Source organism: Caloenas nicobarica, chromosome 14 (assembly GCF_036013445.1).
Source record: "Caloenas nicobarica isolate bCalNic1 chromosome 14, bCalNic1.hap1, whole genome shotgun sequence".
NCBI lineage: Eukaryota > Metazoa > Chordata > Aves > Columbiformes > Columbidae > Caloenas > Caloenas nicobarica.
This window is the reverse complement of record NC_088258.1, coordinates 16,365,651-16,652,102: the sequence shown is the minus strand read 5'-3', so window position 1 is coordinate 16,652,102 and position 286,452 is coordinate 16,365,651. Positions and strand designations below refer to the sequence as shown.

Here is a 286,452-nt window from a genome sequence, read left to right as displayed (position 1 = left end):
GTGCCGGAGAGACGCTGGTAGATGGCTCTGGTCGCAGGCAGAGGTTGCTCACCTACCAGCACACGCCGTTCGCAGGAATTTAGGAACTTTGCCTCTTGGGGAATGAGGACATCTGAGGGCTACAACCACTGTGCTGTCCCGGGGCCAGCCTTCCCCCAGCGTGCTCATCGGGTGGCGATCAAGTGGCTCTGCAGGAGCCAGGCAACAGCCCACAGGCTGCATCCCATCTGTCATCCTCGGGAATGTCCTGGGAGGGAGTGCTCGGGAGATGTCCGCTCGGGAAAACGGGAGCGTTCCTGCCCCGTCCCTGCAGTGCTGTCCTTGGATGCACCGCGGGTCCCCAGCACACAAACGCGGTGTGCAGCCCAGAGGAACAGACAGGGGTAGCGCTGGTGCAGATGCTCGCTGGCACGCGGGCTCTTCTCCACGAGAAGTTGAAGCCATCCTTCTTGTCCTGTGGTGCTAAGACAGCAGAGCCAGAGGCACCAACCTCTGAGAAAAGCCTCTCTTGGGCACGTGAAGCATGGTGTGAGATTATCGGCAGCGCAGAGCACGGTAACGTGTGGCATTGTCTCCTCTCCTGCAGGGGCGGACGCTGGGAAAAAGGCTGAGGCTGCCGGTCAGGAGGGTCTGCGCGAGCGCTATATCCCCCTGACTGCAGCAGTCCTGGCTGTGCCGCTGTTTGGGCTCGTGGCGTCTTGCGTAGTCATTTCACGGCTGAGGAAGAGACACCTGTGAGTTGCTTTTCCCCAGAGTTCTGCATTGCTGCAGTTGGCGGTGAACTATTTGCAGTCAGAGCGTGCTGGAGTGCCAAGGCAGCTGCTGGCCGCACTCTGCTGAGATTTCTGCTCTCAGATGTTGAAGTGGCCTCTTAATGCCTCTCAATGACAGAGAGCCCGACAGGGCCCGACAGGGCGTGACAGGGCCCGACAGGGCGTGACAGGGCATGACAGAGCCTGACAAGGCTCGAGAGAGCCTGACAGAGCCCTACAGACCTGGCAAAGACTGACAGGGCGTGACAGAGCCCGACAAGGTGCAAGAGAGCCCAACAGAGCCCTACAGACCTGGCAAAGACTGACAGGGCGTGACAGAGCCTGACAGGCCTCAACAAGGCCCGACAGGGCTTGGCAGAGCCCGACAAGGCCCAAGAGAGCTCGACAGAGCCCTGCGGACCCGGCAAACACTGACAGGGCGTGACAGAGCCCATCAGAGCCTGACAGGGCTTGACAGGGTCCGACAAAGCCTGTCAGGTCCCGACAGGGCCCGCCATCACCCAAAGAGCCTGACCGAGACCAACAAAGCCTGACCCGGCCCGACAGATTTGTCTCTTTCTGGCCCTCTGTCCTTCTCCTCACCGGCTTAAACGGAATGAGCAGGTGTCCCTGAGCTCCGTGTCTTTAGGGCTGGGGGTCATTCAGAGCTGGTCTCCTCGTGCAGACAGCAGAGCCGGGTGCAGCTACCGCAGAGGTTGTTCTCAGCTGCTGCTCTGTGCAGCTTGTTGGAAGAGCCGGCCGTGGGCCTCCTTTTGAAGGAAGGTTTCTTGTTCTGCGCTTACTGCTCCTCGGGACCCTGCACGGGTCCCTTTATGCAGTCAGAGCGTGCTGGAGTGCCAAGGCAGCTGCTGGCCGCACTCTGCTGAGATTTCTGCTCTCAGATGTTGAAGTGGCCTCTTAATGCCTCTCAATGAGTAGTCGTCTTCTGAAACTCATTTGTACAGAAGGACCCAGGGAGACCAAGAAGCACCAGAACGAGTCGACACTGCTTCTGCCGGGAAAATCGAAGACCAAACTAAAGATCAAGGCAAAGCAGAGTCAGGAGAAGAAACCCAAAAGGGTGAGATTGTCCAAGGAGGCGAGGTTTTCTGCAACAGCTCCAGCCCATCGCCGTTAAGCTTTGCGGCCGAGCTGGCCCAGCTGTACAGGAACATGGGCGCAGACGCCTCAGCTCTGCCAGATCCCAGCTGCTCTCTGCCTCGTGGTGCCTCTTCACCGGACACCTGGATTTCTCTGGACTCACTTGAGCCTCAGCCCTTCTGGTGTCCCTGTTACCAGTACCAGCAGGGATACTGTACATCAGATGATGACTTTGTGGAATAAATAAGCAGCCTGTTTTGGTCTAAAGCAGTGAGTCCTTGGCTGTTTTGGCCGTTGCGGTCGGGGTATCACGCACGGAGCTGGGACCAGCGCTGGATGTGTGAGAGAAGCTGCCAGAGACCTGCACTCGGAGAGGGACCCTTTTGTCCCAGCATCAGCCTGGTTTCCCAGCTGGGGCTGTCAACAAGGCTTTCATGCACCGGAATGGGGACGTGCTGGCGAGACGTGAGGTGAGGAGGGTTGTCCTTGAGCTTGCTTGGGATGACACGGGCTGAATACAGCTGCCCCCGTTAAGGCCGACATGGAGTCTGACTTGCGAGGTTTCTCAGAGCACGGCAGGTGACACGACGGCCAGACCACAAAGCCAGTCTTATCACAAGTCTGCTCTGCAGCTGCGACTGAAGGATGCGAGAACCAGGCTGGAGGGGCTTTGTACATTGTTCTAGGCTGCCTGGCTGGCATTACGAGCACCGCGTCCCAGCTCTCCTCCTCCTGTGCGGAGCAGCCTGTGTCACCCAGTCTGAGCTGGCAGCCTGTGCGCTGCCATGGGCAGTGCTGTGTGTGCCTGCAGGCTCTCGCCCCGGTGCCACTGTTGCACATGGGGTCAGCAGCCAAACCTGAAACTCTCCCTACAGAGAAAGTGTTCTAGAACAGGCCAGGAGTGGCTCTGTGAGGATGACTGTTGTCAGCCCGACAAGGCCCGACAGGGCTTGACAGAGGCCGACAAGGCCCGACAGGGCTTGACAGAGGCCGACAAGGCCCGACAGGGCTTGACAGAGGCCGACAAGGCCCGACAGGGCTTGACAGAGGCCGACAAGGCCCGACAGGGCTTGACAGAGGCCGACAAGGCCCGACAGGGCTTGACAGAGGCCGACAAGGCCCGACAGGGCTTGACAGAGGCCGACAAGGCCCGACAGGGCTTGACAGAGGCCGACAAGGCCCGACAGGGCTTGACAGAGGCCGACAAGGCCCGACAGGGCTTGACAGGGCCCGACAAGGCCCGACAGAGCCCGACAGGGCCCGACAGCGCTTGACAGAGCCCGACAATGCCCGACAAGGCCCGACAGGGCTTGACAGAGCCCGACAGGGCCCGACAGCGCTTGACAGAGCCCGACAATGCCCGACAAGGCCCGACAGAGCCCGACAAGGCCCGACAGGGCTTGACAGAGCCCGACAGGGCCCGACAAGGCGTGACAGGGCCCGACAGGGCGTGACAGGGCATGACAGAGCCCGACAAGGCTCGAGAGAGCCTGACAGAGCCCTACAGACCCGGCAAAGACTGACAGGGCGTGACAGAGCCCGACAAGGTGTAAGAGAGCCCAACAGAGCCCTACAGACCTGGCAAAGACTGACAAGGCGTGACAGGGCCCGACAGGGCGTGACAGGGCCCGACAAGGCCCGACAGGGCTTGACAGAGCCCGACAAGGCCCAAGAGAGCTCGACAGAGCCCTGCGGACCCGGCAAACACCGACAGGGCGTGACAGAGCCCATCAGAGCCTGACAGGGCTTGACAGGGTCCAACAAAGCCTGTCAGGTCCCGACAGGGCCCGCCATCACCCAAAGAGCCTGACCGAGACCAACAAAGCCTGACCCGGCCCGACAGATTTGTCTCTTTCTGGCCCTCTGTCCTTCTCCTCACCGGCTTAAACGGAATGAGCAGGTGTCCCTGAGCTCCGTGTCTTTAGGGCTGGGGGTCATTCAGAGCTGGTCTCCTCGTGCAGACAGCAGAGCCGGGTGCAGCTACCGCAGAGGTTGTTCTCAGCTGCTGCTCTGTGCAGCTTGTTGGAAGAGCCGGCCGTGGGCCTCCTTTTGAAGGAAGGTTTCTTGTTCTGCGCTTACTGCTCCTCGGGACCCTGCACGGGTCCCTTTATGCAGTCAGAGCGTGCTGGAGTGCCAAGGCAGCTGCTGGCCGCACTCTGCTGAGATTTCTGCTCTCAGATGTTGAAGTGGCCTCTTAATGCCTCTCAATGAGTAGTCGTCTTCTGAAACTCATTTGTACAGAAGGACCCAGGGAGACCAAGAAGCACCAGAACGAGTCGACACTGCTTCTGCCGGGAAAATCGAAGACCAAACTAAAGATCAAGGCAAAGCAGAGTCAGGAGAAGAAACCCAAAAGGGTGAGATTGTCCAAGGAAGCGAGGTTTTGTGCAACAGCTCCAGCCCATCGCCGTTAAGCTTTGCGGCCGAGCTGGCCCAGCTGTACAGGAACATGGGCGCAGACGCCTCAGCTCTGCCAGATCCCAGCTGCTCTCTGCCTCGTGGTGCCTCTTCACCGGACACCTGGATTTCTCTGGACTCACTTGAGCCTCAGCCCTTCTGGTGTCCCTGTTACCAGTACCAGCAGGGATACTGTACATCAGATGATGACTTTGTGGAATAAATAAGCAGCCTGTTTTGGTCTAAAGCAGTGAGTCCTTGGCTGTTTTGGCCGTTGCAGTCAGGGTATCATGCACAGAGCTGGGACCAGCGCTGGATGTGTGAGAGAAGCTGCCAGAGACCTGCACTCGGAGAGGGACCCTTTTGTCCCAGCATCAGCCTGGTTTCCCAGCTGGGGTTGTCAACAAGGCTTTCATGCACCGGAATGGGGACGTGTTGGCGAGACGTGAGGTGAGGAGGGTTGTCCTTGAGCTTGCTTGGGATGACACGGGCTGAATACAGCTGCCCCCGTTAAGGCTGACATGGAGTCTGACTTGCGAGGTTTCTCAGAGCACGGCAGGTGACACGACGGCCAGACCACAAAGCCAGTCTTATCACAAGTCTGCTCTGCAGCTGCGACTGAAGGATGCGAGAACCAGGCTGGAGGGGCTTTGTACATTGTTCTAGGCTGCCTGGCTGGCATTACGAGCACCGCGTCCCAGCTCTCCTCCTCCTGTGCGGAGCAGCCTGTGTCACCCAGTCTGAGCTGGCAGCCTGTGCGCTGCCATGGGCAGTGCTGTGTGTGCCTGCAGGCTCTCGCCCCGGTGCCACTGTTGCACATGGGGTCAGCAGCCAAACCTGAAACTCTCCCTACAGAGAAAGTGTTCTAGAACAGGCCAGGAGTGGCTCTGTGAGGATGACTGTTGTCAGCCCGACAAGGCCCGACAGGGCTTGACAGAGCCCAACAGGGCCCGACAGGGCGTGACAGGGCCCGACAGGGCCCGACAGGGCGTGACAGGGCTTGACAGAGCCCGACAAGGCTCGAGAGAGCCTGACAGAGCCCTACAGACCCGGCAAAGACTGACAGGGCGTGACAGAGCCCGACAAGGTGCAAGAGAGCCCAACAGAGCCCTACAGACCTGGCAAAGACTGACAGGGCGTGACAGAGCCTGACAGGCCTCAACAAGGCCCGACAGGGCTTGGCAGAGCCCGACAAGGCCCAAGAGAGCTCGACAGAGCCCTACGGACCCGGCAAACACCGACAGGGCGTGACAGAGCCCATCAGAGCCTGACAGGGCTTGACAGGGTCCGACAAAGCCTGTCAGGTCCTGACAGGGCCCGCCATCACCCAAAGAGCCTGACCGAGACCAACAAAGCCTGACCCGGCCCGGCAGATTTGTCTCTTTCTGGCCCTCTGTCCTTCTCCTCACCGGCTTAAACGGAATGAGCAGGTGTCCCTGAGCTCCGTGTCTTTAGGGCTGGGGGTCATTCAGAGCTGGTCTCCTCGTGCAGACAGCAGAGCCGGGTGCAGCTACCGCAGAGGTTGTTCTCAGCTGCTGCTCTGTGCAGCTTGTTGGAAGAGCCGGCCGTGGGCCTCCTTTTGAAGGAAGGTTTCTTGTTCTGCGCTTACTGCTCCTCGGGACCCTGCACGGGTCCCTTTATGCAGTCAGAGCGTGCTGGAGTGCCAAGGCAGCTGCTGGCCGCACTCTGCTGAGATTTCTGCTCTCAGATGTTGAAGTGGCCTCTTAATGCCTCTCAATGAGTAGTCGTCTTCTGAAACTCATTTGTACAGAAGGACCCAGGGAGACCAAGAAGCACCAGAACGAGTCGACACTGCTTCTGCCGGGAAAATCGAAGACCAAACTAAAGATCAAGGCAAAGCAGAGTCAGGAGAAGAAACCCAAAAGGGTGAGATTGTCCAAGGAGGCGAGGTTTTCTGCAACAGCTCCAGCCCATCGCCGTTAAGCTTTGCGGCCGAGCTGGCCCAGCTGTACAGGAACATGGGCGCAGACGCCTCAGCTCTGCCAGATCCCAGCTGCTCTCTGCCTCGTGGTGCCTCTTCACCGGACACCTGGATTTCTCTGGACTCACTTGAGCCTCAGCCCTTCTGGTGTCCCTGTTACCAGTACCAGCAGGGATACTGTACATCAGATGATGACTTTGTGGAATAAATAAGCAGCCTGTTTTGGTCTAAAGCAGTGAGTCCTTGGCTGTTTTGGCCGTTGCGGTCGGGGTATCACGCACGGAGCTGGGACCAGCGCTGGATGTGTGAGAGAAGCTGCCAGAGACCTGCACTCGGAGAGGGACCCTTTTGTCCCAGCATCAGCCTAGTTTCCCAGCTGGGGCTGTCAACAAGGCTTTCATGCACCGGAATGGGGACGTGCTGGCGAGACGTGAGGTGAGGAGGGTTGTCCTTGATCTTGCTTGGGATGACACGGGCTGAATACAGCTGCCCCCGTTAAGGCCGACATGGAGTCTGACTTGCGAGGTTTCTCAGAGCACGGCAGGTGACACGACGGCCAGACCACAAAGCCAGTCTTATCACAAGTCTGCTCTGCAGCTGCGACTGAAGGATGCGAGAACCAGGCTGGAGGGGCTTTGTACATTGTTCTAGGCTGCCTGGCTGGCATTACGAGCACCGCGTCCCAGCTCTCCTCCTCCTGTGCGAAGCAGCCTGTGTCACCCAGTCTGAGCTGGCAGCCTGTGCGCTGCCATGGGCAGTGCTGTGTGTGCCTGCAGGCTCTCGCCCCGGTGCCACTGTTGCACATGTGGTCAGCAGCCAAACCTGAAACTCTCCCTACAGAGAAAGTGTTCTAGAACAGGCCAGGAGTGGCTCTGTGAGGATGACTGTTGTCAGCCCGACAGGGCTTGACAGAGCCCGACAAGGCCCGACAGGGCTTGACAGAGCCCGACAAGGCCCGACAAGGCGTGACAGGGCCCGACAAGGCCCGACAGGGCGGGACAGGGCATGACAGAGCCCGACAAGGCTCGAGAGAGCCTGACAGAGCCCTACAGACCTGGCAAAGACTGACAGGGCGTGACAGAGCCTGACAGGCCTCAACAAGGCCCGACAGGGCTTGGCAGAGCCCGACAAGGCCCAAGAGAGCTCGACAGAGCCCTGCGGACCCGGCAAACACTGACAGGGCGTGACAGAGCCCATCAGAGCCTGACAGGGCTTGACAGGGTCCGACAAAGCCTGTCAGGTCCCGACAGGGCCCGCCATCACCCAAAGAGCCTGACCGAGACCAACAAAGCCTGACCCGGCCCGACAGATTTGTCTCTTTCTGGCCCTCTGTCCTTCTCCTCACCGGCTTAAACGGAATGAGCAGGTGTCCCTGAGCTCCGTGTCTTTAGGGCTGGGGGTCATTCAGAGCTGGTCTCCTCGTGCAGACAGCAGAGCCGGGTGCAGCTACCGCAGAGGTTGTTCTCAGCTGCTGCTCTGTGCAGCTTGTTGGAAGAGCCGGCCGTGGGCCTCCTTTTGAAGGAAGGTTTCTTGTTCTGCGCTTACTGCTCCTCGGGACCCTGCACGGGTCCCTATATGCAGTCAGAGCGTGCTGGAGTGCCAAGGCAGCTGCTGGCCGCACTCTGCTGAGAATTCTGCTCTCAGATGTTGAAGTGGCCTCTTAATGCCTCTCAATGAGTAGTCGTCTTCTGAAACTCATTTGTACAGAAGGACCCAGGGAGACCAAGAAGCACCAGAACGAGTCGACACTGCTTCTGCCGGGAAAATCGAAGACCAAACTAAAGATCAAGGCAAAGCAGAGTCAGGAGAAGAAACCCAAAAGGGTGAGATTGTCCAAGGAAGCGAGGTTTTGTGCAACAGCTCCAGCCCATCGCCGTTAAGCTTTGCGGCCGAGCTGGCCCAGCTGTACAGGAACATGGGCGCAGACGCCTCAGCTCTGCCAGATCCCAGCTGCTCTCTGCCTCGTGGTGCCTCTTCACCGGACACCTGGATTTCTCTGGACTCACTTGAGCCTCAGCCCTTCTGGTGTCCCTGTTACCAGTACCAGCAGGGATACTGTACATCAGATGATGACTTTGTGGAATAAATAAGCAGCCTGTTTTGGTCTAAAGCAGTGAGTCCTTGGCTGTTTTGGCCGTTGCGGTCGGGGTATCACGCACGGAGCTGGGACCAGCGCTGGATGTGTGAGAGAAGCTGCCAGAGACCTGCACTCGGAGAGGGACCCTTTTGTCCCAGCATCAGCCTGGTTTCCCAGCTGGGGCTGTCAACAAGGCTTTCATGCACCGGAATGGGGACGTGCTGGCGAGACGTGAGGTGAGGAGGGTTGTCCTTGACCTTGCTTGGGATGCTGCCCCGGATCAGGATGGACTGGACAGAGAGGGAGGGAGGTGCTGTTAATGATGGCTGTCCGGCACTGAGCACATAAACTGTGCAACAGCCCCAAGGCACAAATAGGTCTTGGAATTCCTTAAGAGGATTTTTGATAAAATTGCACATGAATTACCTGTTAAAACATAAGTGTTCATTCTCTCAAGCAGACAGACATTGGCAACTTACTTCTGGGATGCCCCCAAGGCTCATAACCAGGATTCAGCTGAGAACCTCGATAAGTGCTGCCAATGCCATACCCTGTGTGATTTGTGAATATTGGGCCTGGGCGTTTGAATGAGTGGGTCGAAGGCCACCCACAAGATATGCATGGGAACGTGACTGAAAACAGACACAACATGAGTGTGGTCTGTTTGAAATAACAAGTATTGAAAAAAAACACCCTGTCTAACCTCTTGGTCCAGGTCCATATCGGTAAACCTATACATTGAGAACTGTTATTAAAAGTTAGCTCAGCCTGGCTCAGCTCAGCCCAGCTCAGCCTGGCTTAGCTCTGCTCAGCTCTGCCTGGCTCTGCTCTCACTGCTAACAAGAACTCTGTGCCTGTGCATCTCTTTCTGTGTCTGTATGCATTGTTCTCATCGTCGCAAATGATGCGTGTGAGTGTTTGACCCCTCTGAGACTCTTCATCGAGCAGTGTGTGTGTGGTGGCGACCACACAATCCGACGGATGAGTAAATTTTTTTGGCCACACCATCCCTGGGTGTAACAGGAACAAGCAGTCCTCATTGAATGAGAGAGCTGCAGGACTGCGTTAGTAATAGAACAAGCTGCTTGCCCTCTACATAAGCTATATCTGTGAGTTTTACAGTACATATTACATGCTTCTGTGTATTGCCTTTCTGAAAATCAAGCAGCTTGTCAGGAATGCGAGTTAATTGTTTTTTTGGTTGTTGTTATAGTTGTTTCTTTGTGGTATTGTTTGTGTGAATGCGCTGTAAGCCTCCTCCCTCCTTCTCCCACTCGTGCTGCAAGCCGCTCTGTGCATCCCCCTCCTCCCCGCTGTAGTGGTCTGGTGTGAAGATAACAATTGGCATCATTCTGTTAAAATTATTGACGGCTCAACCCAACTAGTAGAACTTGGCACAGCTTTACATGCCTTAGAGCTTTTTAAGGAGGAACCTCTAAATTTGATTTGTGATTCTGAGTGCATACTCAAGGTCTTACAGTGCATCCCCTCCACCTTTCTTAAAGAAATCTCACAACAGCAGCTCTTTGAAATGTTTGTATCATTGCAAACTGCATTACAGCATTGCAGACACCCGCTGTTTGTTACTCATATACACTCTCATACCACTTTAGCAGGTTCTACAACAGAAGGAAACGCAGTTGCAGACTCCTATACTGTAGTTACAGTCCACTTCCAGTCTGCCAAGGTGTCACATGCTTTCTTCCATCAAAATGTTGCTGCTTTAAAAAAGATGTTTGATCTGACACTCGAGCAAGCGAAAGACGTAGTTTGCTCTTGCCTGGAATGTCAATGCCTTATTACAAATCTACGCTCCCTTGGAGTTAACTCTCACGGGCTCACAGCTAATGCCATTTAGCAGACTGATGTTACATATGTCTCATCGTTTGGTCATTTGAAATATGTACATGTCTCTATAGATACTTTTTGAAGTATGCTTTGTGCATCTGCTTATACTAGTGAGAAAAGCAGAGATGTTCAGCACCGCTGGACCCGCTGTTTTGCTATGCTGGGTGTGCCACAACAACGGTCCTGGCTACACTGCCAGATCCACGCAATATTTTTTACAGCAATGGGGTGTTTCGCATGTCACAGGTATTCCACATTCTCCCACTGGACAAGCTATTATTGAACAGGCACATTCCACACTGAAACAAATGTTATTAAAACAAAAAAGGGGGAATATGATGCCTCAAGAACAATTAGACAATGCGACATGCACTTTAAATTTTTTGAATCGTACTGTGCCTCCCTCCTCTATCACAGCAGTGGAAAACTGCTTTTGTGTTCCAGATTCACTGTCTCAGAGACCAAAGGTTTTGTACCAGGATCCCCTGCACAACAGCCAAAGGCAAGGGCCTGTAGGGTTAATCCCCTGGGGAGGGGGGTGTGTGTGTGTTCTTCTTCCAACAGGACTGAAGTGGTTTCCTGCGAAATACATTAAACCTTACTATGAGTTGGAGAAACGCGGCACACAACCCAATGCCAGAGATGCAATGTCTGTCCCTGCAGCAGAGGGCAATGAAGAAATGGAAGAAACCGAAGGAAGAGGCCAGTGATGTTACCTGGGGGCAGCTGAAGAAGTTACAACAAAACGCAAGTACTATGATGACAGCAGCAGGCCCCTCACTCCAGCTGACACTTTCTTAGCCTATTTGGCTATCATCTCCTGCAACAGTGCAGTAATAATGACACACATTGGGTAGGTGGTGCATGGATACCACCAGAAGGTCGGTTGCTGGATAACAAGGATTGGATTAAATTTAATCAAACACAACAATATTTTGTTGAGACCCCTCCTGTATGTATTTCTAAGAAACCAATTAACAATTGTTTTTCAGAGAAGTTTCACTTGTTTTATCAGTGATGGGGGGATAGAGGGGTGGTCCAGAGCAATTTGGCTTTTGTTTCTATTCTGGGTCTTAAAGTGTAAGGTATCTAAAGTAACCACAGAAGATGTTTTGAGTTTGTACTGGGCCCCCTGTAAATTAGAGGCACTAGCATATCAGAATTGTACAGATTACTAACTGGCGTAAAAAAAAAAAAAAAATCTTTCGATGCATTTGTTTTCCTTATCAGGATGGCTAACCAGCCTCCTCCAATGTTTGATAATAACTTTAATTGTTGTAATTTGCACTATTCCATTGTTTAGTAGTAGGTCGATTTGTAATGATAATGTATAACAGGAAAATGACACATAAGGTACGATGATCCACAGTGGGCATTCAAACTCACCAACAGAATGCCCCCTTTTGACTTTGGAGGCAAGAGGTGACTGCACCACCACTCCAAAGTAGCCTGTCAGATGACTGTGGTCACAGGGTGGATTGTGTGGCAGTTGCACATTCCCCTGAGATCTGGAGCCTTCAATGGGGCAGTCGATGGCTCTTCAGCACCTTCTATGCCCCAGTGTGGCTGTCGCCACATACACACCCAGGGTGGTACCAAGGTGCCATCAGTCACATCCTCCCCTGCCCTGGGCAGGATGACTTCACCTCCACCAGCTGGGGGGGCAGGAGGGGTGGGACCCTCAGTCAGTTGACAGGTTGTCAACAAAGGAGGTGCCCAGAGCAGCTGCAAAGCTTCTGGACCATGTTGTGATGCCCACAGCCACATCTGACCAGACTATAAAACGGGGTTCCCGCCGAAGACCCCCTTTGAGTGGTCTTCTCGGAGCTGCGGGTCTGTGAACTGGAGCCCTTTCCTTAGACTGGGACACCATCTAAGGAGACTTCCTGGGATTGAGAGCGCCTCACCTCCTCGTTTGGGTGAGTGATTATTTACTGGATATATCTTTGAATGAGTCTTCGCCTAACCCAGGCGAGTGATTATTTCTTGTGAGTGCCCTGAAGTGAGAGGCCTCTAGTTTTGTTTCTTATGAGTGACTACATGCACATTGTGGATCCTCATTATTCTTATGTTATTGTACTCCAATAATCTCCTTAACTGGTATCCAAACCTGTATTTTATGTTGTTGGAGTGCTAAATAATTGTATAAACTCCGTTTCTAGTCAGTTTATTGGCTATACTTTTCCAGCTAGAGTGAAGTCTGTTTTGGAACTTGTTGTCCACCTAAAACTGACTTCCAGGTGCCTCTGTGACACAGATAAGGAAGGAGTCAAACTTCTTTCTGTAAAGACAGTTTCTGCTGAGACTAGAGAGTAGTCATCTAAGAGGAAGAATAAAACTTGACAACTATTCACACCTCTGCAATAAATATATGTGAAGCAGCTCTGTTGTGGATAGGAGGTGGACAGACCACTTCGACTACCAGAATAAAACTGCATTGTCATTGGGAATATACTCAAAAGGATTTATGTGTAACACCGTTGAAATGGGATTATAGAGTTTATGAGTGAAATCAAGTGAAACAACATCTCCAGAGAACATTTTCAGCTAATGTGCAAGGCCTGTTTCAGGATTTAGCCAGTGCCCTGCAAAAACGATTGCATGATTTGCAAGAATTAACACTGCAAGACGTAATGGATGACATTTTCTAATAACATAAAGTGGTTAGACCCAAAACCATGGTTTTCAGGCCTCAATCTGCATATATGGGTTTTTGTGGGAATTGGATGTGCTTGTGTAATAATTTTTCCTTGTAGTCCTCCAAATCATCTGGAGAATGGTACAGAATGTAAAGAAGAATAAAGCCAGAGTCCTTTTTGCGCTCACTGTGAACCTGATGTTCAATAACAAAAAAGGGGGAGATATGGGAATGGCAGGATGTTCAGTTCCAGCTAAAGGGCCTTGGACAGGTTATACAGGAGTATGTTTTTTACAAGTGTAAGGAGTGATAGCCCAGGCCAGTGAGAATGATATCTAGGGTCGGAAAACCGCCCGTGTATGTATGATGTGTGAACACTGGGCATGTGAATGAGTGGGTTGAAGGCCACCCACGAGATATGCATGGGGACGTGACTGAAAACAGACACAAGTGTGGTGTGTTTGGAATAACAATTCTTGAAAAAAACATCGTGTCTAACCTCTTAGTCCATGCCCATATCTGTAAACCTATAAATTGAGAACTGTTACTAAAAGCTCAGCCTGGCTCAGCTCTGCATTCCTTCCTGAACACGAACTCTGCCTCTGTGTGCATCTTTGTCTGCGTCCCAGTGTGCGTCGTTCCTCATCGCCACGTCTAGTGGGCTTTCTTCTGCTGCTAAACTCATCTGCTGAACCCCCCACTTTTAATGGAAGGGTTAGTTCTTTATCCTGGCACCACCATATGAAAATACAACTAATAAAGCTTCTGTTCAAAAACCACGAACATCTTGGTGGTCAGCATAGTTATGAGAGGAAATACATATTACAGGGCATCGTAAAGTAGAGGTGTAGATGTTGGCTGGCAAAAGGCGATAGCTTTCTAAACAAACTGGAACAATGTTGAAATGTGACAGGTCCACATATGACATTATTTTAAAATAATACCAGCGGTTAATAGTGGCTATATGTTTGGGTCCATATACCACCTTTGACAAGTTAAAAATAAGTCCACTTGGCACGTGAAAAGAAAGCACCTCTTGGCAGTACCTCCCCATGTTGCATCAGCTCAAAAGATTTAAAGTCCTACTAGTTTTTTCAAACTTAAACTTGTTGGTGTGTTATTTTTTCATTTAAGTTAGCTACCAGCAAACTTTTACTGGTAGCTTTTTTCTGTAACTCGTCTTTTCTCTGCTAATGTTCAGCTACCACTGGAAACCTCATCACATCGGATCATTCACTGAAAACCTTTATTGCAATCAAAAAGTGATGTAACAGGGTTGCAATGTATTCTGCAAGTCATTCTGCTGATGTTTTATAACTGATACAAGCTTCTTCTGCCAGTCAATTAAAAATAATTCAACTCTGAACATTTTTACTACACTCAGACTAATTAATGGTGGTTAAAAAGAAGATGCTACAGAAAAGCCTGTCATGTTAGATGCTCACAGATCACAAGTCTGTAAAAAATGTTCACATTTATAAAGTTCTGATGTAAAAATCAAATAATCAGACAGTAATATTTTAAGTGCAACAGAGGGTCTATCATGTCATTATTTGCAATGCTTGAATTTGTTTACAGTTTAACAAAATTTAATATTGATGGCATAGGAATTTTTAAAATTATCTGTCATTCTATATTGTAGCAGATTTCACTTTTTGGTCATCTTTCTCTTTATCTTTGCCCTTCTTCAGTTTTTTCTTCTTGTGTTTGTGGCTCTTTTCCAATTCCATTTTGCTTTCAATGTGTTTCTTCTGCTTCTTGTGCTTTTCCTTCTTCTTGCGCTGCTGCTTCTCTTTTTCACTTTTCTTGGTGTCTTGACCCTCTCCTGGGCTGGCACTGCTGCTGTGGCTTTGAGTGTGATGCTCAGAAGGGCTTTGACTGTGGCTGGGGCCAACACTGAGGCTGCTTTGACTTCTGCTTCCTTCAGGCTGCCCAACTGCAGCAGGTGCTGCTGGATCCTCTTTCACCTTGTCAACAGCTTTTTCTGATAGTTCTTTAGGATTTTCTCCTGCAGCGTTCTCATCCGTTGCGGATCCATTACTGTCACTGTCACTTTCGTCGTAGTCTGGTACAAATGCAGCCTCATCAGTGTCTTGAGTTATGTCAGAAGAGAGCTGTGAGGAGCTGCTTACCTGAGGCTCGGGCTTGACAACACTTGGATCGTTTCGACTAGTCACATTCTCATTTTTTACATCTAGGGCTTCTTGTCTCAAAGGTGGTATATTACCACCTGGCTCTTTCTCTTTTTCGCTCTTTACTTCTGGTACATGCTTCTCTGTCTCTTTTCCTGGAGTTTTAGCTAGAGGTTTGTGTTGCTCCAATGTACGCTTGTAATCAGGAGCAGCTTTGTGATCAGATTGCTTCCACTGGCGTGGAGGGCTGTATCTGCTCCTTTTGGCATCCCCAGCGCCTTTTTCGGATGGCTCTGCTGGTTCATCTCTTGGCTTACTTTTCTGTACTGAGGTAGATTCTCTGTTTCCAGAAGGAGAGTCTTTTATCCTTGCAAATTCACTCTTTTCATCTCTACATTTGGAACTGGAATGATCTCTGTTGCCATTGTGGTCAGATTTTTTGACATGGTTAGGACCAAAGTCTTTAGCAGTGGATCCAGGGCCAATATCATGTTTCTCTGATCTGCTGTCTTTGGAAGACTGAGAAATATTTTTTCTGTTTCCTCGTTCAGTTGCACATTCTGAGTGGTCTTTTTCTTGCTGCACACTGCTCTTTTCAGAAGTGTCCTTGTCTGACAGGGAATGATCCCAGTCTTTGTTTTTTCCTTTTTCATTTGACATTAAACTTTTTGAACTTTTTGCATCATGTTGGGAGCTTTCATAATTCACCTCTTTTGTAGCTTTCTGTATTTCCTCCAAAGGCTCCATCTCTTTTTCATTGTGTTTTACAGGGTTTGGCGGCTTAGCACTCATATTTTTTATAACACTTGCAGGTTTTCCTACATTTGTGGGCACCTGGGTAGATTTAATGTGTTCCTCTTCAGACTCAAAGTCATCTTTATCCCGCTCTGACTGAGAGACTTGGATCATAAGGATGACATCTTCTGCAGGGGCTGTAATATCATTATTATACTCCTCCATGGTCTTAATGATAGTTTGTTTTGTATCTGGATTTTCTTCAGTCTTTGTAACGGGCCTTCCCTCAGTAGAACTACTGCTAAGAGGAAAAAAATGTACATTAATAACGGCTGAGATATACACACCACCATCTTTTGTAATATTTTATAAGATGGCTTTTGTTTCAGTTCTGAATCTTTTTTTTGTTTCTTTTAAGATGATCAATTAAGGGAACAGACAAGAGAAAGGATGAGCCTGCTAGCTGAGATTATGAACAATCAATTAATTTAGTATCTTCATGAGGTTCAACAAGGCCAAGTGCAAGGTCCTGCACCTGGGTCTGGGCAACCCCTGGTATCAATACAGGCTGGGGATGGAGGAATGGAGAGCAGCCCCCAGGAGATGGACTTGGGGTGCTGATGAATGAGTTGGCGATGTGCACCGGCAGCCCAGAAGGCCAAACATATCTTGGGCTGCATCAAAAAGAGCGTGGCCAGCTGGTCAAGGGAGGGGATTCTGCCCCTCTGCCCCGCTCTGGTGAGACCCCTCTGCAGTGCTGGCCCAGCTCTGGGTCCTCAGCACAGGACACACATGGACCTGCTGGAGAGCTGGGCTGTTCAGCTGGAGAAGAGAAGCTCCGGGGAGACCTTAGTGCAGCCTTTCAGTGCTTAAAAAGAGCCCATAAGAAGGATGGGAGCAGACTTTTTAGAAGGGCCTGTTACGACAGGACAAGGGGTGATGGTTTTCAACTAAAAGAGAGGAGATTCAGGCTGGACATGAGGAAGAAATGTTTCACACTGATGGTGGTGAGAGCCTGGCCCAGGTTGGCCAGAGAGGTGGTGGCTGAACCATCCCTGGAGACATCCCAGGCCAGGCTGGACGGGGCTCTGAGCAACCTGAGCTGGTGCAGATGTCCCTGCTCATGGCAGGGTGGGCACTGGGGGACCTGGGAAGGCCCCTCCAACCCAAACTATTTTATGATTCTATGATTTTATGATTCTATGATTCTATTCTACATTTAATTACAAAGACATAAGATAATCAGATTGTGGACCATCTGATCTGGTAATTCCTTCATGTCCTACCATGTCTAGCAATGGTAGATAAATTAGATATACATTCTTATTTCAACATGTAAGCAAACAGTTATGAAGAGGTATACACAACAAAAGTTTTATCCTCATGCCCCAGTGTTCTTCTTTAGAAAAACACACATTTAAAAAACATTTTAGAATATCAAGACACTATCTTAAGTCTCCAGCGGTGTCTTAAATGCTAAGAATTTGCTTTGTCCTGCTTCTTTAGACGTTGAAATGTAAGTAATATCAGCTCAACACTAGATCACTTCTCTTTTTTTCACGTCACACAGTGGAATATAGAAGAGAGATCTCCAAGGTTAAGTGCCAAAAAAGTTGGCACTGAGCTGGAAGCAGCGTAGCTGTGTCAACGCGTCACACTGCTCAAAGCTAAAATCAGAACAATATACAGACAACCAAGCTGCTATTTCTGCCAGGTATAATTTCATGTCATACTGACAAAAGTAGATCATTACAGTACCTTGCAATTTTTAAAATGCAAAGCATTGCATGGCATAGACATGTCTGTTATCCTTGCCTTTAGCTGTAAGCTGGATTTGAAGGAAGACATTGGGGGGACTGCTCTAAGAGTCAACAAGCAATGAATAAGAAGAGGGGGGAAAAAGAATCCCAGAAGTAAGGATCAAACATGTCATCAATGAATTAACCTTGTTAGCTTTCTGTGCAGTACACACTACTTGTTTTCTTTAACAAAATTTGTTTGTGACTCAGGTACAGTTTAACAGGAAAGATCGCAGGTTATTCAATTATTTTGCATTTGATTTAGCTGTTCCCTTCATTAGTCACTATAAAGCATTTTACATGTTTGGAGGTGGAGGGGAGGAGGAAAGAAAGAACAGGAAAAGAAACGATGACATACCTGGTGTAATCTACAAGAACTGAACTAGATCCATCAGCTGCTGTTACTTTTATTTGCACTTCCCCCTTCGCTTTTTCCTGTTTAACATTGCTGCTGCTTGCCTTGGGTTTCTCAACAAGTTCTTTTGCAGGAGGCACATTTTCTCCGCTCACAATCTTTTTGCCAGTTTCTTGGTTGAGTTCAATCTTTTTTGCGGGTTGGTTAAGAAATGCAGATTTGTCTTTTTCGGGAGTTAGCTCTCCTTTTTCAGCATCAAACTCAGTCTTTCCCTTTGGCGATGTTTTCCATTCAGCAGTTTCTGGTTTTGAGGCATCTATGGAAGTGGCTTCATGTTCCTTAACCACCTCTTCATCTACTTTTCCTTTGCTTTTTTCAGGTTTTGCATCAGAAGTTTTGCTTTTTTCCACATTTTTTGACTTGTCCTCTTTGGAGGGCTTCTCTGATTTGGTTTCTTTTGGATGGTCTTTCTTCACCTTTTCATCCTTGGCTGTTCTGGTTTCTAGGTGATCTTTTGTCACTTCTGGGTGAAATTTCCATGGAGTACCAGGAGCCTTCTCATCCTTTTGAGAGGAAGATATTATAACGTTGTCTGTCTTTGGCAACTCCTCCTTCACTTTTTTCGCAGGAGGTTCCATTTGAGGAGAATTTTCACAATCGGTGTCCACCGTCTCTTGGGAAGTTTTAGCTGGTATTATTATGTCGTCTTTCTTAGGAGGAACAGCCACTTCTACTTTCCACTTTGTGTTGTCATTTTTTTCTTTTGGCTTATCCTCCTCTGTTCTCTCCTCTTCAGACACTGGTTTGAAAGCAATCGAATCTATTTCCATAGGCTCATCTCTTACAGGGGTGGCATCATCTCTGCTTGGGAGCATGAACAGGGAGTCTGTTTTATCGTCTCCTGCTGTAACTGGCTCTCTTGGTTTTCTTGCACCTTCTAACAATTCAGCACTGGGAAATCCTTCATTCTCATTGCATTTTCTTCTCTTCTGGTGTCTTTCATATTTATTTCCTTTGCCATCTCCCCATGGATATTTCACTTCTTTCTCTTTTGATTTTCTAGGATCACTGATGCCATGCCTCTCTCTTCCAGAAGGTTTTTCACAGTAATCTCCACTTACGTTATGACTTCTGTGGCTCTGCCCACCAGGATAATCCTCCCTGTTTCCCCAAGCATATGGTGAGTTCTCTTGTCTGGTCTCAGGTGGACCAAACCTCTCAGGAGAAAAGTTCTCTCTATTTACTGCAGGTGGAGGTTGAGCACCAACAGCACAGCCCTTGTAAAACTTTCCATACCATTCTCTATAGTTCCTTTCCCATTCTCTGTATCTTTCATTTTCAAATGGATCTCTGAAGTCAACAGGTCTGCCATAGTAATCTTTCATATTATATGCCGGAACTTCTGCGTGTCTGTTAAAATACTCCCTTTCTCCTTCCCCTTGAGGTATAGTCCCTTTAGCGTGAGACTGGCCTCTAAGTAGTGGAGACCTTGACCGTGAACGGCATCTTCTGCATGGGCGAGACCTTGAATGGTAATAACAATGTGACCTTGAACTAGAATGATGGTCACGACTGTTCACTTTGCCTCTTCTTAGATACGGTGGTGATCGGGACGAGGAACGAGACTGGGAATGACTAAATGATCGAGAGTAGGTGCGAGAGTGGGAAGAGCCTGATCTTGACTTGGAGTAGGTATATGAACTTCTAGAGTAAGATGAAGCATCACAGGGAGACCTGGACCTTAAATAAAAAACAACACACACACACAAATGAAGCTTATTCAGAACAGCTGTTGACTTAATGCTACTGCAAATTGAAGAACATGACAACATGTTTCTGCTTACAGGACAGAACAGCTGCTGCTTCGTTAGTGTAAAAACATACAGGAAGGGTAAGTCTGTTTCCACTCCTATCACATGAACCACCATAACTGGGGATTGATTTAAGGTGGTGTATGCTGGCCTCTACCGGTACACGAATGTGCACAGTTCTAACTGCTCAGCAGCTACATGCAATGCAAATCATCTTTGTCGCAGTAAGAGGCAAAAAGAGCAAGTGCAGTATCAAACATCAAGAAAACATGATTTCACCTGAAGGCAGTAAAGCTCCATTATAAATTTCCAGGTTGGTCTATTTAACTTCACTAATTATTTGGCAATTAGTACAGGATGGAAAATACTTGTACTGCAATCTTACATACAGGACTGTCTCATCAACGCTTCTAGGTGTCCTAGCAAAAGCTTGCACATATCTTGAGTTCTAACCGAGTACAGCAACTGTGTTTCAGGTGAAATCACATCTAAAAGATCCAAACTGACAAAAAAACACTGACAGCATTACTAACAGAGAGTTATTCAGACTCCTGCCCAAGTGATTTTTTGGGATAGAAAACGTCAGCAATCATGAGATTTCCATCACAAGTTTTTTCTTTTGTTAGTTTTTAGAGAACCATTTCACATTATTCTGTATATGTTTACTAGTGTCATCCCTTCTCTCAAAGTCCTTCACCAGTTTAAGATTTCCTTAAAACAAGTCCGATCTTTTAATTCTTAATAAAAAATTAACAATGACAACAAAATGCAAGTGAAAGCCACCAGTCTGCAGTCCAGGTTAAAATCTCTCTTTGTATCAACGTGAGAGAAACAAAAAAGAAAATGAAGACAATTCCTCTAACCTATCTCCCCCCAAGTGCTTTGAGGTAATGGTTCAATCAGAATAGGGAGACAGAAAATCCAGCAACTACACCTGTTCAGTTTCTTGCCTCCCCACAGCTGTCAGGAGGATAAGGATGTCATTGCAGAGAAGCTCTAGTAAAAGAGACACCTGTTCCTCAACAACTGCTGCCCAACTGAACTACCAGTCAGCTGCAATCTCTGCCATATTTGCGCTACTAACCTATGTATGAAGTAACCTACATATCACTATAATCCCTTGAATCATCCAATCCATCTAACAATAGAGAGGCAGAGTGGAACTCCTCCTGATTCTTCTAGAAAACCTGCTTCTCCATTATGGACACGTAAAGCAGTTACCTGGAAAACAAACGCCTGTGCTCCTTTTGAATCCTTTTATATTCCATCAATTCCTTAGCAAAATCATTCGTAAATTCATCAAGTTTGGACTTCTTTTTCTCCCTGTCAAAATAAGTTTGACATTTATTACGATTATAGTTTGAACTTCATTACAAAAAGGCACCAAGAAACAAATCATGGCCAATACGAGAAAACATACTGCATGCAAATGCAAAAGGTGACCTTCCTTTGTAAGCAAAACCAGTTCAGAATTACTACAAGTTTTAAGGAAAGTGTTAGAATTATGTTTGCTTTAAGTTTTGCACATTTACCACCTGTGATGAAAAAATATATGGGGAAAAAAAAAGTCTTATGCCATTTTTGCTTATGTCAGATACACTTTCGTGGAACCGCAGTCCGATACGCTATCAAAACACAAAAACGAAAAACAACGCACCTTCATTGAGCCAAATACTTACTCCTCTTTATGTCTCTGTTATTCTCTGTAAAACTCCTCCCTAGATAAAGGAGGTGCTTGTGTCCTTGGGGTGGTATTTGTTGGTACCCAAGCTGATGGCATGTTTTCAGGAGCTGGGGAATGCCCTGGAAGGGAGACAGTGCACCCAGCACGTCGAGGGTGACCAGGTGGAGATTGAGGAGGAAACTGTGGTGATGCCACCATTGCTGGAAAAGGAAGCGTGTGGGGTGCTGGAAGACACAAGGGAGGTGGAGGCATGGGCATGGAGACTGGTGGTGTTGCGGTGTTGGGGCCTGAGTCCTTTGGGTATGTTCACTGTGCAGGCATCCTTGATTTGAACTTCTCAAGAAACCCCAAAACGTGTGCCACTGCTACACTCTGCCCTGATTTTAAAGAGGAAAGCAAATGAAGCAGGAACATGATGGCGAGCACTTCTTGTTCTCAATGTAATCATTTTTCTCCCTGCTTCCTGTTCATTTGAGCCCACGCTCATCTCTTGGTCCTCATTCTTGCCTTCCACATCCTCACCCCCAGCAGTTCCCTGTCTTGTCTCTTTATACTCAGCTTTGCCACTGTGGATGGAGGCTGCCCGTGCTGAACAGAGACTCCCGTCTCCCACATGCCCACCGCTCCTCTGCCACTCGATACTGCACAGATATTGATCTTCTTTTCACTTCTTTCACATAAGCTTTTTATGTTGTCACCTCATGATGATGTATTGGGCCTGTTTTGTCCCTGAATCGTTACTTTCTTGCTTATAGAAGCTGAGACTTTAGATAATCGGTGGGATGGATCCTGGGGTTTGGTTTTATTTATGTTTAAGGTTTTATACACACTTACCATCTATCTATAACAAATACATACCAAAATGAAGGACTAACTTGACACTGCAAGAACAGATAAAACAGGCTCCTCTCTCTCCAACTGAGAGAAAGCAGCTTGGCTACTTGAGATGACTAAATTGAAGAAATACAAAATTGTCATAAAATAACAGCATTGATTTTCCAATAATTTTCTCAATCGGTGTCAACTAAGTTGTTAACAAAAGAATGTTGGAGGAGGATTTATATTGGGAAATCAATTTATTCAGCCACTAATCAAAAGGGTGGCTTTCCACCTGATCCTTCAATTATATTTCATTTTTATATGTACTTATGGTTACCTCAAAAGGTGTTCATTTTTCAGAGTCCCCTTTTCAATCATATACTGGAATTTTATTTTAAATAATCCTACTGCAAGTACAGGTCTCCTTTGTTAAAGACAATTGAAATGAAGCCATTTAAAAATTTATTACCACTTGTATTCTCCGCAACTATTTGTGCATTCTTATTTCATTATAAACCAGCTTTTGCCTAGGTTACGTGTTGTGGTCTCTTTTAACAGGTTACAAGTAGTAATGTATTGAATATCTGTAGAATACTTACGGTTCCCAGCCTGGTCTCCCACGTGCTGGCCAAATTGTACTGGCTCTCATTGGCCGACCTTTTTGAGTGGAGAGAGGAGAAAGAAAAAAAATCCCGTTCAGTTTATCTGAAGATAACTTTAAAAAATAAATTCTGAAGTTATAGTTAGTTACCAGTTGGGGGTATTGATTGTCCTTGGGGGCTCAGAAGACTTGTCAGTGCTGGTTGTCTTAGTACAGGAACCTGATAGCCCTTGTGAATAAACACAAACAGTTGGAAAATAAGCTCTACTAAAATACAAGAATCACTGCATATTTTGAAATAAAATTTACCTGCTCTTCCAACAAACTGCTGATTGTCAGAGAGGAAGATTTAGGAAGCTCAGCGGCAGTCACCAGAGCAGCAGGAGGTATAACTGCATCAGCCTCACTACAAAAAAACCCCAAATTTATATCATTCAAACAGTGTTTTGAAGTGCTACTTGAAATATAAAGTCCAAGGTAAGAAATGCTCGCTACTGTAAAAGGAAAAAAAAATCTGCATGACATTTACAAATGTGAATTTGGTCGATTCCAAATGAAGCACTAAGAAGAAGTCTACCTGGATTACTGGTAGCTAAAGAGAAAGCTCACTGGAAGAATATTTTATTAAGCTTGCCGCACATGAAAGTACTAGACACGTATAACCCACATGCTGAATCTCAACTTTGGAAGATGCGAGAACTGAAATTCTATTACAAAATGTTTATGTGCTAATTCAGAGGCCGCCTTAGAGGTTCTTTTGAATTGTGATCTTGTGTATTTAATGGTACAGCTGAGCCTGACAGTCTTCTGAACAGAGTGCCTTTCTGCATTCAAGGTATAAAGTTGAAGGGATATAAGCCCTAAACAACAGTACAGATTTTTCATGTATTTTCATACGACTTCACTGGATTGCAAACTTAGACTGTCATGTTTGTAAATACTTCAAATTTATAGTGTTTTAATGTTTATTATCCAAGATGGTCCGTAACTGAGTATGACTCTACTAGAGAGAAATGAATGCACTCAAGCAGGTTTGACATAACTAAATGGTTATTCTAGGAATTGCTAGCCACCCAAAATCAAAGGGCTCTTGGGGAAAAAAGGTTCATCTTTCGGGGTAAATCCGGACTGAATGACAAGAAGTACTTCTGAGGAAACTCTTGCATGAGGCACGCTTCCAACTTATCAAAGGGTCCTCATTTAAAGCAAATAAAAAACCAGAGCTTCCACAACTCTCCGGAACTGCCACTATTGGTATATAAACCACTAGCGGAGAAGCTCAAGAAGAGGCAGAATCTAACTTCAGTGTTTTGGTGTCTTTTACATTCACTGTAAAATTATGCCCGCATGTAAAAACTTCAGTTAATCTACAGATTTACTTACCGAAAAGGTCCACCTGGCTTTTCGGCACGGAAGGGCAGGGAGACTGCTGGTGGGGCATCAGAGACAATGACAGAAGGCAGAATTCCTGGCCGCTCAGCTGCCGCAGATGCCTGAGTAGGGCCAAACGACGACAAAGCAGCAGAATGAGAAGACAGAGAAGCTGATGGAGTAATTAGTGGATCCTTCTGTCTGGAAATTGTTGGCCGGAGTGGAGGTTGCAGGTTGCGTGTTATTGTTTCTCTCATTAGTGGTGGTGGCAGCTGGTGCTGCTGCTGCTGCTGAATCTGTTTGCTGTAGCCAGTTCCATTTCTGAAGTTGTTCACAGCCTAGGGGCAGAAAAATATAAAATGTACTATGAAAATTCAGAAGATATATGAACAAAAGCCTCCAGAGAGTAAAATTACCTGTGTATTCCTCTAAGTGCTATCAATCCTAAAATAAATCAACATACGGATATATGAACACATCACATTAAACACTGATATTAATGACTGATAACTCAGAGTATCTGTAAAGTACTTCAGTGTTAATACCGATTCTGAAAGTGAGGCAATCGTAATGAACAGAAGTGTCACCTGAATTTGACAGATTGTATCTAAAAAATTGTAAGCTTCTGTAACAACAGATAATGTAGTTGAGAAATAAATTTAGCCTTACTCAATTTAGCCTTGCTTAAGGAGATGTAAATTAATATTTTCTTTTACAAAAATACTTTTCTTACAAACCATTTACCTAAAAGTTGTCATGTTACCTGGCGTAGGATTTTGTTGGCAACTAAACCATCAGGAGAAACGTCTGTTTGATGACACATTGGACATGTATGCTCCTTAGATTCCAGTAATGCCGTTCTAATACCTGTGAATAATAAGACGTATATGATTAATGGCTGAATATGGTCTTGAATTGACACTATGATAAATGTTCAATAGTGTAAAAAATTTATAGTGTGCAGCAAATAGCAGCACATTTGATATTTCACTGTTGTAACAGTTGAAGATTTAGAGTAGGCTGTGTCCTAATGTTTTAATTAGTCTTTTTCCCACCATCTAGTACAGTGAGAAGTTACCAACCTCAAGGTTAATGAATATAACACATCTCAAAAAAACATTAGCAGGTTCAAGTTCTGGAGGTTTTAACCAACTCTCCTGTGGTGAAGAATGTGGATTAAATGCCCAGCTGTTTGTTGCAGACCACAGTAAGTCACCAGAGCCGGCTACGTAATTTTGTATCAGAGAAAGGTCTGTGGGCAAACTAAATGCATTCAATATCTAACACTGTAATGACCTGCACAACTCTGTGCTCTTCTCACACCCGTCCTTCCACATGTAAAGATGGTTTAAGTAGATATGTAAAAAGGAAAATAAGCCTTTTGCCTTTTTTTTTCCTTTATACCAGAAGAGTCCTTTCCTATTCCAGATATCCTTAAGTATTAAATAGAACAGGTAACAAAGTAATTTCATTATCTCCTATTTATGCTTTCAGAAGACCAGATGTGATGATTTGAATTAACAAACATGGGACTAACACTTACATTCATCACAATAACTGTTTCCACAGCAGGGAATAACAACTGCATCAGTCACTATATCTTTACAAATGAGACATAACAACTCATCTGGAACAGAATCATCATCTGCGAAGGAGGAGGAGGAGGGTGGCTCCGCTGGTAAAAAGGGAGGCTTTTCCTTCTTTCCTCTCGCATAAGCTTCCCTGGAGGAGGAGTGGGGAAGGAAAAAGAGCAAAGTTAAAGATGGTTAAAGGAAAACTTTTCCAAGCTTTGGATTTTATCAAATGAAGACCATAGATGGAATTCTGCTCGCTCCACGTTACCCTTCTAAATGTAAGCATTTAGTTAAAACTACTTTTCTATAGCCACAAGTCTAGAAGAGGGACAGGGTACCTATTTTCCTTCTGCACAACTCTCTCATTCATTGGATCAACTAAGAAATTAGTTCAGACTAGAAAAACCATTTTTTGATGGCTAGAAATCAGGTGAAATGAATCCCACCTCTCCTTTGCCAGAGGGTAAATGTAAATTGCAGGCTCAGGATCACACTAGTCTCCAAGCAATTACATTTCATAAATGAAAGAAGTCTCTTTTACAGCTTGTACAAAAGGAGATCCATGATAGAAAATACAGAAGTGATACCAAGTGCATTTTAAAACAGCCACACTTGTCAGCACATAGTAGTATTTTCTTAGATTATAGCAACAGGAAAAAGTGTCTGTTTCACACGTGAGATTGGACACCAATGAGAGGGGGAGGAAACCTCAGCCCAACAGCTCTCTGTTAAATTTTTCAAGAAGTCTTTGAAATATAAAACAGAAGCAAAACAAGCTTTCAAAGAGAACAACTCTAATTGTAAACACTCCTGAAATATTTTGCAGAAATACAGGTTCTTAGCATACCACAAGTTTAACCATCTTCCGGGGGCATGAACTGAAGGACCACCTTACTTTAATATTAGAAAATATCACAGATTTTAAAGTTAAGATAGAAAGATAATGCTTCCTCCCCCATAACTGCAGGTGCTGGACAACTTGCTTGGATTAGCACTCGGGCATGATTTCTCTTGTTCCCTTTTGGGTCAGTCTGATTAATTCCATACTTACGCATTAATAGTTGGTATTGCATATCTTCCAGTGTTTGTCAGCATAGCACCCTTGGTATTGGGATCTTTCACTTCCATCAGGAAACTCCTTGGAATTCCTGTGCTCTTTTTAATTCTGGGAACAGACTCAAAATTTTTGTCCTGTTAAGAAAAGAAATGCAGCCATAACTTGTCTGAAGTCCCACACTCAAAATGACATTTCAGTGATTATTTGAAGCAACAAAAGTCTTTAATCCTCTCCTATTATCAAGAATAAGGGTTGACTAAACCACTTATTTTCCTAAATGTATACAGGCAGGATGTTCCAAAGGCTTGAGCAGTATTTTGAACTCAATCGACATTCTTTGGCTTAACTTCAGGTTCTTTAAGGGTGAAATATCCCTTAAGCTCACCATCCACTCAGAAAAGAGACACAAACCTGCATCTCCACCAAAGGGCAATTCAGAGCGAGAGCTTAATTCCAGTGCTCTGAACCAGTCACTGGAGAAACTCATATTCACCGTCTATATATGAGGGTTGAATTGGTACCTCATGCATATAGACTCAGTGGCTAACTTTAAATGACAGAAACATCTTGTTTTTACACTACATACTAAAAACTGTGCACTGCCATTAAAAAGACTTAAAACCACAAACATTTCCAATAATATTGAAATGTATAAAAATAACCATCAATGTTCACAGAGAAAGATCTATGGACACATTTAATGTCCATGACCTAGAAAAAAGAAAATTTTACATTTATAATTCCAGGTTTCCCTTGAATTTTGAAGGGCTTTGCCATAATGTCATATAACCTCTATATTTTACCCCAAGAGAAACATTTTTTAATATGAGTATTCATGCATTTGTTACCTACCTGCCAAGGTAAAAAAATTACAGACTAAGTAACACCACAAGTCCCCCACAATCTTACCCTGTTAGTTGGGCAGTTCTTTATATAGTGGCCAGGTTTTCCACAACGAAAGCAAGTGTATGATGATGGAAGCGGGCCCAAGTTTTTCTTCATGAAACTAAAAGGTTTTGGGGAAAAAAAAAGAAAAAGGGATGCATGTGTCTCTCATGTTAAAAAAACATCTTTACAATTTTTCCATAATCGTCAAAGAACAGATTACCAACACTTACTTGACTGGATCGTATTCCTGGCAGGACTGTGTCATAGCCTTTATTTTCTCTTCTTCGGAAGCATTGGTTTCAGCCACATTGGCAGCCTGTTAAACAGGTCCATATTTGACATACACATCAGAAACACATTTAAGCCCATACAGCCAGACACCACCGATCAGCCCATCCTGTAAAGCGCAGCACAACTATCAGAGAATCACAGAATACCAGGTTTGAAGGGACCACGAGCACCATCTGGCCCAACCTTCCTTGGCAAAAGCACAGTCTAGACAGGACGGCCCAGCACCCTGTCCAACCTCAAAATATACATGCATTCTGAAGGTAAAATAAATACTTTCAATTATTAAAAATTAAAGTTTTGTTCAAATTACAACAGCTATCCAGCTATAGATCACAGTATAAGATATAAAAATACTAAGCAAATACCTTTTTTTTAAAGGCATTTGACAAGAATATACATATACCTTAATAAGTTGGGCCAGAGAAATAGGTGCAGAAGAGTCATCAATGTGTTCACAAAAAATTAAACACATATTTGTTTTGCAATCAAAACTTAGCAATAGTTCACCTCTACTGTAGTTGGAAAGTCTGCACTATATCCCCTGAGTGTCACTGAAAGAGGCATTTCCAATCCAGTGAAATTTGTATTTGCTCAAAGCAAAGTCCAAACCTCTGACAGCTTAAGAGTGCCCATGTGGATATAGAGAAGAAATGACAATAACCAAACTCGCTTGAGATCAACTTAGTGCTCCACGATACGTCAGAGAGTGACTCTTGTCAAATGCTCATGACTGCTTAAAAGTCAAAGGTGTAAGGAAGCTGTTGATTTTCAGCTAAAAAGGATTAAAATTTTAAAAAGTTTATCTGAGAAGGAAGCATCACTGCAGGAAACTTATTTTCAGTGTAGCTTGTAAATTAATCAATTAGCGTCTCTTCCTTTAAAAACGCACATGTTTATGCATTTCTGAACACAGTAGTTGCCTGTCGAAATAAAGCAAAGGCATATCAGCCCTGGAACATGAACTCTGCGACTCCTGTTTGTAATTTTAGAAATGCCAAACTCACCATAGTCCACAAAACCCAAATAAAAACACCAGTGCAAAACATCAGCCACAGAAGTATCCCACCACTGGGTCTAGAAAAAAATAAACTCTCAAATTCTTGAAGTAAAGGCATTTACCATGACAGAGTAACCTATAAATACCGAGGAAACTGCTTTCTTGTATTTTATTGGACCACAGGCCACACTCTCCGAATTGGTTTGGGAAGTGTGAGAATTTAATATTATTCTCCTTGCTATCAGACCAAGAGCCATTTTTAACGAAAACGAATTTTTTTTCTTCAGAAGACATGGATTCGGAGCAAATCCTGTATTTTTCCTCTCCTTTGTGACCACACTCCTCCCGCCCAGCTACCCACAGCTTGCAGGAATGAAGTCCTCAGGCCCCTGGTTAGTAATGGGCTGCAGTGTCTGTTGAGAACTAATACTGAAGTGCAGCTTTTCCACAAGTAAAAAGGGTAACCCTTATCTTGTTCCTTTTCCAGTATATTGAATTCTGTTACGCCACAAGCAGCATCTAAGTTGACACTAGTAAAACATTATCAGAAAGATATTCAAATCGCTGCTTAATCTGTCTTAAGTTGTGCAAAAATATGGAATAAAAGTTCACAATGTAACGTGAACAGCTCTCCTCAAGAAGTACCAGAATTGATCAGAAGAGAGATTACAACCCTTCCTCAGAAAAAGTTCTTGTCCTTTATTACCTAATGTAGTGGGAGAATTCAAGGTAGCAGTTTTAGCGGACTCTGCGAAAAAAATATCTACATGCAGATGATGATTCCTCACTCCGCTCAATCATTCCTTCTCTTTATGTTTAGGAAAGCACACACCGTATTACTATATTACTGTAATACTAATACTACTGTAACTGTACTGTAACACTATATTACTGTATTGCTAACTAAAAAGTTCTTGAAAATGAGCTTTTGGAGAGGAACACCCGGTTCTGGAAAAAGGGACTTTCTTTCCATTGCAAGTCTTACCCGAAGATCCAACTTGCATTCCTTTCAGAACACTTTGTATCTAGTTCTGTTAAAAAGGAAGCCTGATCAAGTAGCTTGAAGCTTCGTGCTTCATGTACCACTCTTTTTTACATGTGGAAAAACAAGCCCGTGTTCTCTCATGGCAGGCACAACCACTACCTTTTTGTCTTTTTGCAGAAGTAAACAAGAAATTAGGAAAACTGTCTGTTGGAGTCTAGCATTAAACAGTCTAGTATTGACAAGTACCTAAACCACAACAGGTAATAAAATGTTAATTAGTTCTTGTATTTTTCTTAGGAAGCAGTTATATGGCCTGCAGGCAAAAGTCTGATTTCTTAAAGGTGATAGCACTCCTTTCTACTAACCAGTTGTCAAAAGCAGGAAATAGATCATTAATATTCTATTTAGTGTGTTACAAACATGCTAGCATATTCATAGAACCACAGAGTCATAGAATCATTTTGGTTGGAAGAGACCTTTAAGATCACCAAGTCCAACCGTTAACCTAACACTGTCAAGTCCACCTGTAAACCATGTCCCTAAGAACATCATCTACACATCTTTTGAACACTTCCAGGGATGGCAATTCCATCACTTCCCAAGGAAGCCTGTTCCAATGCCCCACAACCCTTTCAGAGGAGAAGTTTCTCTTCATATCCAGTCTAAACCTCCCCTGGCACAACCTGAAGCCATTTCATCTCGTCCTATCACTTGCTACCTGGGAGAAGAGAACAACACTTTTCATGCTACAACCTCCTTTCAGGTAGTTGTAGAGAATGATAAGGTATCACTCCGCCTCCTTTTCTCCAGGCTAAACACACCAGTTTCCTCAGCCACTGCCCATCAGACTTGTGTTCCAGACTCCTCAGCTTTGTTGCCCTTCTCTGAACTTGCTCCAGCATCTCAATGTCTCTCTTGTAGTGAGGGGCCCAAACTGACCCCAGGATTTGAGGTGCACCTTCACCAGTGCCCAGCACAGCGGATGGGAGCTGCCCTGGTCCTGCTGGCCACACTAGTGCTGATACAAGCCAGGACGTTGTTGGTCTTCTTGGCCACCTGAGCACACGCTGGCTCATATCCATCTGCTGACGACCAACACCCCCAGGTCATTTTCCGCCGGGCACTTTGCAGCTGCTCTTCCCCTGTATCGCTGCCTGGGGCTGTTGTGACCCCAGTGCAGGACCCAGCACTTGGCCTTGTTGAACCTTAGACAATTGGCCTCAGCACATTGATCCAGCCAGTCCAGATCCTTCTCGACAATATAAAATACAACGCATTACTAGACAGAAATACCAATATTCATAATTAGGCCTGCACAAATGATGGCATTACTTGGTTTTTACTATGTTGAATCAAATACATTGTGTTTACAACATGTACTATGCTTTACGGTAAAATATATTAAGTCAATGTTTGGAAAATTAAAACAAGGCTACATTGTTTAGAATTCAGTGCAGTGTGTAGAAAAAAGTGTTTTTACATACTGCTTTTGACGGTCCACTCACTGGTTCAGTTCGACTTCTAGAAGAAGAAATAAAGGAGATCAGAACTTAAAATAAAGCTCTTGTACCCAACATGAGGCAGTAAAAACATTACAAAACCTCAACGTCAGAACATTAGGTTCTGATAGTCTAGGGAAAGTAGAAATTTATTCACGTACATAAACTGTTCTCTCTTGGTACACGCAGTGCCACTAAAAAAAATCCAACAAAACAAAAAAAACAAACCAAAATCCCATATCTGCTTTGTCACAAATTACTCTAAGACTTACAGATATAGAACACAGCAGTGCAAGAGGAAGTCCTCAGATATTTTGTCTCTGCTACATAAGTATCATAAATATGAAGTCTGTACTACAGTGTTATATTTTTAAATAATCAACCATCAAAATATGAAAGGAACTTTTGCCAATCTGTATATCCTGAGTATTACAAATAGGTACCAGATACAGTACTTCAGTTTCTAAGAAAGAGCAGTGATAGAAACCTCATAGTGCAAGTTTACTTTAGTGAAAAAAATCAGCCATATCACAAAGAAATAACAAAAATATCAGCAGCATAGTCTTCTTAACAGTGTTTCTTTGTGGAAGCCCAAGCACTCTGTTCAGATATCTACTATATTTAGCCATGAAAGTGCCAAAATACTAAATATGTTACATATACTGTGTTGAGTAAAAATAGCACTAGAAATGACGTCTGAAAGCACTTTGTAGGATTTTGTGTGACTTAGGAGTTCTGTGTCCAAAAAAAAAAGTCTTAATTGCCAGAATTTTCTTTAAGATCACATCAAAATTACTACAATCTTTTAGGAAATATTTATTACATTGGAAAACCTGCTGAGATTCCACATACTCGTTGAGCTGTATCTGCATGCTACTCATCATGAATCAGACATGCAACCATTGATAGAGTTAACAAATAATTCATCCAAGCATCCCATGAGCAGAGGCAATTCAAAGGCTGCTGGGGAATTTATGTACAAAGAGAAAGGCTCAGGCTTCCTGCCACTGCTAGAACATCCCCAGGCTCACAATTACAGCCACAGACCTCCTGAGGATGACGAAGTACAAAAAAATACTTTAGATTATCACCCAAGCAAAAATGGAGGATGCATGACAAGACAGCACTAAGCATACATATTTCAATTAACCCCCAAAACAAGGCCATGTTTATAAGTACAACGCTATGGCATCCAGAATTACTAAGTAGTGCCCACAAACACTGCAACTAATATGCCCAAAGTTTACAGGCACAGCAAATGCTTCATGGGTACCAGGATGCTGCTGTACTGTTTGTTCAAGACACCCTGTAACTCATCAGTCTAGAGTCTCTTTATTGAGAACCAACATAAGAAAGACATGGCAAAACCACAAGCTAGTAATATCTACTAATTGTGGTGGAGAGGCATAACTTTGAGAGGCTGGAAAACATGACTATTTAAACAATGCTAAAGTAGCTGATATATAGAACTGGTATGAATACATAAATGGCAGCAATAACCCTGTAGTCGGGATTGCATTTGAATAGCTCTAATTTTGATTAATACACCTGATTCTCTGTCATACAGAATTAAAACCTGGAGCATAGGTATCAGCTCAAGGTAAGAATAGACTTGGAAAGATAACTAGTAACATTTGGTAACCTGCTAAAATGCTTACTGAGTTTCAAGTTTGGACACGGTTAATTATTCATTCATCGTACTTGCACAAAATGCAATACACTTCAAGATATTGTCCTTTTTCTTTTGCCTGAAATAGACACTGTCTTTAGGAAACTAATAGGAATCATTTACGAATGAAATTTCTTGTTTGGGTGGTTTGCCAACTGGCAACCCTTGGTCTTCCCTCTATTGCTAGTCTGCAAAAAAACCCAGATTTGGGGCATAAGAATACCTGCTATATCCCTCCCAAGCCAGTTGCAAGAAATAGTCAAACAGTGAGAATCAGTCTTTTCCAAGACGGGAACAAATTAGAAGTTTACATTACAATGCATATCTGTCCTTACTAGAAAAGCAATAAAAGCAAATAAGGAATCTTTCCACATAGAGGAATCAGGATATACAACTTGGGTCTCAGAAAGATCAACCCAAGAAAAAAACCATTAGAATAATTTTAAAAGTTACCATTACTGGAGTTGGAACCCCCTGTCCCAGCAGGCCTTAAAACTGTAAGTCTGCTTTGGGACAGATACGTTACAATCTACCCCATTACAACAAAAATTAACAGCAGCTTTAGCAAGCAAGATACAATCTGAATGCCTCTGTAAACTGGTATCAACACAAAAAGTTAACACAGTGAAACCCCTAACAAAGAATCAATGCTTTATGGATACTTACATAACATATGTTTTGCTGGTAGCTTTAACTCTTTCAGCAGGGATTCTTCTAACAATTACCGATGAGTTCTTTGGAATCAGGGCATTATCATCTGTGTATTCTGAAAACAACATATAGAAAAAAACATCATGCGGTTGGTAAGAATGTATATTAATATGTTATAATATATATTAAATAGAACTATTACATAGCACTTCAAAGAATCCCTTTACAGATACAAAAGCAAATTTTTATATGTAATATCACACTGTTATCATCTCAACACACTAACGGTACATTTCAAGTAATCTTCAGGTTTGATAATGAAACACAAGCAGCAAAATTGTTTGAATATCAACAGCAAAACGGTCTCAAACTTCACTAAAGGAAAGTCTGCTAATGCATGGGGTTCTTCCCTGATCTAGCTTGAATTCCTTTTGCTTCTGTTAGGCTACAAACCCAATACAGCTTCGGAGAAAAACAAACCACAGCAAAGTCTCACCAGCATAAACCGGATTCTAGAGCCTGACTGCCTTGCCTGCCAACACACCAGGCATGTAGCTAAAGCATGAAAACTCTGCCCCATTGTTGTCATAGCTATTACCTAAAAAACGATTCGCCTCTCCTGCTGGTGCTCAAGAGGGACAAAACACAGAACAGCATCCGCCACCTCTGACTATTTCCTGGAGCTTAATCCAGCAACAACCACACTTCTCAGCTGCCCAGTGCTTTACATTTAAATGGAAACAAAACTGGCAATACTCGAATTCGGATCACAGAAATTTGGGGGTATTCTTTGAGCTTCCTTGCACAAGCAGGGCAGAATTGGCTCAAACTAAAGCGGTATCTCTCCTCTTCAGCTAATTCGAATTAACCAAAGGGATGTGAATTCTTTGGATTCACTTTTTGCAGAAGAGAGAGGCTCAGATGAAATTACTTATGCAGACAGCCTTGAAAAGCCCCTTGAAAACAGTCTGTGCCTGAAGCAACCAATGCTTTACCTTTGCTTACACGTTATTAGTCTTTTGACAAGGAGGAAAGCCTTCTGACCTTTACATAAGGCCCAAACAAACAAAAAACCATGAAACCACAAACAAACAAACAAAAAACCACCTACCTGAGACACTTGAACTAAGCCTAAATGCAAAGATCTCTCCATAAGAATGGGTTTTATACTGTACTTACACACGCTGAATATGATTACATATTTTAAAGCTCTATCAGCAGCCGTTCCCTGTAATCTGCCTACAGTTTCAAATGTTGAAAGCCCTTAACTTTGCAGACCTAATCAGAACAATGATCTGGAAACCAAAGATACTGTGTATCTAGTTGCACTCTGTCAGGGTGGTTTTGATCAGTGATCGCAAACAAAATAGAAATATTTCACAACGTACGCTCCATTTTTCAGTATATTATTCCTATGGGCAGGAAGTTCGCTTAAACCAAAACATACCTGCCAGAAGACGTTATTTCAACAATGAAACGACCATTTTACTTCTATTTCTGTAATGTATCTCTACCAATGTATGTAACGCAATCCAATGGCATCCCTAAGACCCCTAACAGTGTGCTGTTATGTCTCTTCACAGACATGCTCTTGAAAATATTTTAAGTATCTGTAGAGAAACAGCAACCAACCTTTCTGAGGCTGAATTTACAGGTTCTGCAGTGAACATACTATTCTGTTTAAGTTTTAATACATGAAACAGGAAGAGGGAAAAAAAAGTTAAACAGTAGTGCTCATTTTAAAGAAAAGATCGTTGTAAGAGTGCCATAGAACCATGGGGCGGGGGGGAAATAATTTAATGTTTATGGAATAAAAACACTTTAGAGTTCGTTTTATTTCTGAGAAGTCACATCCCAAAGCCTCCAAGTCTTTAATCACATTCAAACTTATCAAGATGGCACGTTACCAGACTGAACTACCATACCAAGTTACACGAAACCATTATCATCTCTGAGAATCAAGTACCATTTCTAAGATTTAAAAGTTTTTATGACTTCTCTAAGAACATTTCTTGCATTTATTCACCATAAATGTTCTGCCATAAAACTTCAGTACTGTCCCGACATGGTTAACACGTAGTACCACGAAAAAAACCTGTTACAAATGAATGATGAAAGGATGCTCAAGTGCATCGGAATGACAATATCTTTGGTGTAGAAAAGAAGTTATATTAACAAGAAATTCCAAAGCATAATTCAGATACAGAGAACACTCATGTGCAAGATGGCTTTAAAGGCTCTGCATAGATTAAAACTCACAGATAAACTCTTGATCCAGAATGTTGCTGGTGAGCAGTTTCAGCAACAGCCATAAAAACAGTTTTCCAATGCGGTGGATTAAAACAAGTCAAAGGCAAAATTAAGTCACCAAACCCAAATCATCTCTTCTATTTCCATCACTTTCAGCTTTCTCCACCAGATTTCAAAGAAATATGGCAAGTTTGTTATTGTAAGCTATCCTCTCACATTTCATTATCATTTTACCTAGAAGAATCCCTGGAAACCAAAACTTTTGTAGGCGCTATGCATCGCACAACAACCATGCATTCTTCTGTGCCAAGTTCTGTATCTAAAACACAGGTCTGAAGGCAGTTGTCAGAAGAGCAACTACAAAAGAACAGCTCTGCAAGGCCCCAACACAAGTCACAGCTACCAATCCCGGCCGAATCGCATTATTGCTTCCCACCCCATGCCCACCATCCCCAAGCACCTTCTTTGGTCTGTGCGTTGGTGACCAGCAGGTCACAGTTTGTCGGCTTCAACTTCTTGCGGCGCATGATCTGGCGCTTGAGCTCGCGCAGGGAGATATGGAGGCCGTGGAAGGTGGCCACATCGTAGTTCAGGTTGGAGAAAAACTTGTAGTAGACATGTGACGCGGCCATGGCCAGGTGGTGCTGCTCCGTGGCAGCGTCGACTGTGGCAAACGGCGTTGTGTCCCCCACGCCGGGTTTGTCCCCACGGCGACAGGGGGAAGGGTCCACCGAGGGGGTTGGGGCAAGCGGTGCCGGCTGAGCCCGAGCCCACAGCCCGGGCGGGCGGACAGGAGGGAAAGGCGCCTGCGGCCTCAACTCTGGCCCGCAGCGCTCCCAGGCGCAGCTGGCGGCTCGGGCACCGCTGCCTCAGTGTTCCGTCCGGGGTTTCCCCGGACACCAACTGCAGAGGTCACCGCCTCGTGTGCAGGCACAATGGAACCACGCACCCCCCCACGCCTTCCACAGCCCAGCGTGCTGTCACAAAAGGCCCATGTCATGTCACCCCCCCAGGCCTCTCACTGCTCCATGTCCCTCCTGTCACCCCCCAGGCCTGTCACCGCCGGGTCTCCCCTCCTGTCAGCACCAGCCAGGGCAGGGGAGCCTGAGGGACATGTAGCGGGCTTTGCCGTGTGGGGCTCTGCTGCCCGTGCCACTGGGGCCACCAAAGAGAGGGGACATCTCGGGGTGTCTGAGTGCATCTTGTTGCATGTATAGAAAGTTCAGTCCAAGAAGGCAATGACCATTTACGTTCATTGCCATAAACCTACATACTGCCCAGCTGCAGCACATTCGCAGTTGCTTGAAGTCTGGGGAGGAGGACTAAAAACTAGGGAATGAACCACTGGCATTAGGAGGTGCTCAGGACAATATTTCTTGCTTTCTCAATCATTACAGTTGCTGCTGCCAATACCCTAATGCATGAAATCAGGCCTCGAATTATGAAGTCTAGTGCTGCTGAGTAATATGCCATGGCTTGCAGACATTTCTGGGCCAACTGGCTATTCCTTCCTGTTCATGTAAATATAACATAAAGGGTTTGTTACAGTTTATCAGGGCTAACAAGGGAGCTTCCACAACTTCTTGGTTTAGATCTTCAAATGCCTTTTGGGTTTTCGATCCTCTATATCTAGAGGATAGTCACTTTTGCTATTTGTGTCAGTTTGTTTCTCCTGTTAATAGTGATTTGGAAGCACAGATTTTATTTTGTAGCCTTGCTTATAAGCCTGTGGTGGAATATAGATTGTACATATTAATTCCATAACTCAACCATAGCCACAGTCCAAACTACAGTAGTGGAGGCAAATAAGCCTGACTTTTGGATATGTAATAAAAGCCCATCCATTTCCAGAAATCGGCTCCCCTGGGTATCTGTCCCATTGAATTCTCAGTGGTACAAGGACAGGCATCTACATTATGAATTTTCACTGAAGAAACAAAGCAAACTGCCCTTACACTAAGAAGGGTTTGTCACTAGTCTGTAAGGAGATGCCTGGGTATGCTTGGAGAGCAAACCTATGGGCAAGCTAACTCACTGTAGGGGCTGGGAGCTGGAAATGACAACAGAGCCCTAAAATAATCAGAATGAATGGAAATCAACAACCCAAATCTTAGGATCATGCAGATGAAAAGGGAACTCTTATGCCTAGAATCTTCCATAGGTCTGTTCCTGTCTTAAAGGCAGCCAGTATTCCTCCACATATTCTTCCAAAACCTTTCTATATACCACATCCACTGAGTGTGAGAGAGAGATTCTCCAGAAGCCCTTCCTTAAAACAAGGCAGATTCCTAGTTGTCTTGGGACAACTTCTTCACATAAGAGCCAGGTCAACCAACAAATGTGATGCTCACCTGACTCTGGTCCTTGCAAGAGAAGGAGTGGAGATCAGGGATGTAAAACCATTTTATACACAAACCACCTGTGACACAGGGGTGGTAGAGAAGTGAGAACATGGCAGGGAAAACTGCTTTTAGACTGTGGCAGAAATACTGATGCATACATACAGTACAGAAACATCACAAAATGAAGGAATGACATAATTATACAAGAGAAAAGGATGCTCAAAAGAATCCTCAGAGTTCACAATGTGAAGCTGGTTTCTGTTTCTGCTACAATGGCAGTTCCAGGGACTGACAGGTTTTCAGATCTACTATGGCTGAACTCTCTCATTCATTGGATCAACTAAGAAATTAGCTCAGACTAGAAAAACCATTTTTTGATGGCTAGAAATCAGGTGAAATGAATCCCACCTCTCGTTTGCAACAGGGTAAATGTAAATTGCAGGCTCAGGATCACATTAGTCTCCAAGTGACTACATTTCATAAATGAAAGAAGTCTCCCATGGGTCCTGTGTGATAGATGCCAATCCCAGGCCAGCACTTTAGGTACACTGGGGCCCCTAAAAGTGGCACTGGCGTTTTATCGTCATGAGGCAACAGATGCACCTTTTTATTTTTTTTTTTTACGTATATATATGTGTTAAAAAAGTGAATTACCAGGAAGTGTACTAAGGGCAGGAGAAGAAATATGGATCTTCCCCTCTACTTCTATTACCAATTTTCTATTATTTCATCTCCCTTCTCATTCAGGAGTTTCCACCTATCTTGATTAAATGGCCATGTCTAAGGACATCTTTTTGGCGGCTATCTGGACATAAACTCTTCCCAGTGCTCTCTGGACCGTTGGGCAGTGAAAGGAAGAGGAGGGGAAGAGTGTAAAGGAGAACGGAGATGAGGTGAGGGGAAAAGAGTTAAGTGGAGTGAGGAGAGGGGAGAAGAAAGGAGAGGAAGGGTGGGGTGTAGAATAAAGGAGAAGGAAGGGGATTTTCAAAATGCAGAGGGGAGGGAAGGTGAGTTAGGATGAAAGTAGCAGAGGTAAGTGGAAGGGAGAAGACCACGTAGAATGAAGGAGCGGGAAGAGGGAAGATGCAAACGAAGCAGGAGAATAAAGGAGAGGGAAAGAGGATTTTCAGTCTGAGGAGAGGAGGGGACTGAAGTGAAGATGAGGTGAGAAGAAAGGAGGAGACATAAGGGAAGTGGAGGGAGGGCAGTGAAGAGGAAGGGAAATGTAAGAAGGGGAGAGGAAGGGAGAAGAGGGGAGGTCAGGGGAAAGGAGTGGAGGGGAGGGGAAGGGGGAAGCGTGTGGAGGGGAAGAGAGGACAGTAGAGTGGGAAAGGTGTGGAAGGAAAGAGAGGGGAAGCGTGTAAAGGGGGCGGGAGTGGAGGTGAGGGGAGGAGAGGGAAAGGGAAAGAGGAGAGGACAGTGGAGGGAAGGAGGGGTGTAGAATAAAGAATAAGGAAGGGTATTTTTGAAATGGGGAGGGGAAGGGACAGGAGAGAAGGTAAGGGGAGATTGAAGGACAAGAGGTAAGGGGAGAGGTGGGAGGGGAGGGAAGGGAGTTGAAGGTTGGGGCACAGACAATGTAGAATGAAGGAGCAGGAAAGGGGAGGGGAGGGATTCATAGAATCATAGAATGTCCTGAGTTGGGAGGGACCCCCAAGGATCATGGAGTCCAACTCCTGTCCCTGCACAGGACACCCCACAGGTCACACCGTGTGTCTGAGGACGGTGTCCAGTCTCTTCTTGAACACTGTCAGGTTGGGGCCGGGACACCTCCCTGGGGAGCCTGTTCAGTGTCCAGCACCTCTGGGTGAAGAACCTTTTCCTCATGTCCAGCTGACCCTCCCTGGCACATGTTCCTGCCATTCCCTCAGGTTCTGTCACCAGTCACTAAAGATTTTGGCACCTGTCCCTCCTGCTCCCCTTGTGAGGAAACTGTAGACTGCAATGAGGTCTCCTCTTAGTCTCCTCCAGGCTGAACAAACCCAGGGACTTCAGCTGCTCCTCATACGGCTTCCCCTCCAAACCCTTCACCAACTTCGTAGCCTCTCCTGGACACTCTCCAGCAGCTTTATCTCCTTTTACCCTGTGTCCCCAGCCCTGCACACAGCGAATGCTCCAGGTGAGGCCGCCCCAGCGCAGAGCAGAGCGGGACAATCCCCTCCCTGCCCGGCTGGCCGTGCTGTGCTGGATGCACCAGGACACGGGTCCCTCTTGGCTCCAGGGACACTGTTGGCTCATGTTCAACTTGATGTCGACCAGAACCCCCAGATCCCTCTCCGTGGAGCTGCTCTCCAGCATCTCGTCCCCCAGTCTGTCTGTACAGCCAGGGCTGCTGTGTCCCAGGTGCAAAATCCAGCACTTGCCCTTGTTGAACTTTGCCCAGTTCTCCAATTTGTCCAGATCCATCTGCAGGGCCTCTCTGCCCTCCAGAGTGTTGATAGCTCCTCCCAATTTTGTGTCATCAGCAAACCTACCTAGTTTTACTTTACTTACTCAGGTGCTGAGTCTAAGTCATTTATAAAGACATTGAAGAGCGCTGGTCCTGAGATGAATCCCCGCAGAAGCCACTAGTGACCGGTCGCCAGCCTGACATGACCCCATTTACTGGAACCCTTGGAGCCCGGCCCGTCAGCCGATTGCTCAGGGGTATGCACGGCTGCTGCAACAGTCCCTCCCGTTGGGTTTGGCCCTCCCGTGGGTGACAGGCGTATCCAGCTCACCTGCTTGGGTTCGGCAGACCCTGGTGTGCCCTTGCTGCTAGATGCTGCTGCAGGTGCCATCTCCTCCTTGCCAGGGGCTTGGAGGCAGCTGGCCTTGTGCTGGATCTCAGGGCCGCTGGCAGGGGATCAGGGATCCTGGGGGGCAGTTGGGGCCGGCTTGGGGCTCTGGGTCAGGCAGTCAGCACGATGGCCCCAGCACCTTCAGTCTCTGCTCTGGCAGGTGGAGACTCTGGCTGAATTCAGTAAGTGCGTCCTCAGATAGGTGTGACCATTCTCAGCCTCCGGTGGGGATGTTGTTCCAGGACGCCAGCACTGGGCCCTTGTGGCCAGGAAGGGCAATGGGACCTGGGGGGAATTAGAAGGGGGGTGGTCAGTAGGTCAGAGAGGTTCTCCTGCCCCTCTGCTCTGCCCTGGTGAGACCCCATCTGGAATATTGTGTCCAGTTCTGGGCCCCTCAGCTCCAGCAGGACAGGGAACTGCTGGAGAGAGTCCAGCGCAGCCACGAAGATGCTGCAGGGAGTGGAGCATCTCCCGTGTGAGGAAAGGCTGAGGAGCTGGGGCTCTGGAGCTGGAGAAGAGGAGACTGAGGGGTGACCTCATTCATGGGGATCAGTATGGAAAGGGGGAGTGTCAGGAGGATGGAGCCAGGCTCTTCTGGGTGACAACCAGTGATAGGACGAGGGGCAATGGGTGCAAACTGGAACACAGGAGGTTCCACTTAAAGATGAGAAGAAACTTCTTCATGGTGAGGGTGCCAGAGCCTGGCCCAGGCTGCCCAGGGAGGCTGTGGAGTCTCCTTCTCTGCAGACATTCCAACCCGCCTGGACACCTTCCTGTGTAACCTCATCTGGGTGTTCCTGCTCCGGCGGGGGGATTGCACTGGATGAGCTTTCGAGGTCCCTTCCAACTCCTGACATTCTGGGATTCCGTGATGCCGGTTCCGGAGGGTGGCAGGGATGCCGGCGGTGGGGCTGTCAGCATCAGGACGGGGCAGAGATGACGGTCCCAGGGCGCTGGTACCAGCCCGGGAGATGCTGGTTGCGGGGCGGTGGTTCCTGTAGGTAACCGCAACGTGGTGCTGCCGCCGTGGGGTCCCCTCTCCGGTCCCTGGTCCCCGCTCTCCGGTCCCCGCTCTCCGGTCCGGGGCCTGGGCGGGCCCGGCACCGCCATGGCGGGTGGGTGGCTCCGCAAACCAGAGCGGTCAGTGCTTCTGCCCCGCTTTGCCCCTGCCCCCAGGCCTGTGGCTTCCTCCCGGCCAAGGGCCTCCTGGGGACTGCGCCTCTTTTTCTTGGGTGGGATGTCGTCCAGTGGGATGGTCTCTGGCAGGTTGGGGACGCTGGCTGGCGCGGGGCGCTCAGCCTTCTCGCCACCCGCCTGTCCCAGTGTGGGCACCACCTGGCCGGAGATGATGCCCGGCAGCAGTGGCAAGCAAGGCAAAGCCACCTGGGGCTACGTCTGCAGTACCTTCTCCACCAGTTGGGCCGTGCGGGGCCGATGGTGCTGGGAGGCAGCTGGGGGCTGGCCAGGGGACTCGGCAACAGGATCTGCAGGGAGCTCAGATGGGGGATCTCCGGAGGACCCTTCAGGGGATCCTTCTGGGATTTACCACAGGACTGTCCTGTGAAGTCTCCTCTGAACTCTCTGGAGAGGTCCCCAGAGAGCTCTTCTAAGAAGTCTCCAAGGCACTCAGTGGCAGCCAGGTCAGGAGGACAACCACCACCATGCCCTTCTTCTCCTTGGGGTCCTGCAAGGGGGACGCTGCCATCCCCCCAAAGGGGCTGGAGGCCCCCAGCGTCGCTGCTGCCAGGCAGTCCTTGGGGCACTCACCCTCTGCCCCATTCTCCAAAAGTTGGAGATTTCACCAAAGAACAGCTGGCAAGGCTGTCGGGGACATCGGGGAAAGGGTTTTTACCGTTACCAGCATCACCACTGCCACTTGCTCCTTGTTGCAGCCACCCTCTGCCCTGTACTCCAAGACATAGGGGAGCTTGTTCAGGTAGGTGGTCAAGTTGGGGATGTCGGGGACATTGGGAACAGTGTCCTCACCATCCTCTAGCCCCACTGTCACTGCTCGCTCCTTGAGGCAGCAGTCATCTGCCACTTACTTGGAGAGGACAGGGGGCTCATCGATGACCTCAGCGGTCAAGTTGGAGACATTGCCTGTCAAGACAATGTCCTTCCTGTCCCCTAGCTGCGCTGCCATTGCTTGGTTCTGGGGGCAGTTGTCATCTGCCACATACTCTGAGAAGTCGTGGAGCTCATTGAGGTGCTGGCAAGGCTGTTGGGGAAACCAAGGACACCAGGGACAGTGTTCTTGCTGTCCCCCAGCCCTGCTGCCACAATCACTCCTTAGGGCAGCCACCCTCCGCCACGTACTCAGAGAGGCCACGGAGCTGCTTGAGGAAGTTGGTATAGTTGGGGACATCATCAACGGTGACCTTGCTGTCCCTCAGCCCTGCCACCATTGCTCGCTCTTTGGGGCTGCTGCCCTCTGCCCTGTACATGGACAAGTCAGGAACCTTGTTGAGGCAGCTGCTCATGTCAGGAGTGCCACCCTGGGGCAGCCGCCCTCCACCATGTACTCAGAGAGCTGGTGGAGCTCATTGAGGAAGGCAGTCAAGTCAGGGACATCGGGGACGGCGTCAGATGAAAATTGCAAATATCAAAGGAAGCACTCCTGAAAGGAAGATACAAAATGCTTCCAACCAATATAAACCTGTACACATCTTCTGGGGATTGTCTCAGGTATATTATTGCATAGGAGCCTACGAAGAATGCAGCATTTGCTTGTTTTTTCTGAGCAAAGCCAGTATAATAAATTATTTTCTTCCATATCAATGCAAATGACTTGTCCTTAGAAGAGGCTGTCCTGAAAGGCCTATCAGATTTCCTTCACCCCTCAGAGCTGCTTCCCATGGTACCACTTGTATCAATCCCCCGATTACATGACCCCCCAGGTCTGTGCTCTGCTGCTGGCCTTGCTCACTGCCCTTTGGCATCCAGGATCCCACCCTGTCCTGGTCATGACAACCCAGGCTGACACTGATTATCACATCCCTGACCAGCTCTTTGTTGCTGTCAGGAGAGGCCTCAGCAAAGGCAGCTGGCCCCTGCTGGCTTCCTGTTGGCCACCGGCGTGGTCACTGCTGCTGAGAAAGCAAAGTCAACCCGGCCCCAGGGCAATACAAGCTTTCCTCAGCTGGCCGCCCGCCTGTGCTCTGCCAACCCCCACACCTCACCTGTAGGCTTCATGGTGTTTCTGCCAATCGGCAGAGCCAGAGCGGGCTGATGGGAGCTGGTGGCAGGGATGCTGTCCTCCATGGCCACCCGGTCCTTGTTGGAGGCGTCTGGTGGCTCCTGGGCACTGCTGGGCAGGGTGTGGAGCACGGAGGGACCCTGCACCTGCTGAGCCCGAGGCCACGGGGTGGCAGGGGGCTGGAGTGGGCAGGGACAGGCATTGGGCAGGAGCCCATGGCGTACAGGGGCTGGTGGGGCACCAGCATCCCCGTCACCACCTGCTGTCCCAGGCATAGGCAGGGGGACAGGGAGCAGGAACATCGGGGAGCTGCGCCAGCCGCCCCAGGGCCCCCGGCAGCATTAGGCAGGGAGGCGGCAGCATTAGGCATCCAAGTGCCCCATTTCTGAAGCTTTTTGGCTGGGCACCTCTCACACGCAGGAATGTCCTTCTGCTCTTTGCTCTTCAGGTGGATTTTGAGCTCCTGCTTCACACGCAGCCTTTGGCAGAGCATGGGGAGCAGCAGGGCTGGTGCTGCAGCCAGTGCCCCGGCTGACGGGTTTGGGGGGTCATTCCTCATCCAGACGTTGCTTCTCTCCCTGAGAAGTTCCCTGACCAGCTCTCTCCTGTACTCCATTATTGCACTTTAGGTTCTCCAGCTGTGTGGGGAAATCCGCTCCCCAAGCACCATTTGTAAAAGAAAATAGAAATCTCTTCCCAGTCCCTTTTACTTTCTTCTCTCAACTGAAAAGGCTCTGTGATTCCAGGTGCACTGCTTCTCAAGGGCATAGTCTTGTGCCCAGGGGATGCTCCCAAATTTCAGCAGTCTCTCACTGGCTGCTCTGCAGGATCAACTAGAAATAAAACACTAAGTAGGTTTACAAATTAAAGAAAGAGGAGGTATGCAACCCCCGTCCGCTTGACTTTCTTCCTTCCAAACCAACACAACCAGTCACGTTTCTACACAGAACCAAAGGGAGTGGCTGAGACACCAGGAGATTGCACTGCCACTCAGATGGACCTCGACAGGCTGGAGAGATGGGCTGACAGGAGCCTCCTGAAGCTGAACCAAGACACATGAAAAATCATGCCCCTGGAGAGGAACGGCCTCAGGCCCCAGGCCACGCCGGGGCTGCTCAGGTGGAAAGCAGCTCTGCCAAGAGGGCCCCGGGTGTTCTGGTGGACACCACCTTGAACTTGAGCCAGCAAAGAAGGCCAACAGTGTCCTGGGCTGCACGAGGAGGAGCATTGCCAGCAGTGGAGGAAGAAGATCGGCACTGTGCAGAGACCCACCGGATTTCAGCGTTTCCCTGTGCAGGCAGGGGCCAAATCCTGAAAATGATGGGACAGAGTGAAAACTCAGCCCCACCAAGACCAGAGCCACGGCCCACCAATGCTGCTGTAAGGACAGGATGAAAAAAAAAAAAAAGTTAAGATGGAGCAGCCTGCCTCTCCTGAAAGCTGTGGTAAGTGACAAAGGCTGTCTTAGGTATAGGTTACTGGTCTATGCCCTGCTGAGTAGATATTTTCCTCTGGTCTCACTGTGCTACAAGCTGGAGCTCAAAGGCAGAAGAACAGAAGAAAGGAGGCTGGCTGCCTCCCTGAGCTTTGCACCTGCCACACAAAAGTACAATAAAACCATCACTGCTGCCAGGGCTTTCCCTCCAGGATGGTAACTCAGGCCAAGAAATTAAGGCTAAATTCAACAGACGTTTGTTTAAAAGCAATACAGTATTCAAAATCTTCTTTTTTCTTTAATGCAATGAGACTGCATCCACTGTGAAAATATTCATGCAAGAATACGCTCAAAGTATTCCAGTATGACTATGCATACATTCAGGTAATTTCGACTAAATTGGGGCAAATTGATCTCAGCATCATTTTTAATTCATGAAAGTGCAGTCACCTTTTACTGTCAACATTAATTTGGGGAAATGGTCACTTGATTGCACATGTATTCAAGGGTTCACCTGGGTTTCTGAAAAAAATCAACCCAGTCTCTGCTTTTCAGGGGTGCACATGACCTGAAAAGGACTCACTTAATTTCATAACCTTGAGATACAAAAGGGCAACTTCAGTTTTTGGCAAGAAAATGAAGTTGGATCTGAAAAATAGGGTGCTCTCTTAGACCAAAATCCCGGCCAACCAGCACAGTGTTGTCAGCACACAGATCAATATCCAAGCTGCTTTTTGGATTTCTTAATAATTGGATTTGATTGACGCTTTGAGACGCTGCTCATGGCTCCAGGTCACCTCATCTCAACAATGTTTCCCAGTGACAGGAGCCACACAGGCTTTGCAAGGGGCTGGGCAGTGATGCAATGAACTATTGTAAAGTCAATTTGAGTGGTCGATTCTTTATTTGGATGTATTTTCATATTTTCCCTATTGTCTTCTTTACACACTATTACTATTCAACAACAGCAAATTCATCTCACATTGCAGGCAGACTGCAAGGACATAGTGCCCAGATAACTGGCACGCAGGGAGCACAAGGAAGCCACGTGAGCAGGTTAGATGTGTTTGTGCAGGTTTGCATTCAAACAGCAACATGAGCAAGGCAGAAAATGTCCCTCTGCTGCTCCCAGCACTGCCCCGTAACACCTCTGCCACGACCACTGCCTGTGTTATCACCTCTCCAGGGTTAACACCACCATAACTCAGCATCGCGCTGCAGCAAGACTAGACACCAGGGTGCTCTCGATGTGTTTCAGGCTAGAGAAGGGGGAGCAGACCTGTCAGCCCCGGCTACGGGAGGACCAGGAGTGCTTCTAGGGGCAAACGAATGTCACAGCACGTTGTGCCACAGCTCTTGACCCTGCTCGACACAAGCTTCACCCAAATCACATGCCGCACGTCTGCAGCGTGCTCCCTGGGCAGATCCTTTCCTCGCCGCCTCCCCGAGGCATTGTCAGGCTGCAGACACTCCTGAGCAAAGCTGTACCAAAAGCAGGCAGGATTTCAGTGTGAGGGGAGAAATCTGTCCCCTTCTCTCCCAGCCAAGGCGAGGGAGCACCTTGCTGCCAGGGCGAGCTGAAGGGAGCTTTACCTGGCTGCGCTGCAGTCTCGGTGCTTGAGGTATTCAGCACATCGTGACTGTGTATTCCCCAGGATCTGGCAGTTTAATTGCACTCCTGAAGGCACACGTTGTCCCCACTGCCACCGAGGCCACGGTGCCCCATGGCAGCACCCGCCTCCCCCTGCGCAACACCAGCGACTCCAGCCTGTGTCCTTGCCCTGCACTCGCAGCAGCTCCTTGCCGCAGACCTCACAGCAAAACCACTCTTGTCGCTTAGTGTTTGCCAGCTTCTTTTGTTCTTTAAATAGCCCTTCCCCTCTCGGGAGCCAGCCCTCTGAAGCGTGCACGCTTAGCCCTCGGCCTGCTGCCGTGCAGGATCTCTTTCCCCAGACCCTTCAGCAGCCAAGCCGTGAGGTCAGGGCTGGCAAGACCAGAGCATTTATAACCTTCCACATGGCCGTGTGTCTCTCTGTTCAAGCATGAGAGCACAGGCTCTGTGCAAGACTGTGGGGATTAACAGGTACCTACTTGCTTACGATAAAGCCAACAGCAACTCTCAGTGCAGGTACAAAATTCCTGCTAGCCAAAGCTGTGGAAACATTACACAGCAGTGTTAAAGCATGGCTGGCTTCAGCTGAGCACTCACTGAGACCCAGGCAAGAAGCAGTCTCCAGCCCTAATGAAAAAAGCTCAGTATCAAATCTTTCAGAGCAAGGGGAACAGAAAAAGGATATCAGTTTTAAAGGAAAATAAGCAAATTTACACATGTTGACCCTAATGGTCTTTCAAAATTGTGAACAGCTGATGTTGCACCAAAACTTTAATGTGGGGCCCCAGCAACCACCTGGTGCAGTGCTGGGTGCTCAGCCCAGAGCAAATCCCCAGAGCAATCCCCCGCTGTAAGGGGGAAAGTCACCGCTGTTCACAAAGGCTTTGTGAGCTTTGCTCCCTGGTACTAACCTGTCAGATCACACCAGCAGGAAACAGACTTGCAGAAAGAGGAGCAGGTGCAGAGAGAGGCAGCAGATGGGTGCCCTGCACCTCGATGGATACCAACACCGAGGCGAGCCTAAACTACTCAAACACAGCTCCCGTAACAACAGCAGGGAGCAGGCAAGGAAGTACTAAGAGCACATGCATGGATGTACTTTTTCTCCCTTTCCCCAAGTACCGATGAAATCAAGCCACCTTCTCCCCACATAAACAGCTTCTTTCCTTGCCTGAAGCACCCAAGCATGATAAGAGCCAGCAGGGCAGGGCCACCACCCCGCAGCACCTGAGCGTGGTGAGCAGGGCAGGTGCAGAGACCATGGCCAGGTTCCACCAAGAGTTTGGATCACCAGGCAAGTCCACAACCATGAAGCAGCTCCCTAGCCAGCCATGCCAGGGCATGGCATGGCTGAGCTGGTGACTACTACCCTTACAACATAGCTCAGGAAGAAGATAAACCTCCTGAGCTGAGCCTAAATACAGATCCCAGCCCAGAGCTGCAGGAGGGAAGGCCCCAGGTAAGGCTGGTGGGGGCCAGTTAGGACCTGTTAGTATGCTCAGGCCCTGACAAGTAGCTGGGAGGGGAGGAAACCTTCCCCTAGGCTGCAGGTGGTACGTGACCTTTATTGTTCCCCAGCAGAGCTAGAGAAATGTCTCCTGGGGAAGGTCCATGCAACAGGATCTTGCCACCCCTCCAGTATGAACAGAGCAGTAGAAGATTTAAAGGAGTCAGGAAACAAACACTAAAACACAAGAAACATTTGCTCCATGAGCCAAACCAGCCAGGCAAGGATGGCTCCCTTGCCAAAATAACTGTTTATCACAGCTTGACATGAAGACCCCACTGCTGCTCACCTTAAAATCCATGAGTCTTCAGAGCCCTGGGACATCAAAGGCCCTGCCACTATCTCAAGAAAGAAGAGACTCAACAACATAAATAACATTTAGACAGGAGGTGGGGTGGCAATGCCAAAACAGAGCCATGCAGTGTGGCAAGGGGCTGGCTGAAGCCCCCATGCTGGTGGCATGTGGCATAGCTGCTCCCACATCACTGGGTGCAGACCGCAGCAGTGATGTCCACATCGAGTTCACCATGAGTCTGTGGTGGGTCACAGCTCCTCTACAAAAGCAGGTGGATCAAATGGAGTGACCAGAAAGGTGGAAGATCTGCAGGTTGGCTCTTGCTAGGCAGGGTCCCGGTGGGCTGTTAGGGATCAACACTGAAGCCGAGGAAAGTCTCTGCTGATTGTTGTGAGGAAAACAAAAACCACTGCAGTTCAACTGGGAAACTGTGGGAGAAAGCATGGGGAGTAGGGAAGCTTCTCTAAAACCTTTCGGCCATGCATGCATTTAGCTTTTGGAGGCATCGCAGCACCATCTGTTGGAAATGCATTAAAATTGGCCATCCTGCACTTCACGTTCTCAGCTGATGCTGAGACAGACACAGACCATGTCGTGCTTACATACACAAGCGGGCAGTTTGGGGATAGAAGCCCCAGTGCCCCAGTTCATCCCAATGGTTACCAACAGCTGGTAAATGTGTATACCCCAAGGAAGACAACCTCCTGAAGCCCCACCAAATCTGACATCCACCCCACACCCGGGTGCTCCTTTCTGCTGCTGAGCCTGGTGACTGCATCGATATGAAGACATAAATATGGTCCTCAGCACTGAACTGTGAAACTAAGGAGTCTCATGGAGAAAAGTTGTGTCACAGGGAAGTCACTGCACCCTGAGCCCGTGCTGCAAGCCGCACAGACGGCATGGCTCATTGGAAACTGCACAGCAGACAATGATATATTTGCTCTAGGGACAAAATTTAGCCTTCTGTGAGCCTTTGTGTGGTCCCAGTGCTGGACTTTACACCTGGAAATGTTGGCATAGGTTAAAACACCTGGAGGTTGTATCCATTATGGCTTCCTCATGGGAGATCTCTGATTTCTTGCCTGCGATACAGCGGGGCAGACCAAGTGGCGCAGAGCTCCATCCTGCCTCCCCTCCCGCCGGCAGGCACAGTGCCATTGCACCAGCGGGGCAGTGGGGCTGCCGGAGAGTGCTACGGATGGAGAACACGCTCCAGCGGCGAAGCCGCTTTGTATGCTGACAAGGGTACGTGTTTGGATTTGGGCTGATCACCTGCTGCCTGCCCGCACAAATCTGAACTTCATTTTCACTGAGAAAAACCTTTCTCAATCCTGTGTGCCAGCTTTGGGGATTTCGGAGCTGTGGATCCTCCCTCGGGGGCTCAGCTCCCGCAGCCAGAGCGTGTGCTTCACTGGGCGTTCCTGCCTATGTCCTCTCTGCTGTGCACATGCTGCATCACTCAACAGGCACTAGTGCTTCTCCCACTCCTACCGCTGCAGTGGCAGAACTGGCCCTGCCGTGTGTCCTGCGGCTTGGTGAGGACATTTCTGTTGAAAACCTAATGGAAGAAACAGCTTTCCAAAGATTGCGTCTAATTACCTGGGGTGCTTCATGGCCTCATTCTCCCATAGGGCTTGCAGAGGCGTTACCATATGGTTGCTGATAGCCATCCAACACGGGCTGCAAGAGGATTACCACTCCACTTGCTCCAAGTCAGCAGCACCTGAGGATTACCGGAGAGGCAGAACCACAAAGAACCTGGTGTCCCTTCTTCTGCTTCCTTCACATCACCTGTGATGAGACAGGCTCCACCGCTACAAACCGATTCCTTCTCTGCATTCGTTTGCTGCCTGCCTTTCCAGTATTATCATTTTATGTAATTGGCCGTGTCAAAAGAGCCCTTATATAACCACAGCCACCCCAGGCACATGTCTTGAAACACATGCATGCCTCCACTCTCTGTCAATTGCAATATTTTGCACATGGATGGATTCAACCCTTCTCCAGGAAATGCTAAAAATAAAGAAAACACATTTGCGAGCATCAGGGACTCACTGAGCTTGGCATATCAGTTTTTCATGGCTCTCACAGACAGTGTCTGTGTATTACAGCTCCAAGAGACATGTAAACAACAGATGTCAGTGGGAAAATAATAACTTGCTTCTCTCATAGCCACCTTGTCTGCATTCAAGCAGAGCAAGTTCTCTTAATGAAAAAGTATTTTTCTAATATTTGCAAGTGTACAGATCTGTGCACAAGACATCCATACAGACCAAGGACCTGTACAGAGGCTTGAAACACTTCGGACAAAATAATTTTAATCATCTAAGTGTTTCCATTGATTTTCCTGGGCTACTTGCATATCTAAATGAATCTGAACATTTGCATGACTGCTGCACAAAGGTTTACTGGCTAAAAGCATTGGCACAATAACTTCCCGTGAGATCAGCTCTGTCATTGGCACAGGGAAGCATATTGACTTGCTCACCACTCTGTTCACACGGATCATTTGCAAGGGACAGAGTATCACTCACAGACAAAACAAGCTGGAGCCCGTTGTGCGGTGGTGAAGTCAAGGAATACTTTGGCACTGACTTCAGGGAAAGCAAGATCAGGGGGCAGACAACTAAGGTCATGGTTTGTTTGCAAAGCAAAGTGACACTTATTCCACCTGATTAGTCATTGCAACCTTACTTCTGACATCAATACTTTGGTGTTTCTTTTTCTGTTCACCTCCTGACTCTGCTACCACTCCCCACGCATCCTAGACAGGTGTCTCTTATTGCCCCTACCATCAGTAACTGCAAAGGTACTAACTCCAAGTACATTCTAAAAGGAGCTGGGATCTGATCATATCTGCTAAACTGATTTTGGCTAAGAGCCCTCATGCACGTTCCTGAATGCTGAAGGCAACCACTTGTTTCCTCCTTTTTATAGCCAGCCTTTTATTTTACAAGGCTCATTGTGACAGCCCTTCAATGCCCGCGTAGGCTGCTAAAGTGTTGTCTGGCCTGAAAATCTTCCTAATTTACGAGATGATGTCAAAGTCTTGGAGCTGTGAGGCTCTGCTGACATCAGTCCAGCTAACGATGGTCTTTTTGCAAGGAAATTGTTTTACTTTTCTCTTGGGTTATGATCACAGGTTGTGTTGGGGTTATCGATGGTGTCCATGGAGTCACCAGATAGAGTCCGATCATTTACTAATCATTTACTTACATGAACGACTCAGTTGGCACAGAAATGACAGTGGCTTTCTCCTGCCTGGGTGTGGGTAGAGCTGGGCTTTGGCCAGGCCTGGACGTGAGCTCAGTGCCAGCCCTGGGGTACAATTCTCTCCCGACCAGCGCTGAGGCTGCAGGGCCCAGCGGCTCAGACCGTCTGGGCCAGGCGAGATACCGAGCACTTACCCCAGCAGAAGTGCCAGGACAGCAGGGAGTTTTAAGACCAGAGATGTGCTGTTCTGTGCTGAGATGCTTCGTTTTGCTATTTTTAATTTTTAAACTAAACGGATGTCATTGGAGTAGAACTAAGTCAAAATATTTAATTTAGATTGTCCATAGTAGAAAAGTCACCACATTTGGGCAAAACTGTTATGTTCCTGGTGGAAAAAATCAGTCAACCACGTGTTCAACACCCTACCTCAGACACGTGGATACTCAGCTTGGCACCTGTGGCAACAATGGGGAAATGGGGCTCTGCACCCAGCTCTACATGCTGGGGAATTTGGAGACAGCTACTAGAGTTTGAGTGGGTCTAGTACCTTCCTCCTGTGGAGAAAGCGGACTGGCTTTTTCTAAACCAGCTGAGATTCCCAGCACGTATTTCATCTGGACATGTCTGCAGCACGTCAATGGGCTGAGATGAGAGATCTACCTGAAGCTTTAGTAGCTCCTTGTTCAGGCCCAGCGGTAAGTTTGTCCGATAATATAATTCTGACAAAGTTATCTTACTTTAAAAGTTAAACTCCCTGGAGTAAGAAAACCACATTCTGAATGACTGGCAGGCTAAGCACCGATCTACGCATTTTCTTGTAGTGTTCAGGCTGAGAGAAGACACATCATACAATTTTCTTTTATATTTTTCCAAGGATAAAATTTTCTCACACTAGGTCTCAGTTAAGGCAAAGCAAATCTTGGGTAGGGCTTAGGAAGCACAATACAGTGCATGCAAAGCAAAACTCAACACAAACTAAATCCTGCTTCTTTTCTAAAATCTCCTGAATTCCCATAGGTCCTCCACATCTCTGCTCCCAAATGCACAGGACTGTCATAGGAATAAATGCGCGAAGACTGCATGTGCTGAAATGTGGTGGTGAGGACTGTACAAGCGGTTGCCGTATTTACATTTGAAAAGCATAAAATTGCTCATGCGAGAGAAAGCAGGGCTTGTTTATGTTCAAATAGCAGAAAAGTGAGTTGTTCTCCCACTTCTTCCTGAGGTACAATGACTTCGCCTACCAAGCACAAGCTGTGAGCTCTGGTCTCAAATACGGGTCCCTCTTCAGAGAGGACTTGTCTGCACGGGGGGGCTCCACCAGCACAGTTACGTGGAGGCAGTTAATCAACTCTAAGTATTCTCGGGTGACATCTGGTGACGTATTAGCACAGTAATGCACCGAAGCTCTCTTTCTACCAGGGAGGACTCCTTTCAGAGGGGAGGCTATTTAAGAGATTTATTCATTTCTGACCTTGCCACACAAGGAGGTTCTAACCAACTGAATAATTCTTATAACACATCTTGCTCATCTGGGACCTTTTCCACAGAAATTTATAAAGACCAGATTAAGGCTCAGAAGCAGCTCTGGTGGGGATCAGCATTAATCTAATTTCACGGAGGAGAGGCAAGGAGCAGAGGTGCAAAGTGCTTTGTGCAGAACTTGCCAAGCAGCAAGCAAAAAGGTACTGAGCTTTTGGTTTAGGTTAAAATGTTTCATTCACATCATTTTTGTGTGTGTGTTTCAGTATGAAAAAGTCTCTTTGGGTTGAATGAAAAAAATCAAAAGCAATTTAACAAACTAACCATCTTTTGTGGTCAGTCACCAGCTTCCCCATTTACCCCACAAACCCACCTGCTTACTCAACCCCGCTTTAAATGTTACCATGTGATTTTTCAGTCAGCATTTGGGCAATTTATTTTAATATATTTATTTACCGTCCTCCTTTCCTTTCTCATGTCATTGATACCATTAGATCAAAGCATTGCGATGCTTTGTGGAGCTGCACATTTGTGACATCAAAAGCCGGCTGGTGTGGAAGTCTTCCTCAGCAAGCTTTGTCAGCTTCCCCAGTTCTGGGAAAGTAGAGCTGGGTCAAGCCAACAGCACAGCTTGTTACAGCACAAAGCATCCCTCTCTGAGGATAAATAAGTTATTTGCATGCTTTTTCACTCTTACAGCATCATGCTTTCCAGCCAAATGTAAAACTGTAAATAGTAAAGCAAAGCAACACTTTATCCTGCTGGCTAAAGACCTTTATCTTCCGAGGTTACAATGCCAAGCAACAGGGAAATGAAAATACTCTCACAAACCTAAACAAAATAAGGGTTAAACGCAGATGTTGTTTTTTTCCATATGGGCATGCAAATGCACCTGCCAAATGAGAGAAGTGTAAATGTTATGTCTGTACATAGCTGCGTGCAGCACCTGGAGCTGTATTTGTAGTACAGGTCCACCTGGAGGGCTCCGGCTCAGTCTCAGGAGTGGGACCCTACCAGGATGCAAAGTCAGAGTTTGAAAAGCCTGGAAGTGTCATGACACCTAAGGGGCTTGCTAACTAATCACAATGCTACTTGTATAAACGTTTGCAAAATCAAGATATCTCAAATACACTTACAGATTCTGATCTACCGAATTGTGGCAGCCCAGCTCCTGCCCTGGTGCAGAGCTCTCGGTCCTGCCCGGTGATGCAGTTTGGGGCTGGGGTACAGGGGCCAACAAATGCCCCCTTCCAGGAGTGCTACAAACACAGTCTGTGTGCATACATCCAATTTCAAACAGAGACATTCTGCATGTGCAGAATGCACATGCAGATACCCCACCTATTGGGGTATCGTTCTTTAAGTTCATGAAACTCAACCACTAATATTTCTAAAACCAAGTTTATAATTTTCTTCCTGTTCAGTTCCTTCGTCTTGCATCCCAAAGATGGAAAGGGCATTTTATTCCTCCCTGCTGCAATATAAAACCCAAAGGAAGCCAGGAACCAGAAGGAGCCTGGAGGAACATGGCTCTCAATGGCCAGGACTCTCAGAAACATCAGACATCCTCCAAAGCCCTTTGTGTGGTAGCCAGATTTGCAGCCTGGGTCTGAACCTAAACAAAATAAAATCCTCTCTACCATGCAGGAGGAACGCCAGCTGGCCAAAGGGAGGCGGAGGAAAAGAAAAAGGCCGCATTTTCACAGCTGTATTTGATAAGTAGGTTTGGTAATAATTTAATAAGCAGCCTCACGGGTCTGCCGTGTCTGGTGATACTGATTGACCCTTTAGAAGCTGCTGTCTCCTAGCAGGCCTCGGGCTCTTCACTGACTGGCTGCAGCAGAGGACAACCTGCCCTACCATCACTCCAGGAGATGAGAGGAAGGACCACAAAGTCCTGCCCCAGAGGCAGGAGGGAGCACTCTTGGGCCACCTCTGGTCAGCGGGGTGGTGGCTCCTACAGAGGCATCCTGCCAAATGAATGTCTCTGGTCTGTCACCGCCTCTGCCAGAGTGATAGCAGTGACATCCTGCAGCAAAAAACCAAAAGGGGATGGAACATCCAGAGCTTTGAATTAGGTACACCTAAACCTCTCCCTCACGGTGCACTCCCTGAAGAAGATCAAAAAGCTTCTGACCTTGAATAGCCAGGCTTTACCTGGAAAAGAAAAAAAAAAAGAAAAAAAAAAGAAAAATAAGTCAACTTTCTTAACAAGTTCAAAGTCAAACTATCCGTGAACATGCAGCCCTCTGCCTACCCTATTTAAAGGCTTGGCTGCGAGTCAGTGACTTTGTGAGCTGCAGCCAGCTGTACTTGTCCAAGTGCATCCCTGGGGAGCCCCGAGCCCGGCTGCCGGCTGCCCGCTCCTCTGCAGTGCCTTGAGCTCTGTGCCCGAGCTGCTCCTGCTCCTGGGTTGTGTTCCCTGTCTCCAGTCCCCTGCCCAGGTCTCAGATCTTCCCCTGAATGTGCTCAGCAGTACCCCAGAGGTAACACCAAATCCAGTCTCTGCCTTAAGAAACACAAATGTAACTGGGAAGAAAGAGAGAGAGAGAGAAAGAAGGAAAGAAAGAGAGAGAGAAAAAGAGAGAGAAAGAGAGAAAGAAAGAGAGAGAGAGAAAGAGAGAGAGAGAAAGAGAAAAGCAAAGAGAGAAGGAGAGAGAGAGAGAAAGAGAGAAACAAAGAGAGAAAAAGAAAGAGAAAAAGAAAGAGAGAAAGAGAAAAAGAAAGAGAGAAAGAGAGAAAGAGAGAAGGAGAGAAAGAAAGAGAGAAAGAAAGAGAGAAAGAGAGAAAGAGAGAGAGAAAGAAAGAGAGAAAGAGAGAAAGAGAGAAAGAGAGAGAGAAAGAAAGAGAGAAAGAGAGAAAGAGAGAAAGAGAGAGAGAAAGAAAGAGAGAAAGAGAGAAAGAGAGAAAGAGAGAGAGAAAGAAAGAGAGAAAGAGAGAAAGAGAGAAAGAAAGAGAGCGAAAGAGAGAAAGAGCGAAAGAGCGAAAGAAAGAGCGAAAGAAAGAGCGAAAGAAAGAAAGAAAGAAAGAAAGAAAGAAAGAAAGAAAGAAAGAAAGAAAGAAAGAAAGAAAGAAAAAGAAAGAAAAAGAGCATACTGTTTGGCATGGAAGTTCTCCCTTTGAATCTCGTGACTTCTGCACTACAGTGAAGTCCAGTCCCACTCATGATGTGAGATGGAGGTGACTTCTAACGATAGGGTGGACACTGCTGCACATTCCCCAGCGTGGCTGATTTTGCCCAGCAGATACCACCTTCTTCCAAATTGCACAGCTCTGCTTGTGTGATTCCCCCCTCTCCTGCCCAGCCAAACGCAACACTCCTAAGGGCATCTGCAAAGGAACCATCCTACGTCCTGCAGAGGTGCTTCCATGACACAAGAGCTTCTGTTTCCTTCCTCAACAATCTCAGTCAAAAATACTTTGCTTTGACCAAGTCAACAACTGTGTCAGACCCAAGCTGTGAGCAAACGTTCATCATCATCACGCTGGAATACAAGACCCAGGAGGGAGTTCTGATAACTCCAGGACTGGTTTTTGAGGGGTGGGACAAGAGCAAGATCTGCTCTTCTCACTGTAATGGCCCTATCACCAGAAATATCACTGAGCCCAGATGAGTTTCAGGTGATGAAAACTCTGATGCAGCACAAGGAATTTCTTTTTGACCTTCAGTTCTCCCTTCTGCTGAGATACATCATTGCATTTTCACAGCCTGAGCAGTCTCTCTTTGCTGCATCCATTTGAGACACGTAATGTTTTTTGCCCAGACTCCATTTCCTTCCTTCCAAAGCAGTAAGATCTGCTTATGACTCAAACTTCAATAAAACACACAGCAAGGACCATTAAAATAAATGCGCGGTGCAGGGATAAAATTCATAGGCTACATTTTTTAGGCTAGAATCTTTATTTACACTCAAAACAAATTAACTCATGTTATGTCTTACTGCGGAGTAAATCTCCCAGCAAAAGAGCAGTTTTAAAGGGACGCTTTCTCCAGTGGTGAGAGAATATCTCCCTGTGATCAATAAAGTGACAGAAGAGGCTGCATGATGGAGTGCCTGTGCTCCCCAGCCTCCACGGCATGCAGACAACACTCCCCAACCACCTTCTGCCAGAATAAAGATTCCACCAGCTCCAAGGAAATGACTTACTGAAAAGTGTGGGCGGATAGCAGAGAAGGAAGCCGAGGGGATTTTTTTCTAGTTTTGCGTTCACAAACTTGAAACGAACAGCATTTCAGGCCAAGTCTGGTATTCTCAACAAAGCTGGAAGGGGCTGTGGGTTTCCCCATTGGTATTTGTGAGAGCTGGTCCCAGGGTCCACCTGCCTGTGAGCCAGAGGTTTCCAAGCCTCTTGACACCCAGCGGCCTTGGGGTGTTTTGCTCTTTTACACCAGTGAAGTGAGGAGGTAACCTATGGGGAGGTAAATGCCACTGAACTGAGCCTCACCAGTTCAAAGCGTCTCATGCAACGCATTTGCAATGTGATCCTAAATGCTGCAATGTGATCCTAAATGCTTTGAAATGACCCTTTTCGCTGAACTCAGGGGCGTTTCACAAAGACTCTAATCACTCTGATTTTTTTTTTTTAAACCGTGCCATTTGCTTTCATATGAGACATCCAGATGCCCAGTGTTCTCTGACAACAGTAAAAGTTTGTAAGTGTCCAACCACAGGAATGAGGTGAAGGGAAACAAGCTACCCATTTCACAAAAAATTCTAGTAAGAAATAAAAGTATGGCCTTTTTGCACAAATTCAGTGCTGGGGATTGACTTGAGACATGGTCAAAAAGTATTTCTAGAGTACATTAAATCTAGTTTTTACAGATGTGAACTAAAAGGCATATGAAAAACATCCATTAAAAAATATATCTCTTTAAAGTTTCCTCCTCTCCTCTCCTCTCCCCTCCTCTCCCTCTTCCTCTTCCTTTCCTTTTCCTTGATTGTTGGTTCTAGCTTATTTTGCTCTCATTAAATTTACCGGAACTAGCATTTTACCCCACATCTCCACTGTGATGAGATCCTGGTTTCGTTTACATTAAAACTCCATGAAGTCTGGACATTTTATAAACGAGGAAGCTTTCTGGATTCTTGATCTAGCTCATTTTACAGAATTACCACCCAGGCTACAGTTAGCTAAAACAGGAACATCGCAGTGGTGCAATTTCCAAAGGCAAAATTTAATATTTAATTCATCAGCCTATGATTTTGTTACTGAGACCCTGGTGAGCTGCTCCACGGCCAGTAGGTGACAGTCACAACAACAAAAATCCCCTGGCAGCGCACAAAGAGAGGGTTTGTTCAATGTATTGCCATGATGTAAATGTTATTTATTTGTTGACAGACACATAGACAGTCCACAACAGGGGGCAATATCTTTCACCAAACATGCCAATGAAGAGGAAGGCCAGCAAAGTTCCTGAGTGTGGTTTCCTACCTTCCCAAGGATATATTACAGATGAGGGCATTAATGATACTGCGCTTAGCAGCACTCAGGAAAAACCCTTTACATCTCAGTGCAGGTGGGAAACTAGCAGATACAAATAAAAGCACTTACAAATCAAGCTCATGTGAAACGTAAGTACATTCAAGCATGACACAGTTACACTCGCTGATAACTTCAACATTTCAAGGAGGGAACAGAATGCAGAAAATCTCTGTGCACTTTAGGTGATGGCAACGTTTTCCTTGCAGCAGCCCTAGACAGGACTGTGTGCTTGGAGCACCTTTGCCTCCTGCAAACACAGGCAGCTGCTGACAACACGACTGCTTCTGATGACCAAGATGACATTTGTAGCAAAAGCCAAGAAAACATTTCCTTTGTTCATTTAGACATACACGTTTCCTACTGGAACGGCTGCATCTTGTTTAAAATCTAAAGGAATACCAGAACTTCTTGAGTGGATCAGTCAGAACTGGGATGCGTGATTTAAGGGAAAAATGACAAGCCATAGTGCATATAGAATCACAGATGGTTTGTGTTGCAGGGCCCTCCCCAGCTCCCCCAGTGCCCCCCCTGCCATGGGCAGGGACATCTGCACCAGCTCGGGTTGCTCAGAGCCCCGTCCAGCCTGGCCTGGGATGTCTCCAGGGATGGTTCAGCCACCACCTCTCTGGCCAACCTGGGACAGGCTCTCACCACCCTCAGGGCCAACAATTCCTTCCTCATGTCCAGCCTGAATCTCCCTCCTTTAGTTTAAACCCATCACCCCTTGTCCTATCACAACAGACCCTGCTCAAGTCTGTCCCCATCTTTCTTCTCGGCCCCTTTTAAGTCCGGAAAGGCCACAATAAGGTCTCCCCGGAGCTTCTCTTCTCCAGCTGAACAGCGCAGCTCTCTCAGCCTGTCCTCCCAGCAGAGCTGGTCCAGCCTCGCATCATTTCTGGGGCTCCTCTGGCCCCTCTCCAGCAGGTCCGTGTGTGTCCTGTGCTGAGGACCCAGAGCTGGCCCAGCCCTGCAGGGGGGTCTCACCAGAGCGGGGCGGAGGGGCAGAATCCCCCCAAACCTGCTGCCCACGGGGCTGGGGATGCTGCCCAGGGTACTGGGCTGCAGGTGCCCATGGCGGCTCATGCGACAAAGAAATGTGTTGAGAGAGCAAACGAATATCACACCGACTGCATTGCAAATCTTGGCTGCATTGCTTCTCTCTTACCCTGGTGCTGAGCTCTGTGACTGGTAAGTGGAGAAGACTCACTGCCTGTCCATACAGCGTTTGTCAAGACAAGCGACGGGGTGAACCGCAGGACAGGCTGTATTTATTACCAGTCAAAGATTTATTAGTGGGTACAATGCTATAAAAGGTGTGTTCTTACCTTGTTTTGTCCAACCTAAGTTGAAAACCAGGTATAATTTGGAACACAGGTGTGACATCCAACTCTGGCCTTTTACCCATGCTATCCATCCTGAGAGCACCTTGCTTTTGAGCCATGGATATTGGAAGTTCTGGATTACATTTCTCCTTAATGTTTCAATAACACTTTCTTTCTCCTCCATGTATACATCTCCTTCCTGCCACCCATCTTTTGCTTCCTATTGATTTCAAGACTCTTTCCTTCTTTCATTTCCCCTTGTCCCCACTAACCACTAACCACTCAGACCCATTTAACTGTGGAGGGTGGACTCTGCCTTTGGCAGCACAAGGAGCGACGTGTGAAACCCTCTGCAGTTACACAGAAATCATCTTGCAGCGCTCACACAAATCTCGCCGTCTCCTGGGTGCTGCCAACCAATGGGAGCACCAGGATTTGTATCCTGCCCTGAGAAAAAGCAGGGCAAGTATTAGTCAAACTAATCATGCTGCAGGGATTTGTGTAATGAAAAGCACCTCTGCTTGGGGATCAGAAACGGTGTAAATCAACCACACATCATCGGCTGGGGCAAATCCATCCAGTAGCTGTTCTCTTCTGTCGTGTTCATTATCGGGACATCTGAACACCCAGGAAGCGATACCACAGCCTGGTCACCCTCTGATTAAGGCACATGGTTTGTCTCAGGGTGTCCTTTGAGAAACCACTGGGAAGCAAACTGTTTTTTGGGCTGCAGTGGGTGCAGGAGGGCTGGCTCCGTCTCGCACCGTGCAGTCCCGCCTCTGCCCGCAGCCTCTGCCTGCTCCCTAACGCAAACCAGAGCGATGCCGACTTAATGGTCGCTGTCACTGCCATGTGCCTACCGCTGATCTCTTAATGAATTATTCTATTTAAATTGTGCTGGCACAAGCACAGTTTCGTGCTGGCAGGAGTCACAAAAATCGGTCTACCAAGTGAAAAGGTTCTGCAGGACCTGCCATACAAGAGGAAAGCTGTTGGTGAAATACCGTTTGACAGTTTTTCTGCCTCTTTCTGCAGCAAGTGTGACACCTCCAGGCTTCCTGAAGGGAAAGAAGAGAATAGAGGATGGAAATTGCCTTTATCTCAGTTTAGGACACAGAAAAAATTCTGAAATGAGGATGACAGTCTGTGGCTCTGTGGATTTGGCATTTGCTGATGGGTGAGTGCTCTCCACTTAGCGCTGCTGTAACACACTCTCTCTGCTGCCAAATCCTGCTAGGAATGCTGCTGCACAAGGGGAAAAATTGTGTTTGTACAGCAACACACAGCTTCTCTGTTTACCTGTTGTCATAAGCAGGACACCAAATATTGAAAAAAAAAAAAAGCTAAAAATCCGTTTAATGACCAAATGTGTGTGGTAGGAAATAGGAAGAGTAAAATTACTGAAAAGTGGTATGTTTTCATAAGCTGAACATACCATATGCCCAGTGTAAAATAAAGACAAATAGATAACATATGTATTCTCCACTATTTCGGAGATGAACAAAAGCACTGAGGTTCCATCTTTTTAAGTCATCTGCTCTGAGAAGTATTGCATGGCATAAGCAGAGTTCTCTGAATTTCACCTTTACTTTGGCCTTGCACATCTCGTTCCTTCCCCAGTCTGCACCGAGCAGTGCTCCTGTGCAGGGTCCCAGGAAGGGCTGTAGGAGCTGGGATCGCCATGTGAAATCACACAGCCCACTTGGGTCGCAGCACCACTCCATCCTTCTACCACCTTTGTCAAAGCGAGGAAATGCTGAAGCTGCTGGTGGGTTAGTGGTTGACTGATGGAAATACTTTTCCCCTTAATAAAAGCATATTTTCTGAGCATATTTTCAAAGTTAACTACTAATAAAAGTAATGCAACAGGAGCTGAAATTTATTCCAGCTACTCTACAAAGTCCTTCTATAATTTCCTAGATGATTCTGTGTCCTGTCCTACACATTCGTGGTAGCTAATACTAAAAACTGCTTCAGCAGGAGATGAATCATAGAATCATTTTGGTTGGAAGAGACCCTCTAGAACATTGAGTCCAACCACAACCCACCCCTGGCACTGGCCCATGTCCCTGAGAACCTCATCTCCATCTGTCCAACCCCTCCAGGGATGGTGACTCCACCACTGCCCTGGGCAGCCTGTTCCAATGCCCCACAGCCCTTGGGGGAAGAAATTGTTCCCCAGATCCAACCTCAACCTCCCCTGGCGCAACTTGAGGCCGTTTCCTCTGGTCCTGGCGCTTGTTCCTGGGGAGCAGAGCCCGACCCCCCTGGCTCCAAGCTCCTTTCGGGCAGGTCAGAGATCAGAAGGTCTCCCCTCAGCTCCTGTTCTCCAGCTGAACCCCCAGCTCCCTCAGCCGCTCCCATCACACTTGTGCTCCAGCCCTTGGGCACACGCTGGCTCATGTTCAGCCACTGTCACCAACACCCCCAGCTCCTTTTTCCTTTTCCAGCCGCTCTTCCCCAGCCCGCAGCGTTCATGGGGTTGTTGTGACCCAAGTGCAGGACCTGGCACTTGGCCTTGTTGAACCTCAGACAATTGGCCTCAGCCCATCGATCCAGCTGGTCCAGATCCCTCTGTACGGCCTTCCCACCCTCCAGCACATCAACACTCCCACCCAACTTTTTGTCATCTCCAAACTTACTGAGGGCGCACTCGATCCCCTCGTCCAGACCATTGATAAAGAGATTAAACAGAACTGGGTCCAGTACTGATCCCTGGGGAACAAACCTTGTGACCGGCCGCCAACTGGATTGGACTCCATTCACCACAACTCTTAGGGCCCGGCCATCCATCCAGTTCTTTACCCAATGAAGAGTACGCCTGTCCAAGCCATGAGCAGGTGGTTTCTCCAGGAGAATGCTGTGGGAAGCAGTGTCAAAGGCTTTACTAGAGTCTAGGTACACAACATCTACAGCCTTTCCCTCATCCACTATCAGGTCACCTTGTCATAGAAGGAGATGAAGTTGGTCAAGCAGGACCTGCCTTTCATAAACCCATGTTGACTGGGCCCGATCGCTTGGTTGTCTTGTATGTGTCGTGTGATGGCACTCGGGATGATCTATGACCTTCCCTGGCCCCGAGGTCAGACTGACAGGCCTGTAATTCCACAGGTCCTCCTTCTGGCCCTTCCTGTAGGCGGGTGTCACATTTGCCAACTTCCAGTCAACAGGGACCTCCCCGGTGAGCCAGGATTGCTGATAAATGGTGCAAACTGGCTTGGTGAGCACCTCTTCCAGCTCCCTCGGTACCCTTGGGTACTAAATCAGCCTTATTCGCTAATGATCCACTAGTAATGGTTGAGACGGGCATTATCTTTTCTGTTCTATCAGTAAAAAGCAAGTTGGGGAGGCAATTTCCTTTACCCAGCTTGTGTCAGAGCCACACAGAAAGAAGGGAACAATGACTAAGATTTGCATTCACTGAAGGGCTCAGTACATTGCTCCATTGTGAGCAGGCCAAGACCTTCAGCACATGAATTCTTGTGATTCACCCTTCCCTCTGGTCTACCTCTCTGTATCCGGCATGATACAGAAAACTCTGTGTTTATTTATCCACAAAAAGCTATTTGCTTGTTATTGTAGTGTTTGGGTGCTTGGCTCAGGCTCCCAAGCTAGAGGAGCAGTACAGACTGATCTGGTGAATCAATATTTTTTACTCTCCTGCCAGACTGGTGAATGTTTTTGGGCAGTTTACAGCTGCTTCACCACTCACCACCTTAGCTTCTGTAAACTTATCCTGGTTTACTTTGAATAGCACATAGATATTGACTGATGCAAAGGCAGGGTATTATTGCCTACATGTGACTCAGATAAAGCCAATGCCTAAAACCCACAATCAGCAAGGCAGAGAAATTGAGAGAGGAAAGAGCGGAAATGTGAAATTGTTCCTCTGCTTCAGCTGTTCCGCCACCCCTGCCTAAATACAGGCAATTACAGCCCAACCACACCATCCGATTTACTCCATGTCAGCCATGCCGAGAAGTTCAAACAACCCCGCCCGGCATAATAAATGACATCTAACTAAACCCACACGTTAGGATGAGTCTGTTTAAAGGTTACAGCTGGTTACAGCTCTTCTGTGCTGAAGAATGCATGCTTCAGAGCAGAGGTTTGCCTCTGGAAGGCTCCGGACATGGAAACCCAGCCAGAAGGGCAGCGCTGTCTCACCCAGGGAGGACAGGCGTCAGTCGCTCCCTGCTGATAGCACCGTGTCAGATGTAGCTGCCCAGTTTCTCATTAGCGGTTTAAGTGGAAGCATAAAACCACGGAAAACCGTGGCAGCATAGCTGCCAGTCACAGAGGCATCACAAAAATGTACCGGTTGAAAAGGCAAACAAGATTCTGCTGTTCAGGAACATCATACTCTGAAGCTGACTGACTTTAACTCCTCCTGGAGCCTGCAAGGAAGCCCCGTCCTGTGCATAAGTTACAACTGTCTCAGAGTTGAATTGTGGAGAAGCTGGAAAGCGGGAGACTGGCTGCAGGTTGGGAGGTGGGAGGCAGATATGAATGGTTCCCAGCATCGCCTTTGCCGGGCCTCATGCGCCCACAGGGCCTGCTCCTGAATTTTGCTGCATAAGCAGACCACAAAATGTCACTTGCACAATAATGAGCCACTTAGCATTTTTCTCTTCCAACTGTTTAGCTGCTTTCTAATGTAGTAGCAGGTTGGATGCATGCACTCAGGATAGACTTGGTGAACATATCCAGCCCATTGCAAAATCCCCAACTGCCACAGGGCAGCAAAAGTTCCCGGCTCTGAAGTGCCAAGATTGGTCATTGGGGTGCACACACAGCTAACATGCCTGGAAGGCGTTTTCCTAATGCACACTGTCCGCGCTTCCCTCGCACTCATTTGGGCAGCGCAAGAGGCACGTAGAGCTGTGACCATACGTGTGTCCGACTGTGCAAGTCTACGCTTATAGAGGTGTATACGTGCCACGCTGCACATGCAGCTCTGTATGTGCGCGTGTGTGTCCGTACACCCTTGCCGTGTGGATGCACCCTTCCCTCGGGGTGCAGAGCAGCCCCGCGCTTCCAGGACCCCCTGGTGCCGGGGGTGCGCTCCCCCCGGGGATACACCCGACCGCAGCCGTGCCGAGCCGGGCTGTGCCGTGCCGGTCTGTGCTGTGCCGTGCCGTGCCGTGCCGGGGCGGGGCGGTGGGAGGGCGCTGACCGCGGGGCCGGAGCGCGGCGCGGCGGTGAGCGCAGAGCGCGGCGGTGAGCGCACCGCGCCGCACCGCGCCGTACCGTACTGCACCGCGCCGCACCGCGCCGCACCGCACCGCGCCGGGGCCGGGCGCTCCATGAGCCGCCGCCGCGGGGGGGATCGGCGCTGCGCTCGCTCCCCGTCGCGGGGCCGCCGCGCCGCCGGGGCCGGGATGTGACTTGCGGCGGGTGGAGGACAGAGCTGCTCCGCCACCCTCGGCCGCAGCAGCCAGCGGGTGAGTGAATGAGCGGGGCGGGGCGGGGGTGGGCGACCCCCGGTCCCGGCTCCGCGGAGCTGCCCCCGGGAGGGCACAATGGAGCCGATCGGCCGGATCTGCTCCGTGCGCTGCCCGCAGAATTAGCCCCTGGCCGGTAGCTGCCACCGGGCTCGCTGTAGGACTCCGGGAGGGGGATTAGGCGGGATATAGGGCAGGACGGGGGGGCTGGAGCAGGGGGCTGCGCACCGCGGGGGCTGAGGGGAGGAAGAGCGGCGAAGAGGGCAGAGGAGTTGAGAGGCAGGACGGGAAAGGAAAGCGGGGCCAGGCGGAGGAGGGAGAGACTGGAAAAAACCGAAGGGAGGAATGAGCGAAGGGACAAAAGAGGCTGGAGCGGGATAGACATGGTAGGGGAGGCGGAGGTTGGAGGCGGATTAAGGGGAGGCCGGAGGGGAGGCAGCGGCAAGGAGGGGGCTGCTGCGCTCCGCACCCGCGCTCCGCACCCGCGCTCCGCCGCGGGGTAGTTGCAGCAAAGCCCCGCGGCTTCGTGCTGCTCCCCAGCTGGCTCCTCGGCGGGAGCTCAAGGGCAGCGGTGCTGGGCTCTGGGCCGAGGGGAAGAGCCTGTTGTTGGCCCCTGGCTGCCGGTGGGAGCCCCAGGCCGGGGTGCGCAGCTCCGGGCGGTGCAGCCCGCAGCAGCTGCGCAGCGCTGGCAGTTTTCTGTCTAGTTAATAAAAAGCCCTGTCTCTGTATTACATCTCCCCAAAGCCAAACAGCGATAGGATTTAGCAGTTATGTGAACCCTTTGTTTACACCTGACCTAAGGTTTATCCCAAGGCTAACGAGATTTTCTGCGTGCTGAACCTAAACACCCAAGTTGGTTGTCATCACTATAGCACTGAGTATCTATTTGTCGGTGATACGCGTGCTACTTACCAGCAGCAAATACCAATGTCGAGGTGTTCTCTTGCTGCATCAGAAGAAATCAGGTGAAGAAAACCTATCTGTCACGACGCTGTGATTGAATAGAAACAGTCTGAGAATTAGCAAAGGAAAGATATTGATTGCTATCATTGATTGCTCTCAGTAGTATAATGAACATCAGGCATTATAGTCAGAATCTGGCCGAAGGGAATTGTGAGCACCTAGAAATTAGAAAGGTCATTTCATATTATATTTAGCATTGCAAAGCATTTCTGAATGAAAACTGCTTTTTCTGCATGTCGTTTTTGGAGTGGGGTCTTGCATTCTGTAACTGCGAGGCTGTACATAGCATGATATGTATTACTGTAGTGCAGGGGATGTCTAAGTCACTGCTGTATTTTTGCATACAAAGCACAATCGCACTATTAATTATTATTCTGGAAATACATCTCTTCAGTAGTCTGATCTCGGCTTGGCTGTTGCTGCTCTGTTATCAGTCCCGAAGCTCATTCTTCAGATCTGATCAAAAGGAACTGGCAGAGATCCCATGTTGTGATTAATTCCTCACTCACTAACATCTCTCCGCAACACTTCATGGTGGGGGCGGTTTTCTTTTGGAAATTGTACGGTGAATCAGTCTTTTGCATACGTGTGGGAGAGCAGGTTACTATTTGTGCTACTATTGCTTTTATTTACAAGATTGTTTCTCTTCTCTGTGAGTGGATACATCTTCCTGTATCAGTTGATTAACATTAGGATGCTAAAAAGTGGAACAGATAATACATCTAACCATGAATAGCCTAACCTTAAATCTTTGCATGGTTTCAGTTTTATCCTTTACATATAGTGTCTAGCAGCATACAGCAGTAGCTTTTTGACCAGGTAAGAGATATTTGCAATCTTTGGTTAGAAGACTTTAGCTATTGAAAGCCTCATTGATTTTCAACCGTGACAACTTTTTGATGAGAACTGCGAAATTTTCTGTTTCTGCTTAGTTGCGTGTGATTGTACCTCATACCCACTGGGGCAGCTTTGTGTCTGCCATTGCCCTAGTGATTCTACGCCAGATAACGTAGAGGACTTCACTCTGTTGAAAACAGTGGAGTTATTACTGTTGTCATTGAGAGCAGATTGAGGACCAAAAATTGAGGACTGGGTTTGCAAGCTGTCCTTCTAATTGTTTCCTGCTTTTGCCTGAAATGTCTAAGGCTTATTGATTCATTTTAAGTGTTTGTGATTGCTCTGCGTTAGGGTACGTTGGGCTCTTGCAACGAAATATAATTTTGGAGGGGGATCTGGGAATAAAAAAAAATTAAATAAATCTCAAGTTGATTTCCTTCTGTATGAACAGTTCCATTCAGCGATGCAGGGCTATATCAGTGCTGCTTACTCTATCTGTGCTGGAATGTTTCTGTGACATTTCTATATTCCTATTGCTGTAGCTCTCTGGTAATAGTAGAAGTGAAATGCCAGTCAAATAGAGTGTTATTGTTACTACTGTGAGGTTGCATAACTTTGCTAAGAGCTAATCTAGACACAAAGAGGTAAAAATACTATTCCTCTACAGTTACTTATTTAGGTAACTACTGGGTATAATGTGCACATAGAAGAATTTACTAGAAAATCTCGAGAGACACAGGACTCTGCCATTCTACCACAGCACAGGCTTGAGGAAGACACCGTTTTAATAAAAAACCCATATTGATACACTTTTCCAGAACAATTTTTGTGACAAAAAGGCTTTCTACTTTTCTCTTAAATTTATCGCACCTGTGGTTTCAACTAAAGCTGTGGTATTCCCTTGCCAAACCGGGGTGGTGTAAAGCATCGTCCCTGTCCGTACAGCTGTCTGAGCTCAGGAAAGGGTTTGCGCTGGTACCATCACGGGGGTTGACCGTTCACGTTGCCATTTTTTACCTAGTCAGGCAGAAACACGTAGTAAGCAGGTTGCAAACGTGGCTATGTTGATGACAGTGGTGAGGAGAAGATTCCTTGTTTGGGGGGTTCCAGCCCTGCTTGCAAGCTTCGGTGCAGCCAGGACCTGCTGTTCAGCGAGACTTCCTGACCTTCGGTGGGAATACGACTTCACGAATACCTGTCAGCAGTCCTGGAGATTCCTTGGTCAATACCGTAGCTATCGAGGAGCTTTCTAAGAGAACCACTGTTTATCTCCATCAGCTCTCCCAAAAGTCATTCCACAAATGGAAGTAACTTGGGAAAATGCCTCTTGAGTTGAGCATCTCAGCGTTTCTGAATATGTATTTTGTCTGAATTCTCAATATAGTTTGCCACAGCTTAATTCCCTATTCCAAAAGAAACTACTTCATGGAGGGGGAAATACTCAGAATTAATTAACCCTTCCTTCCCCCCCACAACCAAACACTTCCAAATAGGAAAAGGAAACAAATGATGGGCTGACAACATGACTGCTTACCCATGCAGCACCATCTCCATGGAAACAGACTGTCCTAGAATAGCTCAATCACATGAGGGTTACATGACATGAATAAAGTAACCAGAAAACTGGAAAAAAAATCTTAGACCTGGAGATACTTGCGCTGAATTCATCAACCGCCCAGGAGAGTAGCTCCTAAACAAAGCTGCTACTGAAAGCAGTTTAGTACATGCATATCATAATGTCAAGTATTAGGATAGTGGAAAATTAACATGATCCTCTCTTAAGGGCTGTTTAGTGTTTCCAGTTTGGGAGACATTTAGAAAGAATTTTGAGTAATTTTCCACATGACCTCCGGCTTTTTGAAATTGTTACCGGTGGTTTGCAGTGTTGCCTTGGTAGATCCTAGTGGATTTCGTCCCTTCGCATCAGCAGGCACTGACCATTTTACACTTTTTAGGACATTTTGCGTATTCTAAACAGTAAATGTGGAGGCTGGAAGTTGAAGTAGGAACCACCTGTGCATAGAAAGAATTGCAAAATTGCCATCAGAATGTTTCATTCAATTAGGTACTCATAAGGCAAGGAGATTTATTGAGCGTAACCATATTCAATACAAAAAAGAGTATATTTCACTGATGACTAGTTTTCTATTTGTAAAGTCAGTGTTTTTAATGTGAGCATTGTGACAGAGTCATTGACAAACCTGTTGTACAAATCAGATATAAACAAATATTCTACCATCCTAAAGTAAATTAGAGCTATGTAGGGAAAAAAAAATCATTAGTCATGAGCTGCAGGTCATTGCATCATTAGAACATTGTAGCCCTTTCAACAGTGCAAGGATACTGTAATTTCTGGGGGCAGGCAAAGATCATCGATTTCCCTTCTCCTGTTTGTCCCGACCCAGATCACACTATTTGTCACACCTTCCACTTCTGAGACGAAGATCCATTACAAGCTTTTTTTGTCTCTTGTATGAAAGAAGACCATAAAGTCATTACACATTTATATTAGCACATTTGCTGTCTTGGTGCCTCTTGATAGGAAACAGCGTAATTGCCATCATCTGTCTCCTGGCAGAGGCCAAAAATGGGGACGAGTCATTACTCAGTGAAAGGGTAGAAGGACATTCATTTGAAGATTGAGATCCTCAAGATTGAACTTCGATCATTACACACAGCGTTCTCAGCTGTAAGAGATTCTATGCTGTTTTGGACCATCTAGATAAATAGTTTTTGTATTGGTTGTGACTGATCATAGTCAATGCAACAACAGGGCACTGTTACTCTAAACCTTTTTCAACTCTCATTTAACTTTTCGATGTTTTCATTAAATGCATTTCTGGTAATATCCTTAGCTGGGTCATCATTTAGGGCTGTTTGTCTAACTTACAAAAAAGCTACCCATAGTTTCTTTGCTTCTCACTTTATACCTTAAACACATCACGTATTGCCTCTTTACATGGTGCTTTTCTTCCATACAGCCATACCATACAAATGGGAGTCTTACTCTGGACATTTTGTGCCAGTGAAGGTTAACAGCATCAGGTTTCGTGTCTGGTACGTGTGGTGTTTGCTGCAGCCTGCCCTCACAGGCAGCTATCGCTGCGTCGGACTCTTCATTTAAAGGAAACAATTTTAACAATCTCCTTTGCCCTGCTTTACATAATAAAAGCAAATGCTGTAAAGCCTGTCTTTTTAAAGCACCTAACCTGTGTTCTTTGCAAAACTTAAGTTGGGATTCTTCCCAGCTTTTGGTCCTGATGGTCCGGTGGGATGTGTTGTCTTCCTGGACAGTTTACTGCTGTTCGCTCGCTGGATCGGGGAAAACCATGTTCTGGGTTTTGTTGTTTGTTTCCTTTGAATGGCTTTAGACTTGCTAAGAAACACAACGGGTCATTCATTTCTGATTAGTTGATGGATGACACTGTGTGTTTGCACCGTTGTCACAGAATATGGGATTTCTCTAGCCAACTGTTCCCGTTTGCAAATGATATCTAATACGCAGACTTTGGAAGGGGGTGAATACTACAACTGTCTATTGACCATGAGCATGAAAACAAGATATTCCATTTTTTTAAAAAAAGCACAATGTTTATTTTCCTGGGACTGCTCTATCCAAAAAAAAAAAAAAAAAAAGTGGTTTTGACTCTGCCTTTATTCTAGTAAAAGGAGCAAGGCTGTGGAACAATCTACTTCTGATACAACTTGCACTTGCATCAGGCCCAGTGCAATTTACACATACTTTAAGCACCTGAATTCGAATGATAAAGTACTGTAGATAATCTATTATTTTGCAACAGGACACGTAATTTCTTCTGGTTGTGTTTTAGGATACTTGCATGAGCAGTGTTTGGAACTGTTGTTTCCAATGCGTGCAACACAGAAATGAGTCGGTTTGCATTCCAAGTCCAACGGGCAAGAACAGCTTTTGGGGAGGGCAGTGCAGGGGAGCCGGGTGGGCTGCAAACCCAGGGACTGCGCCCCGCTGAAACAAGCTGCTGTGAAATCCTCCAAAGGCAGCTGGAGCTAAACAAACCAATATTTTGTTGTCTCAGACAGAAAAATGAAAACCTACCCCGCCGCTGGTTTCTTCCTCCTCCTGGTGATCAGCTACGGCTCTTCCGAGAACTCGAGCACGTCGCGAGGCTGCGGGCTGGACCTGCTCCCGCAGTATGTTCCCCTGTGCGACCTGGACGCCGTCTGGGGGATCGTGGTGGAGGCGGTGGCCGGGGCGGGCGTGCTGACCACGCTGCTGCTGATGCTGATCCTGCTGGTGAGGCTGCCCTTCATCAAGGAGAAGGAGAAAAAGAGTCCCCTGGGAACACACTTCCTGTTCCTTCTGGGGACGCTGGGGCTGTTTGGGCTGGCGTTCGCGTTCATCATTCAAGAAGACGAAGCGGTGTGCTCGACCCGGAGGTTTCTGTGGGGAGTTGTCTTTGCTTTGTGCTTCTCGTGCTTGCTGGCTCAAGCCTGGAGGCTCCGCAGACTCGTTCGACATGGGAAGAGTCCCTCGGGCTGGCATCTGGCTGGTGTGGCAATCTGCCTGATGCTCGTTCAGGTCATTATTGCCACCGAGTGGTTAATCCTGACAGTTGTCAGAGATAACAAGTTGGCTTGCAGCTACGAACCGATGGATTTTGCAATGGCTTTGATTTACGTTATGTTCCTGATGGTATTTACACTGGGATTTTCTCTTTTCACTCTCTGTGGAAAGTTTAAGAAATGGAAGAAAAATGGAGTATGCCTTATTATAACACTTCTTTTTTCCATTCTGATCTGGGTAGCCTGGATGACTATGTACCTCTTTGGTAACGCTGCACTAAAGCGAAGAGACAAATGGAGGGATCCCACCCTCGCTATTGCACTGGTGTCCAGTGGTTGGGTGTTTGTTATTTTTCATGCCATCCCAGAGGTCCACTGTACCATCCTTCCGTCACAGCAGGAAAACACTCCCAATTATTTCGATACTTCACAGCCAAGGATGCGTGAAACTGCTTTCGAGGAAGATATACAGCTTCCTCGGAGCTACATGGAAAATAAAGGCTTTTCAATGGATGAACATAATGCAGGTAAGAATTTATACAGAGGGCTGTATTTTTCTGTAGTAGCCAAGAAAATCATCTGTATGAGACATTTGTCAGGTGTTCAAAACAAGGGTCATTGCAAATGCCATATTTTGCACACTAGGCAGTGTTCCCTTTGACAGTTTTCATTAAGATATCACCTAGTTGGGGGAAAAAAGTGAAAAAAATGCAATACAGAAAAATACTTGGTTTTGGTTAAAAAGATTCTTCTGCGCATTGTTTTTTTCATGAACAATTTCAAATACGAAGTCAACACTGAAAGCCAAGAAATAAACCGTGGAAAAGAAAAAGAAAGCCTTTATTTTAAACATAGTTTAAATGACATTTTTTGTCATTATCCGTTAACAACATTTAATATGAAATACTTAAAAAAAAAAAATCAAGAAAAAAACCAAGTGCTCTTTGTTACAAAACTCAGCCTCTTGAGCCACAAAATAATTATTAATTATATTTCCATTAAAATGGGATTTAGTGCCACTTTTTGACAGTAAAAAAAATGCAAAGTGGCGTCTGGACGAGTTCAAAGATGGTCTTTGTCCTGAAGGCTTTAACGTCTGAAGCGAGTGTGCACACAAGGCCCAGGGCAAGGGCCGCTTTCCGTGTCACGGCTGCGGGGCGATGCGGATCTACCTGCGATGACACGTCATTACGATTTTCAGTGAGAATGTTCTCGAGTGATTCCCGAACGGGCCAGCAGCAACTGGTTGCTTGAGGGCTCTAAACCACTGCTGAGTGTTTAACCTGTTTCAGAAGGTGCCCAGGATGCTCCTGTGGGGAGCCCCGGCCTGCGGGTTTCTGCAGCGTGGGCCGGGCAGGATTGTGGTGCTGGTCATGCTGCTTTTTACTCACTGGAACTGAGGACTTTGGTGTCCCCGGCAGTGGTGCCAGCTGGCTGTGGCCAGGAGAAGCCCCCCAGGTTCCAGTAGAAGTTGGGGAACCCCTGTTGGAGAGCAGTGTAGGGGAAAGGGAGCTGGGGGTCCTGGGGACAGCAGGGTGACCATGAGCCAGCGCTGGGCCCTTGTGGCCAGGAAGGGCAATGGGACCTGGGGGGATTAGAAGGGGGTGGTCAGTAGGTCAGAGAGGTTCTCCTGCCCCTCTGCTCTGCCCTGGTGAGACCACATCTGGAATATTGTGTCCAGTTCTGGGCCCCTCAGTTCCAGCAGGACAGGGAACTGCTGGAGAGAGTCCAGCGCAGCCACGAAGATGCTGAAGGGAGTGGAGCATCTCCCGTGTGAGGAAAGGCTGAGGAGCTGGGGCTCTGGAGCTGGAGAAGAGGAGACTGAGGGGTGACCTCATTCGTGGGGATCAATATGGAAAGGGGGAGTGTCAGGAGGATGGAGCCAGGCTCTTCTGGGTGACAACCATGATAGGACAAGGGGCAGTGGGTGCAAACTGGAACACAGGAGGTTCCGCTTAAAGATGAGAAGAAACTTCTTCATGGTGAGGGTGGCAGAGCCTGGCCCAGGCTGCCCAGGGAGGTTGTGGAGTCTCCTTCTCTGCAGACATTCCAACCCGCCTGGACACCTTCCTGTGTAACCTCATCTGGGTGTTCCTGCTCCGGCGGGGGGATTGGGCTGGATGAGCTTTCGAGGTCCCTTCCAGTCCCTGACGTTCTGGGATTCCGTGAAGCCTTGGGACATGTTGTCCAGGCACTTCGTGTTCCTGCTCATCTCGATGTCTCTGGTTTCCCTGGGTTTGATGTTTGCTCTGGCCATGCAGCAGACATGGAGGGAACCCGCGCTCCTGCTTGGCACCGGTTGGCTGAGGAAGGTGTTTTTCCTCTGTTTTAGCAGGAACTGGAAAGGTCTCCTTCTGGTATGGAAGCTTTGAGCAGAAAGGAGTTAAGTTCTGTGATTGTACTATCACGGGCAGTGGTAAAACACACATAAAAATCACATGGATAAAAGAAAGGTTGTTTATTACTAATACTCCAGAGCAGAGGCAGCTTCACCGTGTCCTCCATCCCCATTAAATTAATTTCATAGTAAGGTATCTGCAGTGGCTTCAGTGGAGCTATTTCTGACTAAGGCAGATCCAAGAACAAAATTGGATCTTTCACTCTGTATTATCTCCATTCACACATATATTTTAAGAAAGAACTGGAAGCTCCTCTTTGATCTAATCATGCCGTGATTAAGTTTTTAGTGAAATGGATAGACATATGAAAGCTATAAAATCATTTTAGTGTGTATTATAGCACAATTTATGTTCTGTTTTAATCTCTCAGAGTCTTGCGCAGTACAACGCAAAATAGATTTCCTTATCTGATGCCCTTATTAATATTTCTCTTAATAAATGCATGCCATTATTATGAATTATTTTTTCCTATGGCATGTGGGAGAAGGATATGTACATTTTTAATAAATCAAAACTGATTAATTACTCCCTTGCAGCTGTTCTTTAAGTACACACTTATGACAGCAGGGTTTGGAGACAAAACTTACTAGTATGGTAGAGACTTAATGTAAATACAGGTAATAATATTCAAGTCGCATATTGTGGCTCCCAAAGCATTAATTGAAATCAAATCAGTGCACTGATGGCTGTCAGTGGCCAGGCTCCTGGAATATATTAGCAATTGGCTCTCTGCAGGTATGTAGAGAATGTTATCTTCTTTTATTCACTTAATTAACCCCAAGGCAAGAATTCATCATTAAGAGTTTAGAAATTAAACAAAGGGTACTTTCTCACTGTATACTTAAGAATGATGTTTAAGAATGTAAGGTCTGCTAGTTGTAAAATTTTGGAAGACATGATAACCAGAAAACACCTCTTAGTTCCCTGACTGTAATATTTGTTTTAGTAAGTAGTCAGCCTTCAATAGAAAACATCCTTGGATAAACATATTTTCCATTAATTCTTGTTATTCCCATTAATAGTTGTATAACGTAATTCAGTAATTTTGCTCTTTTTTTTTTAAAGATCCTAATCAGCATTTTAAGAATCCAAACAACCTTTAAACTATAGGTTCAAACAAGCGTATGTTCTCCTAGTTTCTTTCTTAGCAAAATGTAGCTCCAAGTTACACAGAACAAGAGCTGTTCTATTCCAGCAATTATCATTAAGCATTAATGAAGCAAACTATTTCCCAAGTCAGTTATTGAAACATCGTTTAAACAACATACTAATCTGGGATTTTAATATTCATATGATGGATAAGTTGAAATATCTGCTTAAAAGTTATTGTCATACCTGCTTGTTGTAAAAACGTTAGTAAAGTATTTAGAAACCGTTGGCAAAGGCAACTGGAAGGAGCTGCCGGTGCTCTCTGGCAGTGCAATGCGCAGGGCAGCTGCTGGGAGGCCAAGGGAATTTACTTTACGCAGAACAAAATCTGGATGTGAAATGCAGAATCCTACAGCTGGCGAGAAACCCGAGCCCAAGCAGCTCTGGTACTCGCTGAATCTCGTGTAATAACTTTAGTTCTTCATTAGGCACCCTCTGAGACAATGTCTAAACCCAAAGTTAATAACATTTAAAATATGTGTTAAAAGAAGACTTTGACGTGATATTTGCTCAAATCTTCTTGGCACTATTGTTTTCTTACCTATACATACTCACAGTAATGGAAAAAGTACAAGGAAAAATGGTAAAACCAGCATGAGAAAAAAATTCAAAAAGTAAGTATTTTGTCCACAAGCTTTGTCTCTGATTCTCACGTCAAAAGAGTTTTAGACTCCTTGCAACAACAGGGAAGAAAAAATTAGCAACATGAAATTGAATTTACTGGCTCTTTAAGATAACTTTGAAATTACCATGGAAATTTTGGGTAAATATTTTGTATAAATGTGTAAATATTTTAATAGTAGCATGCCTTATAAAGAGATTTTTTTTCTTTATGTGTACCAGCAAATACCAGTGCAATCCTTTGTGTTTAACACACAATAAGAAGCCAAACTACAAAGAAAGAATACTACTGACCCTCAGATGGTTAAATATAAAATACAAAATACATCATTCTAGTTTAGGCATTTTCATCTTTTCTCTCCGGGTGTTCTTCAAAAATACCTAATTTTAAAATATAGAGCAAGCGAGGGTCTGTGTGTATCTGAAGTCAATGGCTGAGCATTTGCAGGGCTGGATTTCTAAATTTCTGTGCTAAATCAACACCGTTGTTCATGTCTGTGCACGGCTCCGAGAGAGGAGCACCAGGATCCATTTCAGTCTCGTTCCACACAGTGCAACTATCTTAAATCCTGGCTTCGTTCGAGTCTGTGCTCAAATTCTTACAAACTTTAGCTCATTCACGGTTCCAGCCAGAGTGCGGAATTGTAATTTGAATTAAATCTAAGAGGAATTCTTGCCCCAGGTGCCTGAACTGGCTGCGTTTGTGTTTCCCAGCCCAGGGATGAGCATCGTCCGCTGGAACACGGCGCGGGGATAAACGAGCTCTGTTCCCTGGCCACATCGGAGTTCAGTGAAGCCATTATTTACCCAAAAAAGTGAAAAGAGAGTTTGTCTGTGCCAAGCCCCGGACTGCTTTAGAACGAAAGAAGTATATCCCTAACTATGCATATCTCATGTTCAGAATATACACCTTGAATCCAAACTTGTGCTAAAACTAATGGAGAGACCGATGTATTTCTGAGACAAACACTCAGAAGGACAATCAGTATCTCGTTTGCTTCAGTCATTTGCTATGTTTAAGCCATTCAAAAGCAATATTTACTTCATGTTTCCAGTTTCTCAGAGTAAATATAATCTGAAACATCTGGAAAATCCTTATCCGCTAGTCATGCTGAAGTCATGCTCAGGGGGGTTGTGAGCATGCTTGCTGGCTCCAGCGATGTTTTGGATCTTTGTGCTCTGAACTTGATAGGAAGCAAAATGTAATATCATTTTACTTAACCCCACAGTACCCAGACCATTACAGTAAGCACTTTCCAAAATACATTGCACAAGATCCATCGAAGGTTCGCTGATTGAAGACATTTAGCTCCTATTGCAATGAGACTAAGCAAACTTCAAAAATTTGGTCCCAGTAATTTTTTTCCTGATTGTTCTGAGATCCGTCCCCAGCTGTGTAAGAACTGCTGCTCAAAAGCATTTGGGAACGGGAAAAGTGGGATGGCAGCAGGGAAGTTAAGATCGGTGGCCGAGTTCTCAGTAGCTCAATGGGAAGCGAGCCCCTTGGGTGATCTCAGAGGAGGTGCGGAGCGTTAACCGTGTTCCTCAGAACCGTCTCTCTTTTCTGAACGCAGCGCTCAGAACAGCGGGATTTCGGAACGGCAGTTTGGGGAGCCGCCCGAGCGCCCCTTTCCGAAGCAACGTGTATCAGCCAACTGAGATGGCAGTTGTGCTAAATGGTGGGACTGTAAGTATCAAACTGTGATTTAAGAAATCTTTGATGTGCAAACAAAGTCTATGTGGATATATGTAAGCACTACTAATAGAAAAACCTGCCTTTAGCTTATTCACAACAGGGGCAAAAGCTATACATGAAAATTTGGGCAGCGAGTATGCACGTAATGCTTCCCTTCCCTCTAGAAAAGATGTGATTACAAAGCATTTTGCATTTCTTTACTTGGCTGTTCACATTTCGCAGTGTAGCTTCAGTGAACTGAGTCCTTTGGTGAGACTACATATTCAATGGCCCTTTCAAATTAAGTTTGTGTTAAGGTATTTAACATAACTACAAAGTGACGCAATTTCTAACCTGATTTTTTTTCCAAGATGTGAGTCACACAAATGTGTACAGGCCGGTACAGAACTTCACGTAAGAATCATCGTTGCAGATAGTGGTGGTCTCTCGCATAACTTCCATTTTCTTTTAAAATGTATGTAATTCTTCGTGAGTTACAAATGTGTTTGTCTCTGGGAAAGGGATTCTTAAAAGAGAAATATAGAATATTTTAATGTTAATAGCATTGATTTTTCTCTCTTAGACAATAGTTTGGCATGCCATTCTTTGATAGACCTGTCTTTTCGACAGCCTGGTTGTTACAAGAATGGCTCAGTGATCCGATGCCAAACAGACTTTCTAAATGTTTCTCACATGATGCGCATTTTGCACTTGAAGACATTTCATACAGCAGGCATACTGTTGGAAAAGAATTTTCATCCCCATCTTTTTCATGCATATCTACATGCTGCTTAAAACATGAGCCAGAGTTGGGTTTTCTTTATTTTGAATCATGAGCTGATTCCATAACTCGACCTCTACACTTAAAACCCAGTAACATGAGCTGATTACAGGTCTCGTTTTGTTTTTAAATCCGCAAAGTTTTCGTTGATTTCAGTGAGCAAGAGGGACTAAATACAAGGATTCTGCTGCCTGGATAAGACAGTGGGAAATCAATAACTTGAATAAAATGAAATGGCTTGTGCTTTGCTGTCCATAATGAATAGCATCCTCCGAGGTTGCGATTTATGCCCGTGTTTGCTGATACCAGAATATGCAGCTCAGGGAAAAGGCAGTTTAAGGATGAGATGCTAGAGAGTTTGTTTTGCTTGGTTTTGAGGTGGATGCAAAGCTTAATGCAGAACATCAGGTAGTAAAATGGGAGATTGATGTGTATAAATCGTCCTGGTTTTTACAGAGAGGTAAATGTACCGTGCGGGTGAAAGATGAGTTTCTCTGTATGGCTTTGCTCTGGAATTACTGTCTGGAAAGCTGTCGTGTACATGTAGCATGATAACACTGATTTCCAAACAGGCTAGATCTCTCAGTTATGGGTTTATTGTCCTTATTTCCAGATACCAACCGCTCCGCCAAGTTACACCGGACGACACCTCTGGTGAAAGGCTGTAGGGAATCAGAATCCTTGTTGCAGATGTTGTTCCCTGGCAGTGTGTCTTTGAGGGAGGAATCCGTAACAGTACCAGAACAAAGCAACAAAACATCCAGGAGCTTTCGAAATCCTACAGAGGATTTTGTCTAAATGTGAACACCACTGAACTGATCATTGCAAAACCAAAATTGTACAACTGAAGCTGAATCTAATTTAAAATAGAAGTAGGCACACCTTAAATTGGAAGAGAGGAATATTTATTCTGAAATGTCAGGTATTCCCTTGTCTGTAACTGGTGTGCAAGGCGAGGCTGTTTATGTTGGTTGCCAGTTGCTTGCAAAATACCCTCCTCTCACCTAAACCTACTTCACGTTGCCACGAGAGATCGCCACTGTGGTGTGAAACCATGCGGGATTTCCTTCCGTTCTGCTCCTTTTCCCTTCATTTCAAACGTCACGCAAAGTACCTTGTTTGCTTCATTATTGAGCCACACTGTACGGCCACGTAGCATCACGTGTGGTCAAGCACCGTCACTCTGTGGCAACTAAAATAGCATTACGCTGTAGGCCGATCCTCTTCTCTTGCAAAAGCTGGTGCAGGGGATGCAGTTCAGGAGGGATGAAAGGTCTCTGTGTGTTTCACGCACGCGGTGTGGAGCTCCATGAGACAGAGGGACAAGCGTAGGCCCAGCGCAGAGGTCCCGGGACTCCAGCCTCCCCCCAGCGCGAGCAAAGAGCCGCTCGCATCCGCAGCGACGCTTTGGAGGGACGTTCTCTGCCGTACTCTGCACGGCCGGAGCTGGCGAGAGGACGGGACTGGGGTTTGCTGCTTGCGATGGTGGGTGAAGGTGGATGGGATGGTGCTGACCACCCCAGGAGACGCGCAGCAGATGGGGCGAGACGTCCCAGTCCAAGCCCTGGTGCCAGCACGGTCCCCTGGCCTGCAGCTGGCGGTGCGTGTCGATGCGGTTGTGCATTGGAGTGCCCGGCCGGGAGAATCTCCGTGCTGGAGGTGGTTTGTTGTTGGGTTTGGCTTCTTTTCAGGTGGTTTCCTGCCTATTCCTGCCCCTCCCCTCCTTTCTTTTGAGCTGATACAAGGCAGACTTTCTCAAAGCTTTTTATCTTTGTTTTCTCCGGGTTATTTAAAAGGTTCCCATTGCCCATTGTTTGTGCCATGGTTTTTCATTATGTTTAAGCAATCATTCCTTTATTTAACATTTAATACATATCAGACATTGAAAACATCATTGTATCCTCACTGTTTGGCCAGTGTTAATCATAACTTTCCTCTATACTAAAAGCTAATAGTTTTTACTTGTGGCCATAGGAGATGTATAACAATTAAATTTTGCATACGCTGTAATAAAAATATATATTTTCAAACTAAAAAGAATATAGCATACAAATAACTGAATAGCTTAGTAGCTTCACAGAAAGAAGTTACTTGCTGTATACTGCAAAAGAAAGACAAGCTTTTTATTTTTCAAGAGTCTTCCTGATTTTTCACGTACCTCCATTTCTACTGAATTAGGAACCTAGTCCTGCAGCCTTTGCTCCCACGAGTAGTCCCACTGACACCCATAGGTCTACAGACAGGTACAGAGGCTGCAAGAGCAGTCCCGAAGCGTTGCGCAGAGGTATATACATGTATGTATATATATGTATATGGAAAAAAAAAAATATATGGCCATTCTTGCCATGATCATCATATGGGGTTTTATTTCAAAGCCCTTCTCTTCCAGAGGCAAGGTTTTGCTGTCACGCATGAGTAAAGGAGTGTTACCTCCCCCTGCTCTCCTCTCCTCGAGGCAAAGGAAGCACGCGCTCATTTTACGGGTTGCTGATTTTATTTTGTAGGTAACTAGACGGCCTTTAGTAACCAAGTAGGGTAGGGATGGATATTGCATGCTATCCAGCGATTTAGAAATACATTTTGCTTGTTTTAAGCAAAGCTTTGATCAAATAAGATAGTATTTAAGATAATGATAGTCACCCAGAAGGTGCATCATTTGGAACAATAAAAACCTATTACCATCACTTGCCTGCAGAATTTTGCTTTTAAAAAACAAATTTAAAAACCCCAAACCTCAAAAACTGTATTGTAAAAACATATAAGATGACCATGGCATAAATGGCAGGACAGCTTTCTTTTAAAAAGTTTATCACGCTACAACCAAGATTTATGAATTATAATACACATTCTACAGACCTTGGACAAAGGTACAACAAGATATAGTTATCTTAACAAACATTTTTTTATTTTTCTAGATGTGAGTGAATTGATAAATAGAGTTCCCAATCCTGCTCCTGATGAAATTGTTTGGAATTTGTATATGCAAAGCTATAGCCAGATCCTGCAAACTGCTGTCCACACCACTAGTCTCATTGGGTTGGCCACGTAGACTGTTCAAATTAAAAATCAGCAGGATTGGGTTTAGTTTGTGGTGGTGAAGGTGTGGCAATAGATTAGGAGGGTCTTTATTTTCCAGCTTTATACAATTAGTAATAAGCAACTTTTTTTTGGTGAGTCACTAATCTGTGATGTAAAATGCCCCAAATAAAACTGTAATTGAAGAAAGGCACCCTTATGTTAACTTACATTTTTGTTGCAGTAAACAGATTGTTTACTTTTGCCTTTTATAAAGTTACCTAGAATGCAGAGCATCTGTGAACAGCGTAAGCAAGCACAAGCTTTTCACAGTTCAGTTAATTCTAATTAGCTTTTATACTATAAAAGCTACTATGATGTCCCTTGATGGTTATGTGCCCATGGTGTTCCCATGCCAAAAAATGAAATCATAAAGCATCTGAAAAAACTCCTACCAAAACAAGATTTATAGTAACTGCCTTTTGATTAATGGCTGGAATAAAGGTCAAAGCCATACTTCACACATCCTGTCCTGCTCTCGGATGAGTCAAAGGTGTTTGGCGCTTGCCAGAAAATATGTAGCATCTTCAGAAGAACACTCAATACATACAGTTGTTTCTATACACAAGGTACATGAAATACTATAGAATAGACATTTCTGGTTTTTTGGTTGGCTTTGTTTGAGCTTGATGCCTTGGGTCTAACCAAAGGCCATGCAAAAGGGAGCACTGTAGCTTTTATAATAAAACAATTGGATTATTCTACCAACTTACAGGATTACAAAGCAGGTGCTTTTTATTAATTGATGAGCACTAAAGCTCATTTTTCATAGATAATATATATTTATTAAATGTATTAATGCGTGTTTTATAACATACCCTTTTTTTCCGCTGATTGTTGCATACTGGTATCGTATTAAGTACATCTTTAAAGGATTTTCAAGACAATCAATGTGTACCACGATGACTGTACATAAGTATACAAAACTACAAAGGTTGTAAAGCATGGGCAAATGTTTTATTTTCAAAAATGCTGTTCTTAACAAGAATAAAGGCTTTACTATTTACTTACAATGTTTGTGTTAACTTGGTGTTAAAATCCACCTGCTGTGGGGATACGGTGGGTGCAATTCTGCAATATAAGCGACGTTAAGCTAAAGGAAATGGGCTCCTAGGGGCTGGGGCCGCATTCCTCCACCTTTGGCCACATTCCCACCTGCACCCGTAGCTCTGGCACCTCTCACACCCACCTTGCGCCAGTAAACGAGCTGAGCAGCCCAATTCTTAACACTATGAGTGATACGTTTTTTTCCAGTTGGCTCAGCAGTTGCCTGCGCTTGTGAAAAGGAGGGGACAGATCACACAGCTGGGCTTGAAGAATGCAGCTTGGGAGGTTTTTCTTCAAGTGGTTTGATTTTCCTGATCTGGGCCAATAACTAGCATCACCAACCAGGTTAAAAAAGAGGGGTGGGCACTGGTCTAACTGCAAAGGTTGTGTAAGTGATGGAAGAAATCCACATCGAACCCAGCGAGAGCTGGAGGGTATCTGTGTTTTGTCATGCTTTCGTTCCAAACAACTAGACCTTTGTTTGACTTGTATGGAATTAGTAGTAGAACTGCAACTATCTTCTCTAATTGTAAAATTACAAAGGCCTAAATAGGACTATGCCTGACAAGACTGAGTTACAAAAATAAGGAGGGCTCCTTAGCAGGGGGCCAATCTGATTTTTATTCTGCTTGCACCTTATGTAAGTACACGTACACAAGTTCACTGAAAATGCCGTCACTGTGCTCTTTATTTTACACTTTCTCAGCACATGTGCTAAGTGATAACAAAAGAGCCTTTGACTTTTTTTCCTCTGCAGAAATGCAGAGCAACTCTGGCTTTCATGGCCTTCAGATGGAATTGCAGAGGCACAGGGAGTCTGAAAATCAGACCGTTATGAACAGAGCCCGGATTTGCGTAAATTGTCACAGCTCTGCACAAATCGGTGAAGCCACTCCGGTTTATACCAAATGAAGATTTTTGCCTTAGGTGTAACACTTGCATACATGTGGGTTTAGCCCCATTTATTTCATCCAGAGTTTCGTCCCTGTCAGAGAAGCTTGCAAGTGAGCAGTCAGGAATGCACGTTAAACACAGACTCAAAAATTTTGGCTAAATGTGCACAATTCCATCTGTTTTAACAGAATTGTGCTCACTTACCTGGGACCGAATTTTGTCTTGGCATGCTGGGTCCTTTGATTTACAACATCTCACATGTAAAACTGTTTCTAAATCAGTACTACAAAGTTTAGTCCATGAGCTCTGTGTTTTGTGATAGTGGTGAGAAAGATAAAATCAATATGTTCAGGGATCTTCTTCATGTTCTTCTGCGTCTTCCAGTTTGCTTCCCACTGCAAACATACAAGATAAAACATGAAATACTTCACTTTCCAAAGCATCCACCGAAACAAAAAAAGGTAAACATCCATACTTCCTCAGCAAATACTCTGTTGTTCAATAAATCAATAAACAGAAATCCCCACCCAACCCAAAAGACCTATTTCTTCTATGCGTGGTAATTTTTGTTTTGACACTCAGTGATCAGTTCTCAGTGCCATCCGTGGGAGTTTTGCATGTGTTGCCGAGGGCAGAGTTGTTTGCTAGTAAGAAGTTATTGGATTGTTCAAAAAAAAAAAAAAAAAGCAAGCAGCTCTTTGAGGTTTTTCCTTTGAAGAATTTTCAATTAAAAGTCAGTGATGAAGTCATACACTTCACCTAGCATATAAATGTATTTTTGTCACTTAGGACGACGAGCAAGGTCAACGAAGAATAGTTTTTCTGTGTCTCAGTGGAAAGAAGAATGTTATCCATGTGATTGCAAAGGGTCTGCCAAATTGGAAAAATCAGTCAAGCAAAGAGCACAGGGTTGCTTGCCGGAGTAAACAATTCCAAGTGAACAAAAGCTCTACATAAAAGTAAAATGTCCCACCCCCTAGTGAAAGCTGTTTTCAAAGCTCTGTATTCTTTCAGAGTGCTGCAATACAGATTAAGCTAATGTTTTTCTTCTGCCGATACAACAGCTTGGTTCCTCAGTCTGCTTCTATGATTTCAGCTGTTATATTCTGTTCTTAGTATTTTAATGTTTTGCGAAAGGCCTCTTACCTTATAAAAATCTGTTTTTCTACTCCTTATACTTCAGAAGGTGTTTCTGTATGGCACACTTTTTAACATCAAGCAAGTTTGTTGGGAGATTTATATAGAAGAGTTGTGGTTGAGGCAAAGAAGGCCAGATAAGCCCCCCAAAATCCCCTTTTGTACATGCAGTTTCAGGAGAGTTTAGTTACCCTTCCAAGGCATGCAACTGAAAACCAGCAAACAAAATCCTTTGGGTATGTAACTGGAATACCGGGCGGCAACGGGCCCATGTGCTTATTTAAGGTGCACGATGTGTTACCAACCTGGAAGGTGTCAGCTCATAGAAAACATGCAGGAAAAGTGAGGTATGATGATGAGGAAAACAGAGAATACTTTAGAAACCCAAAATATGACTGCAGGGGCAGGATACGCCCCATGTTCTACAGCGGTCAAGGCACAAGACGCTTCTGGATTTTATAGGGCTGTATGGCTGGTAAGGATTAAAATCACACTGGATTAACTATCGCATGTGACTACGAATGTCCCATATACAAAATACTAACTACTGTGTTGAATTTTACCTAATATTTCTTGATGTGATGAGGCTGGCCTTTGCAAATATTTCATAAAAATTGCAACAAGTTCAAAAACCGCAGGGCTCACACACACTGTTTCATATTAAAATAAGCAGGTGTTTTAGGGAGCTGCTAGCAGTGCTTTTAGTCAGGAGCATCCATGTCTTAACAAAACCTGTGTTACTTAAGCATAAAAATTTCAAATCACATCACACGAGCCACGGAGCACAGGTTGTCAGCAGGAATCTGGATTTCAGGCAGTTATTTCAATAGTTTTTGACATATGGTTGCTTCCTATGCAGACAGAAAAGATGTCCTCAGGATTCAGATCAGCTGGAAAGACGGGAAAAGAAGCTGCTTGGCTAAGGCTTTTCATGAGAAATTTCCGTTAGAAAAATGTTCTTTTCAGGCTGTGACACCTCAAATTGAACTAACTAGCTTAAAATATTTTGAAATGCCAAAGGAAGATGTTTAGTATTAGCATAGCACCCGTGAAGTTATACTTATACTTCTTATAAGTATACAACTTATACTAGCCAGTATTATCCAGGCCGTTTCTTCCAGACAACACATACCTAAAAGCAAGGAGTAGTGTAACTGTCAGTACAACCAACCAGCTTACACACAGGCCACTCATACGGTGGATTTTAACCGCTTCAGTCTTACAAGTCCTATCATTTGTTCAACAGAGCAAGAGAAAGACCCATTTCTATTGTATCATACAGGCTGAGGATGAAGGGATGGAGAGCAGCCCTGGGGGGAGGCTGGACATGACCCGGCCATGTGCACTCACAGCCCAGAAGGCAATGGTGCCCTGGGCTGCATCCCCACAGCGTGGGCAGCAGGTTTGGGGGGATTCTGCCCCTCTGCCCCGCTCTGGTGAGACCCCCCTGCAGGGCTGGGCCAGCTCTGGGTCCTCAGCACAGGACACACATGGACCTGCTGGAGAGGGGCCAGAGGAGCCCCAGAAATGACCCGAGGCTGGAACAGCTCTGCTGGGAGGACAGGCTGAGAGAGTTGGGCTGTTCAGCTGGAGAAGAGAAGCTCCGGGGAGACCTTAGTGCACCTTTCCGGACTTAAAAGTGGCTGATAAGAAAGATGGGACAGACTTTTGAGCAGGGCCTGTTGTGATAGGACAAGGGGTGATGGTTTTAAACTAAAGGAGGGAGATTCAGGCTAGACATGAGGAAGGAATTGTTGGCCCTGAGGGTGGTGAGAGCCTGGCCCAGGTTGGCCAGAGAGGTGGTGGCTGAACCATCCCTGGAGACATCCCAGGCCAGGCTGGACGGGGCTCTGAGCAACCTGAGCTGCTGCAGATGTCCCTGCCCATGGCAGGGGGGGCACTGGGGGAGCCGGGGAGGGCCCTTCAGCCCAAACTGTTCTGTGATTCTATTTTCAGTTTCACTTTTAAAAAGTAAAGTTGAACTTTAACAGCTCTCATTTTATCCATCTCTTTCCCTTGTCACTGTGCGCAGTTACGCTGGCAGATTCCTACCGTTGCAGACCTGTGATTGTGCTATGATGGAGCCGATGTCTTGTACTTTACTTTACTCCTGCGTGCTAGGGAAAGGTGCCCGCACATAACCGGGCAGGACAAACTGCCCGAGGATGCCAGTCCTGCAGCGGTGATTGCAGCGCCAGGACACCCACCCGCAGTGGGGGCTGCATTCAGCTCCCACGAAAACTGCAAACGCCTTCACTCCCAAGATGTGTGTGCAACGGAATGTGTGAACACTATCTACAGAGAATACATAATCGCTAATTTAAGGAGGTGCAACGTAAGATTTAAATGGAAGGAACACAATCATGAACATTGTGAGCAGGATCACAGTATTTCGTATAGTTTTAAAACATCAGCTCCTGGTTTTAGTCTTAAGATACAGAGCAAGTGAGGCATTGATGTTATGGTGTTCGTGTTATGATGGTGTCGTTTAAAAAAAAACCCAAAATCTCACATCTCACTTATTCTGCTATTACGGATTCTGTCTATATAGGTCATATGGTTTCTACTGTCAGGACAGTTGAATTTGTTTGCACTATGTTTTAGTTTCATTACTCTTCTTTTTTAATACAGAGTGAACCTGATTAAACTATGCATTAGTCACACACGTGTTCTAAATTAGAGGGCACCAACCATCACTTCAATAACAAGCACAAGTGGAGACTGATTAATTTCCTTGGAAGCAAGGTGGGGGCTGCTCTGAAGAGGTGAGCACAACTGTTAATGCCTATTTTTGACTTGCTACTCCAACTATAATAAAGTTATCTGTTAGTTTGTCTGCCACGTTCCTTGGAAATGCAGCTCATTTGACATAGTTTATCATGTATGTCTTGCAATGCTGAGGCACAGATGATGGCTGAAAGAAGCTCTGGCTTGGAATGCATTTGGATTTGCTATTTCAGTCAGCTCCTGGGAGTGGAATCATCAAAAATCTGCAAAATTCCTATTAGACATCTGAGGACCGGCCTTTGTCCCATTTAGTTATGCATTAATTTCAAACATCTTTACCATCTATTTTGGATAACAGAGGCAATTTTCCCTCATCTTAAAGCACTAATACAGAAGCAGGACTGACATTCTGATTTGAGACTCGGTTGTTTCAGCAGAGCAGTGAACAAACCGTGACCTACTTTATACACTAGTGTGTAATGCAACTGGTCTGCGACAGGAGCTTATGAAAGGTCTATACGCCCACACTCTTCATTGTGTTTATATCATAAGAACTATGACAATTACATTTAGTAATTTAAACAGCTGAAAACAGTAATGAAAAATACCATAGACTCAGACTACGAGAAGATGAAAATCCATTAAAGAAAATCTATTGGAATAACTTATTAGCAGGGGCTTAGAGTAATATATATATTTAGTAAGGAGTTTCACTCTAGCCTCCCAATGAAATGCCAAAGAAGCCTGAACAGGAAACTGGAGCCACCAGCAATGTCTCTGAAATAAGACCTGACTTTCAAAGAGACAGTTCTCTATAAAGTCTGTATAATTTTAGCCTCTTGCTATTGGAAGTCAACAAGTAGGCAAGTATTAGTGAAACCTTTCACTTCAGGAGATCTTCAGTCACTAGCGATAGGAAAAGGATTGTTTAATAAAAGATCTGTTAAACGACCAAACAATAAGCAGGATGTTATGTCCAGACGTGCCTGCTACTCACCAGTCTGCCATGGAACTGTCAGAGGGGCGCTCATCAGAAAAGACTTCTGCAAAATGGATATATAAACGTGATGGAACAAACTTTATTCTTCAAATCAGCAAAGGAGTTCGTAAAATGCTTGGTCTTCCCTCCACGACTTCCAGAGAAAAAACAGTTTCAGGGTATTTTTTAAATTCCTTTAGGATTAGATTAGGGAAACAACATGCTTCTGACAGACAGGAGACTCCCGAACAGCAGCATGCAGTAACAGAGATGGGAAAAAAAGGGCTGAAAGATCTCCAGCAGAATTAGTTTCTGCAATGCACTGTGCATTCCTAATAGTTTGACAGAAAGATTAAGAATTCATTTGGATATATGTGGATGGCACTTTTACAATTCAAGGTGTACAAAGAGAAAAGAGATATTGGAAGATACAAGCCTTAGACTAGATGAACTGACATGAACAGCTGAGTTTAGGAGAGAACAGACGACACAGAATTAGATATACTGGAGACTATATTGCTACTGATTATCCAAGGGTCCTCCAGATCATTCGGTGACCTGAGATTCATGAAGAGACACCCACAGAAACACAAGACCCTGGACTGAGAGAAAAATCCAGAATGAAGGCAACCAGCATCTGATTAATGCATTTTTTCCCATGTAAATAGTCAAGACAGAAAAAGAGAATGGTGACAATAGAAAGCACTGACCAGAAATGTGGAGAAATAATTCTGGAGTGCCAGGAAAAGTCCCCAGCAAAAAGCATTTGGGGATTTATAGGCAGAAGCCAACATGGGCAGAAACCCAGAGCGCCAGATCTCCTGGGCAGCTTCATGAAAACTGCATTTACACCCACCAGCCCCTCATATTTCTGAAATGTTTCCTACTTGCAAAATAGGATAGGTTTTGTAAAGTCACCAAATGTAAACTCTTACACGGACTAAAACAAACAATCAGTTAAAAAATGGAAAAAGACGCCCAAGGAGTTGGAAGGGACGCCTGGGACGAGCAGCCCCTGTGTTCTGCAATCCGTCACCCACCTCTTTGCTAATCTCTGAATCATCACTTCAAACTAACAGTTCATGGTCTTTCTTTCCCTTCGGCCCCAGCTTTTTTTTTTTTTAACCCACAGAATCATGTCTAGTTTTGCTGCAGGACTACTTGGAGGTTTGACTTTTTAACTAGCGTTGGTCTTTTCTCCAGGCTTTTAATGCATCTCGTAGTTATAAATAGGAATTTGGGGTTGTGTATCTGTAATGACTAACAAAAAACACCAACAGAATTTTCAAGAAAGATGCTCCCATTTTTTCCACTGTTACCTTGAGAAAGAGGTTAAAAGAAGAAAAAATTTTTAAAAAGGCAAAACCCATGAAGAATTTCTCCTCTCCTTTAAAACAGAAAAACACAAGAATTTTATGTTTATATAGTCACAGAAAAATTAACAAACTGCAATTGTCTTTTTTCCATTAGAAATCATTATTAAAAACTGGGAGTGATGGGTAAAAGTGCAGCTTTGGTGCTGGAGGGTGAGTCCAGCCTTGTGCTGGCAGATCACCGTGTGCCTGTGTACGCAGCTCAGAAGATCATGTCTTTTGTAGCTTATCCAAAATATCATCTTTCCTTTTTTTTTTTCTTTTTTCTTTTTTTTTTTTTTTCTCCCCAAACATTCCCAACATAGCTTCAGAAATTAAATGCTACTGTCATCTTTAGAACTTTTCAAAGACGTCTGAGTCTGGGGTGTGGACCAATAAAGTGGAATCAGCATCAGGAGTCTTATGACTTTTATCGCTACATTCTCAGCTGTTCGTGCCAAGATTAAACCTTCAGAAGCATCTCAAGCATCTTGAATCAGGCTTGATGAAAACCACCGCATACTCGGCTATCGGCACTGCTTTGTTCTTGGATTTTCCTTTTTTTTTAAAAAAAAGGTCTGTAATGTAACTGAAGCCATATAAATGTGCTTTTAAATCAAAAGCCATCACATATATAAACCCATTTTAAACCATTTTGACTGCAGTACTTTTGTCTTCAGAAAGATACAACTGACTACCTGTAAATACAGTAATGTTTAGAATAAATGCTGAGTCAAATTCTTTTAATTGTAGTGTCCTACTGACAGCCAGTAGCCTTCCACTTTAAACCTCCTTATATAGCTCAGTTTGAAACAAAATAATTTGAGGAAATACCTTCAACATGTCAGATCTTAACATATACATGTGTGTGTGTTCTATATAGGTTATTTAATATAACAGAGGGGAGGTGACCACTTACAAGAGCTTTATAATGACATTAATTAAAAAATTAGAGGTACAGTAAAAGGAGGGCAGATAAAATTAGAAACAAATCATTTTGTTAAAGTCTTCCTAAAGCGTGACTACTTTTCAACCACCCTTGGTCAAAGTGGGGGAAAAAAACCCAAACGAACAAACACAACAAACTCTTGCATAAAACTGATTAACTCCTTACAGTTTCCAGAGCTGAATTTTCCTAAATAAACCACAGAGGTCCAGTCTTTAAGAAATCCATTTGCTATTCAGACTACGTCCAACATTATTGCCTATATTACATGTAAAATATATTTTTTAAGCCTCATGTAAGACGTCCTATTTATATATATCCCGTTTTCAGTATTTTCCTTGGGAAGCTACTCAGTCCTGCAAACAAGCATGTGACTGTAACTTCCTTTCTGGCCCCATTAATAAGGATCCATTAGAGCATATGACTATACTCATGTGTTTGTTTGTTTATGGAATTAATTCCAAGTAATTTCAGCACGTGGCCGTTTTTTTCTGGGAACCGAATTGAACATTTTTCCCTTCCTCAATTCATTCTGCTTTGATGCGATCTGATTGTTTGCTTTGATACCCTTACATACAGCCATCTTTCAAAAGTATGCAAGCTAGACTGCCCCTGTTCAGCATATTTAGCTTTCAAATCCTTCCTCATAATTCAGCTGGAGCCACATCCCAGAGTGACTGGCTGCATTTTCTTGCTTCTTGACAGTTCGCATCTGTTCCTGCTTGAGTCCTCCTCAAATACACAGCCTGTTCTCCCCTTTATCTGCTGGCTCATTCATATTTGCAAGGATATTCCAGCGACAGAACACTGAGCTCTTCAGCACGTTCCTGATTGCATCTTCCCGAGGGAAAATATTCTATGAAAGAAGTATTTTTTAAGTCTCTCCATATAGGTAAGAACTGCCAAAGGAGAAATACAGCTTGAAAACTGAACAGAATGTAAAGGAATATTCCCTGCTGTATCTGGAAATCATCCCCCACCTGTTCTGAATATTATTGTCTGTCTCCGTTTGGTTTAACTGGATTTTCCCCCCACTGTGTACATTCACTGTTACTGAAGTACCTTGCAGAGCCCAGGCTACGGGTGATCTGTAAGAACTACTGCCTAATAGGGTGACAATTTTTTTTGCCATAAACCCAGGAATACTTATTTCTTTTACTATGTTCCCTAAGAACAATGCCTTTTTAAAATTAAATTTTATGCAAGCAAGAAGAAGAAAAGAAAGCCCCTAGGAAATAAAAGAGCTGAAAGTACTAGACTGTATACAGAACCAATTGTCTTTCCAACAGTGAAATCACTGTAACAGACAAAGTTTTGTTCCTGTAAGCTACCAATGAAGATTTAGGTATTTTAATTAAAAAGGCCTGCTATTTTCAGATTCCTTTAATTGTAGGACATACACTTTTTCACTTCCAGTGATGTGTCATCAGTACTGCACCTACATAACGCACTGCTCAGCATCACGACGAGTTGGGGTTTCGTCACTGCATGGAGGCACAAATCAAATTAACCAGCTCATTAATCAAAAAGCGAAGGCCTGTTTCTTCTTGGGAACATCAGCGCAAAAAATATAACTGGAGCTACATGGGATACCAGCTAGAAAACAAGAAGATGCAGCAAATTTTGTTTCATCCGGTTTCAAATGGATGTTTTGGGCTGCAGATTTGACAGCCCTAGATCAATACACACTGGGGAAAGTTCTCCTGAGCAGTCTCATGGGAGATCATCAGCCTCATGAAACCAAAAGCAGGTCTTGCTGTACGTGTGTCCCACTGTGTCACATCCTGCCAAACAGCATCTCAAATAACACGCAGGTTATTAAATCACCCATTGAAACACGTTCACATTAAATCGGATAATAAAATCAGAAAGGACATCGTCTTCCAAAAATAAAAAGGTTGGTTTATTAGCTGTATTTTCTGTAGAAGGTAATATTTTTTTTGAAACTGGGGAGAATTCTGTCTCCCTACAAGTCTCAAGCTGTGAGTCACTAAAGTGAGCCCTGAGTGCTGTGCTTCTCTACATTTTCAGTCTGAAAGCGGAAACCGTTAAGAGTAAACACTATCACACCTTAAATATAGATAATTTTGTGGAATGTAATGTTACAGCACTGGAGCAGTACAGCAAACAAAATGTCAGTTAAGAATGATATAGCATTAGGTAAAGGCTGAAAGAAGCACACCTTTTTCTTTGCACTCAAAAAGAAATTTAGCAGCCATATGCGTTAAAAGAGCTCAACTGTCCTGCAAGCAGCTATTAATTTATAAATTAATTTTTATGCAGTTTTCATACTTTCTATCCCAGAACAGTTTTCAAAACTAGTAACAAAGTATAGTGAGATAGTAAAAGAAGAATAAAGACTTACCAAAAAAAAAAAAAAAAGGAGAGAGGCTTTAAACACACTGTGAGGCATGGGGAGAATCAGTGGCTTATTTGAGGCTCAGCGACTCCCCAGCCCGAGGAGATGCCGGTGCCGGCTCCGGTGTCACGGGCCGCGGCCGCGCAGGCCGGGGGAGCTGATCCGTCAGCACACACGGGATGGTTCCCTGCCCTCTCTTGCACTATTTCCCTTAATGCCGGGCACAAGGATTGTGTCAGTGGATCAGGTGGATCCCCGCGGGGGAGCAGCTCTGTCAGACCCACCAGCTGAACCCCCTCCCCTCGGTTGTGAGAGCCGAGGCAAGGCCGGCAGAACCTCGGTGGGGAAGGACAGCACTGCTGGATCACCTCAGCTGCCCCATGATAATTGCACTTCTGGTCCCTACTTTAAAAAAAAAAAAACAAAGTGTTTTGTTCTGGTTATACAAGTGTAGAATCACAGAATCATTTTGCTTGGAAGAGACCCTCTAGAACATTGAGTCCAACCACAACCCACCCCTGGCACTGCCCCATGTCCCTGAGAACCTCATGTCCGTCTGTCCAACCCCTCCAGGGATGGTGACTCCACCACTGCCCTGGGCAGCCTGTTCCAATGCCCCACAGCCCTTTGGGGAAGAAATTGTTCCCCAGATCCAACCTCAACCTCCCCTGGTGCAACTTGAGGCCGTTTCCTCTGGTCCTGGCGCTTGTTCCTGGGGAGCAGAGCCCGACCCCCCTGGCTCCAAGCTCCTTTCAGGCAGGTCAGAGATCAGAAGGTCTCCCCTCAGCTCCTGTTCTCCAGCTGAACCCCCAGCTCCCTCAGCCGCTCCCATCACACTTGTGCTCCAGCCCCTCACCAGCTCCGTTCCCTTCTCTCAACAATGAAAATTGGAACATCACTGGTTGTTTCAATAATAACGAACACGTTTTAACATACTTTCTGAAACCAGAAAAATACATCAAGAATGCTTTTGGATTGTTAATTACAATCAGTTTACATTTCTGACTTCCTCTTAATACCCTTTTAAAATATCACACTGGTCAAGATTATACAAACATACTTTCATAAAATTACACAGCTTTGCGTAAAACATCCCCCCGCGCAGGAAGGCGCACCCAGCACTGTGCTGCAAGCCACAACAAAGCCGAACCTGCTGGTCAGCTCGCGGTAACCCAGACTTTGGCTGATCTTTTCGGGGCTGGTATGCTGATCTTTCTAGTAGTGTCAACAGAATCACATTACTGCTCGAGTCAGCATTTCCTAAAAGCTATTTCGCAGCTCACCATTCATCCCCTACACTGTTTACAGTGTCTAATAAACAGGGTTAGAGTCATATACAAATTCAAGAGATATATAGTTGTTATTCTTAACGTAGGTAACTTGGTAATAAGTTGCTGTATCTATTTTAAAATGTCTTATTTTTCTTTTGATCATGAATCTTAATGCTTTATTTGTGACATCTGAGTTCTTAGTAACAATAAATGCTTTGTCCTGCTTGCTGTGAAGAGCTCAGTGGTTTAATTAAGGGGGATTAATAGAATGAACTGAATTAATTAATTCAGTCAAACCAAATGTGCAGAAAGACAAGGTTAAGAAGCAGTTGCATTATACTATTCATTATTGTGTGTGTGCTCACAAAATCCACTTCAGTGCAAAGTCAGCTGGGTTAGATTGAATCACTGGTAAAAGCAGTTTGTTGACTTCACAATGAAATAGTGTTTAACGACATTAATAAACAGCAGAATAATAATAGCAAAAACAAGAGCAGCTGGAGCACTGACAAAATTAATTATGGCATCAAGATGAGATCGATAATGAAACCCCTGGACAGTGATTTTCTGAGCAGTGCAGCTGTTTCCAGAGAGCCATCTGCCTGGGCCGCAAGGCTATTTGATGTATGGATGCTCTTCAATTAATGCAGCAGAGGAATTACAGAAACAATGCGATAATATTGAAAGCTAATGTGATACAAGCAATACGAACTTGCACTGATTTAAGAAAAAAATGGAAAAGGGGCAATTTTACAACTTTCTTTGAAGTGGTGAAACAGCTGTGTGTCCAAGAGACCTCAAATAATGGATCTGATGACAGGAAATCTCTATGAGAGAGATTTATTTGTTTTTCCTTTTGAAACAATTGGTAAAGGCGGCAAAGGAAATCTTATCACTACATTACTCTCCAAAACAATATAAATGCAGCTGATGGAAAAAAAGAAAATTCTCCAGAGACAGGAGTTTTTCGAATCAATTCAACTGCCAAATAACACAGTCCACTCCACCCATAGCTCCTACTTTTCTTAGTTGCAACATTTTGAAAATGGTTTCACCTCTGAAAATACACTTGTGATTTTCACCTTAGGGATCTTACATGCATGAATACTGTAAACTACGATAATCATATAATCATCCAATATCAGATACATCCTTTTTCACAGTGGTATGTTGTAAATATATAAGTTTATTTCTTAGAAATAAGTGGGAAACATATGCATTTGTAACTCTTACTGGTATCGTGGGCAATGGAACATGTGAAAAAACATGCCTCGATGAGATGCTGTAAGTGCTAACGAACTGAAAACAGAGAGTCCGAAACACAAACATCAAACTGCAATAATTTAAAATTAATTAGCAAGCCTGCTAGGTCAACTTCCAGCATCACGTTCAGGAATGCAATTTTTCAACAATTAACACTGACAGAATTAAACACGTATTGCAAAGAGAAGGATTTGGCGTTTGTTTTTTAAATTTATGATGAGATAAATTTTATCATAGTAAATTTGAATCCACTGTTTTCAGGTCTTCAAAACCAGATCTATTTATGTGTTCTTTTATTAAAAAAAAAAAGAGATGCCTACATTTTTTTTTGCAAAGTAAACTCGTAAGAAACCATAGTAAATAGGCTATGAAATCCCACAAAGACTTGAAGAAAACCTTGGTTGCTCTGCTGAAGTTTTTTTTATGTATCAGTCAGGTCTGCTGGAAGACAACTCATGGATTTTATTTTTAATCACTTTTGTACACTGTTACTAGTTACTACTTTGTTTAATCTTCTAGCTCTAAGCTACTAAAGCCAAGAATTCTATTTCACTTACTTCATACAAACACCCCACATATATATATACACACACATATAAATGCAGTTTTTCCCTGTTGTGATATATGATTTTGCTCCTCAGAATGAAGTCTTTCCAGCTATAAAATATCCCTTAGGCAACTGCATGGGTTGGTAAATAAAATCTGAACTTTTGTGGATTAAAACTGCAATATAAATATGAATAAATGCTTGGAAAATCTATGCAACACTTGTAACAAACTGCTATCACAGAAAAAAAAAATTGTGAGAGTCTTCCAATTTCGTATTTCTACTACAACGTATAGTGCCCTGAAGAAAATTATTCTGTTCTGAACATTTCATAATGAAGTGAAGCAGGGATCAAAAGGTCCTGCGCACAGCACGGTACAGAGACAGAGAAGCATGTCAGCTCTGAACACCTGCCAATATATAACAATGGAACAGCAAGGCAGCTCGCCAGGCCACGATACAGAGAGGAAGGTTTGGAAAACAATGTCTCTTGAAAAATTACGCTTTTTATCAGCTGATACTTAACTGTCTTCATGTTTTAAAAAAATCTGCCCTGAGAATCCTGCAGGCTGAGTTCACACAGGCGTTCGTTGTGGTCCTGCTGCTGGGGTGCACTTGCAGCACCGCTTTTGAGCCTGTCATTCATTACTTGCTTTGATTCTAAGCCTGCCTTTCAATGGATCTAAATATCTACTCAAAGAAATCTATTGCTATTTGTATTAGTATCAGTACTGGTATCAGTGCAGATTCCTTCTTATGACAAGAACTCTTAACACTGGGAAGGAACACTGGAAGAATGTCAAGTATCTTTAAGTGTACACAGAGAACCAACTAATTCTGCAATTGGAACTGGAAAAGTAGATTTATCCACTGGATATTTTCTAATGAACTCAGGGTTCATTATACATATAGTATAAATCTTGCAATGTTACAATGGCAGCAGATTTTACTGGACACGTTCTATTAAATAGCACAATGCAGCTGAAGCCAGCCGGCAAGAGCTTCATTCCAGCTCACGTATGTTCCCCAGAGATCACGAAGAACGGCTGCTGGGCAGAAAAAGCACCTCCAACAGGAAAATGCTTTTCCTTGCACTTGCAAACACACAAACCACAGAATTATCCAGTAGCTGCTGCCGCAGTCACCATCTCTCATCACAGGCACCAGAGGCAGCTTTTTAACAGCGAACACTGTCTAAGAAGATGAGAGTTGCTACTGATTCACTTCATGTGATGGGACAAAATGTGGGTTATTTCAGAAATCCAGAGCAACAATTTAAAATGTTTGCTCCCAGTACTGCCTGGAGATTGCCACACAGCTGTTGTCCGAGAGTGGGTTTAAATGTTGTTCCACTTCACACAACAGAGGAGAAACTGTGTACAACAGCATTATGTGTTGTAGTATAAAAAGATTCATACTATAGCTACTGAACCCTGTGTTCATTAGAAAACATCCAGTGGAAATACCCACTTATCCACTTCTGACTGCAGAATTAGTTGGTGTCAATCACTAAAATTGATGCAAGAGCTATAAAGCATGATCAATCCTTCTAGCAGCTCGCAGCTGGATCCAATTGACTGCGTGGAACTGCACCCTGACTGCTCTTACATCGCTCAGGGCAGAGATCGGCCACCGAGAACACACCTGTGACAGCGCTGCTGGACTGAAGGACCACAGGATGATGGTGACCGGGACAAGGTAATTTTTCACAGAATCCCAGAATGTCAGGGACTGGAAGGGACCTCGAAAGCTCATCCAGCCCAATCCCCCCGCCGGAGCAGGAACACCCAGATGAGGTTACACAGGAAGGTGTCCAGGCGGGTTGGAATGTCTGCAGAGAAGGAGACTCCACAACCTCCCTGGGCAGCCTGGGCCAGGCTCTGCCACCCTCACCAGGAAGAAGTTTCTTCTCATCTTTAAGTGGAACCTCCTGTGTTCCAGTTTGCACCCACTGCCCCTTGTCCTATCATGGTTGTCACCCAGAAGAGCCTGGCTGCATCCTCCTGACACTCCCCCTTTCCATATTGATCCCCATGAATGAGGTCACCCCTCAGCCTCCTCTTCTCCAGCTCCAGAGCCCCAGCTCCTCAGCCTTTCCTCACACGGGAGATGCTCCACTCCCTTCAGCATCTTCGTGGCTGCGCTGGACTCTCTCCAGCAGTTCCCTGTCCTGCTGGAACTGAGGGGCCCAGAACTGGACACAATATTCCAGATGGGGTCTCACCAGGGCAGAGCAGAGGGGCAGGAGAACCTCTCTGACCTACTGACCACCCCCCTTCTAATCACCCCCAGGTCCCTTTCCCCTACACTGCTCTCCAACAGGGGTTAACCAACTTATACTGGAATCTGGGGTTGTTCCTGCCCAGATTTTTAATTTTTAAAATAATATTTTTTCCTCTCTCCAACACATGAACGCCACAGCTGGACGGCCTGTTCCCAGCCCCATGCTGGCCTGCAGGTCACATCCCGGCCTGTCACGGCTGCATCCAGCCCACAGAGGCTGATCCAACGCAGACTGCTTGAGGAGCAGGTCAATCCTCTCCCATTAGCAGACCAAGCGGCTGGGCAAATAATCCTAATTACACCCCCCGTGCCTGAGCAAGTGAATGATAACTCTGGCCCTGTCAGTAAAGCCTGGTCCACAAGCAGGGCAAAAAGGAAACATGTTACAGTGTCAATTCTTAAAGCAATCTGGCCTCGTTTCCTCTGGCAATTATATGGGGCTGTTTGCATTTCTTTTCTTTTTTTTTTTTAGAACTGTACAGGCCAACTTCTGCTATAACTAACTACATGAAAATGCCAGTAGAACAGTTACCAAATAGAAATCCCACAGTGCAGAAAAACTGTATAACAACCCATCTGGTAAAAATCAGTATTTACACTTGTGTAGCCAGTAGAGGTCTGATCCTGCCCTAGGAAACACTGTGCCCATATGCTGTCAGAGTCCTCTGAAATTAAGGTGCTTTGGCCCTGTACCATCTTTTTAATCGCCACATTCAGCTATACAGGCAACCAACTTAAAAGTAGTGACTGTAAAGAAACAGCCGGGCATTTCCAAACAGACATTGTCTCTCACTCGTGATTCATGTCTTACAGTGTGTCCTATTTCTTAATACAACTTGGAATACAAAAATTAAACACTTAATGGAAAAATAAAAACCATTAAAATATATAATTTAATTCACCTACCTTTGGCTTCCTGCTTAGCCCAGAATTCTTTCACTCTTTTAATAATGTTTCTTTCCTCTCTCAACTGCTTTTGCCACTGACGTAGTTCTTGTATTTCACTATCACAGCGGACCTGGGAAAGGGAAAACAGAAAATGCAGCTGAAATTATATATGTTCACGTTACCCAAGACGATGAGAGAATTTTTTTCATGGGGCTGTGGCTGGGCAAATACATGACATCCATCCTTTTTGCAGGGCCTGATATAAAAGCACAATCCCAGAGGTTTACAGTTTTCAACTTAAACAGAATTAAAACCCACATAATTGACAGACCACATTGAAAACATAAATATGCCAATTGGGGGATCATTTTGATTACCAAAGACTCCTGAGAATGTGATTGCAGTGAGATGCTTATTCTTTGAGTTAATTAAAATTTAAAGCATTATGCTGAAGGGTATTAGTGCCTTTAGAAAGCCACAAGACTATAAAACCAACCCACTGATCAACACAATAGCACAGCAGAGGAGCACGAAGGGTCATCCAGCAGGAAATTTATTCCAGCAAACTGATTCACACCTGCTGCCGGCTGCAAACAGGCTCGCTGGCAACCCCAGCCACACCATTTGCACAGACAGGAGCGCCATTAATCTGTTATTTAAAGCAATTGGAATGCATTACACGACGTCTACTCTTTGTCAGTCACCCCTATGAAGCACGTAATTCTGCTTCTACATAAAATGACAATAGTCACAGGCCTTGACTCCATTTAAGATTTAAGTTGAATTCTTCTGTTATTGCTTTTGTACTGGTGTAGAGCCTCCTGATATAAGAAAGAGCTACCTTTGCATCAACAGCTTTTACCACTCTACCACTCAGACTTGTTCTAAGCAGGATTTGATTAATTAGCAGCATGTTGCCAGTTGTCTACCTCAGCGTTCACACAATTATTGCCTCCAGTGCTGGAGGATCCAGAACAGCAGCAGAAGGGGACGTGCGGGTATTAACCTGGGCATTGGGAAGTGATTATGCTCTTAGAGTCACATTCAAATTACAATGGAGTTACTAAAAATGCAGTTTTAATTTTTTTCTAAATGTTACGTATATGAAATGTCTTCATGTTTTAGGACTTAATGGCTAGTAATTCAGGCTGAAGTTGAATAACGTGATGGAAACAAGCAGCAATAAGCTTGGTTTCTCCTGCCACATTTTTGCTTTCAGGAAGCCAACTATTTAGTTTTCTAGAAAAATTCTTATATTTATTTTATTCTTACATGATTTAGTACTGAGTTTGCTCTGTGATTTGAATTCAGTTACTCTACTTCCTCACACCGTGGTTTTCTCCCGCTTTCCTGAGATACATACAGAGCAAGAGACTTATTTTTCCTCTAGTTAAGAAAAACAAAACAACACAACTTAAAGAAAATCTAAATTATTTATCAGAAGCGTTCTTCCCACCCAGAATGTCTCCTTTGTAGTGCAGCTAAGAATGCAATACGGTAGCTGAGCTCCCACAGCACTTTCCAATCCACTTAGGAGAAGACAACTTGCTATTTTTCAGATAACAGTGCACTGGCAGAGCAGTAATACAATACAAGGTTACACGATCAATAAAGACAGGCAAGACTTGTACTCAGTGACTTGACATCAGATGCCTTTTACACCTCTAATAATATCCCATTATACTAATACAGTTCTGTATTACCTTCTATAAAAGTTATACGAAGTTCTTACAAGGTTGATATGAAATTTTAAACCTTAAAAAACAAGCTACTGTTTGTTACCAGTGATCTTCTTTTCAGCTATACAAAAAAATCTAAACCATACTATACCATACAATGCTATTTCCAAAAATACAATATAATCCCAAACACAGGATAGTTTCTTTAAGCTTGCAAGAGACAATTTTTCTTTTATACTGTCATGTACGCTAGAATAGAATCCATAATTCCCTATTACATGGAGTCGGGTTATTGGCACAGGAAAGGGTTAAGGGAATGCTTACGGGACATATAAATGACAGTAACAGAAAAGAGGCAGGAAGACAGAGAAATCACTACCTCTAACTATAAAATTTGGGGAAAAATGAAGTGTCCATTTATAACTGCAGCTATGTAAGACCTGTAATTTGGCCTGTGACAGGGCCACAGCGATCTGTGTGTACAGAAAATGAAGACAGTGACTCTGAACAGTTAAAAGATAAAAAGCAAGTATAGTAGATTGTGTATATTCTCCCCAGATAAACAAACAAGTGACAGTATCGTGAAATACGCAACAAAATATAGGGCTCTGAGGTAAAGGCATAGTCAGATAGACACAAACACTCCAAAGTCCGACATTAAATACAAGCAGTGAACATGAACTCCCAGAACAAAGTGATTTTTTAGAAAAGTGAAAGAAAAAGGAACACAGATAAGCCACATGCAGTAAAACAGGTAATGGGAACTTAACAAAATACTATCAACATGTTCCAAATATGCTTAACAGATTGTAATGTAGCATCGTTGTGATAATTTCTCAGCAAGTAGTCTCTATTTTGTAATCAGAGTGCAATTCTACCACGAAAAGGAACATAAATTGGGATAGCAAAAGCACAACACCTTGTAAGATATAAAGATAAACCTGCTTCAATTCTGATTTAACTTCTGCTGAAACAATATTTACATATAAAATAGCACTGAATATTTACATATTCCTGCCCAATTTAAACTCCATAATATTACAAGATTAAGTCAAAATAAACTGCTTTCAATGCTAGGTGAGAACACGTTGCACAACAGCAGGATAACACTAAAGCTTTGACCAGAGATATTAGAGAAAATTGTATTAATGAAAAATCCCTTCAGTTTAGAATAGTTATGCAAATTGTAAAGATTAAAAAGACCCCATAAAACGAATGGCACTGAGCACAGATTCTGCAGTAGAGGGGTGAAGGATTAGATCTTCTTTTACTGGAAAAGTGCCTGGAGAATTGATACCTACTGACCAAGGGTTTTCATCAGATACTGAATACTGCCCCGGCCCATGACAGATGAGTGGAACCTCAATAAAAGAGGATGGTGAGAAGTGAAGAGAAAGAATTCTTACAGCAGAGCTGTCTCAAGTCTCCTTGCCCTGAGAGCCCCCCAAGAAGACATCTTCCTTTCTGAATCCCTTAGAGCATCCAGCAGATGTAGCTTGCACTGCTGTTTTTGCTGGAATTTAATTTTTGATTAAATTTGAAATAATTTTCAGAGTCCTTATCAACATCTTTGTATGAAAGACTGTAGAAAGGACTTTGTTGATGGCAGCTATTAACCAAAACAAGTATTTTTCTGAAATTTGCTTCAGATAAGGATGAAGGTACTACTTCAATCATGCTTTATTATCAAAAAGTTCTCAATATTCTGTACCTATAGCTTTTTTTCCCCCTTTACATAAAAACCCCTTACTGCCTGATCCATTTTTGCTGATTGCCATGTGGGTTTGATATTGGCACACTCAGCCAGATGTGGCAGAAACAAGTGAAGCGTCATGAGAAGACACGATGCTCAGTCAGTGAGTTCTATAACCAGATCGACTCTACTGCCCAGATCAATATGGATAACAAAATATCTCAAAAATGGTCAGAGTCCATAGAAGATGTGTCCAAGAAAAATAACTTGCTGTGATTTCTCACGCTTTATATGACATTGTTTAAGAATAAAAAACTTACAAGTTTCACATCTGGGATAGCGTTGTTAAAGTCAAAACTACCCAGCCTGGATTTCTGAGTGTCTGATTTTTTCTGAAATACAACATTAAATCCAGAATCCTCCTGTCATCTTCCAGACAACCACCTGTGGCATGTGATTGTGTGGTCTTTAAAGTGGAGCTTGAGCAGACCACTGCTGGAGCACACTGCTCCTTTAGCACAGTGTTTAATTATTCAATGTGATCACAACGTGTAAATGTTTATTTCAATAGTAGTGTTTAAAAGGTCCAAATTCTGTGAACTATAAAACAAGGTTTAATGAAAAACATCAGAAAGGTGTTTAAAATACAGACACAATAATATCTTTAGAATGCAAAGCATTCAGTTATTACCACAATAAATCAGTGTTAGCCGACAGAGCTATTTATTTTAAAAGCAGATTGTCTGAATTCTTTGGTCAATTTTCATACTATACTTTATCATTAATACAATGAAATCCCATTTAAGCTTCGTGTTCTCCTAGTTTACAAGCCCAAGGATAACGCATTGCCCTACGTTGTAACTTTTTACTTATGATTTTCTATTATATTCTGATTTTAATTTTTCAACCAAATTTCTTTCAGCTCTAGTAAGCTAAAATATGCAACAACTAATTTTATAGTCTGAATTATTTTTGGTGTCTCCTACTTTTTATAGCCACAGTTTCTCATGTCTGGGAACTGGTTTAGAATGATAAATACTATTGTGAAAAATGTTAAGTCAATACATACAGCAAGGAAAGACAGTGCCCTTCAAAAGCTTTGGTGGGAGCACAAGACATCTGAGCAACTTTGCAGCGTTCAGCAAACAACCATTATTGGAGAACAGTTGCCTTTGCAATACGACACTGTAAGGATGCCTGCAGTGATACTGTCAGTGCTAATTAATGTTACTGTCAATGCCATCTCTGTTTAAAGAAAGAAAAATAAAGGAAAATGAACAAGCAAAAAGCGTCACAAAATTCTATCCGTCAAGAAGATCATTTCAAGGTATTTCACCATCTTTGGCTGCACAGCACATTACAGCAGCCACTCATATTCATGCTCGTTAAAAGTAGTAAAGAAGAACTTAAGAGTGTTTTATACTGATTGTTATTTAAAGAACACCTGATGTACAGACAGAGACGTCTCCCTGTCCATCACAATGAAATTACTGCTATATCTGGAGGCTATTTACAAGCTTAAATTTTGATAAAGGCAGTCAAGGACATTTCTTTGTCACCACAATCAAAGACATTTCTTTGTCACCTAAATTGCAAGTCCATTTCTTTCCAAGGAGTGAAAGTGTTAGAGCCTTTCAGACAAATATTTGACAGAACCTGTTCAGGAATTTCAAAATAATTTATTTCATACCCTAGGGTTAGCATGGCTGTTACCCTCCAAAACAACAGTATTAGTATTATTTTCTTTGTATTTATTTTATGTGCTTTGCTTTTGCCCGTTAAACTGGGGATTGTGTTAGTGTTGTATTACCAGTATGGCTTGCAACATCTGCTTGCCATTTTGTTTTCTCTTTCCTTGAATAACAGCCTTCATGCCTCTCCTATATCTGCTGTCTCATTCTTGGTCTCAGTTTTTGGTCCTTTGTTTCTGTGTGCTTTTATTTCTTAACAGACCTCACCAATTTTCCTTGTGCATCTCCACACTCACCCACACATCCCTGTGTGAGGCAAAATAGCACTTTGTCATTTAGCAACTAGCCAAAGATCAACTAAACCAAATGAAAATTGGTCAGTGTCAACTGTACTTTTGAAAATCCAGTTTCTGTGGATTTTCTGCTGTTGAGGAAAACAGTGAGATTACATCAGTGTAAATGCCTGTGAAAAAATTGCAGTCACTAGGCATAAGGCAGAGCAACATTCAAAGCCAATGAACCATGGAGGTTTCAGCAGCTATTTATAGTATCCCCTACTTAAAATTTATGTAAGGATTTTCCCTGGGGCTTTCACAGTCCTACGGTTTTCAACATCAAGCAAAATAATTATAGATTACTCTTACCCGATAACCTCTCCAGAAGGACTGAATTATTAGGCTTGCTTCTTCTTCTGATAGAAGGAGAGACAGAGGAATTGGTGGCCTAGGACTTAAAAAAAAAATGTTTTGTAAACAGACAGCCTATGAACATAAAATATTTTCTTCCCTACCAGTGTATTTTACAAAGAAGAGAAAGGTTGTTCAGGAGCTTGAAAGATACAACTTCTTATTGCTCCAAAGATAAAATGTGTAAAGAATATCTCCTTTCAAAATATATCCTGTCTTATGTATGCTACAATCATTTCTTCTTTAAAACAATAACATACACGTGGCACATGAAGTACAGTAATCTTTCTTATTCTTCTACCCCGATTTCACATTCCCACTATTATGGTAAGGTTTGAGGTGGTGGGTTTGCCATTTGTAAAGCAGAGGAGGTTTTAGTGTGCATGCAACAATGAACAGACTTATGACATAAACGTTTATAACAATTATTAACCACACAGAATGTAAATGTATTTTAGTACATTAATTTACATTATTATTTCACTTAAAATTGAAATGTACTAAAAAAAGTAATGATTATCATATCTGCATAAGCATGGATCCATGTTTAGAGATGTCTAAACAAGTTCTTAAAACGTTGAAATTTTACTTTTGATAGCAGATACACGTTTTTTTGGTGATAAAAGAAATTAATATATATGTAAAGTCAACCATTTTGAGACAAAATATAGAGTAACTTGGAAATATGTTTGGTGATTCTGTTGTTACCAATTTTAATAGGAAACACTCTAACCTATCATTACGATTCAGCCATCCTTAACAAAAAGTCAAATCACTATATCAAATATTGCTTCCCAAAAGCCATTTTCTATGGATGTTGATTTATTTCGCACACATAATGGGCAGAAAGCATCCATTGGACAGGACAAGGCAAAATTCATTTATATAGTTTATTTTATAATAAATGTAATTTAAAGCTAACGAGCTATAGGGCAATAGCGTTGCAACGCATGAAAATAGCAGTTGTACCCAGCAGACTTGGCACAGTGTTGGAGCGGCTGCCAAGAGCCTCTCTCCCTGCATGGCAAACAGATTGAGCACAGCTTGCACTTGGAACACCCCAACATCAAGAATTTGGATGCAGCAATCATCTACAGATACGTGCAAGCCCTGCAGGAACATTATTTATAGTATTTCTACTATAAAGTCACATATACTGCAAAGACCATCAATTAACAAGCCATTTATGCCGTCTTACATCTTCTGGCTAAAACGTGACTTCTGCCATTTCTTTTGGAAATTTATTTTACAGGATATTACAGCTCAAGCTAGGAGGCTTTACAGCTTACATTCCCCTCTCGCTTAATTTCATTCATATTAATAAAGCTTCCTCTGTCCTCTGACGTGCTTCTCTTAGGGCTCAGCTTCACTGGGGGGTCATTTCGACTTAGAGCACAATCTTAACTATCATCTAATGCTGCACTGACTGCACCAGCTTAGTGCAGGTACTCAGCTAAATTCATGTCAGCTGGGTTTTGGCCTACATTTATTTTAACATGAAAGAAAACCTTGGTCATTTTGGAAGAGTAGAAATAAGACAAAAATTAAAAGAAGTCTTTCCATTAAGATGACCAGTTTTAGCTCTGTGAATGTTAATTAGCACTTCTGCTGTTCAAGGGAAATCATAAGTGCTGGACGAGCTTCCTGAGCTAACGGCTTCTTATAATCAGACTTAAAACTACCAAGTTGGACTGTGCTGGTTTGGCTGATAGGCTTTCATCCTCTGTTCTATTTCTGATCTTTTCGAAACCCAAAATTTAGAGTGGGAAAATCACAGGAAGACCTACATATTTTACAGCAGTTATATCAAAGACATAGAACTTTCTCTAAGAACGAGTAATCTCCAAAGAACAAACTGAGATTTCTTCTAGCCTGCAAGGCTGACCCTAGCATTCATTTGCTTTCATTTTCAAGTTATAGAAGTGCTTAGTCTATAAAACAACTCTAAATTTGAGAAACCAACACAAAAATCAAGCAAGAACAGGACTTCATTTTCAGTATGGCAGTCACTGGCAATATCAATCACTTCAACGGGGCAGCTTTAAAGAAGGGAAGTCATGCCAGGTCCAGTTTTGTCTGAGAGAATATACACAACTGGCTTCAGGTCAAATAAAAATAGAATCTGCGCAGAGGCAATCACCCCTCAGCAGCCAACTAGGAAAAAAGGGAATATATCATTTGTGGCAGCAGACAGCTGTATGCCTCCGAGAAGGTTAAAACTGACAGTAAAATGTACACTAACTGTATTCTGCTTCTTCAGTCTTTGATTATGCACAATCTTAAAAGCCCACACATTAAATATATTGATATCTATTTTGATAGATCTATTGTTTAACATAAGTTGCACCTGCAAAAGAGCATCAGTAAAATGGTTTTTAAGTACTGCATTTTACAAATAAAGCTTTACTGAATAAAGCAGACACTGACCAGAGGAAAGTTAAATTCCAGAAATGTGTTTCTTGCTTTCTGAGCAAACTTGTATAGATCTCCATTATGTGAGACACTTACTAATTATGTTACATTATGCAGGTAGAATTTGGCAGCCAGAAGATATAAACCAGACCTGCGTTAAATGAATGTATGAGATCTTGAAAAGATGTTCTTGTTGAAAATGTGTATGTGATTTCCTCGTGGACAGAAGCTGGGTTTTTCAATGGACTCTCAAGAAGGGCCTCCGTGATCTTGCCACTAAAACAGACCGGCCGACCCATGCCGCTCACAGCCACCCTGAGACTGTATGCAGTCAGTGCTTTTAACACAATAACATCCAGAAACCCCAGTTGTCATTAAGTTCCCAATCTGTCCTACGAATAGGATTTTGTAATTGCTCTTTTTGTTCAAATCTCTTCCCCGGCAGCAACAGCCAGCTCCGAGTGCGACGGCGGCCTGTAGGCCGCGGCGCCGCCATGCAGAGAGGGCGGACAGAGCGGAACGTCCCCGTGCCGTTTTGAAGTATTTTAACATGTCGTCTTGTGATCTGAGGGGGAACCAGAAAAGCACCGCTTAAATCTGGTTTGTTTTACATTCAGAGGTACACTGTAGCATACCTAGTAAGATATATTTGACAGTGCCGTACATGAAAAATACATTGTTAGAAGGACAAGAATAAGAATTTTAAAGTCAAACTTATTTGCTAAACATTTTTCAGCATATATAGGACCTTCAAATCATTACCAAGGCTGGCTTTTATTTTTGGCATTACAATTCTCCAGTCTGCACTGTAATTTACAATTATCTAGGAACAGACAGTGTTTGTTTATACCACAACAACTGATAAAACACATACAACTTGTACTCTTAATTTCTATTGTCTTCATGTTTAAAGATTTGGATGTGAACTTTCATTTTTGGTGATTTAGTTATTTGCAGCTCTTTTTCCTGTTCTGTGTTACTTGGGTACAGACAGGTATCCAAACAATGATTTACAATTTGAAGTCTGGTTGTTTTAACCTTTCGGAAAGCAAGGCTGGAAATTGGTGCTGAAAACTTTGGCCAGAACTGCAAACAAAATCAACGATCAGGGTTTCCCTCTAGTTTTAGAAAGCTCATCTCTAGAAATATTGAATCAACCCCAGTACGAAGGCCTGTGAGTTTCAACACAGTAGCCACTGCTGTGTTAAGCAGCCACAGACACTTCACCTTGAATTTGACTCTGATGGTTATTGTTCTTGAACATTTATATCATGTATGAACGCAGGCAACGACAGAGTCGCTGCAAAATTCATAATCTACAAGACAAAAGAACAGACCAAAGCATAGAGAGAAACAGAAGACATGCAAGTAAATGACCAGGGTGATCTGCACAACTCTCAAAAAAAGGATTCTCAGAAAGTTTTTGGTTTGGGAAGTACTCCAAAAATTTGGATGCTGGTCTGAACAACCAAAAAAATTGTTCCTGAAATTTTGCAAATTAGTTTTCTTTTATATTTTCAGTATTACCTACTCAGAGAATCTAGAAATACTACAGCAGCATCTGCCTTCATTAAGTCCTTCTTACGTGCCTAACAAGAGTTGCAAAAGTGTGCAACAACGAAAAGGTATTGTATTGGTTCAAAATAAATGTCTCAAAAATCTCTGCTTAGAGATACCATTAAGATCATTTACCCAAAAAGCAGGAAAAAGATAGTTCATACACAATCAGACACTGAAGTACTGATCTATCTGGCTTGGTATTTAAAACCAATTAGATATTTAACCACATATTACACAATCACGGTATGAGCCTCACAGGTTTACAGGGCAATATTCCCACAGAAACTTGACAAAAACACCCTGGAACATTTTCACAGGTCAACCTGAGTGTGAACCAAGACCTTTGTAGCATTATAAGTGTTAATACAGCTATTCAACAGTCAGAAAGAAATTACTAAATACTGGTTTTCTTTTGCAGTAATCTAAATGCACTGGAATAAGACAAAAGTATTTGAAGAAAAAAAAGCAATCCTTACAATATATAAGAAAACATTTTTGTGTGTTATATGTAGGGTACATTTTTGAAGGATCGTTAATGTGGGAATAACCAAATTTAATCTTCTGAAGAAAGGAAGTGCAAATGAGCAGACATTTTGAAGTGTGACTACTCTATCACCTCCAAGTAAAAGCTAAACGAGGAATGAAAGAAAAATGTATTTTGACCCCTTTCGCCCCTTCCATTCTCTGCATCTTCCACTGCTCTGCTGGTGTTTTGAATACACTTATGTATTTTGAAGATCCTCAAATGCAAAGGCTATAGGTTGTGAACCACCAAAACATTTCACTTTTAAATTTCCTGTTTCATTTCTGTCTCAGCCACAATTCTAACAAAAAACCCCCACCATGCACACAAAAAAAGATTCAAAATATTACTGTACAATAGAACTATAAAAATACACTCAGAAGTATTATCAAAGGGGTTATAGTGATAAGATGCATACAACTGTTAACACATGCAAACTACTTATATACTTATTTACCTATTTATAATGAAGAAAAGACAAGGTAAAAAGAAAAGATACTAACAGCAGCAAAAAACCCATCCTATTTCTGCTCTAACAGCAGTATTAGGAAAGTGTCACAAACCACTAATACACCTTTAGTTTTCTCATTGTCATTTTGACAATCTTTATATGAATGAAGGGAAGTTTCAATACTGCATCAGGATTTGTGGCCATAAAACTTCAACCTAATAAAACACCTTTACACAATATAAATATTTTGTACAGAAACTTTATGCCATTTTCCAACACACAGTTGTAGGTTTTTAACACAAAGTTTCTTTGTTAAATTAAATTCTGCCACATTACTGGATTGGCAATTGTTTACTTGGATCCACAAAGAATAACATCCATACAGACATATTTGTTGGACTTTTCTGTTATTACAATTAAATGTGCTGCTCGACATAGCACCACCCCACCAAAAAAAAAAAAAAAAAAAAAAGTGCAAATTATTGAACAAAATGAAAGAAAAAAACATAATGCAAATCAAATCTACTCTAACCATGGCTTGTTTAGAGATGAACCAGTGAAATATAGCAGTGTGTAGAAAGCAATGCCTGTAGAAACTGGGCACATTATGGAAAGAAAGAAATCAGTCACCCGTGCAAAATTACCCCTATTGACCATCTGAGAACTGACAATGAAGTGAACTGGAAAGGCAGCTGAGACCAGCAGATTTCACCTAATTAAAATATTGGGGGGAGGAAGAAAAAAAAAAATCAATGCATGTATACACATATACAGATATTTGGCAAAAAGCCACTACTTCAGATTTAGTAATAATTTATAGACATATATATATGTATATATTTATCTTAGCTGTCCACTTCATTAAAGCCACAGTAAATTTAAATTTATTTTCTCTGTATCTGCACGTCTTTTGGTACACACAGGTAGTTTAAACCACAAAATGTGTCCTTCAGAACGGACTGTCAAGTAAATAGCTCTATATAGAAAATGAGAAAATGCAGATAAATAAATTATTGTGAACAAATGTTTATTTATAAAATGCACCTCCAGTTCCTGTAAGCCCTGTAGAATATGCACACAGCCAGAAAAATACTTATGTTTATTCCTAACCTAGATCCATATACCATTCTCTTTCATTGAATGTAAGGGTTGCAGGTGAACTTGAACAATACTGTCATTTATTCATTTATTAAATTCACATGACAGTAGACTTTTATGGTATCAGTATTTTTCAGAGCCATGGAACTTTTTTTTTACTGTTTTCTTCACATTTCTTTCATTAATATGCTAAAGAAGGTTGGGTAATAATGTTCCCAGGATACTCAGAATAAAGACTCAGCCTATTGACACCAAAAAAGCAACATTTAAGGGGAATCAGGCCATAAACAGGGATCTCTCTCTTTCCCTGTCCCTGGTTCAGGACATAGAACTTGGTTATTGCGACAGAAACACCGCTGGAAAATGCTGACAAAAGGCAACTGTGTTGCTCATTAGCATATTTATAGGAGTACAAAACATTCAAGGCTTTAATTCTATTTACTTGACTTGGCTCTATCAGCAGTTCTGAATGTAGGAACAGGGACATCAGTATGTATCTCAGCAAGTTTCCGAAAATTTCTGTGACTTTCTCATTAAAACTGCGGTTCCATGTCCTCGGAAAGGCAGAGCTGCCCTTTCACACAGAGAAATGTTTTCTGTTCTCCTGGATGTGGAACGTAGATTACGGGTCAGTGGTGAGGCTCCTCCTTCCACTGCTTTTGAACGTCAAGGATTCTCGAGGGATAGAATATTTTGTTCAGTGCTACAGGTAATATATTAATACAGAACCCAGTGGAAGATAAGGTACCTATGCTGAGGCTTTTATTTACTGATGACACAGCAATTACTATAAATACTAAAGCCAGAAACAAAATTCAGATTTTCCAAGCTCCTTCACCAGCTTTGGAAGGTACAACGTCTGCATTTAAAATTCTGGAAAATGATGCAGCATTTGGGTCTCCTTATAAAGGAAAAGTAGGCTGCAAGACCTCATCTAGAAACACATCACACAGGAAGGGAGGCTCGTAAGACTGTGGCTTTGACTATTCTTAAAAAGAAAAAAATCAAGCTTCAAAGAAGAAACTGGAGGCACTGGAGGAGAGCCAAAAAAGTCATACTCAGGTACAGAATATATTTTTTAAAAGCTGGATCTCCAAAAGAACAAAAATGTAGCCCTCTCGGGTTTTTTTTAAGCGTGAAGTCCACTTTGCATCGATAAACCCTGTTTCAACACAGTATACAAATGTATTCCTATTTAACGGACCTTTCAGAATGCTTTCCAAATTTAGACAAGTAACTGAAAAAGCAACACAAGAGTTACCCCTTAAATTTGCAGCAACACTTCTAACTTCTTATATTATATCACTCAAACAGTTGGGATAAGGATGTTTCCCATCAAAATTTGACCAGCGCTTTTTTGCATATTGTCTCTTACATATTCATAAATCCTGCTAAAAAATGAAAACTCCTTAACAAATAAAAATGGAAATGACAAGAAAAAGCCTAGAATCAATGGCATTTGAAATGTGATATCTGGGAGGACATAATAATAAACTACTTACAACATATCCAGAAGGGCATAATAATAAATTTTCTCATTTTAATTCTTATTTAATATTGCAATCTTTCACATTGCTCTCATAACGCCTTCTTCATAAGCAATATTCGTTAAGAAATCTGCCATTTTAAGATAAGTTCACAAAAATCTGGGGTTTAATAATGATTTTAATTATTAAAGACCTAGTGGTTTAGAGCATTTAAGTAAGACTTGGACACTTTGGTGTCCCTGTGGAGCTGGCACTATGTTATTTAGAAGCACGGGCACTAACAGAAGTTATTCAGGCGGTGGTTCCACAGTTAATTCTCTTGTTGGCAAAGCTGACTTCAGCAGTTCCTGCCACCACCGCTATCTCGTACCAGCTCATTTGTTCTCTTCACCTTGCCCTGAGCCCTTCATTGTAATCCTTCGCTTGTGCCAATACAAAGGTTTATCAGGTGAACCAGACTGGAGAAATTATCTATATTTTATGAATAAATAGCTATACAAGCCCTCCTCGCACGTTTTGGCAGAGAGATTTCCAGCTCCAAGTTAGGTCCCTGATCAGAATAACCAAGGAGCCCACCAAACAGGCAGGTTGACAAGCAGGTTGGGGTGACGAACAGGAGGGAGCAGGGAACCGTTTAGGTCAGCTTTACTTCCAGGAGAAACGTCTGTGAAACTGCGATCTTAGGTACTGACCTTAGGTACAAATACCCATCCTCACAATTCAGTGGTATCAAAACTGCCGTACTAACCGGTGGCTCTTAAGGACGCTACGGAAATGAGTATGACAGCCCCGCTGCAGTTCATAACCAGCTCCCAAAGGACAAAATTCACCGCGTGAAATGGGAAACTTGTTGGGAAGAGCCAAACTTTCAAGAAGGAAACTCTCAGAAGTGTCCCACCACTCGCGGATGCAAAGTCATCAATGTCTGCAGAAATGCATCCTGACACCAGAGATCACAACGGGTCTTTTTAGAACAGCTGCTTACCGTTCGTGGAACAATTTCTAGACTCTGTATCCTCAAAGGTTTCCATAGTAGGAAACAGCATTGGAAACACTGCTTTGCTCCTTACTACAACGATATTTGTAAGACTACCAGACTATTCGAATGCCCTGCACTGCACAATTAAAATGTTTAAGAATTCTAAACTAATTTCTCTGTGAAAAATTCTGGTACAAAATACCTTGTAACTAATACACCACCAAGTTAGAAAACATCCCATAGTTCTTTATTGCATGCACAGAAGGGCATTTAGAGGCCACAATTGTAATGCATTGACGCTCTATTACTTTTTTGGAATAGCAGGGAGAAAAGAAGTAAAGAAGAAAAGGTTACTCTGAGTTCTGCAAGAACTTACTGGTCCTTTAGCCAGTCGCTAACAAAAGGAATGGAAAAGAATTCTGTGAATGACTCATCTTTCCTCTTTGGGTTCTTGCTGGTAACAAAAAAAAAAAAAAAGAAAAAAAGAAAACTCATATTAATTTATTAATTTAAATTTCAGCTACTGTATTTGCAAATTTTGCCTTTGAATCATTGAGCATAATTAATAGTAAAAGCCATGATTAACTTACTTGTATAACCACTCAGTTAGGAAGTCACTGGCAATAAATTTGGTCCTTTTTCTCTAAAGAGAGAAGATAGTTTCAAATTATTTATTGTCTTTGGATTGGTCACACATTTTTACGACTGGAGAGGAACAGAAGCTGAACTGACTGCTTGTATTAAATAAAATATACAATACATTACTCTGTCTACTTTAATATTGCTATCGCCAACAGTCAGTGGCTCAGCCAAAATTTTACAAACTTTGAGGAATGCTTTCAAATCAAGTAAAAAAATGAATGAGAAAATTCTACATATACCATCAATATTTGCTGCAGTATAGCTATCAGAAACGTCTCTGAATGGTGTTCCAAGTGGCAATCTCATTGCAAAGAAATTAACAGAAGTCATCTGAAAATATGTTGTAAATTACTTGCCATTTTGTTGGAAGTTCTATTATCATACTTAAAATACTTGATTCCTTCCAAGGCACAGAAGGGACTTTGATGGAATATTGTCTTCTCCTGCATGGAACCAGCTTGAAGGTGGTGTGAATACTTCAGATACACACACAGCGGAGTTTTGTTTTGCTTGGACAAAATCCTCTGTTGGGTGGTCCAGAAAGGAGATCCGAACCAAAGCATATGTACATGCACAACCCCAGACACCATGGACATTATGGAGAATTGGGTAAAAAGTTCAAAACCTGAAGCTTTGGAGCAAAACATTTGTGCCCTTTGCTCCCAGTTCTCAGACTTCTTCACCATTAAAGAGAATTTGGCAGAATGCTTTGCAGCGGGTTATCCTTGGGGATTCATGAAGCCAGTGCCTGTTTAGCTGGCCAGCGCTGCATGCTGTAAAACACATTTTGAGTTCAAAGTTCAAAGCATGAATTTCGATCAATATGGAAATGAGGAGGGCCTTCCTTTTCTTAGAGATTTCCTCTCCACATTCCATCTCTACAGAGGGAAAGTATCAACGAGAGCAGGTGCTTATTCTGCTTATCACAAATCAGAGTAACCATTATGTGGAGAACGTAAGGTAGACTTCTGGTTGGAAAAACGGAAGAGCTTGACTAGTAGAGTATCTTCCGAACCCCTGGTCCAGGAGACGTATTATGGATGTACACAGCCGGAGAGTGAACATCAAAAGACGCTGTCCTGGTTTTGTTAAAAACAAGACCAGTTTCTCTTTTAGTGAATTTTCCTTTCAGCTAAGTTCTTCTAAGTAACTGCACTTCTCTGAATTTGGCTACATGTTTTTGTAAACAGAAGCGATGGAATGCAAGGTCACTGATAAAATTATGCATAAGTGAGAGGGACATATTTGCAAGCAGGGGCGAACAGAACAGGTGACCAAAATTGACCAACTAAGTATTCCATCCCATACATGTCATACCCCCTGTAAAAGTGGGAGATCATAAGGGTCTTGCTCTCTTCAACCATGGCTGGCATCTGAAGAGGACCTTGCCTATTGTCGCTGCGATCTGAGGTTTTGTATATTTTGTATTATTGTATCTATTTTATTACTAGCATTAGTAAAGCATTTTTAATTTTTTCCAACTTGCAAGTTTTCTCCCTCTTTTCTTCCTATTTCCTTTCCTTGGTGGGGAGGGCTGGGGGGCAGAGGGGACCAACGGAGAGCATCTGCCATGGTTTATTGTCGCCCTGCAATTAAACGGCAACAGACACGAAGCCCCCACAGAACAGGGACACCGAGTGCTGCTGTACCAAAAGAGCAGCCATTGAGCTCCCAGAAAGCCTCGCTGCCATCCAGAAGGGAAGAGCCTGTCCAACGGGAGATCGAACTGCAATTAGTACTTGTTAGAAAACAATTGACACTGGCCACACGCATCTGTGAAACTGCTAAATGTCAAGCAAGAGGCTGGAGTCTTGATTAAAATGTAAGAAATGAAGGTACTACTACCACTTGCTAAGAAAAATAGAATAAATATGTAATTGGAAGCTTACTGTGTGATGAATGACTTTATTCTATGCGTTACCCTCCCTACCTGTGCTTCTCCCTGTGCTACAAGAATATGATGCAAGAAGGGACTGAGGGATGTGTGCAGAGAGGCAGAACAAAAAAAAAAAGTGCTCTGCATGGCTAATAGTTTCAGTTTGGGGCACTGGCACAATTCGGAGTCAGTGTATGACTTCAGCCATAGGTGAAGTGAAAGAGGAACATCGGACGTGAGGTGCTGACGGATGTGAAGTTTGGAGTGAGACTGCACGGCATTCCCAGACAACACCCAGGAAAGCTTCTAATCTTACCCTTGGTAGACATGGAGAGCTTTCTGCAGGCCATTTTAGATGTTACATGGACAAATTTTGGCTTGAACAGAACCTGAAAATAAATAGTCTGATTGTCCAGCTATTCTCAATCACTGTGTGAAACTGGGTCCCATTACTTAGTGAATTGTTTCAGAGAATAAATTCTATATCTTGACAACAAAATTCAATTTAATCTAGCAGTTGTAACTTAATCTGTTATAAGTAAATTGCTTTTCCTTTGCAACAGAAAAGAAGAATCTGAACAGTATTATCAAAACAGTCGTCACCAAAGGAATCAAAATCATCTTTCTTTACCCCTGTTAGATGCAGTGAACTTATAATGGAGGAACTTGGTCAAGCTGAATATTTTTTTTTATTTTGTTATTTTTTTGCCAGGAAACAGTTCACTTTGCTAGTGAATTAAATCATTAGTTGCACGGCAGTCAACATTTACAGAAGGGAAAAAATGACATAAATTGACCTGCGTTTGACACATTCCTCCTGTGCTGCATGAATCAGGATAAACACAGGAAATATCTGCACAATGTGCATTGTTAGTCTGCAGATGTGTTTATAAACTATTTATACTCAGAATTCATTTTCCATTTTTCAGTTTATATGTGATTTGCTTGGTAATAATCATGCAGAAATACTGATGATCAGGAGATGGCAAAGTCATTAGGAAACCTTCTTCCATTCACTTTCCCTGATCTATCACACTTTTAAAGAGAATATATTCCATTACAGAGGCTGATACAGCATCCTCTTTCTGTGATTGCTAACCAGAAGAAAAATGAGAGTTATGCTGATAAAAGCATTTAAACATTGTTCAGTTTTAATGCTGAAAAATAAATGCATTACTAAGTTCTCATACGAGAAAAGATTTAAGAAAATAGTCTCTCCCCTGGAGACATTCGACAGCGGACAGGATAAAGCACAGCAGAACTGGTAGGAAAAAAATCAGCAAGGGCAGCCTAATAGGTTTCTTTCATGTCCAATTTAAAAACAAAGCTTCTGCAGACTGTTCTCATCTTTATGTCAGTTTGAAGTCTGTAAATGGATCTAGCAGCTGGTGGTTTTTCTAGGTTTTGCTTTTCAGACTTTTCGTGTGCACTATATAATGCAAGAAAGCCTATTTTAAATGAAGCACCTGGACAGCAGTGGAAAAGAACACAAATATTCAGTTATATGGCAAGCATAAAAAGCCATTGTTTTTCTAGTTATTGTTCAAAAGCTGGAAGAAATGATGTCACGGTAGAAAATGATCCTCTGACACAAGCCTGCTTCCCTAAATTTGGTTCCCTATGAGCAGGACATCTCTTCACACAACACAAAAATCACTTAGTGTCTTTTACATAAGATGTGCTCACTTTTATGAAGCTTCTATACATTAGAAAATAATTGGTTTTATTTGCTCACTATAAAGCAACACACAGACCCATATACAATCCATTTTCAGAACAGATACTTTCTAATCTATACACTATTGAAGCTCTGCAAAATTTCTCAGACTAAAAATAGACAAAGTAACCTTAGATTTGTCCTGAGTTTAAAACTGAAATGCTTCTAAGAAGTCTCATATTTTTGTATTAAGTGCTGTTTTATTGCCTTCAGAAAAATGTAACATCTATCACGGACTCTATTTTAAGCCAGCTGTAAGACATGCCTTTTTCCTATTAAAGGATATACGCTTCCTTTAAAAAAAAGGAATCAATATAGATTTCATTAAAAGTGTGATGAATAATATATATGTTCAATTTGTTCTTGGCTAGGTAATGTAAATGTGATGGCAGGAATGAAGATAATGATGTCATGCCATAACGACATGTAAAGGAACCATTTTCCTATTTCACTTCTATTAATCCCAGCTTATAAATACATATTCGCACATCTATAAATCAATCAGTTTATAGACACACACAAACCTTGCGAAGATTGAGCAAAAATTGAAATAACTTATTAAATGTACAGATCTGGATTTGAAATGCAAGTTTGGGGTTCCCATTCAAGCATGGTTAAGCTTTGTGTATTTTTGACACGGACTTTTTGCAAGTTGTTGCACAATGTCTGTTATCACACGTACAAGTGCCTGTAACAGCAAGTCGATGTCATAGTTGGAGAGGAGGTAGATCAAGACCTGAGACGATTAATAAACCACTAGTAACACAAAGTCCGCCTCACTTTGCTGTCATTTCAATCTATAACCCCACAAACCCAGACTGTGTTCCTCAGATGTGTATCACGTAGAGAAATGGAGATACGAGATATTTTCATTGTCATTTATATTAATTGCTCTTTATGTTATGTAGCTGCAAGTAAGAGAAGGCTCAGCTGCAGGCATAAAAATACAGAGAAGTTTTACATTGGAAAGTGTGCATGACAGGCAGAAAGTAGGAAAGAAACAGAAAAATAATTACAGAAAAATAATTAGCAGAAAAGATGGAAGACCCCACAGTTCCCAGTATCTATTGCTGGGGGTCTGTGAGTTAGGCTACAATGAGCTTTATTTTGCACAGGTTTTAATGTCTTTTTAAGCATTCCCTATAAACAATTTATACAATTTACGCACACATACACTGAAAACAAATTTACGAAAATATATACAGCAAACAATGACTTTTAAAATGTACATTTTTTATAAGCTCATTAATGCTCAATACCTTGCTTTCCAATTAAGTGGAATTTGCACAGAATGTTAAAAAGCATCCTCTATTAGGATGCCAGATGAGCAAAAACAATTGAGTAATGAAGTAAAATTCAAGTTCTTTACATCACCCTCAAATGGGTGATGTGTATTAATCTGAAAGAATTCTCTAAAATACAACGCTACTTAGGCTAGATACAACCAGATATTTACAGAGGATTTATTATGAGTTAGAGACTGTCATAATGATCAAGTGTGTGTAGTATGCGATCTGTTCTGAATTACTGGAGAAAACAACATTCAAGACCAGATCCAAAATAACTCATGATATGTTATTTCAGATTATTGTGGTTGGTTTTCTTGAAAAGACCAAATAAAGAAATAGTGCCAGAGAAAGAAAAGGCTGTAACTTCCTGCCAATGATTTGAACTGAAGACTAAAAACTAACCTCAAAACACTTTTCCTTCTCTGCTTGATGCAGAAGCTCAGCCAGTCCGGGTAAGAGTACTGGAAATATGTAATACTCTAAGTATTCTCGAGGAGAACCTGAGCAAAACAGGACAGCCTTCACTTACAGGTAAGCACTTAAGATTTCACAAAAAGACAAACATTAGATATCATAAACTACGTCTTAGGCATTTTATCAATGCCATTACAGCTTGAACTAAATAGATTCATTCGGTTCAGATATAGTCACAGGTCTGTCTTCACTTCTCTTCAGCCAAGACAAGAAAAACTTGAGTAAATTTCAAATTAAAGGTGCATGAACACCGCAGACTACGGTGTGCCTCAGAGACGTCAGCTTTAAATGAGGAAACTCTGATACCAGAAGCATTTCAGTCACAGAAGTTAAAAGCAATGTGGACTAATTTGCCCTGACAGAAAGAAAAGTAAATTGGCCTGCGCTGGACTCGGTGCTGTGACAGTGAGACCACTTTTGGTATCTGTCCTCGCACCCTGTTCAAACTGCAGGAACAGAGTTGGTCATAAAACTGCATTTCTAGAGAGAGGAAAAAAACAAAGGTTGTATTTCAGTGGCGCTGCGATTTCTTTCTCGTAATTACTTCCTACTTGCCAGATCCTTCAGGAATTTGAACATGACTCCATATACCTAATTTCTGCACCTTGAAAGGGCTCTCTGGGTTGGCACCTCTCTCTGAAGTTTGACTCCGTTGCCCTTACACGAGGCCTCCTCAACACACTGCCCGGGGAAAGGTGAGCAGAAGGAAACCTGTTGGGACCCCAGACAAGCAGGGGTGGTTTATCACCTGAAGTGCTGCCCTTGATTTAAAGCCAGACCACCTGGCATTCAGCATTATTCAGGTTTTGGTGTGGTCAGTAAAGCTTAAGCCATAGAAGTGTCCTCTCCTGGCAACACTGCTGAAACACGGAACTTATTCTCAGCTTCATACCTTTAATTGGTTCATATACTGCCAGAAAATGTTGATAATTGGAAGGACACGATGTAAAAGCCAAGGGTATATAAAAGGACATGATATAAAAGCTGCTTCTGACTAGCAACAGGAATTCTTAATGAGCAACAATGAATGGAAGAGACGACAAAGAGGAGTTCTAAAATGCATAATAAAAATACATTGCTACTTGGTAAATTTTATAAAGTACAGACATTGATAAAAATGGAAGAACAAAACCTTAGAGCTGTTTCCATTGTAATTTATAAGCAGATGGGCAAAGATAATAGTTTGAAAGCAGTTTTCAAACTCAGTTGTCTCTATGTAGTCTATGGGTCCTAGCTTTTCATTATTAAATTAGAGGAAAAAACACTTGCATTTCTCTGATTTTATTGGCTAAATAAAAAGTCATTTATTCAGAAGAGAACAGAACTAATATAACAGCAGGCCAATGCCACTGATTTGTAAAGCACCAGTTGAGCTTTCTTCCCTTGGCCAAGTGGCCAAACCGGCTCCCTGTGCACAGACCAGGGGACACATCACGCAAATTCCACTTAAGAAAAGGTGTTGTAGTTGTTAATGATTTAAATTCAACAAATGAGAGAAGAAAAATCAGCCCAGCAGGGTTCAAGATCATTGACACCTACTTACATGTTTTGGGGTCGGGTGGTTCTGGGCAGTGAAGCAACTGCTGGACAACATTATCAGCTGCAGGGGCTGAATACAATTGTTCCGTATGTGCTGGCTGCAACGTTCCTGCCTCCGAAGACACCTGCTAAAGAGAAATGGAACCTATATAAATACCCCAATCAGATTGTAAAAAAACATAGATGCCACCCCAACTGGAAGAATTATAAGGTCAACTTAAAAAATACAGAATTATAATTTCTAATGTAAATATTAAATTATTTCAGTATTTTCTGAGTGCTTCAAAGGAAAGAACTACACTTTAAAAAGTTCTGTATTTTCCAGCACAATAAAAACATCCAAAACTAACGGAAGGTATATGACTACTTTTAAGACAATATGGTGAGATATCACAATTTTAAAGATATTTTAGCTGTTGTAAGAAACAGCAGTTCTTCGAAAATTAAAATTGGCAGCATTTTCTGAAAAAGTATTTTTCCACTCAGGAACTTATATATTTTTGTGCACTGTTCAGAAGTCCTTACACTCACTTCTTAGAGAAAATAAACCTTTCTTCCAAACAAAGCACAGATAAATTCAGAGCAGTTGCAAATCCAAGTCTGGCGGTTCCCCAGAGCGAAACAATTCTGGATACCAGGAAAAAAAGACAGATAGTCCACAATTTAATGTGTGGTTGTTAGGAAAATTCAGTTGGATTTATGAGCTACTGAAAAGCAGGTGGCGGGATCAGGCCGCTGCACTTAGAACACACTGCATGTCGGTGAGTGCGGACAGACGCAAAAGATTCGAAAAAAGATCCTTTGGGAAAGGTTTTTAAAAGTGCGTCAACATAAAAAGGCGTATTATTTCATTTTGATGCTCAAATATATCAACATATTGTGCCCAGACTAATACCCCAAGCAGAGTTCACTATTCAAACTTAATAAGAGCCTGTAACGAAGCCAGTTTCATGTGGGGAAACAGGATAGGTCTAAACAGACCAGCTGCCAAGCAATTTAAACTACAATGTCTTTAAACACTTTTAAAAGTAACCTGAATACATAAGGTGAAATGTCTACAAAAATACCAATTTAAAATGAAAGTTAACTCTGTGATACCCAAAAGAATTCATTTTGCTGCACCTAAAACTGCCGGGGACAAAGATTTAAAGTGATTTGTCCTGTTTTTCTGTTTGAAAAATAAAAAAAATCTTCCTAGATTGAATTTATTTGGTCAAAATGAGACTTCAAACCACTTTGATCAGGTTTAATTCCACTGATTTCCTATTCAAGTGAATGGGAATCTCACTTTAGGATAGTGCTACCCACACTGCTTTAAATAAAAGTAATGATTTTGAATATTACAGTCGATGATTCACAGAAGTTACTTGCAAAATTTAGTTTTGTTTCCATTTTATGAATGAGTCTAGCCTGTGGGTACCTATTTTTCACATTTAGTTATTTATTTTTTTTTAAACCAGTCCTACGCAGATTTTTTTACTTGAATTGCACTCACAGATGCACGTTTTGATTCAGGAACATCTGGAAATGGAGGCTGTTCTGCTTCATACTCTAAAAGTAAAAAGAAGTACAATGTTTATCTAGAAAACTCTAAAAACGCATTTATTTTTCTCCTAAACAAACATTACTTTCTAAAGGTACTTATTCTGATTTGAAAAAATAAAATTTAGTACACAATATATATTTGTTTAACATGACATGTAATGTTTTAAAACAACTGAGGACTTTAGAGCCTCTTGTCTTGCTTCGAGTCAAGCTCAAGGTTTTCAGTGATAAAAGAACCCTTTATTGGGAAAAATATTTTAAACACCATAATAATTTAAAATACTTTAATGTAAGTAAAATGCAGATGCTTGCACAGAATTAACCATTGTCTTTACTAGTATATAATAGTGCTTTTCAACGTGAATTCCTCTATAATAAATTAAATCCCCAGGCCATTGCTAAGTACTACTGCCTCCACTTTAAAAAATCAACAAAAACCAACAAGCCACACACAATTCACATGGATGACTGAGTGAATCAGGATACGAAAAATAAAGGAGAAGGACGATGGTCCTGATATGAAAAAAACACATTACAGAACACAGAAAATTCATACAGCCAAACCCAGCAGGTTTACCGTTATAAATAGAAGATTTACGGGCATCACTATTCCCATGTGTAGTACGGATGCCTCACCTGAGTCATATTCGAATAAGCTACTTTATTCCCACATTAAAATCGGCCCTTTTAATGCAAAATACCTACTTGAAGGCATCACAAAGTTCTACGCGAGAACTGCAATGGGGCACCAGGGAGCTGTGGCGCTGGTCGCTCAGCTTCCCCACCAACCCCAGGGCTCTCGTTTCTTAGGACAAGAACAACGCTTTTGCTAATAGAATCAGCCTTTGGTAACGGGCGTTTTGTATCGATTGGACTCGCGTAACCCCGCGGTTTCCCGACCCCACGGCCGCGACACCATCACAGAATCCCAGAGTGTCAGGGGGTGGAGGGGACCTCGAGAGCTCATCCAGTGCAACCCCCCCGCCGGAGCGGGAACACCCAGATGAGGTTACACAGAAGGTGTCCAGGCGGGTTGGGATGTCTGCAGAGAAGGAGACTCCACAGCCTCGCTGGGCAGCCCGGGGCTCCGGCCTCGCACAGGCCGCTGCGGTGGGAGCTCGCAGCAGCCGGCGCCGGACGGGCAGGAGCGCTGCCGGGCCGGCCCCGTGTGCCGGGGCGGTTGTTCTCCAGGCGGGCACGGCCAACGGCTTCGCGGCGCTGAGGCGGGAACGGAGCCGCAACGCCAACGGCGGGGCAGAGCGCGGCCCGGGCAGCGGCCCTGAAAAGCCCCGGGTGACTGAGGCGGCGAGGGCCGGCCCCGGGCCCTCCCGGCGCGGCCGCACAACCTGCTCGGGGCCGCGGCCGCCCTCATGGCGCCCTCATTCCCGGCAGCGGCGGGACGGGCGCCCGCACCTGCGCACACCTGCTCCCAGAGGCCCGGCTGCCCGCCCGCCGCCATGCCCGCGCCGCCCGCCGTTACCGCGGCAACCGCTGCGCCGGCCCCGCGCGGGGCGGGGCGGCCGCGATCCCTTCCGGGGCGGCGGGCCGGCGGCCGCACGTGGCCGCGGCAGGTGAGCGGGGCGCGGGCCGGCGGAGCCGCTCCCGGGCTCTCCGGGATCCGCCTCGTCATCAGACGGGGAAGAACCGGAGCGGGATGGGGGGCCCTGCCCTGCGGTTCCGGCCCGGCCCCGGGGGCTCTGCCCGAGCCTGGAGGTGCTGCCGGTGCCGGGTGCAGCGCGGTCGTGCAGGTTTATCGAGGGTTTTGTCAGGGCGCTGGTTGCGGCCGGGGTGGTGAATGTTTTCCGAGCAGCTGGCCCGTGGGTGTGTTCGGGATTTGGCCCAAGTTCCGGTGTAAGTTGGGGAACGAGCTGTTGGAGAGCAGTGAAAAGGGAGCTGGGGGTCCTGGGGACAGCAGGGTGACCATGAGCCAGCGCTGGGCCCTTGTGGCCAGGAAGGGCAATGGGACCTGGGGGGGATTAGAAGGGGGTGGTCAGTAGGTCAGAGAGGTTCTCCTGCCCCTCTGCTCTGCCCTGGTGAGACCCCATCTGGAATATTGTGTCCAGTCCTGGGCCCCTCAGCTCCAGCAGGACAGGGAACTGCTGGAGAGAGTCCAGCGCAGCCACGAAGATGCTGCAGGGAGTGGAGCATCTCCCGTGTGAGGAAAGGCTGAGGAGCTGGGGCTCTGGAGCTGGAGAAGAGGAGACTGAGGGGTGACCTCATTCATGGGGATCAATATGGAAAGGGGGAGTGTCAGGAGGATGCAGCCAGGCTCTTCTGGGTGACAACCATGATAGGACAAGGGGCAATGGGTGCAAACTGGAACACAGGAGGTTCCACTTAAAGATGAGAAGAAACTTCTTCCTGGTGAGGGTGCCAGAGCCTGGCCCAGGCTGCCCAGGGAGGTTGTGGAGTCTCCTTCTCTGCAGACATTCCAACCCGCCTGGACACCTTCCTGTGTAACCTCATCTGGGTGTTCCTGCTCCGGCGGGGGGATTGCGCTGGATGAGCTTTCGAGGTCTCTTCCAACCCCTGATATTCTGGGATTCTGTGAAAACGCCGTTGGTGACACGGGGGCTCAGGTGCTCACACCGGGCAGGGACTGTCCAGCTGCTCACCCGCCAGCGGGGCCGGGAGCGCAGGGGGTTTGGGGACAGGCCCAGGGCCGTTCCAAACCGTGTGGTGTGATGCTCAGTATGTAAACTTGGGGTTAAACCACCACAAGGCACTAAAAGAAATCCTGTGGATTTGTTATTGATTACAAGATAGGAAACCAAATAGGAATAAATGGGCTTCTCAGCAGGGAGGTCACCAGGCAGGTACCAAAGGCTTCTCTGCCGTAACCTGCTCGAGGCATAAATTTCCCCAGAAAGGGAATGAACAGCAAGGATGAGAAACTGCAAACGGAATCAAATTCAAGGTAACGACTGAGGTGCCTTGAGAGGGTCTTGTAACGCTAAGTGGGCAATAAAGTGATGAGAACTTCACTCTTAAATAAGGGAAAAGTCACACATAGGTGAAAAACCACCTTAACTATAGTTAGGGATTTATATATGTGTATGTTTTGTCATTCAGGGAAGATTTTGAGAGGGCAGATATTTCCATGAAAAAGTCATGCTCAGCAGCTGTCAAAAAGACAAATACAAAGTTACAAGCTAACTAGGACAGCAATAAAAGACAAAAAATCCCCCTTGACCACTCCAGTAGAGCATTTTTTCAGTGCTGCATGCAGTTCTGGTTCCTCCCATCATGGAGAGCAGATTATGAAATTGGGAAAAGAGTGCTGGGGACAATGAGATAGCGGGAATGCTTTCAGAATAAAGGAAGACCAAATAGACTAGCGCGTGTGTCGTCTCGTTGAAGCAGGGCACTAACATCTTCATTTCATTTTTTAGAATGATAATAAAGAAAAAGGGAAAAGGAGTTCCTGAGGAACCTGTACAGAAAAAGAAAAAGGTGAAAAGTAGCAAGAGCCAGACTATCATTGAAGTTGAGAAAAGTGTTCAAACTGACATTGGAACTGAGGATGATGATCAGCTTGAGACAAAAACAAAGGTACGGAAAAAGGAAAAATTAAAGGAAGATGAATGTTTAGACCAATTAGAGCTGAAGAAGAAGAAGAAGAAGAAAAAAAACAAGAAAAGGAAAGTTGGCTCTAAATTACTGAAAGAAGCACATTCAGAAAGCCTTGTGAGTACAGAAAGCCATCCGGATTCAGAACCTCAAGAAGAATCAGAGGAACAAATTAAAATTCTCAAAAAGAAGAAGAAAAAAGTCCAGTGTCACTTCTCCTTATTGTTGGAGAACAATCAGAGCAGTGATGTGGTGCTTTCAAATCATGCTACAGGTGGTAGTAAGGAAAATGAATTTCCTTTTAAACAAAGCAGACGGAATACTACTTTGAATTTGGAACTGGATGGTGAAGTAACTAAGAAAAAGAAGAAAGGCATTTTTTCTTTTTCATTAGAGGACAGTGAACATAAACTGTGTGAAAAAGTTCATAAAAAAACACACAAACACATTTCACCGGATAAAGCTTTTATGGGTGAGAACCATGGAACAGAGATTATCCAGAATGATGGGGAGAGTTACGTGAAAAGAAAGAAGAAGAAAAAGAAAGATAAGTCTGACTCCTTTATACCACTGACAGATAATCAGCATGACATCAATGGAGTTCCTTATAGCCCCACGGCATTAAGTGACTTCAGAAAAAGGCAAAGAAAGAATTCCCAGGAAATTACATGGACGAATACAGAGGAAGAGGACACTACTGGGAATACTGGAAGTATTAGAGAGACCGAGAGGAAGAAGAGGAGCAAAGATGTTTCTTCCTTACCACGTGAAGGTGATCAGGACTGCAGGCACAGAGCTCCTGACAAGAAGCTCCCAGCGCAGGAAGAAGTTGAGTCTGAGGAAAAAGAGCTTTCTGGAAAAAAAAGCAGAAGGAATATCAAGAATAATAATGAAGTCATCAAGAAGAAAAAGAAGGTTCAGAAAGAGGAGGAGGAAATGACATATTCGAAAGTTTCTATAAACAATAATAGTGCCTCTAAAAGCCAAAAATTAATGCCACTGGAAAGCAATAAAAAGAACAAAGAGAGGGGAATGAAGCGAGCTGAGCGTGTCACAGGGGATGGGGGAGATCAGGTGTTACGCAATAGTAATCATATGCTCCGTGACAGAAAAAGGAAAAAAAGAAAAAAAGAAGTACCGTGGGACTTTGCTGAAGAACCAGGTTCAAAAGCAAATACACAGAAGATCAAAAGCGAAGAGGTGGGCGATGAGGCGCTGGTGAGTTGTAAGGGAGCGGGATCTGCGCGCCCTGTGCTGCGGCACCGGAGGCTGTTCAGGCCGGTCCCTGTTCGCAGGTGTTGTGTCTGCTCAGCCTGGGGCTGCACTGGGTCAAAAGGGGCTCCTCTGGGTTTTGGGAAGCAGGATCAGCTCATCTTCATCAGCCATGGAGATGCTGAAGGGAGTGGAGCATCTCCCGTGTGAGGAAAGGCTGAGGAGCTGGGGCTCTGGAGCTGGAGAAGAGGAGACTGAGGGGTGACCTCATTCGTGGGGATCAATATGGAAAGGGTGAGTGTCAGGAGGATGGAGCCAGGCTCTTCTGGGTGACAACCATGATAGGACAAGGGGCAATGGGTGCAAACTGGAACACAGGAGGTTCCACTTGAAGATGAGAAGAAACTTGTTCATGGTGAGGGTGCCAGAGCCTGGCCCAGGCTGCCCAGGGAGGTTGTGGAGTCTCCTTCTCTGCAGACATTCCAACCCGCCTGGACACCTTCTGTGTAACCTCATCTGGGTGTTCCTGCTCCGGCGGGGGGATTGGGCTGGATGAGCTTTCGAGGTGCCTTCCAGTCCCTGACACTCTGGCATTCTGTGATCTGTTGATTTTGGCACCTCATAGTTGTGAAATGCAGCAAAGGATTGTTTAATGCCCGCTGCTGTGGTCATCTAGTGTTTCAATTGTGAAAATGTCAATATTACAACTAACAGCAAGTATTCGCACAAAAAGGAAACGAGTATGTACAGTCATAAATGTTCTCCTGTCCCTCCTGCTCTTAGCGAAGTGGCAACCCTCCTAAAAAATAGGATTTTAATACCACATCATTTAACCTGAGCAGGTTGGTAACATGAGCATCACGAGTGCATCTAACCCTGTTTTTTAGATTTCCCTTCAAGCTTTTGCCGCTGTTGCTGCTGCAAGTACATAGTGTGAGAAACAAGGGGGAAATTTAGCCAAAACATGTTGTTTAACTTGGATGAAGCTTCAGAGAAAATATTAAGAATCCTCATTGCAGACGAGGCTTAGAGCACTGATGTGTACATTTTGATAGAAAAATAGCAGACGACAACCTAAACACAAAAATCTTAATTAAAAAATAAATCTCTGCAAGAAAAGAGATATATTTGAGAGTTGTGTAAATGATAACTGAAGGTAACTGGAATTGTGTCCAGCCTGTTGAGGGGAATCCCATCCCGTCCCATCCCGTCCCATCCCGTCCCATCCCGTCCCATCCCGTCCCATCCCGTCCCATCCCGTCCCATCCCGTCCCATTCCGTCCCATTCCGTCCCATCCCATCCCATCCCATCATCGTGCCCACTGCCACTGCTGGGGTGGGATGAACACAGAGGAGAACTGATGAAAGATTTGAAATACAGAGGTTTTGTCTTTGATTTTTTTTTTTTTTTTCCCCAAAAAATCAGACTATTAAGATCTGGGTTTATTGCTTTTAATTATTTTCTTTTTTCCTCCAAATGTTCCTTTTTTTTTTTTTAAATATATATGCTAGGGTCATATTTTAAAGCTATTTAAGTCCCTAAAGTTAGTACCTGTGTGCCCAGCCTCTGTCGTCAATAGGGGTCAAGCTTTGAGACACTCAGAAATTCAGTAAGTATCTCTCTGTATATTTAGGTGCTTGTACAACTTTGATAGCAGCTCATTACAAGTCATTAGGAGCTTGTTTTAATTTTCATAGGTAATGGGAAGCTGCACTCTGGTTGGTTTTTTATCCAGGAGTGGAGAGGTCTCTGGAGCACACTTCATGGTGTGCTGCGCTTTGTTATGCGCTCACATACGCAGTTTCTTCATGTTTTAGGGAAAACTGGCAGCTTTCTGGGGTCTAGTGCTAACGATTAAATATAGATTTTATATAAGCAGGTTCTTCAGCCTTTATGGAGACCCAGACACAGTGTTCTCCACAAAGATTTGTGGTGGGATTGTCTGTGATTGTCAGTGGTTCGGTGAGCAGATGTTTGGGGCTTTCTACTTAAGTTTTCTTCTTTTGACCTTTCAAAGGAGAGGGCGGTTTTATTGCTGGGATGTATTTTATAATTAAATTGACATTGCCCTTTTGAGACTGTTAGATATTATTTGGATTTGTGCAGCTGCTCGCATTCTGTGGAGGTGAGATAAGCCTGACAGTGACAAGTGAACTCGTAGGATGGTGGTGACAAGTTACAACGGAAACCACAGCAAATGCCGCGCAAACAGCTGAGGAGAGGGGTGTAGAGTGATGTGTGGTTTGTTTCTCCCTATTCAGCTCTGTCCTTTAGTAATAAAGAAATTCTCCTGAAGACTGGAGACATCCCAGGCCAGGCTGAACGGGGCTCTGAGCAACCTGAGCTGGTGCAGATGTCCCTGCTCATGGCAGGGGGGGCACTGGGGGACCTGGGAAGGTCTCAACCCAAATTATTCTGTGATTCTAAGTCTGGGTCAACCAGTTCTAGCGAAATCTCATTCTTGCCAGGCCAGAAGACGCTGCTGTAATAAATGGCTGATATTGGTATTGCATTTAACTGTGCCATAGTCCCGAACCGTTTTCTAGTCTTAGTGCGTCACACATGCTGCCGCGTGCCTTGAAAAACCCTGTTGGGCTCGTGCAGCAACCAAAAGACTCAGTTTTTAAAGACAATGTGGAGTGATACTCACTTAATACCAACGACTGGTATTTTTCCCGTTGGATGCTGTTGCAGTCAGGGTGGGCGGAGTGAGAAGAAGCGAGGACTCCGTTGACTTTGGACACCGGCCTCCTGCCGCAGGATCCTGTCGCGATGGCTTTCCTGCTGCTTTTGATAGATCTGAAAAGACAGTACCAGGCCACCTAGAAGTAAATTGGGGGTTGGTTTTAGCTTTTTCTTTTCATCCAAGAGAACAAGCTCTCCTGATTGCAGACAGCGTTCTCGCATTTTTTAACGGTGCGTGTAATTGCGTGCGTGTGAAATCAACTTGTAAAAGGCAGCTTTGGAAAACAAGGTAAATCATGGAGGGCTTTAAATAAAACTGTAAACCCTCAGAAAAGGTAACAACCGCTTCTGCTGACAGAAGCACGTTACACATCTTTTCCTCGTCTTGGTGTTCCCTGGCTATTTCATGCTTGGACTACGACGTTCTAGCCCTGTCCATAGATCTTCCCTTTGGCCACCTTTGCCAGGCTGCTCTAAAGCTTATGGCTGTAATTTATCACTGTCCTGGACTTGTCGCTGATCCTGTTACAGTGGATGCTCAAAAATCTTCCCCAACTGGAAGCTTATTGGGAACCAACATCTGTTCTGTGTTTGCACAGGAGGGAGGGAGCACAACGCAGCTGCCTCTTGGTTGTTCTTTTTTCTAACTGGCTATTGGGATCAACATGCCTCAAGCTTGTCCTGTCATTTCAAAGAGCCATTATCTTACCACAATTTTTTTTTTTAAGCTTTCTTTCTGTCCTTTATTTCAGGTATAAGTTTAAACTTTTATGAAGTGTTTTAATTTGAAATGAGCCAGTCTGCAGACGTTACTGTGTGAGCCAGTGATGCTGGCAGGTCCATTTTAATGTGTGAATTTAAAAAATCTCTTATCGTCTTTGCTAAGAAAAGGATCTCTTCCCTGGGGAGAAAATCTCTCCATAGAAATACACTGGGTTAATTGGCATTTCCACCTTAGATCTATTTCTTCTCGCCCTTAATAGTACTGCTGTATTTGCTTAATATTTTTACTACTTTAATGGTCAGAGCTGTGTAAAGTCTAATTGACCAGAATGGATAAAAATACTCATACAAGCTTTTTCCTGTTTTACAGGAACATGTGGATGATGTAACTATTGTGCAGGAAAAGAAAGGAAACTGTGATGAAGTTAACATAGACAAGGTATCCTTTGTCTTAATTGTGTGAGATATGAAGCACGTCAGCATTTAATGTACACATAGAATCTGTAACAAAAATCTGCCTTGTTGCTTGTCTACACCAAGATTTCCCTAAATAGAGCTCTGCTTAAAATGTGCGTTGCCTTCCAGGGGTGAAGTCCAAAATATACAGCTCCAGTCAATATCAGAAACTTCTAAGTAGCTTGTAAGGTTAAATACGGGTTTCTTTGCCTCACGTCAATGTTGTCAACTTCAGTGTAGCTCTTACCCGCATTAGAAGATTAAACATACCGGATAAACCAAAGTATTGATCTAAAATACCACTCAAAAAATCCCAGTTCTTGTGTGGAGTATGTAAAAGGATCACATGCAACTTTTTAATTATCCTTGCAAAAATTTGAAAATAACTACTTATTTTATTCTTCCCTTATCTTTTCCTTGTGAATTAAATTAACTGCTGTTTAACAGACAGGAGATAGCGTCTTGTGCTGTTTTTTCTGTGTGCTAGGTGAGGCGGCAAGCTCTGCAAGAAGAAATTGATAGAGAATCTGGCAAAACTAAGGTTTTCAGTCGCCAAGCGGAACGGGTATGTATGAACCTGGATGTGACGGAAATATTGTGTCCCAGAGCAAGTTCCTGCGGAAAGCGCTGCGGTGTTTTGCATGTGGCTGGGGAACGTGGCCCGGCACGGCCGCGCGTGGACGATCGTGCTATAGAATGGGCTGGTAGGATCCCATGGGGTCCGGGAGCTGAGCAGTGAGTTCCAACAGCAGCTGGTGTTGTACGGAGCTCTAATTCCCATCATCAGTCCTCAAAAGCAACATTTTCTCTGGTGCCTCTGGAGAATGAGCCACAACAAATTGCAACAGAAGCATTTTCTGCTTGCTGTGAAATATAAATAATTGTAGGCTATGGAGAAAGCAGTCACGAGATTGTATCTGAATTCTTACCTGGGAGATTTCTCAAGCATTCAGAAATGGGCGCACATGGAAGGGTAAAGGGATGACAACACGTGTGTCATATTGACAGTCAGTCCTCTCCAAACTTTGACGTCTTTACTGCAGCCTTTGAAAGCTGATTCTTGACTCTTCACGTCCTGCTCAGCCCATCTACTGACGGGTTTGCAATTCACTTACCAAAATCACAGGGTTTGACGCGCCGTCATTATTTGTGCAGCTGTGCAGTTATGTCCCATTCTAAAAGGAGGATATATATATATACACATGTATATGTATGTGTGCTTGCATCCATGTCACAGACCTGGGCTTATACAGCAACTTGTCTTTGAGTAAGCTCAAAAATACTAAAGTATTATGGATAGCTTTCTTTTAGCAGCAGGTATTCTGGCCTGTAACAGTGAATGATATTCCAGCCTTCCATTTTTTTAACTTAAAAAACCCGCTGCAGCTCGCCTGCAATATTGTGCAGCGTGCCGTGTGTTGTGTTGGCAGCCCAGTGCAGTTTGCATGCAAACTACAGCTGTTCAGTTGGAAGGATTTCAGCCTTACATAAACACACAACTAAATTCACGGTTTTTTCCTTTGATGTAGCCAGCTCAGTCTGTTTAATTAATGATCAAACATTCTTCCATTTAATATCACCCCCAATTTTGAAGGAAAAATTGGGAGTAGCAGTCCTGCCATAAACAGTTATGAATGACTGCAAAGCTTCTGGCTATAGCTCAGGAGTCCAATCAGATCCTGAAATAACAAAGCCTGTTCTTAGGTAAGCCAAAAGTTCATAAACGTTGCCATGTATACTTTGTGATGTATTTTGGGTTATCCACAAATGGTTGAATTCTGCTTGTACTTGGACAAAAGAAAAAATCCAGAAAATTGTGAAGTGAGCTAGTTCAAGAAATACCGAGCAGGGCAGTTAATGAATGGGAGGCTTTAAGCCAGATTGAACAGTGTCTCCAAAATGAACATAGCAAGACCCTGCTGCAAACAACGGCTACCTGACCAGGCAGGAGGGAGAGGACAAGATAACAAGTGACAGGGGGAGAGAGAATTCAGTCTGACAAGTGTCTGAGAAGAAGGGAAGTGCTGGGGCAAGGTCTGCCTCCTGAGGCTGGGTAAATGTTGTCCAGAGAGCAGAACAGCTGCGATTCCCAAGGACAGAGGGAAGGACATTCTGAAAGTTCATTAAACCCCGTGTCCAGGTTAAATGAACTGAAATGCTAACGAAGATGCACTCAGGCAGCTTTTGTCACGTGCTTTGGGAAGTCCTGCCTGGGCAGCAATGGCTTCCCAGCCTTGTCAGCCCTGGCTTGTCTTCCTTGGTCTTGGTTTTATTTAATTTTAGTGTTAACCTTGTTTTGCCTCACAGGATACGAGGTTTGGCCAGTGGAGTACAGCTGCTTTTCAGAGTCCTGAGCAAGAAATGAAGTTTTTTAGGTTGATGGGAGGCTTTAAAAAGGGCTCCGCGCCTCCCCAGAATCCGTCGGCAGCTGCGCACATGGCGACCAAGGCTTTGAGCAGGGACGGGCAGGACGAGCTGCAGCGGAACCTGGAGGTGGAGTTCCAGAAAGCCATGGGCCTGAAGCAACACAGAGGAATTGGGCTTGGATTTCAACCTGCTGCCAACAAAAAAGCATACATAGACAAATACGCGTCCAGATCTATAAAATTTGAAGATTAGAACTCTGAAGTAATAAAAGGAATGAAAATTCAGCAGGCAGTTTTCATTTTCTACATATTTTTTCTTGAAATAAAATACAAAATGTTTATATATTTGATTTATGAGGCACTTTTAGTATAAGGTTTCAACTGCATACACCAGATTTTGTGGAGCTGGGTCTTCACTTCAGCTAAACAGTTTATTAAACATTTCCAGTGTTTTCTACAAGGCAAGAGCCAGGCTCCTTCACAGAGCAGATATGTGGGCAATGCCTGCAACAAGTTGAAACAGTAATTTTTTTTTTTAAATGATGATTTCATAAACTTATTTTTAGCTACGTCTCAGTGATTCAAAAGGATTTTAGTGTTCTGTAAAATCTTCAGGATTTTTTACACTCTTAGTGCTACGAAGTGAGAGTGTTTTTACTTGAGAGAAACTACTGGTGCACCTACAGGTTTGGTGAGGGGAGACTTTTACCTCAGAAAGTAGTTTCTTCAATATTAGCATCGTCATGACAATAATGGATAGCACTGAACATCCTCGCTATTGTAACTTTCCTCTGGAAGTTGGATTTTCAAGCAGCAGCTGTTACCTGTGAATGAAGGTATCGCTTTCTGGATAGCAGCACCAAACCTATGGATCCAGACTTCCTAAATTATAGAAAGCAAGGTAATTTTAATAATGTGCATGTTGGGTTCATTATACATCAATCTGAATGAAATCTGTAGCCTTTGGATTTTCAGACAAGCTGCACTTTCACTGGCTTTTTAATGAGTACAAACCATGAGGCTGCAGCTGCGCGTTTTGCTCAGAACTCCCGGGTCCAAGGCCGCCTGTCAGTGTTTTCCTTGAAGTTACAAAAAGACGGTGCAAAACTGTCCTGGATGTTATTAATGGCCGTGCCGTTTGTTACGGGAGAGCGTTGTTAAGTTTTATGTAGCTCTGGTTCTAAGCAGAACAAGGCAGCGTCTGCTTACCCAGCTCTTTGTTTTTCTGCCAAATTACCTAAGATCACAGAATCCCAGAGTGTCAGGGGTTGGAAGGGACCTCAAAAGCTCATCCAGCCCAATCCCCCCGCCGGAGCAGGAACACCCAGATGAGGTTACACAGGAAGGTGTCCAGGCGGGTTGGAATGTCTGCAGAGAAGGAGACTCCACAACCTCCCTGGGCAGCCTGGGCCAGGCTCTGGCACCCTCACCATGAAGAAGTTTCTTCTCAAATTTAAGTGGAACCTCCTGTGTTCCAGTTTGCACCCATTGCCCCTTGTCCTATCATGGTTGTCACCCAGAAGAGCCTGGCTCCATCCTCCTGACACTCCCCCTTTCCATATTGATCCCCGTGAATGAGGTCACCCCTCAGTCTCCTCTTCTCCAGCTCCAGAGCCCCAGCTCCCTCAGCCTTTCCTCACACGGGAGATGTTCCACTCCATCATCTTCGTGGCCAATCATCTTCATGCCAACTGGTCTACTAAATTTCTTGCTCTTTTAAGGCAAGCTCACTTTCCACAATAGACTCTTCCAGTGCATCGTTCCACCTGAAAGCAGCTGCCTCCAGCCGAAAATACACTGGACAAAACAATAGTTGGGTCCAACGTGTTTTAGGCAGCTCCTGAGGGGGAGCGAAGATGATGCAGCAGCTCCGGCTGAGGGGTTTGCCATTAATCCACTGCCTGAGCTGGGCTGAACTTGTCTTTGGGGAAACCATCTCCTTTGAAGTGTCATTTAAAGCCACCACTCCTCAGGGTGAGTCTGTTTTGCACCAGCGCTCTGAGCTCAGCCACTGGCTGCAGCCGCCCTTCCAGGCTTCAGCCGTTGCTTTGCTTACATTTGGGTAGTGGAGGTTCTGTTTTCTCATTTAAGACACAGGCTGAATTCAGGCCCTCATCTATTTGCCTGGCAAAAAAAAAAAAAAAAAGGACTAAAATAAAAGAACAGGTAGGAAAATGTCAGCTAGTGACCTTCTTTAGGAGGAGAGGGGCAGCAGGTGCAGGAGAAGCCGGGACTGACAAGGACGGTGACATCAGCCCCAGCCTTGCCTGGATAACAACTCTTTTTCCCATCTAGAATTGTGTGGCGTGCACCAGTGAGCTGGAGCTCTGTGGATGGGCTGGCACCTGACTCCTGACAGTACTGTGCACGTAAAAATGTCGTAGTTTGAAAAACAAGGCACATACCTGGGGAAAAAAGCGTCAACTTTTGTCAAGCAGTCAAATTTGAGCTGGCCTGTGTATTTGCTAAATACGGAAGAAAGAGGAGATCTATGATAAGTAGAGTGCTTTAACTACAATTTGTTTTGCTCTAACATGGAAATAAGCCCAAAGCAGGTTTTTTGGCAATTAACTTCTAAGCTTCATGTTGAGAGTTTGCTCCTGATAATGAAGTACAGCTTTCTGCCTGTCACTGAGCTATTTTTGCACTAATAAAAAGCAGTAAAACATTTGAAAGCATTTTCTCATGGCAGTCTGGCATCAATAAAGAAACCAAAGTTATACTGTGCTCAAGAGACCACAGGCAAACACTGGTGTGTGCACAGGGCCCGGGACAGTTGTACACGGCCCTGAGAGCTTCCATCTTGCAGAACCTGTATAATTAAAATAGCTACAACTAAAGGTTGGAAAGGTTCAGTAGCAAGTCAATACCATTTCATAATTATCTTGTATTCCTGCAATTTTACTCAGCTTACGAATATAGTCTGTACCAGGACCAAAGGTTCTTGACAACCTTAACACAAAATACAGATTTTAGATGTACCCTGCTTCAATAACCACCAAGGAGATTAAAAACATGCAACAAGAATGGTTTAATAATTTGAGTGGTATTTATTATCAGCTTGCTAACTCCTTAAATACATGATTCTAGCAAAACTGATTACTTGTTTAGCCTTAACAAAAGACAGCATTTTTGTGCAAAAATATATCTTGTATCCATATAAGGATTTAGCTCATTAAAATGAAAAACCACTAAGCAAAACCACCAATAGATGCAAGGTCTCAACATGGTTCCTTACGTGGGACAGAAGTAGCGAGAGTGAGATTTATTAGCTGTAAGAGCAGCACATGGAACTAAGTTCCACAGGGTAAGGTGATAAATTTGTATATGCAAAGAAACCCCCAGAACAAACAGATGAACTGCATATTGTTTTATTCAGTGACACTGAACTTTGCATACATTTCTATTTTCCTTTGCAGACAGCACTTTAATATTCCATTTTATGAAACGCTGCTGAACTGAAATGAAAGCATGAACATGTCTGTCAAAATGTGTTGTAGAAATCAGAGCAGTGACACCTTTGGCCATTTTTCTCTGTTACTGGAACTGACCGAACAAGTGTCGGCAGCGTCCCAAAGCAGAAGACAACTTAGTAGGATTATGATATCGAAATGCTGCTTTCTACACAGGGGAAAGACAATACTGCAAGTGGGATGAAGTTTGGAGGCTGTGAATTGATCCTGCAGCTCATTTTCCACCTTTGTTGCTAAAATGATGAGATTTTGAGAGGCTTTTGCAACCACAGAGGTTCAAAATACCCTTTACTGAATCTAAATCAGCATTTGAAATAGGAATAACGTAGTGGGAAAACTGGAAAGAGAAATTCGGGTTAAGTTACTGCACTCAGAACAGTTTTACCTGTGTCCAAGTAAACCCACCACAAAATCAAAATACACTGAACTCCTGCAGTCAAGATCTCTCCTGTGTGGGTGAGTCCTCGGCGAAGCGCCCGTCAGGTCCGGGACTGCAGGGGAAGCCGAAGGGCCAAGTCTGTGAAGTGACTCATTTCGGGCTGTTTGCTTCGCCTCTTGATGTACTCCAGCGTTTTCACCTGGGTACAAAAAGAAAGATGTTTTGAGATTTTTAGTGCCTTTGTCTTTTCTCATTTCATAGTGTTTTAAGCAAGCACTCGCATCTCTCGCTCCAAGCTTGTGTATCTTTCTCGAAGGCTCTGGCGTGCCCACTTTCCCAGCTCACACTGTGCAATTCCTCCACTAAATAAAAATGCTGTATTTATCTTAAAGATAGTTTTCTGTACTGAAAAAAAGTTATAGCACCCAATATTTCCAAGTTCCTTAATGTGCGAAATATGCTAGTGTGCTAGAAAGATACAAACCACTTGAAATAAGAGAAGCTGCCTATTCATTACGAACCATTTAAAAATTGGGGGGGGTTAAGCTTTTTTTTTTTCCTTAAGAGAGTAACTTGTAAAGAGATTAGGTTTATTCAGATCAATAAAATGTTACCTCTTCCCAAATGAGGAGCTCAAAAATATCTTAAGAACTAAAATTTCTCTGCGTTATCTGTTTTCCTTACCATAGTCTTGGTGTCAGCAAAGCCGTGTTTCTGAGCAAGATTCCAGAGATTGACCGAAAGCTGGTTTAGTTTGTTGTTTCGCAGGTCCCCATGAGCTAGAATAGTGTTAAAGAAATAGAGCGCCAGCTGGCTTTGTCGCTTTAGGGTCTACAATGAAAAAAAAAATCCCCATATTACCATATAGTCATCCCAAAATATCCAGCGTAACCTTGCCGGATTCTCTGAACTCTTAAAAGAGCGGAGGGCAAATACTCATCGTGTAATACACAGCAACAATTACAGACACAAGAATACAGGCATGGTTTTCATGTTCCATTCAAAATGCAACAAGTAGCGCTAGTCCTGAATCAACCTGGGTTGCTGTAAATAAAACGATGACACGGGTCCCAGATCTCACACGGCTCCAGCACAGCACAGTAGGGAGCTCTGACGCATTTTTAACTCAAGGCTCCCTACAATTGCATAGAAATCGCCCCCCGCACACACACATCACCATGGCTATATATTCTATATTCTATATTTTTTTAGAGAGACTATGATCATCAGTCTAGATGAATGCAGCTGCAGGCTTTTTCCAGCAGTCTGTTCTACTTTCTTTAACCAAAGACAGTTTTTCCCTGCTGTTCTTTCACTGAAACATTGGTGATACCAACATATTTGACCATATTTGCAGCTACTTTCCCTGAACGCTGGAGGGTTCAGCCTGGAGAACAGGAGCTGAGGGGAGACCTTCTGATCTCTGAACTGCCTGAAAGGAGCTTGGAGCCAGGGGGGTCGGGCTCTGCTCCCCAGGAACAAGCGCCAGGACCAGAGGAAACGGCCTCAAGTTGCGCCAGGGGAGGTTGAGGTTGGATCTGGGGAACAATTTCTTCCCCAAAGGGCTGTGGGGCATTGGAACAGGCTGCCCAGGGCAGTGCTGGAGTCACCATCCCTGGAGGGGTTGGACAGATGGAGATGAGGTTCTCAGGGACATGGGGCAGTGCCAGGGGTAGGTTGTGGTTGGACTTGATGATCTTGAAGGTCACTTCCAACCAAATGATTCTATGAGTGGAAAACAAGTAATTAAAATACTACTGCAGATTCGGCCTGTTCCTTACAGAACAAGTTCTAAAAGGACGAATTATTATCGGATGCATCTGAGACGCAGTATTTGTTTATGCTGCTTTGCTGCAGCTGTCCCTTGTTTTTCTTGCCCAGACCGCTGATCAGAGCACGGCTCCACCTTGCACAGAAACCCCGGCGCAGGGCGGACAGCTGAGCCCCGCAGTGAATGAACTCCTCGGTTCGGTACGCGCTAACACGCGGCATTGGGAGAGCAAGTCGGGGGAAGGCCGAGGCAGGAGGGGAGCAGCGACCTGTGCGCTCCCTGTGGCACTGCTGTGGCCACGCGGCCTCTGCCCTTGCCCTGGGGGACTGAAAGTAAATTCATTTCCCTGCTCACCGCCAGCAGAAGAGAGCTCCGATGCTATTAATCAAAGAAATGGCACACACCGAGCTATCAGCCTCCAGGTACATATGGAAAAGGAGAAAGCCATACCACTAAAGAGCTGGCTAACTAGAAAAGAAAAGCATGCCCCAAACTAAAACATCGGACCACTATGGTGTGTACGTGACCCACACGGTATATTTGTACACGCAGAACAAACGTGACACGTCAGAAACTGCGCGTGCGCACACACACACACGTGCACGTGATGCCCAAAGCTGCCCAAGGCCCCACGAGAAGTTCCCTAAGCACTAAATTAATGACACGAAGCCGCGCAGAAGACAGCTCTCCCTCTAACAGTCACCTATGTTAGCAATTTCCATCCCAACAGCTCCAAAAGCTCTTTATAGGCTAAAACTACAACCATCATTTGGGATGGCTGAACCGTACTCCCTGCCCGATGGAGAAACACAAGTGATCAGTCTAGTCCAGTAGTATGGACACAAAGAGCAGAAATACAACTCAAAACCCAAAAGTTTTGCTGAAATGTCACTGTAGTATTTCTCTTGCAGGAATAACACCCTTCAGGGAAAAAACAGACATAGGGAACAGCCAGCTAGTCCAGGTTTTACCACATTATTCACAAGACATCCTGCCACATCACCATGTATCCTGGATTAACTAAATCATCTATATTACCTATTTTTTTTTCCCATTGACCATCTAATCCCTGTGTGTCTTTTGCTGAACACAAACTTTAAAGAGGTTCCTGGGAATTCCTTGGATGTTTCCTCACATGATGTAGGCCAGTTAAACTACGGGGCTGGATGCCAAAGCAGCAGGACTCCAGTCTGAATATCAACTAGTGAAGTTTTCCAGGCAGTATCAATGCAAATACAAAATCTATTCTTAAAGATGACATTTTGACTGATTTGAAACATAGGTACTTCAAAAAGGATGATACTTCAAGAAGGATCTAGAAACACATAAAAAAGCTAAGAACGCACGCTAACTCTTGTTGTGTCGGGGGAGGTACAGCAGACAGGATTTGGGCATCTCGTCATCAGTGCCACAATGCAAACGGGAGAGAGAGGCAGGTTCAGGAATGCAGTAAATCCCACCATGTCTGAAAATGACCAAGAGCCAAGACCAGGCTTCACATGTTGAGGAACAGGAACATTTGTGAAACATGGTACCGAACCGCGGTGGCACTCGGGCTCGCGGACGGCTCACCAGGCAGCACAAGGCAACAGATCAGCTCTTTGGCATCCACGTACACCATGGGACCAGCCATGCCTGCGCCAAACCCAACCGCCAGCCTTCTAGGCAGCACGTTTCCCATAATCTTGGGAGCAATGCTGATGACAATAAAACAAAGAACAAACGGCGTCATCCCAGAATGTGACCCCCTTGTGTCCCAGCCCCTCCACTGAAGTGCAGAGCAACGTCCAAAGGTCATCTAGTATAACAGGAAAAAACCCAGGATCTCGCACATAATGGACCATGTAACTGTGTATTTCACAAAATTCTGGCTAGCAATTCAAATATTCATTCCTGTCTTTCAGTGACTTTTGCCAGACATGTACATCACAGCGATACCTTGAGCTATCTGTGCGTTTAGATACATGGTTCTTCCGAACGTGTGTCCAGCCTGCTGCTGCTCCATGTGTCGCTTTAAAATATAATATAATTATAATAATGATATAATTATATAACATATAAATATATAATTATATAATAACTGGCTCTGACCCATGTTAACAGCCCAGCTGTGGCAGCACAGAGCTCGGCAAGGGCTGTCACGCTCCTCCAGGGTACTAAACACACCGGTCTAGGCCAAGTCTCCACGCTGATACAGCACCTGTTTGCTGGTATTACCCCAACCATTTAGCCCCAAATTAATTCCAACACTACTGTAATGCTGCTGGATCCCAGGGATGGAACCACCTCTAGATATTCCTACAGAAAGCTGTGACAGGCAGCCTTGCCTTTCCTTAAAAGCTTTCACCCTTTGGGAACCTTTTATCATCCGTCAGTTCACTGGAAAAGATCACGAGCTGCATGGGACAGACCAGGTTCTCAGCTCCCTCATTACACAGCTGTCCTAAATTAAGCACCCAGCACCACCAGCAGCTGAGAGAACTTCATTTATCATAAAAGGAAATAATGATTTGAGAAAACACGAAGAACCAAGCTGCAGCTGGGAGCTCATACACCACCCAAGCGGACGCAGCTGCCCTATTTTACCACTCCTCTAGCATGCTGAGATGCTCACAAGTGCCTTTTTTGGGTTTTTTTTTTATACAATCCTTGCAAGAACAGCCCCGAACCTCCCTCTGGAGCGCCCCATGGCTGGCTCAGCCCGCACTAACTCACCTCTCAGTTACGGCCGCCTGACACATTTTACTCCCAGTTCTGTCCTGGCACCTGGTTCATCCCTATTTCAGAGTCCTTAATCAATTTTTAAAGCTTTCACTATTCATAGTGCTGCTCACATCACTTTGACTTCCCTCTAAAATTAATCCAGGAAAGACGTGCTCCATGTGGAACATGCGGTTCATGGCAGACCAGACCGTACTTTCCAAAGTCACACTCAGTAATCCTGCCATAGGCCATTAGTACAATCCTAATTTCTTTTTGGTTTCCACCATTTACCAAGTAATTTACAAACACGCAGAAAACAACGTTCCCACTCAAACTATTTCTAGTCTTTAAACCCCGCCAGCACGCCAGAGACCAAGGTGTAAGAAAAGGATTCATCTGGGAGTTCGGACTCCCGGCCACAAAGCAGCGAGTTGATCTGCACCCACCAGCATCAGCACCCAGAACAGGCCCCTCCGTCCCTCAACACCTGCTGGAAACTGCGGCAGGTGGATTCCCCAGGAGGAGAGAAATGTTTAACCACCTTTAGAAAACCTCGGCCAATGACACAAAATCCTTCAGGACAAGTAATCTCAATTTAAAACACGCCCCCACACAGAGAACTACATCCAGCTCTGCTCGTAGTTCGGTATTTAAACACATGTGAAATCAACCGAAGCTTTGATAAATTTATATAAAAGTAAAAATCAGTTGTGCTTAAAGGAGAAGCCTCCAGAGCGTACGCAGGAGTTGCTTTCTACTGCTCCACTCTGGATACTGACTGTACGCAGCCCGGTATCTCTCGCACGGTACGCGGGCAGGCTGCCGCGGTACGGACACAACATGCTCTTACTATTGTCTGGGGTTTGAATCAAACATACTCCATCTGGACACGGGCCAGGGAGCAGCAAGAGGCATTTAGATTTCTAAGGAACCCGGAGCACAAGCTCAGCCTCGCAGCCATCCCCAGGCCGAGAGGATTCACTGGTACCCACTCGCTCGAACTTTACAGAACTGCCCAGAACTGAAAATCTCCGTCCAAACACCGTCGCACAAATGAAGCGTTCTCTAATGTTGCAAAAAGACCACGCTGCGTTAACATAAGGCGCGTTGTTCTCTTCCAAATTGCCATTTTGGTGAAAGCATTTTATTGTGAGAAAAATTTATTTGCCTTTATAGCTTTTAAAGGAAATGAACCAATAAAAACCCAGCATCATCAGAGGCTTGTTCATTTAAATGAGCAGCCAAGCAGATGAATAATCAAAGGTCACCAACACAGAAGCAACCCAAATACCACAGTGATTTTATTGTTGGTTCTACTTCAGCACAAATGGAGGTCCCTTTGACAATATTCTTGTCACCTCTTCCCTCAGCAACAGCAGCTTCCTCAAAAAACTATTCATTCTTACAAAACAATTTTTATCTAAGTCTCAAGGATGTTTACTCAACAAAGCAAAATAAATGGTCCCCGCTTTGTAAATAAGGATTGATTTATTCCAGGGCCGCAGAGGCAAAGGCTGGGCAAGGTCCTATATCCATGCTGCTTAGCTTTAAATCCAGTTTTCTGTGCAACAACTGCTTTGGTGAAATAACACAGGATCTCATTACTCAAAGTATAAACTTGAAAGCAGAAAAAAATCCTTTCAGAAGCCACAGATTTCAAGCCCTACAAACATTCCCACTCACATATTCCATATAGCAGTCCGATAACAAAAAATCCTCAATATACAACTCACGGTCCTGATAACTCTGTTGAAAATCCCCTTCCAATACCCACTGGACAGTCTTAGCTGTGCAAGAATGGTTGTTTTCTGCTATTATTGTTCTGAAAAAGAACTGCTGTTCAATGTGGTGATGTGTGCAACGATGCAGAGGCATTTGAACAAAGGATTTATTCATTTACACAATTGCTCAAGGAAGGATAAACAGGACAGGAAAAGAGAAAAAAGCCTAAACTGAGCATAGCGTCCTCCAAAGAGGTATCGCTTAACACGTTCTCCATTGGCAAACGCTACAGGCTACTGTGCAAACAAGCTACCTAAAAAATTCCATCGAATGAATCATCCCCTGCCCTCCCGTGTCAGCCTACGAGCCCCAAGATTTGTGCCGTGACACAGCAGCTCAGGAGGGGGTTCAAGCTCAGAAACGGATACATCAGCAGAACACTAAGTTCTTATTATTTCAGTAGTACCAAAAACTTCACTCACTTGCCTTTCCTGTACCATCCATTAAGCTAAATGTGATCTCTCAGAGCCTCTGAACTCCAATCAAGGAACCCAATAAGCTGCCTGGAGTTTATTTTATATTGAACAATATAACCCCGTCGTAAAAACAAGGTAAAGCCAAAACACCTTTTCCCTCCCTCTGCCCCGCTCTCCTCATTTCATCCCAGCATCTGGGATGCAAAACTTTTACCAATTAAAGGTGGTTTCCACTGTATTTTACCCAGTAACAGACTGTGAATTCTCATTTTGCCCATTACAGAACTGGACATTTCAGGCTACTGTTAACTTCGCTGGCAAGAAAATACAGTTTATTTACAAAGAGAGAAAGGTGACAGCCAGGAGGAAACCTCAGGAAGGACAGACAAGACTTCAGGCATAACTACACTGCAAAGGAGGGACTGTGGCACTGTCTCCAGTTTTCTAGCTTAGCAGCAATTGCAATACCAGCATCGTGGAGCTCACTAGAGGCAGACAAAAAGGTTATCCCACGCTGAGCATCGTACTTCCACAACCGGACTCCACTAGGAGCCAAGCCAGTGAATTTAAAGCTAACACGACCCTCACTCTGTCCTGCAGCAGTGTCGCGTCCTTGGCTGCGTTGCCAAAGCTGATCCCACAGAGTGGGACGTACGGCGTACGGCTAAGGAAGAACTTCAGCCTGCATCTTAAAAGTGGACTACCACTGCTACACGATCTCTCTCACATCATTAGGCCTTCCCACCACAAGCCTGACTATGCGATTGACTCACTTCTTTAACAAGTACCATTATTAATACCTAATTTCCTCTCATTGCAAGGTTCCTGGAGCTTTCTAAAAGGCCAGTGCCTGGTCAGGAAGGTGGTCCGTTTATTCAACTCCGAAGTAATTTGGGGTTTGTATTGAATCAAGCTGGGAAAGAACATACCTCCTCTTTTCCAAGGGTTTTCAGATGATCCAGGATCTGCGCTATCACCGTTTCACACAGTTTATTAACTTCAGCCAGGAACTTGGAGTCTCCACCGTACAGGGCATCATTGGAATCAACTGCAGAGAGGAATTCAGGCTTAGCTCTGGCTGAAGAGCTGAGCATTTGTTTGCTACTGAAAACACCAGCTATTTATAGAAGTCCAGGTTTGGAAGTTATAAAATGACCCTCCTCCATGAGACACAAAGAGAACAATCTTGGTGAGGTGCCTACCGCTTGGTTGCCTACTTGATTTTAGAACAAAACACTGAAAAGAGTCTTGTAGCTTAAAGCCAGTCCTGTATGCCTGGTTCAAAAACACATGCTAGACTTAAATGCGAAGCAACATACAGTGTCAATTTTCCCTTTTTGCACACAGACTCCCTGCTCACATCGGGTTAGAACAGTACAGCCATCACCTTCAACGGCAGGACTGGGGAAACAGTTTGTGTTGTACTTAGGGAATACAACAAGACTTTCAAAGGAAACTGCATTTTGTTCTCCTAAAATAAAACCTTGACTACCTCAAAGTCACAGAGAGAAATTCAGAAAGTGTATTTTCAATTTCAAAGCCCTTGAAGGATTTTTTGGGGGGAGAGCACTCTTGAAGGTTCCAGAGCTTATATAATTGCGATTTTAAACATGTGTTTTGGCCTCATTTATTTATAATATTTTAATAAGAAGTTACAAGAAATTTGTAAGCTTTAATGTATTCCGGGTAAATCAGAGAGTACATAAGATAGAAGGTGATCCTCTATTCTCAAGTAAACTCCATTTTAAGAAGCTAAGGTACATGGTCACCTAGAAAAAAAAAAAACCATCATCCAACTACAGGTGAAAAATTCCTAATTTGTATTTCCACGCTCCTCTCCATTGAAATGTAATTAATTTAAATTTCTCATTTTGGGATTATGCAGTTATTTTTGGTCATAAATAAATGGAATGAAAGAAAATGCAGCTAAGCCAGGTTTCCTTCCAGGATTTGAACAGCAGATTTACTATAGAGTAGTTGTTCAACTGACAACCATTTTCTGTGCTGCTAACTGCAAGAGATACTCCTGTAATGGCTGGTAACTCTGACAGACTATTCACCAGAAGAACTGTGGAATATATTCCAGCCTGAAAACCCTGTGCCAAGAAAAAGCCAAACCAGCTTGGCCTCTCAGACCAACCCATCTTGCCAGTATGCTTCAAAAGATTCAGTTAATACTCTACCTTAATTTAGTCACTTCTCATCGATCAGAAGGCAAACACTCAAATTTTAGACCAATCAAAATATTATTACAAAAAGACTACAACCATTTTATAAAATGCAAAATCTTTCTTCTAACTATTCGCAAGATGTTTGTAAGTTAACCCCACAGTTTCCCAAAGCAAATACATCGGTGTAAATAACGAAGACTAGGCATCGCATTCCGAAACTGGAGTTGTTCATAAATGTAACACCAAGAATAAGTATAAATCAAGTTCACACTTTACCCTATAAGAAAACCCTCCATACAAATCAAGTTCTAACATTTACTTGAAAAGTGCACAGTTCTACATATTTGCATCACCACCACCAGGAACAAACTAAATGAACCACTCTGTGCAGCTTCACTTTAAAGAACGGACAGCACAACTGTTTGGCAGCCGCCTGCTGTGATTATTTTAAGTTACAATGTCTGGACCTGCACAGGAAAAGAATCCATTCTGTAAGATTGTCTACCACCGATCTTCATCAACCAGGGCCAGTGACAATCCTACAAATGGTCTGGTGGCAGCAAGGAGCCAGAGCTCCCTTCTGCGTTACCTTTATCTACGTGGTAGATATATGCTTCCTGAGTCACTGCAGACAGCAGATGCAAAACATTAGTATAAATCCTGACTTTGTCGTCGCTGTTATCCTCCCAAGTATAATCCTGGATCACATTTAGTAATCCTCGCACAAGAAACAACACTCCTTGTTCTGGATGGTCCTACAGAAAAGAAAGGAGAGAAGTCAAAACCAACAACACAACAACCCGAAAACAAAAATGGGGTTGTTTTCAGTCCTTCGGGGGTTTAGAGTCACAATATTAGCTCGGTAAAAGCAAAGACTACAATATAGTTAAGCTGACAGCTACTTTTCTGAAGTGTGCTTCCTGCAAATCCTTCTAAAAATGTGTTCCAGTTTCCTTCTAAAATGCCCATTTGACCCACAATCATAAACTCGATCTAGGCAGCTTCTACAGACAAACTTTGAAATGCTTTGTTTTCTAGTCACAGGAGAGTAGTACAAAATTAATTGTCAGCTTAACAGCTAAGCCGCTAAAATTGAACATACTGGGTAGGATTTTTTTAATTAAAATAATGTCAGTAAGCTATAGAAACAAGTATATTACTCATATGAGTTTCAGAAGAACACCTACATGGGAAGTAAAAGTACAGATAATGAGCAATCTTTTAATATGAAAGGAATATAATTATAAAAAACATCTGCTTTACACAAGCTATGAGTTTTTTCAAGCTAGCAGTTTGTGCAATGATACCAACACATGGAGGACAAACCACAGCCCACTGGGGACATTCCCTTCTGATCATGCATCCTGTAAAGTAAATAGGAGAAAAAAATTGTGGAAGCTAATTTCTGAATCCTGCTTATTTAATTGCAAGTTCTTCTTCATGACTGAATTTGAGAGGTTGGACCTCCCTCCTTCAATCACCTGTTACCGACACAAGTCATTTCTCTGAGGAGCGTCCAGCTCTGACGTAGCTTCCTGCAAAGTTTCACTTGTGCCATCACTGAACAGCAATGACCGGTCACAGCGGCCACCAGCCCGTCTCTTCGAGCACCGCGCCACCGGAGCCCCTTCCATGGGACAGGGAGCACACGCTGCTCTGCTGATGGGGATTCGGGCAGCACTGTCCTGTGTGCTACCTCACCAAACGTACTCAAAGCAAAAAGGAAGGAGGAAACCGTACGGAATGTTTCTAGTGAGGAGGAACAACCTACTTTCGCCAAGAGCAAATTAATAAAGTGCAAAGTTTTTCTTCATTTTTCTTTTTAAAAACTCCATGATGCTAAGGCAACCCTTGCTGGGAAAGAAGAATCTTAGAAAGTGTCAGAGCTGTTAACAGAGGGAGGTAAAATATTCAAGCATCAGGTTCTCACTGCAGTGAGATCTGGCAAGTCAGAGACCTGCCTGTGTTCTCTACGGTCAACAAAGTACCTTGGTTCTATAAGTTTTATCTCAGCTCTTCCAGATTAGTTTACACCTTTTTCCTCATCTTTTAGCTGTAGCTGAAAATATTGGAAGGACAATTACATGTGTATCTCTACTTAAACTTGACAATTGGTTAAAAACTGGAAGGGTGTAGAATGGTAGTATTTTGTGAAATATTCATCAGAAGAGGAAGGTTAAGCCAAAACACATCTTCTAGTTATCTTCACGCAAAAGATTAGGCAATCTGTAACAAAGAAGCTAACTGAAACTAAAAGAAACTACAGCTCTATATTTTCCCCCTCCTCAGGTTTTATGAGTGCCCAGCTAAAACACCACTTTCTGCCTCCCCGTTCTGCACTGGGCTGAGGGATTTTACATGATGAGCAGAGCAGTTCAGCTTGCTTGTGGAAAACCAAGCACTGCACGCCCCACTCCGCTCGAAATTTTGCAAGGGGAAAGCCAAAACAATCTCATAGCCTATGTGCTATTGATCCACACACAACTTACCGGAACAACTAATAACGTGGAAAAAAAATTACAAAGGAATTCCAGGAGGAAGGCATCAGAAGGGCGCATCTTCCCGTCGACGTTGATCATTCTTGGCACTTCGGGAACAAGGCTCACTGCAGCTTTGAAGAAAGCGTCAGCTACAAAATAAAAATAAGGTTGCTGCATTATCACTCCAGCTGCGCTGGCAGTCATGCCCGTGATCTATGATTGCTTTGAGTTTGTTTCAAATAGATTAAAGAAAACAAACGTATGCTTCACCACGAAGAAACTCGAGACTCAGCAGTGAAAATCTGTGGTAATTCACGTGATGCTGTTTATTCCAAAGAAGTTCCCACATCACTCCAGACTTCTGGCACATGGAGGGCAGGTCCTGCCTGACCAACCTTGTGGACTTCTACAATAAAGTAACTACCTCAGCAGACAAAGGAAAGGCTACGGATGTCGTCTGTCTGGACTTGTGTAAAGCTTTGACATGGTCCCCACAACATCTTGCTCTCTAAATTGCAGAGCTGTGGATTTGATGGGTGGACTGTTTGGTGGATGAGGAACTGGTTGGATGGTCACACCCAGAGAGTGGTGGTCAATAGTGCAATGTCTGGATGGACATTGATAACAAGTGGTGTCCCTCAGAGGTCCATAGTGGGACCAGTACTGATTAATAGCTTCATCAGTGACGTAAACAGTGGGATCAAGTGCAACCTCAGCAAGTTTGGAGGCAACACCAAGCTGAGTGGTGCAGGTGACACTCCTGAGGGACAGGATGCCATCCAGAGGGCCCTGGACAAGCTCGAGAAATGGGTCCATGTGAACCTCATGAGCTTCAACAAGGCCAAGTGCAAGATCCTGCACCTGGGTCTGGGCAACCCTGGTATCGGTCCAGGCTGAGGATGGAGGGATGGAGAGCAGCCCCCAGGAGAAGGACTTGTGGTGCTCGGGGGTGAGAGAATGGACATGAGCCTCCACGTGTGCTCACAGCCCAGAAGGTTGATTATACCTTGGGCTGCATCCCCACAGCGTGGGCAGCAGGTTTGGTGGGATCCTGCCCCTCTGCCCCGCTCGGTGAGACCCCCCTGCAGTGCTGGGCCAGCTCTGGGTCCTCAGCACAGGACACATGGACCTGCTGGAGAGGGGCCAGAGGAGCCCCAGAAATGATCCGAGGCTGGACCAGCTCTGCTGGGAGGACAGGCTGAGAGAGTTGGGGGGTTCAGCTGGAGAGGAGAAGCTCCAGGGAGACCTTATTGTGGCCTTTCAGTGCTTAAAAGGGGCTGATAAGAAAGATGGGGACAGACTTTTGAGTGGGGCCTGTTGCGGTTTTAAACTAAAGGAGGGAGATTCAGGCCGGACATGAGGAAGGAACTGTTGGCCCTGAGGTGGTGAGAACCTGGCCCAGGTTGGCCAGAGAGGTGGTGGATGAACCATCCCTGGAGACATCCCAGGCCAGGCTGGACGGGGCTCTGAGCAACCTGAGCTGGTGCAGATGTCCCTGCCCATGGCAGGGGGGGCACTGGGGGAGCTGGGAAGGGCCCTTCAGCCCAAACCATTCTATGATTCTATGATTCTGAAACTATAATTCTTCCTCCTTTGTTTAACAAGAGGACAACATTGATTCAAATATATTGCATATATAATAAAAAAATACATAGCACACAATACAAAGTTGACTTATCTAAATAAATGCTTATGCCAGGAGAATGGGGAATCCAAAGGGGAGGAGAAAGCATATTAGATCATGCTAACTTGTTCACAAATTCATTTCCAAAAGGCTGTTAAAGTTATAAGTATGGACAACTTCATTTCTCTAAGTATTTACAGTCATCAAAAGTAAAGTACTAATATAGGACCAGAACCTGAAGTATTGCTGGTTACCTAGATAAAATGATTCTTTCCCAGAATCGCAATACAGGAATTACAGAAACCATCCACCATTATGGCCTTAGCAATATAGCTATTAAGAGGTTTTTCATAAGTTTTATATCTCTAATCCTAGAAAAACAAAACCAAAAACCCAACAACAAAAATGAAAACAAACCCCACAACAACACGCACTAGAACATATATCCCTCAGTTTATTAAGCTAATACTCAAAAATTAAAAACAACAGTATTTTCTCTCTTGCCCCAGAACACCTCCTATATATACTAAGAGTTCGCCAAAAAAAAAAAAATCCAACAGCAACGTTCTTTTGCACTTTCTTAGCTACACTTCAAAATATCCAAGTATCCAAATCCCATTTAGGTTATTTAGTCATATATTTCAAAGCATCCTTCAGAATTCATACTGTATCTTTATTTTACAGGAACAGAGACTGAGGCCATGGAATCAAGTTTTAGCAAAGAGAAAAAGAGAATTCTTGGTGAAAGCCAAGAGGTGTTACATGGCTGGAAGGAGACAACCGCGGGCAGGCGTGTGGGGGCATTTCGAGGAGTGCAGCTTGCTCTGGAAAAATTCATTTGAGCACATGAAATCCAAGCAAATTTTCTAAATATAGTACCGACTGGTACCTAATTTAGGCTTATGAGGAATACCAGGGAAACATGTGCTTTGGAAAAACTGTAATTCTTCTGACTCTTATTTCTTTTTGGTGCACGAGTGCTCAAGCCCTTCTGAACTTTTCAGTGCTTCGAACGCAGATCCCTCCAGTCAAACATCATACTTCCTTTTACTCTGCACATTTATTTTGAAGTGAAAGAATGTTTTTTATTTATTTCAAACAACATATAAGTTTACACCGCCAACCCAAAGGAAGGTAAGTAATCCTTCTCTGAGCTTTATTAGAGGAAAGCAGCAGCAGATGTTCATTCTAGCACAAGTAAATGAATCCTTGTCACTTGCACAGTTGCCTCAACAGAAAAAAAAGTGCGTGTCCCACATCACTATATAACCAAAACATGTGGCCAGACAAAAGAAAAAATGTGTCTCAGAAAATAGTCTGCATATCAAAGCACCCATGTCTGTGCAGAGAACACTCCTGCCTTCTGTAGTTATTTGCTAACGGGACAGCAATGCTCCGTGCAACGAGCAGAGCTCCCAGAGCTCCCGGCAGCTCACCTGAGCTCGCCTGCCCCCCGCCCACACACCCTCCTCGGAACTTCTGCCTCAGCACAAACCCCAATCCTCTTCTCTTTGCTGTGAACAACTGCCCTTTGATTCGATTTAGTTTCTTAACCTGCTGTTGCTGCAAACGAGAGCTGCCTGCTCATCAGGTGAAGCAGCCTCAGAGACGGGACATCCCCTCTACTCTGCCCTGGTGAGACCCCATCTGGAATATTGTGTCCAGTTCTGGGCCCCTCAGTTCCAGCAGGACAGGGAACTGCTGGAGAGAGTCCAGCGCAGCCACGAAGATGCTGAAGGGAGTGGAGCATCTCCCGTGTGAGGAAAGGCTGAGGAGCTGGGGCTCTGGAGCTGGAGAAGAGGAGACTGAGGGGTGACCTCATTCGTGGGGATCAATATGGAAAGGGGGAGTGTCAGGAGGATGGAGCCAGGCTCTTCTGGGTGACAACCAGTGATAGGACAAGGGGCAATGGGTACAAACTGGAACACAGGAGGTTCCACTTAGAGATGAGAAGAAACTTCTTCATGGTGAGGGTGCCAGAGCCTGGCCCAGGCTGCCCAGGGAGGTTGTGGAGTCTCCTTCTCTGCAGACATTCCAACCCGCCTGGACACCTTCCTGTGTAACCTCATCTGGGTGTTCCTGCTCCGGCGGGGGGATTGTACTGGATGCGCTTTCGAGGTCCCTTCCAGTCCCTGACATTCTGGGATTCTGCGACAGGAGCTCTGGTCAGAGCAGTGTGAGCCCAGCTGCTCTGCGGTGCTGCTGAGCAGACAGGCCTCTGCCCGGCCTGCGACACCCTCCTCTGTGGCCATCGCCCCGTCCCTCCCAGGGCAGCGCAAGCCGGTGCCGCCCGCCCCGTGTGCTGCTGTCCTGGTCACTGCACAGCCCTGTGCGTGGGTCACCTGCGCCCAGGGGCTGTCACCACCCCAGCACAATGGGGAGACCACAGAGCTCTCGCTCCTGCACTTGTGACATTTCTTCCTCGCCTTGTTCCCCCTGCCCCTCATACAGCGCAGCAAGATTGTTCTGGGAGTTACTGAAAAACATCTGAACGACAACACAGTTGTTGGTCCCAGCCAGCACAGGTTCACGAGGGGAAAGTCTTGCTTGTCAAACTTAATTTTGTTCTACAACAAGGTTACCCACCTAGTTGAGGAAGGGAAGCCTGTCAATGTAACGTTTTTGGATTTCAGTAAAGCCTTTGATGCTGTCTCTCACAGTCTCCTCCTGGCCAAGATGTCCAGCACACAGCTGGGTGAACACACAGCGCAGTGGGTGAGCAATTGGCTGACGGGCCGGGCTCCAAGGGTTCCAGTAAATGGGGTCATGTCAGGCTGGCGACCTGTCACTAGCAGGTTCTGCAGGGATTCATTTCAGGGCCAGCGCTCTTCAATGTCTTTATAAATGACTTAGACTCAGGACCTGAGTAAGTAAAGTAAAACTAAGTAGGTTTGCTGACGACACAAAATTGGGAGGAGCTGTCAACACTCTGGAGGGCAGAAAGGCCCTGCAGAGGGATCTGGACAAACTGCAGAACTGGGCAAAGTTCAACAAGGGCAAGTGCTGGATTTTGCACCTGGGACACAGCAGCCCTGGCTGTACAGACAGACTGGGGGACGAGATGCTGGAGAGCAGCTCTGCGGAGAGGGATCTGGGGGTTCTGGTCGACGTCAAGTTGAACATGAGCCAACAGTGTCCCTGGAGCCAAGAGGGACCCGTGTCCTGGTGCATCCAGCACAGCACGGCCAGCCGGGCAGGGAGGGGATTGTCCCGCTCTGCTCTGCGCTGAGGCGGCCTCACCTGGAGCATTCGCTGTGTGCAGGGCTGGGGACACAGGGTAAAAGGAGATAAAGCTACTGGAGACTGTCCAGAAGAGGCTACGAAGTTGGTGAAGGTTTGGAGGGGAAGCCGTATGAGGAGCGGCTGAAGTCCCTGGGTTTGTTCAGCTGGAGCAGAGGAGACTGAGGGCAGAGCTCATGGGGCTGCAGCTTCAGCCAGGGGAGCAGGAGGGGCAGGGCTGAGCTCTTCTCTCTGTGACAGTGACAGAACCCAGGGAATGGCAGGAACATGTGCCAGGGGAGGGGCAGCTGGACATGAGGAAAAGGTTCTTCACCCAGAGGTGCTGGACACTGAACAGGCTCCCCAGGGAGGTGTCCCGGCCCCAACCTGACAGTGTTCAAGAAGAGACTGGACAACATCCTCAGACACACGGTGTGACCTGTGGGGTGTCCTGTGCAGGGACAGGAGTTGGGCTCCATGATCCCTGGGGGTCCCTCCCAACTCAGAACATTCTGTGATTCTATAAGGCAAACCAAAAAAGCAATAAAGCATTAAAGCGATTAGTTGCTTTTTCTATTAGAGAGGTATTTTACTTGGCTACATCTAGAAGTACTGGCAAAGGAGAATACGTTCACTTTGCTACAAGTTCAGCCAATCTGTGCTGAACACAAAATGGTTCTTACGCTGGACCACTAAAAGAACATTTGTCCAAGGTATATGTGCTTCATAAGAAGCAAAAATGAAGTAAATTCAAATTAATGCAAAGGTTTTATTACAGAGTTTGCCAAACACTAACTGTCCTCAGACACTACCATCCTATTCACTTGCAGAGTGGTGTCAGTTTGCATCACATGCTCAGAGTTTGCAGGAAAGTTCACTAAATAGATTGTCACAGAAGTGCTATTTTCTTAGTAAGAATTAAATAAGCATTGTATTTAATTCTGAATTACACTAATTATGAGGTTATGCAACAGTGCTTTCTCTATACCTTTTAAAAGTCAAATTATAAAGCTATTGCTATAGATGTGTTTCAAGAGACCCACATACATACACCCACTTAATCTGGCTTCCCAAAGGTATAAGGTATAAAATGCACCGAAAAACCACAATGGTGATATGTTCTTGATTTAAAAAAAAAAAAAAATTTAAAAAAGCCTGCCTCCACCGAAGGATGCTGCTCTTTTATCTGTGGCACTGCTCCTCAAGTGAGCCACTAAGTCGGATCAGGGGGGACCAGCCTGCGCATGGCAACAAACCGTCCTGATAAAGTCTCCCCAGCTTGCTGTTGCATCTTGTGCAGCGCTCTGAACATGACATACCTCATGCTTCGCTAAATTCATCCTTTCACAGCAGCTCCTTCACTTTGGTTGACCATAATCCTACAAAGCCTTCCCCCGAGCAGATGTGCTGACCTTCAGGCTACAAAAACTAAGTCTTGCATATCCAAGTCGGCACTTCCAGTAACGCTCTCCTACAGAAAAAGCAATATATCTACCTCCCTATGTTTCTACATAGCAATCTCTACATATAAAAATGTAGCTTACATTGTATTTGTTGCATCTATGATAGTCAATTAAACTGTACTAATGTAAGATTTCAGGCAGGCAAAAAAACCAAGGAAGAGCAAAGCCATTAGAGATGGGGAAACAATTAAGTTCCTTAAGTCCACCTTCAAAGAGCAAAAGAGTCTGACATACTCACACAAACTATTTTTAGTCACGGATACAATTACACGAGGCTACGTCCACCCAAAGGACAAAACCAGGGACCACGCGCAGTCTTCTCCATTCCACATCACCTTCGTGTTCTACAACACTGTCAGGTGGATTTTAACACTCCAAAGATTTTGCTTCCGCATCTGACAGATGTTGGAAATTTAATGAAGGTTTGTACTCCAGTGCAAAAAAGGAACGGGAAGCAAGCATGGGATTTTTAGTTGCCCTTTTTTTTTCCCTGTTAAATAAATTACCACATTACTGTTTTGACAACCAAGCATTGCAAACATTTGGAACAGCTTCTCCTCACATTGGTGAGGTCACTGTGAGAGTTTTGCCACATTGTTGAAATACGTTTTTCCCTTGAGCTATTGAACATTCTCAGTCTTAAAACTCTCTACTCATCACTTCCAATCCAGAAACTACAAAGAATTATTTGAAGTAACAAAGACGAAATAAGAAAATGAATGTGCTGCTGCTCGGTGAACTGGAATGTACTGCGTTAATTCATACTATGAATCAGCTGCAGATTAAAAGGTAATTATATGGATGAAGCTTGCTAGTGCTAGTTTTAGGAATAGCTTTATTATGGATTGTTAACAAGGTGTCAGTACTTGCAGACAAAGGCACACAGAGGCCTAAAGGGAAGGGAAGATTCGTATGAGCAAGAACAACAGATACAAGATATGTTATTCTTAAACTGTAATCAGTAAATGCAACACCCCCACCCCCCAAAACCACAAACAACAAAAAAACCCGTACCAACCACAAATTTCAGCCTGCCTCTCTAAATTCTATGTAATACCTAAAGACTGCGAGGTACAGTTTCAGCTGGTTATTACGAGATGATAAAAAAACCCCAAAACCTCAACTGAGCAGACACACGGAAACACATGATACAGCACTGAAGAATCGATATGGTTTTTGCAGACAGAGATGATTCCTGAGAAGTCTCTCGAGTTTTCCAGAGAACCAGCAAGTTTGTGTTTAAAAGTGACCCAGCCAATGCAAATACTTAGATTTAAAAAAAAAAAAATCATTTAACAATGCCCCTCATGTGCGTGGCTCTTAAAACAACTAAGCTGACAAAAGATAAGGAGAAAAGTCGTCCTGGGGATTCGTAACTCAATAAAGGATGAGGTGGAGGATGGAAGGAGAGGGAATAAAAAGGTTTCACAGCAGAGTGAAACAACCACCATGTTCCTTAAGGTTTTGCAGAGACGTGTCCGTAGGATGAGCTGGAGGGGACGGTGTTTGCAGACCAGCCCAGGCCAGGACTGCAAAATGCTGCAGATGGTTCTCGTGCTTCTGAGCAAGAAAGCAGCAGGTGAAATCTAATATTAGTAAGGCATGTGAGGAATGAAATAGCCCTTGCTACAGCTATAGAAAGATCAACTCTAAATAGGGTATTCGCACTCACAAAAGATTTTGGAGTCATTATAGACAGTTTCCTGAAAACTACATCCCAAACAGCTGCCGAAAACGGAGGGCAATTATAAGAATCATTAGGGCAGGAATGGAAAGCGGAGGTGTCACTGTATCGCACATACAGTGTGTGCATTTACACCTGGAATACAGTCCTGATCTGCCCATTTCCAAAAGGATAAAAACATCATTAGAAAGATACTAAAGCATGGAACTGTTTCCTTATTAGAAAAGACTATACTGACACAGATTCTCCAGGAACTTATCAACTCCATCGTCTCGAAAGTAGTATGAAGAAAACGAACCAAGAAGGAGTGAATTTTTCACAGCATGACGAGCAGATCAGCTGCATGCACTGAAACACCTTTAAAAACCACACAGAAATAAATCCCTAGGGAGCAGATCTCCAAGTAGCATGTAACTGTGCAACTCACTGGCATGTGAGATTAAAGGCCGAAAAGTAAAAATTGGTTAAAAAATAAAATTCCTAAGGACCGGCCCATCTATTTTATTAAATACTATGGTCCATATACAGCCTTTGTTGAAGGATGGATTTACATCACCTGCAGCTGAAAGCATCATTCTACATTATCGCTTCTTGTATGGTCCCTTAGTAGATGCTACTAGAGACTTTCAAAAACAGGTCACGGGCTGGACAAACCTGCAAAACTGACAAACTGAGAGAAAATGCGAGTCTGAAAAGCTTACAGCGACAGAGATGTCATTGCTCTCAAATCCTACAGAACAGCTATTGGCCGGGATTAAGAGAGGAACAAGAAAAAGCTCCGTGAATGAGAGAAGCTTCCAGCTGTGGAAATCCCAGGTAACAGTACAAGTCATAATTTGGTTCAGCTAAAGCAATATTCAGTATTACTAGTAAGCAAACCAGTATCTCATTAGTTTCTCCCAAAGCTACTTTGCTGCCTTGAAGGAGAACAGTATTTAAAAAGCCAACAGAGACAGCATATACCCATCTCAGCAGAGACACAGGAGCCAAGACATCGTAAAATGTGCAATTGAGAAAAACTCTTCAGGTTCTTATTTCTCTAAATTCTTTATCTCAAATTCCCTCTATTTATATTCTCCAAATCTATAAAGATTTTAGGAGATTATGAAGGAATACTAAAAAAATGTTATCCAATGTTACTGAAAAAACACACAAAACATCCTTAGACTATGATTAAAAATTACCGATTAGATATTCCATACCATACTTTCTCCAAGATGTGGCTGAAGCCTGTTATATTTAGAGAACATTCATGGAAAAGTAACATCTTCTGAAGTAGAAAAAGAAATTCCTCTTGCAATCTGCCAGTGAAATTGTGTTTCAGCTACATTGGAAGAACAGAAAAAATATCTAGAAGTACACTAAGCACTATCAGTTGATTTGGCAGACAAAGACCTTCCATTTTTATTAGGTTTTATGTTTAGCAGTACCCCAGTGAAATTAGTCGCACAGTTGAATTACTTAATTCGCTCAGCATGTTACTTCTGAAGCAAGACAAGGATTTCACAGCCTTTAAAACAAAAATACGGCTCAACACACATTCCCAGGAGGTTTTGTCATCTCTCCCCACCTGCTGAATGCTGTGACCAACAACTGAAGAGTCGTGCTGACTGTTCCTTGACAGGGAAAGCAGCATTTCCATGCGGAAGAAATATGCGCAATTAAAGTAATACCTATACCTCAAAAATCCACAAGAGTGACACAATGGAGCATGCATTTAATCTCAATTTAGTCCAAGCACTCCCTATGACAGAAGGCATGACTGATGAGAATTTATTATTCTATGCTGGCAGCATGAAGCATTTAAAAACAAAACCAAAAAACCCCAACGAAATGAAAAGCACATCTCTGTAAAACCCAGCATCTCCCTGTCTCAGGTGGGATCTTAACAGGCTCTCCAGAGGTACAAACTGCATCCAGGACAAAATCACCTAAACCATTTTGAACATAATTACAGATTCATTTTATTTAAAGCACCTCTTGGGCGCTGCAAACAAGAGACAACAGTCATGTTTAATCCATGTTGAACAGCAATACCTGCACAGACATCTGTGGACTTTTCGCCATCCTATAAACTCACGTTTCTGACCCAATTTCATTGTATTAAAGAAAATCTATTCCAAGAAAAATTGCAGTGACAGTTTTGTAAAGCTGCAGTGTTTGGGTGAGCTCAGCCGAGCACCGCAGGGTCGCTGTGGTTCACACGGCAGCCACGGCTCCATCGGGCAGAGGCGGCTGAACCGCCGGACACGAACCGATGAGCTGCTGGGACTGGGACCAGGTGAAACCCCAACCCCATCACTCACAGAATCCCAGAATGTCAGGGATTGGAAGGGACCTCGAAAGCTCATCCAGTGCAATCCCCCCGCTGGAGCAGGAACACCCAGATGAGGTTACACAGGAAGGTGTCCAGGCGGGTTGGAATGTCTGCAGAGAAGGAGACTCCACAGCCTCCCTGGGCAGCCTGGGCCAGGCTCTGCCACCCTCACCATGAAGAAGTTTCTTCTCGTATTTAAGTGGAACCTCTTGTGTTCCAATTTGTACCCATTGCCCCTTGTCGTGTCATGGTTGTCACCCAGAAGAGCCTGGCTCCATCCTCCTGACACTCCCCCTTTCCATATTGATCCCCACGAATGAGGTCACCCCTCAGTCTCCTCTTCTCCAGCTCCAGAGCCCCAGCTCCTCAGCCTTTCCTCACACGGGAGATGCTCCACTCCACTCACCACAGCTGAGCTGCAGCTCTCCAGTTGCTGGTATTTATCAGTGTGATTCTCTGATTGTCAAACTTTATTTGGTTTTATTTATCTTTTAAATTACCCCAATAGATCATTTTACTCCTTTTTCAAGTTACTTGGACAATTTAGAGAAATATTCCTCTTGCCAACGGAAGTCTATTCAGTGAAACTGAATTTTGTTACAAGTTTAGGGGAAAGCTCAGCTCACTGAAATAGCCAGACTGCCTGTAGGAACTTAACAAAAAATCCAAGAATTTAACTTGCTACTCCTCCCCGTCTCCTCTGCCCTGGTGAGGCCGCATCTGGAATATTGTGTCCAGTTTTGGGCCCCTCGGTTCCAGCAGGACAGGGAACTGCTGGAGAGAGTCCAGCGCAGCCACGAAGATGCTGAAGGGAGTGGAGCATCTCCCGTGTGAGGAAAGGCTGAGGAGCTGGGGCTCTGGAGCTGGAGAAGAGGAGACTGAGGGGTGAACTCATTCATGGGGATCAATATGGAAAGGGGGAGTGTCAGGAGGATGGAGCCAGGCTCTTCTGGGTGACAACCATGATAGGACAAGGGGCAATGGGTGCAAACTGGAACACAGGAGGTTCCACTTAGATTTGAGAAGAAACTTCTTCATGGTGAGGGTGCCAGAGCCCGGCCCAGGCTGCCCAGGGAGGTTGTGGAGTCTCCTTCTCTGCAGACATTCCAACCTGCCTGGACACCTTCCTGTGTAACCTCATCTGGGTGTTCCTGCTCCAGCGGGGGGATTGCACTGGATGAGCTTTCGAGGTCCCTTTCGATCCCTGACATTCTGGGATTCTGTGACTCTTTAAAGAGAAAGCGTGTGCACACGTGCATGAGTGCCCCGCTCCTGACGGAGTTGTCCTGTCAGGGACGGTACCTGTCCGTTTCATTTCTATTCCCAGTTTTAAACTGATCAAGATACTTTCAATCAGCATGAAACATAGGTTACACACAAGGCACAACTGCACTTCCTAACCTAATGCTATCATTAACTGCACACTCTTAAAGCTTCACTTTACGCTGCATTGGTTTTAGTAGATCAGTGTCAAATTGGCACTAGTTAACTCTGTTAAGTGACCGGATGTAAATTTTCAGTTATGAATTAATCACTGCTTCTCATACACATGAAATGCATTCAAGACACAGATTAAGCTGTGTTAAAAGTAACTTTCAAGGACACATTATCTGACTTAAATACATCACAATATGCAAAGACATTTCACAAAAAATGTCCCAAGACTGGTGTCACTGTTGCTTAACTGGTTAAGACATGCTAAATTACTCATGCAAGTGACATGTCTCTGAATACAAATTATGCCCAAAACAGCTTTTCTACAGAGCAAAAAAGTGTAGAAACATAACACCTTGGTAAGCGAAGTGAGTTACTGAACACCAGAGTTTTGCACATGCTTCATTTCAACAAAGGCTGAAATGGACCAAAGGCTCCTCTCTCCAGCTCGTGCGTCTGACATTCAGGAGAGAGCGGTTATGCATTTTAGAGATTGAGTTCATGGCACTTTGCATATACCTGCTACCTTCAAAGATTCCAAAGGGGGATCCTGTTCATTGATCGGTGAGTGCCCTGTGTCCACCTGGCAAACAACAGCTGAGAAACCTGACAATTGTTGGGGCACAGAGTCTCACTCAGAGAAGACTTGGATCACAAAAATAGTACAAAAGCAGTTTATAAATTGAAAGATTATTAAACCACAGAGTTGGTCCCACCATGGGCAGGGCATAGTCCTCAAAGACTGAATATTACAGAAAAATTGCTTTGGATTTGCTTCCAACAAGAGATGCACTACAACGCAGCAACAATAACCAAAATTGATACAAAAGATAAGGTAGGCTGGTCAATTAAACAAAGCACCGCTGGAAGAAAAAGCGAGTCCCTTTTTGGTAAACTCTGTTAATCTACAAAGAAACTGCACAATACTCATCACACAACAACAGAGTTTGCAGATCTTTTATTTGCACAACATACTTGGACACAACAGCCAGCTTTACTCTAAATCCCTCTGCTTTGCTACACGGGCAGCACCAGATTCAAAACAAAGAAATACAACTGTCACCCTGTACTAAAAAGTCTTAATCAGCATCCTAAGTCAGGCTGGTTGTGCAGCTGGAACTCACTGGTAAATGCAGAGCTCAGAAAACAAGCTCTCGTGAAGAAGCACGGAGCTAAACCAGAGAATTAATAGTCACAACAAAAGATGTTGTAAAATAATCCCATTTATTACTCTCACAGCTCCACTGAAAACTTGTAAAGGAAAAGCATTTACCATCAGAAAGCAGACATTTAAAGTCAGTATTAAAACTGCAAAACAGAGTAGGATGACATCAATTTAAAAAAGCAAAGAAAGATAGTGCAAACAGTTAAAAGTATGAGAAGACTTTTAGAATTGGGAACTGTCTTCTATTTGTTGACATGAACAGGAACGAGGTCAGATTAAATGGTGATACAGACTTAATGCTCATTCTAATGGCTAAAAACTGTACCCAGGCACTGGTTCAGTCAATAATTCAGATAAAAAAAAAGAAAACCTATTGTTCATTCTTCATATTATCTGGTATTACTCCATTGTTTCACTCTGATAGAGGGGCATATTTTCTTAGCTAAGCATTTACCACACATGTGCTTCCATAGCAAATTTCTGGTGTCATTGACCTATGATTTAATTCTTTTCCAGCTCATTGCAGGATTTTGTTGGCCTGTGAACCAGGTGAACTATTTTCTTTTTCCACAGTTATAATACAGCACATCCTTTGTGATTAGAGTGCTTGCATAATTATGCAAGAGAAAAACATTCCATGCTTTTCATAATTTCTAAGTAATTTAGGACAACCTACCTCACAGCCACGACTGTGTCAACCCGAGTCAGCTGTCTCGGTTATTCAGATCACAAGGTTAGTGTTGGAATTGAAGAGCTGCTTTAATATGACAAGTTTTCACTGTAATAGTGCTTGAAACTGGGCTGTATTTTAATTACATTATAAATGTACTTATATGACTTACAATTTCAACCAAGTTATTATTCACAGCTAGAAATATTCCCGAAATAAGAGAACCTTTAAGGAGACAAATTCGTGCCTTACCTTGTGAAAGGCACTGATTTGCCAGAGCAACCTGTCCAGAGTGTAGATACAGATTAAGACGTGTGAAGATACCACTCAGAGATGGAATTGTAATGAAGCAGAAGGCAACACAAGCCTAAAGCAAATACAAAAATGAAACTGAAGAAAATTCCTAACTCAGAGTTATAGCAATCACAACTGATTTTATACACGGTAAATCAGTTTTGGGACAGACTTTCAATAAAAAGCAAATATTACGTGAAGTCCAAAATCAGCAACTTCAAATTTCTCATTATTATTTCAATAAATATAACACTATTTATTATTATTATGAGTAGATTAGCTCAAAACTTATTCTGTGCCTCTAGCTCAAAGAGTTCTTCACTACTCAATAACCAGCTTGCAGGTCAAGACCAAAATTGAGCTAGCAAAGCAGCCAACTGGTCCTTGGGGACAAACCCTGTCAAACTGGGAAATCAGGCGCACTGGGGACGTTTAGGGGGAAGCAGATCTGGTGTGGGGTGCTGCAGCTGCTGTTGTTACCACGGAAAAGAATGAATCCTGCCTGCAATTGCTAACCTAAAGATATGTAAATCCTTTCAGTTTTAGGTCAGTCTGACAAAGATCAGGGTGACTCTGCAAAACTCCTAATCAGCTTTAGACATTTTGAAGCCCGCACAATTAGCTGAGTCTCGCTTTAACATGTATCTCAAGATTGTTGGATAAAATGTCCTCTAGCTGAACATTGCTCCTTATACGCTAAAATGATTATGTAATGCAATATGCAAATGTGTAACCAATTGGCTCTTTAGCACTGCCCTGAGTAGTGATGGGATTTTGTATATAACGGCTATAATACATATAATTCCTTTTCCTGCTGGCGTGCTGGCTTTGTTCCAGCATCCAGGCTTGCGCAACTCTGCAATAAACATCATCTCAGCTCTTTATGCTACGATTTGGCATTTTTTTTGCACAGCAGGTGACAGAAGCCTGGTTTGGGGGCAACACGGCTGCAGCCCCATTGGAGCAGCCCCCCAGTCAGCTGGAGCACGGAATCCCAGGTACATAGCCCTTGTCCTCGGTCCAGGACATCATACACAGGTGCCATGAACAACAATTCATTAATTAACAATAGCACATGCAAACACCTTCACAACTGTCCTGGTTTTGTTAAAAACAAGACCAGTTCTCTTTTAGTGGATTTTCCTTTCAGCTAAGTTCTTCTAAATACCTTGAAAGTAGCTGCATGTTTTCTCGGACACTGCGCTTCGAAACTGATAAGATGACCAATGGAATGCAGAAGCAGCCTCATGTTTAGATTTATCGCTATAACAACCAAGAATTCTGACAAAATTTCACCAGCGCTGCCGCGAGAGGGGCGTATTTGCAAGGAGGGGTGGACAGAAGAGGTGATCAAGACTGACCAACTGAGTATTCCATCCCATATGCGTCACACACCCTATGAAAGTGGGAGATCACGAGGGTCTCGCTCTCTTTGACCATGGCTGGCATCTGAAGAGGACCCTGCCTGTCGTGCCTGCGATCCCAGGCCTGGTTCCAGATCCTGCATCCCTGAATCCAGTTCTGGTTTACTATGAAGTCCTACCCAGGACTTCTGGGTGCCTGCCCTGCAGCCGCTGAAGTGACACCAACTTCACATTGGGCAATCCTGCGCTACCCCGGGATGTTCAAGATTGGTTTTGTATATTTTGTATATTTTCTCTATTTATTAGCAGCATTAGTAAAGCTTTTAAAACATTTTTTTCCAACTTGCAAGACTCTCTTCCTTATCCTTCTATCACCTTTTCCTATGTGGAGGGGGTGGGGGGGAATTAACAGAGAGCATCTGCCACAGTTTGTCGTCGCCTTGCAATAAATTTTGACAACAACACATGAAGACGAAGACTCTTAGTTGCTAAATTTCAGAGTAGAGGGGAACACAAGCGACTGGCAGAGCCTGTGCATCGTTCAAAGCTCATCTGCCCATATCTATACAGGCTCAGAGGCACTGCGCCCAAAGGGAGCACTTCATTTGAAACCCAAATACTGATTCCAGCTGAACTTTCTAGAATTCACACAAACACTTCTCCAATGAACCTTCCTTTGCACAGGGAGTTGATCTTGCTGCTGTTTAACACAGAGCTGCTATTAGAGGCTTTGGGTCTTATTTTTTCTTAAAGGGCAGCATTTGGCTTCAGGGAGTAAAGATCAACGGTAAAAGAGAAAATGAGACTACAAACAGCGTCAAAAATTACTAACATACTGTTTTTGCAAAAATCATAAACTTAGATGGCAGCAGATAGTATTATTGCTAAGAAGGCAGGCTCAAAGTTTATCAGAGTCAGACCTACCCTGACAAAGGCAGCAGTCTTTCTGGAATGATTTCCTTTCATCACCTTTCTTGTTTCCATTGCTAGTTGGTTCACAGACTACAGATAACAAACAAAAGCAAATAATTATGAAAAATGCATAGATTTATCAGGTCAGCAGCAAATAACAAACTGCTGGTTTTACAGCATGCATTTAAGGAACAGAAACCATCAAAAGGCACCCCGATATGGTGTGCCCTCACTGTACTATTGAGTTTTTACTTGGATAATTTTAGTGACTGGGCCTTAAAGCAAATACGATTCTGAAGGTTTGTAAAGATAGACTTGTTGATTTATTCAAGGCTTTAGCTCGTCCCTTGCTTCCCAGCTATAGTGCTGTCATCGGCTCCTCCCCGGCATACAATTCATGATTTCTAGCTAACATACTTATTAAAAAATCAAAATAATAAAAGGATTTTAGAAAAGATACAATGTTGCAAAGGAATCAGATGCAGCTAATGCTCATCTGAGATGTGACAGAAAAGAGATTAACCTTCCCAATCCCAGCAGGACTGTGCCTACATCTGCAGCGAGACAGTCTGATCTCTGCTACATGAAGGATTATAGAAGAGACAACCCAAATTATGAATGCACTAAAGTGCCACTTATTTTATTAGACATGAAGTCTCTTGCAAGACAGCCAGTTTTATTTATTGCAATGATACCACGCATGCCTGTCAAGCAAGAACTTCAGAGAGTTGGGAGTGATAAAATAAGAGATGAGATCAAAGTCTACCATAACAACACCTGATAAAAAGACTTCAAATTTATTTTGACACAGATCAATAATCTGGGTAGGGAATGGGAGAACTGCGAATATATCACCACTTATTAAGATGAAGTAAATAAACTGCAGCTTACATGAATCAACTGGACTAGAACTGGCTCCAGATTGCAGAACATTGACCTGGCTTCAACATAGAAACTCAGCTGTTGTTCAAAGTCACGGCCGAAAGAAACCTGTAGAAGACAAAAAACCCCGACATTTTACCATTGTAGGCCACTAAGAAATATAAAACTGCATGCAGACAAACCACAAATATTCAAAGTCAAAATGCTCATAAATGAGTAAGAAAAATCTCCACCACTAACAACAAAACAGCACCTGGAGAATCTCTGTCCTTATAACCGTCTGCTTTCCAGTGCTTCACTTTCGGGGAAACCTGAAAGTTTTGCTGGGGGTTTTTGTCTACACTCTACATGATCTCCCGCTTTACAGATCAAGTATTTTTCAAGAAAAATTTAAAATCTAGATTTGTGAAGTGTTTTCAAACTAGCAGAACTCTTGATTCTTTACAGAACGGGGACAAAGGCCTGGTATCCTGCACACGCTAAAACCACAAAACAAAATAAACAAAAACCAAACCACCAAAAAAACCCACAACAGGAATAGATCTGTGAATGTGCGTTCAGATTCATGTAATTTCTAGTTGCTAAAGGGCCTCCAAGAGATACCAGCATTTTCCTAACTAGATACACCAGCAAGAGAAGCAGCTTTTCCTTGAGTTTGCGTAATAAATATATGTGTATATAGTACGGCAAAAGCCTGCAACCTTGCACACTGGCAGGAAAGAAGTCAAACCAACCCTTGTGTGAGAACACCCGACTTCAACCCTCCAGATTTAAAAGAAAACCAAGTGCTGTCAGCTGGAGCGTCTCAGCTGTCAGTTAAAAGCCCAGCAAGAGGAACAGTCTCCAGGCAGTCTACATTCATGTATTCAAACGCAATTTTTTTTCCAATAGAAGGTTGCATTATTTATTATTTCTCAAGCCACAAGCAAAAGATATTTTTACAGAATTAAAATCAAAATTACATTGAATCCATACAGTGAAAGATCAAAGGAACTGCACCAGGATTGCTTCTTACATTACAGAAAACTGTCTGTGCCTTTCCTCTATTTGTGCAACTGCTGATTCTGGAGTCCTAGTCTCAAGAAAGCTTCTCTAAAAATATAAAATTTCCACAAAAAAGCCTGACTGTTACAACTGCTTTTCCCTCTACACCTTAATGTGTGCTGGTTTAAAATCTGTAATTAGTCCTTTTGCTCCTATGGGATTTTTTTTCCCCTAAACCAAGACTATAAAGCCACATCAAGTATTATTTGATGTGGGAAATCCTCCTGAAGGAAATTATACAATGCCATACTGCATATAAAGGTAAACAAAGCAAAATTATATTAAAAACAGATGAAACAGCAAATTATCGCTGAAGAGAAAGCAACACTCCATAGATAAATTCATAGAATTGCAACAAAGAACGAAGAGGATGCGCAGAGACAAAGGCTGCGAGCTCTGACGATGTGACAGAAAAGCCAATGTTGAGAGGACCTGCTTAGAGAATCAAAAAGGCTTGAGAGCAGCTCCCTAAACCAACCTGACACCTCCAACACAACAGGCAAGAACAAAAGGTTTCACTGGGATAAGAGGTTTACAAATTTATTTCAAGAAAAAAAAAAAAACAGCTGCAGTTTTTGTGCGACTATTCATTTGATGATACAAATACTCTTCTTTGTAAATTAAGATAAACAGAGATAAGAAGAGCATACAAGTTATCTTCACTTTGTGGTTTTTTTAAAGCTGGTATTGGTTTCGTTTGGAGCTGGATAGTGGAACCTCACTGACGAATCAGTGAACCTCTTTGATGCCGTAATATGCGCGGCTTTAATTGCTGTTTAACTTGTAAATACTTACCATACAGGCAATTTAGAAAAGTAGCAGAAAAGATGATTAAATAAACAACATGCAAGTCAGACTTACGGTCCCTGCCCCAGCTCCACATCCCCACATCGCACTCCACCGTCACTCACCATTTTGATGAATCCATTTATCAGAGCCGCTAACGTTCTTTTCTCATCCTCGAGTGTTAGCGCACTGTAAGACAATTTATATGGTAAATTTGAGAATACTGCTTATCTGATTTATCTGTAAAGGTTCAAATGATACATAGTAATTTATATACTGTTATGTCCACATAATGTATTTATTGCACAGTAAGACCACTAAGCTCGTCATTTTAGTTACAAAGCAATACAGCTGATTTAAATATGAATATCACCAAGTCAACCAGGCACCAAATTAAATTCCAGATTAAAAAAAAAAAAAAAAAGGTAAAAATTGCTAAGAGTGTCTTTAGATTTTACAGAAACTCTAATTTTGGCACGAGGAGAAGGAAGCTGAGCTAATGAGCTTTACTGCAGCAGGCAAAGGGCTTCGGACCTGTGTAACAACATGAGTAGGAACTGATTATAAAAACGTAAAGAAATTAGTAAATCTATTTTTATAAGAGAGTTACCATATTTTAGTGGGAAAGCTTTCAAAATGCACTTTAAATGTTTTTTGGAATAGTTAATGTATTTAGTTTAGAAACAACATTAGGGTTTGTTTTGGTTTGGTTTTTTTGTTACTAACCCTGCCACATAATTTAAAAAATAATTAACATCACCTTATTACAGTGCTGCCTTTTTGATGTTTCAGTAAGGACGGAACTAAACTGGTATGCAAAGAGAGTTTCTTTTGAAGATTATCACAGATCCCTATTCTACAGTAAGAGTCCAAACCTGATTTGAAACAAATTTACATCGCATGAAAATCCAATAAGTCAAACCTGTTTCACTGAAAACAGATGAGCAAAAGGTTAAATTACAATTAACTAATACAATTTAATCCTTTTACTATTATATACTTGTCTCCAGCTTTGACCTTTAGTACATCAATGGCCAATTTCCCAGCTCAGACACCAGATGGGAAGAGAACAATAGTTTTATTATACAAATTCAGTAAAGGGGGAGCGAAAAGCTCAGCGTGATTAGCTCGTTAGCGCGTTGCCAATCAAAGGAGTCAGCTGACGGGCTCTGAACGGCTCAGCGACCCGTAATGAGATCTGCGGGTCAGCCCCAGGTTTCCAGTTCAGTTCTGAACCGGCCCCCCCGGTGCAAAGGCCGTTCCTGCACCAGCCGGGCGGGATGTAAAAATAGCCTCAGGAATCACTGTAAGACAGTCAGAATTTATGATTTGACACAACAGAACCAAGCTAACCATGTACACCGTCTTGGCTAAAAGACCTCCTGCTTTAAGGGGTTTTAAGGATCTCAGTAAACTATCAAATTGCTTTGGCAAAATGTCAGCGGAAGCACCAAACATGGATTGCCAGGAACAGCTTAATTTCTTTTAATAAGCTGTTTCAGCTTCAATATCGTGTTCTATTTAAAGGCTGACGTGGCTTTTAGTGCAACATGCAGCCACGTAAGGTGCTTCAGCCCCAAATAAAGCACTCTAGCTGGTGTAAATTGGAATTACGTGCCAAATCTTTATTGGCAATAAATCTTGCATTCATGGCGTATCAAGGCAGAGAAAGTTACAGGTTCCTGCCATTCTGAGAGGCTCTGGGTGCCAAAAGAAACGGTGCCCTTACAATTCTACTCAACCCAAACCAGGAAAAAAAAAATTAAAAAAGGAGTTTTGCTCTTAAGATCTAAAATTTGCAGCATTGTGATTCTGGCTCTATTTTCAATCAGGCACAGATTTCTGTGTGATTTTTGCAAGTTACCTCCAAAGCACAACTGTTTTCCACATTGCACAGCTGCCACTTAGAGAGTGATGGTGCAACAGGGCCCCCAGCATCACCAACAGTTCAGCAGAGTCAAGGGGAAAACAGGAGGATTTAGGGGAAAGACACAGATGGTTCAAGAGCTTCTGTTCTGGCTTCCCCTACTCAAGTTCCTAGAGAGCTTTCAGGTGCCCCTTGAAAGATTTTACACCCCTTTGCAATGGCTGAAAAAAGGGGCCCCCAAAAAGGTACAACTGAGTATGGCAATCTGTGCTTTCATAGCTACATATTCACTTAAATCTCAAAAATAGTTTCTTATTCACTATAACTCAAAGATTACATTGGTTTCACTCTCAAAAATATTTTTAAAAGATCGTTTAGTGTCTCTGCTTCACTAAAAAATTCTACAAAACCATTGCTACTTTCCTTTTAAAATTCTGCTTCAGTATTCAAAATAAAGCAGCAATTAAAGAGCAAATGGTACGTGCTGCCACTTCACTGCACAGCTCTTCCCTCACCGCTAACTGGGTCCATGTCTTAATCCACCACGAAACAAACAGCCTCAGAAATGTGAAACTGTTCACGGAGCAGCTCAACTTTGCAGAAACCATAGTTATTAGTACGAATAAAGTTAATCTTACTTCACAGAATCATGCATTGTCTTGCAGATATGCAGAAGAGCGTTGAGTATAACAGGATCCTTTGTAGATTCCTGCTGATGCCTATAAAATTTTTAGAAAAAGTGATGAAAAATCCTGCTCTGTCAAAATGAAAAGCAATGAATAGAATAATGCTGATTTAATGCATAATTCCAATCATCAGCATTGTATGACACTACAGAAGTTTTACATTCATTTTTTAACCAATAGAACTCCAAAGATCACATGGTTAATAGACATACAATTCCAAAAACCGCCAGCCAAGAAATATTATCTGAAGACACGGAGCTTCACTGCCAAACCGCAGAACCTGACTCCTTAAGGGACGCAACAAGCCGGACAGGTGATACCGTGAGGCAATCTCAGAACGTCCAAACAAAGCAAGCCCAGATCTACCAAGAGGTGATACAATTTCTCAGGTACCGCTGGACAGACAGGAAGGATAAACGTCCTGTTTGGGAACAGAGGCACCATGCAGTGAGCACTGAGATGATGAAGAGGCTGCAGCATCTCTCGTACGAGCAAAGGCCGAGAGAGCTGGCCTGTCCAGCCTAGACAAGCGCAGGCTTGGGCTGGGCTTAGCGGCGTGTGCCAATACGTGATGGGAGGGTGAATAAAAAAATGTTTTGAGGAACCTGTTAACTATTTGAAAAGAAAAGGACCACTTGACTCTGATTAATACAATATTTGAAGATGAAGCCTCATCTTCTAACTTCATTTTCAGCTGTGGAAATACCTGTTTTTCTATATCACATAACAGAGATTGTAATGAGAGCATCTCTCTCTTCCTCCGTTATACCAAGGTAACAGGTCAGTGCTACCGTATCAGCTGGAAGAGGAAATATATTTCATAAACCAACTAAGGCAACATAAAAAAGCTCAGAGAACAACTATTCTGTCAATCCACAGCAAGTCAGGAGCAATATGATTACTTGGATTTCAGCTTTTTTTGTGAATAGTCAAACAGTCAATAGATTAACAAAATTGACCCATTTTCATTTTCCCATAGCCTGGAACACCCGCACATATACTATATATTGCCTCACCCACCCTAGCAAGCTTTCCCCACATTCCCCAGCCCCTCCAGAGTGCATCTCATCGCAATATTCTCCACTTACTTAATAAAAGATTCCATAATGCACTTGCAAACCTCCACTCTCACACTTTCCTTCTGGAACATATCCAGAAAGGGCAGGAATTTCTCCTGAAAGTACAAATACGTGAACAAGTAAAAACTAGGTATTTTACAAACAGCATGCTAAAACAATAAATATTTGGGGTAAGTTTTATAATCGTAGCTGTTTTAGCTAAAATTATTTGAATTGTTTTTGAAGACAGTAATTCATCTTGAAAGATCAAAGAGTGGAACAAATTGAAAAGCACCGATGGCTGAAAGGTGTATCAATTTATTGATTGCAGAGATCCAGAATAAAACACTGAACCGTTTATCAAATGTTGCAAATTTTTAAAAAATTAATCATATGCTTGAAACAGCTTAAGATCACGACAAATTCAGACATCTGTGGGGAAAAAGGTAGGATATTAAAACCAATGAAAACAGGCCAGACACCAGCGACCCTTTTGCATGTATCCAGGGCAACTTCTGAAAGTCCAAGACCTTCAAACTTTCTTCAAAGACAAGGGTTTAAGTTGTTAAGATGCTGAAATACTTTGTTTCTGTACCACCTCGAGAATATAGCGAGGGTAAGTTTTTCAGAATTATCTGACTGATTTGTGAACAAGATTTGACCCCAGATCCACAGGGTCAGGTTTGAATTTCAGCTGCTTTCAGTACTCGGACACCTGCCCTGTTCTTTCTGTCCCTCAGTCTCTGACCTCTCCAAGTTCCACTTGGTTTCAGTGCCAAACTTAAGCCCAAGAAGAGTACGTTAAGTATATATCATAACATAGAAACAGCTACTACACAAACACACACAAATGGTGTTTTATCTTCCATTGATTGTCACCTATGGCATAGCAAGAAACAAATGTGGAGAATCTAACAGCCTAAGGAAAAAAATACAGAAAATTAGAATTAGAATGATGAATATTTAAGTAGCAAGCAGCAGAGTGCTTTCAAAATGGTTCTGCACTTATCTACTTGACAAAAAGTCCTCTCACTATGTGAGCTTGCAAACCAAATATCCAAGTGAGGTAAAATCTCTTGCAGAAACAGCACAAAACAGCTCTTCCTAAAAACGCATTAAACAGAGTAACACTTACCACTGAAAAAAGCAGAGAGAAGTCATGGATATAGGTAATAACTTTCTGAATAATTGACTGCAGCTAAAGCAAAAAAAAAAAAAGCAGGGGAGATTATTGTAATACAAGTTAAAAATTAAGACTACCCACACCAAAGATGATTCTTTAGTTATTCACAGAAAATGGGGTTGGAAGCCACTTCAAGCATCACCAATGGAATTTCTTTCCCCAGTGTAAGATCAGCTTCAACTCTGCTGTTCCAACAGGAGCTGCTCTGAAGACCATCAGGGTCCACAGAACTATGAACAAAGGCTTTATTTGTTCCTCAATTTTTAGAGTTAGGCAGATTTTTTCCAATTTACAGTCTGCATGTCTTCCAGCATTCTAGACTCAAAAAACCCCAAATAAACAAAAAAAGCTGAACCAGTTTGTTAAATCTTTTTTTGTAGGCACTTTAGCTACCCTCCAAGTAACCACAAAAACCGTCTTCTAGAACGTCTTCTGCTAACCCATATTTCACCTGGTGTGCAGGCTCAAGAACTGGTCACAATATTACACTGACGCCTTATTTTGTGGTTTACTTTTGTCTAAACAGTCTGCCATGACTGCTGGTTTTCTTCAGCACAACACCACTGTTGATGTAGGAGTTAACTATTACTACTTCTAAACACATAAATCATTCCAATTTAGCATTTCTCAGAACTGAAAGATTGATGCGCAGGGAGAAAAGCAGGAACAAATCACAGCATTACACTGTTGCTAAAGGCTTGCCAAATTATAGCCAGTGTTTAGAGATAATTATTTTGTGGTAAGACATCAGTAATGTTTAAGAATTAATTTCAGCTAAGAAAACACACGTCAGATTTTTACAGACTTGGCAAAATAAATTCTTTACCTGTGGGTAAGCGTCTTCAAACGCTCGATCAGGAGTCATGTGTTTGATAACATCAGCCAAAACTGTACTGACCTCTCGCTTCTGTGTAGCAAAAAAATAAGGTTACACAGTACAATCATGAAATCAGCACATAAATCAAGTCACTGAAAACCAGCTGGATAATTTATTTCCATTTGCCAAAGCATCGGCCTTCTGCAGAGCTCTATTTAAGCCAGGAACTTTAGCCATAGCTCCAGTAAATCCCTACTTAAACTGGTCCATCTGCCATTGAAATAAAAGGATAAGAAATACGCAGTGCTGGGGAGTGGTGAAGACTCCTTCAAACCTGCATCTTTTGTCCCTGTTCGTCTTTCATGAAAGGAAATACATTTTTCTCATTCACTACTGAACTCCTACACACTTAAATTGAATAGTCATAGCTCTTCCATTTTTAAAATGAAACTGCTAATAGAGTCACTTAGTCTGTATCAGAAAACCTCCCATGGAAACAAAGTCATTTGCACCTACCGTAAAATGTCTGCATGTGTACTCCACCCACACTTCAGCACAGTTGATGTAATCCTAGAAATACATGTCTTATGATTACCAATATATACAAGGTGTTATAAGTGCACTTGCAAAAATTACACTTAAACGAATTAACTCCTGAGGTGTGATTCATGCACTAATGACAAACCTCAGAAGTTGCTTATGTAGAATTACAATATGCTTCAGTAGAGCTCAGAAAAGCAGGGATCATATAAAGATATTACTAGGTATATTTTTTGGCAACTGTGTGTATCTAGAAAAGGTAAGCCATGGCATGCTAAGCATATGCTTACTGAACAACTGGCTACAATTCTGCCCTAAACACAGAATCAGTAGTGAAACAGAACGGACAATAATTCACCTGTGGGTTCTTCAGCTTTGTTATAACCTTCCAGGCTTCATTTAATATTTGAAGGCGATCATTTTCAGGAGGATCAGCCAGTGCCAAGTTTAATCCCAAGGAGCAAAAGAGGAGATGCTGAAAGTTAAGAACAAATTTTAAAGTAAAAGCAGAAGATGCATGTCCAATACTGCTCTAGCCGGTACACTATGCAGAAAGATTTTTTTGATCAAACCACCTTTTACTTAAATGATGTGCAAGTTACAAAGGCAACTAAGAGTATCAAGAACTCTGCCAGACAAGGAATAGAAATTGTTACAAATTAGGTACAAAAAAGTTACCTTGGGGAATCCAGATTCGTCACACTCTTTAATCATGCCAATGAAGTCCATCGATCTTGCAGCAATAAACTCCGCTCTGAACGCCGACATTACTGAATTCAACAGCAAAGCGCTACGAGAAACAGAACACAAATCAGCACAGCCCAACAGCAACAGAAATCCCGCTGTCCCTTTATCTACATTCGTTGGAACTTCTCAGACTAACAACTGTCCGGCATCTATTCTAATATTTTTAAAAGGCTAAAAGGAAGAAAAAACCCTCACAGATCGAGCTTGCATTGATGACGGGTAAGAGTGCATGAGCAAACCAAGACAACGTGAAGCCATCAGATAAGGAAAAGGTGGCCCAGGCTGCAGAACACTTTTTTTGAAGCCATCATTTTACCAGAAGTTTACTAGAAAGAGCAGATAAACCAGGAGATAAACCTACTCTCTCTTTGTAACTACAGTTCAGAAGTATATTTTGGCAGGGCAAATCTCTATTGAAGTTTTTCCTCACCGAATTCAAACATATATGCATTATAATAGTCAGATTTCTCGCAGCTGCATTGTTAGGATTAAAATACATCCAAACAGTCATCATCATAGGATAACTGGCAATGACACATTTAGATATTTATGATTAATCATTCAGACCCATATCTGTGTAACAATCAAGCCAAAGTTACCAATGGAAGCACGAACTCATTGCGTTACTGTAAAATACAGAGAAGCAGGCTGGCGCTTTGCACTGCAATGGCCGCAACGTACTTCATGGAACATACTGAGATTATTTAAAGGTTTATATATATACTGATGCCTCTTGCTTGGTAATATTTTGACAGTCATAAGGAGACACAAAAACACAGAATTTCGCTTTAAAAGAAAACTACTGTGCTTTGTAGATCCTCTAAACCAGATCATTCAACTTCTCAATAAAAGACACGTCCCTAAAACATTTCTTTAAAAAAAACCCCTCATTATACTCGACATTTTGTCCTTCCTTAAAGAGCAAACAGGCACGAAGAGGAGGCACCTAACTCGTCTTTACAATGAGAAATGCTAAAAGGCGATTTAAAGATAAATTCCACAAAACACATCAACATATATACAAAATAATTAATACAGCAGAGTACATGGATTATTTCTACCCCTATTATACACTCTGATACAACAGCATCTTCACATCGCATTTTTAAAACCACATTTTGCTCGCACTCCTTAGTCACAGAATGCTAATGCTGGCATTCCCCGGCTAAGTAATTAACGTGTTTTAGTTCCTCGGCCACTGCAGAACTGGACTGTGCAAAACTCATCAGAAAAAAAATGAGCTGCAAACTTCCCCGGGAGGCAGCCTGGCTACCAACAAACCTATGGAGAACATGTTCTGTGTCCTGAACTGCGGCTTAGGAGCCAAAATGCAGCAACCAAGTTAAATTAACTAACTTTTACTCTACAAGTAATCTGCCATATTTTTCAAATTCACATCTGGAAAAGAGATGTTCGTAATAATGATTTAGTAAGCTACTGGGAGAACAAAAGCTACACTATACATCCCAAAAGCGTTTTCAAAAGGGGAGAGAGAATTTTATTACAGGGACTCACGGGTACTCATGACAGACTCGTGTCTTCTATATTGTGCAATACTTACTTGTTCCCCAACTTTTTGCATCTCTCCATCATCTCAGTGAGCAGAACCTGGAAGAATTACTTTTTTCAAATTAGTGAGTGGACACTCTGCAAATAAATTCTGCTTTATTTATTGTACTGAAATCTACTAAAAGCCGTTTTAATTACCTACCCAATACATCCCAATAATTCTGTTTTATCTTTTATTTATAACACAAGAAAACAATCGTGTAGTACAACATAAAACACACAGGTGCACTGGCATTTTGATTTTATGGAAGATCCTTCAGCCATGACATTTCTCCACAGAATTCCTGTTTGCCAGGCTGGAGCAGTGAACGCTACCGAACGCAACAGGCAGCTGAGATTCAAACAGCCGCAGGTTACTCCCATCATTTTTCAATCTGTATGACACAAGAAACTATTGAATTCAGGAAATCGAGGTTAGCTAAAGGACAGCAAAAGCAAACAGGGACACTGCCAATGTATTTGAAGCTGTCTAGCTTGAGCTTTGTAGAAATGAATGTTCCTCCTGTAGAGAAGAGAAACAGGCAGGCGAATCCGGGCTCTATAAAATCACTTCCACACTCAGGTAAGTACTGACTGAGGGGTTTTTTTAACAGGCAAAATTAGCGCTTCTTACCACACCTACTTACTTCAGGAGCACGGTATGCAATGCACTGTAAAATCCAGTCTATAGCAGGAGAATAGAGAGTCAAGTACAAAGGGATTTCCACACATTGTACTACCAGCTGGTTCTGAACCGTATCCCCATGAATCTGTTGAAATAAAAGACAACAACACGTTGCTGTGAAACTTTAATAAGAGCTATGATAAACTGCACACAGTTTGTGTATGAACGGAAACGAGAACAGACAAGATCACAAAGATACAGAGATATTCTGAAGCATTCCTTGCATGCTGGGGAAAAAGTATCAAGCTCATAGCGTATATTATTCAAGTATGGAAACATGCTGAATAGAGCAGTTTCAGCTTCTCAGAACGTACGTAAAATTTCCCAAAATATATCTGGGTACCAGAACATCCCTAGATCTCGATTCAACAACTTCAGAGATTTGAAAAAGTACACAGTAGTTTGGTTAATGAGTGTATTTGTGTGATTTTGCAAATAAAACCTCTATTTGCTTACTTGTTTAAATGTTAGAAGAAAGTCAAAGAAATTTTTGTTAAGGCTTTCTTTGAGTTGCGGCGCCACTTCCATCCCAATCTGTATTAAAAGAAAGAAAAATATTTTATCTTCATCTATCACCTACGAATTCTACTTCAAGACAAAAATGCATTTTCTGGAGGAGTCCACCAAATGACAGAATGAAGCAAGGATCCCAAAGGAAAATACGAATATGACCCCCGAGCACATGCAATTCTTGTTGACTTCATCACAAAGCTGAAGTACCTCGCACAGTCATTTCTTAATATCACTTTTCTTTATATATCAGTTCCTTTCAAACCATGGGACCGAAGAGAACTGTACCACCTTGCTGTGCCTCTGATTTCATGCGTTTATTCCCACATTTTACTATGCTGTGATTTAGACGTCACTTATATAGATATATACAGGTTCCCTATTCAAGAATTTATATTTTTTAAAGATCTATTTTAATTATCTCCATGGTGAAAGTATTAATATTGTAGTATTGTCGGTAGCTGGAATACAGAAGAATAAATGCTTTCCATTCCAATAAGCTTTCTTATTTTAAACAAAAATCAGGATTTTAACAGCTAGTATTTTATTCCAAGACAATTTTCACTATTTATTTCGGATGATCATCTTTGTGGACCAAAAGGAGCATGCTAAGATCTTACTACATAATTGCAATTACTAGATTATTCATCCTAACAGCTCTATCATTATGCACCTCTTTTAGCTGTTACAGCAGCAGTAAAAGGCGGACTGTGCATACAAACTGTTTCCCAAAAAACCTTCAGAAACCTTGCACTATGGAGCAGAAATGATTGGGCTATGGCAAAAATGTCGGCATTACTCTGTTTCTAGACTCAAATGAACTAAGCAGCTCATGTATCAGAGCAAAGCAGAGGTCAGCAATGACTTGGAGATGCAGGAATTCATGTGGACATCCCTGAATAGTTACACCAAAAGCATCCTGCGCAGTTTATTCAAATGTAACAGATATATCAACACTGAACACACTCATATTTCACAATGGCAGCTGATTTCACCCAGGTATTGCTAACTAGCGGCCCTATCATTTTCCTATTACAGGCAAGATCTTTGCCACTACTTCAAAAATGTATTTCACAAGTTTTTTTTTTTTTCCACTGTTGGTGACTTTTGGAATCACTTTAGGGTCTCTTTGGTAAGTTTATCTTGGCTGAGCTGCTGAGGATAAGAACGCAGCCACACTGCGCTGCCAGAAAAAATCCACTGGCCCAACACTATCGAGCGGCTCTCCTGCCACATCCACTCCAGTGGGAGGAGGAGGGAGATCACCACAGGGAAAGTGCAGATACTAACTGCGAAAAGCAGCACCCAGCAACTAGACAACAGTCCAAACTCTCCTTCCACTTAGGTCTCTCACATTTTGCCCTTCCTGACAATGAGAAGCTGGCGTAAGCCACAAAAAATAAAAGATTATTTTTACTTATTACGAACACTTAAAAGAAAGATTCCCCATTATTAAAACAAAAGAGAAATTTCACTTTTTTGGTTTGTTAGAAGGAAGAGACGGGCTGCTGACTACTTCAGACAAAAACAGTAGTTAAAAGAAATTTTCCTTTAGTAGCACAGCAGCAAGTCTCTGATAAAGATGTGTTCAAATGTTGCCTACCCTGCACAGGTATGCTCTGGCATAGACTGCAACCAGTGGATCTCCAATTCCTCGAATCATAGCAGTCAGCCGCGGGAGACATTCCGAAATCCCTCTGTTCAAATTTTTCAGAAATGAAAATGAGATTTAACAATTGATAACAGTATTATACCTCCTAGAGATAACTTCAGTAGCTGCCTTGTAGATCGACAACTAAGCATGAGTTACAGAATCACCTACCAAAATATGAAGCGTATTAGCATGAGATTTTATTTCAGAAGTAAAATTTTATGTGAATAGTAACACATATCCTATACTGAAATCGCAGTATTTGCCGTTAGTGGTTCAGACAGGCAGGTTGGATGCTCGGCTTGTAAAAGACAAGCACAGGCACAATCTCCATCTTTTTGCCATACTCATCTCAACAATGATATTTCTCCTTCCACCATCTGTAGCAACTGGTTTTTAATTTGAAAAGTCCTGATGTCACAATTATACATGTATTTCACAACTGAAAGCACTATGGTATTCCGAGTTGTACCACAGTTCACCTTGAATTTATTTCATGGCATTCTCACCAGAAACTCCAAAACCCCTCCGTACTGCTTTTCCTCAGACCTATTAAGACCCGACCCACCCCTAACCATGGAACTCACATGCTCAACTCCTGCAATTAGTTTCTAAGCCTGCCCACTCACTTGTTTCCCACACTTAACACATACTCTTACATTTTGGATAGGAACTTATTGCACTTCAGTATTGCTGCTTCCACATAACTGAAATGAAGCCAAGTTAAGGAGCATAACTAAGACGTGTGTAATTTAAAACCACAAAACTAAATTTATATACCAAATACATATTGAGCAAACTATTTCAAGGCCCTCTGTAACTAACCTTACTACACTTTGTTGATTTTTACTACTTATGTACAAGATTTTTACTGTTTCTCAACTTCTCACACATCAGTTCTACGTTCTCACTGCCATGCTGCTCAGACCCAGTCATCCAGCATTCAGTTTAGTAGGAAACATGACTCAAATTTAAAACATACAGTCTGAAACAAAGTCAGTATAAGCATCAGGTTGCTGTGGGTTTTACTGAAATAAACATGTTCATTTTTTGACAAGCCTGTGAAAAACCTGCAGACACACTCCGAGAGTCTCATTTGACAAGGATACAATCTGGGAATGAGTTCTCTGATGGAAGCAATCTTGAAAAACCAGTTTAAGCAAGTTTCTTTAGCCGTATCGTTAACACAGTCTGGAGAAAAATTATCTGGCGAAAAACAACCCAGAAACGGTTACATTCTTTCTGGAAACAAGTTATTTTCATTCTAGATTTAAAGTTATATTCTCTTTCAACACGAAATTAGGCACACCGTAATAAACACTGGGAAATACGTCTGATTCTCGGGTCTCTCTTGCAGCAGTAAGAGCTGATACAGACAGCAAGGGCAGTAACGAGAGTTTGCATCTTGCATTAAGTAACATTTCAGAACCTGAAGCCAAGCATTCAAAGCTCATCTCAGAGCTGCTACTTGGAAATCTAACCTCTGTCTCCCCTTGAAAGGAGAAATGGTAAAAAACCCCAAACAAACAAACAAAAAACCACACAACAAGAAAACAGGGCATGTATATAAATCTATAACAAATGCATACATATAAAAGAGATTTAAGCACTCAGATTCTTTACTTGAAAAGGCTATTATAATTTTTGAAGAATATTATTTAAAACTATATTGCAAGAAGCAGGAAACATTAAACACTGACAGAACACTTGGTTTTGGATGCTGAACCCCTAACACTGCAGCGCAGCTCTGTCCTCGTGAGCTCCGGGACTGCTGGTGTCAGCGGCGGCAGGAGAAGGTGCCAGGACGGGTGGCACAGATGGTTGTGGGGCCCGCGCTGTGTGGGGTTCAGGGCTCCCTTCCCCGGGACGTGAGGCAAAACCAGCTCCTCAGGATCTGCCCAGGGTTGAGGAAAGATGGTTGGGAAGGACGAGTCCCTCTCCTCTCAGGGGTGCAGCTACACAAGCGGCTTCTGTGAATGTCCGCTGACAAACTCCTTGTGGCACAGGTTTAAATACCAGCGCTCTGCCGTCCCTGCCCAGGAGGTGGGAAGATCCTGTTCCACAGGGAGTTTCACACGGAATCCCAGAATGTCAGGGATCGGAGGGACCTCGAAAGCTCATCCAGTGCAACCCCCCCGCCGGAGCAGGAACACCCAGATGAGGTTACACAGGAAGGTGTCCAGGCGGGTTGGAATGTCTGCAGAGAAGGAGACTCCACAGCCTCCCTGGGCAGCCTGGGCCAGGCTCTGGCACCCTCACCGGGAAGAAGTTTCTCCTCATCTTTAAGTGGAACCTCCTGTGTTCCAGTTTGCACCCATTGCCCCTTGTCCTATCATGGTTGTCACCCAGAAGAGCCTGGCTCCATCCTCCTGACACTCCCCCTTTCCATATTGATCCCCACGAATGAGGTCACCCCTCAGTCTCCTCTTCTCCAGCTCCAGAGCCCCAGCTCCTCAGCCTTTCCTCACACGGGAGATGCTCCACTCCCTTCAGCATCTTCGTGGCTGCGCTGGACTCTCTCCAGCAGTTCCCTGTCCTGCTGGAACTGAGGGGCCCAGAACTGGACACAATATTCCAGATGCGGCCTCACCAGGGCAGAGCAGAGGGGCAGGAGAACCTCTCTCAACCCCGCTTCCCAGACCAGAGAAGCCACATCAGACGCTGACTGAGCACAGATGTTCGTTCTCATCTGGGCCCACAGGAGCTCTCGTCCTACCTCGTTCCGCTCGGCTCCCCCGGGCTGAGCGCGGAGGTCGGGCCTGCAGTCCCGGGGCACAACCCAGCGCCCCCCAACCGGGGACATGCCCCTGAACCTGACAGGAACCGTCTGCCTCCACAAACCTTTGTGACAACAGCTTATCAGAGTGGCGACCACCAAAGCTATTTTAAGTATTTTCTGTACGTTTATTTCAAATTTAAATATTTGCTGGCTCAAATCCTCTGGATTTAACCGCAGCCTCATGGTACTGCTGCACTGCCAGCTAGAGTAAGAATGTTTCATATTTCAAGGACATGCACTTAACACACTCTGAAACGCAAGGAAAAGCGCATATTTCAATGGAATGTTCCGGTGCCTTCCTAAATAAGTACTTCAATATACGTTTGTACCATTAAGGTCAAACTAAACTTTTACATTGTTCTAGAACTCCAACTGAAAAAATGAAGGGCGCCCAAGTTAGCAAGGTCATACTGACCGCCTGCTCCTTCGTCCAAATTCTTCCCCTATCAACAGTTTCTAATGTAGCAACAAAAACATCTATTTACCAAAAACCAAGACTCTCAGCTTTGTCTGTATATGCTGCACAGTTAAAATGCAAACTTGCATAAACACTGTGAATGGTGAAAGCTATAAGCAATGGAGTTTAGTGTGTTAAAAACTAAAAATTACCAGATTTTTTTCATAAGGAATAGTGTAGCATTAGTCCTATTAAACCTTTCTCAAACTAGTTTGGACATGATTTTTTCCAGAAGCACAGTAGAAACTAACACAAAATTACCTGGCAAAGAGACACGATTGTCCATGCACATCGACAGAATTCTTTCATACACTAGTTTCCCTGTTATTAAAAAAACACAACAAAAATAACATTCATAACGAACTAACGAACTGTAAATCACAAGATACTGATGCAAAGGTTCCCTCTCTAAAATACATTGAAATCAGCTGGAAAAACCTGCCCCAAACACTAACAATGTGCTGCCCTCTAGTGAGGCTGGAACGTTCAGTCTGAATTTAGCACTTCCCGCACTATAAACCATTTATTTCTCTGGCTCCGTCCCTTGCACAGCGGGAGCTCCCGGACCCGCTGGGGTCCTGTCTGTGCCCAGTTTGGATATTGTGTTGTCTTCAGCACTTTCAGTAACTAGGAAAGAGCACGAAGACCTGAAAAAACAGCTGGATCTGTATCATACCATATCCTGCAAAACATCAAAATACCCTTCGACTTTGAATGCCGCCATAAATCTTTTCCATAACATAGCAGAAAACTATGAGAATCACGAGGTGGATGACAATTTCATTTAAAGGATCATTTTAAAATAAGTAAAATAGATTTTAAAATTCAGTGAACTACATTTTGATCACTTCATAGTCCCTATTCAGCTAAAGAAAACTTCTATTCTTCAAACATAAACAGAATGAAATATTGAGTCAAGAGGCTGCCAACCCCAAAATCTTTTCATAATAATGAGTGTGTTTTAAATTTCAAAATGCAGATATCATGATTTTCCCAAGGTTTTGTTCTACATATTCACTAATACATAAAGCATAGAACTACAAAATGAAATATTTTTATTTTAAAGACTTCACTCATGAGAGTTTTTGAAAAACAATGTACCACGTTTATACTACTAGTGTCCAAATGTTCACATTGGAAATATTCCATGTTAAAACTGAGAGTCATTTAAGCACTCTTCAGACAAATGTGATGTTTTCTACATTACAAAAAATTAATTTTGTCTCATTAAATATTGTGTAGTGAGTCTATTACATTAGGTACTTACCAAAAGTATCAAGGATATCTGTAATTAAAACAAATTTACTTGGATAAAACTGGATTACTGTTGTGTCTGAAAGCAGCTTAGAACACTAGAAGAAAAAACAAAAAACAAAGAAACATTTTTAGAGGACAATGCAAGTTTGTGGTTTCACTCCAGACAGACTGGACCAGATATCTACAGGTGGAAATAACCGACACAAACTATCCAGCCAAAAAAGCCAAAGAACCTCTACCATTACACACCATGGTACTCTCTAGATTGTTCAGGTTATTGTTCATTTCCAGCAGAGCCGGTCACAGACCTGTATTTTCGTTACACAAGGTAATTGGCAATGCGGAATTTCAACTGACCACGCAGATCTGTGCATTTGTTCAGACACCACCAATTCTCTCGCAGCAGAAGCACAAAAAGGCACTTCTTCTCTAAACCAACTTTTTGAAGGGCATTTTTCAGTTTCTCGCCATCTCTCTGAGCATCCATATCAAACACAAAACGTGATGTAGACTAAAATAAGAAACAATTTTAAAAGTTGAGCTGACGAACTCTCCACCAGGCCTTTGCGGCTCACAGAACCACTCAAACGTTTGGGAAGAACCTGCTCCATCACCTCCCACCGGCACCCAGTGCGACCACCCGCAAACACACATTTGAAAACGAATCAGCCAACTTAGCTTTAGTATGAATGAATGCAAAGTGCAGGTAGTGAACATGTCGATTTATGATATGCATTCAAAATACACACTGAGGAATGAAGACGTTTTTAAGACATTTAATTAAGCTATACTTTGTTTTCCAAGATGGTGCAAAAACTGCAGGCTGAACTGGAGGCAAAAACTTTGGTGGGAGTTTATTCACAAAAAAATCAACTTCCACCTGAAGAAAACAGGCAAAGGAGTGACTGGGGAGAAAAATCCACATTCTCCCTGAGCCAAACACAGACTCTGAGCACGAGTCTTCCCCAGTCTCTATCTGAAGACTGACAAGTACAGTGTTCACAGAATCCCAGAATGTCAGGGGTCGGAAGGGACCTCAAAAACTCATCCAGTGCAATTCCCCCGCTGGAGCAGGAACACCCAGATGAGGTTACACAGGAAGGTGTCCAGGCAGGTTGGAATGTCTGCAGAGAAGGAGACTCCACAACCTCCCTGGGCAGCCTGGGCCAGGCTCCGGCACCCTCACCGGGAAGTAGTTTCTTCTTCTCTGTGGTCTCTGTCCCTTCTCTCCTTCATCAGCAGACAGTGCTTCAATCTTGATGGAATAAAGTTCAAGTTTTCATGACATTCCAAAAATCCAGGAAGGAATTTGATACCCCACAAGACCACTTTGTTCGAACAAGAAAATCGTAACGTTTGAATATGCTTAAACGAGGGGCATGCTCCGGCTTTTTGCTTTATTACTAAGGGAGGAACTGCAGCCTGCACCAGCAAGCCAGGCAAGAGCATCCACAACCAAACTTCCAACCAAAGCAGACTCTTCCCTACTTACAGTCAGTCAGTCACCTTCAAATAAAGGTAATTTAGGAGCTGTTCAGGGCCTACACATCCTACCAACACTTAATTACCACCTTTCTTAGAGCTCACATACATAATTGACTTACTGCAGCTTACTCTAAGCTTGCTTAGCTTCCTCCATCTTGATGAGTAAAGTCGCTCGTAAAAAAGGCACGTGAGGAATTCACATGCTATAAATTCAGACCCTTGCCTTAATGACCAGAACTCTTCCGGCACTTCAGGCCCTGTAAAACTCTTGCACAGAGCATGACAGCTTCATCCCCAGGCTGCAACTTGTGTCATTGGTTTTTGTAATTACATCTTGTGTCATTTTCATCATTAGTTCTTAGGGTAATTCTAGCATTCCAATGAAAATTGCTTTTTCCAGCCCAGTATACATTTCTGAAAATAACAACCAAAAAAAAAAGCCAAACTTACTCCTCCTGTTGCATGCTACTCAGTATGTGATCATAACAATGATAGAATACATACATAATCACAGCTTGATGCCATGAAACCTGCTTAAAATTATGATATTTACTAGGAAGAACCACAACAAGGGAAGTTCAGTCAGCTTTCTACCCTCTCTTGCTTTACAAGTATAGAATTATTACTAGCTACTTATAGTCTTCTTTATGCATTTTTTTATTCATGTTAATTACCCAAACACCTATTTCACTCTTTTCAATTAATGATGAGCATCTGCAGCACGAAGTTCGAGTGCGAAGTGAACACCACATAGACAACACTTTTAAGAGAGACAAAAATATGCACTTTTCATACCACCTTCCTATAACGAAGCACTGAATCCCATTTTAGAAACATTATTTCACAATAATTTGTGAAACCATTTGTAAAACAACATACGAAAGTATTAGTGCATAGATTACCACTGTGTATCAGACGCTGTATATATATATATATATATATATATATATATATATATATATATATATACACACGCACCTATTAATGCATTGTAAATACAGTATGTCCATATCCATTTTCTTCTCATCCAAAGACTTTTAATATTGTATTCTCTTTCACTAAAATATTCACACTTCACAATGCTACATATGGATTTTTTTTTAAATAATAGTGCTGATTTCATAGTATTACAATAGAACATTAGTCACCCTGGGTCACATATAATTTTTTAAAATCACTTCATTTATGTTTCATTTCCTTTATTGTCTTTACCACAATTTAAGCTGAAATTACTGCAGTTTTCACAAGACTATCCAGCATGACTAAAAAAAAATCCTGACTTTATATAACCCTACTTGATGATTATTAAGATTACATCAGTTCTAGAGCTTTTAAGGATGTCATTATCTCCTCTGGCCTTTTTGAACGGCCAAGCCAAACAAAAGAGCATCTGATTGTCCTATTTCCCCCTGCACCCCTCAGAGCCCTGGACAAGTTTACAACAACAAAACGAAACAAAACCCACATACACACACTTCAAAAAATCTGCAGCTGTTTCCTATAACTTGTGAGGGTCCTAAATCAGATTATTCAATAGTAAGTCTGGATGGGGAAAATACTGATGTTCGAAAAGCCATTCTGGTATTATTTGGGGTGGGGGGCAAGGGGCTAGAAGCGAAAGAAGAGGGAAGGAAATGACATACCCTAGAAAGCGCTGCTATCACTGCGTCTTATTTATTCTAACTATCCCTAACGAGGTAAAATTTCCACATCTGTCATTTGGCCACTCTCTTTAATGAGAATTCCATCCCACATACCCTAGTCAAAATCAATACATAACAATGGAGTTGAAAATCCAACTGTTGTCAGACATCATAAAAATCTGAAAGAAATGTGTTTCAGTGAAGAACAGATGAAAATAAGTGGAAAATAATAGAAACCATTTGTTCCCCAAGAAAGCAATCGGACAAGCCACACCACCAAACTTGCCAGTTCTGTACAGAATGCAAATGTACAACTGACCTGGATGACTATTTTCAGAGCTTTCACCTTCTGATCAGAGGACCAAGCATCCTTTAAAGACTGATTCAGTTCTTCAATTCGGTTCATGTAATCCTGCTGAGTCAAATTCAACAGCTCCTTTTGTGAGCCCTGGCAAGAAAACACAAGTCTATTAATACCAGGCGGAGGGAAGGAAGGAGCGTGTCATTATTATAGAGCCAAATCGCTCCAGGGGAGGAACAAAGCCCACAAAACCTACTACGGAATTCCCTAATTCTCCCTTCTCACCTTTGGGGGATCAATATGGCAGGTGTTTGGCACAGGAGTGCATCACAGCTGCCTTGGTTTTCAAGAGACACTGGTACCCACAGTTGTCCGTGAGGTCAGAAATGCCAGACTATTTCAACAGAATTCTACTCGGGTATCATTAGTGCACCAACACTATACATGAGCGGATTAGTACCTATGCAGGGGCAGCACCAGAATGAAATGAAACGTTTTGCCAGCAAATTTGTTGACAGCAAGAAAAATCTGGCTGCGCTTCGCCCTCAGTAAGAAAATAAAACTGTCTTCATTTCGTGCTCAGTACCAGAGCATTCCTGCCATCTGTCTTCACAAAGATCTCACAGACTTTATAAAAAGATTACATATAAAAAATAAACTAGCCAAACACTGAAAGCAGAAATAATTGTTTAAGCTTTAGAACCAAACTGACACAGGAAGAAAGTGACTAAAAATGCATTTAGAAAAATCAGAAGGTGGTTCTGGAATAGTCTTCAGTAGAAGTATGAGTGACATGAAAAACTACCTTCAGGACCAGTTTTGATAAGTTGATTAATCTGCATTACAGAATAGATTTCCTAATATCTGAGAGTCTAGAAACAACCATCACTAAAAGCAATCACAGATGAAGAGATAAAATGCAAATGCAACTACAGTTTCACAAAAGGTTACATATTTCCTTATGATAAAGTGTCCTTTATTTTTCTACTAATAGAATCCAATCCTTTAGTTGTGATATCCCACCTTGATATTTGTGATATCCCGCCTTCAGGCAGCCTGAAGTTAGTTAAGAGGCAGAGGTTTCAAAACAACATGACCCAAAACAATTCGAGAAGTACGAGACGGATTCAGGTTTAGGAAAGTACGTTATGGCACATCTCATCTTTGCACACTAAATACTGCAGTTTGAGAGAGAACTTGAGTACTCAGTATTTCTATCAAGCACATAAGTGTTAACTTTAATTAAGCTCGGGTGGACAGTATGCAGCTTCTGCAACAGGGGCAAATAAAATTATCAGATATTAAGATTATTAGGCTCCATAAAGTTTTATAGCAGCTGCAGAGCCTACACAGTACCAAGGCACATCAACACTGGTAGAGCAGGTGAATTTTTGAATCACAGTTTCTAGTGCTACAAAAATATTAATCTGCCTGGATTCTATAACAAAAAGGATTGCAATTCCTAGAGAAGTCCCATGGAAAGTATACATTTATCTAAATACTACATAAGCACATGCAGAATCGGGACCTTTCTAAAAGGTTTCATAAAAGACTTTTATTTCATATATTTATTTCGCTTTTAAAATTATAATGTAATCGGAGCAGAAAACTTTCGCACCTCTTCTAGGTCATCCAGTTCTTCCAACCTTGTCCTCACTTTTTCAGAAACTGCTGAACCAGTAGTTGCAGCTTTTCCTGTAAAGAATTCTGTGTTTGAGTTTCTTTAACATTTAAACACTTGGACTTCTAGAGGGCAACAAACCTGAAGAAGCTTGACAGACTCAGACAGCTCGTCAGCTGCCAGGACAGAAGCGCTTTGATTCATTTGGTGACTATTCGTGAACACACATGTTTAAATGTACCTACAGTTCATTCACTTTGTACAGAAAATGACAACTAAGCAAAACTGAATATAAATGGATTTTCCTGCAAGTTTTTCTGGTAAGGAAAGAACCACTGGATGGAACCACAGGACAGTTAAGGTTAGAAAAGCCCTCCGGAGGTCTGTGTCCAACTCTCCCCCTCAAAGCAGATCCAAGTTTGAAGTTACAAGAGCTTGCACAGGGTTATATCCCGTCAATTTAACAGTATCTAAGGACAGAGATGTCACACTCTCCCTGGACATCCTGTTTCAGTGCTTGACCATTCTCATTCCAAAAAAGTATTTCATGTTTTCGCAGAAGCTGAAATGCTGCATGTTTAGTCATATATAAAAATTCTTGTTTACTATGCAATCAGCTATGACTATTAGCCCAGATTTGCTTTGCTAGAAAACATGATAAAATATTTAACATTTGGCTCTTTTTTGAACGGTCAGCATACAGTTGAAATAATTTCACTTTCATGTAAAGAGAATAACTGAACAAGTTCCCAAGGGACTTGTTTGCTTTCCCTTGCAGCAAGCAGAAGAGTTGATAAAAATGATCCTCAAAACACCATTGCTCACTGAAAATGGAAGAAAGCTTCAGGCTCCACTGGAAGGCTGTGAATTCCATTTCCTTCCACAACACATAATTGCAAATTCATCAGCCTACAGGAATACAAGACAAGGCGGCTGAAGGGTTTGTTTTCAATAATTATTTTAAGTAAAAATCCAGCAGAAGTCTTATTCACAAAAAAAACATAGATCCAAGCCTATCTCAGAATGGGGAAGCCAGAAAACACATTGCAACTATTCCTGACCACAAACCTGTCGCTGCACCTGACCTCAAGCAAAATCTGTTACTGTTAAAGAAACTGCTCACCTTTTTCAGATCCCATGTACAGATTCTGTGAAGTAACAGGAAAAGAAGACTTTTAGAAAACTTCCAAGAATGCACAGGGTAATTACACTGCTAATTACGTCTCTAATCATTTAGAAATAGACATGAGAGCAGAAGTTATTTGTATTGTTACAAAAAGACAAAGTGATGGTTTCTAAGAATTAACAGACTTTTGGACTTGGTTCCAAAACAATCATTATAAGTGAGAGCTTGAGGCACAGTGTTCTGCAACATTAAAACTGAAATTTAGAGGACCAGTATTTACTCATTGCGTAATTACAAAACAGCAACATCCAAAATCCATTAAATATATAGTCCATATACATAAAACTAGAGAAGCCGCCACTTACAATAGAGAGCTTCTCTGTTGTTGTGTATCTAGCAAGGATTTCACCACGTTTGCTTGACCATGGTTCAAAGTCATTTCCCACTGCTGAGCTGTCATCTTTATCCCGTTTCTTTCGTGTACCATCCTATGAGGAGAGTACGAGTGCAAAAGTTAAATACAAATCTGGGAAAAAAAAAGAGGAGGCTGATAAAGGTCAACTTCATGTTCCAAGCGCTAACTGATCCTTTCAGAAGTTACGATATTAAAAAAAATCATATTTAAATATGTCAACATAAACCACATAAAAATAGGTACATTAAAAAGAATACATAATTCTATTAATGCAGTATTTGTATTCTATTGTACTCTATAATTCTATTAATGCCTATTCGTATTAACCTCCTAATTGGTCAGACGAATATATTTTATCCAGGGTTGGCTTTGTAGTTCTGGGGTTTTTGGGGGGTTGGTTTTTTGTTTGTTTGGTTGGTTGTTGTTTTGCTGTTGGTTTGTTTTGTTTTATTATGATTTAGTCGAGATAACTGCCCCCAGTGTTACCGTGGTAGCAGCAGTAGTCACAGGATCTGCAGCTGCTGCAAATAATGACAAAGGGTCGGTACCATCCAATACACTGCTCAGCGGATCCATCACCGAACTCGAGGAAGAGGAGGAGGTAGATGAAGTACTTCCTTTCCGGTTCATTTTCTTGGTCTTGGACTCAGTAACCTGAAAGAAAGGTTCAAAACTATTAAACAAAAAGGCCTTCTCTTCCCCTTATTTTCTTTAGTAAATCTTTGAAGTACGTGCTACATAAATCGTGCTGTTGCAATGAAAGCAAGAACCAACCAACCAAACTCTTTTTTTTTCCTCCCAAATCTAGGTCTACAGAACTACAAGAACAACCACTCTGAATTTCTTTCTAGCACCCCTCATCTATTTTATTGTTTCTCTCGTCCAGCCTCTTTCTTGCTATTTGGTTTCCTCTGCCAGTCTCATCTTCACTTTTCTTGTCCAATACTCGAACCTGCGGCATCAAACCCTTTTGGGGCCTCTGTCTCATCTCCCCGCTGACCTTCCCGAGCAGCAGCCGCTGCCCATTTATCATTCATTAGTGTTCAACTATCATCTCCCCGAGGCTGGATTTTTTTTTGTACGACCACATTTTTAAAAGCCTCTCATACATTAAAGAAATGATAAATGTTTAAAAGCATACAGCTCACTGGAAGTTAACCCAAACCCAAATCCAAATCCTACGTCAAGCAATTACATAGGTTATTTGTAATGCAACTATTTGATTTTAAACTTATCCATTATTCAACATTTAATGCAATAAAAAAACCCCACAAGTTGGACTGCTATTTTTGTCAGAAGGAGACTGTTCTTGACACACAACAGCACCAGCAAATTTCTGTGAAGGAGAAACAGAATAAACCTTGATGCCTCCAAAATAAGAGGCCACCAACATAGAAAGTAACTTCATTGGTATCACCAGGAGCTTCAAGGCCTTTTAATGTTAAAGGAACATAAGTAAAAAGAGGAACACGGTCAGTTTTAATTCACATTCATTTTCCAAAAGCTCAAAAAGAAACTCACCGTAATGGGTTTTAGTGGATGGTAATCGCCAAAATCCAAGGGTACAGATTCCAGTTTGCACGCTTCAGCTTCTGAAACATAGTTTCTGGATCTCGCGTGCCTTAAATAGCAAGAGTAAAGGGCAAGTCTATATGCATATAAATAATAACATACTTATGATCAGAGAAACATATCCTACGTCTATATAGATGCAAGCATATTTACAAAAAGAAATACACATTGAAAAATAAGTCAATGCAAAGACTGAAATTTCTCTACGACTAAAACTGAAGAAGTTTCACTGTCAGCCATCCAGCTGCACTCTGCCCCTAGAGCTGGATTCTCTGCCCTTCCATCAGACACCACTGGGACAGCTTAACCCAGCATCTGCATGTGTGCTGGAGATTATCAAACATCTCTTTTAAAGTGAAGAGTTGGAGTGGAGGAAAAAGATAAGTATGAAAACACAAGGGAAGAAATCAAAGCGATCATGCACAGGTGCAATGAGGGACCGCATGGATTAACTCGTGCAGCTGCAAAGCTCTTCCCTGAGAGATCTATTGCCATATGTTCACTGTATGCAGAATAAAAGTTGCAAAAGTGAAATTATAAGAAAAAAAATCTATCAGTACTCATGTGCTTGAACTGTGGATAAGTCCTTGTATGAAAGCCTTGCCTCACCTATTAAAATATGTCATTAAGTGAAATAAATCACAAAAATGTACGTATTTCAGGTTTTATTTTTCATCTGGTATTAAGAGAGAACTGTGAGAACGATGGACTCCATCTCTAATTAAAAAAAAAGACTTGATTCCAGAAAAGAACATAAGTAAAAATGGTTGAGTAAAACAATGTTGCCACTGAGAACAAACAGGAACATACACTAATTTGTCCATCACAGTTCAAGGATGCTGCTCTTTTCCAAACAGACCATCCGTCCTGGTTTTAACTGCTCAAATACAGATACAAATTCATCTTTTAAAAAGACTTTAAAGCACATTTGACAATGTAGGAAGGCAAAAAAGGGAGATGAAAATTTTCCCGACTAGCATCGGATGGCAAATTTCAAGAGACTTTAAGAGTTACAAATGCTTTCTATTGTCTTTTACAACACATCAATATATGAAATTAATCCCTTTTAATTGTATGGAGTGGTAGTAACGGTTAAACAGGAACATCTTTGAGACGTGCAGAGCAGGTAAATGTTCTCGCAGTTCATCCAGGATACCAAGAACGTTTATAGCACACGTCAAGGCCTCAGCTGAAGGAGAAAAACCCGTGGGTACAGAAAGGTTTCTTTAATCGGACTCCTAATGAAAACAAACAGCATTCTCCCATATAAGACACATCTTTCCCACAAAAACGAATCCAAATTTTCAAAGAATACCGCTCCTACTCAGAGACTTAACTCATTAGTAAGAGTTCAGCAGTGCCAAGCAGCCAGCTCTTCTACGGATCGTACGTATCCCCCGAAAAACAGGTTCATTTAAAAAAAATATTAAGAATAAGTTTTATTTACAGTTGTGCTACTCCAAGGAGCAGCTTTGACATCTAATGAGACACAGCAGAGCAAGAGTCCAGTGAAATCCATGTGCTTATTCCTTTCGTTTTCTCGATCTCCAGCTCCTTTATACACGAATAGTCTCTTTAATCTACTGTTGTCCCCCGATCCAATGATTCTCCTTGCTCACTTGCTTCATGGGTTACTTAGAATTTGGATGAAAAATCTTTCAAACTCTTTCTGGCTGCCTGATTATAACATTTCTATTACCCTCCTACAGTTCTGACAGTATTTCCAGACCTCCCTTCACAGCTATTTCCACACCTGCAGTCAGGAAAGTCGTCCCTGACACCTGGCACCGCGCTCCAGCCAAACTCAGCGCTTCTCCAGGGCAAGTACGCACGTCGAATACACACGTGGGGATGAAGAAGAGCTGCTCACCCTGCAAATGCGTCTTTTAAAAGTACATCTGCAATGTGGCTATTCAAGGGATAAGTCAGCTTGTAACACAGCTAATACGGCGACAAGTTCAAGCGCGCTCTGCCCTTCTGTTCCACTCGCTCTGCAGGGACAGGAGATGTGACAGATGTGACACCCCCTGCTCAGCAGCAGCACCTTCCAAGAGGAAACAGAAATAAGCCTCAGGCCAAGCAAGGGATGCTTCTGCCTCCAGGTGCCACTTTAACAGCGGATTTCTGTAGGAAACGATCATCTTGCCAATACAACAGGCTCAGGCAGGATCTCTCAGCAAAGCAGATTTCCTTAATGATTTTGCAAAACTGGGTGTCCTACCCAACAGCAAGCACACGGAACAGGGCAAAAGCCTCTGCTTGTATCGCTCTAATCCTGGCCGCAAATTCCCTCCCCTGTTCCGCATTGATTGGGACGGGACTCACAGACTACCCAACGCTTCCCAGATGTCCTGCCTCAGTTTACCTCTCTCATGACTCCAATTCTAACAACCCTCCCCTTATTTATTATTTTCATTTTAGGTCTGGTTTCTTGGCTCTCTGGCTAACCTTCCCCCCAGCTTAACTTTTAACCACAGGAATCGGTTTGCAGTCTGCGATTGGTGGCTTTGTTTCACATTCAGGGTCTGACAGCTGATGTCCCTCAGTCCCCCGCACTGGGGTCAGGCCTCAGATCCACAGCTGAGAAAACAACATTCCTCCTTCAATGGCTCCGTACAATTTCCACCTTTTTACACACACGAGCATCGCCGCAGCTGCCATCACTCTGTGCCTCTCTATTTCTCCAAGGCCACTCATACATCGGTAGTGCCAGACCTACTTATTAGCCTGCTATCTCATTGCTGCCTCACGTAAAAATTCATTCGTCAGCATCCCTACCACGCTGCTTGGTGGCTGCAGTCCTCAGGTTTTCATTATATTTTGGTACCGCTTGCAATTCAAAAGTTGCCGCCACATTTATTCCCTTCTGTGTCTGCAAAGTCACTGACCACATTTGGAGATTCCATTGAAACCAAGCACCAACAGTTCCAACAGCCAACTAATGAGCCATTTTACACACTCAAATTTCCTTAGCTACATAAATTCAAGTTTTAAAGTCTTTCATACCCGAGTTAATTTCTTCTAAAAAGTATAGCTCTCGTGTTTTTTTTACAAAACCTCAACAGGTTTCATTAACAATGAAACTTCTAAATCCACAAATTATTTCCACTTTTTATTACACAAAAAAATTTGCTCACACATCAATAACATGAAAAAGTGAGACAGATGCTTTTCAGTGTGACAATGCATATATATATATATAGTGAAAACTTTTTAGCAACTTAATGCTTGAATAGCTGCATATGACTTTGTTTGACTCCACATTAGGTTTGATTTCTAGTTTCCTCAGGGCTATAACCCATCAGTCACATCAGAGCCTGGAAGCTGGATAAATTCGTTGTGTTAAAAGAACATAAGCCTCAGGAGACCAAGCCCTCCAAAACCAGAAAATCAGCTCGTTTGCAAACAAGTTTGGAGAAAAATGAACTATGAGCGTATTTTCCTTTGCTCTGTCAGAGCAAGCACCTATTTTACCCTTCCTTTCCCTAACAAATACCGGCCTGTGCGCAGGTCCGTGTCCTGCGCAGCGCAGCCTCCTCAGCCGCACGCCAGGTTTTCCTGGAGAAACAGCGCACGTCCCTTTGAGCCCACTCTGCTCTGCAGTCTGTAGCCCGTAAACACCGTGCCTGCTTCTAAAGAGCCCGCGAGAGACAACTAACAGAGGCTAAACTGTGCTGGTGAATCCAAATTCACGGTGCGAAACCTTCACAGAATCCCAGAGTGTCAGGGGTCGGAAGGGACCTCGAAAGCTCATCCAGCCCAATCCCCCCACCGGAGCAGGAACACCCAGATGAGGTTACACAGAAGGTGTCCAGGCGGGTTGGAATGTCTGCAGAGAAGGAGACTCCACAGCCTCCCTGGGCAGCCTGGGCCAGGCTCTGGCACCCTCACCATGAAGAAGTTTCTCCTCATCTTTAAGCGGAACCTCCTGTGTCCACAACATCCGTTCACCTCCCCGGCGAGGCCTGAGGGAGGAACCGCAGCGCCCCCGCGGCGGGATGAGCGCGCCCCGGGAAACACAAACCCAGCAAAGGCCAGCGGGCCAGGGCCGCGCACCGCCCCGCACCCCAGGCAGCCAAAGCCACCGTGCGATAAACCTCATCTTCAGATTTCCCCAGAGAGACGCGGCGGACCGCGCTCCCGGGCCAGCGGAGCCGCGGGACCCAGCGCTCCCGCTGCCTCCCGCCGCTCCTGCCGAGCGGCCCCGAGCCCCGCAGGAGGCAGCGCCGGGCGGGGCGAGGCTGCCCCAGCCCCGCAGCCCTCGCTCGCCAGGGCCGCCCCCGCCGCAGCGCCGCGGCCCCTGGCTGCGGGAGGCGCCGAGGATGGCGGCTGCCCCCCTCACAGGGCGCCACAACCCGCAGCCCCCGCGGAGCCCGCAGCCCGGCCTTGCCCTCCCCCGGCTCAGCCCCCGCCCCGGCACAGAGGCGGGCAGGGCCCCGCGCCGCCCGCAGCCTCACCAGGGGAACGCCGCCATCTTGGCCGCCCGTCATGTGGCGCCGCGCCGGGCAGCGCCTCCCGCCGCCATTTCCCGCCCCGCCCCGGGCAGCGCCTCAGAGCGGGCGGCGGCCGCGGGAGCTGCGGGGCGGGCCCTGGGCGGGGGTCTGTGGAACACTGAGGGGCGCTCGGGGACGGGTCAGAAGAACCGTATGACCTGCACGAATGGCCTTGCACCGGCGGGTTTCCCTTTCCCTGGTTTTCACAGAATCCCAGGATGTCAGGGGTTGGAAGGGACCTCGAAAGCTCATCCAGTGCAATCCCCCCGCCGGAGCAGGAACACCCAGATGAGGTTACACAGGAAGGTGTCCAGGCGGGTTGGAATGTCTGCAGAGAAGGAGACTTCACAACCTCCCTGGGCAGCCTGGGCCAGGCTCTGGCACCCTCACCAGGAAGAAGTTTCTTCTCATCTTTCAGGGGAACCTCCTGTGTTCCAGTTTGCACCCATTGCCCCTTGTCCTGTCATGGTTGTCACCCAGAAGAGCCTGGCTCCATCCTCCTGACACTCCCCCTTTCCATATTGATCCCCACGAATGAGGTCACCCCTCAGTCTCCTCTTCTCCAGCTCCAGAGCCCCAGCTCCTCAGCCTTTCCTCACACGGGAGATGCTCCACTCCCTCCAGCATCTCCGTGGCTGCGCTGGACTCTCTCCAGCAGTTCCCTGTCCTGCTGGAACTGAGGGGCCCAGAACTGGACACAATATTCCAGATGTGGTCTCACCAGGGCAGAGCAGAGGGGCAGGAGAACCTCTCTGACCTACTGACCACCCCCCTTCTAATCCCCCCCAGGTCCCATTGCCCTTCCTGGCCACAAGGGCCCAGCGCTGGCTCATGGTCACCCTGCCGTCCACCAGTGATGTCCTCAAGTGATTTTTCAATTCAGAAAAAAAAGAAATGCAGTTCGTTTTAGAGATTTTAAGTTTATTGTGCAGTATATTTTAAGTAAAAAGCAAGACTGGTGAAAATGAAATAAAGTACAAAAATAAATACACTTTTATAATGATATTACAATTCCACACAAAATAAAAACATAAATATGTTTAAATACAAAACACATCAAGTACAAAACCAAATTCTGGCACTTGTCAAGTGAAAGGCCTCATTAAAGTTAAAAAAACCTCGTGCCACAATGTTTTATTACACACACTGGAAGCATGCTTAAAGTAAAAGAGGTCTAGATGTGAAACACAAGGTAAGCACTCACTTTTACTAGCACTTAGTCTACTTTTTACATCAATGTATTGCCTATGCTAATAATAGAGCACATAAAGCAGCCTCTTTTTAACATCAACCTTTAGCACTGACCTATCGCTGACACCCGTGTCACAGGTGATCCCATCACTGAACATTTTTCTCTGGAGAACTTTCCCCCTCTGGGGACAGCTGGGAACCAAACCAGAGCTGAGGATCCCGCTGGAGCGGGAATCTTGTCTCTGGCATCTTGTGTTACGTCTGAAATTCTAAAGATCCACAGCATTTGGATGAAGGAGGGGGGTCATCCTGGTGTGAGCACTCCAGTTTACACCATTGGGGAGCCCTCCCCAACCTTTCAAATAAACTTCATAGCAAAGAGCCACTGAGAAAGGTCATTCTTAAAAATGTTTAGGCAGCATTTTGGCACTTTCCAAGCATGCAATTTGAGTAACTTACTGGTAAAAACAAATGTTTCATGCCATGCAGTGTCACCAGCTGCAGAGGACAGACTTGGTGGCAGATAAAAGCCACAGCCAGTGCCACACACAAGCCAATTCACTCACCGCTGCCCAACATTCCTCTTTCACCCTGTTTAACACAACAAAATTTTCAGTCTTTGAACTCTTATATCCATGTCAACACGCTACAAAGCTTCCCAAGTTAGGTTGCTGCATTACAGAATTCTGCTTCCCTCGAGCTGAAGAGTAGCATCCATCAGTAGGAAGAGCAAGGTAAAGTAAGAGCATGATCATAATTTTCATGTTAGATTTTCATAAATATGAGAATGTGCTTGTTGGGATTTGGTAGAGATTTTTTTTCCCCCCTCCTGAAAGGATGATTTCAGAACAAAGGCCTGTTAGATCATGGTAGAAGAGAAATTGCTCTGAAAAATTGCATTTGTCATCAACAAAATAGAAGACATCCGAATTATTTTTGTAGACAAAAATTTTTAAGTCGGAAATGGTGAAACAATTATAACCTTGCCTTCTGAAACTTTTGTAGAACATATACATCTCTTCATCTTGGCCAAAAGCTGTTTCCTTAAGAAAACGCAGTAGACAACAAGGAAAAAAATCCTAGGAATCTTCCAGCACAGTGGTTTGATCTATCACATACATAAACGTGCAGTTTCAGTATAGTAATTGAAAGTACATCTGTCTGCCCAGCAGTTCATCGGGATCCATGTCTGTCTCACTCGGCAGAAATGCAAAACATTTAGGCCATTAGTATTTAAATTGAGGTAATCTCATTCACACAGAAAGTACATTCAAAAGGGCTGCTGACAAAGTCACTGGTGGAAGAGCTTGTGTTTGTTTGAATTAAGGGTTGGTTTCTTTTAACTGCTTTAACTTTGTGGTATGAAACAAACTATATACACACGACTTATTTATGGTGGCGATCAGAAATTGCAATTTTAAGTAATGCAAAAAGCGTATGTTAGATGCAAGAATTAGAGTGTGAAAAAGCCACAAATTAACTTACTGTTGCCCTGTGGTGGTCTTTAGATAAACAAGATTATGAATCTTATGTGTACACAGCAGTATGAGTACATAATAAGTTTTAACATGCAATTTTTCCATGAGTATTAGAGCTTCGCGGCCCTTTGTTACTTCAATATGATTGTATTAATGTGTCATCATGTGGATATGATAAAGTATGTTTATCATTTCTAAATATACATATAGAAGATGCAATATTTGAACCAGTGCTGAGAATGCCATCATAAAAAAAAAATTATCCCAGTGAGTGCTGTCTTCTTAAATTGTCACAACATTTGGCTTCTTTTTTTGAGTTCTTCCTGCATATGCTCCTAAAAATTAAGTAGAAACATGACCCATTTTACAATTAATGCTACTGGTTTTTGTAAGAGGATTATCCAACAAAAATAGCTGAAAAAGTTTAGGACAACTTTTTTTAAAGCAGTATTATATATTCAGTGGCTCCTTTTAAAATGAGTCTTCATGTTACACCTAAAAGGCCTTACAAAAACTACCTATAGGTTTGAAAGTAATGGCATTTTATAGTATTTTCTTCCTCAGTAACTATCCCATCTTCTTTTCTGCTACTCTAAAACATCTACAACTACAAATCACAAATTTTTAATTCTGTCGCATCACCAAGACAGAGGATAAATGAGTTTAACTATGCTATGTACTAAACAATCAATTAAAAATATTATACAAGTCAAAGAGTTAATTCTTTCCCTTTCCCCTACTGCCTCATTAATAAACCAAGAGACAGCTGTAGGTTTCCATATGTCAATATACACAACCAGAATTAAAAGTGCAGTATGAATAATGTCATCGGGCAGAGCCCTTAAAAACAGAAAGCTGCTGAAGTATAAAGATAATAAATAATAAATAAGCAAATCTCTCCATACGGAACAAATACATACATAAATACATACATATAAAACCATATTATACTATGCATAGCACAAGTATCTTCCAGTACTGAGGGTTTAGCACTGCAGGCTGCTAAACAGTAGCACAACTGAGCATTTGTGCGGTTGGGGCAGTGACCCCGTGTCCAGCAGCGTGAGCCAACCCAGAGCAGGGAGCGCAGGACGGCCATGGGAAAGGGTCAGCGGGCAATGGAATGGATGTGACAGAGTGAGTGACCAAGTGACAAAGATCCTTTTTACGCTCCTCAGTTGCTCTTTGCAGAGCTGCGGTGGTTACAGGTACCCCGGGGCTTCATTCAGCGCAGCTCAAAGCAGCTTCGCAAGTGCCTGCAGAGCAGCCCCAGCAGGACCCCCTCACCCCAAACACTGCTCCCCCCTCACCCCAAGCGCTCCCTCGCTCCAGGGCTCTGCAGCTCACGCGGGATCCTGCAGGACGATCCCGCAGGACGATCCCGCAGGACGATCCCGCAGGACACCAGAGGCCGACAGGCTGTGTCAGTGATGTGGCAGCACCTCTGAGCTCTCCCCAAGCACGCTCCAGGTTATACAGGAATCTCACATACAGGACAGTATAGAGACGTGTAAAGCACCCCAGCAATCTCAACTAAGGGACGGAAGAAGCCAAATAGTATTCAAGAGAGTTACGGTCCTTCTGAATACGATTTTGACCCAGCCTATCTATACCAGGGGCAAGGGGAGCATTGACACGAGGCCCCTCCTGTGACACACAACTGACCGGCTGCTCACACACAGCGTCTGATGCCTTCCCGCCACGCTGGCCTGGCCCTCACACCACAGCGCACACCTCACAGCCCTGTGACCCCCCCACCTCACAGCCCTGTGACCCCCACACCTCACAGCCCTGTGACCCCCCCACCTCACAGCCCTGTGAGCCCCCCACACCTCACAGCCCTGTGACCCCCCACACCTCACAGCCCTGTGACCCCCCACACCTCACAGCCCTGTGACCCCCCCACCTCACAGCCCTGTGACCCCCCCACACCTCACAGCCCTGTGAGCCCCCACACCTCACAGCCCTGTGACCCCCCACACCTCACAGCCCTGTGACCCCCCCACCTCACAGCCCTGTGACCCCCCCCCACCTCACAGCCCTGTGAGCCCCCCACACCTCACAGCCCTGTGACCCCCCACACCTCACAGCCCTGTGACCCCCCACACCTCACAGCCCTGTGACCCCCCCACCTCACAGCCCTGTGACCCCCCCACACCTCACAGCCCTGTGACCCCTACACCCCTGTTACCCCTACACCCCTCACACCCCTGTGAACCCCACACCCCTGCGATCCTGTGACCCCCACACCCCTGTCACCCCCACATACCTCACACCCCTGTGACCCCCACACCCCTGTCACCCCCACATACCTCACACCCCTGTGACCCCCACACCCCTCACACCCCTGTGACACCCACACCCCTGTCACCCCCACATACCTCACACCCCTGTGACCCCCACACCCCTCACACCCCTGTGACACCCACACCCCTGTGATCCCTACACCCCTGTGATCCCTACACCCCTGTGACCCCTGTGACCCCCACAGCCCTGTCACCCCCACATACCTCACACCCCTGTGACCCCCACACCCCTCACACCCCTGTGACACCCACACCCCTGTGATCCCTACACCCCTGTGACCCCTGTGACCCCCACACCCCTGTCACCCCCACATACCTCACACCCCTGTGACCCCCACACCCCTGTGACCCCCCCACACCTCACGCCCCTGTGACCCTCAGACCCCTGTGACCCCCACACACCTCACACCCCTGTGACCCCACACACCTGTGACCCCCAGCCCCCTCCCACCCCTGTGACCCAACCACCCCTGTGACCCCCACACCCCTGTCACCCCCACATACCTCACACCTCTGTGACCCCCACACCCCTGTGACCCCTGTGACCCCCACACACTCCTGTGACCCCCACACACCTCACAGCCCTGTGACCCTCAGACCCCTGTGACCCCCACACACCTCACACCCCTGTGACCCCACACACCTGTGACCCCCAGCCCCCTCCCACCCCTGTGACCCAACCACCCCTGTGACCCCCCCACCCCTGTGACCCCCGCCCGGAGCAGCCAGCGCTGGGCCACAACACCGTCTGATCTCAACCACCTCCTTTCTAACACAGTCAGACCACATCAAACGCCCGGGCTGGCACACCTGTTGACTGAGCATCTCTGTCCTATTCAAAATAATTTAAAAAGAATCTACGAATAAGACTCTTTACAGGTTTAGTGGTTTGTACTTTTCAGCGCTGAACTCTGACGGAAGGAGTACAAACCAACAGTCACTACATTTAGGGTCACCAGTTGATTCCTACACGAAACGCCTTCTTGTCAGAAATTGACAACAATTCAATCGGAATGGTATTAAAGCTACGAAGCATTTTACAGGCAGAGTTTAAAACAACAATCGAAAGAATGGGAAAAAATAAGAAAATAGTTGGACAAGTATGTTATTGTTTCCGTCTGAGGGTCTGCCTCGCATCTCATTTGGATGCATAAGAAATGTATATATAATAGCCCTATTCTGCTAATCCTCCTTCCCTTTGCCCCCGTAAGAAGCACAAGTTAATTGGGAGCCCGGGATGAATGAAGACAAGAAAGTAAGTATTACAGGTTAGGAGTATCGCTGACTGACATAGCTGCAGGTATAAATAAAAATCTGTATTGCCTAGACCAAACCACTGCTACAACTCTATTTTCTGACACGTGCAACTTCTGCTAAAATAAGAGAAGCATACGCATTGGACTTTTTACACTTTCTTTTCAAATTGACTTGAGATTATATTTGCTCTGTCTATAGTCTTTCCTGGACAGAACTTGCTGCCTCATTACAGATGACTGTCTAGGATCTCTCTTGAAAAGATGCTTTATTACTTCAAAATAAGATTTAAAAAAAATTTTAAAAATCCCTATTCAACATACTGCCAAGCCTTTCACTAGTCACGTTTTATCCATATATAAAGAGAACTATTTAAATATATTCAACTCAAGGCTTTTGGATTATTGCAAAATTATGCAGATTACTTCTTTCATGCTAAGTGTTCCCCATCTAAAAATTCCAGAATGCATTTCATTGACTACAAGCAGTCTATCTAAAGGAACGTATGGAAAAATTGGTATTATGCCATGGGAACGCACGTGATGTCCAAACACTAAATGAGGTTACGCTGTGCAACCAGAAGTGGCCGGCACAGAACTGATCAGACACGTGCTGTACGCTCCAGGAAAGCCTCCACAGAAGACATTCAACAGCTTTCCAGATACTCAACAAAGAGCGATAAGGGAAGGCAAAGGGAAATTTAGAGATATATCCCAAAGGATTCTTTTTATTGCCAAGTTATCTACTGTCACGACTTGGACAGTTATGCCTAAGATAACCTGAGGGACTCAGCGGCGCAGCACATGCTGCAGCAGAGAGGAGTGAGAAAGAACGACTTAACAGGGTGTCTGATGCCAGAGCATTAATTATATGAGATTAGCATGAATTATATGAGATTGGGGATAGCATCCTAACCTCAAACAAGAGCTGAACTTGACACTGACAGCACCCTTAGAGCACTGCTCTCCCACACCCTCTGTCACGCTGTAACTGGTGGAGGTCTCTTCTTCAGCACTCCCACTTACTAGTTCATACCAGACACGTTTTTGCAAACTTGCAAATGAAAATTTGCCGTCGTGGCTCTCTGGTTGCTAAGATTATATTGCTTACTTAATTTTCTTCTTTATATTTCTGAGAGATTATTTAGTGGCTTTGCCAATTTTTCCGTAGCATCACCGAGTGCAACTGAACCAGTGCCTTGCAGCACTGCAGTGATGACAGCACCGCCAGAAGATGTGGCAACAGAAAAAAAAACCATGAGCAAACCTTGGTTGTAATCTCATTGTTTACTTTTTTTATTTTGCCCTCCTTTTTTTCCTCCTCCTTCAAACTGCAGCACTCCAGACGTGTATGCAGAGTTTCTTACTACACATTCTTCTACCGCCACATCTCTTGGCTTCACAAAGTACTATGGAAGGACCAAACACTCTGGCAAAACGTCACATTTAAACAGTGCACACACTGCACTAAACCTCTGATCCTCCCTGCCAGCATTGCTCCAGGGCACTTAATAAACGGAGAATTTCTCTTATAGGAACGGTTTGATAACTTAATAAATAAAGATAATTCAGATCACTATGGAAAACAGCTGGAAATCCTACTACATTATAATTTGCCTTATTAAGCCCCAAAATTCCCAATTTTTATACTTTACTCATGCAACTCTCCTGTGAGAACAAAGTGTAATTAAGATCTTAAATGGTTTTAAGACGTATAAATCACTTTAACCTTTGATAAATTAAGGTTTGTCACTTAAGAAATTTAAAATCTGATTAAAAATATGGAAATTGTATCAGATGTTTCATAGTGGTTTATTCCCTTCATGGCTGAACGGGCTGAACACTGAGAGGTTTGGCACTATTATCAAAATTTTTTAATAGAAGGTCAGCAATCAGTGATATCTGTATGCAAGTACGGGAATACTCCACTTTGAAAATCGAATCATTAAGACAAACATCCTGTAAGATACCCCAGTAATATCTACAACTTGAGGGCTGTCTGATGACTGAATGCTGACGATCTGACACTGTCCTTTCAATGGGCTTCGTGTTGAAGATGAGTTACATGTGTGTACAGAACTAAGGATCTAATGACACCAAGATTCTAATCCACGTCTAGTTTGACTACTATTGGCTTCTCCAACAGGTACAGTGAAGAGATCTGGCAACCATCTTTATGACTGGGCAACTGGGGAGTGAAAGCAAATGAGCTGTGCAGCACATTCCATATCCTGTGTTTATAGAATCTGAAAGTGGATGGTTAAGGTACCAGCACGTGTGTTTGAAGAGACAGATTAAATTTCAGACATAGCAAAGCAGGTGCACAAGAAAAGGAAAATAATACATCCCCCATTTATTTTTTCTAGATACTAATAACTTACTTACTACAAGATCCAAGCACCAATTTTCTACACACCTGAAAGAGCCTTGTTAGACACTCTGCTCTCTGAGGCCTTCTTTCTATTTTGCTCAACCCCCTTCATTGAGGTCTTAGGGGTTCTAATTAAATATAAAAGAGTTAATAAGTCACTTGCATCAAAGTTGAAAGGCTGTATCCAAAATATAAAGGCACTATCAAACCATGTTTGGCATGAAAACATTTTCTACGGTGTCTCCCAAGCCTCCTCCTGAGCACGTGTACAATTCCTACTGACATTATTATGGCTTAAGCAGATGCATTAAATGGGAGAACATCTCCCCACGAACCGATTTTTAAAACTCGATTCAAGAAACCAATTCAGTTCAGACACCGTGGTGTTACAGTCTACACTTACAAATACATTTAATTAAGTGGAAGCAAAGCTTCATGGAATGAATGTTACAAATAGAAATGTTGGAACACAGTGTAAATGGAGACAATACACGAGAGGATGAGAACACTAAATATTTCCTTGAAGTATCAAGTAAAACAAAGCTTCATCACTCTCTCAAAATACTGCGAGAATTAGTTTTACTTCGAACAAGAGTTGCCCCAGCAGATGCAAATATTATTCAGAAATCACTGTGCTCTTGCACTTTGCATTTACGTTCATTTTTAGGCTATAAACATGCAGTGCCCTTACCCTTGTCTGCAAAGCAGTCTGTGAACCGGGGCATTCTGTCCTTGATTTGGTTGAAGCACCCTGTTAAAAGACAAACTCCTATTACTGCTTTTTCTCGTCTTTAAAAATACAAAAATCTCATAAGGAATACTGAATTACGCATCATGTTTCACATAACAAACACTCACGAAACAGATGACATGTAGGCAAAAGTGGGAGAAATTAAAATTCCAGAATAGGATTACTCCTTCCACTATTTAAAACAAAGAAACAATAGAGCACAGATCGAACTTGGGTTCCTAGTCATTGATCAGAACAGCCAGGAAAAAAAGGATTGAATTGCTTAAAGCAGTCATTGAAGCATGAACTTTTCCTCACAAGAGAAAGCTGCTTATTTTCTGACAGCTTTCTAAAGATAAGTATATCAATGACTACACTGCAAAGTGAAGGTAAGAACAGTAGTAGTGTCAAACTGAAGCTTCAGAGATACTAATAGTGTCTCTCAGAGAAAAACCTTGAACCTGAGCACAGATATTTAAAGCCATAAGTAAATAATCTCTGAAGATAAAATTTCAGAACTGACTCTGAAGAAAATAAAGCTTTTCTAACTTCTTATGAGCTGATAAACCCCTTTCTCAGATGATGCTAAATCAGATTTCATTACTGGCCACCAATTGTGGCAGGAATTGAGCTGACTGATGGCAAACCAGCAACGCAGATCTAAGAATCTGCAATTATAAGACAGTTCTTTAAAAGCAAGTCATCTTCACTCACCGGCTTTCAGGAGTTTTTTGCTTTATGATTATTTTTTTACTTGGCATTCCCATTTCCGAAGCCCTAGCAAAACAAAAGTATTGACACACATTAAAATTACAAAATCATCATCAAGGTCTTAAACAGGGACAGTAAGAGAAAACCTACCACAGGATCTCCACCCACATGTAACCCTGGCAGAGCACCAGTACTGATTGTCGCTTTTGTGACACAACTATTTGGTCCGCTGTGTTGCAGGATAACATCTGCCACATCTCCCCCCAAAACTTTGCCAGAGATACTCTAACAAGTATCTCCACTGCTAGGCGCTTTAGAAAGACTGATAAAATAACTTGGAGCACTTCTTACAATGTACAAAATCAACCATAAAGTGCACGGAGATCACTTTGCTCACCACTGAAATACTGCGTAAATGCGCAACTTAGAACAAACATTTTTTTCCCATACAAACAATAAATTTCTTAAAAGAGCGAACTACTATTAGTAAATAACCAGACACCTGAAGACTCTTTTTATTCATTCTTCCCAGGGGACATACTAGCTTGCAAAGAAGCTGTTACTCCAAAACCATTTTTTCACTATTCCCAATGTCTCCTCCCGTCCCCGGCCCCCACCCACAGCAGAACCGCACGTACTTCATGTACTTCTTCCTGTCCAGAGACTTCTGTGTGGCTGTCGAAAGCGCCACCCTCTCTCTTGGGCTCTTTACTTTATCCTAAAAACACAAAAGGAAAGAACCAACAGTAAGATAGTTACTGCTCTCATAGAGCTCAACCCCATCTCACCTGCCCCTACGTAAAAAAAGCCCCAGCAGTGTTTTCAGTACTAAGTTCACGTTCAGGCTAAATTCAAGGGTTATTTTCTTTTTTAAAATTAAAGATCTTCCTTATATTATCAGATTTAAAACCTTTGTATGCCATAATGAATTCTTATTTAAAGCATGAACTTTTTGTTATTACTTTCACCATGTTTTCCATTCTATTTTTTATGCATCGACACACTAAAAGTTTCAACATATCGATCTCCTACTGCAGTGATGTCTTTTTTTAATTTGAAGACAGTACCTGCAGAAGCATAACTAAACAAGAACTTAGATTTGAAAAACTTTTTACTGGGTGAGGAAGAATCTCTTGAAAGCAAAATGTTTCAGTACTTAAAGTCTTAAAACAATTTACATTCTCTTGACTAGAACGCACCATTAGCCTGAGCATCTTCTCTTTACGAACTTCACGATCATGACGCAGAATATTCATTCTTTCCGATGCCTCCATTGTAAAAAAGATGTCGTGGATGTCATACAAAGCAGCTCGCAGCTGGAAAGAATAATTAAAATTATAACAAATTATTCAGTTGAGTTAACAGTCCCATGGTTTTGATCATCAAGCTCTTCTTGTTTTCAATCTAAACAAAACACTTGAAAAGATAATTTTTAAATCTCTCTTAATGAGTTGGCACAAAAATGGAATCTTCTGTTCAGGGCCATAGTTTAAACTTTTGACTTTGTTCAAAGTCACTGTATTTATACTACAAAAGCAGAATACCTAGGAAAGATTTTTTAAAATGTTCAAATAGCGTCACCTGAGCCATTACTCTCTCATGCAGGGACGCGTCTTGTGCTGAAACATTTCCTCTTTTCAACGGCGCTTCGGACTGAAAAGTTTTGATGAACTCCATGGTATCCTGCAGAAGACGAGAAAATGAGATTAAGCATGAAGCACAATCCTGCAGGAGAAAGGACCATTTCGCACCGTGAGCAGGACGCGCAGCCTTCGGCCTGGACCTGGTGACACTGAGCAATGCGACACTCACACATGTTCATGTGACAGACATGCCCAAATTCTTCCAAAAACAGAAAAAAACCCTATTTCCCCTGACAATTAAAGATAGGAGCAAAAACAAGCAGGAGGTGAAGCTGCATAATAAAAATGCTGATCTTACTTTTACAGTTTGCTTAAGATGTTTCAGTTTCTCTGTCTGCAGGAGTCTCCGAGTGAGAAACCCCTTTGCCACAGCAGTGATCTTATCAAACTTCATTTGTATCTCTGGACTGAAAACCTTAAAAGGAAAGAAGCATCTTCTAAACATTCCATAACAAAGCAAGAATTACGAATTATTTCTCAAATAACATCAATCGCGTGACATAGGTTTTCAAGTAAGAAACAAGCTGTTGAAGTTTTGGCTGGGCCAGAAGTACCCAGCATTATATTAACTTAGCAGAAGCAAAATATTGTTATATTATTATTTTGCATATATGAATGCTGTGAAAAATATCCTATACAGTTCTCTTGCGTAATCAAAGTTGATATAGGAAGGGATATTGAACTTTTCTGTGAGATTTATTACTGCACAGCTATTATAATGTTACCAGTGTCTTACAAAAGCCAGAGGGCTTTTTAAGCTACAAAGAAACTCTTTTTTCCCCCCTTACCTGAGTCCACCTGGTTTTGATCCTGTTAGTTGGCCGAGACACTGAGGTTTTTATAACTCCACTACCTGATGGTCCCCAGAGAAAGAATGAAGTTTCACTTGTTGAAGCAAAGCTGGTGGGTGTTGTGGCATGAGCAAAACCTGCACACAAAGCAGAACGCACAGCTCAACACACAGACTTTGTCCACAAAGTAACAACTGCGTGTGCATATGCACACATACATAGATACGGAATCATTTCAGTTGGAACACAAATGCAGCACTCCATGAAAACAATAAATGCAGATTAAAAAAATCAAGCACATACGCAAACTTTAACTCTGGTTTCAGTCAGGAAGCCTTTTTGGGCTTAAGAACAAAGCAGCTCCCAGTGCTGGTAGGTATTTTTATTCAAACTGCAGATTATACTACTTGGATATTGGGAGGAAAAATGTCCATATACTACAGCATGAAAAAAAAGAAATCACTTCCTTAACATTAAAATTGCTACAGAAAATCTTACTCACAAAGCATCTCAAAGAAAATGGTCTTAAAGTGCTTAATGTCGCTAATGGATCCTAAAAATGAAGAAGGAATAATCATGCAGTTCAGCAATTTTACTCTCAAATGAAAGTCCCTTTGCTGTTTGCCTGCTAGAACATCCAATTCCCACCTGTGTTTAATAAGTGCATTTTCATACACTCAAGAAACAGAACTCAGCTCGAAGGCAGCAGCTTTTTTTACAAGGTCAATTACAGGCAAGAAGCAATCTCTCTATTTCAGATTCATCTCTGAGCAAAATTTGCTAGGAAGACAAAGCACAACCTTTTCTTTTGGAGCACAAGTGTGATGGGAGCGGCTGAGGGAGCTGGGGGTTCAGCTGGAGAACAGGAGCTGAGGGGAGACCTTCTGATCTCTGACCTGCCTGAAAGGAGCTTGGAGCCAGGGGGGGTCGGGCTCTGCTCCCCAGGAACGAGCGCCAGGACCAGAGGAAACGGCCTCAAGTTGCGCCAGGGGAGGTTGATGTTGGATCTGGGGAACAATTTCTTCCCCAAAGGGCTGTGGGGCATTGGAACAGGCTGCCCAGGGCAGTGGTGGAGTCACCATCCCTGGAGGGGTTGGACAGACGGACATGAGGTTCTCAGGGAGATGGGTTAAAGGTGGTTGTGGGTTACGGTTGGACTCAATGATCCTGAGGGTCTCTTCCAACCAAAATTATTCTGTGATTCTAAGGTAGTAGAGGAGGTGAGAGGTGTTCCCTGCAGATAAGACCCCGGCAGAGCCCCCGGAACCCTCCCCAGAGGAGATGTCCTGTCACACCTGCGCAGCCACAGCTGAGGACGAACGCTCTGTGCACAATGCAAACCCCCCTCGCTCTCCATCCGTCAGTTTACTCTTAGCTTGTTCTCCTCCAATATGCCCTGGAACAACTAGACACAAATGGAGCAGTACAAGGACGACTGAAACCACGCTAAACGCCAGTGAGGCAAAAATGCAACAGAGAACTGGTTCTGCGGATGCTGTCGGTAGCTGAGGGCAGCAGCTGTGGGCACATGGTGAGACAGGACAGGAACAGCCTGGTCACCCGCACTGCAGAGCAAAACACAGCACAGCATTCCATCCACGTTCTGCCCCCTCGGTTTACCGATGCTGGTGGAGTTGGCATGTCGGACGGTCTCCAGCTCAGACTCCACACTTTCCAGCAAGCCGCTTTCGCTTTTTTTCCTCCACTCCAACTCCATCCTGCTGTTAATATTCACTTTGGAAATTTCTATTTCTGTTGTAGCAATCTTCTTTCCTTTCAACTTCTTCTCCTGCTCTTCCAGTTCCTACAAAAGACAGAATCAACTATTAGACTATTTTTCTAACTCTGCAAAGCAACAGAATATACATTTTAAACCCAACTGTTTCCTGACAAACTGCAATACAACATACACAACCTTTGTTTAGAGTTTTTTACCTTACCTTCTGCAATTTCTCCTGTTCCCTCTCCTGTTCCGCTATCAGAATCGACAGTTGCTGTGCATGCTGTTCTTCAAGCCTCTTCCTCATTTCTTCAAAGGCCAACATTTTAGTTTTTAAAATATCTTCTGAGAAAACACATTGCAGAGAATCAAGCGCTCAATATTGTCTATGCGATTTTGCCAGAGATATACATGCTTTAAACAGGAGCAATCTGCATCATCAGTAAAAAAGCACAAGGTATCTTTGATGTCAAGTTTCCATTATGTATTGCAAAGAATCTCATCAGTTACTACAGTCCTTCAAAATATTTGCATGTTCATATTTGTGAAATAAGCATGTGAATGGAACACCAGTAACATCAACCGAGGCTGTATTAAAATAGGGACACAAAAATCCTGCTCTGAGAATAGTATAATTACACTTCCTCAAGTGAATTAATATTATTTACGCCACTTCAGCTTGATTTGGTAGAGACACAGATGTAACAGTCTTGAATTGGAAGAAAATACCTACATAATGGTTTTTTTAGACCTAATAGAAAAAGACGTTATTTTCTTAGGAAAACTAAATTCAAATTTCTACATCCGAATGGGTAAGTAGTATTTGTGGTGTCAAATGATACCCCTGAGAATAAATACAGGATTCACAAAACTGATAGTGTTTTGGCTGATGCTTCATATTGTTTAATCAAGTATTTGTTACAAATCACTCTTATAAGACTTTTGACTTCAAGCAGCTCCCAAGACAGCAGTTATGCCATTCTGTAGCAGTTAAAAATGGCTCGAGTACAAAGTCGAATTTCAGAATTCGTCATGAAGTGAAAATTAGAGAAAGAATGAGGTTACTGAAAAAAAGATAATTTACACTCAGTAACATTTTAGCCTTTTGATATATATATTTATTTAGAACCACCAATGACTAACGATCATTGAGGTTTTTCCTAAAAGACTTAGAAACTGAGAAGTAAGTTTCAGAAAACCCAGCAACTCTAGGAGATGTGTTACCTGCTGCCACGCTACCGGGGGCTGAATTCTTCGGGATGTAAACTGATCTCACAGGGTATTTCTGGTCCTGCAACCACTGCTGTTCTTGTTCTTCCATTCCAGCTGTTACGACACAGGGACTGTTTTCTTTTTGGCAGTTGTCAGTGTCCAAATCAAGTCGACGTTTCACCTTTTCAAAACTATTTTCTGGAAACTGCTCACTTGCCAGGGAAACACTTGGAGTGTCCATCTGCTGTTGCGTGTGCTTGCTCTGCATTAGCAGCGGGGACGGGTTTTCTACGTCGTAAGATTTATTGAGCTCTACTGGAGAATTACATTTCGTATCTTCTAGCAGACCAGAGGGTTTGGTCTCACTCACAGCCAGGAGCTTCTGTGTTCCTGCAGCCAGACTGATGGCAAACCGTTCGTTGGATTTTGGAGCTACAGGATCAGCGCTGGTCTCTATTTTATAGGTCACTCTGCTGTCCAGCGCTGCCCGTCCTTCCGTGGCGGCCAACAACGCTCCTTTGCCTTCCGAGTGCCCGAAGGAAAGGCGATTTGCTTTGCCAACACCCACCCCATCACAAGGGCCCGAGGAATTCCTGTGGACACCGGGCACCCTGCTCGGGTTCACCATCGCCAAGTCCAGCAGGAACTTTGGTGCTGACTCAGACACATTATTTTTATCTGCAAGATCTTGCATGATTAAATCCATTGCTCTACTCTTGCCTTTAGGACTCAACTCGTAAGCATTCACGGGGTTACTTATGACAATGTGTCCCATCGATAAAGGTCTTGGGCGTCTCCGGTGCATTTTAGGGCTCATGCTTGGCTCTGGGCTCGGCAATTTGGAGTAAGAGCCTGTGAGGCTCCTAACAATGCTGCTGTCACGATCAAACATTGAAGTCTTTTTAAATTCTTCATCTGAATCGGAATCCACCGATGGGGGTGGTGTTCCAACTCTCATAGGTATGTCCACCTTTGAAAAACTGGATAAAGCTGACATACATGTGCTATTTGTATGAGCAGAGGCACCTTGGAGAAGGGTGTTTGATTTATTAAGACTGGGCTTATCAAGTGTGGGAGTGGTGCAAGTCCTGCCTGTAAGCTTTGCTCTTTCTTTCACAGAGTCAGTTGTTTTAACACCATCATTTTCTTTATCCGAATGACTTTCACTCACACTCCTCTTGGAGTTACTTTTGGAGCTCCGCTTGGTTTGCTCTTTCTCTATGCACTCCCTGGATTTCTTCAGCAGGTTCTGCAGACTCGTCCCGCACGGGTCCTTCTGCGCAGCGTGCGACACGAGCTTGTCACGCACGCTGTCGGGAGACGCAGCCCTCGGACAAGGGGTGGCTTTGGACTGACCATCGCTTTGCTCTGAAAAAACATTTTCTTCCGCTGTTTTAACTCCTCGTGTCACACTGGACGTCACCTGCCCCGCGGTGCCCGGTGGCCCCGGTGTCTGCGCCGGCCCTGCGGGACCGCGCGGGTCAGAACACAAACCAACATCTGACGGAGCTGCCAAGTCAGTCGGAGCTTTTGAAGCTGGATCGGGACAAGTATTCTCAGCCTCTCGTGCATTCATGTCACTCCCACCAGGTCCTTTCCTGATCTGCAAATCAAAATTGAAAAAAAAAAAAAATAAATCATGTATTTCGGATGAAATTTCCTCAGATCCCTGCAAGCGTCACCTGAAGAATTCTGCCACCTTAAAACCAATGCAAATTTTCAGTTTGACTGCTACCAATTTCCTTCAAATTGCTTACAGCGCAGAGCTCTTTGCAATGAGAAAAAATATTATTGGAATGAAAATATAAATTTGAATAATGGTCCACTCAGAATTTTTACTGATACCAAGGATCTGAATGCAAACATGCTCTTCTCTTCGCAAGGTAATTTGGACATATTCAACTCATTTTATGGTTTCAAATTATCTTGCAAGATTCCTCTTAAAATATGAAGACGTCTTTACATTAAATGAGAAATGTAACTGAACAAAAATCAGCATGAAATATTGGTTAACCTACAGACAACTAAGAAGAAATCAAAATAGTTCCTAACAAAAATAGTGGAATATTTTGTAATTTCTTTCCTAATCCAGAGGCAATGAAATATGAATTTTCGTTTGTCAAGTACTTGAAAAAACAACTTTATTTAAGTGAGAATTGCATGCTACTTCTGGCCAGCATTTGTTTAAAACGATTCTCACACTAAGATTATCCTATGGGTTATCCTATGTTCTACAACTCAGTTATCAAGAGGACACCTTTGAAAAAAAAAGCTTATTTTTGTATTGAACGTATGTTCCTGGTGTGCTCCCCAAAGCCCAGCAAACAACACGAATCAGGGTGGTACGTTTGTCACCTTAGGAACTCAGCAAACTGAATGGGAACTGTACTTATTTAAGCAAGAGGTTAATTTAAAGACGGTTACAACTGTTTCAAAGACAAAGGATACCACTTGATGAGATGTAATTAATATTCAATTTAAATCTCTATTAAACTCATCACTGAAGCAGCAGAGAAAATAGCTGCAGTAAAATTATAGAGCACACAACACAATTGCAAGTTGTTGTGAAGGCAGTTTTATTTCTGTAATTGTTCAGGTTGAATATAGATTATTTTCTGATTAAACTACGAGCTTGCAAACTGGGGGGTTGGACTAGACGACCTTTGATGGTCCCTTCCAACCCAAACTATTCTGTAATTCAGTGAAATAAAGCAAGCCAGCCACGTCAGCTCCAGGAGTTTGTCTGTTTGTTTTTACAACCCAGTTGTTTCAAACAGTTACAAAAATAACAGTCAGTCATCTGTCTTTTGTACACACCAAAACAAGCAGAAAAGCACGTCCCGTGCATTACAATGAACATCGATATTATCGCTCAAACTCCATTATCGGGTGACATAGCACAAAATACTATCCAATGCTGGTTCTGGAGCATTAACTGCTATTAATTCCATGTTTATATTGGTGAATGCTTTCTCAGTATGTCAGTGAGCACATCCTTTCTCTCAAGCTGTAAGGCAGCTTTGGACTAACAGTACCTGAACATTTTCTAGAATCTCCTGTACACGATTCAATAAAGCTCTTTTCTGAGAGTTCCGTCTCCAGGTCTCTAGATCCAGTGCTTTCTGTTTATATTGCTGGATTTCCTTTTTCTTTTCGAGGCTAAGCTGCAAAACAAGGTGTAAGAAACACAGTTTATACCAACAGATGCAAATTTCAATACAAGATTACAGAAATAAATTAAAAAGAAAAGCAACAGAACAACAGAAGAACAACAATCATCTGAGACTCTACACACGCTCTAAACACCAACTTCTTTTGAACCAATTATTCTTTTTTTTTAAATGGAAGATGCACAAAATGCCTTCTTGGCACACATGCAAACGAACATGAATTTAAATGATTATTTATGAAAAACTTGTGTCAATATTACACAATACGGCACCAAGTTTAAATGACCCAGGGCTCCGAGTGCAGATCTACAAAACCACATCTACAAGAATTGGTCGCACAGAGTTCTACAAAATTAATTATGCATTTCTTCCATGAAATCTTAAAATATCCATCCATTTGTAAATGAAAACTATGACAACAGATCGTTAGGTCTCCAATATATATCCGTATGACAGGTTTTGGAGATGGTTGTTCCAGCGCCATTCCGGTCACACGGACTCAGCTGCACTCGAGCACAAACCACCCGTCTTCTGCTGGGCATCGTGCACTAAACACAGAATGACTTAACAGAATCAATGAGCCTGGGAAATACATTAGAGAAAGCTGCAAACACATGCAAAAAATACATTTACTGAAAAGCTTTTTAATTATCTCAGTATTTGCCATTTTATTTTTTTTTTTGACACTTTTAAACAAACTCACATGTTCACTATTTGGAATGTCAATATGATTTTACGCAAAGTTAAGCCCAGCAATAACATTCATCTATTTAATACCACAAACATTTTTACTCTCCTTGTGAAGATAACAAATTGCACAGAATGAAAGCAAATGTAGTTGACGTGAAAAAAGTACATTTTACTCCTTTACTTTGTAAAATTAAGGCTAGGAATGCTTAGAATACACTAAGTAGCAGGCCAGACCATACCTCAAACAGAGCTGCACCTTCAGTAGAATCACTACATGTGGGCAACAAAGCAAGAGCCAACAGCACAGTCAGCACGCGAGGGAAGGAAAAAAAAGCCCTTACCAGAGGGGAAAGCACAGGAATTCCATGGAACTGAATGAGGGAGATGTTTTTCTGTTGAGCAGTGAAAGAGGTTTCTCTTTTTATTGCCTCTTCTTGGATTCTGCAAAGATGCTTCTTGCAGAATATTTCATAGTCTTCCATCTTCATGTTAACTAAGCTGCAAAGAATAACAGCGTTACTATTCCATGGACTTGCAAGACCATGAAGAGGAAACACTACCATGGCTAAATCTGTATCACTATATTCTGGGAAACAAATTATACATTAGAAAACTCAATTAAGCTTCTCTTCTTCCTATCATTAACAAAAGCTGCAAAGCTGTTTTTGTTTTCCCATATAAACACAAGATCTGCACAAAAAAAAGATGATCACAGGTACACTGAGAAGAAAGCATTGAGATACTCAAGGTTTACAAAACTACACACGCGATGGATAATTTTAACAATTTCTATCAAAGACTAAATCTTTAAGGTCTCCCGCGACTATCAAACAGCTCCTATCAACTGTAAAAAAAAAGAAATTGCAGCCAAATTTAAAAAATTAAAAGAACGAAGCCGGTATTAAAGCAGGATCAGCCTTTATATTTAGGGGGGTGAGAGGAATTGGTGTCTCACTCCCACGAGTCTCCTCCTGCACCAACAGCTGCCGATGCTGCCACAAAAACACCAATTCCAGTCCCGTCTCCTCAGAGCGCGGGCACAGCTGGGGGGAGGGGGTGGGCACAGCTGGGGGGGGGGGATGGGCACAGCTGGGGGGGGCCGGGCACAGCTGGGGGGGGCCGGGCACAGCTGGTGGGGGGGGGATGGGCACAGCTGAGGGGGGGCCGGGCACAGCTGGTGGGGGGGGTGGGCACAGCTGGGGGGGGGGGGCCGGGCACAGCTGGGGGGGGGGGGGGCCGGGCACAGTTTGGGGGGGGGGGCCGGGCACAGCTGGGGGCGCAGTCAGCGCGGAGCACCGCCCGGCCCGGCCTCACAGCGCTTTGTTTCCCCGCCACCCGCGGCCGAGCTCGGCCTCCTCCCGCCGCGCCGAGCCCGCCACAGGCCGCCCCCCACTGCACCCAGGCCCGGGCGGCCGCTTCTCCCTCGGCTCCCCCGCCCCGCCCCGCAGCCCCTCCGGAGGCAGGTGGCACTGGTGGCGCCGGGCCTGGGCCCCGCGGCCCTTCCCGCCCGGCGGCAGCGCGCACACCGCAGCCGCTTTTCCCATCCCCCGGGGCAGGGCCCGCCGAACAGCCCCCGAGACCCCGCGATCCCGGCAAACCGCTCGGTACCTGCGCGGGCGCGGAGCCCCTGACCAGCACCCGGCCCCGCCGCGAACAGCGCGCTCACCCGCGGCCTGCGGCAACGGCCCCGCCCCCTGCCAACAGCCCCGCCCCCTGCCGCAGCCCCGCCCCCTGCCGCAGCCCCGCCCCCTGCCGCAGCCCCGCCCCCGCCAACAGCCCCGCCCCACTCCCGGCCCCCGCGCGCGCTGCGGCCCCGCCCCTCCCCTCCCGCTGCCTCCGCGGCGCCGCCCGGGCCGGACCGTCCGGCTGAAGCCTCTTCACAGAATCACAGAACGTCAGGGACCAGAAAGCTCATCCAGTGCAATCCCCCCGCCGGAGCAGGAACACCCAGATGAGGTTACACAGGAAGGTGTCCAGGCGGGTTGGAATGTCTGCAGAGAAGGAGACTCCACAGCCTCCCTGGGCAGCCTGGGCCAGGCTCTGGCACCCTCACCATGGAGAAGTTTCTTCTCATCTTTAAGCGGAACCTCCTGTGTTCCAGTTTGCACCCATTGCCCCTTGTCCTATCATGGTTGTCACCCAGAAGAGCCTGGCTCCATCCTCCTGACACTCCCCATTTCCATATTGATCCCCACGAATGAGGTCACCCCTCAGTCTCCTCTTCTCCAGCTCCAGAGCCCCAGCTCCTCAGCCTTTCCTCACACGGGAGATGCTCCACTCCCTGCAGCATCTTCGTGGCTGCGCTGGAAATTGATCGGGTCTAGGAAGGGAGGTGAGCTCGATTTAGGCAGCTCCTCACACACCCGAGCCTGGCGGGACACTCCTGTCACCTTCGGGCGAGCTCCGGGGCGCGGGCAGCTGCGATTCTCAGACGGGTGAGGTGGCGCGGGGGCCGGCCTGGCACGGGTGAAGTCTGTCCTGCGGCGTCACCTCAGGCCCCCTATGGCTGAGCAGCCCCCGCACAGCCAGGACCACAGACGTGCCAGCAGGTACCGGTTTCATGGAACGCGCTGCGCTGAGGCAGATAAACGCGAGAACTTGTTCACAGCCCCTGTGTGACAGCAGCGGTGTCACCGCAGACATCCCGTCCCGCCCCAGCTGGGCCACCCGCCGCGGGAACGGGAATGAGACCCGGGAGGCAGGTCCAGAAATACACACCTGTGTGCCAGCACCCGGCACAGCCAAAATTAACGCAGGTCTATGGAAACATCCAGTTCGCAGTGAGCGTTTAGAGATGTTAAAGCTGTCACTCTCATTTAAAAAACAACCCCTTCATCTGTTACCTCTTCAACATGCTAAATATTATTGATGGCTTTTCAAATCTTCATCTTTAATCTGAAGTAATTCAGTTGTGTATCAAAAGATTTTTTAATGTGTGAGACATTTAAATAGATGCTCCATTATTTGTTATGTGCCTGCATATATATGTCTGATTTTTCTCAGATACACCTGGCAGAAGCACAAAACCATAAACAGAAAATAATATCTGAGATGCTCTGAACCAGCTAGGACAATAGGTGACAAAGATTTTCTCAGCTATTAAAACAAAACAAAACCCCCCAAACCCAGTTTAACAGAATGCCCAGTGCCTGTTCCACCTCCGGCTGGCAGGAGGTCCTCACCGCGAAGTCAGCTCCTTCCCATCCTGCCCACAGAGAACACAAAACAAGAGTCAAAATCCTCACTCACGTTAAGGCAAACTCCTTCCCTTGCCTCGCTGTTGTTTTCCAGGCCGAGCAGCCGGTTCTTCTGCCCCCGCCGCTTTCCCGGGGTGTTGCTCTGACCCCTCAGCCGCTGTCACAGGAACCGCTGCCCTGGGTTTGAGTTGTGAACAGGCGGGGATGCATAGTTACCTATGTGATATAGACAATATAAAACACTGTAACTAGAAGTACAATGATTAATTGGAAAATAACTAATATTAATACATTAGCTGGCATAGCTGGCAAAGCCCCCTGACATACAGCGGACACACAGGTCTCCGGAAACTCTCTGGGCAGCGGTACCTTTCCATTAACACCATTTATTTGTATTTACGCCATTTTTTATCTGGAATAATCCACATTTCCTTGCAGTGCCGCTCCGCCCTTTACCTGAGTACGCCGCTCCGCCCCGGGAGCTGCCGCTCCGGCCCCGGTTCTGCGCCTGCGCTTCCGCGCCACCTCCTCCGCGCCCGCCGGGGGCGGTGCCGAGCGGCGATTGGCTGGCGGAGACACTGCCACGCGCTGCTTAGCTGAAAGCGGGCGCCGATTGGTTGCTGGCGGCGGGTGGTTGAGTGCTGATTGGCTGGCGCTCGGGGTGGCGGTGTTGCCGTCGCTCTTGTCCTGGGGAGCGGCGGCCGCCGCGGGGTCGGCGGGTTTGTGCTGCTCCCGGCCCCGCCATGCTGTGCTACGGGGAGGGCCTGGTGAGCTCCCTCACGGCGCTGCTGCTGGCGGTGCTGGCGCTGAGCCGCAGCCCGGCGCTGGCCTGCCTGCTGCCGGCCCTGCTCTACCTGGCGCTGCACGTCTTCAGCCTGGAGCCCGCCGCCCCGCAGAGCGCCCAGCGCGTCCTGCGGCCCCGCGGCGCCGCCGCCCGCATCGCCCACCGCGGCGGCGCGCACGACGCGCCGGAGAACACGCTGGCGGCCATCCGACAGGTCAGCCCCGCGGGGACCCCGCGCCGGCCCCGCTGCCCCGGCCCCGGGTGGCGCCGGAACCGCGTCTGGCGTGCCCGGCGCTCAGGGCCGGGCTCAGAGGGGTGAAAATGCTCTGTGGGGACGGGGAGCGCCTGGGAGCCTCTGCCCCCGGGTGTGGTGGGCGAGAGGCTGCAACAGAGCAGTACAGCAACGCGACCCGCCCGGACAGCGCGGCTCCTGCCCGCAGGAAGCGGTGGCTTGTCAGGCAGATTCCAGCAGCTCGATCAGATCCGAGTCTTTCTGTGGGAGCTGCATTACAGCCTTGGTGCTGATGGATAGTTTGGAAGTGTAATAGTGCTACTGAAATACTGCTAGTGAAGTACTATATTTTGCTGATATTGCAACAATAGGAGAGCAGACAGCAGCTTGGAATCACAGAACAGTTTGGGCTGAAGGGCCCTCCCCAGCCCCCCCAGTGCCCCCCCTGCCATGAGCAGGGACATCTGCACCAGCTCAGGTTGCTCAGAGCCCCGTCCAGCCTGGCCTGGGATGTCTCCAGGGATGGTTCAGCCACCACCTCTCTGGCCAACCTGGGCCAGGCTCTCACCACCCGCAGGGCCAACAATTCCTTCCTCATGTCCCGCCTGAATCTCCCTCCTTTAGTTTAAAACCATCACCCCTTTTCCTATCACAACAGGCCCCGCTCAAAAGTCTGTCCCCATCTTTCTTATCAGCCCCTTTTAAGCACTGAAAGGCTGCACTAAGGTCTCTCCGGAGCTTCTCTTCTCCAGCTGAACAGCCCAGCTCTCTCAGCCTGTCCTCCCAGCAGAGCTGTTCCAGCCTCGGGTCATTTCTGGGGCTCCTCTGGCCCCTCTCCAGCAGGTCCATGTGTGTCCTGTGCTGAGGACCCAGAGCTGGCCCAGCACTGCAGGGGGGTCTCACCAGAGCAGACAGTAACCGACTTAGTAACAGGTCATTTGCTTTTTAGGTCTGTAAGGAGAATCCACAGTTATAGGAGAATCTGACACTGTGAGAACTTCACTGTGTACAGCCATGCCACGAAACTTAGTGCTGCCTCATCTGGGAGGCATCGTGATGCAGCCAGGTTCAAAAATCTGTTTCTGAGAATCATTTGAGACTGCTAATCACAATTTCAAGTGTAGTGTATCTGTGACAATGAGATCATAGAATCACAGAATGTCCTGAGTTGGGAGGGACCCCCAAGGATCATGGAGCCCAACTCCTGTCCCTGCAATGACACCCCACAGGTCACACCGTGTGTCTGAGGACGGTGTCCAGACTCTTCTTGAACACTGTCAGGCTGGGGCCGTGACACCTCCCTGGGGAGCCTGTTCAGTGTCCAGCACCTCTGGGTGAAGAACCTTTTCCTCATGTCCAGCTGACCCTCCCCTGGCACATGTTCCTGCCATTCCCTGGGTTCTGTCACTGTCACAGAGAGAAGAGCTCAGCCCTGCCCCTCCTGCTCCCCTGCTGAAGCTGCAGCCACCAGGAGTTGCTGCTCTGATGGTTTCTCACCTTTGCCCAGGCAGGGCTCTCTGTTCTGATCAATTCTGAAGCTGCACAATAGAGATCCTGACTTGGCAGATACCTCTAGAGTAACCTCTAGTGCATGCCTGGCATTTGTATTTCTGGTGCATTTGGCCTTCAGAACAATTTGTCCGGCTCGCAGTTCACTCAGGTGCTTTTCTGAGGGGTTCCTGGGAAAGCGCCACGGCAGGAGCAGCATGCCTGACATGTTCTAAGGCAGCTCAGCTGCTCATTGCTCTCTGGTACAGGAGTTCCTTGGCCAGGAACAGGGATTTGCCTACATAACAGATACTGTTCAGTACATGCATGGCAAGGGGTACTTCTGGGAGGTTTTGTATCTCGTGCGTGTGGTGGATGAGCTGTACTGCACATGGATGGCAAATCTGACTTTTAAAGATAATATTATACCTGTGTTCTGTAAAGAAAAGGGATGATAGCTCTTCCTTGGGCAAGCAAAGACTTTATGCTCTGATGCCCTGCTCTGATTCTGGCTTCTGAGTATTAATCTATAAGTTATCTAAAGTTTAGGCATTTGCTTCCCTTCGCTTTTAGAAAGTAACATGAGGACACAGGAGTTATTGGACCAGAAGAAGAGAACAGGATTATTTTCTGCATTTTTATCCTGAAACAGTCCCAATCCCAAGACGGAGACATTATCAGTATGGTTTTATCTGCAAAATAGATTGTATGCTTTCAGTTGGTCTATAAATGCTTCTCACGATTATGTGGGTGAAACCTACTTTGATCTGCAGACCAAGCTGACTAAAAAGAACCTTAATAGGTTTGGGGCGGTTTTTTAACCAGAATACAAACTAATTGTAGCTATACCTATATTAAATCTATAAAGCTGTCTCTTCTGTTATGTATGTGATTTTCTTTCTTTTAATTATTTTTAAGGCAGCCAAGAATGGAGCAACAGGTGTTGAGCTGGATCTTGAATTTACTGCGGATGGTGTTCCCATTCTAATGCATGATGAAACAGTGGACAGGACAACCGATGGGTCTGGAAGATTGTCTGACTTGACTTTTGATGAAGTTAGGAAGCTTAATCCAGCTGCAAAACATAGGCTATGGTAAATATACTATTGCTATTCTGAAATTACTGTTTCAACGGTGAAAAAAACATTCTTGATAAACAAAATTATTGATTTGATCTATCACCTATGAACATTTTTGTAAATTTAAAACTTGGAGTCCCATATATTACTTCTCATTTGATTTTAGAAGCGTATGAAACTGTATCTCCTTACCCATCCTTGCAATAGGAACAGCGAAGCAGAGTCAAGATAATTGGCTTTCAAGGACAAAACCCACAGATTAATCCCTACAAGAGCTTCCTCTGAATTGACAGTAGAACACTAAAGATACTGGGAGTTTCACAAGGTGTCAGAACTGTCTCGAGTAATTACTTCTAAAATTAATTTAGTCACATGTATTCCTTGACTGGTTGCGTCTTGGCGATTCAGTGATTTCACAATTTCCAAACATCAGGATTATACCATCAAAAAGGAGCCAGATGTTTCCTGTGTGGTCTCAGGCAGGAGCTGAGACCCCAGTGGCTGATCAGGTCCTTTCCAGTGGCATTCGAGGGAAAATATTTTTATACATTACTAAATTTTTGATAACAACGCAACCTCTACAGTATCATAAGTGGATCCATTTCAGAGGAAGAGCTTCTAGTATGTGTTCCTTGTATCCCTGAGACACTGCACTGGGGATTGCCAGACGTACATCACCTGGGAGTCTGGTACCAGTTGCACCTTCCCCGTCTGTGACTGGAAAGATGATCTCCTGAGCAAGAACTTCACACTGTGGTCACTGCTGATCAGCTGCTGTTCACTGTCACCTCATCAGGAATCATTTACTGATGTGTGAAGCTGCTTCTCCTGCATCCTCGGCTGGTCTGGCCTGTTCTGCCAGGATCTGCTGGTCAGGGAGCGCAGCCAAAGCTGGGGAGGGTGAGCGGTGGGGACCAAACGCTGCTTTGTGGCAGCTGAGGAAGGAAGTGAAGAACTGAGATCAGTGGTTTGGTGTCCACACGGGGTTGGTGAGCGTCAGGTTAGACCTTGAGTTTGGACGGATATAATGGTCTCGTGGGATCCTGGGGGAAGAGGAGATGCGCACGTGTTCCTCTCCATGTGGGTGGGAGAGCGGCCGGTGCCAGTGGCGCTTCGTCCCGCCTGTTACGCTGGTGTGGCAGCAAACTGTGTTCAAGAGGAAGCAGCTCTGTGGTCGGGGTGTGTGTCTGCATGTGTCTTGTGACCGCATCCCACGGAGTTCTGTGTTTCTGCAGGAGCAAATTCCAGGGTGAAAAGGTACCGACGCTGCGAGAAGCTGTTGTGGAGTCTATGCGTCACAATCTTATCATCTACTTCGATGTCAAAGGCCACGCGAGTCAGGTACTGCTGTCTGTACTGAGACACCTTCCCTCGCCCGTTCTTTGGGTTTCTCACCTGCTTTTCTGTTGGTCTCAAACTGGTAGTGTGGTACAGCCCCTTCTAATGGGAGCAAGACTGGGTCTTCTGTTGGTGTCATCCAAAGCTGGGCTGTCAAAGCACAGACAACGTGTTTCCATGTCCAATTCCATTGTCCTGGGAAGCTGCAACTCAAAACCGGCGTGTGAGGTGTGTGAGTGTTGGGTTCAGCTCTCAGCCCCATCGTGAAACAGCGATGGGAATGCCCGGTGGTGCTGAGGGAGCTGCTGTCACACCAGCAGCCTCAACCACGGATCCTGCTTGTCTGTCATTTGCATTGCTGAGAGCAGATACAGGTGACCAAGCGTTAACGTTTTATGAAAATCATCATAATTATTTCTTTAGCATAGCAAAATATGGAAATCATTTTTCCCCTTGAACTGAACCCTGGGTAATACTGAAGAATTTTATCCACAATGTACGGGGTGTTTCAAAAAGATGGACCCAACAGGTTACAATTACACAAAAATTTACAAATGGTTTAATGAGTTATCAAGCCTTAGTAACCTTATTATAAATGTTCTGTGCTCCCTCCAGCTGCGATACAGACTGTAGGAGTTTCATTCACGAGCGGCTCATGGTTGCAGAGATATCGTGATTTCAAATTGCGTCCAGCTTTTTGCAACACCCTGTGTTTGAGGATATTTCAAACACCACTCATTGCTGCAAACAGAATCATGAAAAGGACTTTCGTTGCAAAAAAAACCAAATGTCACTTCGGTGTTAATGGTATAAACAAGATGCTGTTTTTCTTCTCCCCCCTTTTCGTTTCAATCTTGTAATACAAACCAGGAAAGTATTTTTAAAGGGGATTATTCTCAAATGATTTTTCAGTGTAAAGTAAATATGAGTTTATATATAAATGTAACATCTGTGTTTATCTCTAATTGGCAGGCAGTTGATGCCCTAAAACAAGTCTACCTGGAATTTCCACATTTGTATAACAGCAGCGTAGTCTGTTCGTTCATGCCAGATGTTGTTTATAAGGTGATGTTTCCTAAAGTTTATTTTGGATTTTTTTTTTAGTTCTGTCTGTCTGGGAATTTCAGTGAGATATACAACTGACTTCCAGATTACTCTTGGGTTGTTAAAATTGCCAAGACTGTTAAAAACAAATGAAGCATAAGTCGTAAGTCTCTCGCATAATCTGATTAGATCCCTCTGTGATCGTTACGTGCATGTACGACTCTGCAGCAGTTCCCTCCATCCTGAAAGCTCTGCTGACAAAGTGTGTTGCTCTTCCAGTTGGCATATGGCCAGGTACCTGTTAAATAAACTCGTGTTTTGATAGAAATGTAGACAATTCTTCAAACTGTTTCCTAATTCTCTTTGCCAACTCCATTTACTATGTATTTTATTCCGTTGCCTGACTCTTATATGATTTTTTTTTTTTAATATAAAAGCAGTTGCTTATTCAGTTTTAAAGACAAAGCAGCAAAATCCCATAAAGGGCTGTCTAAAAGAGTTACAAAGGATCTGGTGGGCAGAGAGGGAAAAGGATTCCAGTAGAGCTGCACATGCATTCTGGCACTTCGTGTTGAACCTCTCACAAGTTCTGTTGCTTCTGTGTGAATCACCGACCTTTCCTGGCTCTTCCAGATGAGACAAGCTGACCGGAACGTGGTGACGGCCCTGACGCACCGGCCGTGGCAGCTCAGCCACTTTGGAGACGGGACCCCCCGCTTCGGTTCCTCCTGGAAACTCCGGTTGTACATGGTGCTGGATGTCGTTCTAGATTGGAGCCTGCACAGCTTCCTGTGGCGACTCTGTGGGGTCTCCGCTTTCCTCATACAGAAAAATTTTGTTTCTCAGTAAGTGATAAAAATTGCTAAAATCTCAGGACACAATATCATTCTGTTGTATGTAAGGGTGGAGGTAAAAGTATGTTTAATTAATATGTTCCATTTAGTGTTGTCTAAGTTTGTTTAGATTGTTTCTTTACTGCATGCTATTTTATTATTTTAAGCCTCTATCTTTTCAATCTGTATTTTTATCTTGTGCTAGATCCTAAATTTAATCCTAAAGGGGAAGAAAACTGTTGCTCTTGCCTGTTTACAGTAGTAAGCCACAAAAAGATAACATTGCAAAAGATGACAAGATACCGATGTAAGACTAAAATTCCATTGAAGCCTTAGCACTGTCTGCCCGAAACACACCGGTGTCAGCCTTGCTTTGTGCTGTCTGTTCCCTGCAGAGACTACGTCAGGTACTGGGCTTCGAAGGGAATCCAAGTGGTTGCCTGGACAGTGAACACGTTTGCTGAAAAAAGCTACTACGAACGTGTCCTTGAATGCAGCTACATCACCGACAGCTTGGTGGAGGACTGCGAGCCCCACTACTAACCCTGCGCTGAGCTCGCACACCCAGAGCCGCCTCCGCAGTGGGGCAGGGTCCCCGCAGTGGGGCAGGGGGACGCGGCCGTGACTCTGGGGCAGCGTGAACAGCGACCGCGGCCGCGCTGGACAACGCCGAGGCACAACCGGGATCCGATCTGACAAGTAACTGGGCAATACGCTGTGTGCGCAGCTTGCTGTGGAATTCTCAGACTGTTCCTTCGTTTTGTTTACCTGCTGGTTATAAAGTCATCTCAGCAGTTTTTGGTGGCAAAATTTAAATCATGCCTTGATTTTTAGTAATTTAAACATCTGCTCTATGACTGTGTCATAATTTCAGGTTGACGTATGGCATCTTAAAAACATCTACATTACTGTTCTAAAACAGAACCTGCAACTAACGGTGCCAAAACAGAGGGTGAGTGTATTTGTCCCCTTTGCATGGAAGGGCTCAGTGCTGCGTCTTACCAGGGACCAGCGAGCCAGCTCTCCATGTTCTGTGTGAAGACTGTGACAATTAATTAATAAAACTTGAGTATCTTCTTATCTTCCAGACTTTTTAAAAGAACCAGGGGGGGATAGAAGATTATTTCTTCTAATGACACAGCACAGGAATTTATTTATTTATAAAAGAAAGCTATATATTGAGAGCTGGTAGTGGTAGAATAAATACAGCTGAAATGTCTTTTTACTTTGCTTATTGTTTGCATGATTGAAGGGCACTCACAGGGATACATGGGAAACTAAATCCAGATTTAACGTGAAATAAGGAGTCTGCAACTACAATAAACAGGTACATGGTGGCTCACGGTTACAGTATTCTTTATCAGATTGATGTAAAATGTCAAAATTAGTGCAAGTTGCTTGCTGGTTTTTTCTAACTAGTAAAAGTACCGGATGTTCTCATCAGTGTGCGGTGGCCGGTTGTGCCTCTGCACTGGGGGAGCCGGCGGGTACAGACGACTGTCGGTGATCAGCACAAGCAGAAAACTCCCAGGGAGCCAACCCTACCGTCAATCAGACCACCTTTTCATCATGGACAATACATGGAATTACTGAGTTGAATAATTTCATTTCAGGAGAACGTGATACTGATTTCAACAGAAATGAGGAATTTGAACGTTTAACCAATGGGTTCCCTGCTGCAGGTTACTCAGATGTTGTCTCACGAGGTCCCGTTGACTCCACGTGCAGCAGCGGTTCGGTGAGGTCGTTCTTGTGCCACGTCAGGGCTGCTGAGCTCGTGTCCCCGTCAGGGTGTCACGGGGGCTGCGCTGAGGGGCAATCGCTGGACGTGCGCTGGGGCAAAGCTGCGCCAGCAGACGGAGCCACAGCGCAGTTCATGCGTTGCTGGGGATATCGGTGTTCTAGCCAGTGTGCCCCAGGGTTAGAATTGCTTCTGATGCACAGAGCCAACTGAGATTTAGAAAAACTTCGCGGAATGTCAGGGGTTGGAAGGGACCTCGCAAGCTCATCCAGTGCAATCCCCCCGCCGGAGCAGGAACACCCAGAGGAGGTTACACAGGAAGGTGTCCAGGCGGGTTGGAATGTCTGCAGAGAAGGAGACTCCACAACCTCCCTGGGCAGCCTGGGCCAGGCTCTGGCACCCTCACCATGAAGAAGTTTCTTCTCATCTTTCAGGGGAACCTCCTGTGTTCCAGTTTGCACCCATTGCCCCTTGTCCTATCACTGGTTGTCACCCAGAAGAGCCTGGCTGCATCCTCCTGACACTCCCCCTTTCCATATTGATCCCCATGAATGAGTCACCCCTCAGTCTCCTCTTCTCCAGCTCCAGAGCCCCAGCTCCTCAGCCTTTCCTCACACGGGAGATGCTCCACTCCCTTCAGCATCTTCGTGGCTGCGCTGGACTCTCTCCAGCAGTTCCCTGTCCTGCTGGAGCTGAGGGGCCCAGAACTGGACACAATATTCCAGATGCGGTGTCAGAACTTTGATCAATGAGACAAAAAGGTAATAAAAAAATAAAAATCAGCCACCTGAGTCACCATCCTCAGCGCAGACACTGGGCCCATGTTCAGTTCTCATGGCCAGACTCCACAGCGATACGTGCGGGAAACCAGAACAAAATTGAATCTCTGGTCTTGTGCTGTGTGTAAAGTTTGTCCTTTTTTCTGGACCTTTGGTGGCTGGTTTGGGGCTGTCTGTAACCTAAAGGATGAGTGTGAGGAAATGATGTCCTGCTTTCCTAAGGCAGTTTTATGTCCAAAGCAACAAGGGAGGAATAATCGATGCAGTAGTACAAAACAGGCTAAAAAAATATATATTACTGTCATGGCAAAGTTGTGGCTCTGAATAGCCATCTGTGCATCAAGTGTCTCAAAGTCATATATGATTTAAAAAAAAAAAATCTCACTTGTGTTACTTTCCATCTATTCTTTACAGGAAAAGATGTGTAAACTTTTTGTTCACAAGTAGCGGTTATACACACATGAGAATTTTGATAAGTAGTCACTCTTAAAGAGTTCTGATAACTGGTTTTGAGCAACTGTAATAAGCTGTAAAAATGCCTCAGAAAGGTGAAAATGGGGTAGAAGCTGAAGCTGGTTCACACGAGTTCCTTTGCAGCCGTTAAAACATCTCAGTCGTTAGAAACAACTGCATTTGAATTTCCTTCTGTTTTTATTTGACCGATACTTCGCTTTTGGTTTAGATCACATAGAAGCAGTTTGAACAATAAAACTGATATCAAAGTATTTTTAGACCAAAGCTTTCATTTACAATTAGGCCCAAGTTTCCTTGCACTTGGTGAGCAGGACGGGAGCGGCTGTGGGGGACCCGCGGTGACATCGCTCCCAAACCAAACAACACGACATTCCCCATCATCACCAGCAACTGCACTCGGGATGCAGTTTGCAATCTATTCTTCTGTTTTTTCTGCCATTTGGAGGTAAAGAAAGAAAAGTTTGAATGGTACCTTTGCTCATTCGTGTAAATGCCTTTTGCTTTCTGCAGAACAGCAGTCAACAACGGAACATTCAGTATTGATTCCACCCGGTCGTGGTCAAAAATCTGTCGTCGTCTTCGTCTTCCCACAGAGCTGCCTCTCTAGCGCGCAGAGCGAGTGCCAGGGCCTGTGCCGCGCCGGTGCCGCTGCCGGAGCTCGGTGCTGTGCACACAACGGCAGAACTGTTACCGGTGTAATCACCACCCTGACCAATGCCCCGTGCTGTGTAAGTGTCTCATCTGTTGGGTATCTGGGATGGAGTTACGTGTTCGCGTAAGCCAGGAATAGTTCAAGCTACCATGCACGTTTCCATGGCTTTTTTTATTCCAGACACACAACGCCCTGGAGACTCTACATCACTAAAAACCTTCTGAGATTCACACCACGTGTGTATCTCTGATGAGGAGTCATATTCCTGCCTTTGGCTGCTTCCCTAAGACAAAGCGGCTCATTCGCCCACAGACATTCAGCTCTGCCGTACAAAACCTGTGATCAGTCTTCAGAAGTCCCTACCAACACCACAACACGCACACCCTATAGAAAACGTTTACCCCAACCCCCAGGCTTTTTGTTTTCTAAAACTCTGTGTCTCTTACATCGACTGTCACACGCCAAGTCTGCGCTACAGCGAACACCTTGGCTGAGCTGCTCAGAGCTGCTTTCCGTGTCCAGCACTTGGTGCTTACCTTGTGGGAAGCCGGTGCCTCTCGAGCTCCCAGCGGAGTAGGGAGACTGAAAACAAAATTCACAAGTGGATCCAGGTCAGTGTTTCTCTCATGTGCCCGTCACCTTGCATTTAAAAAGACACAGGTAACACCTGTAACAAACCCAGACTCTGCAGATCTTAAGCGGGTCCGTGCGTATGACTGTTCCAACAGCTATTCTGATGACATTTTTGTGCCTGTTCAAATCAATCTTTAAAATTACTTCTATACATATGTATTTATATTCATCAATTTATCAATATAATCAATATTTATTTATATTATCAGAATAATGATGGCCAGTCATACAGGGCGATTTGGTTTTTTGGAGGGAGGGAAGGGAACCCAACAACCCCTTTTTTTTTCACCAGTACGTACGTCAAAGAGTTTTCACTCAACCCCAATAAAAACGCTGCACAGAGCCTCTGTGTGCACATTTTAATGCTAATTTGATGGCTCAGCAGGCAGCACTGACTTGAAAAATAAATTCACAATGAATCTTGGCTAACTGGGGAGGTCCCAGTTGACTGGAGTTGGCTAATGTGATGCACATCTACAAAAAGGGCTGGAAGGACTATCCGGGGAACTACAGACCTGTCAGTCTGACCTCGGTGCCAGGGAAGCTCATGGAGCAGATGATCTTGAGTGCCATCACACGGCACATACAAGAGAACCATGTAAGCAGGCCCAGTCACCAGGGGTTTATGAAAGGCAGGTCCTGTTTGTCCAACCTCATCTCCTTCTACAACAAGGTGACCCAACTAGTAGATGAGGAAAAGGCTGTGGGTGTTGTGTGCTTAGACTTCAGTAAAGCCTCTGACACTATATCCCACAGCATCTCCTGGAGAAGCTGCAGCCCATGGCCTGGATGGTGTATCTGCGATGGATAAAGAACCGGCTGGAGGGCCGGGCCCAAAGCGTTGTGGTGAATGGAGCCAAATCCAGTTGGCAGCCGGTCACAAGTTTGGCTCCTCAAGGCTCAGTACTGGAGCCAGTTCTGTTAAATCTCTCTATCAATGGTCTGGATGAGGGGACTGAGTGCACCCTCAGTAAGTTTGAAGATGACACCAGGTTGGGTGGGAGTGTTGATGTGCTGGAGGGTGGGAAGGCCGTACAGAGGGGTCTGGACCAGCTGGATCGATGGGCTGAGGCCGATTGTCTGAGGTTCAACAAGGCCAAGTGCCGGGTCCTGCACTTGGGTCACAACAACCCCATGAACGCTGCAGGTTGGGGAAGAGCGGCTGGAAAGTGCCTGGAGGAAAAGGACCTGGGGGTGTTGGTGACAGCAGCTGAACATGAGCCAGCGTGTGCCCAAGTGGCCAAAAAGGCCACCAGCATCCCGGCTTGTGTCAGAAATAGTGTGGCCAGCAGGACTAGGGAAGTGATTGTGCCACTGTACTCGGCACTGGTGAGGATGAACCTTGAACACTGTGTTCAGTTTTGGGCCCCTCATCATAAGAAGGACATTGAGGCACTAGAGAGAGTGCAGAGGAGGCGAGGAAGCTGCTGAGGGGCTGGAGCACAAGTGTGATGGGAGCGGCTGAGGGAGCTGGGGGTTCAGCTGGAGAACAGGAGCTGAGGGGAGACCTCCTGATCTCTGACCTGCCTGAAAGGAGCTTGGAGCCAGGGGGGGTCGGGCTCTGCTCCCCAGGAACAAGCGCCGGGACCAGAGGAAACGGCCTCAAGTTGCGCCAGGGGAGGTTGAGGTTGGATCTGGGGAACAATTTCTTCCCCAAAGGGCTGTGGGGCATTGGAACAGGCTGCCCAGGGCAGTGCTGGAGTCACCATCCCTGGAGGGGCTGGACAGACGGAGATGAGGTTCTCAGGACATGGGGCAGTGTTGGGGGTGGGTTATGGTTGGACACGATGATCCTGAGGGTCTCTTCCAACTGAAATGATTCTATGATTCTATGTCTATCTTGACGCTGTACGGGATTCAAACCGGGGTTAGGTCAGAGCACCCAGTTCTGCCTCAGCTGAAAAGATGTGGGGGGCACAAACCCCAAGCCCAGGGGAAGTGCAGGGGCAGGGGAGGAAGGGCACCCTCCTCCCGCGGCTGAGCAAGGCTCACGTGTGCCCAAACCCATCACCACCGTCACCGCGCTCCCGGATGAGGAATCTTTCCTTGCAGTTTCATTATCCTAAATAATGTCTAGTGAGGATAAGGGTTTTTCTACATCCTTCCCGGGTTAAATTCCAGTCTAGAACAACTCGTTAGGGAATTTCCACTCTATCTTTCTGCTGTCTGGAGTTAACCAGTAATCAACTGAGGGGAGGTTTTAAATATGGACATACCCCAAGATGGCAGCTGATTTGCAAGGCTAAGAGGAACCCCATGAAATCATACCCGGCACATACCTGAAACAGAAATATCATAACTATTGCACTGACCTGCTGGCCTTGTCCTCTTGGTGCAGGTGGAGTTTGTTTCGCCCTTTGCAGTGCCCATAGTTTTTTAAGTAAAAACATTTTATCTTTTCCTTCCTGTGGGCAAGAGACATCGGATCATTAGCTAGAATGGACTCATCATTCTGGAGAGGCTCTAGGCCTGTGAGTAACCACCAACCAGAACAATGATTAAGGTTATTTTATTCAGAAATAATCTATCTATGGAGAGAGCTGCAGCAGCACAGCTCCAAAGTAAAATTATTTTGCAACAACTCTATTTTTGAGTTAAGTTTTGCTGCAATTCCCACAGGGAGGGCTCCCACCCTCCCTTGAACTGGCAAAGGAACAGCAGATACACTTCCACCATAGCAGGATGAGACAACCAACAAAGAAGCCAAATTTTAAAAAAATATATAGCTGAAAGTCAAACTTACATTAATAATTTGCTTGCGTAAGAGTCTGGCCATGGTCTTTCTTCCTTCTACTATTTGCCAGTAAAGATAAGTAATAATTCTAAACAAAAAGAAAAAGGTTGAACATATGAACACTCATACCCATGAGTATTTCCTCCTCGTCACTGCCTAAACAGAAGGTTACCTTGTTCATTTTACCCATTAAAAGATATGTATATATACATATATATATATACACAGACACATATATTCGAAAAAGTCTGTACAGAATTATTCGAGGCATGGCAAACACATGAAATTGCTTAAGACATTCTCTTGGAAAAGACCCAAAGGTTTCTGTACTTGGAGAGGTGCAATTATAGTCAATGATACAAGGTGCATTTCAGATAACAAACAGGAACCTGATGCTCTTATCCAGCTTTGTGTCATCTGTGCAGACATGTGCCTGGACCTCAAACCACAGCACTGGGCACTGGCTGCTCCCAGGCTGGCTCTGCTCCCACCTGAACGGGCAGATCGTGCTTCATCAGAACAGCTTTGGGCTTTTGGCCCCTGCTAGAAACACCAAGCAGCACAGCTACACCACCAAAACCACCAGTGGGCACACAGCTTAATATGCACATATGATTTTGCCAAAATAATTTACAGCTGAGGGGACAGTGTGTGAATTTACCCGAGATCAGTTGGAAGCGACTGCAACCTGCTCAGTAGCATTTCCCTGTACGCTGACCTCACTTCTACGTGCTGCTTGCACGCTACCTGCCCCTCCCCTGCAGCGTCCCTCTGGCAGCTCAGCTTTTCTTCACACGGTATCAGCTTCTCTAAGGACTTTAAGGACAAGGAATTACTGGAGGGACTCCAGTGGAGGGACACAAAGAAGATGAGGGGTCTGGAGCATCTTTCTGATGAGAAGAGACTGAGAGAGCTGGGGCTGTTCAGCTGGAGAAGAGAAGCTGAGAGGGGTCTGATCAATGGGATCAATATCTCAGGGTGGGTGTCAGAGGATGGACCAGACTCTGTTGAGTGGTGCCCAATGCCAGGGTGAGGGGCAAAGGGCACAGACCGAAACACAGGAGGGTCCATGTGAACATGAGGAGAAACTTCTTTGCTGGGAGGTGCCAGAGCCTGGACCAGGCTGCCCAGAGTGGGTGTGGAGTCTCCTTCTCTGGAGACATTCAAACCCGCCTGGACCGACCTGTGTGATCTGCTCTGGTGACCCTGCGTGAGCAGGGCTGGGGCTGGGGGATCTACAGAGGTCCTGCAACCCAACCAGCCTGGGGTTCTGTGACTCCACTGATGAGAAACAGCCAGAAAAGGTAAAGCAACCACCTCCCAGACTTTTGCTTTTTATGTCACTCAGGGTCCTGTACTACCTGCGCTTGGGAAAGCTTGCTCTTCCTACTGATTTATTCACCTCTGCGGAAGTGAAAAGAAGTACAAAGCACTCCATTCTGCCAACTGTATGCAGCATGTTCCCTTTTGCTGATGTTCCTAAAGCTAAGTGTGCCAGCAGTAATAAGATCTGGAGCCTAGGCAGCAGCAAACTAGAAATCAATTAAAAGCAGTGTATGCCAGGCTTGGCATGAAGCTGGTTTGTGAAGAGCTTTGGCATCCTAACATAAAAGGAGTAGGTTCTATAATTTCTTTATGTACATCAAATACACGAATTTCCAATATATTTACCATTTCTGATGCTTTAAAATGCGCTTCGTGGGGTTGTTTTTTGTAAGGAATGGCTATAATCTAGCCAGTTTTTTCCACTTCAGGTTCTTTTCTAGTACTTTTCATTAGCAGGTACTTACAGGACAAGAGCGGAGAGGATGAAGAAGAAAAGTTCACTTGTAATTAAGTTATAGTAGATCCACACAACCCATTTTGAGGCAGTGTAATCTTCCAGTATTTTTATCCAGTTGGAGACCGCAGCATACATAGAAGACAAACCTCTGAAGGGACCACACTCTTCTGAAGGTTTTAACCTGAAAACATGAGAAAACAGTTAAAGCTTCATCTATTAGCAGTGATGGGGTTAATATTGTGATTTTGTACATCGGGATGCTCGTTAGTTTGCTGTAGCCCTCTGCTCTCTTTGGCTGCTGCAGGAACTGCCATGGTCTGTGTTTGACTGTGAACTTGGGTCACTCTCCAGTCATTGACTCTGCTGCAAGAGACCGATCTGAGCCCTGGAAACACAATCTTGACCTAAACTAACAAGTCAATCACTGTAGTGCAAGCTACAACAAACTGAAAATCAGGATTTTCCAAGTTCCACCACAGGTGCATAGGGAGCCATCGTTTCACCCGGCCTTCGAGGACACGAGTCACTATGGATTTTCAGTAACAACAGGACATGGCCAAGTCAGGCAGCCTGTAGCAAGAATTAACATTTTGGGTAGACTGAAATAGGAAAATGTTGTTTCCTTTGAAATTGAACCACTCCAGACAGTCTGAAATTCCCACCTGCCAGCTGGAAATGTTTGCTCTGAAATATTTCATCTCACCTGGTTTCCTGTGCTTACAAAATATTGAAACCTTGTGGCTGAGAATTGCCCGGAAAAAGAAAAGGCGTATCCATGCTGCCCTTACTGTGACCAGAGTAACATGCACATAAACAAGCAGCTGTAAAATACTGATAACAACCCAGATGCATTGTTGCAGATGTCAGCATTCCCTGCAGAAAGAACCTTTGAAGTTCATACATAATCCAGAAGTTGACCTCAACTGAGTTTTTCCAGGTGTTTCTCCACTGTACACCCAGTATAGCCTAAACCAGAAATAAGTCCAGGAACTAGGACTAGGTCACAGAAACTTTTAAGGAGGAGGAAAAGCCAAATTTGCTGCGACATTTAAATAGGAACCCAAAACTTCAACGCAACTTTGTTTCTCCTCCCACTTTCTTACCAAAGAATCACAGAATCCCAGAATGTCAGGGATCGGAAGGGACCTCGCAAGCTCACCCAGTGCAATCCCCCCGCCGGAGCAGGAACACCCAGATGAGGTTACGCAGGAAGGTGTCCAGGCGGGTTGGAATGTCTGCAGAGAAGGAGACTCCACAACCTCCCTGGGCAGCCTGGGCCAGGCTCTGGCACCCTCACTGGGAAGAAGTTTCTTCTCGTATTTAAGTGGAACCTCCTGTGTTCCAGTTTGTACCCATTGCCCCTTGTCCTATCACTGGTTGTCAAGTTACTGCGTGAACAACATTCCTGTAAACTCACTGAGTGCATCCCGTTTCCAGAATACAGAACACCTCATCAATATCTGAAACCTTCCACTAGCAATTCATACAGCTTTTTCTATAGAAAAATGCAGATTTCTCTGCCTAGTCCCAGGTCCCACAGCGCAGCACAGCAGGCGTAGACGCCGGTGATGTGCCGTACCTCCAGACGGTGACTGCGACGACTGACAGGACTCCCAGGAAGGAGGGGAAAAACAGCAGGAACATGAAGGACGTCGTCATTTGTGCCGTTCTCCAGACTTTGCGAGGCGGTTGGCAATTCATCATGAGACTGACCTTTAATGAGATGAAGGTACACTGACTCTGGAACGGTGTTACCTGCTACTTCTACTTGGTTTAAGTCAACCCCACTGAAATTGCTGGAATAGCATCTATCAAAAGTGCCCAAGAACTTTTTTTGTATGAATTTGATAGAGACACTGGAGTTTTATAAAATTTCAAGGATATACTCTTAAATAGTAAGAGGCAAAACGAGGTTCTGACGGGTTCTTCAGGACTCGGTTGGGTTGAGCTTGCTTTTGTAGCAAACGCAAACCCACAGTTTAGGGAAATTTGAATCGACCTTTCTAGCTATAGCTTTGTTCTTCTATATTCCACACTACAAACTGTTCAGTGACCCAACAAACACTCTGTCATCTAGTCACACTACTGGGACAATGAATTCTGAAAAGAAGACAGTTCCACCATGATTTTTAGCTGAATCACCCTGCTTACACTCAGATAACTTGGCAGGGGCGTTGCTGGGGCCTGATCGGGGAGACACAGTCACAGCCACAGCCTGAGTGTCTATATTGACGTATGCACTTTACACCACTAATTCCCTGGCCTTTAATTTTACTACTTTGTTCTCTCTCCTCTCTAACTGTGCTTTCAACCCCTCCTATAACCCTTCTGTGCTTCCCACCCCTCAAGTTTCACAAGTTTGTAATTCTAAATTGTGTATCTAAATTGTGTTCCTTTGAAGCAAATCCCACTCCCCACAAAAAACCCAAAACCCCAAAGGCTCCAGACAAAACCAGCACTTTAATGCAATAAATTCTGCTCAGATTTCAAACGGTGTATGTTTATGATGAACACATATAGAGCTTGTTACCTTTTTCACGTAAAATACTATAGAAAACGCTATCATCTGGATACCAGGCAGCAGAGGTGAGAACAGGATACCAATCCTACAAGAAGGGATTCGTAAAAGGAAAGTGAAATCTTTGCTATTCACCACACAGCTCTCAGCACACTGAAAGCACAAAATACCACCCTAACTTCAAAAACAGTTAGTGTTTGGTTATTTGGAAATGTAATTATATTCACAAGGATCCTCTAACAGTGAATCAACCTTTAAAAGTATGCAACTTCAAACGTTAAGTATCTACATTGAAAAACTCTTACAATTGGACGCATGCACTCATTCTTTGAAATAAGGCATCTTTTCCAGGGTTTAATACTGAGACTGTTTCTGCAGGAACACCATTCCAGTGGGGAAGTCAACAAAAATCCAGGCTGTTCCTTTTCTGGGTTTGCCTCAGGCCAAGTGGCCACAGGGTAAACTACAGATTAAGTTATTGTTATTATCTGTAGAATTACACAGAGAACTGCAAGTCCCAGTCCTTACAAAGCTGCTTAATATATCAACTCTCTCAGACACTTATCCTGTTCTTTACCCCATGATGGGAAGCACCCAGAAATGTCACAATAAGATTGTTCAATGGTATTTCTAAGTGCAAATGAAGTTTTGGCCACAAATGCAACACTTACCAGGTCAAAGTCTGTGCATAGATCAACTCTAAAACATTTCGTCCAATATCAAATTCAGGCGGCCCCCAGCTCACACGGACTGTAGTTCCGATAATTCTGCAGGGTGGGGAAACAACATAGCACAATGGCATTTGCTAAATGATAAAACCCTTTGTAGAAATCTCTACAGATGACCTCCTGAACAGAAGCATCAATGACAAATGATTCGGGGGCTACATTAACCATGTCATGCAGAGCAGCCACAGCTCATTGGTTAGATAACACATCAAAAACGAAACAGAATTTGGCAAAAGTAAATTCTCATAGGCCACAGCAGGGTTGAAATAAAACCTAGGATAATTCTCACGCAGCTAAAAAAAAAATAAAAGGACAAAAAAAGGATTTGTAACTATATCAGAAACACGTGCTTATGCTCAAATAGTTGAAATGGCAAGTTGCCTCAGTACAAAACTGTAACAGCGTTTCAGTTCCTGAGTCCTGAGAATTTTCAGCCTCTATCAGAAAACTGAATCTTGTAGACCGATACTCTTAATATACCCTAAAGTACACTCACCCTCAAACTAACCGAGGTTTCAAGGCGCTGAGACACACACAGGTAAGCAAGTGCTCAGAGGATTCCTACTGAGGATCCACAATCCCTTTTTATCACCTCATTTTTCCTGAGCTGGGGAAATTCAATTTCTGATTGTTGTAGCAAGAATAAATGAAGATTTCAGTAACTATCCCATCTTGCCTTGAATACAGGTCTTGGAACCACCTTGTCAGCTGCATCAGCAACAAGTTTCAGGGTGAGCTGTCAGGGGTTACTCTGAATCCGTGCAAATAAACAGGAGCAATTGTACTTTTAGCCTTTCACAGCTGTAAGTTTTTGCACAGCTCAGTGCAGGACACTGACCACGGCTCACACTGCGGGTCTGGCACTGGGAGCTCCTGCTGGGAGGGGGTTTCCCACCCGAACAGAACGAGAACAGGAGGATTAAAGTTCACTGGCAAGAGCTGTGCAGGGAAAGTCTTCAAGGGCTTCTCGGTGTTGGTTTGTGTTGATTTAACATAAAGTTAGCAAAGTTCCACCTTGTAAACCAGTCTTGTTCACACCCTGTGCAAAGGGCAGACAATGGATCTCCTACACAAGTATGGCCGAGAGCCCAAAACACTCTGGAGAGCTGGCAAGCACTTAAACATCCTGCTCCTGTAAGTCAGCAATACCAGCTGGCAATAGGAAGGTACACACAGATGTCAGAGGCAAATGGACATTTTGTTCACACACTTCACTGTGTCCACGTTCAGTTATAAGAACTTTCTCACTTTCATGCTGCAGAACCCCACACTTGAGAGTCATATTACACCCTTAATAGGACTGATTAAAATAAGATTTTAAACTTGTGTGCACTGTAGAGTGACTAGTTCTGTTTAATCTCTTTATCAATGGTCTGGACGAGGGGATTGAGTGCACCCTCAGTAAGTTTGAAGATGACACCAGGTTGGGTGGGAGTGTTGATGTGCTGGAGGGTGGGAAGGCCATACAGAGGGATCTGGACCGGCTGGATCGTTGGGCTGAGGCCAATTGTCTGAGGTTCAACAAGGCCAAGTGCCGGGCCCTGCACTTGGGTCACAACAACCCCATGAATGCTGCGGGCTGGGGAAAAGCGTCTGGAAAGTGCCTGGAGGAAAAGGACCTGGGGGTGATGGTGACAGTGGCTGAACATGAGCCAGAGTGTGCCCAAGGGCTGGAGCACAAGTGTGATGGGAGCGGCTGAGGGAGCTGGGGGGTTCAGCTGGAGAGCAGAAGCTGAGGGGAGACCTCCTGATCTCTGACCTGCCCGAAAGGAGCTTGGAGCCAGGGGGGTCGGGCTCTGCTCCCCAGGAACAAGCGCCAGGACCAGAGGAAACGGCCTCAAGTTGCACCAGGGGAGGTTGAGGTTGGATCTGGGGAACAATTTCTTCCCCAAAGGGCTGTGGGGCATTGGAACAGGATGCCCAGGGCAGTGCTGGAGTCACCATCCCTGGAGGGGTTGGACAGACGGAGATGAGGTTCTCAGGGACCTGGGGCAGTGCCAGGGGTGGGTTATGGTTGGACTCGATGATCTTAAGGGTCTCTTCCGACCAAATAATTCTATGATTCTATATGAGGAAAAAAAAGACAGCGAGACATATCCAGGAAAGGCAGCATGTCTGTGCGTATGCAGAAAAGCAAGGTTTGCTGCTTGAGACACCTGGTCCCTTGTCACCCCAGCCAGATCTATGGTGTGCGGTGTGGCTTCCTCCCTGCCTGGCTTTCCGTCCCCAGAGGGACAAAGGACGCACTGGGAGAGCAGAGTGGGACACACTCCGACCTCCTCCTAAGGAGGAGCTACGATATTCCCAGGGCATGTACCCAGAGACTGTGCCTGCTAGAGATCACCCAGGAAGCTTCAGTGGTGGCACAGTCACGCTCCTATTGGACTTCTTTTTTCACATTGGAGAAAAGAAAAAAAGAAATATCATGTCTTTAGTGTCTTTGGTGTCTTTGGTTAACAAATAAAAACAAGATTAGAAAAGTAGTACTCACCTTCGTAAAAACTCTCCAAAGAAAGAGCCAAGCAAACAAAATATGAAGTTAACTAGAACAAGACGATAGATATCCTGGCCAACCAGAGTCTCCCAGCACTTTAAGAAGCAGAAGGAAGAAAAATAAAAATGCATATCTAGAAGTAATAAAATCACGCAATTCTACCATTGTTTCCAAATGCTTGGGCATTTGAAACTTGGGCTACAGGTCAAAGTTTTGCCAACACCCTGAAAGACCTTAGTTGGGTGATTCATTTTTCCCTACAGTTCATTTCTCTAAAGATGCTAATAAAAATAAACAAATAAATAATGCTAATAAATAAAAAAAAATGTTGGCATGGCAAATTCAGCTTTCCAAGACACTACATGTACTTCTCTTTGCTGGAGCAAGCCTTGTATCAAAGTGGTTCCTAACCTGGCACTGTAAGTCAAAGATTTGTATGTTTGAAACTTTACCTGCGACTGTGATGCAGCCACAACGTTAAGCCAGTAGTAGCACAGTATTCCAACAATTGATATCTTCAGGATGATATTTCTGAAAAGAAAAAGTAGGAGTAACTGCCCTGACGACAGGTCCATAAGCTCACTGGAGGGAACGATGGCAGGATGATCGCTGGTTACTCCACGTTATTACCTCCCGTTATCACAACAGCAGCCCTGCAGAGCAGCAGGACCACATTATCACAGAATGTCCTGAGTTGGGAGGGACCCCCAAGGATCATGGAGCCCAACTCCTGTCCCTGCACAGGACAACCCCACAGTTCACATCGTGTGTCTGAGGACGTTGTCCAGTCTCTTTTTGAACACTGTCAGGCTGGGGCCGTGACGCCTCCCTGAGAAGCCTGTTCAGTGTCCAGCACCCTCTGGGTGAAGAACCTTTTCCTCATGTCCAGCTGACCCTCCCCTGGCACATGTTCCTGCCATTCCCTGGGTTCTGTCACTGTCACAGAGAGAAGAGCTCAGCCCTGCCCCTCCTGCTCCCCTGGCTGAAGCTGCAGCCCCATGAGCTCTGCCCTCCGTCTCCTCTGCTCCAGGCTGAACAAACCCAGGGACTTCAGCTGCTCCTCATACGGCTTCCCCTCCAAACCTTCACCAACTTTGTGGCCTCTTCTGGACACTCTCCAGTAGCTTTATCTCCTTTTACCCTGTGTCCCCAGCCCTGCACACAGCGAATGCTCCAGGTGAGGCCGCCCCAGCGCGGAGCAGAGCGGGACAATCCCCTCCCTGCCCGGCTGGCCGTGCTGTGCTGGATGCACCAGGACACGGGTCCCTCTTGGCTCCAGGGACACTGTTGGCTCATGTTCAACTTGACGTCGACCAGAACCCCCCGGATCCCTCTCTGCAGAGCTGCTCTCCAGCATCTCGTCCCCCAGTCTGTCTGTACAGCCAGAGCTGCTGTGTCCCAGGTGCAAAATCCGGCACTTGCCCTTGTTGAACCTCATGTGGTTGGTGGTTGCCCAGTTCTCCCGTTTGTCCAGATCCCTCTGCAGGGCCTCTCTGCCCTCCAGAGTGTTGACAGCTCCCCCCAGCAGGAAGGTACAAACAAATCATGGGAGAGAAGTGCGTACAGGAGCCTTCGGAGAAGATGAATTCTACTCCATGGCTCCCTACTGCCCGCCACACCACCCAGACACAGTTTGCTGTCAAAAAGAAGCGTCAGACAACTTGAGGCAAAAAGCACTAAGAGGTGGGAGCAACAAATACCTTGTAATGGTGACATATATCTGGTATCCAGGAGTCTGAAATCTCTCCAGGTGTCCAAGCCAGGAATAGAAGAATGGGATGAATGTGTTGAGGAGAGATGTGACAATAGGTAGCACCAACGTGGCAGCTTGGCTCTCAAGGTCATTTTCATGCCCTTTCACAAACAGCTTGGAGAGGGGGGAAAAAAAACAAACAAACAAAAAAACCCACCACAACTTAGAGCCTTAACTGAAATACTGCATCGAGTTGTGTCCATAGGGAAGACACTTGGAACACCTTCCTGGATGTTCTCAGGTTAGAGACCATCACGTTTTATGGGCCCATGTGCAGCAGCACAGGGACCCTCTCCCCTTCCCCTGTGTCACCTGGGACCAAGGCTGGGAGCCCCAGCCTCAAAGCAGCTCCTGGGCAGAGGAGAGAAAAGCTTTGCTGAGGCTGCTTCTTGCTGTCAAGGCCACCAGCTGCGCTCCCCCTAAACCAGCCATGACCCAGGCAAGCAGCTGATGCGGTGAGGAGGGAGATTTGCTCCTGGCCCCTCAGGTCCTGTGCTCTTGCCACAGTCCCAACCAGTAGGAGTCTTTGCAAACCGGCCATTTAGGTACAGCAGAATTTGTGTTTGCATTGGCAGAAACAGCAGCTCCACTTCCCTACAGTCCTAGCAGTGAACAGAGCCGCGCTTGCACTCGGCGTAAGATACCCAGGTGGAAAAACGCATCTCCCAAACCAGACTGCAAAATGTATCCTTACCTCTGCGTTATTAGTGGAGAGGAAGTAAACACCAGCGCAAGCAGCTACTGCTGTTCCCAGGGAAGCAGCCCAAGAAACAAGGTGAATAACAATACGAGCAAGTCTCTCCGTTACAGAAAGATGTAGAACTTCTCGGTTTACTTCCATGAGGTCTTCCTGCAAGGAAACAACTCTGTAGTCAACAGCATAAAGCCAAACTTGTTAGACTGAATGGAAGATTATTTCTCTACAATATAGGCAGAATATTATCCTGGGAACATTTACTGACAAGTTTGTGTTCCTATTCTAAAAGTCTTATCTCTTGACAGTTACACTGCAGTTTACAGATAATATTACAAGCCTGCCTTTTGTTTAGAAAATTGTCAAAAAGCAGGAAGGAAAACCAGAAGAAATATTCTGTTTGGCAAATATTCAATAGTCACAGGGGTTCATTCAGCAGAACAGAAGCATACAAATATTTATATGTAGCTTAAAGAGAAAAGAAAAACAGGTAGCTAAGCCAGCTCCAGGAGCTCAAATCAAATTAAACTTAACAGTCAGGAAGACTGAAGTCTGTCAGGAACAGAACTGGCATGCTCGAGTCATCGAGACTCGCATTAGCACACACAGGTTTGTGTGCACAAATAAGCCTCTGGCAGAGTGACTCACACATTCTAGTTTTGCACCTTTCTACTTTTTTGTACCTCCTGTGTTTTGTACCTTTATCTGTGTGCTGAGATTCTTTTGTTTCAGCTTCACGGCTTTTTCGTTAGTTATGTTGAAGTCCCAAGTGCAGAGAAGCCTGCTGGCGTTTCCAGAGTATGTCTGGGGGTTAATGAAGTTCCTGCAGAAGGATTTTGCCATGCTGCAATGAAAATTAAATTAGCGAGATGCATAATGGGGAAACACATCAAGCCTGTACAGCAGGGCAAGAAGGGAGATTTGTCGTTTTTTCTATCCTGTCCCAAGGCTACTGGGCCTATGTGAGCATGTCACATAAGTCATGGAAAATAAACTTTTATGTAAGAAGCAAGCCTCACATTTCCTTCTCCTAGTAGTGGCTGCCAACATTCACCTCTGGAAGGCCGCATCAATACCAGAAGATATGAGGAGCAACAACTACAAAAGGAGGACCACAATATTCACCGGTTTGAACTGGGATCCTCTACTTGTCCCTTACTATTTTGCAGTTACTCTTCTTTTGTCTAATAAAAGCACGATTTCGGGAGACTGTCTTTTGAGCAGAGCTTCTATTTAAACTGTAGACCTGGAAATCAGGACTTACAGAAACCTACTCAGGTAATTATTGCTGCCAACCATTTACAGGGTGGTGGGTTTTTTGGTGGGATTTTTTTCCCCCTTTGAATATAAGTGAAATAAGAATATTTAGTTAATTTACCTGATCAACAAGATAAGAAAACAGATGGCAAAATATATTCCAACAGTGAAAATATAGGCCAGCTGCATGTTGTAAGATGGACCATTCTTTATTTTACTGATTGTAGCATTGGTGTAAAAGCCATAGTAGAGTACTGTTTGCTGAAAATAACCCTGAAAAAGATATGGACACCGTTCAGAATGTTTGCATATGGTGGGAAGTATCACCATCTGAAGGCCAATTAGTGGAGGTGGGAGCTGCCCCGTTCCCTACTGTGAAATCACAGGTGTGATTAAATTGCTAAATATCGGACCCTTTGTTTTCCTTCTATGAGCTAAAATCTTCCACAGTTTTGAGGGCTTCTGGAGATATATAAATTACTTGTATCCTTAAGATTCATGTGGGATGGTCATCAGCATTCAGCACCTTTGCAGGAGTTGGTCTTTTCTGAAAATTCCTGAAGTGGGAAAGGCTTAATTGCTTTTTTCTTAGGAGCAAGGTTCTGTACTCACAAATTATATCAACCGTGAAGGAACTGGGAAGGAAACACATGATATTCAACACTAGAGTTACTATGTTATAGGTGAACTCCTGCAATGGTGACCGTACTTTGCAAAGTTAAACAGCATTAGTACAAAACTTTAAGAGCAATTTTAGAAGGAAAAGGTTGACACCTTCCTCTTTTAGAAAGATCATTTCTCAACTAAGCGTTAGTAAGAGCAGAATCTTGTTTGTTAACTAGAGAAATCCTTTAACATCAATAACATTGACATTTTTTACTGCAAAGACAGGGAAAAAAAAAAGAGTAAATCATCCTCTCAGATCACTTAGTTGATTAACACTAGTCAAGTTAGAGCAGTGAAAAATCTTCCTTTAAAACCAGCCTGGGACTTTATTCCTGAATGTAAAGTTCACACAATGAAAAAGATCCTCCAGTTTCCAAGCCCCAGTGGGAGTTCAGCCAGCTGCCACAGAAAAGAACCGTGTGCTGTTTGGAAGAATAAAGCTTTGGAAATAACTAAAATTCACAGGATCACATATGGAAATCTGCACTGTATTTTCAGAAGAAAATTAGCATGGAAAAGATGTTCTGCTGAAGACTACCGTGGCTATCTCTGGTGTGCCTGGCTTCCTTTGGGTGTCTTTCAGAAAAAGAGTGGCGAAAGTCTTGAAATATTGCTGAACACAGCAACCATTTACAGTGAAACAAATGCATCAGAATAAGTTCCATTCATTTCACCACGTCAGTTTGTTGCAGCTTCTTTTTCAAATATGTACTAAACATTATTTCTAGTCATTGAAAATTCTAACTCCACCTCTTAATAAGAAATGCTTTTTCACTCTGTCATGAATTTTTCAAGTAGATCTGTTGCAGACAGTACCAATATAAATCTATTGTTACATACTTACAGCTCCAGTGAACAGCTCCAGACCAGTGAATGAAACGTTATTTGGTTCTGCTGCAAGAAACTGAGGGATTGTGATGAAACTGAAGTTTATGAGGAATGAGAAGAGGTTGAAAGTTAGCAGCCACTTCAAGAAAATAAAATAAGAAAGGACACTTGTTCCAAACTCTGCACCAATAATCTTCAGAGTCCTGTGCCATAACTGCAGTAGGTGAAAATATTCTGCCAAGCTATTTCCAAATCGCCGAAACAGCTGAAGTGCAAAAGAGGAGAAACGAATGTCAGCAAGCAGTCTTCAACGGGACTCAAAGTCCCACGATAAAGCCTCACAGTTTTTACAGTTCCATTTTGATGATAATAACAGATTTCCCCCACTACATGCAACTTAAGATGCTTAACTGGTGTTCTTAAGTGCTACCATAATGCAAGTCATTATTAACGAATGCTGCAGCAATTAATAGTTTCTTTGGTAAGTAACATAAAGCAAGGTAGCAGATACCTCTGGAGACAGCGATAACGTGGCAGCCGAAGTGCTTTGCTCTGCTGGGACGGACAGAGGTTGTGACACTTACCAGTGCTGGTCCCTGCAGACACTGTGTGCAGTGGAAAAAGTGAGTTCTGCCAGGCCGTGATTTTTCTGTTATTTCTTTAAGAACTTTATTCCTGTGGAAGAGCAGGGCAGGGGGTGACAAGCATTGTAGTATGGGTTGTAATTAAAACAAGAAGCTAAAGGGCCTACTGCAAATGCAGTTTCGCACACGCACACATAAACAGAGCTAATAAAACATGAACATGCTGGTTCTTTTCCTCTTAGCTGGTACCAGGCTTCTTGTCCATGCTATGACAGCATGTCTAACCCCTCCACTAACTCACTCTGGGAACAAAATTTAAATATATTCTGTGAGGAGACAAAAGGATGGTTGAGACCATGTGGTCTCTTCTCTATTTTCCATGGCCAACATCCAAGTTTCCTTTGAAAAGAAATCACAAGTCATCATTCATAATGAAATCTCAAGGTCTTGACATTCTGTTTTATATTAGCATGAGAGATTCTTCTCATCCAGAGAAAGGACAATGAACCAGCTTTAAATTATTTTCCCTTGCAAGATGTTAAAAGTGCATCAAAAAGTACTTTCAGCCCTTTTAAAGTGACAAACCAAAGCTGAGCAGATGGCAAACACCCATACTCGACAGCTAGATGTTGAAAGTATAGTGTTCATAAAACTAAACAGATAAAGTTTTCTTTTTACCTGATTTCTCTCTTTTTTTTCATGTTCTCTGGCATCTTCTGGATTGCTTTAATCCTTTCACTGGTGGACATACTCGCAAGATTTCCAACTAACTTTTCCTCTGCATAAAACCCATGAAAAATCCAAATTTTGGGATAATAATACAGTAATTCTTATACAAAATCTGAAATGGATACAATAATATTCCCCATTTCCACTGCTACTAAGATGTGGCAAGTTCTGAGATGTAATAACACTCCCCAGAATACCCTCAGTTCCATCAGTATTCTAATACAGATGTAAGTAAGTAGTACTATACTGATAGTTAAAAAAGAAATATCACTTTTCTGATGCTTCTTTAATGTTAAAACAAAGAGCTGCAATATAAAGGATTCTGGCTATTGCTTGATCACTGTTTCATAGTTACATTTTTTGATGTTATATATTAACGCGAAAGCTAAATTTTCATTGCATTTATTCTACAATTTTAGTTCATGTTAGTGCCCAAACTTAGCAGTAGATATGAAATAGATAGAACTGTATTACTTCACAATCAAGCTGGTTTTGCATAGTTGGAATTAGATGCTAATTCCAGACACAGTGGCTGAAAACAATCCATTAGCTGGTCAAACAAATTCTAATAAGGGGTTTAGCTGTTCTTTCTACAATTTAACACATTCGCATTGCACTGTGCTTCATTTATCATGGGATTTTAGTGTGCTAGTAGAGTATGAAAGATGAACCATTAGTGTTAACACAAACCCAAGTTGTTCCCATAGCCACAGAAAGAGTGTACATGCAATTCTGGTTATAAACCAAGAATAGTATCATCAACATCATCCTCGTGCAAGATGCTATTCAATATCAAACCACTTATCTAAACTCCTGCCTTCTTTGCACACTGGATCTCTTTCAAACGTGCTGGAAGAAGTTATGAAGATCTCATCAGGTGGTCTTATGTTATGTCTCTGAACAAAGCTATCTAAATAACATGCACTGTTTAGTAAGCCCAAATACTCCTGACAAATTGACGCAAGAAATGACACTTTCACATTCACAGAAACAAGGAAAGGAAAAGAGATATTGAGGTCAGCCTTCAGCTGTTGTGGAAAATTTTGTCATCCAACCTGTTCATAAACGCACACATTGATTATTCAAGACTTCCTTCCTAGAAGACAGGTCCTTTCTTTAAAAATCTTTCCACTGACTTCAGAGGGATTGTTCAGAATCACACTCAACCATGCTGAATAAGTTACATTGACCAGACTCCCATTTCCCTAGGGCCAAAATGTAATCGTTCACTCTACCTTCTTTCACGCAATTTTTTGAACACGAGTGACTATATTCCTTAAACAATTCACCTTCCAGCTGTGAAGCAGGTGAGCTCAGCCCCAGCTTTCCTGGCCTGCCCTGCCCAGGCACCTGGTGGCCGGTGGGGAAGGCCCCGCTGTGGGGAAGGCCCCAACCGACTGACGAGCCCGTTAATTAACGCACACGTTGCAGGCTGCTTCACCATAGTTACTATTTAGACCTAACGGTCCCCTGATGGTAGTGGCATTTCCACTTTAAGTCAACTTCCTTTGTAGCGCTTAAAAAGAATCGCGAAAAGAAAAGCATCTGTGCCTCCCTGTGGAGGGACTTCTCGACCTCTTGGCGCTCAGACATTTATCCTCAAGTTGACTGTGTTGGAAACGCACTCTCTCCTTCCTACCAGGGATTAAAACCTACACATGATAGTTAATGTTTGGAAATGTTCCATTTTTATGGTCACTCATGGAGTGAGGCATTTCCAGGTACCAATAAGATTGTTGCTTTTTAATATGAATCCAGGATTTTGCCAAATCAGATCTTAACTTAAAGACTATGTTCTTAAAGGTGAAAAAGAGAAAAAAAGCAAGAATGCCTTACTTTGGGGGCACAGAGAGACAGTTCTTTCAATGCATCTAGGTAACAATTCCAGAACAGAACTGTTAATTATATTCCAGAAGCAGCAGAGAGGAACCGAATTGATTGTTTGAGGAAAAAGTACACGATCTGGGAAGAACAGTTCCTACCCAGAACACGAACAATAACCTGCAACACTTGCCTGAACCAGAACCTAGATTACATTACTCCAGTCCCTCTGTATTTTAGTGAATATAAATCTCTAATTACTAGTATCGTCTAGAATTTACTGAGACAACACAGTGAAAAATTCACTAAAGACAGTCTCCAAAATGCATCCTGTCCTCCCCTTACTTCCTCCTACAATGAGTCTCTTCAGATAACTGCGTAAATTTTTTTAATGTTGACCCACTTATAGGGAGTTTGGGGTAAAATGGGTAGGCATTATATCTTTCATTGCTCAAGAAACAAAGACCATCACCTTCAGAAAGATATTGAAAAAAATCAGCTACAACGATGTAGGACAGTAAAAGAAAATTTACGGTTTGTGTTTCCTTTGTGTTACATGAAGATCTTCATACCCGAGCCAGAAAGCTTTTAAATATTTATTATTTTATGGAGGGCAAGACTGACATTCAATACCCTGATGCACCGCAATCCTTATGTCTTACCTTCCGATACAGTGGAAATTCTGCGGGTATTGGGGTGATCCAGCAGATGGGAGGTAGAAGGTGGGCTGTGTGCCAGTTCTGGCTCAGGCTCAAAGGCAAGATTATCTGTTGAAGGGAATCAGAATTATACAGAAAGTCGCATGCTGCTATGGATTATTTACACACACAGAATATCAGCCCTAATGACCCAACACACTCTACTACAAACACCGCAATATACCCTAGTAACAGAACCCCTGTATCTCACTCCAGCATCCATCCTCATGTTCAATGACTTACTCAAGTCAGTATTTACCGATCTGCTAGTACAACAGACAGTCCGTGTATCTGTTAATAGAACATCTGAACTACTTCCAGGAAAAAAAAAGAGAAAAAACTCCAGTGCCCCCAAGTACAAATATATACAGGGTTGAGCGTTCCAGAGCTGCAGGACTCTCTCAGGACAGAGTAAAGCATTATTTGTTCCAGTTTTTCTGTAAGCTGTTCATATGAGAAATTACATACCCATGGAATTTCCATGAGGACTTCTGCTTAGGACATTAACTCCTGGTAAACCTTCGCTGTATTCAGAGCCATGCCTCATGGAGGCCATTTGTACGGCCAGAGGGTAATCCCATCCTCTTCCACTGTGTTCTCCAGAGGAAACATGCAGTGAAGAATCGTAAGGGGTTTGGTGAGAGAACAGGTTCTTTTGAAAACTCCTCCTGTGTGAGGAACAAAAAGGAAAACCCTGAGTGCCACAAAAACTCTCAAGAGATATTCTTAATAAATTGCTACTTATTATCATCACATTTCAGTACATTACAAAACAAACTCTGATATTGAGAGGTATTTTGTATTTAGAACTCCAACGTCACAATTCCGATTTGGTCATCAACTGAACTAGAAAGACTAAAACTTTTCTCCACCTGAAGTTTGCTGGGACTCTACCTAAACAGGAATAACTGCTTGGAAAACAGGGACATCCAAGGTTATAGCACATTGCGAAAATGACTGGAACTAAAAAGTGTCCATGACATTATGCCATAAATCCTAAAATGCATTTAACTGATAAATTCATCCAACATGTAAAAAGCAAACATGCCATTTCTGTTCAATCCCTGATAACAGCTTTAAAAAATCGTGTCTGTGAATACAAGCATAAAGGAGGGATTAAAAGAATTTCACAAATTAAAACTCTGGAGAAAGAGTTTCTCCTGCACACCAACAGAGAATTTCATTTCCTATGGCACAGTCACAATAGAAAAATGAAATAAACTCACTTTCTCTCAATTTCCAGTGTCTCTGAGAAGTGGTAGTCTGGATTTTCAAAGGCTTCATTGTAATGATAAGACATGGCCGGTCCTTGGTTTGAAGGATGAAATCTTCCTTATTTTTGTCTATACAGCTTGATGGGAAGACTGATTACAGACCTAATTACAAAAGAGATGCACGTACATACAAAATGAAAAGAAAATAACTTCATTAGAGCATCTTAGAAGATTTTGCCACCCTGCTAACAAATAACATGAAACAATATAAATCGGAAAAGGTTCTAACTTAGTGCTATTTTACCATCAGGAAATTAGGGTGCACCAGAAGTTGCAGGTAAAACAGGAGCTAATGTTTCTCTATAGTAAGCTCTCTACAAACTGGAGTCCCACATGAAGTTTTCTTTTTTTAGGGAGGGCTCTTCCGATGACTTAACGTCTCGATCCTGTAAACAGTTTTGGTTTTAGCTGTATTTCTCACAGAGTGCTCCATTCTAGTCTTAGGCAAACTGGACTTGGTCAGAGTTTAACGAATAGAATTCCAGGTAAGTCAGTGAAAAGGGAACCTTACATTAGAAAAGCAGAACCCAAGTTAAACAGGCAGTTCTTGTAATTAATAAAAAGTCATACTGAAAATTGAAAAGGCACCTTGCCAAGTTCGATCAACTGGCAAGCTATCCAACAACAAGGAAGGAAAAAAAAAAAATAAAGAACATGCGGCAACACCCATCAGAACCTGCTTGTATCTCAGCTCCGCTCCTAGAAAAGCAGAGCTCAATCCCATTAATGGTACAGTCTCAACCAACTTTTCTGTCTGCAGTAGTTTTTATTTGCAACTTCTACTGCAGTAACAGAAGAATCACATGAAGAAAAGTATCTTCAAAATGGATAATTGTATAGCGTCTAGTTTCTGAAGGCTTGTCAGAATCTTCCCATTTTGCCAAAAGCAGCTCTTTAATTACTTTTGTGGCACTTACACACCTACAGATCTTGGAAGACAGTCTGAAATCCTGCAGCGTGACACACAGCTGTAAAACACTGCCCAGGTTTTGCACAGTCACTTGCAAGGAGATTTGCACAGAGACACAGGCGGTCGATTGAATTCAAAGTCGGACATTTTACTCAGAACATCATCTACACTTTCACGATAGTGTGACAAGGCAGCTGTGAGGCCCACGTCCCAGCAAACATCCAGTAAAAAAGCACACAAGGCAATTCGAATATACGGTGCGTCACCTGTCTCTTCTGTAAATACTGGAATGCAATTACTGCCAACAGGAAACTACAAACATAGTTTCTTCTAGGTAAAACTTTTTTGGTTTGTTTTTCAGGCAACAATTTCACAGCTACAGAGACAGAGTGAGACTCTCATGTATTCAGAAAAGCAATTAGCAGAGCCTCCTCCCCTTATCTCCAAAGAAAACCAGTAAGTGCACCAGGAATCTAAGGTTCTTGCATAAAAGTCATGGGAAGTTTAAAACTCCTGAGAGGTAGATTTTCTTTTGACAGGAACCACTGAGCTCTTAATGATCTTTTGAGAACTAGGTTAGAATTTCTATGCAAACTCTTCAGGAATTAGTACATTCTGTCCTTATACTCCATTAAAAAGCATGGGAACAATTCTTGAAAAAAGATCATCACGGTCTTCTGCAAAGAGTTGCTTGGAAAACTAATTTTTCCCCACAAAAGTGTCTTACATTTCAAACAGTAACGAAAAGCTGAAGAGGAAAAGATTACTTTTTCAAGGGAAGAAAATTCTCAGGCAGTTCCCTTTGAAGAACGTGCAAAATTACATTTCTCTATTTTTAACTGGTTTCCCAGGAACCCAACTCACTCGGCCTCAGCCATCCAGCGCCTGCCAGCTGAGCACCCATCTGAACAGCTCCACAACTTGCCTGGTCATCATTCCGACTGGGGAGAGACGGGATTTTTGATGGAAACGTATGAGTTGTGTAGAATCAGCATTACCCAGAAGCGAGCTCTACCAACCCAGCTTGCTGAAGTGCAGCCAACCAGAATAAACAGATGAGTCTGACTAAAAAATACATCCCTCACTTCTTTCTCTTACTCATTTTAAAGACCTCTAGGCATATCCATAAAGACTTGCTAAGACACTCAAATAAGGCAAAGACAGACTGTCTATTGGTTCCATCATTATCCACTTCATTTCCTTGGAGTCTTACGATGTGCTTTATGTAAGGATTTCTACGAAAATCCACAGGGACATTTAAAGTCTAACGCTGAATCCAGCATTTGAAGCCACTCTTTTTTCTCCACTCCCCAAGCTATAAGGATTTTAAATAAATTCCCCATGTACGCTGAGACAAATTCAAATCTTTGCATTTCATTCCTGAAAAAAAACCAGAAATTTTCCTCTTGCTACCTGAAAGCGTTAGATCCCAAACCCTGAGGCATCTAGAGGGAGCAAGAACATGAACATGGATAACCCATATATAATACTTCTTGACTGAGGCTGTAGTCACTCCAAGTGGACGGGTGACACGCCAAGGGGTGCAGGTGACACGCCAGCCCACCCATTTCCTCCATCCCGAGCCCAAAGATCGTGAGAAACTCTTACCAAATCTGACACCTACATCACAGGTTTAGTTTGGGCTTTCACGGACTGGCAGTTTATCCATTTCTGACCAGTGCTAGTTCGTTGGAAAGAACCCAAAGCAGGTAATGCTCAAGCTAAACCACCTCTTCCTTCTTTTCACCTATGATGGAATGCAGTGAACCATAGCTCCAGGAAAAGCTGTGACATTTATACTTAGCTTTCCATTTTAAAAGTTATTTTCCAGAAGGAAAAAAAAAAAAAAGCTGGAAAACAGAGGTCATTTGTGAAAGACAGACAGAAAGTAGGAGCCTGACAAATCTCCCCCTTGCAGAGTGGTGCCCATTTGTTGGACATTTCGGATTTCAGCAAGCAACTGGACAAACCTTGTCTTCCTCCTCTGAAGAACAGAAAGGCTTAATAATCATTGATATGTTACAGGATAGGTGGAGAGTGGGTGTTTTCTGCTGAAATCATTCAACACACGCTATAATGACACAGAACAGGAAACTCCAAGCAGTGCAGACTCGTGCTTCTGGATCATTTCCCAGAAAATATAACTGCCTTCACGTCACAGACCAAGAGCCTTGACAGCATGTTCCACGTTAGCTTCATCCATACCTGTACAGGTTATTCTCTGCTATAGAAACTAATCCTCATTTAGAATACAAATCAAACAAACATGAACGCCTTGCTAAAATAGCACTATGTCCTGGTATCAAGTTTCAGCAAAGCCACTGAGACATTCAAGTCCTTTACCTGTAACCTCAGTAATAAGGATTACATAAAGTCCACTTACACAAACCTTAAAGAGGGGTGGAAACAGTAAATTCCAGAACTACATCACAGTTGACTTAACAGTATTGAATGACAGGAATAGAACTCGGGGAAGAACAAATTCGGAAGGTTAAACAGGCTCTACTTCCATAAAGATCTGTTAGTTTTGTAGGGTATGACTCTGACAGGGCCTCACTGTTACCTAAGTTATTTTTATTCATGAATCCCTGTCCTGTTTAACATGTTCCACACGGCTTCACAATGAAAAAAATCATATTGATTTCTGGAAGCCAAAAGTGAGCTGGAGAGGCAGACCAGAGTTAAAACTAGATGATGTGCTACACCAGCAGTTCGGTTCCTGTACTCTCCCATTACCTCAATCCAAACAGTTCCAACACTGCTGCAACAAACCAGGAAAGCCTCTCAGAACATCTAAAGAGCCTGGGAATTGATGCTAATCAAACACTACACTCAAGAAAAATGATCTTTAATTGACTTATTAGCAATGAAACAAGCGTGAATCATACATGGAAATGAAAGTCACTGACCTTTTATGCGTATTGCCCAAGTACCTGGCCTGCACTGGCCAACGCCACCTTCAACCGGCCTGGCGTCGCGTTTTAATTGATGTCAGCAGGGTCAGATACAGGTGCCAACATCACCTTTGTTATTTTAGACCTTCAATCAACTTCAGCAGCATAAATTGTGCCTCTGCTACAAAAGATCTTCCCGGTTAAAAATGAGTTGTGGTAGCACTAAGGACTCATCTGCAAAGGACAGAAAACTGGGTTGGGAAGGGAGAGAGCGACAGCATCCCCGTTAGAGACGCGATGCTGTTGTTTCTCCCAACAGCTTGTGGGATCTCCAGCTCAGGAAGGCAGGTATTTCCTAGTCCTGCTTAATGGCAGCGGATGAAAGTTCAGATACCCCATTAATTGGGTGACATTCATAGTACTCTCCACAGACTACCACGAAAATCCCTGCTTCTCCACCAAAAGGCCCCATGGGATCACAATTCTTATGGACTGACGTAGATATCACAGTTATTTTGCATTATCTAATCCTTTCCCCAGAGACCCCTTTGAGAGCAAGTCTCTCTTCGTATGCTGCTTTGTTGCTTTTATTAACTCCAACCACACGTTGCAGACTTAATCCATTGGGAAAATTAAGAACACTCAGTAAAGAGGAATAATCAGGGATATATAAATACCCAAATTAGAAATGGGGAACTGAAGAGTAAGAACAGTATACCTGGCAGAGAGAGGAAAGATTAACAAGCATAAGAAAACTTGAACAGAACTCTGCGTTATTTCTTTAACACTTGAAAGATACTACCTAGCTCACAGTCTGACCATTGTAGGGAAAAAAAGGCCGAGGCAAGAATCACTGCATATCAGTGCACGTCAGTCTCGTGACTAAATGTCCAAACTGCAGGCTATCACGTTCCTTGCATATAGCAGGACTAAATCTTGCTTTGCAAAACAATGTTTTTAAGTCTGTCTGTTAACCAACATTGCCAGCTACTTGTATAATATTTGAAGGAAATGACTGGTTACAAAAAAAAGAAGCAAAGCAGTTTTTTAATACCTGTTTGGAATTAGTTTTCTGCTTTCAGTGGAAGGGTGGCCAACCACACCAGGTCTATTAGAGGCATGGGATATTGTTTACTAGGACACTTCCAACATTTTGCCTTAAAAGAAACCTTTGTTTATTCTGTACTTGCAACAGATACCTATCCAGTTTAAATGCAACCTTCCAATTATATTTTAATGAGCAGTATCAGTTACAGGCATCTCATTTGCAAGTTCAATAGGAAAAGCTTATGAAAACTACACATATGGTCATTTCAGGGAGTAAACAGGATTTTAAAGATAGACAAAGTTGCTGTTGAACTAAAAAAAAAAAGGCATTGTTCTATTTGTAATTTCTAGCTTAACTTCCTGTTAAGGTATTTTCATGTCATTACTATTTGCACAAGCAGCATTTAAGATGACCCTGAGGGGAAACAAAAGCTATTCACAATATTCTGGCAAATCAGTTAAGAAGCTGGAAAATGGTTGGGGAGAACTAGTCAGAAAAGAACCAGTTTTGTCACGGGTTTCTCCTAACTCTTATATGCAGTTCTCAAATCGTTGGGCAAATCATTTCACATAAACTAAATACTTTTTTTTTTCAGACAAAATGCAGCTACATTAAAATGCAGTGTAACATGTTAGTAGATTAAGGTTCTATTCTACAATGAACACACAGAAGCAATGGACTATAAAAGTCACAATTAGAGGCTTTTTCACAAAAATGTGAGTGGGGACACTGCTGTAGAGTCCTCGTTCCTGTTGTGTCACACCACACAGCCATGTCACACCACCTCCCCAGGCCTGGTCACATCACCTCCCCAGGCCTGGTCACACCACCTCCCCAGGCCTGGTCACACCACCTCCCCAGGCCTGGTCACACCACCTCCCCAGGCCTGGTCACATCACCTCCCCAGGCCTGGTCACATCACCTCCCCAGGCCTGGTCACACCACCTCCCCAGGCCTGGTCACACCACCTCCCCAGGCCTGGTCACATCACCTCCCCAGGCCTGGTCACACCACCTCCCCAGGCCTGGTCACATCACCTCCCCAGGCCTGGTCACATCACCTCCCCAGGCCTGGTCACACCACCTCCCCAGGCCTGGTCACACCACCTCCCCAGGCCTGGTCACACCACCTCACCAGGCCTGGTCACATCACCTCCCCAGGCCTGTGCAGCCTGGAGGAGACAGAGGGCAGAGCTCATGGGGCTGCAGCTTCAGCAGGGGAGCAGGAGGGGCAGGGCTGAGCTCTTCTCTCTGTGACAGTGACAGAACCCAGGGAATGGCAGGAACATGTGCCAGGGGAGGGTCAGCTGGACATGAGGAAAAGGTTCTTCACCCAGAGGTGCTGGACACTGAACAGGCTCCCCAGGGAGGTGTCCCGGCCCCAACCTGACAGTGTTCAAGAAGAGACCGGACACCGTCCTCAGACACACGATGTGACCTGTGGGGTGTCCTGTGCAGGGACAGGAGTTGGGCTCCATGATCCCTGGGGGTCCCTCCCAACTCAGGACATTCTGTGATTCTATAAGGCAAACCAAAAAAGCAATAAAGCATAAAAGCGATTAGTTGCTTTTGCTATTAGAGAGATATTTTACTTGGCTACATCCAGAAGTACTGGCAAAGGAGAATACGTTCACTTTGCTACAAGTTCAGCCAATCTGTGCTGAACGCAAAATGGTTCTTACGCTGGACCACTAAAAGAACATTTGTCCAAGGTATACGTGCTTCATAAGAAGCAAAACTGAAGTAAATTCAAATTAATGCAAAGGTTTTATTACAGAGTTTGGACCCCATGATCCTTGGAGGTCCCTCCCAACTCAGGACATTCTGTGATTCTATTACCTCACCACTTTACCACTTTCATGGCAAGAATAAAAGTCCTCCTGACAAGCTTACTCTGGGAAAAAACCAAACAGACAAAACAAAACCCCATAAAAACCAAAACTGAAATTACTTGCTTTGTGTGGAGTACTGACTGCTATCTCAGCCTGGAGCAGGTGCCTTTTGGACTGCGGTGCTGAGCACAGGCGGCGCGGGCAGGGCTGGACGCAGCACCCACGCGTGAACCATCACCCCGTGGGCACCAGCCGCTGGTTCTGCTGCTCAGAGCAGGGCCAGGGCTGGCAGACACCAGCTGAGAGGACGCAGAAGTTGGCACGGCTTCCATGCAGTACCACAGACCGCAGGTCTCTTTAACTCACGGAGCATTATTACTAAGGGACAGACACTCAGCAAATAAATCTTAGATGTAACGATTTTGCTTTTCGATGTATTTAATCTTGTATTCGATGTATTTAATCTTCTGCATAGAAATGTTTCAACCTCTGTAGGTTAGGTCATGAAGAAAAAAAAAGTAATGCTGAGACTGAAGGAAGAGATAGTAGTATTCAAATAGTAAGCCTGTGTGTTTTGAGGGAGTGACAGGATGACTGACCACGAAGAGCATGAATACTTAAACCTGAGACTTTTCCCGCCTATTTAGTAAAAAAGAATGTCTGGCTTCCCTATCGTAACATACAAAACTCACACCCCGCTCCTCGGAAGATGCAGTGCCGCACTCATTCACTGCTAGCAGACTCCAACGCAGCCTATGCCGAAGCTAAAGCAGATGTCACGCTGCAAGCCGGTGATCTCAGCCGGGCTGGTGCACCAGCTCACAGCCTGAACCGTGGCACCCTGGCTGGACCCACGGGGAAGGACGTGGCCGTTAATCCCCATGGGACTAACCCTTCCAGCTGGAGACAGTGGAGGCTTCTAAGTGACTAAAGCCGGGAGGTGCCCTGCAGCAGAGCTGACAGCGAGGTCAGGCCACCGCTCGGTGTGGCCATTGACCTCTCAGACAGCAGGAGCCGAGTCCATCCCTGAGCAGTTGTGCAGTCCAGCCCCAACAGCTCTGTCACTCTAACGAGCACTAATAAACCGCAGTCGCCTGTGAGGCAGTTAGGGCGAGTCCTCCAGGCCAGGTGCCCGCAGAAACCACCCTCCAGCAAGCTCCAGCCCCGGCGACCCCAGCCCCACCGAGCGCCGCTGCCATGGCAGAGCCGCACCGCGGCCTCGAACCCACGGTCCCCCGGCCCGGCCCCTCACCTGCCTGCGGGGCGGCTCGGCCGCGCCAGCTGTCTGTGCAGCGCGGGAGCCGGCAGCGCGGGAACCGGCACCGCGGGAACCGGCAGCGCGGGAGCCGGCAGCGCGGGAGCCGGCAGCGCGGGAGCCGGCACCGCGGGAGCCGGCACCGCGGGAACCGGCACCAGCCAGCACCCGCCCCCCCGGCGGCTCCTCCCGGTGCGCCGGTCCCGCCTCCAGCGCTGGTGCCGGGGCTGCCGCCGTGGCCGCCCCGCGAAGGGGCTGCGCACAGAGCTGCACCCCTCGGCGAGGGGGAGCTGAGCTCCTGGCTCCTTCAGCTCACAGAGAAAGTAAATCAACAACAAAAGTCCTTTTCGTGTTACCTGCTATAGAACACGTTGCCTTATTTCTCCTTCCCTCCAGGAATTAAAACCTGCTTGCTTTTGGCCTGGGTTGTAATAACACCACAGTAAAAGCACAAAGGGAAACAGTTTTCAGACACATGATATGTTACCTTTATCTCTGGATGAATCAGTGAGCAAAGAACGACTTTGACCTCACATTTTTATTTGTATTACGGGAAGGCTCATTTAGGAGTGAAAAAAAAATAGCTCATGCTAATATAGGCAGCTCCTGGATGTGGAATTTAATACCAGCCCTGTCTTCCTGTACTCTGTAGGGACCAGGAAAGCACATCTTCACACTTCCAGCAACTATTCCTAACTTCTATGGTCAGCAAGATTAAAAAACTAATAAACAAACACCACCCTTGTCAGCCTTGGGATTAAAGGCACCCTCAGTACTGCCAGTGGGGAACTGGTAACAAACCAGTTTGCTCCCTGTTCAGAAGCTGTGCTGCTGTAATGACTGACAATCACTTTTACCAAAAGGCTAGTGCTTTTCCAGTTCCTAAACTGGGTAAAGAAACGTCTGTCCTGTACCAGACACACTCAACATGGATTTAAGTGAAGTTTTCTACTACTTTAAGATTGCATTTTGCCCAAAGCAACATTCCTGGCATGACTGCAGAGGACTTGACTGCAGATCTCTGATCCAGGAGCCGCCCGCATGCTGCACAGGCCACAGGGCAAACCCCCGGGGTGGTCGAACAAAGGATCCCCCAAGAATTAAAACAAGCACTCAGAACTTCCCTGAATGTTTGCTGATTTTTGAGCTGCGGCGTTATGGAGAGGAACCGCATGAAACAAAAAGTGCCCTGGAAATGCAGGCTGTTACTATAATAAATGTGACAGACGGATCTCCAGCATCACAGAAAACAGTATGTGGCACTGGCACGTGCTTAGCATGGACTGAAAACTGCTGCTTTCGTGAATAAGGTACATTGGACAAAAAATGGATGAGAGGAACGTACCGTGCTCCCTGCACACGACTGTTGGGCTCTGGCAGAATCATCTGTTCCCTCCTCCTCAGCATCCTTGTCTTCCCGTTACCCCACCTGGGATTGCTGTGATCCATAAAATCCACTGAAACGTTTCCAAGTGCCTAAGAAAGTTTTATCAACTGAAAGAAAAAAAAAAAAAAAAAGGAAAAAAGAAAGAAAGAAAAAAGAGAGAGAATAGAGAATGTTCTCACAAAATGCCTGGGCAAGTCAATCTTGTTTCAGTTCCTCCAATCTTTATTTAAATTTGTTTTCACAGGGTCATTAACCTAATGCTTTTCTAGTACACAGAGTTTCAGAAAGGGTCTAATTAATCAGCAAATACATTACTCACCTATTTTCATTGTATTCTTAGTGGTAAGAAAAGGGACATAAATAGAAAGGAAAGCTGGCAGCCCAGATGACACCCCCAGGGAGGTCTGAGACCACGAGTACCCCTGTTTGAGGCAGAGCTGGCCCTGCTCTGCGGTCACGGCCAAACACAGGCGGCTCACGCTTGGTTGGCTTCAAGGGACCAAGAACAGTGGGTCCCCAAGCTCTGCTGCTGCAATACACATTCGTGGCACATGAATCGCACATGTAGCATGAATGCTGAACAACACTGCACGATTTTTCAGGAGTGCTGCCGAGGGGTTTCAATTTCCATCTCCTGAATTTTCAGGAAGGATCAAGTGGAAGTTGTTCAAACGAAGCCCATGAAATGTGGTGCTCGCCAAGGAATCAAACCCCCCGGGGTAGCGGGCTCAGTGAGGAACCCAGCTCTGGTACCCAGCAAACAGCCACAGCGCATCAGCCTTTGCTATAAAAAAAAAAACAAACCCACCTGGGAAAAATCATCCCGGAGATCTGTGAAAAGGAGAAGGGGAAAAAGCAACAGGCTCCAACTCCTGCCCTCTTGTACAAGCCCCCAGAGCGACCTATTGAAGGATGAGGGAAAGTTAGAGCTTATTCTCATGGAAAAATTGCTAAAAAGCATATTAGTTATATACTAGATGAATCTACCAGCACAAAGACAAGAACACCTATGAAGTGGTTGGGTTTATTTTGTTTGGTTTTTATTGAAGTAGTTCAGTGCAATAAGAAAGTTTTAATTCCACGTCTCTGTATTTTACAACAGTTCCCTTTCAGATATATCTTTCTCCTCTGCCAGTAATACATCAACTTACTGATCGTAAACACGCACATCTAAATTACTTTGAGAACCTACATTTTTATCAGTAACATTTTATGGTTTTATTATGAAAACTGATGATCCACATAGATGCTTATTGCTAATAAAGCAATTCAAAAATCATATCCCTGAGCCGTGACACACAGTTGAGGTAAGTTACAAAATGTACTCACTGATGATGATTCGTCATCCTGAAAACTAATGATCACTTATTTTTAAAAGTACTGCAGGAAGTGGATGAGAAATGTTCTGAAAAATCTGGTTATCAATGTAAGTACCAGTAGAATACAGTAAGAAATAACAGAAATGCCCCTTTTTTCCCCCCCATGTGTTACTGGAGCATTCATTTTCTTTTTTGTCACACACTAAAGGCAATAATTATTCCAAGAAATAATTATCTCAGGGATGTTTACTACAACTTAACACAAAAATACAAAAAATACTACCCGTGTCTAATGCAGAAAGAGATGCAAGCATCTACTGCCTTTGTTTTCTGCAGTTCATCGCACTCAGCTCACACCACGTTGTTTGCACCGTGGCCTGTGCCGCTGCATCCATCGCGCAGAACAAGCCGTGGAGCTTGGGCCCGCGATCCAACAGGACTTGACCAAGTATCAGAGTTTGCAAGAAGTTTTTACAGGACCAGCATGGACATTTAACAGCAAGACATCGCGACAAAGCCCATTTCTAAGCCAAGCACCTGTGAGAGATGCCGGGCAGTCAGAACACCGCACGGGCCTGGCTAAGTTCTGACCGAGGGGGTCAGGTAGCAGCGTTCACATCCCCGTGCTTCTTCACGGCATTTTTGGAGCAAGCCCTGGGCAAGAGGAACAAAATCACTCTGGTGCCCGCAGATCTGAAACCTTGATTTTAAACCTGAAGTGTGAGGAGGGAGCAGGGTCGGGACTACACAGGGTGCTCGGTGCAGGGGGAGCGGGGTCGGGACCGGACAGGGTGCTCGGTGCGGGGGGAGCGGGGTCGGGACCGGACAGGGTGCTCGGTGCGGGGGCAGCGGGGTCGGGATTACACAGGGTGCTCGGTGCGGGAGGCGCACCCCTGCGCCCCAGCCCGCCCCTCTCGGCGGGTCGGCACACGCCGCGGCCCGAGCAGCCCCGCGCGGAGCCGGGGCAGCTGCGGCGGGAGCCGGACTCGTCCGGGGCTCGAACTCGTGCCCGGGTCGCAGCCCCTGCGCCCCCCGGGTCCCGACCCCGCTCACGCACCGCCCGGCGGCTGCGGGCGCCCCCTGCGGGCGAGGCGGCCGGGAAGGGCGGCCCCGGCGCAGCCTCGCCCTCGCCCGGAGCGGCCCCGGCGCTCCGGCAGCCGCTGCCCCACAGCTCCGTACCGCCCGGAAACGGCAGCACCGCCGCGGGGCTGGGGCTTCCCTTCCGCAGCCATGAGCGGGCCGGGGGCCGCCGCGGAGCTGGCGGGCTGGCGGCGGGACAGCGGTACGGGCGCGGGGGAGGCGGGTACCGGGAGCACCGGGGAGGGAGCAGCGGGCGGCGGCGGCGGCGGCCCGGGCAGGTGGCGAGTGCGGGGGGACGGGAGGGAGCGGCGCTGCTGCCGCTTCGGCTCCTTCACCACCGGGGTGGGGGGGCGGCCCTGACGGGGCTGCGGGCGGGGGCCGTGTTGTGGCGAGCCCGCTCCGCAGCCCCCCGCGCTTGTCCTCCCGCAGAGCTCTGGCTTCCCGAGGACGTTCCCGCCGCCGCACCTGCGGGCTTCCTGCAGCAGCTGCCCAGCTACCAGTCGGCGCTGAGGCGCCGCGCCGGGGGCAGCCGGGAGCAGCGGGCGGGCGCGCAGGGCGCCGCGGGGCTCCGCGCGGCCGAGCCCCGGGGGCCCGAGCAACACGGAGGCGAACCGGCGGCTCGGCCTGCGAGGGAGCAGCCCCTGAGCATCGCGGAGAAGAGGAGACTCAGGTTAATACCCCTTCGCTTTCTTTTTTTTTTTTTTTTTTTTTTTTTTTTCCTAAACACGACGCGCGCGCCGTGGAGGGCTGCAGCAGGATTGGGCTCATCCGTGTCCGTCTCATTCGGTGGCAAGTGGTTTTGACCAGAAGTTGCCCAGGTGCTCAGGCCGAGCCGTGCGGGTCCCTGCGGCTCCTCCCGCTGCAGGAGCGGCCGGCGCTGGGCTGGCCTGGGCGACTGCTGCAGCTGGGGGTGACCAGCGGCCCCAAGTGCGTTTCTCGGTGGCTTCCACGTGTTTCTCACTGGCTTCCTTTTTGTTTTGTTGTTTGTTTTGGTTTTTTGTCCTTTTTTCTCTCCCCAGGGTTTTGTGCTGTTAAGGGTCACTCTGGGTTATCTGTCATCAGCAGCCCCCTTCTGCTATGCGAGTGCTGCTGTTCTTTATTCTCAGCAGTTCTACCAAAATACATTGAGTTCTCTCTGGCATGGCTCAATACAGGTGGAAAGAGGCTTTCCAAGACTGTTTCTTCTTTTTCTTTTTTTTTTTTTTTGTTTTAATATCCCTTTCCGAATTGCTCTTTGCTGTGAGGAGCTCCTGCCCCTCCAGCGGTGACCAGCCCCAGCAGCTTTGCCCCCCCTGTACTTCTCTGCTCATCTCGCGTCTCACTGCTCGGCTGAGCGGTAGGAGAGACGATGCAGGGTGCGTTTTTATGTCGTCAGGAGACAATTGCACCTTCAAAGCGGGTACTTTGCAGTTGTGGTTATGAACCAGGAGAGAGGGGAAAGTACAATTAACCTTTGGTGCTCTACAGAGAACAAGAGTTACTTGCGAGAAACAGGTTACAGCCTGACCCTGGAGTTCAGTTTAACCCAACACAAGGAACAGCAGAAGGTCTAGGTCATGGTAAAGGAAAGTGCTCAACGCCTTGAATTTTTGTGTGAAGTTGGGTATCTAAAGCTTAGTTCTTCAAGAAGGAGCCGCGTTCCTGTGGCCATGGTGTGTGTTAGCAATGGAGCTGGGATGTCCCAAGCTTGTTTACGTGTTTAAACGCTGAGAGATTCTGGTGGGGCTTCTTGGCACTTCTGCGGATCAGTAATCTGTGCGTATTGTGCTGCCAACACAAAATGCTTGATAGAAATGTCCTGAAAGCTGCACACTCAACTTCTGTAACCCGGCTGAATATGCAGCCCACGCCTCTAATTTGAAATGCAGGCTGAACAAGGGCCAGATAGTTCCCAGAGCGCCTGTTTAAAACACTGGATGCTGCAGCCCAGAGTTTCTGCAAAGTGAAACCTTTTGAGAGCAGCTGTATTTGCGCTTAAAGATGATGTCACCTGCTGCCTGGTTGATTATTACGTATAGGATTTAATTCGGCTGTCTGCCAAAATCCTAATTTTCCTTCCAGCTGAGAAGGGGATGGAAACTTCGTCAGCACAGCACACATGGCAGCGGGTCAGGGATGCGCTTCGGCAGGGTTGCGTACAACGTCTTTTAAAATCAAAACCTTTGTCCTCTGCTCCAGCACGGTGTCCTCGTGGGTTGGAACAGCATATGCTGCATACAAATCAATCCTCAGGCTGTGGTTCTGGGAAATTTCATCTGGTTTTAAGGTTTCTTAAAAGAAAACAAAGGAGATGCAGGCTCTGACCCATGCATAATTCTTGATGCTGTTGATGACCCTGTAGCCATTTTTAAAATGCAAATGTTTGCATATAGTATGAAAATCTGTAAGCGAGAAGTGATTAAAAATTACAGACAGTTTGTGGCACATCCTTGGTGTTTGTTTGCAGCTTGTTATTAGAACGGTACAACCCCATGCGTGTTGGCAAAGAAATACTTTCTTAAATTCATTGAGTTGGTACTTTCCAGTAATTTTTTCAAAATGCTATAAAAAGTGAATAACTAAAAATGAATAATTTCAAAAATTGTTGTCTATTACGTACTGGAACGTGATATAAAAGTTAAAATTGTAAAATCCAAATTAAATGTTTTAGCCTCTTTATAGCTCTTTCTCTGTGTTTTGTTTTGGGGTTTTTTTGTACTTTTTTCCCCACAACATATTTTGACATTTCGTTCTGATTTTGAGATCTGTTAATTTTCCAAAAAAAAAAAGAATAATTGTCTATTTTGGACAGCTGCAGGTAAAACATTAAAAGAGAAAAGCTAAATATTTTGGAGAAATTTTTTAAGAGCTGCTTGGTGAAGATGCTCCTGTCAGAAGTTTTGAGGAAACAACCATCTCTTCCAGCCATTTGCAAATACAAAATCATTAATGGCAATTTACCTGAGATCCCACTGGGAAGTTCAGCTACGTGTTTTTTCTCTGCTGTCTTATTGCCAATTGGATTTTTCCAGTACTTTCTGTGGGAGGATTTGCTGTGTTTGGATTAACTCAATGTCGCAGGAGGAGCAGACAGGGACTCACCTTTTAGCCCACTCCATGTGCAGGGCCCTGTTACCTGTAGTGAAAAGCATTTCTTGTGCTCAGTAACTGTATTTCTTGATTCTTAGGGACTGCCAGCAGGCTGATATAAAATATTTATCTGGATGGAAACAGTGGAAAAGAACTAGCAGTAAATCGTTTAAAAAAGTCCTCAATGAAGCCAAGGAGTTTTCTTCTTACCTAGAGCTCTGGCGACGTGATATTCATAGCATCGAAGGTATTTACTGCCTTAAGGCGATGTCTCCTCTTTCAAGTTGCTTCTGTTATTGGTGGGTTTATGTGCGTGCGTGTAGTTTCAGATGTAGCGGTATGTATTTAAGAGCTTACCTGCTTCCTTTATTATTGCTGATGTAAAATCCATGATGAGGTAGAAGGAAATATATTAGAGAAAACAATTTAAAAGGTCGCATTTCCATTTCAGTTACATAGCTAAAAGCCTGCGGTAGTTAAAACTAGCTTTAGGAAGGTTTTGTCAGCTAACTCAATGTAACTGAAGTAATAATCTGCTCATGTTGTATTTTCAATAATTTTGTAATCTTAATCCTTAGCACATGTTTCTTTCGTTCTCAGGGAAGTTTGGTACTGGCATCCAGTCTTACTTCTCCTTCCTGCGTTTTCTGGTCCTGCTGAATTTTATCATTTTTCTCCTGATGTTCAGTTTTGTTACCCTTCCCAGCATCATTTCTAAATATGGAATATTCAACAGTAGCGTTGCTAAAATTCTTCCAAAGAACATAGGTAAACACCTTCTGTATGTACTGCTGTTGTTTGTATGATTCCCCCTTTCCATCAGCTTCTTCTCCACCTCCCAGGGCAAATAAATGCTTTTTTTTTATGAGAACTTGCCATGTTTGAATTAACTTGATCTCGCAGTTTAATGGGCATTACCATTTGAGTGACTTTTCCTGCCTTTCTTTTGACAGAGCCTCACTGCACAGTTTATAAACCTAGTGGTAATGAGGGACTTGTTTACTTCTATACTTACCTCAAAGATTTGCTCAGTGGCACTGTGAGTAACTAGATTTTTTTATAAGTTTCCGTGTCTCACGTAACATGTAAAATGTGAAAACATTTTACTTGTGGAATGAAGCTTGGATAATTTTGAAAAATGATAAGGCATATGCATCACTGGGGTAAAATTAGGCTTTATCCTTTCTCCAGGAGAAGAGGAGCCTTCAAACTGCCTTTCCCTGAGCGTCCAAGCCTGGTTGGCTGCGGCTGCAGCCTGAGCCTGTCCCAGCTGCGAAACGTTCTGTATCGTGGAGCCCATTGTGCTCTCTGTGTGGGGCCTCGGTGTCCCTGTCACAGAGCTCTTTGATTGCAGAGGGGAGGGATTGTACGTTCGCAGTGTCCGCGTTGCGGTTCGCTAGAGGCAGTGGCAGTATTTAGAAGCTACAGGCTGTTGCAGCTTGCTGGGGGCCCCAATAGTAATTTTTAATTTAGAACCATAGCATCGTTTAGGTTGGAAAAGACCCTTAAGATCGTCGAGTCCAACCGTTAACCCAACACTACCAAGTCCGCCACTAAACCATGTCCCCAAGCACCTCATCGTCTTTTGAACCCCTCCAGGGGTGGTGACTCAGTTCACAAAATGATTGTCAAATACCAGGTTGGATTTAACTGGGCAGGTGCTGCTGTTGTTACAAATGCTACTTAAACTTCATGTTTTCACAGGGGTTCCTTGAAGTGACAAGTTTGTTTTATGGCTATTACACAATAGATGCTGCGTGGCTCAGTGCCATGAGGTACAACCTGCCACTGGCGTACTTGCTGGCTACATTTGCCTACCTTGCATTAAGTCTCATCTGGATAATAAAAAGGTAAAGACATTGGTATAGTTTCTTTACTGCTACCTGTTGTGCAGTTTACGTTGCATCCTTGCTTGTAGGGAACATGCTGCATTCTGGAGCTGTTTTATGTGAAAATAGAGAATCTCTTGCTTGAGGATGCACTGCTGCAGCAGCCTTTGTCTGTTTCTGGGAAACTAAACCAGCAAAATAAAGAAAAGGAAATACATTCAAAGTATTAGTTTTTTCGCATGTACGCATACATATGAATAAAAGATCCTCAGCTCTACAGTAGTTGTTGTTGGAGGATTTATTTTGAGCTGCAGCACCTCTCTGAGCGCTTCCCGGAGCCCTGCTGGCAGAACACACATGTGGCTGTTTGCTCCTGGGGCTTGGGGTGTCCTTTAGCCTTTGAGCTAGGTTACTTGAGGTGTGGGCTTTTGTTTCATTTTCTGTGGATTGTGTTTTCCTACAGATCTGTGGACGGATTTAAGCAGAACTTGGTGCATGGTGAAGATCAATTCCAGAGTTACTGTAACAAAGTCTTTGCAGGCTGGGACTTCTGCATTACAGATCCAAATGCAGCACGGCTGAAACATCGTAGCTTGCTATATGAGCTCCAAGTGAGTAGCTTTCATTTTACAGTTTTATATAGCTTAGATGGCTAAAAAAGAGAGGTGTGTGATTCTGCAGATAATGGAATAAAGAAGGATTGAAGTAATTTGTGTTGGGGGCAGGGCAGCCCACATCCTCTTGCATGCTTTCGAGGTAGCTGGAGTTGCAGTGCGACGTGAGATTGGTGCTGAGGTTAATGGCCCTGTCCATGGGAACTGCAGCCTGTGAGCTGTTGTCTTGGTGCCTTTTGTTCACACTCCAGTCCTGCTTCCTTTGGTAGTTTCTGCATAATCCAGCAGGAAAAGCTGTTGCAGCTGTGGGCAAAGCCCGTGTACTGCCAAGAATCAGTTTGAGTGTCCGGGGTTATGAGTCTGCAGTGTGGTAGGCAGTAGTTCGGGGAATAAAATTCAGATGGTACTTTTCGTACAATTTGAGAGCGTTGTTGCAGTAAGAAGATACTGATTTTTCACTAGATGTCTTTGACACAAGTGCACATACAAAACACTGATGCAGATAATTGATTTCCCAAAGCATAAAGCTCTCTGAAAAGAGAGTCTGACAGGCTTTTCTGGTGAAACCAGTACCTTGTTTTTCTCTCTGTACACAGGAAGCAGAGATTTATGTAGTAAAACAGTTACCTTTGAAAAGATACTTGCACTTCAAACCACAAAGCAGTAATTACAGATTTCATAAGTTACAGTGAGTTACTTTGTGCTCTGGTAAAGTTCAGAGTCATCTTTTTTCCTCGTATAACCAGAGCCTCCTTCACTTACTGCACTTTTGCCTCCAGAACTCACAACTCAGAAAAACTTCAGTATTACTGCTTGATGGAAGTAAGTCCTCAGAAGATACCTGGCTAACCTGTGGGTTTGCCCAGGTTAAATTGCCTTCACAGGCGATACCGTGTTTTCACATCAGCCAAGATGAAACATCTCAAGTTGACGTGACAGGCTGCTCAAGGCTGTACTTCTTTCTCTCTGCGCTATCCCGCAGTTTTCCTTCGCAGCACCAGGAGAAGGAAGTTGGAGCCGCAGCGGTGAGGACTGGTTGTTACCTGCGGGAGTGAGGAGACGAGTGCGCCGGTTTACCCATTGCAGAGTTTAGTGCCAAGCCATCTGAGATCAGTCTCTCAAGATAAACAGACCAGTTGTCTTCGTGTCCTCAAGGAGATATGTTTCTGATATAGTAGAGATAAGAGGGTTACGAGACACTTGTCTTTGGCCACAGGGCCCTGCAGAAGGCGTGGTGGCGAGTGGTGTGTGCTGCACCAGAAAACTACACATCCTTTTTCTTTTCTTTGCAGACAGACTTGGAGGAAGAAAGACTGAAGCAAAAAATAGCAGACAGGACAATGAAAGAAAAACTACACATCTACTCTCTGAGAATATGTATAAATATAATTGTGTTTGCAGTTTTATCAGGATGTTTTTACTCTATTTATAGAGCAACTGCCTTCTCCCAAGAAAACTCCAACGTGAGTATCTGACATGGCATTAGGACAGATACAATCGGGGCCGGTGATTACAGCAAGAGGAACTATTGTGAAAGAGTCAAGTATCTTAATATAGCCCCTTTTGTGTAAGGGATTTGAAAACGCTTTGTACAGACTTAGAACTTTTTTAGTAGGAGAGAGTGAGAAAGGTCGAGAACCATATGCAAGAAAACCCCCAGAGATGTCTCCCTTTGACACAGGGGCTCCAGTGTCATCTGCCTTGCAGCTAATGCAGCTGGCAAGAACAGCAGTTGTCACTTCCCGTGTCACCTCGCTGTGATCTGCTGCTGCAAGCGCTTGTGTGCCGGCGCAGTGAACTGGCACAGGGAGCTGATCTGGTTAAAGCAAACTGCATTGTGAACAGTTTTGTGATCTGGTTCAGTGCTCAACTGCAAAAATCAACAGCAAGGGAAGGGGAGAGTAAAGATTATGATCTATATTGTGGCTTCAGTGACAGCTGTGTGGGATAACAGGAAGACTTCGAACACGGAGCGCTTTGCAGAAGAAAAGGTTCTTGCATCAGCAGTGGAAAGAATCAGGTTGGGTGGGGTTGTTCACCCCTGGCAGAACAGGCAGATGGGAAGAGCGGGTCAGGAGCAGAACAAGGGCAACCAACAGCTTCAATAGTTTCACAACAGTAATTGACTTCTCTGTAGGACCCCACGGTTGAATTAACCTGGCGTGAGTGGGTACTGCACCTTTATCTCCCCTCTGTGTGTTGGTGATGTGATGGGCACTGGCCGTGCGTGGGGAGAGTTGTACCTGTGGTGGACCCAACTCTTAACTTCCGTAAACTGCCAGGATTGCAGAGAGAGAAGCAGGAAATGGGGACCACAGAAGTGTTGGTGCCAGCGGTGTTGTTTCAGGGCAGAGAAAGAGGATAGCACAACACTGAACCGCTCGGAAAAAGCTTCACTTACTGTGGGCTTTATGTATAAGGGTTGATATCTTGACCTTGCCTAAATGAGTAGGCAGAGGAGTTTATTAAGATGGTAGGAAAGCCAGGGGAGCTGCTTGGCACCAGTGTGAATAACTTGAAAAGTGTCTGCGCTTTGGCGTCAATGTAAAATCTGGTATCCGTAGTGCTGGGTCAGACAACATGGTCAGATACCAGCCCTGGTGACACAAACTTCTTCAAGCAGAAGCTTTGGGGAAGCACGAAAATACTCGTACCTGGGGATGGGGGAGTTCCTGGTGATGGGCGCAGGGGAGAGCAAGGGTTATAGCAGCAAACTGCAGAGATAGACGGTGAATTCTGGACAAGGGAGGCTGGCGGGAGCACAAGTCAGGAAGGTGTTTCTCTGAGCTCTATCTTCCTCTCATCTCTTGTACAGGATGTCAGCGATACGAACTTCCAGCCTAATCTCTTAGTGCAATATTTGCCTTCCATAGTGATCACTTTGGCCAACTTCATTGCCCCTCTGATCTTCTCGTTTCTGATCAGATTAGAAGATTATTCACCAGCCTTTGAAATTAGACTGACGCTGATGAGGTAAAGACATTTTTATTGTGGCTTTGCATGTTTCAACAGCTTGTTCTTGGTAGGTTTGAAGTATGGTAAGCATTCAGGTATGAAGAAGCAGAGAGGTTGCACTCTGCATGGGAGGCCTGGGCACTGGAAGCCAAGCAGGCATTGTTTGACTTATGCATAGTCGGAAACTAATTTTAAATCTGGAAACAATCTCCTATTTTGATGACAGTAAAGTGCAGTCATTTCAGTGTCCAAGTTTCAGTCCTGGTTAGCTGTGTGGTCTGGACATCTTCAACAACCTGGATAAATAGTTGGTAGGGAAGTTGTTGCTGCAGAGCTGTGGATTCGCACTGCTCGGCATGCAACAGGTCCTGGGATGTGTGTGCACAGCAGTGACCGAAGCAGGGCTTTGCTCGAGGCAGAAGTTGAAAGTTTGGCAGTGAAAGATACTTCAGTGTGAGAACATGGAGAGCTGGTATTTGACAGCTGGAGGCAGTAAGATCTGGACTTTGTCAAGCCCCCATGCCCTGTATTTTGGATTTGGCTAAGTGCCTCCGAAGGCTGAAGCCACATGCGGGGAAATGCTGCACACAGAGCTGTCACCTGCCCTCAAACTGTGCCCGAGAGAATCACAGCCTGTCGTGAGGTCAAGATCTGCAGCTGAAATGACTGATCCAGGAAGAACACGGAGAACAGAAATGAGGGGCTGCAGCCTAAAGCAGGGAAGGGGAAAAGCAATTTAACTGACTGCTAGGGAAAGAAGTGTGTTTATTAAATAGCTGCTCTCGATGACCCTTTTGTGTTTCGAGCCTTCCTCAGACTCCTGTGCATTGAGCCAGGTGTGGAATGGCTCTTGGGCAGGTTTTGCCTTCCTTTCAGGTGTGTCTTTGTGCGGTTGGCCAATATCGGCGTTCTCCTGTTCTCGCTGTGGAGCCACATCTCCGGCTGTGCCACCGACAAGTGCAAGGCCTGCGGATACAATTACGAACTTTATCCTGTAAGCAGATTTATCTTGGCCTTTGATCATCTGAACTTGTGAGTAGAGATTTGTTTTCCATGAGCCTTGTTTGTTGAGAGGTGTTCAGGTGTTGATTCTCGCTGCTCAGCACAAAGCAGCGCAGTTCTCACATACAGCTTGTGCTTATTTGAAACTCTGGTCAGACTTTCTGACCATCACAAGGATTATTTGAGGTGTTTTGGAGACAGTTGCGTTACTGCTTTTTTTGCTCCAGTATGGCAAATGGTCTTTCCTCCAAAAAACCCAAAGCAAAACAACAAAAAAACAACCAACAAGACAAAATGCAACAAAACAAACGAACAAACAGCTTGGCATGGAAGCTCTTAAACATTTTAGAAATGGGAGTTAATGCAGTTTGAACTTTGCAGTGTTAATTGACTGAGAGATTTGTTGCATTGGTGATTGACAGAGGGATTTTTCACTTGATATTTAGACAGCTAATCTTGTGTTTCCTGAATTGTTTTTATAGTGCTGGGAGTCTGAAGTTGGGCAAGAAATGTATAAACTGACGATATTTGATTTTATTATAATTCTGGCTGTGACCTTGTTTTTGGACTTTCCTAGGAAGTAAGTATCTCTGCCTTTTGAGCATAATTTTGCAAATGACTTATGAAACCCGTTTATTTTTTCTATTATTAATTCCTCATATTTCTAACCAGATTACCAGTGTTAAAATAAACTGTAATCGTATTTCTGGTGGTTTGGGTCCTTGTTTGCTATTCAGATGGCTGTATAGTTTTTGATGTTTGAGTTTTTTCTTCAGACTTTTTTCTGTTCTGTTGGCTTCCACTTAAAATGCTAAATTTCCATGTGCTCCAAATATTTCAAACGTCTTAGAATTCAGCCAAGCTCTGTGACTTCACTTTAGAACTAATGATGTTCTTTGGTTGTAGGTTGTTAGTTACTCATTGCTCTTGCAAGCCAGTTCAGTGGTGTGGATTGCGGGAATTTGGAATTTCTGACAATGTGCTGGAAATCGTTTATGGGCAGACTATCTGCTGGATCGGAACCTTCTTTTCACCACTTCTCCCCGCAATAGTGACTATAAAATATTTCATCATCTTTTACATTAAAAAGGTAATGAAGTTTTGTGGTAAACAAATAAAATTGAGCACATCTCTGTGGTTTTTGTGATATAGGTATGCGGTTGATTTAAACCAAACAAAAACCCTAAAAACACCCAAGAATGCGGTGTACCAGAAATGTGGTGATGGTATTCCATTTTCTGTAGGTTTTTTGCTTTTAAGAGAAGGTAGAATTTTAGCTTCGTAATCATGCAAAGCAAGATTTTAATAACTACCTCATCAATGATTTGACCGTTTGGGGTTTTTTTAGTAAAATATTTTTATGTAATAAGGCTAGTTTATAACACTTGTCTGCAACAATCTATTTGCTAGCAGCACAGCCTAGAACTTGGACAAAATTTTGCCAAGCTGCTAAAAGTCTGAAAGCAAAATGGAAAATCCAAGCTGGATTGGATGTTCAAGATGCGATTTCTGCGTATCGGCAGCTTTATTCTATGAGCACACAGCTCCTTCTGTGTAGCAAATTCTTATAGATATTTTAGTTCTGACAAGACGGGAGGCGTGCGGCGAAGATGTGGCAGGACACGGCTGTGCCATGGGTTGTACACCGAGGGGCTGCGTCTGTTGATTCTGTGCAAGTGGATGAGACCCTTGGGTCAAACTCTTACTCAAAGTACGAGACATTGACTTACAACAAAACAGAAGGCATTCTTGTCTTAGCCCTTTTCAGTCTGTGTACATCAAAGGAATGATGGTTATGTGGGAGCTGGTAACGTGCCTGAGAATGGAAAATGGGTTGGTGGGGAAAGTATACTTGGATGTTTGTACAGAGATGTACTGGAAACAGTCTTGCTCGCTTTCTCTCTTCAGATCAGTTTGATGCACACGTGTAAAACTGCAGCTCGGCCTCTCAGAGCGTCAAGTTCCAATTTTTTCTTCTTGGTGGTGCTGTTGATTGGGCTTGTCTTGGCTTTTATTCCTTTGGGAATCAGCATAGCACAGTAAGTGACGGTTTAACTTCTATGAAGTTGACATTTGTTCTGAAGTTGTCACAAGCACACGCACAACTTCAGAATGACTAATTGGAATAAAATAGATAGTGTACAACATATTAAAACTTAGTTCATATCAATTAAAATGACAATTTTAAAGACAAAGGAGACTTTTACCCCATCAGCAAAATGACGCTGTGCTTGTGTTGGATTATTTTCTCTTTACATTTTGGTGTAGCATCTCCTTTCTGTTCTGTTTCTTTGACAGTATCTCCTCCTCCAAGGCATGTGGGCCGTTCAGGAGTTTTAACACCTCCTGGGCAGTTGTTCCAGACACAGTGAGTGGGTTTCCAGCAGGTCTGCAGCAGGTCCTTCACGGCATAGCCTCAGAAGCCTTTGCCGTGCCTTTTTTTATGGTCATTTGGTGAGTACTGTGCAGACCTGATTCTGTTGTGCAGCTGTGTGGTTCATTTCCTTCCTCACTGAGCTGATACCAAACAACTAGTAGACCAGATTTTCCATCTGCAGTCAAAAGCATCCAAGCCCCTATGAATACTCAGGTCTTAGGTCTTTGCCCACATGTTCACGCTCATTAGCTTTATTCCATTTCTTCTTGCATGTTCCAGATCGCACACGTGTCTTTCTCAAACGTGTTAACTTACTTCTGCAACTTACTATTGTAAGCCCTGTGATCACCAATCCTATCCTCAAACCTTGATTAATGCCCACCCCCCCCCCCCCCAAAACAACACAACAAACAAAACACTCAAAACAGTCATTCTATAAGATAAAATTCAATAGAGAATCATAGAATTTTTAAGGTCGGAGGTCACCTGTAGGAGTCATCTGATCCAACCCCCCTGTTCCAAACAAGGTCAAGTAGAGCAGGTGCTCAGGAGCCATGTCCCGTTAGGTTTGGAGCATCTCTGGACGTGGAGACTCCATAACCTCCCTGGGCAACCTGTTCCGGTGTTTGATCACTCTTGTGTTTAAATGCATTTTTTTGCATTTCAGTTTAATCCAGCTGTTTTCAGATCTTGGAGCCTTGTTACCTCCTACTTTCTACAACTTTTGCATTTGAGAAACCATGCAGTTTATTTCAGACTTACCCAGACCTTTTGTCCCTAACATATGTTGATGTATTCTCCTAAAAGGAACCTGTTATTCTGTACATAGGAAATACAGAGTCTTCTTTTTTGGTGTGAGTTTTTAATTCTTTTTGTTTTATTTTTTTTTACTTTATCATAAAGCCTGTGTAAGAGTGGGAGGATGGCTTCCACTGCTGCCCTACTATGTATTATTTGGAAAAGAAAACACATTCTTTACATACGCATTTGTGCCATTCTAGTTCTTGCTACTGCTCTTCATCATTTAATGCACAGTGGATAATCTGGTTAACAGATTACATCTGGAATACGTGCTATAAGAAATGGCAGCACAAATATCCCAGCAGATGCTTTTGAGCAGAGCTGCGCCAAACCTACCCCAGCTGTGTATTGATTTTTTCCTCCAGCAGATTATCTCAAGCAAATGCACGAATGACAATTTCTCTACCCATAACAGCCTTTTCCTGACTAATTCTTTTTGCATGATGCTAACACATAGTGTTGGTTTGTTGTTTGTAGCCTCGTTATGTTCTACTTTATTGCCTTGGCTGGAGCACACAAACGAGTGGTCGAGCAGCTGAGGGAGCAACTGGTTATGGTAAGATTTGACCCGCTATCTTTTCGGAAGTTTTCTTTGTTTTGTCAGTAATCTGGCATGCAGAGGAACAACAGTTTTCATAGTGTTCTGAATAGTTGGTGTCCGGACAGGCAGTGAAGAACGTTTTAAAAATCACACAGGAAAAATGACAGAACTGCCAAAGTATTTCTCAGGCTAGTTGGTTTTCTTGGGTATCAGCTGCATCTGCAGCAAGGTCCGGTTACATCAGGTGACATGAGTGTATGAAATACACCTCTGAGAAGTGGTGTCCCTGTTCTTTATCTGTCTTGCTTAAATCCACCCATCTGCCTGGGTTTTCTGCCAAACAAGAACCTGAATCTTGTGCTCCCTGTCCCTTCCACCAGCTTACACAACCCCACCTCTATTTCCTTCTCTGCTCTCCCAAACAGGCACCCGACTCCCCACCCTTCCCTCCAGGCCTGTGTTTCTGCTCTGGCGTGTCTGGTTTGATTTCCGCGCAGACAGGCTCCGTGCCCGTCCAAACCTGCCGCCGCGTTCAACCGCGCTCGCAGGCTGCGCTCTGGCAAACCGCTGCTGTCACGACTAGGACTTCTCACTTTCTTAGGAAATACCCCACCTTTAGGTACAACATTTAACAACCTCTCCTTAGAAAAACACTGCAGTGGGGAGAGACTGTTGAAGAGTAAGGAATTTTGGAGCAAAAGCCTTTACTGTTTTTTCAAGGCTTCCCAAATTGGTTAGGAATTCTGAAAATCGTTGCAATGCTTTATATTTGTGTTTGTTCGCTGTTGTTAGGCTTCTTGGAAGTATGGTCCTAAGTTTTTAGGTGCGTGAGATGTTTCTACTGGGCTCAACGCAGCACTGCTAATGTGTGACCTAACGTGAGATAAACGAAGTCAAGACTATTGTAAATGTAAAGTTGTTCAGGCAGTTGGGAGTGTGCTGGGAGCCACTAATTAGAGTACGGTGTGCCGAGTGCACATACTTATTTCTAATAAAGGAACAAGCTGTTCGTAGGTAACTTTTACCACTTCTGTTCATCCAGCGTGTACTTTTTATTCTGTTTTTCCAGGAGAGTCGTGACAAGCTGTTTCTAATCAGAAAGATAACAGAAGCGCAGAGGCACCCTTAAAAACCACAAAAAGGCAGAAGAACTTGACTTCTGAAACTCCCAGAACCACTAGATAAGGGTAGAACCATCTGCAGCACCTAAAACCCGAGCAGCTGAGGGGCACCCTGGCGCTGCTGTCTGTAATGGATGCATCTCGATGATGCCAGTGGGCCTTAAAGTTTCCAAGACTGGAAATGTAGCTAATTTATAATGTGTTAGGCCTGTGCAAAAAATTGTACGGTAGGACAACTCACTGCTGCTACAGTTGCAGGGTTGTTGGGGTTTGTTATGTCCCTATTTTTTCAAGGGTTTTGGGTAAAATGTGATCAGAACTGAAATGCTGTTGAAGAACTTCGTACTGTATTTATAAGTTATGCTTTAAGAATGGGAGCGGGGAAAGGTGTGGCTTTACATGTTTTCAACTCGCTTCTCTTCTAAAACCAAAGCAAAAGAGAGACATACGCATTTTGAAATAGTGCGTAAGAGAAGAAAATCTAGGTTTGAAATCAGTTTTCTAGATATTTTGTAGAGAAGCTACTTTGATATTTATGTTGCCCTGAAACAGCAGATGCAGTCGAACACTGGATAACTTCGCAAGATGGTTCAGAGGAAACAAGTTGATGAAAAAGCTTCGAACAAACACGGGCAGCAGGAAGACGCCACCCGTGGTCGGGTCACCGCGGGTCTGTCCCCGGGAAGCCATTGTATTAGTTGTGGTTTGTTCTCGTACAGACGTTTTGAATGCTGTCCTCTTTGTTCTAAAATGTGAATATTGGCGAGTTAAGTTATAGTTTTGAAATACAGCGTTCAGAAACTCGTACGTCAGCAGCCTTTGAGTTCATGTTTCTTGTCGCTTGGACGGAGCGATGGAGCCGTGAGCGGGAGGGAGCAGCGTTTCTGAGTAGACTGCTGACTGTTCCCTTGATTTGGACATTATGCTTAAGGATTTTCTGTACAGAATTGTGTTTTATTGAAGTTTGCGGTAGTACCCTGTTAGTTAATGTGATGGACTGTTATGCAACGTTTTGGAATGTTTTCTGCCTTAATTTTACAGAAATGGACGTTCGATAAATGAATTAAAAATAATAAGCTGATTTTAAATAATAAGCTGATTTTAAGAATTCGTTCGCAGTTGTGCAAACGCCCGCCTGGGCGGGGCCTGCGGCCCCTCAGCTTTCCCGCCCTCAGCGCGCGCCGGGCGGCGCGGCGCGTCACGTCACGTCACGTCACTCAGCCGGCACCTCGCCCCGCCCCCGTTCCCATGGCAGCCAGGAGACGCCGGCCCTGACTGACAGCTACACTGTCCAGTGAGGCCGCGCCGAGGAGCCAATCGGAATCGTGATAGGGCGGGCTGGCGGCGGGGGCGGCGCGCGGTGATGACGTCTCGGATGTGCGACGCGCCGGAGGAGGCGTCGGGGTCAGCGGGATGGCGGCGGCCGCTGCTGCTGCAGCTCCGGCCGTGCGGCGCTTGCTGGGGCACGGCCGGGCCCTGCGCTGCGGGGCCGGTAGGAGCTCGGGCCGGCTCCCTGCCTCCTCACTCCCGCCTGCGCCGGGGGCTCAGACCTTTGTCTCTCCGGCAGGTCGGCGGGGCAGGTGGCCCCTGCCCGCCCCTGGGGTTTCCCTCAGGCTCTGCAGCACGGGGGGGGCTCCGGGGGGCATCAACAAGCCCGTCATCGAGCGCATCATCCGGGTGGACCATGCGGGGGAGTACGGGGCAAACCGCATCTATGCGGGACAGATGGCCGTGCTGGGGAGGTCGAGTGTGGGGCCCGTTATCCAGGTCAGTGCTGGTCCCCGCGATTCTGTTCGTTCGCGTGTGAAGCTGTAAGATCGCAGCTTTCGTTGGGAGGTTGCTGTCCGTCTTTTTCTGAGCACTTAAAAACGTGGGTTTATAAAGAGTGGTGGGGTGACTTGGTAAGGGAGTTGCCAATGCTACAGCTGCCGTGGGATTGTCACAAAGACTTTAATTTTGCAAATGTTTTTATGTTGCCTATTAATACCTGTCCTCATCTGCCCTTCTTTATCCCTTCCTTGTTGTGATGGCAATAGTGTTACCTCTGCAGTCAAGGTGTGAGTGGCCTCTCTGTTTCCTTTGTCTTTATTAGTTCTCTTGGAAATGTTTAATTTTTTAGTCTTATATGTCAGTGTGATCTGGCTCTCTTGCAGCAAATGTGGAATCAAGAAAAAGACCACCTGAAAAAGTTCAATGACCTAATGGTTGCGTACAGAGTTCGACCTACTGTTTTGTTGCCTTTTTGGAATGTAGCAGGTTTTGTTTTGGGTGAGTTCGTATTATTACTGTTAATCTTGTTTTGTGAAGTCGTCAGATGTGTACATTATTTGCATTGCTTTAGATTTAATTGTTTGTGTCCGTTTGGTACCTCCCAGGGGCTGGAAGTGCTTTGCTGGGAAGGAAGGGAGCGATGGCCTGCACGGTGGCTGTGGAGGAGAGTATATCAGATCACTACAACAGCCAGATCAGAACTCTTGTGGAAGAAGATCCAGAAAAGTACAAAGAACTATTGCAGGTATTTAACTCTGAGTTAAAGAGCAGTTTAATGAGTTCATTGACTTAGCTAATGTGACTTTAGTCTTTTAAAATAACATGCTTATAGAAGTGCAATGCTTATATGCTTATAGAAGGCAATGGTGCCCTGAGCGGCATCCCCACAGCATGGACAGCAGGTTTGGGGGGGATTCTGCCCCTCTGCCCCGCTCTGGTGAGACCCCCCTGCAGGGCTGGGCCAGCTCTGGGTCCTCAGCACAGGACACACATGGACCTGCTGGAGAGGGGCCAGAGGAGCCCCAGAAATGACCCGAGGCTGGAACAGCTCTGCTGGGAGGACAGGCTGAGAGAGCTGGGCTGTTCAGCTGGAGAAGAGAAGCTCCGGAGAGACCTTAGTGCACCTTTCCAGATTTAAAATGGGCTGATAAGAAAGATGGGACAGACTTTTGAGCAGGCCCTGTTGTGATAGGACAAGGGGTGATGGTTTTAAATTAAAAGAAGGCATATTGAGCTCAGACATGAGGAAGAAATTTCTTACACTGAGGGTGGTGAGAGCCTGGCCCAGGTTGGCCAGAGAGGCGGTGGCTGAACCATCCCTGGAGACATCCCAGGCCAGGCTGGACGGGGCTCTGAGCAACCTGAGCTGGTGCAGATGTCCCTGCTCATGGCAGGGGGGGCACTGGGGGACCTGGGAAGGGCCCTTCAGCCCAAACTATTCTGTGACTCTATAAGTTACAGTAGATCCCTTTTTGTTCTATCACTTAGAATGCTGAAGTCAACAGAAACTTTAAGTTAAAGGATGTGTTTTCCTTCAGCAGCACTACATTGATCAAGCACCAAAATGAAAATGTCTGTCAGATTAGCTTCAGAATCCTTTCAGTAATTCAGCATTTTCTTTTTGATAGGGAGAACTATGCTTTAATTTTGATTTCTTGTCATTGAAATGAAAGGTTTAGAAGGGAAACAAAAGGAGAAAATATGGTTACATAGTAACATTTTGTTTATACTGGATATGATTATATAGTTAGAATAGAATATTTCATTTGGAATCAACCTACAAGAATTATCTAGTCCAACTGCTTGAGCAATTCAGAGCTGACCAAGTTAAATCGCGTTATTAAGGGTGTTGTCCAAATGCCTCTTAAGCACCAACAGGCCTGGGGCATCGACCACCTCTCTAGGAAGCCTATTCCAGTGTTTGACCACCCTTTTGGTACAGAAATGCTTCCTAATGCCCAGTGTAAACCTCCCCTGATGCAGCTTTGAGCTGTTCCCACATGTCCTGCCCCTGAATCCCAGGGAGCAGAGCTCAGCACCTCCCTCTCCACGTCCCCTCCTCAGGAAGCTGTAGAGCCATGAGGTCACCCCTCAGCCTCCTTTGCTCCAAACCAGACAAGCCCAATGTCCTCAGCCGCTCCTCACAGGACATTCCAGCCTGTCACCACCTTCCCTGCTCTCCTCCAAACACGTTCAAGCACCTTCACGTCCTTCTTACGCTGTGGGGCCCAGCGCTGCACGCAGCACCGCGGAGGAGCCCGCAGCAGCGCTGAGCACAGCAGGATCATCCCGGCGCTTGAGCGGCTGGTCCTGCCGTGTTTGGCGTCCCCAGTTTGCCAGCGCTCACTGCTGGCTCCTCCCGCGCTGCCGTCGGCCAGCACCCTGCTCACCTTCCAGTCTCGAGCACTGTTTGGAGCATATAAGGAGCTCACGTTTGTTAGCTCTGCAAGAAAATGATTTCCCAAGTATTTTAGGTATGAAACCGGGACACGTTCCTGTAGGGTGTTTGTAGGGGACTGACCTGTTTGCACATGCAGCACGTGGAGCTCGTTTGTGCTGTTTGCTGAGAGCTTGCTGCACGGGCCGTGTGCTCATTTCCAGCTTTGCTGACTATCCGTATGTTCAGTTGTGCGCAGCTTAACGTGTAGCCAAATCTGGTTACTCCAGATGTGTTCTCTTACAAAAATAGCACCTGAAGTAAGCCAGGCTGTGCTGATGTGCACAAGGGAAATACTACTGAAAATAAAGACTACAAACCAAGAGGGCACAAAATACAGAGCAGCACGGTTATTGTCAGTGTCGATATGAGGAGGACTAGCGATGAAAGGAAAAGCCGTGTGGACCTGGTGGGTAGGGACAGCACGTGGGCATCTGTAAATGCTGAGTGTTTGATTAAGCAATCCTATAGCTTATAGGTTTTCTTGAAACAGTGAAAAAGATAGTGATACATTAAACAGCAGCTTAGTTTTTAAAGACTTTTTCTGAAAATATTAAAAGAACTTTAGGTTTGGGGAATGCTGTAAATAATTCCCCTTTTTTCTGAATTGGGGATTCAGGTCTTCGAGAAGCTTTTGAGAGGCCCGGGCCTCAGATGCCTGTCATGGTGCATGCAATGGTCAACAGCATCTAGTTTTGTCTGCTGGCTGCACTGATTTCTCTGCAAAGCAGACTTACTAATTAAATGCTATTTTTAAAGATAATAAAGCAATTCCGGGATGATGAGCGGGAGCACCATGACATTGGGCTTGAGCACGATGCAGAAGGGGTGAGTACAGTGTTGACTAATGGGTGCTGTTAGCGAGGGTGTGGATGTGATATTCTTACCTTCCTTCTCCAGTGATTGTGTAGTTCTTTATTTGAGAAATAGAAAACAAGGCACTCGGTATTCTTTCCCAAAGATGAATATGAGAAAACACTGCATATTATAGCTTTCATTTTTCTATAAAAGAATTGAATTTGTTGGCACTCATGTCAAGTGTTAAAGTGATTGTGTTTTCCTGAGAGGTGTCCTCTGCACAATTTAAAATCTTATTTTAAGTTTAGATTAACTATTTTTGAAGGCAAGGCTAATAAGTGCTGCCTGTACAGCTGGGAACTTGAGGCATCGTCTTGGTAGACAAACACAACCACATTAGGAAGCCTGAAATACAAATTCTGTGCTCCCTTGAGTACCCTATGGAGAACGCGTGACTTCTCTCCTTTTTTTCCCCTGTTGACTTACATTTGTAGAGAAATGGAAACATTCTGCAAAGTTGGTCACTTTTAATTTAGTTTTGTCTAGGGCAGATTAGACTACAAATACAGGTGGGTTTTGGTGTGTGGGGTTTTTTGTTTGTGGTTTTGCTTTTGTGGTTTTTTGTTTGGTTGGTTGGGGTTTTTTTTTTAAGGTAACACTTACTATTGCCTACCACAATTTGGTTCAAACAAAACACTTCGTTAGATGTATTTAGTAATTTATTCTTTGTTTTACAGGCACCAGCTTATTCAATTTTGAAGACCGCTATACAACTTGGATGCAAAGCTGCAATATTTTTATCAGAAAGAATTTAGTGATATTTTCAAGTTTTTGTCAATAAACTGTGGCACAGAAGTATATGAAAATTGCAGAAGACTAATAGTTATTTTATTCAGCCTTTTAAAATTTTCTTCGCTAAGCATGTGATTCAACCATCCTTTGTCACATAGCGTACGTGCTGAGAAAGTATCGATATTAAAGTCAGTTGAGCTGAATAAGGATGGCAGAATTGGTTCTATATGAACAAAACCTCCTTATTCAGAGACTGTTCACAAGGTGGCAGCACAATATGTATGTATATACATGATTTTTATATATATAACGTGTGTATGTTTACAGACACACAAAAATGATAAATACCTTCTCTGTTGCCTTCAAATTTATAGGTACTTGAAATAAACTGGAGCTCATCAGCTCATTTTAAAATGGTTACTACTGAGTAAGTAGGATATTTCTGAGTTGTATTTTCAGGGTAAGTAAATGAAATACTAGTAAGTATTTTCAGTCTGTCTTCAATAAAGTTTGGTATTATAAGACTTTAATTTGAAAACTTGTGGGTTTGGGGTTTTTTGGTTGTTTTTCTTCAGGCTCAATTCTGTATTCTTTATTTAAGTAGAATTGTTCTTCCTTTGGTTTTTTTTGTTGTTGTTGTATTTGGTTTTGGGGTGGGTTTTTTTGTTGGTTGGTTGGTTGTTTTTTAGTTTGGTTTGGGTTTTTTTTTTGTCCTGAGTGTGTGTGTAAGGAGTTGATCCCTGATATAAAGCAGGTGGGGAGAGCAACATGGAGCACCTGTGGAATTGTACTTAATATTCTGTTCAAGTTTCCCTTGCTTTACTTCTAGTCGTCAGTGGCTCTTGACCAGAGACACTCTTTCCCTGTGCTTTCTGCTGGCATCCTGGCACAGAGCAATAGAAATAAAGACAAAGTTGCACGTGTCTGTTTGAATGGAGTCCAATCCAGTTGGCGGCCGGTCACAAGTTTGGTTCCCCAGGGCTCAATATTGGGGCCAGTTCTGTTTAATCTCTTTATCAATGGTCTGGATGAGGGGATCGAGTGCACCCTCAGTAGGTTTGGAGATGACACCAGGTTGGGTGGGAGTGTTGATGTGCTGTAGGATGGGAAGGCCATACGTAGGCATCTGGCCCGGCTGGATCGATGGGCTGAGGCCGATTGTCTGAGGTTCAACAAGGCCAAGTGCCGGGTCCTGCACTTGGGTCACAACAACCCCATGAACGCTGCAGGTTGGGGAAGAGCGGCTGGAAAGTGCCTGGAGGAAAAGGACCTGGGGGTGTTGGTGACAATGGCTGAACATGAGCCAGCGTGTGCCCAAGTGGCCAAAAAGGCCACCAGCATCCTGGCTTGTATCAGGAATAGTGTGGCCAGCAGCCCACGGCAGTGACTGTCCCCGTGGTGAGGCTGCACCTCGAATCCTGGGGTCAGTTTTGGGCCCCTGATGGAAGCGGCTGAGGAAGCTGGGGGTTCAGCTGGAGAACAGGAGCTGAGGGGAGACCTTCTGATCCCTGACCTGCCTGAAAGGAGCTTGGAGCCAGGGGGGTCGGGCTCTGCTCCCCAGGAACAAGCGCCAGGACCAGAGGAAACGGCCTCAAGTTGCGCCAGGGGAGGTTGAGGTTGGATCTGGGGAACAATTTCTTCCCCAAAGGGCTGTGGGGCATTGGAACAGGCTGCCCAGGGCAGTGCTGGAGTCACCATCCCTGGAGGGGTTGGACAGACGGACATGAGGTTCTCAGGGACATGGGGCAGTGCCAGGGGTGGGTTGTGGTTGGACTCGATGATCCTGAGGGTCTTTTCCAACCAAATGTTTCTATGATTCCCTGACTTGAGCAATTCTCTGAAAAAAATTTGTATCTAGCAGATTTCTTGACTTCATTTCCCTCAAACGTTTGATCTGCTGGCATGTGGAAAATTCCTAGGTAATCTGGAGAAGAGAGGGGTCAGCACAAAAGAATAGTTGGTTAAAGTGGCCAACAGGGTAACAAGTGGTGTTGAAAGAACAAGCAGTGCAGTTGTGTAAGTCATGGACTTAAATAATAGAGTGAAAAGAGAAAAAAAGATTGCTTGATGAATAGTGCGTTGTGAAGTCCTTAATGACAGAGGCAGAATGGGGGCGGCATCTTTTTGAAGTCCATTGTTGGGGGGGCACAGCATGTTTTGACTCAAAGCTGGAAGTTGCACACCCATGCGTAACTGGTCCTGTGATAGGAACTGGAACGCAAGCTGGGCAGTTTCTGGGTCTCTTGGCCATTATATCAGGGTTGGACACCGGACAAGGCACCTGTGGGGCTTTTCGGGGTGTCTGGTGCTCAGCTGGAGCCCGGCGTTCTCCAGGGCAGCAGTTACAGATGCTCTGAACGCGTCTGCAGCTGTGGGATGTGCTGCTGACACACAAGCCTTCATGTGATCCTTCATCTGAGATGTGGGTGGCCTGCGAGACCGTCACACACTGCTCGCTTGGGGCAACGATATTTAAAAGACAAATCTCCTTTTTAATGGGTTTCGTTCGGCCAAAGGCTGGGAACATCAAACCCTGGGAACTCGCTGTGTGCGGTCAGCGTGGTGGCCGCGTCCGCAGCCGCTGGAAGCGCTCACAGCCAGTTCTTTGTCTTCAGCAGCTGAAAACATCCTGCACACGTGAGCAGCCTGTCAGACACCACTGTCTCCGGCTGCGAGCGTAAAACCTGAATCGGGAGAACAACTCTGCTTTGTGCTCCCGAGCAGGATCTGTTCCTTCCGGCAGATTTTTGCCCGTTGTTGATGCGTGGGTGAGCTGCTCTGCTGCCGCTCCAGGGGCCGTGCATCTCCCTCCTCACTGCCACTCACTCTTTTTTGGTTGTGGTTGTTTTACGTAGAAAACGGAGCAGCTTTTCTTTTTCCTCGTGCAAAAGGGTTGGTTTTTTATTCAAGAACGTGTTTCAGATTTTGGAAGAATACAGAAGGTGGTAGAAGGTTACAAAAGGAGTAGAGACACCCAAGTGCTGTACAGAACTTCTATTGTACAGCTGCTGCAAGGCTGCAGGGGTTTTTCCTGTTATTTTGAGGCAGAACTAAAGCTGGTTAGCGTCAGCCATCCCATCAGGGGTTAAAGGGAGGCGGAGGCCAAAGCATATAGCTTACACAAGTCTGTTATCATAGCCATTCTTGAACTCTGGTTGTGTTGACAGAGGAAAGGGAACTCGGATCGGCCAGGAAGGCTGTAAAATGCTGCGTTTTCAAAATGAGGTGAGGAAAATGAAAGGGTCTTCACCTTGCCTTTGGCTTTTGGGTCTCCCTTCTAAACCATAAAATAAGCACATAATCTGGGTCTTGTAACATGCAGTGGGATTAAATCCTTCCTCTCGGGGGTACTGAGGGCTTCTTCTGGCTCCCGCGCTAACCGAGGGCTGGATCTGGATTTTCTCCTCCAGAAGGAGAGTTTAATTTTGGGGTGGGGAGAAGCAGAGGGTGGTACCCACCTGTGTGCGTGTGGGGCTGGGACCCGCTCCTCGCGCAGCACCTTTCGCTGCCTTCTCCTGCCGCCGCTGCTGGGGCCCAGCGCGCCCCTGCTCCCCAAAGCTGCTGGGAGTCAGAGGTTAAGGTAACGATGGTGCTTGGAGGCGAGTGACGTGGGCAGGCGCTGCGGTCCTTGTGCTGAGCGCCGGGGGTTTTTTGGACGTTCTGGTGGTTCTGAAGCAGGATCTTCACACAGCCTGAGCCAGCGCATCGCCTGCAGATGGAGGAAAACCCAGCAAACTTTCGCAACAACCTCAGTATATTCGCGTCCCTGGAAATTAACTATCTCCCTTTTAATCTAAAAATTCCCAGGCACTGATAAATAATGGTTTTAATATTTTATTCCTATTTTTAAGACATCTGCTTAGATCATTATGAAATTTATATATTTCCCCTTTGGTTATTTTATTACCATTTTACTTGAA

At 44.4% G+C, this 286,452-nt stretch overlaps 10 protein-coding genes across 22 annotated transcripts; 5 read left to right on the top strand and 5 right to left on the bottom strand.

Moving 5' to 3' along the window:
* Positions 1–14,386: 14,386 nt before the first annotated feature.
* On the bottom strand, positions 14,387–42,155 carry LOC135994162 (E3 ubiquitin-protein ligase RBBP6-like). Its single transcript, XM_065644496.1, is given in 20 exon segments — positions 14,387–15,923; positions 17,780–19,516; positions 20,809–20,910; positions 21,267–21,549; positions 21,552–21,604; positions 22,690–22,747; positions 22,842–22,920; positions 23,001–23,097; positions 24,075–24,400; positions 24,826–24,929; positions 25,606–25,784; positions 26,688–26,827; positions 27,603–27,699; positions 27,812–27,897; positions 28,276–28,321; positions 31,340–31,375; positions 32,038–32,088; positions 33,689–33,788; positions 36,384–36,791; positions 41,894–42,155. Coding segments are annotated over 20 exon segments (5,781 nt in total).
* A 23,712-nt stretch (positions 42,156–65,867) lies between these two features.
* On the top strand, positions 65,868–81,784 carry GPRC5B (G protein-coupled receptor class C group 5 member B). 3 transcript variants are annotated; one of them, XM_065645012.1, is made up of 5 exons: positions 65,868–66,038; positions 70,820–70,895; positions 71,894–72,907; positions 78,124–78,236; positions 79,619–81,784. In XM_065645012.1, exons 3-5 carry the CDS (start codon positions 71,902–71,904, stop codon positions 79,661–79,663), a joined length of 1,164 nt encoding a protein of 387 aa, XP_065501084.1. In that variant the 5' UTR covers positions 65,868–66,038; positions 70,820–70,895; positions 71,894–71,901; the 3' UTR covers positions 79,664–81,784. The 3 variants fall into 3 exon arrangements, with proteins under 3 accessions (XP_065501084.1, XP_065501086.1, XP_065501083.1); XM_065645014.1 differs by lacking the exon at positions 70,820–70,895 and having other exon boundaries at positions 71,898–72,907; XM_065645011.1 differs by lacking the exon at positions 70,820–70,895.
* Positions 81,785–83,760: 1,976 nt separating this feature from the next.
* On the bottom strand, positions 83,761–124,597 carry IQCK (IQ motif containing K). 5 transcript variants are annotated; one of them, XR_010606998.1, is made up of 10 exons: positions 124,528–124,597; positions 123,065–123,120; positions 121,574–121,697; positions 114,623–114,675; positions 114,409–114,486; positions 105,481–105,565; positions 99,792–99,903; positions 88,883–88,928; positions 84,226–84,416; positions 83,761–84,112 (listed from the first exon to the last, which is right to left on the bottom strand). XR_010606998.1 is itself a non-coding variant. In XM_065645002.1 (10 exons), exons 1-10 carry the CDS (start codon positions 124,571–124,573, stop codon positions 84,383–84,385), a joined length of 729 nt encoding a protein of 242 aa, XP_065501074.1. In that variant the 5' UTR covers positions 124,574–124,591; the 3' UTR covers positions 83,761–84,382. The 5 variants fall into 5 exon arrangements, 4 of the variants coding, with proteins under 4 accessions (XP_065501074.1, XP_065501071.1, XP_065501072.1 ...); XM_065645002.1 differs by adding an exon at positions 119,959–120,056 and having other exon boundaries at positions 83,761–84,416; positions 121,574–121,694; positions 124,528–124,591; XM_065644999.1 differs by having other exon boundaries at positions 83,761–84,416.
* Positions 124,598–124,630: 33 nt separating this feature from the next.
* Positions 124,631–134,675, top strand: KNOP1 (lysine rich nucleolar protein 1). Of its 5 annotated transcripts, XM_065645199.1 has the most exons (6): positions 124,927–124,965; positions 125,912–126,031; positions 126,507–127,902; positions 131,676–131,744; positions 132,249–132,326; positions 134,069–134,675. In XM_065645199.1, the coding sequence occupies exons 2-6, from the start codon at positions 125,988–125,990 to the stop codon at positions 134,378–134,380; spliced, it is 1,899 nt and encodes a 632-aa protein (XP_065501271.1). In that variant the 5' UTR covers positions 124,927–124,965; positions 125,912–125,987; the 3' UTR covers positions 134,381–134,675. The 5 variants fall into 5 exon arrangements, with proteins under 5 accessions (XP_065501273.1, XP_065501274.1, XP_065501272.1 ...); XM_065645201.1 differs by lacking the exons at positions 124,927–124,965; positions 125,912–126,031 and adding an exon at positions 124,631–124,685; XM_065645202.1 differs by lacking the exons at positions 124,927–124,965; positions 125,912–126,031 and adding an exon at positions 124,662–124,862.
* A 2,482-nt stretch (positions 134,676–137,157) lies between these two features.
* On the bottom strand, positions 137,158–196,648 carry VPS35L (VPS35 endosomal protein sorting factor like). Its single transcript, XM_065644586.1, has 31 exons — positions 196,566–196,648; positions 192,058–192,157; positions 191,023–191,190; positions 190,487–190,609; positions 190,119–190,143; positions 188,993–189,069; positions 187,393–187,521; positions 183,956–184,040; positions 182,950–183,009; positions 180,562–180,658; positions 180,112–180,159; positions 179,405–179,498; positions 177,748–177,825; positions 177,254–177,376; positions 176,620–176,666; positions 174,990–175,101; positions 174,670–174,786; positions 174,288–174,341; positions 173,781–173,861; positions 172,907–172,969; positions 171,802–171,887; positions 170,666–170,746; positions 168,286–168,349; positions 166,340–166,438; positions 165,461–165,538; positions 163,131–163,245; positions 149,312–149,451; positions 147,412–147,577; positions 145,581–145,699; positions 138,664–138,810; positions 137,158–138,178 (listed from the first exon to the last, which is right to left on the bottom strand). Exons 1-31 carry the CDS (start codon positions 196,580–196,582, stop codon positions 138,080–138,082), a joined length of 2,892 nt encoding a protein of 963 aa, XP_065500658.1. The 5' UTR covers positions 196,583–196,648; the 3' UTR covers positions 137,158–138,079.
* A 971-nt stretch (positions 196,649–197,619) lies between these two features.
* On the bottom strand, positions 197,620–219,555 carry CCP110 (centriolar coiled-coil protein 110). 3 transcript variants are annotated; one of them, XM_065645082.1, is made up of 16 exons: positions 219,521–219,555; positions 219,117–219,280; positions 216,209–216,365; positions 215,043–215,171; positions 212,020–213,610; positions 211,016–211,140; positions 210,696–210,879; positions 209,073–209,212; positions 208,583–208,699; positions 208,223–208,324; positions 207,841–207,957; positions 207,280–207,359; positions 206,645–206,707; positions 205,892–205,951; positions 205,246–205,328; positions 197,620–199,605 (listed from the first exon to the last, which is right to left on the bottom strand). In XM_065645082.1, the coding sequence occupies exons 3-16, from the start codon at positions 216,353–216,355 to the stop codon at positions 199,553–199,555; spliced, it is 2,991 nt and encodes a 996-aa protein (XP_065501154.1). In that variant the 5' UTR covers positions 216,356–216,365; positions 219,117–219,280; positions 219,521–219,555; the 3' UTR covers positions 197,620–199,552. The 3 variants fall into 3 exon arrangements, with proteins under 3 accessions (XP_065501154.1, XP_065501156.1, XP_065501155.1); XM_065645084.1 differs by having other exon boundaries at positions 216,209–216,360; XM_065645083.1 differs by lacking the exons at positions 219,117–219,280; positions 219,521–219,555 and adding an exon at positions 217,476–217,549.
* A 202-nt stretch (positions 219,556–219,757) lies between these two features.
* Positions 219,758–227,499, top strand: GDE1 (glycerophosphodiester phosphodiesterase 1). The gene is made up of 6 exons (XM_065644642.1): positions 219,758–220,062; positions 222,487–222,662; positions 223,883–223,988; positions 224,958–225,050; positions 225,663–225,874; positions 226,258–227,499. Exons 1-6 carry the CDS (start codon positions 219,808–219,810, stop codon positions 226,403–226,405), a joined length of 990 nt encoding a protein of 329 aa, XP_065500714.1. The 5' UTR covers positions 219,758–219,807; the 3' UTR covers positions 226,406–227,499.
* A 1,890-nt stretch (positions 227,500–229,389) lies between these two features.
* Positions 229,390–250,728, bottom strand: TMC5 (transmembrane channel like 5). The gene is made up of 20 exons (XM_065644495.1): positions 250,655–250,728; positions 249,897–250,096; positions 249,393–249,497; positions 246,859–246,958; positions 246,181–246,271; positions 245,613–245,861; positions 244,224–244,375; positions 243,545–243,689; positions 242,846–243,001; positions 242,099–242,265; positions 240,851–240,929; positions 240,396–240,493; positions 237,848–237,943; positions 237,189–237,264; positions 236,238–236,371; positions 234,666–234,839; positions 232,885–232,963; positions 232,454–232,546; positions 230,045–230,090; positions 229,390–229,520 (listed from the first exon to the last, which is right to left on the bottom strand). The coding sequence occupies exons 1-20, from the start codon at positions 250,726–250,728 to the stop codon at positions 229,390–229,392; spliced, it is 2,445 nt and encodes an 814-aa protein (XP_065500567.1).
* Positions 250,729–267,239: 16,511 nt separating this feature from the next.
* On the top strand, positions 267,240–277,724 carry TMC7 (transmembrane channel like 7). The gene is made up of 11 exons (XM_065644843.1): positions 267,240–267,345; positions 267,788–267,935; positions 269,231–269,401; positions 270,754–270,911; positions 271,770–271,887; positions 272,378–272,475; positions 272,802–272,985; positions 273,804–273,934; positions 274,194–274,349; positions 275,551–275,629; positions 276,684–277,724. The coding sequence occupies exons 1-11, from the start codon at positions 267,266–267,268 to the stop codon at positions 276,741–276,743; spliced, it is 1,383 nt and encodes a 460-aa protein (XP_065500915.1). The 5' UTR covers positions 267,240–267,265; the 3' UTR covers positions 276,744–277,724.
* Positions 277,725–278,121: 397 nt separating this feature from the next.
* Positions 278,122–283,449, top strand: COQ7 (coenzyme Q7, hydroxylase). The gene is made up of 6 exons (XM_065644892.1): positions 278,122–278,227; positions 278,303–278,502; positions 278,889–279,003; positions 279,111–279,250; positions 281,702–281,770; positions 282,478–283,449. Exons 1-6 carry the CDS (start codon positions 278,149–278,151, stop codon positions 282,553–282,555), a joined length of 681 nt encoding a protein of 226 aa, XP_065500964.1. The 5' UTR covers positions 278,122–278,148; the 3' UTR covers positions 282,556–283,449.
* Positions 283,450–286,452: the final 3,003 nt, after the last annotated feature.

Coding starts and splice junctions, on each gene's coding strand:
- IQCK (XM_065645002.1), bottom strand. CDS start 124,573: ATGGCGGCGGGCGGGCAGCCGGGCCTCTGGGAGCAGGTGTGCGCAG. Junction 123,121..124,527: donor CTGGGAGCAGGTGTGCGCAG/GTGCGGGCGCCC, acceptor TTTTACTTTTAG/AGTATGAAGCAGAACAGCCT. Junction 114,676..119,958: donor AGAAGGAAAAGTGTTTTGAG/GTTAGTTTTTAG, acceptor TTCTCTCTTTAG/AGAAAAAGGACCAAATTTAT.
- GPRC5B (XM_065645014.1), top strand. CDS start 71,902: ATGAAAACCTACCCCGCCGCTGGTTTCTTCCTCCTCCTGGTGATCAGC. Junction 72,908..78,123: donor AATGGATGAACATAATGCAG/GTAAGAATTTAT, acceptor TTCTGAACGCAG/CGCTCAGAACAGCGGGATTT. Junction 78,237..79,618: donor TTGTGCTAAATGGTGGGACT/GTAAGTATCAAA, acceptor CCTTATTTCCAG/ATACCAACCGCTCCGCCAAG.
- CCP110 (XM_065645082.1), bottom strand. CDS start 216,355: ATGAAGATGGAAGACTATGAAATATTCTGCAAGAAGCATCTTTGCAGA. Junction 208,700..209,072: donor TCAAAACCAGGTGGACTCAG/GTAAGGGGGGAA, acceptor TTTCCTTTTAAG/GTTTTCAGTCCAGAGATACA. Junction 206,708..207,279: donor GACAGGAAGAAGTACATGAA/GTACGTGCGGTT, acceptor TTGTTTTGCTAG/GGCTTCGGAAATGGGAATGC.
- GDE1 (XM_065644642.1), top strand. CDS start 219,808: ATGCTGTGCTACGGGGAGGGCCTGGTGAGCTCCCTCACGGCGCTGCTG. Junction 222,663..223,882: donor GCTGCAAAACATAGGCTATG/GTAAATATACTA, acceptor GTGTTTCTGCAG/GAGCAAATTCCAGGGTGAAA. Junction 225,051..225,662: donor TGCCAGATGTTGTTTATAAG/GTGATGTTTCCT, acceptor TGGCTCTTCCAG/ATGAGACAAGCTGACCGGAA.
- TMC5 (XM_065644495.1), bottom strand. CDS start 250,728: ATGTCTTATCATTACAATGAAGCCTTTGAAAATCCAGACTACCACTTC. Junction 246,959..249,392: donor AATTTCCACTGTATCGGAAG/GTAAGACATAAG, acceptor GGTTTTATGCAG/AGGAAAAGTTAGTTGGAAAT. Junction 237,265..237,847: donor TATGCACAGACTTTGACCTG/GTAAGTGTTGCA, acceptor CCCTTCTTGTAG/GATTGGTATCCTGTTCTCAC.
- COQ7 (XM_065644892.1), top strand. CDS start 278,149: ATGGCGGCGGCCGCTGCTGCTGCAGCTCCGGCCGTGCGGCGCTTGCTG. Junction 278,503..278,888: donor GTGTGGGGCCCGTTATCCAG/GTCAGTGCTGGT, acceptor GCTCTCTTGCAG/CAAATGTGGAATCAAGAAAA. Junction 279,251..281,701: donor AGTACAAAGAACTATTGCAG/GTATTTAACTCT, acceptor CTATTTTTAAAG/ATAATAAAGCAATTCCGGGA.
- TMC7 (XM_065644843.1), top strand. CDS start 267,266: ATGAGGTACAACCTGCCACTGGCGTACTTGCTGGCTACATTTGCCTAC. Junction 272,986..273,803: donor TCATCTTTTACATTAAAAAG/GTAATGAAGTTT, acceptor TTCTCTCTTCAG/ATCAGTTTGATGCACACGTG. Junction 273,935..274,193: donor TTGGGAATCAGCATAGCACA/GTAAGTGACGGT, acceptor TTTCTTTGACAG/TATCTCCTCCTCCAAGGCAT.
- VPS35L (XM_065644586.1), bottom strand. Junction 173,862..174,287: donor ACACATGCAGACATTTTACG/GTAGGTGCAAAT, acceptor TTTGCTACACAG/AAGCGAGAGGTCAGTACAGT. Junction 147,578..149,311: donor CCACGTTATTAGTTGTTCCG/GTAAGTTGTGTG, acceptor TCTTTTCTGTAG/GACCATCCAGAACAAGGAGT.
- KNOP1 (XM_065645198.1), top strand. CDS start 124,910: ATGTTTTCCGAGCAGCTGGCCCGTGGGTGTGTTCGGGATTTGGCCCAA. Junction 124,966..126,506: donor GATTTGGCCCAAGTTCCGGT/GTAAGTTGGGGA, acceptor TTCATTTTTTAG/AATGATAATAAAGAAAAAGG. Junction 132,327..134,068: donor TCAGTCGCCAAGCGGAACGG/GTATGTATGAAC, acceptor TTTGCCTCACAG/GATACGAGGTTTGGCCAGTG.